The sequence below is a fragment of the Hyperoodon ampullatus genome (assembly GCF_949752795.1).
Source record: "Hyperoodon ampullatus genome assembly, chromosome: 10".
Lineage (NCBI taxonomy): Eukaryota > Metazoa > Chordata > Mammalia > Artiodactyla > Ziphiidae > Hyperoodon > Hyperoodon ampullatus.
Genome location: NC_136923.1, coordinates 102,434,220 through 102,722,577, shown reverse-complemented (window position 1 = coordinate 102,722,577; position 288,358 = coordinate 102,434,220). Strand labels below are relative to the sequence as shown.

The 288,358-nt window shown below is 45.6% G+C and overlaps 1 protein-coding gene across 1 annotated transcript; it reads left to right on the top strand.

Annotated features, from left to right (window-relative positions):
- Window positions 1–132,078: 132,078 nt before the first annotated feature.
- On the top strand, window positions 132,079–267,739 carry CDYL (chromodomain Y like). Its single transcript, XM_079712851.1, has 7 exons — window positions 132,079–132,420; window positions 216,175–216,841; window positions 255,505–255,761; window positions 257,035–257,207; window positions 262,619–262,829; window positions 266,411–266,554; window positions 267,390–267,739. Exons 1-7 carry the CDS (start codon window positions 132,397–132,399, stop codon window positions 267,546–267,548), a joined length of 1,635 nt encoding a protein of 544 aa, XP_079568977.1. The 5' UTR covers window positions 132,079–132,396; the 3' UTR covers window positions 267,549–267,739.
- The last annotated feature ends 20,619 nt before the right edge of the window (window positions 267,740–288,358 follow it).

Genomic DNA, 288,358 nt, shown 5'->3' with positions numbered 1-288,358 from the left:
ATGCCTTACAGATCAGTTCACTATGGCGACTCAGTTTTGCAAATAAGGAACCTGAGGCTTAGCTAAAAATGTGTTTGCCAAAATGCAGATGACACAGCCCTAGTGTGCATAATTGGAAGACAGATTTATCATTAAACTCTGAATTCTTTCAGTTGGGAGTCATGGGAATTTCTTTCTGAATAAACCCATCCTACATAAAAAGCTGGGTTCTACCTTCCTAACAAGTTAACTGAATTTTTGCTCATGGAGGTGCCATTTTAAACTCTGCATAGGGACCACTAGGGGAGGTATCTGAGACCACCCATGCTCCAGCTACGGGACCCCCTCACCAGAGTCCCAACAGGAGGCTTGCAGCAGCCTCCTGGCAGGTAAGCCCTTGGCTTGAGTACAGGGAGAGCGTTTGAGAGCCCAGCACCTGTGTGAGCTCATCTAGGAAGTCGTGGGGCTCTGGGTGCTCCGGGATGTGACTAGGCGGGCACAGTGTTAAAGGTCAGAGCCTGGGACCAGGACCTTTGTCCTGAGCAGTGACTGGTCCAGGAGGAAGGGAGGGAAGCAGGAGACGGAGGGGACAGTCGGCCCTGAGACGCTTCCATGCCAGGACCCCTCGTGTTAAACCTCTGCTCGTGCATTTGCCCAACTCCAGTTTTTATGCCACCAAGTCATGCTGCGTTCAAGCTGTCCAGGCTGGGGAAAGGTTATCAAACACCCAGAAATTTTGCAAGCTGGTTGTTAAACTATTGGTGGTTTGAAACTGGTCACAGTGGGAGTATTCTGACACCACGGCAATCAGCAGATGTTACAAATCAGAGTCGTTGTGCATTTTCCCCGGAGAGCTGACCTCCTGCACGCCTCTATCCCTTGGCTTATGGAAGTCTTTGCTTCCCTCCAGCAGGCTCTGCCACGTTGGAACTGGGCTTGTGGGCGCTGCCCAGGCCCTGTCTTTCTAACTCTAGCTCGCTGGGTCTGTAATTTTGCCGTGGGAATCAGGGTTCTTCAGCCTGGGCTCCGGCCACGTGGAGTACCAAGAGAAATGAAGCCTTTATTGCCGGAAAAGGGGCCCTGAGAAATCTGGGGTGCAGCACCTTCAAAACGCTGCGCCTCCAGGGCAGCAGCACCAGAAGCTTTTCAGCTTAATCACTCTGTGACCAATCTCAAGCGGTTCACAAAAGCACCTCGTAACCAGAGAAGAAAATGCAGACAGCACCGTCCTCCTCCTCTGTGTTCCTGCCGTGCGACCGTGGCCCTTCTGTCAGCTGCCCCCACTTGGAGCCCTTCCAGCCCTGGTGGGAGTGTCCTGATTTCGCTCCAGATGGTGGGAAGCCTGGCCAGCGGTGCGAGGCTCCAGCTTCCGCCGAGCGGGAAGAATGAATGACTCTAATGTGCGTCTCTTTAGCCACTTGACTCACTGCCCCTTCCTTCATTCCTGACATTCGGCCAAGACGCCCTCCTGCTTTTCTAATCATCCCTCTGCAAGAGCCTTGGAAATCAGCTGTCTCCCACTCACCAGAGCACATACATCAAATATGCCAGATGAATGGAAAAGAGTACCAATTAAGTTCCCTTTTCAGGTAAAATGTGCAGGAACCAGGAGCCAGTTAGACCTGTTGAAACTTCCTGCGGGCTGTTCACTCGTGAGTCATATTTACATGACCCTGAATTGCCTGGTTTGGCTTTAATTGCCCAGTTTGGCCTGCTGCCTCTATGGCTGGCTCCATCTGGTCATGGAGGCCATGAAAATAATGCTCTGCTGCCACTGCAGATCGGATCAAGGGGCAGCAAAATGGAGAGGAAAGCAACGGGCCAAATTAACCAACAAAATGACCAATTTGATGCTGTATGGGAAATGCAACTTATGCAAATCTGGGGAGACCGATTCATTTGAAACATGAAATTGTTGATACTTGACTACTTTAACCTGTTTAAAAATGGAAGTTTTGCACAGTTCAACCTCATAGTTACATCCCCTTGATTTTCAAGTCATCGCTAATTGGACAGCTCAGGATTGCTCGGGCTGGACGTGGGAGAAGCCCTGCCAGTCAGGAGGAGAAACAGTCTGTCTCTTGCTCTGGTTCTGACACGTTCTTCTTCTCAAGTACAGTTTAGAGGGAAAAGCTCTGGTTTAAGAGTCGCGAGGCCTATATTTCAGCCCCAGCTGACCTCCTATACGGCCACGGACAAGCGTTTCTCCTCTAAGCCTCGTTCCTGCCAGCTGCAGCAACCCATAGACATTCTCGTGACACCCGAATGAGACGACGGGTGGGAACACGGTGTTTTAAAGTGAAAATTACTACCCAGATCATTTATAAAGGCTGTGCACATTAACCCTATTGATATGTGAGTGTGTGTATACTCCCTCCAGAGAGAATAAATATTGAATGCAGTCGTTTAACTGATTACCTCTTTGTCCCAGTGTCATTCCTGATAGCAAACAATGCCAAAGCAGTAACAAATTGCCACTGTATTTTCCATTACTCATCAGAGTGTAAAGGTTTGATAAATAGTGAGAAAACACATGGGCTCTTGGGGGTGGGAAATCCGTGTTATTGCCAGTAGCAAATCACATTTCTTTGAAAAAGATGGTGTCACGGTGCTTAGTGATTATCTGCTTGACTGCCGAGACCTATGGAAACTCCAAGAGTCTAAAGGCCCCGCCTGGGAGATGAACGGCCTGGTGGCCCCCTCCCGTTCCCCTGGTTCCGGCATTTGTGCGACACGGCTGGACAGCTGCTTAGGACCGGAACAGCTTTCTCGGAATTCCCTGACCAACCTGCGGGCCTGTGTTGGGGCGGGAGGCAGAGACGGAGGTCAAGGGTGTTCCTTCCACCTCCTCCGCTCCTGCCCTTGTCTCTGCTTCTCTGCAGCTGCCTCCTGTCCTCCCGTTCCGGCGACAGCCCAGGCAGATGTCCCCCTCTGGCGCGGCTGCCAGCCCCACTCCGCTGGCAGCTGCTGCAGCAGCCCCAGGGGAGCAGTGTGACCACGGGCACCCACCGCGAGCAGGCGCATCTGCAGAGCGCCCCTGCCCCCGGCCCCAGGCCTGCAGGCTCAGCTCCCTGCTGCACACGAGGTCTCCGGCTGGCACCACTTAATACGACCCCTCTGCCTTCACCAGGGAGGCGTCAGCCCATGTGACTTTCACCTCCGAGATGTCCCACTCTGCTATGAGCAGCATGCTGTTTTCCAGATACATACGTGCCTTTAAAATTTCCAGGCTTAGAGAATATTTTTTACATTCTATCGATGACCTTTCCAAAGTTTGAATGGGCTATCCCTCTGATGTTAAGTGGAAATATTATTTTAAAGATGAAATAAAAGAATACCAAATCTTTGAGGACATTATGTTCAGTGAAATGAACCAGTCACAGAAAGACAACCACAGTACGATGTGGCCTCTGTGAGGCTCCTGGAGTCACCAGCTTCACGGGGACAGAAAGTAGAAGGGTGTCTGCCAGGAGCTGGGCGGGGGGGAATGGGGAGTTTCCGTTTTGCAAGAAGAGTTCTGGAAACTGGTTGCACAACGATGTGAATATACTTAACACTACTGAGCTGCACACTTAGAAATGGTTAATACAGTCGTCTTCATGTGAGTAATTTTTTTTAAAATTTTTTAGAGAATACGAAATCTAGAAGTAATGAAGTTCGCAGAGTTACATATATCAGAGTGGCTGGAAGTAAGGAGATGTAAAAAAAAATCCTTCCACTAGAAATGTCCGTGATCATCCAAGATAAGTTGTCCCATTTTTACCAACTGGAAACTTTCTCTAGGAAACCTGCTATTTCTAATTGCATTTCTAATAACTATTACAAACACACAAAGTCAAAATGCAGGTAGATGCTATGGTCTGAATGTTTGTGTTGCCCCAAAATTCGTGTTGAAACCCTAACCCTCAAAGGTGATGGTGTCGGCAGGTGAGGCCTTTGGGAGGTGATGAGGTCGTGAGAACGAAGGCCTCACGGTGGGATTAGTGTCCGTATAAAAGAGGCCACACAGGGCCCACAGCCCCTCCTCCGTGTGAGGGCACAGAGAGAGGTCTGTGACCAAGAAGAGCGTCCTCACTGACCCTGCTGCCACCCTGGTCTCAGACCTGCAGCTTCCAGAACTGTGAGAAGTACGTTATCTGTTGTTCCTAAGCCCCCACTCGGTGGTATTTTGTTACAGCAGCCCAAGCAGACTAAGCTGACATCGGATAGTGTCATCTAACACCCTGATGGGGAAGAGATCAGCCCCTTCTCCACAGTTGCTTCTCCTCCCCGCCCGACGCTTAGATTCAGGGACGGGCTCCAAGCCAGACGTCTGACGCACAACAGTTGTCCGACTTGCAGCAGGATGTGCCTCCTCGCTCACAGCACAGAGAGGGGCACGTTCTTCATCCAGCTCTGCCTCCCTCAGGGCCAAAATGCTAGTTCCCCCCGATGCAGGGTCGAGTCCTTTCATCTCGGTTTTGACCAAAACGGAAACCAGGATCACGAGAATTCCTCGGGGCCAGTGTTGAAAGGAATTTCCCCTGCTCCTGCCACAGTCTCGAGGGGGGCATCCTTCCCTGGGTGAGTAATCACAGTTCCACGTGACAGAACAAACAGTATCTCCTCTTTAAAAAAGAAGAACATGGAAGGAAAATCAGCTGAAGGAAGCTGAGGTGAAAGCCAGCCTGGATTCAGCGTCCCGACGAGATGTTGCTTCTTGACGTGCAGAGCTCGCTCAGAAGCTACTCCAAAGCAGAGTTCCCTCAGAAGTCAGGAGGACTTCTTTGGGTCCACGCTCCAGGAAATAAACTAAGCAAAACAAAAAAAAAGGCTCAGGGCTTCCCTGGTGGCGCAGTGGTTGAGAATCCGCCTGCTGATGCAGGGGACGTGTGTTCGTGCCCCGGTCTGGGAAGATCCCACATGCCGCGGAGCGGCTGGGCCCGTGAGCCATGGCCGCTGAGCCTGCGCGTCCGGAGCCTGTGCTCCGCAGCGGGAGAGGCCACAGCAGTGAGAGGCCCGCGTACCGCAAAAACAAAAAAAAAAAAAAAAAAGGCTCAGACTAAATCCAGATGAGTGCCAGACCTGCCCTCGCTGCTGCCGTAACCTCTTCACCGAGCTCACCCCCTGCCCAGCGCCCACCTGCAGCTCCCGGGTGACCTTTGTTCCCAGACAGCTCTCTGCCCACCAGCAAGAGCATATGAGGCCGCCCACTGGGTCAGGAGGCCGCCTCTGTGTCCACGAGCTCTGGTTGGGGGTGGTCTCTTCCCTGCTTCTGCTCCCCTCCACCCCTGCAGTGCTCCTGGACCTCCACGTTCCTCACTCACCAGCCAAGTCTGGTCCACGACCAGCTCTGTGCCCTGACCATGCCTGTCTCTAGAACCTGACAATCAGATTTCAGTGTTTCTCCAGACTCAGTCCACTTTCTCTGAAGCCCTGGCCTTGCTGTGATGGACTTGGTCCCAATTCTATGGACTAACTTTGAAAAGATGACCACTGCTCATGGCTTCACATCACAGGGAGGTAGGAAAAATGGGGAGAGAGGAGAGAGAAAAGAGATGAGAGAAAGAGGCTCTGTGGTAATGTCTTCCCCCCAATTCACAGTTCACTTAGAAGCTACTAGGTACAAATACAGAAGCAGCAGCCAAGAGGGTTAGTTCCAAAGAGTGAGCACCGGCCACCAACCGCCCCCACTCATCCGGCCCCCAAGGTAAGGATCGCCCTGTGTCCTCACCCTCACCCTGCCAGCGGCCCCATGATCCCTCGTTTACTGTAGGACTCTGCAGTCCTCTGGGACAAGAGCCGCCCGCTGGTGAGTCCCAGCACCTCCACAGAAGGTGGCACCGAGGAGCCATGCAACCAACACTTGTCCATGTGGCTGCCGCGGGCAGACCACGGGCCCAGGACCCATCAGGGCAGAGCCGCTTCTGTCAGAGCAAGGCCTCAGGGTCCCGTCGTCCTAGACCACGAGGTCCAGGCCACCGGCAGATTTCGTGGCTGCCGTGTTCCAGTAAATGGGCCGACTGCTCGCTTCCCCCCTCCTCCTCCTCTGCAGTCTCACCCACCCTCACTCCCAGGGGAGCATTCAGTCATGCGTGTGTACACTGGGCTAAATAAAGTGGACCATTTATAAAGTGGGAGTATTCTCCAAGCACAGAAGCAGATTCCTGGGCGTGTTATTGTGATGAGTGTAATTCATGAAATGCTCCTTGGGCCAAACCGTCCAATGAAAGGAGCTGCTAGACTGAGCTTTTCAGACTCAAAGCGGATGCTCTTTACTCAGTCTCGATGAAGAACCACGTTGCTCGATGCCCTCCACAGAAGGAAACTTCCGGAGTACGGCTGGGGATGGTAAGATGCATGGGGCCAAGGTATCGTTTCAATTTCCCCTGTTCTTTCAATTGTTAACACTTGCTTTCAGAAGTTTTCTCTTTATCCAGGCGGGCGTTTTGAAGGCAGCGTGTCCTTCATCCACTTTAAAGATCTCTTCCACAGGACTGCGTGTTTTCGAAGCCCCGCTCTCGGGATGCAATGGAGGGCAGGGGGCTTGGTGGCTGAGATGCTGCCACAGGGTAAAACGTTTCTCCTTCCTTTCGGAAGGAGCTGCTGGGGAGGAGGGCTCAGCAAAGGAGCTTTGACCTCCTGGTGACAACATCTTGGAGTCATCACTCTAGAGAACACAGGAAGAGCACAAAACCTTTCACAGACTGCACCCCATGCAGTGAGTACTTGGGGTAACCTGTTTGTGAACTTTAAAAACACGTTCAATGACTCTGAGCCCATCCCCTGATGCAGTGCCAGAATTAGTCAGCATTGCAGTAAACATGGACACACCATCTGAGTTCAAATCCTCCCGGCACACGTTCTGCAGACTCATCACTTAATTTAGGCAACCAGCTGGAAAACACTGTTGCGACACAAACATCCATTCCAAACCTCCAGCACGGTGCTGGTCACGGGGAGATCCAACTGAGTCCGAAAAAGATGCGTGTGCTCAAAGCTCTGGGGTTGCCGGGGCCTTTGTCTTCCCAGAATGGAGCCGGTTGCCCAGCGGACAGCACTGCAGCAAGCGCTCTGCCTGCAGCTGCACCACAGAGCGGTCCCCCTGCTTGAAATCTTGGCATGACCTGGAGTTTCCCTCTCTTTCTTCCCCCATCCCCCAAATCATGGCCAAACGGCTTTCTCATTTGTCCTGTGGCTGCTCGTAGAATTCTGATGCTCGAATCCAAGCAGAGTAGGGCAGACATCACCCCATCACCCCAGCCTTTCCACTGTCCTCCCAAGTCTGGCCCCCCTGTGGGCCCTCCTCCCACCTAACAACCCTGCACCTGCACGTCTTCTTGACTCTGTGCGCTTCTGCCCAAGCATCCCCAGAAACCCTCTATCCTCATAAGGCCGATCCTATCCTCAGCACAGTACTGAAGAACCGAGAGCCAGAGAGTCCCACGTTCAAATTCTGGCTCTGCCCCGGTGTGCCTTTGGGCAACCTGATGCACCCCTCTGATCCCTCTGGTCCCCTTCGGATCCCCAGAGATATGATAACGGCACTGACGGGCTCCTAACCCAGTGCCTGTCTGTCATGGCTATGCTGGTCACCTGCTGTCTGCTCTCAAGTTCATCCATGAGCTTTCTCTTCTTTTCTCTTCTTGGGCTCTCTTGCCAAGTGGCTTCCCAGGAGTCTGGGACAGAAAAATGCTCTGGGGATGGGGAGGGGCCAGGGTTCTTCACCCTCTCACCTCAGGCAGCGTCTCTGAGTGGCTCCACCTCCCACCAGGAGCCCCTCCCTGCACCATCCCAGCTCCCACTCGGCAGGCCTGAACTGGTTCCCATTTCCAGCCGGTGCCCCAGCTTCTGTGCTCAAGTTAATACACCTGACGCTACAGCTGGCTTCTTGCGTCATTCACCTCTAATTTGCCTCACCACCCCCTGCATCTTCTCAGCTCTTCCCAGGTACTAAATTCCTTGTATTAAGTTCTCTCTGTTGAAAACATTTTGGATGACTTTTCTGGCTGCACCATGACTGAGGGAGGGGCCCCTCCCTTCTCTTCCATCTGTGACTCCAGTTCACTGGACGCCCCCAACCCCTGAGTGTGATCCCCACCATATTCTCTCTCTGCTATTCCAGACCCTCCACCCCTCAAACATATCCAGTTCCCCTCTGCCCGTGATAGAGACCACCCCCTGCACAGCTGCCTGATGCCTCACCCAGCCCCTCCCAGCCTTCCCTGGCTAAGGAAGCCTTAAACACCTTCCCACCAGGAGAAGTAGCCCACTCGGCTGAACAAATGAGTCCACCAGCTCTGGTGATGGAGGGAAACAACAGCTGCCATCGTGCTAAACCTTCAAAAGTAAACAACCACATGCACTACCTGTTGGCAGGGCCTCGCTGGGATGTGTGTTATGGCAGCTAAGAATTCTGGCTGGCAAGGGGTCAGGATAGAGAACCAAACACCGAGACCCGAGTTGACATTCTTTCCTTTGGACAAGGAAACATCATCTGTCCTGTAGAATCTGGATTTTACACAGTAAATTTCCTCCACCCCAAGCCTTTAGTCCGTCTGACAATATAACCTTCACTGAAAAAAGGGCAAGCTGACAGCGGTGACCTCAGCAAAGCTGGGGGTCTCCAGGTTTTGCACAAGAAGGACGTGTTCCTCCCTAATCGGTTCAGCCACCAGTTCAGTCTCCATGCCTATACTGCCCTTGTCAAGGAGCCTGGTACCAACCTGACAGCTGTTTGAATTCAGTTGTATTCAGTATGGCCGCCATAATATTTGCAAGGATTCAGAATGGCTCCATAACTGGTCTGGCCACATTATTTCCCCCATGCTCCTCTCCTTTAGAAATATCTCTTTTCATCAAAGGAAGAAACACTTTTTTAACCTCAACTCGAACAGTGACAAAACCCTGTTAAGGGGCAGCCCGTGACACAAGCCTACAGAAAGCTTCTCCTCCATCTTTAACATAACGAGTTTCCAACTCTCTGTCCCAACTGTCTCCACAGCAGCCCCTCACTGGTCAAATACCGACAGGTGGTAGGCAGATGGAAACCTGCCCTGGCCTCTGGGAACTGGGAATCCGGGGGACAGCTTTCCTGACTCCTGGCTGGACTGAGATGGAGGGAAGCCCAAAATATCTTGGCACCGACCGCAAGAGAGCATTGTAAGGGGAGCTCAGTGGAGCGCACTCAGAAAGTCACTACATTCAAGTGCTTGTTTTTAAGAGAATCTACCGCAGGTCGCAAGGGATGTCCAGCAATGCTTAGCTCTGAGCCCAGTCGTGAGGGTGGGTTCTGGGCTGTGCTTGTTCGTTCCACGGCTTCAGGGAGTGGCACTGCGGAGACACCAAGCCTCACTGACGTTTTGGTAATTAAATTCCCATTCCATGAGATTTCCCCTGTATCTTAGAGTTTTCTGAAAATGGAGTCCCTGACTGATTAACTCAGGGATAAAGACAGTCTTCAGGGAAGATGTTGTGTGTCCAGAAAGCATTAAATCATGCCAAAATCTGTATTAGTTTGCTAGGGCCACCATCACAAAGTACCACAGACTGGATGGCTTAAACAAGAGAAATTTCATTGTCTCACAGTTCTGGAGGCTAGAAGTCCAAGATCAAGGTGTTGGCAGGGTTGGTTTCTCCTGGAGGGCTGCAAGGGAGAATCTGTTCCATGCCTCTCTCCGAGCTTCTGATGGTTTGCTGGCAATCTTTGGCATTCCTTGGTCTGTAGATGCATCCCTGCAATCTCTCTTCATCTTCACATGGTGTTCTGTGGGTGTGTGTCCTTGTTCAAATTCCTCCCTTTTATAAGGACGCCAGTTATACTGGATTAGGGCCCACCCTACTCAAGTATGAACTCATCCTAACTAATTACATCTGCAATGACTCTATTTCCAAATAAGATAACATTCTGAGATCCTGGGGGTTAGGACTTCAATATGTGAATTTGGAGGAGACACAATCAACAGTCCACCCTCTGGACAGTTAATGCCTGTCTTTCTCACATGCAAAGTATATTCACTTCATCCCAGCATCTCCAAAAGTCTTAATTCATTCCAGCATTAACTCTAAGTCCAAAGTCTCATCTAAATACCATCTAAATCAGATATGGGCGAGACTTGGGGTACGATTCAACCTGGGGCAAAACTCCTCTTCCATGAACCTATGAAACCAGGCAAGGTTTCTATTTGCAGAATACAACAGGGAGGCCGGCATGGGATAGACATTCCCATTCCGAAAGGGAAAAAATGGAAACAATGAAAGGATCATGGGTCCCAAGAAAGTCTGAAACCCAGCAGGGTGAATTCCATTAAATTTTCAGGCTTGAGAAAAATCCCCTTTGGCTCGATGCTCTGTGCTCGATCCCAGTATTGGGCAAGGCCATTTCCCTTAATGACACACTCTGTTAAACCTATCAGGAAAATCACGGATTTTCCAAGCATTTATAGATCTTTCATTGGCCAAGCTGCAGGATCTCAATGTATAACCAATGCTTTCAACGCTCTTGCAGAGAATTCTTTCTTTCATCTCCAGAACCAGAGTGGGAGGCACTGTCCCTCTGAAGAAGATCACTATTTATTTTCTTTTTAAACTAGCTTTACTCTTTGTTTTGGCCACGTGCGGGATCTTAGTTCCCCGACCAGTGGTCGAACCCGGGTCCCCTGCAGTGGAAGCATGGAGTCCTAAGCACTGGACCACCAGGGAATCCCCGCAGATTACTCTTTTAAACCGTGTGAAGTAGATCTGTGCTCTGCTTTTCTTAAATCTACATTCAAAGATTTCAGGGCCTCTCTGGGACAAAATGGACGCATTTCCTCTGCCACAACAAATAAAAAGGAGGCATCCTGCTCTATAACTGATGAGCTAGCCCAGTAAGCATGATTCAGAAGCAGCTGAATGTACTGACCATATACTGCCGCATAGAAGAGGTTAATACGCATCACTTGAGACAGGATAGTCTAGCACGGGGGTTTCTCAAAGCATGTTCCACAAAACACCCGCAGCAGAATCGCCTGAATTGCATATGGAAAATGCACATTCCGGGGCCCTCCTCCAGGTCAACTGGGGCAGAATCTCTAGAGTTAGTGCCCATTTAAAACTAGTTCCCAGTGACTGGTGATCCCTATGGGCAATTAGGTTTGAGAACCACTGGTCTTTTTTAAGTCCAGCCTTTCGTATCAAACCAGCTGAGGCCTCTGAAACAGCTCTGCCTGTAATTAACTACATGCCCTTGAGAAAATTACGTAACATCTGTGAGCTCCAAGTTTTTTCAGCTGAAAAACAAAGATAATAATATACTTCCCAGAATCCTCGAGACAGTTAAATGACATAATGCATGTGAATGACGGAAAAGATGGTAAGACGATCTGGGATTCTTCAGACGTGGCTTTAGAGACTCGGTCTCACGGAGCTGCTCTCGGTAGAGGAGAAAAGGCACGTGGAGCATTTCAGGGCCGAAGGAGGGGGTCCTGCAGAACCCATGTCAGAGGGCCATTCTGAGAAGCGGGTGAGACAGGGCGTGCAAAGCTCCTGGTGCAGCACCTGGCTCACACTGAGAAGCCAGTAAATGTGAGCCGCTAGTGCTCCTGCCGCCGGCGCTGTGAGGCCGGGAAACCAGCAAGGGTCCAGCTGGGGTGAAGCCAGCACAGCGAGTGTGGTGGGAGGTGGCCACAGGTCAGGCGTGACAAGTGGGATGGGGCCAGACCTGGAGAAGGCTAGGAAATCCTCGTGAGAATGTTAGGAATCCACTGAAGTTTTCTGAGCACAGGAATGATGAGATTAATCTAGCAGGAAAGATTATAGGAGGGAAAACTCAGAGGCAGAAAAGCTAGGTTAGGAGACCAATGTATAAGCCAGAAAATTTCTGAGCTAAGCAGAGTCAGTGCAGGCACAGCTGGCCCACAAGACACCTGGTGGCGCAGTTCTTTTTCTAGTTCTAGTATGAACTAGAAAAAGATGCCCCCTCCAGGTGACACCCCCTCCAGGTGACGTAGGCCACAGCTGGCACAGGGCCTAGATTGCAAAGATGAGCATCTGCCCATGTGCCCCACCAGCCAGGGCCCCAGTGCAGTGATCCACAAACATGACCATACACAGCTGTTTCGAGGTCAGTAAGAACAGAAAGAAGAAGGATAAAACATTTGTTTTCATGATAATACATAAGCCATTCACTCTCATATTACCCAGAGCTATCAAAACTGTCTTAAATTCTCATCTTTGGTTCTGGCACACTGACATCCAAACACTGGTATTTTAAAGGACTAGACATTGTCCTCTAGGCAAATATGTGTGAACAAACTCCTTCCCAAGGAGCCTGACACACTGCAGGGACGAGCCAGTCAACAAACACCGTATTTCCCCCAAGGACATATAATATATGTGAAGTCCCTGCCATGGGTTTGATGTACCAGGTGCTAGAAATTCATGGGGGGTGGGAGGGGATAGCCCCTGCCTTCGAGGCTTGCAGGGAAGACAGACAGTAAACAAAAACATCAGCAACTACAAAAGTGCAGGAGCCAGGCAGACACCCTGGGAGGAGAGTCATTGTGTAGCTGTGACAGGGACTGTATGGCCGCCAAAGCCAAAGATATTCACTCCCTGGCCCCTTACAGGAAAAGTCTGCCCACCCCTGATTTAGAGGGTCCGTTTTCTTGGAGAAAGTTGGTAACTAATCTGCCATCTCCCTTCTACGTGCTTTCTAGGTAAACAAGAAGCTTTACCAGAAGGATACAGTAATTTGGAAAGCTGACTTTTTAAAAATGAATTTGTGAAAGCAAAATGTAGTGTACGCATACAATGGAATATTATTCAGCCTTAAGAAGGAAGGAAATCTTAGCAAATGCTACAACACGGATGAACTTTGAGGACATTAAGCTGAGTGAAATAAGCCGGTCACAAAAAGATAAATGCTGTCTGATTCCACTTATGTGAGGTACCTAAAATGGTCAAATTCATAGAGACAGAAAGTAAAATGGTGGTTTCTGGGAGCTGGGGGAGGGGAACACTGGGAGTTGTTTAATGGGAATAGTTTCAGTTGTGCAAGCTGAAAAAGCTCTGGAGACTTGTCGCACAACAATGTGAATGGACTTACTACTGAACGGTGCACTCAAAAATGGCTAAGATGGGGCTTCCCTGGTGGCGCAGTGGTTGAGAGTCCGCCTGCCGATGCAGGGGACACAGGTTCGTGCCCAGGTCCGGGAAGATCCCACATGCCACGGAGTGGCTGGGCCTGTGAGCCATGGCCGCTGAGCCTGTGCTCCGCAACGGGAGAGGCCACGACAGTGAGAGGCCCGCGTACCACAAAAAAAAAAAAAAAAAAGGCTAAGATGGTAATTTTTTTAAAAATTATTTTAGCAAGACCAAAATCGGGTATGGTGATGTAGCAAAAAAGCACTGGACTCTAGATTCAGGGAAGTTTATCCCCGTCTTGGCTTGCCACTTATTTGCTGGAAGTGAGGGTGGTCTGCTGAGGTCTGGGACAAGACCAGGGTTGGGACTGGGACAGCTGACCACATTAGATCATCTGTGCTGCCTGCCTTTCTCACATCTCCTGGCCAGTCTCTTTCAGAATCAGGAAAGACAGTGGTACAACTTTGCAATTAAGGACATTTGATCAGTGAGGCTCCCTGTTAGAACCTCCCTAAATCAACTGTTGACCCTGTTTTAGGATAGATTCTTCCCTGTTGCTGTCTCCACAACAGTTATAGCAAAGTTGTGGTCAGCTGCCTGTTAGGTAAATGCTATGTTATGTGTTATTTTTTAACCACAACTTAAATATTTTTGTTTTAATTTCAATGAATTTCTGGAACCTGGAGGTAGGATACTAAAACATGTAGGTTTGTTTAGCGTTTTATATGAAGTAACAAGCTGAGTTTGACAATTTCTAATCTTTCTGGATAATTTATCATGAAAATTGGATTGAGAAATAGTAATTAGATGTCTCTGTGTTCTTGCCAGAGATGTGCACAGTTATTACGGAGTTGCATTAGCAATAATAATCTTCATTAGCAAACAACCCCTTGGTGTGACAACTTGCCCAGCTGTCATGGGTGAGGCTGGCCGGGCACCACCAAAGCTCTCACGGACGCCGGTCAAGCTCCACGCCACTGCTTGCGCTCCCTCCTCCCTTCTGCTCCTGGACCCTTGACCCGCTCCTTCCCACGTCTGCTTCAGCTGAGTCCTCTCAGCCTCCTTTGATTGTTCACGCTCGCCAACCCAAGCGCTCAGAGCTCAGCGTGTGGACTCCTGAGGCTCCACCCTGACCACCCCTCCCCCCAGCCTCTCCTCTCCCCCCACAGACAGCCTCCTCCACACTCCCGGCTTTCCTTATTCCTACATGTTGAGAATTCTCAAACTCGTACGTCTTTTCCAGACTCGCCCTCTGAGCCCAAATGCCTACCTGCCATCTCCGCTTGGATACTGTACGAGGTAAGGCACACAGAGACCCCAAAATGCAATGTCCTAACAGAGGCGTAGCTCCCGCTCAAATCACAGCCAGGTGACAGGCAGGCCCGGCCTGACAGACGTTCTGCCACCCTCCACACGAGCGTCCCAGCTCTGGGTCCAAGGTGGTCGCTCCCACCCCACCACCACACTCGCACCCCCGCCAGCAGGCAGGGGAACAGGGTGAGGGGAGAACAGGTGGGCTCCCCTGAAGGGCGTGACCTCAGAAGTTGTGCGCGTCACTTCCATGGGCGGAAGTGAGATGTATGGACACACCCAGGTGCAAGCAACACTGGGAAACAGTTTCTCTAACTGGGCAGCCCTATGCCCAGTGAAATTCAGGAGGACTTCCTCTTCAAAGAATAAGGGGGAAATGGCTGTGTATTAGCCATCTCTGCTCCAGATTTCTCACAAGCACCTCAAGTTTGACGTATCCAAACCCAGAGTCGTGATCGCCTGCCCGCCCAGTCTGGCCCTCTGTCAGTGTGTCATCGCAGTGGATGGCACCACCGTCCACCCTGCTGTGCTCCCCAGGAACCTCAGCACCTGCACGTACCCCTTTCCCTCTCCCCTAGACCCCGCTCATCACGAAGCCCTGTTAATTCTTAACAACGAGGCCTTCCTTTCTCCATCTCTCCTGCCATCCTAACACGAGGGACCACGGTCTCTCACCTGGACCTCTGCACAGCCTCCTGAATGGTCTCTTCACGTTCACCCTGGTGGCCTCCCCTCCTCTGTTGATGCTGCAGCCGGGGTGATCTTCCCCCGCACCAGTGGTATTCCAGTCTCCCCATTAAAACCATCCACTGATATCCGTGTTCTTAACACAACTTGGAAAAACCCTGCATGTGGGCCTCCCCCTGTGATGCAGCCTCATCCATCTCCCGGCCTCGCCTCTCTCTGCACCGTCACATCCAGCTTCTTTCCACTCCCCGTGGCCTGTTTCCTCCAGCACCAACCCTCCAGCTGGAATCCATCTCCACCTCTGTCCAGCTTCCCTCAACATGCGGTACAGTGATCACTCTGGAGGGAAGACTTCTGTCACGCTCCCACTGGACCAATTTCCTCTGCGGGGCTCTCACAAAGCCACGTGGCCATTCACTGTGGCATTTACTCTGTGCTAGGTTTGTGCTTTGGGTGTGGTTCTTTGATGCCTGTCATCCCCATGGGACTTTTAGCCACATGAGGCCAGGCACTGTGTCTTTCTTTCCCCCCTCCCTCTCTCTCTCTTTTTTTTATCTTACCATTACATCCCTACACACATAGCACAGTACCTTGTAAATAGTAAATTCTCAAAAATACTGGATGAATGAATGCAAGAATTCAGAACAACTGGAAGAAAGTGGATCCGAATTACTTAATCTGCATTGTAGTACTTCATGAAGTTCAGTAGGGTTGCTAACAAGTACAAGCACATGATTTGATGGCACAGGGCTGTATGGAGCTTCTTCTATGGGCTCAGCATTACTACAACAGTAAAGACCAGGAGGGGAACAGAAAGGATGTAAGACTTAGTCTCTGTTCCCTTCCAGGATTCAATGGCAATTCACAGAGAAGCACCACGTGCTAAAGCAGAAAGACAAAAACGAAACTCATAAAATGGTAATTTCCAAAAGACAGCACATGACTCAAAGGCCAGAGAAACGCTAAGGCAGAGTCTAGTGGAGTTCAGATGCAAGAAAGGTCAGCACAGCCCAGAAGGTCTGGGGTGTCTGTGAACAGGCCGCACCTGCACTAGACCGTGAAGGGCAGGGAGAAGGGGTCAGGACAGAGGAGGCAGGAGGCCCTCAGCAGGAGCAGGCCGGGCCCTCACCGGCTGGGATGGCTGCCCTGTCTGCGAGGAGGGCACAGTGGGAGTTGGGTCGGGGACCAGGCTATGAAGTTCCGTGGAGCACATGTGCTCTGAATCCAGAGGATGGTGGGAAACTGCTAACAGTTTGGGAGGGAAGTGGCTGAAGAGAAAGCTTTAGAACGACTGGTCTGGAATGGTGCGCAAAACGAACTGGAGGTTGTCACCTGGGGTTTCTTTGCTGAGAGACCCTGGCGTGGAGGCATTGTGCCAGGCTGGCCTCCTTCACAGGGCCGTGTATCCAGAGGCAGGGAAACCACACTAGGACCCACACTCTGGCTGAGGAGGGAGGGGGTCCATCTTCCCCACAGGCTTGGGGGCGGCGTGAGGGGTCATTTATGCTGCAATTCTCCACCTTCCAAGGGCTGACCTGTGTAGCTGAGCCTGGGCACCAGGACCTGAGTTTCCGGGCAAACAGTCAATGGACAGGGAGAGACTTACCCTCCTTCTCACGAGAGAGGATTATGGTTCATAATCCTGGGCTAATTCAGTACACAAAACATCCCAAACTCAAGCACTTACTTCTTGTAGTCTTGGGATGCAGCTGCATCCCATTGGGATTTTTATAGATGGACCATTCTTGAGAAAGAAACTGCCAGGTTCTGTAATGAGTGTGACTACTTTTTGAGAAGAAACTGCCCCTATTAATGAAGTTTCAGGAGCCCACCAATCTCCAATTCAAACATGAAAAAGGATTAACTGGGGTTTGGAGTTACAGAAGCACAAGAAATATTCAGTATATATAATTAAGACTTTATTCTACTACTAATGAATAGCACATGGGAGTGACACCAATCTAGCATTGGTGCCCTGTGGCAATGTCTTCTTAGTAAAGAAACCAATAAACTACACTTAAGCAACTACACTACTGAACACAGCATTTGATTTTTATAACCTTGCGTGTATATTTTCATTTTTAGGTGAAGGCATACCTGAATCATCAGAAATTTATGTAAAGTCAAAAAGTGAAAATTTCTTTTCTGATAACTCTTTTAATCAGTTTATAAATTTCCAAGGGACTTTACTTTGAAAGGGTGCTAGGCCTCAGGGGTTATTTCAGAGAGGTTCATTCAATGACTACACTGCGTTTCTTAAATTATAAGATAGGTGAGAAAGTGACAAAAATAATTTACTAATAACAAGACAGGCAATACACAAAAACTCTGCTAAGGCACTGATAGGAAAATTAAATTTTTAAAGAGAAAAACAACGCCATAGAATATTTGGCAAAGGATATGAACAAGTGATTTGTAGAAGATAAAATTTAAGTATCAAAAAAAGAAAAGGATGTTCAACACCTATAGTAGCAAGAGAAACACAAATTTAAATGAGATAACATTTTTTACTGGCAAAAAGAGTGATAATATTCAGTTCTGGTAATGATGCAGGATAAGGTATTCTCATACTTTGCTGGCAAGTGTCTTTCCGTTACAGAAAGTACTTGATGACATCTATGAAAGTTTAAAACGTCCATGCCCCCTTGAACCAACAGTGCAGACTTGGAAAATCTACCCTTCCAGAAATCAAAGCCCCAGAATATAAGAACAGACACAAAAAGATGTTTACAGCAGCCACGTGTGTCAGGAAGAAAAAAGGAGACATTCTAAATGTCCATCAAAAAGAACTCATCCATACATTTTTTAAAAACTTATACATGCATTTTTTAAAAAAATGAGCTGGTCTCTGTGTTGACCCAGAGCAATGTCCATGACACATCATTAAGCAAAACAAGCAGAATAACCTGTACAGCATGCTCTTATCTCACTCTCTCACACACACACACACACACACACACACAAATTTATTGAGTTACAATTGGCATACAATAAAATATACCTATTAAGTGTACTATTCACTGAGTTTAACAAATGTAAACCTCCGTTCACAACCCCCTCAATCACGGAACTCCAAACTCCCCCCTCCTTTGTGCCCCTCTGCCCTGCATCCCCTCCACCAGCCCCATGCAATCACTGACTGTTTTCTAACCCTACAGATTAATCTTGCCTGTTTTAGGATCTAAAGCAAATTGAATCATACAGGGTGCACTCTTTTGTGTGTGGCTTCTTTTGCTCAGCATATTTTGAGGGTCATCCACATTGTTGCCTGTACCAGCAATTCCCTCCCTTCTATTTCATTTATTTATTTGTTTGTTTGTTTGGCTGTGCCGGGTCTTAGTTGCGGCATGCGGGATCTTCATCGTAGTGTGCAGGATCTCTTAGTTGCAGCATACAGGCTCTTAGTTGCACCATGTGGGACCTAGTTCCCTGACCAGGGATCAAACCTGTGCCCCCTGCAGTGGAAGCGTGGAGTCTTAACCACTGGACCACCAGGTAAGTCCCCCTTCCTTCTATTTCTGATTGTGATTCTATCGTAGGAACGGACCACAGTCACCTGTTATAGATGTTTGGGTCGTTTCCAGTTTTTGCCTATTATGTGAAGCTCTTATGAACATCTGTATACAAGCCTTTGTACAAACACTTCTTTTCATTTTTTAAAAAATAAATTTATTTATTTATTTTTGGCTGTGTTGGGTCTTCGTTTCTGTTTCTGTGCAAGGGCCTTCTCTAGTCGCGGCGAGCGGGAGCCACTCTTCATCGCAGCGCGCAGGCCTCTCACTGTCACGGCCTCTCCTGTTGCGGAGCACAGGCTCCAGACGCGCAGGCTCGGTAGTTGTGGCTCACGGGCCCAGTTGCTCAGCAGCATGTGGGATCCTCCCAGACCAGGGCTCAAACCCGTGTCCTCTGCATTGGCAGGCAGATTCTCAACCACTGCACCACCAGGGAAGCCCTCATTTTTCTTGAGTAACTATTTACAAGAGATATTCCCTGTCACATGTGTCTGTTTAACGTTATATGGAAATGCCAAACAATTTCTCACCAGCACCAAGGTTCCCAGTTGCTCCACAACCTTGCCAACACTTGGTATTGTCAGCCTTTTTGTTTTAAGCATTTAATTAGATGTATAATGGTATCTCGTTGTGGTTTAGTTTGCATTTCCATGAAAACTAATGATAAGCATCTACTCATGTGCTCATTTGTACATCTTTTGTAAACTGTCTTTTTAAGTCTTCTGCCTATTTTTCAATTAGGTTGTCTTCTTACTGTTAAATTGTAAGAGTTATTTAAATACCTAAACAAAAGTTCTTAGATATATATATGGAGAGAGAATTTTTTTCTTAAAGTTGGATGTTTGAGTTTTCATTTTCTTAATGGTGTTTTGGAAGAGCAGAATTTTTTAACTTTGACGATAAAGCCCAACTTTTCAATTATTTCTTTCATGACTAGTGCTTTGTGTGTTCTATTCAAGCAAGCTGCTGCTACCCCAAGTTGCAAAGATTTTTCTCCTGTGTTTTCTTTTAGAAGTTATAAGTTTTCCATTCACCTACTGTACAAGATAAGGATAGAGGTTCATTTTCCCCACATGATACTCAGTTGTTCCAGTCCCATTTCTTGAAAGAACTATCTTCTCTCCATTGGATTATTTGTACTGTATGACCTTTTTTTTTTTTAACTATACAGGAAAATATGGAAAGATCCATATCAAATTGTTAACTTCCGTTGCCTTTAAGGAAGTGGGATTGAGGGGAAATGAAGGGACATTAATATATTTTCATTATACATTTCTTTTGTGACTGCTTAACTTTTATATTTCAGAAGAAAGGAAAGGTAATAAAAATAACACAGAATTGGAAGGGGTTTCTGCTAAAGAAAGTAAGACCATTCCAGTACTGCAGAGATGAGGTGAGGGGCCTGGTGGAGAGAATGGCACTGGATTAAGGAGGTAAAAGAGACAAGAGCTGCTTTGAAGGCAGGAACCGTGGGCTTGGTAACTTAATAAATGGAGAGGAGATGGGGAAGGAGGAAAGCAAAAATGACTCCAAGTTTTGAGTCTGGAAAAATGATGGTGCCGAGGGAAAAAATTAGGAAACTGGGGTGAGATCTGACTTTACAGAATGAAATAATGCATTTAGCTGAATTTGAGGGGCCCACAGGATACCTGAGTAGGACTGTCCAATAAGATATCTTTAACTTATTAAAGATAAATCAAATCACTGAATCTAGAATAACCAAGTATCTCCAAGCAAAAGTCCTTGGACTATGTGCTATTTCTACAAACACTCTCTGAGCACCTGTCGTGGGCAGGTTACTTGCTCCTGGGACAGGCACGCCATACTGGGCATAGTGGTCTTACAGATGGACGCGGTGTGACCTATCCTTAAGAACACACTGAGCTGGGGAGAGAGACTGGAACATGGCTCAGTCTGCTTGAGCTGCAGCAACAAAATACCACAGCTTAAAAAACAGACCCACTTCTTACAGTTCTGGAGGCTGGGAAGTCCAAAAGTAGGTGCTGGACAATTCTGTTCTGGTGAGGGCCCACTTCTCAGGTTGCAGGGTGTCCCCTACCCACTGTGTCCTCCCATGGCAGAGGGAGGGTGAGAGCCAGCTCTGGTGTCTCTTCCTCCTCTTATGAAGGCACTAATGCCATCGTGGGGCCTCCACCCTCATGACTTTTTTCTAACCCTCATTACCCCCTAAAGGCCTCACCTCCTAATACCATCACATTGGGGCTTATGGCTTCAACACAGGAATCTGAGGGGGACACAAACATTCAGTCCATAACTGTACAGTCAGCTGTAATCACTAGTTAACAAATGGATACGGTTGGTTCAGAGAACTCAGACAAACTGTACTCAGAGTACTCAAATATTTAAGCATGCTTGGAAATCGTTCCCTCAATTATTTCAGACTCTTCCCAAGTCTTATGTACGCTATTAATTTATTGCACAAACCCTTTCTTGGCAAACAGATCCAGTGGGGTCCAGCAAGAATAAGTGGAGTCTAAATTAAAGTGAGTTTCCTCCACTGATTTTTATTTCCATTTTTTCAGATAAGGCAACAGAGAGTCATCAGGTATGCAAGAGTGTGTCCATGAATAACGGATTACTGAAGAACTAACTATCCCTGATTTTCTTGGAAAAAGAATATGGAAATGTCCCCACTGGTGGAGAAATAAGTTTAGGATCATCAGAAGAAAATAATCAATGAGAAAACCATTAACATTGATTGTTTAGCATGTGCCAGACGCTGTGCTAATAGAGGCTTCGTATATTATCTCATTTAATCATCACAAAACCCGAGGTTTTATCACAAGGCCCACTTTACATATGAGGGCACCAAGGCTCAGAGAGGTTAAGTAACTTGCCCAAGGTCACCCAGCTAATAAATGGAAGAGTAAAGATTGGAGCTCAGGTCTGTCCTACTTGAAAGCTCATTCTCTTAATCAAACAAATAAGAATAAGAATGTAAATATGGCTGTCCCTTATTGAGCACTTACTGGATGCCAGGAGCTGTGCTAAGAATCTCTTAATAAATGAGTCATTATCTTCTTCAAAGTTCTCTGACATTGACTCACCTGAGCGTCTCCATTAAATCTGAGGAAGACAGCATAAGGGAGTGAATACAGGAACAAGGAAAATATGTGGAAATAAATCACTGACTTGATTTGGTTATAGGACTCAGAGTAATTCTGTCTTAGTTGTTATTTTAACAATGCATCTTTCCATTAAGCACCATTTTGCTACAGGAAAGAGCAGGAGTTTCATCCCACAAACCATTAGGTGAATGATCATGGGCAAAAAGCCCCCGACCTGAGCCTCAGCTTCCTCATCTGTAAAATGGTACAATAAAAACACCGCCACTACCTCCCTTTCAGATGTATTGTAAAAATCAAGTGAGACAATGTCTGCAAAAGCACTTTATACATTTTTTTTAAAACTACATGTTTAGGCCTAAGGCCAAAAATGGGTTAATCATACTGTGATATTTACGTGAGTTTGATCACTCAGACGCTATAAACACCATGTAAAAGAGTAGGCGTTAATAATTAAAGCAGCCTGGTGCTGGCACATGAATACACAGATGGAGGGATAGAGAGACTAGAAATAGACCACCCACATATGGGAATTTGGTGGATGATAAAGTGGAATTTCAAACCACCAGGGGAACAAGATACTTCAATGAGTATGTCAGAACAACTGGGCAGCCAAATGGAAAAATCATTGAGTTTGATGCCGACTTTATCACTTGTTCTAACATAATTTCCAGATGTTTCAATATATACACTACCAAATGTAAAATAGATAGCTAGTGGGAAGCAGCCGCATAGCACAGGGAGATCAGCTCCATGCTTTGTGACCACCTAGAGGGGTGGGATAGGGAGGGAGTGTGGGAGGGAGGGAGACACAAGAGGGAGGGGATATGAGGATATATGTATACATACAGCTGATTCACTTTGTTATACAGCAGCAACTAACACAACAATGTAAAGCAATTATACTCCAATAAAGATGTTAAAAAAAATCAAACTGTAAATTCCTAGGAGATAACACAGGAGAATTTATTTGTTTTTAGAAATGAAAATCTTTCCAAACAAGATGCAAAGGTACAAAAAGCATAAAACAAAAGATTTCTAAACTTGTATAAAAATTAAAAACTCCTTCAAGGGAAAAAAATACCACAGAGTCAAAGAGCAAATGACAAGCTGGGAGAGAATATGGCAACATATATGACAGACAAGGGGCTAAATCCCTTAGTAATTAATTAATCGACAAATGTTTAATGAGTAACTATTATGTGCCAGGCACCATTCTAAGCTTTTGGGGATTCAAACCAATTAAAACTCCCTGCCTCTTGGAGCTCATATTCTGTTGGGAAGGCCAGAAAGGGATCTTGGATATTAGTAAAAAACTAAAAATGAAAAAAAAATTAAAAAGGAGCAAAGACCATAAAGAGTTTGCATAGCTGATAATACAAATGGTGTTTAAACATATGAAGAGTGTTCACTCTTCCTCATAACAAATGAAATGCAAGTTAAATTTCAATAGGGTACCATTTTCATCCATCAAATTTTCCAAAATCAGAAGTGTGATAATATACCATATTGACAAAGGTATAGAGAAACAGGCATTCTCTTGCAGTTTAGGTTGGAGTGTGACTGGTTCAAGTTCTCTGAAAAGCAATTCGTCATCTGACTTCCAAAATTAGAAGTGTGATAATATACCACATTGACAAAGGTATAGAGAAACAGGCATTCTCTTGCAGTTTAGGTGGGAGTGTGACTGGTTCAAGTTCTCTGAAAAGCAATTTGTCATCATCTATCACAATTATAAATGCATGCATGCACTCTTTAGCCTAGCGATTCTGCTTCTAAAAATTTAGGCAACAGATACATTTGTATCTGTGTGTGCAGTGGCTTGTACATGAGAATGTTCACTGTAGCACTGCTTCTAACAGTGAGACTCACAACCAGTCTAGATACCCATCAGTAGGGCTATGGTTAAACAAATATGGAACATATCTAAAACAGTACAAACTGTTAAAAAGAATATAGTTGCGGGAATTCCCTGGTGGTCCAGTGGTTAAAACTTTTCACTGCCGTGGGCCCAGGTTCAATCCCTGGTCAGGGAACTAAGATCCTGCAAGCCGCACGGCACAGCCAAAAAAAAAGAAAAAAGAATATAGTTGCTGAAAATAATGTATGAAAGATTCTTCATAATACATTGTGAATAAAAGTAAGATTCTGAACAGTTATATGCAATGCTGAGCGGATACTAATGTAAAAAAAACTGTATATTACATATGATAATTATCAATTTTATTAATATAAGAGATTTTAATGTACAATTTATAAATAATAGAATACACAATATTCTTTATTGTAAATTCCATCCTATAACATCCATGTGACTTGCTATTTCTGTCCGTTTTATAATTCTATTACTAACAATCATGTCACAAAATCAGACCCTGATTAAAGCTTGATTACTATTCAGTCATCAAAGAAATCACTCATATCATTGACAATGAGTGTGTTCATACATAAAGACTGATTGATATTCTTTTTATTCATGAGTGAAATGAACAGAAAACATGTATGTATGTTGGAACTTCACCGCTTATCGGTGACATGGGCTGCTTGGCTGAATCAGGTCACGGTTTTTGAATATCGAAGAGTATTTCCTCACCTTTCGGTACTCTTCAAAACATAAGAGTCAGACACAATGCTTCTACATTGAATCTGTGTTGTTATCGTTTTCCCCACCACTGTCCGAAGTCTAGAACAGGAGTCAGCAAAGGGCAGCCCTTGAGTCAAATCTGGCCGGCCATCTGGTCTGTAAATGCAATTTGGACATCCATTCATCTACGTATCATCTAAGGCTGCTTCTGTGCTTCAATGGCAGAGCTGAGTAGCTGCAACAGAAGGCCATGTAGCTGCAAACCCTCAGATATTTACTATCTGGCCCTTCACAGAGAAAGTGTGCAGACCCCTGGTCTAGATAATCAGCAGAACAATAAAACTCGCTCTCATCTGTAGTGTTTGCTGATTTCCAGGGTGTAAATATTCCCACCATGACCAATTCCAAGCCACACACTCTCACTGAACGCAGAGTTGGGAAGGGGTGTAAATAAACAGCACACGACGTGTAGTATTTCCACTCTACAGATACGACAGGTGTAAATGACCTCGGGAACATAAAATAGATAACAGAAACATGTAGTAAAATAATTAGGAAGCTGTGAGTTTGGGGTATTTGTTTTAATAGGACTTATTTAATAATAAGGTCATATATTTTAATTTTTAATAATGGCTGTGCTTGACAACCAGTGCACCAAACTCCTGAAAATTGAACAGTGGTCTCCTATGAGCTGATAGGGCCGGCTACAGCACACCACTGGATGTGGTACACAGTCAAACGTGTGAAAACTGGCAAGCAAGGGCACGGCCTCACAAGCATACATGCTTCTGTGTGCACAGAATATCTCAGAAGATGCATGAGAAACTGAGGACAGTCGTTGGTAGACAACTGGTCTAGGAGTTGGGGTGAGATGGAGATTTATTTTTTACTGTAGATTCTTTTTGAATTATTTTATGCCTGTGTAACCCTTAAAAACCCAATTTATTACCGTTTTTAGGCGGGCTATTAAATCACTCATTCCTGCGTCTCCCGCCCTGGAAAGTCTGCGCACTGCTGGTGGAGTGCTCTGGCACAGCCCCACCCCTGGCTGGGTCCAGGAGGGCATGCCCCCTGAAGTTCAAGTGCATGGGGCGAGGAGGCCTGGAGGCTGCACGACAGCCTGTGAATCAGCTCTCTTCCCAGATGAAAACCCTGGCTGGAAAGCAACCTCAAGGCCTCTGGCCCCACTGCATTGCCCTGACTTCTCTTCTCTGTTTGTTCATCTTTCCTGCAAAAAATAAGTAAGCTTTTCCCCTTCACCAATTTCCCTGGCACTCTGCAGGGCAGGCCACAGCGCCCTGCCTGCCAGCTACTTCCCATGTGCCAAGTCTTCTGACTATATTTACCTCGGTGCTCCAGTGCCCCAGGCCACATCTGTGCTCGCAGACCAGCTAGGGGAGTGGCTGCCAGCCCAAGTCCACACTCCCAGCTGGTGACCCCCAGCATGTGTGCCATGAAGACCAGCCTGGCTATGCCAGGAGTCACTTCCACAGGAACCACTGAGAAGACTTTAGCCAGGAGAAAATGCTACCTCATCCAACAAGGCTTCCGAGGGGCACGGGGGCCCCCGTGTCTGTGCCATGTTTTATCCACTCCAACTGGCTTTGTCAGATTTCTGACTATCTACCTTGGGCTGTCCCCTGGTGCTTGTCTCTGGGTTTTTTTTGTTCTCCAGGTTTATGAACCTCTTTCTGCCTCACCTGGTCTCACCTGGACACCAGCCTCGTGGTGGAACCCTTCCCACACGTCCTGTCTGGACCAACCATTTCCGTCCAGGTGCCCAGCTCGGCTCTTACCAGCCCCCTGCCCTGTCCTCCACCTTCTCAGTCCTGGCTCCTCTCTGTCCCTTGAATCCATAACCAGATACGCTCACGCTCTTACCGGAGACTCCAACCTACTGACTCAGGGCCGAGGACGCACCCAGGTGTTTGTTTTCTAGGTAAGACTCCCTCAGTGGTGACATGAAGGGCCGATGTGTCTGTGCTCTTCCTTCAAGTTCCTGGTGACTCCTTTTTCCAGCCCCGATGTCCAGGCTAGGTGAGGCTATGGGGTGTCTTAGGGCAGGTTCCCCTGAAGCAGGTCTTGAGACATAAATGAGTATGAAAGGGGTTTACTGGGCTGTGTTTCCAGAAGATGTTGGTAGGAGACCAGGAAAGGAAGAAAGCCAAGCAAGGATGCAATAGTCAGTGCTGCAGTTTCCCGCTGCTGCGTGACAAACCATCCCAACCTAGTGGTGGACATCAACTGCCCTTTTCATTATGCCCACAGGTTCTGCGGGTCAGGAATCTGAACACAGCAAATGGGACAGCTTGCTTCTGTCCCGTCGTGTCTAGGGCCTTAGCTGGGAACACTCGAAGGCTGGATGGCTCAATAAATAGGGACTGGAACCATCTAGAAGCTTCCTGACTTGCAAGTATGACTGAGCTGGGATGAGTCAAACCAGTGGGTCTACATGTGGCCTTCCCTGTGGCTTTGGGCTTCTCACAGCATGGCTGCTGGGTTTCAAGAGCAAGCCTTGCAAGAGGCAAAGTGTTGGAGAAGAAGACTTGCAAGAGAACAGGGCCAAAGCTGCAAGGCTTTTTCTGACCTGGTGCAGAAGTCAGCAGCAAAGTTCTACTGATTCAGCTGCACTCTACTGGTTACAAGCAATCACTGAGCCCAGCCCAGATGCAAGAGGAGGGGAATTATCTCCAAGCATCAATGGGCCTAAGGCAAGGTCACATTGCAGAAGAGCATGTGGGTGGGAGGTACCACTGTGGTCATCTTTGAAACTGCCGCCTGCCACATGCACAAAGGCCCACAGAGGGCACCTCTGGCTTGATCCCACGTGAGGAGCTCCAAGGACCTGGGCTGTTTATACCCACACACCCATTTGTCATTGGCCTCAGGCTGCCCTTGGGACAGCACAAATTTCCAGTCACTTCTGTCTCTCTGTGAGTGCAGACAGAGCAGAATCTGGCAGGCTGGGGGCAGCCCTGTGACAATGCATGTGACAGAGACACAGGTGCTGGCCCTCGGGACTGAAAACAATGTGGGAACAGATGTGCATAAAACTGGAAAGGGATCCCAGGTGGTATGGGCTGTCTCAGTCCCTTCGGGCTGCTAAAACAAAGTACCATAGACTGGGTGGCTTATAAATAACAGAGATTTCTCAAAGTTTTGGAGGTTGGAAGTCCGAGATCAGGGTGCCCTCTTCCAGGGTGCAGGCGGCCATCTTCTGGTCGTGTCCTGACACGGCAGAAAGCAAAAAGGGGAAGCACCCTCTCTGGCGATGCTTATAAGGACACTAATCCCATTCCCAGGGCTCTGCCTCATGACCTCATCTAATTGTAATCAGCCCCCAAAGGCTCCACCTTCAAATACCATCATGCTGGAGGCGAGGGTTTCAACACTGCCATCAATGGGAGCACGGGCTGGGATCTCTGTACGTACCCCTCACTTAACAAGCGGTGTGGAGTGTTGGTTGTGCCCTGGCGTTTTAGAGTTAAACAGCTCCTGGCCCCACTATGACTACTGTGTAACCTCTTTCGTAAAATAGGGATAATAAGAGTACTTACTCCACAGGGTGGTGGTAAAGATAAAATGAAGTTATGCATGAGAACCATTAATACGGTGCTTCTGGCACATGGTAAGTGCTGTAAGTGTTAACAGTTGGTGTTGTTATTTTGGTAAAGGCACAAGAAAAGGAGTTATCTACCCAGCTGAGCACAGAGGGAAGGACAGACTATGGGAACTATATGGAAGATCTGACACAAGCTGGGGTGTGACAGCAAGGACAGGACTTTGCTCTTCAGGGCTATTTATGGTGTGTGTTCTGCAGGCTTAGTGTGGGATGCTGGGCATGGCTGCAGGGAAGCCACTCAGCCTGTCAGGTGGCTGGTATTACACACCTACAGTCTGCAGACTCAGTGCGGTCTGGCCACCCTCCTGGGTTTCTCTGGTCAGCCGTGCTCCTTGAGCACCAGTACCTGCTCTCTGTGTCTGCATTCATTTCTTAGCTGCCATGAAGCCTAACACTTGGCTTTCTTTCTATTTCTCTGGCCACAATTATTTGGGTTTTTTGTTTGTTTTAATAAAATAGCTCCCATACACCAAAGACATGTATGTTTGTATATAACACAGATCTATACAGTTTTTAAAAAATAACAAGAGGCATACACAGGTGCTTGATACCCAAATTAAAAATAAATAAACAAAAACATTACCAGTATCTTTGAAGTGTGCATGTTCCCCTGCCTAATTGCATTTTCTTACCTCCACCCAAGAGGTTACCATTATCCTGAAATTTACGTTGATCATTCTCTTGCTTTTTCTCTATAGTGTAATGTATTAGTTATCTATTGCTGTGTAACAAATTATCCCAAAACTTAGCAGCTTAAAAAATACGCATTTATTACTTCACAGGTTTCGTGGTCACAAATTTGGGAGCAGCTTTGTCGGGTGGTCGTGGATCCAGATCTCTCATGAGGTTGCCACCAAGACTTCAGCCTGGGCCACAGTCATCTGAAGGCCTCACTGGGGTTGGGGATACATTTCCAAGATGGCACACTCATGTGGCTGTTGGTAAGAGGCATCAGGTCCTTGCCACGTGAGCTACTTGAGTGTCATGACACCTGGCTTCCCCCCAGAGCAAGTGATCCAGGCAAGGGCATGAAGGAAGCCACGCTGCCTTTCATGACCTAGTATCAAAAGTCACACACTATCACTTATGCTTTTCTATTCATTAGAAGTGAGCCACTGGGTTCAGCCCACATTCAAGGAGAGGGGAATTAAGCTCCATCTTTTAAAGGAGTGTCAGAATGTAAGAATGTGTTATGTGTGTGTCTGTCTGTGGTCCTAAACTACTCTTTTTTTTCAATCTTTACCTAAATGGAATCACACTGTTAGTGTTCTGTGACTTGCAATTTCATCCAACCTTATATTTTTGAGATTCATTAATATTGACACATTGTATTAGTCTGCTAGGGCTGCCATAAGAAAGTACCGTAGACAGGGCAGCTTAAAACAACTGAATTTGTTTTCTCAGAGTCCTGGAGGCTGGATGTCCAAGACCAAGGTGTTGGCAGGGGTGGTGTCTTCTGAGGCCTCTCTCCTTGGCTTGTAGATGGCTTTCTTCTCCCTGTGTCTTCGCATGGTCTTCCTTCTTTATGGATTGGTGTCCTTACTTCCTCTTCTTAAAAGGACATGGGTCACACTGGATTAAGGCCTACCCTAATGATCTCATTTTATTCATTTCCTTCTTTAAAGACTTTACACCCAAATACAGTCACATCCTGAGATAGTGGGGGTTAGGACTTCAACATATGAATTTTATGGGGGAACAACTCAACCCATAACATACACAGACCTGCCGTTTATTCATTTTCACTGCTCCATAGTATTCTATTGTGTGACTAGATAAAAAAATTTTTCCTATTCTACTATTGATAGATATTTTGTTTATTTCCAGTTTTTGTTATTATAAACCATACTGTCACATGCCTCCTGGCACCCTTGAATATGTAACATACATACATCATCATATTTACTAGGTTAATGCCAATGTTTTTGTCCAACGGTTGCACTAATTTACGTTCCCATCACCAGGATATCAGAGTTCTCATTGCTCCACATTCTTGCCAACGTTTGGTATTGTCAGACTCTCTAACTTTTCTAATCTCATGGGTGAGAAATGATCTCTTTTGTGGCTCTATTTAGCATTTCCCAGATGACCAACAAGGTTGAGGATCCTTTCATTTGTTTGTGAAACACGTTTTCCTTTCTTTTGTCCATTTATCCATTGGGTTAATTTTTTCCATATTGATTTGTCAGAGTTCTTTACATATTGGGACTGCACATATTTTCTACCAGCTACGGCTTATCTTTGTACTTTCTCTGGCCAAACTGCATGAGTCTCGGCTCCTCTTCTTCTGCCCATCTCTCGTTTGTGTTTCTCTCAGGTCCTGTCCTCTCCCTGCTATACATACTGCCCTTGGTTAATCCGTCCAATGAATGAACTTCTCACCTACAAATGTTACTGAATCCTAAGCTGCATCTTCAAAATAGCTCTGCTGGGCATCTTAAAGTTCACTGAACACTCCATGCTTTTTCTAACTTGTGAGCTTTGGCACATGCTGGCCACTCTTAGTGGAATAACATCTCCCACCCCATCCTCCTCCACTCTCCCATACACTTTTTTTTTTTTTTAATGTCGGTTCATTGGTTTGTTTTTTTTATTTATTTATTTTTGGCTGTGTTGGGTCTTCGTTTCTGTGCGAGGGCTTTCTCCAGTTGCGGCGAGCGGGGGCCACTCTTCATCGCAGTGCGCAGGCCTCTCACTATCGTGGCCTCTCTTGTTGCGGAGCACAGGCTCCAGACACGCAGGCTCAGTAGTTGTGGCTCACGGGCCCAGTTGCTCCGCGGCATGTGGGATCCTCCCAGACCAGGCTCGAACCTGTGTCCCCTGCATCGGCAGGCAGACTCTCAACCACTGCACCACCAGGGAAGCCCTCCCATACACTTTTTAAAAATTGTATTGAAGTATGGTTGATTTACAATGTTATGTTAATTTCCACTGCACAGCAAAGTGACTCAGTTATAGATATATATATTTTTTCGTATTCTTTTCCATTATGACTCATCACAGGATACTGAATATAGTTCCCTGTGCTATACAGTAGGACCTTAATGTTTATCCCCCATAGACTTTTTTTATCACTAAGTCCTACTAACCTTCAAGTCTCGGGTCTCAGCTTAAGGGACTTCTCACCATGCCCCCATAGCGCCATACAACTGTCCTGCCACAGCACTTAGCACACTGTATTATAATTATCTTTTTACTGAACTGTCTCCTAGACCAGGCTATGAATCCCTATGACACTGTACCTAATACTTATGTTTCGGTACATAACTGACATGCAATAAATACTGTTGACTAGTTAATAATTTTCATTAATTCATTCATTCATTTTCATGCTCACCAACACAACTGACATATAAGTGTGCAAGTCATTTCTATTACTAAAACATGAACATAAATTTTACACATTAATCATCAAAATAAAGTTAAAACAACCTCTGATCCCTGGTTCCCCCCAAATAAAAGTATTCAAGCACAACAATAGTTAAGGTTCATCAACAGCTTCTGTTCAGTCAAGACCACAACCCTATGACAAGAAAATCCAGACAGAAGTTTTCAGGGTCCCCCTCAAGATTTCTAATGGGCCTCTGTCCCTCCCCAACGTTGGCCAAACGAGTTGCATTTCCTCCAGAGAGAAAAGGAAACTAGGGAGAATTGTCTAAGCTGCTCACACCTGGGAAGGTGGGAACGCCTGACACGCCCAAGGAGGGATGATGGTGCTTCTTGGCAATGACTCAATGGCGTGCTTTCCCTGAAGTCATCTGTTTGGCATTGATACCTGTGTAGTCAAAGGCAGACTGTCAGCTCTGTACCGAACTGTACCAAACAGCTGTACAGGCAGAAAGGGGTTGGCAATAGGGCATCTGATGAATGAGCTGAAGTCTTCCTTTGACTTTATTTTCTGGTCAAAATGTTGTAAGCTGAACAGATTTGCTACTTTTTCTTTCCTCTGAGATAAATCTTTCCAAGCAACCTCCTCTTAACTGGGTGTCAGTAAGTCATTTCTAATTTCCTCCAGTGCAAGGTTTCTCAACTTCAGCACTATTAACATCTTAGTCCAAATAACTCTTTGTTGTGGAGAGAGTGTCCTGTGCATTGCAGGACGTCTAGCAGTGTCCCTGGCCTCCACCCACTAGATGCTAGTAGCACCCCCTCAAATCGTGACAACCAAATATACCTCCAGACATTTTCTCTGGGATCTAGAATCTGGAGAGACCTTTAGATTTCCCGCTCTGGCTAACGTTGCCTTGTCTTTAGCTCCCTTCTCACATAAGGGCTAATCAATAAAGAAATTATTTTAATAAAGAGGAGGCATAAGCCTGTTGTGTTGAACGTTTGGAAATGATTCTCTTCTCAATTCAAGGTTGAATTCAGCCTTGGTTCACACTTATCATTTTACAACCCTACTCAAAAGTAGGGAGCGATTCCCATTAACAGCAAGTTCACATTCCTAAGCCACCTATTCAAGGAGCCCCACAACCTGGGTTTAGAAACTTGCAGAGAATTACGCTAAGTGGAGAAAGAGGTTGGACATTCTAGGAGAGAGGAATGGTATTGGCAAAGGTGGCGGTGAAAAGGGAAAGACATTTCCACGGGTGCACAGACCACTGTGGCTGGAGGGGAGAGGTTCTGTCCAGGAATATCCAAAGATTTGCTTTCCCATAGACCAGCTCACACCACTTTGGGGAAGCCTTCCCGGATCTCACCAACCCACGTGATTATTCCAGCCTCTGAATTCCTGCCAACCTGTGTTTCCACCTCCAGTGTCACAGTTAATTTACACTGCTTTGTACTGCTCATCATTTTCTTCTCTGTACTGTATTCATAATGTATTGTCCCAATTCAACAGTGAATTCCTAAAGGACAGTGACAGTATCTAGGGCAAAAGTGTACACAGAGCAGGTGCTTGAAAAGTGTGATTTCCTGGAAAACAGGGAGGGGTTGCCTGAATTAAATAGCTGGGTTATGATCACCCCTGGAATGAAAAGCTAGTTAAACTTAGTTGGAAATCACTTATGCAGAATAATAGCTGAGGAAACAATATAGAAGTTTATCAGTATTACTCAAAACTTAATTTAAAAACCATTCCATCAATCCAATCAATTTAATAGTCTGGTGGTATTGGAGTATTTTTCACACTAAATGAAAAAAACATGCTCTTTTTTTCTATGTAGAAAATAAGACCAGAAAAATGCCTGCAAGCAGTCACATGTGTATTACTCTCTGAATCTAGACCCAGCTCTGGATTGAAGCCAATGTCATTTCATCCAAGCCCCAATCAGTCACCATCCCACATATAACAACACGTGTCTGGACTCGTTATTTTGCAATCTTGCAATGACCTTTGAAATCGCCTCTTGTTATTGGATGAAGACCGCTTCAAAGCAAGGGAAGCTGATTGGAAAAGCCGTTATCAGGGACCCAGGCCAAGTTCATCTTCACCGAAGTCCTGTATCATACTGTTGACAAACATGAAATAATTGCTGCATGTTGACTACTGTAAACCAGGAGTGCACCTAAAGCTACATCCGTGGGATGGGGTGGGAGGTCCATGAGATGAGAGAGGCCCCACCCTAGGCTGACAACCTCTGTGACTGTACTTATCCCAGCACCTTCCTCTGAACTCATTATGGCTTCTCCAATCTCATTACCTCTGGGTTGAACCCCTGCACCTAGAACAGTCTCTCTTCACAGTTACGGCACCTCAAGACATTTGAAAGTGAGCCACTCTCCCTTTAGAACATATTAATGCTTTTTAAAAACAAATGATTGTAATTGTTTAGTTTTTCAAACTATTACCCTAAAATGGCAAAGGTAGGCAAACTCATGATAGAAAGAATGAAGAGAATTTGAAAGAAAACCTGTTGAAAACTTCAGACAGACAATTACGCTCATCCTCCCACTAATTTGTTTTTTTGCCGAAAACAGATATGAGGCTTTTTACAATAAATGATACGTGAACTATAAAATTATTAAAAGAAGGTAAATTAAAGAACAAGAGATGAGGCGTGAAAGGGGAGTAAAAATTCTATCAGAAAACCTAAGTAAAAGGAGGTATCTTCGACCATTCTGGTTGCTAAAACAGAATACCACAGACTGGGCGGCTTATAAATAACAGAAATTTATTTCTCACAGTTCTGGAGGCTGGAAGTCCAAGCTCAAGACACCTGCAGATTCAGTGTCTGCTGAGAGCCCACTTCCTTCTCACTGTGTCCTCACCTAGTGGACGGAGGGAGGGAGCTTTCTGGGGTCTCTTATAAGGACACTAATCCCATTCACGGGGGCTCTACCCTCATGACCTAATCACCTCCCAAAGGCCCCCCTCCTAACACCATTGCATTGGGCGCCAGGCTTCAACGGGTGAACTGTGGAGGCACAAGCACTGAGCCGACAGCAGGGAGCTGTAACTGACCACAAACCTTAGCTCCACGATGCCAAACCATCAGGGCACGCGGGGAAGGGTGAAGAGCCCCACTAGGGGTTCCTAACCCCGGCTGTGCTGCGGATCCATGGGGGGCGGGGGAGGGAGCATTTTAAAAACACCGTTATCTGACCCTACCCAAACTTACAGGATCAGAGTCTCCAGGTGTGAAGCCCAGGTGCCCGTCTCACAGAAGGAAACATCAAGAGAGACAACGTTTTTCTTCGCTCTGAGGCAATTCGTGACAGATGATTTCTATAAAGGCTGCTGGACAATGAAATGCACCGGATTCAATAACAGTGTTTACCACGTGGCTGTTCCTCGTGCTGACCTTCCATAAAGGCTGAGGACATAAGCCTGCATCCCAGCGGGTGAACGAACCGTCCGCTCCGGAGGCAGCCTTGGGCTCATCTCACTGACCCGGCCCCGGCGCTAGAGCAGAGTGATGGGGGCACACAGGTGCCGGGGGCCTCCCCTCCAGGGTGGCCGTGCACGTAGCAGGCGCCCCATAAATGCTGGCAGTTGCTGTTACCGTTATTCTCCAAGATCACTGTTCTTACTGGACTTCGGCAGGGGGCTGAAAATTGCCCATCACTAACAAGCAGCCGCAACAAAAAGCAGCCCTGCTTTCACTGCACCTCCCTTGTACCACTGTTGCCAGCAAAGCCCATTAACAGTTCCCCGGAAATGAAAATAGACTCCGGGTAATAAAAGGAAGTCTAACCTTCTTCCTTCTCCTTTGTGCTCAGCGTAGCTTCACTGGCTCACAGGGGTCACGAGCAGAGGCCTTGCACCTGGCCCTTCAGACCCGGGTTCCTCGAGCGGAAGGGCGGCGCCCACACCTCAGCTCCGGGGCGTGCGCAGAAGCCCCCAGGCCACGGCGCTGCCCCCTGGCAGCAGGGGCCGCGCGCAGCGACGCCACGCCTGCCCTGCGGGAGCCCCGCCCCTGCCCCTGAGGAGACCCCGCAAGGCAGCCCTGCCGAGCGCCTGCCTGGCCGGAGAGCGTGTGCCGGCACCTCCGTGTCCTCTGGGCGGGAGGACCTTTCCATTCGTGAGAGAAGGGGCATCGCCCTTGGGGTACTGGCTCAGAAACCATGACCCCCGACTCGGGCAATCAGATCAAGGCGCTCAGGGGTGGCCCCCTTGCCTCCGTAGCAGCCGCTACGGCTCTGAAAGGTTGCCATGCGGCCAGCCGACCACGGTGTGGACCCCAGCTCCGTGGGAACTGAATGGCTAGCCCCCAAAGGTCGATTCAAGTCCAGGCTATGCTTTAAGACAACCTAGTGGCTACTAAAAACACCTGTCACACGCTAAATCCTGCCACCCTGCTACCCACAGAAACCCTGGAGCACAGGGGACCCTAGAGCATGGCTGTATAGAAACCACAGACAAGATCTAGTCCAGTCACCCCGAGGCAGGAAGCGAGCCTTTCCCAAGCGCCGAAGGGGAACGGCTCACAGGCGGGAGCAGTTTTACGAGGGAGGGAAAGAGGCTAGTGGGATGCGCAGTGACCTCCCAGACCCAAGTCACAGATGCAAGAAGCCTCCCCCCAGGGACTTCTGCCCCAAAGGCAGAGCTGGTAGCCCTCACCTGAGCCTTAGAACTTGGGACAGGGAAGATCTCGAATTTTACACAGACTCTCGGTGGGCATATGCCATCCGACACACACACACACACAGGGCTACCTGGACGGAGAGGGATGCTTACTGCACAGAACGAACACGTGAAACATGGCTTAAGCATACTGAAGCTCTCAGAAGCAGTACAGCGTCCCCAAAAGTGGCAGTGATTCATTGCAGGGGTCCCCAAGAGGGGTGCAGAGGTAATAAAGGGAAACCACGAGGTGGACGCGACTGCCAGAGGGCAGCCCTAGGACCAGGAACTTGGCAACTACCCGTCATACCTCGAAGGCCAGATCCATCCAATTATCCCCTAGTCTACACGGAGGAAGAATTAGACCGAACCTAAAAATGAGAGCTAGAAGGCCACGGGTGGCTCGTGAATGAGCACGGACACTAGTTTCCCCAAACTGCAGCTTGTCGGCCACCAGAGAGGCGCATCAAGGCGCTCACCACGGGAGGGAAGCCCTGGATAACGGGTTAGCTGAGGTCACGGTAACTCCCGGCGGCGTGGAGTCGGATGGCTGAGAACTGCCCCCTCTGCACAACGAGCCCCACCATCACCAGAGCTCCCCGAGGCCCGCGGATAAAGCCCGTCCAGGCCAGAGGGACATATCCTGAAGAAGAGCGGCAGGGCGACTTCACTGCCGTGCCAAGACCACCGGGCAATTCCAGGCATCTCTTGGTGCTGGTGGACACGTTTTCGGGGTGGCCGGAAGCACTCACTGCCGGAACCCAAACGGCAGCCACAGCGGCTAAGGCGCTGCTGAAAGAAAGAATCCCCAGGATGGGCTCCCAGGATCCCTACAAGGTAACAAGGGTCCAGCGTCTGTGTCTCAGGTGACAGAGGGGATAACAAGTGCCCTGGACATTAAGAGGGACCTTGCTCTTAGCCTGGAGACCCCCTGTCGTCGGGGAAAGCTGAGAGAACCCATCAGACCTCGGAACGAGCCTGAGCCGAGCGCTGTCAGGACACTCAAGAAAAGTGGACCGAGCTGCTTCCCATCGCCCGGAGCCTCGTGCGGTGGCCCCAGGGAACGAGTCAAGGTTAAGCGCGTGTGAATTCACGGCTGGTAGACCCACGCCTCCAAGCCCCCGAGAAGGGCCACCTCAGCCCCCTGGAAATGGAACAACTCAAGCGCGGCCGCCAGCTGACGGGGACTAAGACCGCCCTCCCGGGTAAGGCGACCAGGTGCTGCCCACAGCCAGCACCCGGCCCCCACCCCTTCCCGCCAGGAGCGGGGGGCACCTACCCCTGGAAAACCACTGGCCGCAAGCCCAGCGCCCGCCCCGTGACCCTTACGGTCCTGCCCAGCAGCCACACTGGACGGAAGGGGCCCCGAGCTCCGACCGCCACAGACAGCCCCCGGGGCCGCGGCCCCTGACCGCTCGGGGACGGCCCCTCCCCGACCGGACGCTTCTGTGCCCGAAAATTGACCCCGGTGCAAGCAGGAGCCTCACGCCAGGGCCCGGGACCCAGGTGCCCGCACTTTCAGGACCCCTGTTCTCTTGCTAATACGTGGGCCACGGCCCGTAAACTGTCTGGTGTCCTTCGTCCCCGGGTGGTTAGAGGAAAGAGGGCCCCTCAGGGATGTGAACAGTCGGCCAGGGTCGAGGCCTGGGGACAGCCACGCACACCCAGTGGCGGCTGAGGACAAGCTCTGCTCCTGCCCTGGGTCACAGCGCCTGCGCTCTGCCGGAGGCGCCGCCGGAGAGGGCCTCACCGCCAAGGCGCAGGACAGGCGGCAGAGGAGGGGCCTGTGCCAGCAACGCTCGTCAACAATTCGCGGGAAATGAAGACAGAATCTGGTAATAAAATTAAGTCTAACCTTGCTTCCCTCTCTGTTCAGTGTAGCTTCACTGGCTCGCAGCGGGCCGCGTGCACAGGCCGCGCGTCCGGCGCCTCAGACCAGGGTTCCTGGTGGAAAACGGCGGCTTGGACACCCCGGCGCCCGGCAGCGGTGAGAAGGGCCGCCTGAGACAACGGGATTCAAGATGGCGGCGGGTGGGGGGCAGGGTCGTCTGCAGAGATGCTGCGCCTGCGCCTGCACCTGCGCCCACCCCTGAGAGCCCCGCCCCTGAGAGCCCCGCCCCTGAGAGCCCCGCCCCTGAGAGCCCCGCCCCTCCCCTCCCCAGATCCCTATAAAGCAGCCCCTTCCAGCACCGGGCAGGAGAGCGTGTGTGCAGAGCCAGCTGGCCCCTCTTGATTCTCTGATCAGAGGATAACATTTTCCTTTGTTCTGAACCAAACTCCCTCTCGTTCTATTGGCTCAAGTGACCACGAGCAGGAGGACCTTGTTGGGGACCCACTCAGGAGGGTCACTGACAGTACCACCCACAGGACAGAGCCAGGTCTTTGTTTCACTCAATTTCACAACCACCCTGTGGGAGGTACTATTATTATACCCATTTTATAGATGGAAAGACAGAGGAACGAATGGGTTAAATGTCATTGCTGGTGTATGACAGAACTGAACGTCCATCTCCAGGCTGTCTGGCTCCAGACACTGTGTTCTTAAGACAGGGTTCCATGCCTCTGCCTGAGGGTAAGGACTCGGGCTGCTGGTTGAGAGGAGAACCACATGCTCCAGAGAGGTGGCCAATTGACAGCTTGGTTATAAGCATTAAAACCTGAGCCACAGGACTTCCCTGGTGGCGCAGTGGTTGAGAGTCCGCCTGCCGATGCAGGGGACACGGGTTCGTGCCCCGGTCTGGGAAGATCCCACATGCCGCGGAGTGGCTGGGCCCATGAGCCATGGCCGCTGTGCCTGCGTGTCCAGAGCCTCTGCTCCGCAACGGGAGATGCCACAACAGTGAGAGGCCCGTGTACCACAAAAAAAAAAAAAATAAAAATAAAACCTGAGCCACATCACAAGAGTCCCTTTACATACGGCCACACCTCTCAGAAAGCAACTTTGAATGGGGTCAAATGCCAAACACACACACACACACAGTCTTACTCTGATCTTGGCCTGGAAGACTTGAGAACAGGATTTGTCACCATCCACATCTACAAGGCAGAACCCATCAGAAACCCTCAGCTAATTCCCTGGAATCTGAGTCATGGGATAATCTCATCAACTTTCCCCTTTGGTCAGAACATGGCCCTTTTTGACATGACATCCTTTTCTGAACTCTTCTCAACTCTTTCCAAAGGGCAGTCATCCCAGAAGTCATTTCTTCTGAAGTGTCGCACTCAAGCCAGCACAAAGGTGGAGAATGAAATGCTGCGTGTATGTCGTAAACCTGAATACAGACAGTAAGTGCTCATAAACTCCCCATGGAGGCAACAGGCTCCCCAGAGGGTGGGGGCGGGGTGTCCGCGCTCTGCCACCAGAGCACAGCCTGCTACCTGTTCAGTTCCCCAACAACCAAAAGCCAAACACTCGCGCAGGGGGCAGCGGTGCTGGTGTTAGCGCAACACCTTGTGAGGCATAGGTGCCTGCATTGCTTTTATTTACATTTGCAAGGACCCACCAGTCACAGAGGGAGCATCTAGACAGAACTAACATTCCCTAGACATCGTCCTAGGTAGAGAGCTTGTCAACTTGGAGAATGATGACATTTTTAAGACTGTAATAAGGTGAGATCTGAAAGCATTTGAAACTCTGGGGCCCTCCTGGCAGCTGCTGGACACCAAACTCGGAGAGCCCTCGGAAGAAGCAGGCGGCCTGGGGACGCAGGAAGCCAAGCCGCTCCTGCAGCTGTTGGGGCCAAAGCCGGCCTCTCCCCACCCCCTCCCAGCTCCGGGAAGAAGCAGGAGCTCTAGAAAGAACGGAAAAAGGGAAAACGTGGAGAGAAGGAATTGAGGAAGGGTGCCTTGGACAGACCCGGAAGGGCCAGCGAGGGACAAAAAGGTTAAAACTGAGTGCAGCATCGGTTTTAGAAATAACTCTAGGAATAATTAAAAAGCAAAGCTCGAATGCCATCTTGGGGTGTGAGATAACAGCCCAAGTCCCTTTTGAATCTCTCTTTATAAATACGTTCAATTAAAACAGTTTTGACAGCAGTGATGTCCTCCGCAGGTTGTATTCACGGCTGGCAAGACTGGCAGCGAAATCTTTCCTTTAAAGTGAGCACATTTTCTCTCATCCTAAAATGTTTTGACCACCAGGCCTGGAGAGAACTAAGGAACACCCCAGCTACATGGAAACCAGGTGCAAATTCTAGGACACAAGTGGTTCATTGGTGCTTACAGAAATTCCAGATCTAGAGACCTCTCAGCTGATGTCAATGCGAGGAAGATTTCAGAGCATTTAGGAAGAAATGACTGTGAGTGAGGAGGCAGCATGGAGCAAAGTCATGTCAAACTTTTTGATAAAAAGGCTTATTTTTCATATAATTATTTTTCAATCATATTCTTTTTTCAGATTATAAAAGTAGTATCGTCTCATTTTTTTAAAAGCACTAAAAATATAAATAAGTAGATGAATGGCCTCCACCATTATCCCAACCCTCAGAGATGACCACCGTTAACTGTCAGATTTATCCACGTTTTTCTCTGCATATACACTATTTTACAAAATAGGATTTATACAGATGTAGCCTGCCTGCCAGAAGATTCATGTTACTGGAAAGATGATCTCCAAAAGTAAATTAATTTTTAAAGTAATTTCAGTTAACTTTGACGTTCACCTATGCATGCTTCATTTTTGAAACTGAGCAGTCCACTAGGAAAACTTAATATCGTCATTTCGATAGTCAGACAATATTACTGTTCCCATATACAAAAAAAATAGAAAGCGTGAATCATTAAATAATCTCACAGGGATTAGTATAGTTAACGAAAGTGATCATACCATTAAGCAAAATCCAGGTACTGTTAAAAGCATTTTACATGTGTTAACTCTTAAGAACAACCCTATGAGGAAGGAAGGAATATCCTGTTTCAGGTAAAGAAAATGAGGCTCAGATAAATTAACGTTCCCGAAGTCATGCAGCAGGTAATTGTGGTACCGTTTATTCAAACCTATAAGTCAATATGTGTTCCATCCTACTGCCTACCATTCAAGTAATTGGGTTATGGTTATGAATATATGCAGGTAAATAAATCAACATGCTTAAAATTGTTTTGTGATGTGACTATGTATATTATGGACTTATTAGTAGAAGTAATGAGTTTGGAGTCCACCCTCTGGCACTTAGCACCAGTGTGACCTTGAGCAAATCTTTCATCCTAAACTCAGCTACAAAGTGAAGATCCTATCCAAAGTCATACTGGCCTTGTAGGGCTATCAGGAATCGAAGAGGAAACAACATCATAGATCCTAGGAATATTAAAAAAAAAGTAATAAGGAAAGAGTATGACAAGGATATGTCAAAAAATTGACAGATCGGTCACATTCTTTTTTTAAAAATTTATTTATTGTATTTATTTATTTTTGGCTGCGTTGGGTCTTCATTGCTGCGTGCGGGCTTTCTCTAGCTGCGGTGAGCGGGGGCTACTCTTTGTTGCGGTGCGTGGGCTTCTCATTGCGGTGGCTTCTCTTGTTGCAGAGCACAGGCTCTAGGTGCGTGGGCTTCAGTAGTTGTGGCTCGTGGGCTCTAGAGCACAGGCTCAGCAGTTGTGGCGCACAGGCTTAGTTGCTCCGCGGCATGTGGGATCTTCCTGGACCAGGGATTGAACATGTGTCCCCTGCATTGGCAGGCGGATTCTTAACCACTGCACCACCAGGGAAGCCCCCACATTCTTAAAAGATACAGTTTACTAAAACTGGCATGAGAATAAATTAAAAAGTAAGAATAAACCCATACCTATTAAAGAAATGAAATTGTAATTTAAAACCTTCACAAAACTACATAGCCAGATCTAAATGGCTTCTCCACAAATTCCATCAAATATTTAAGAAAGAAATAATACAAATCCTATACAAATACTTTCAGAAAATAGAGGAGGAGGAAAATTTCCATCTCATTTTATGACATCAGCCTCATAAAGTAAACTAAAAGGTACCAGATAAAGTAAACTAAAATAAAACTATGGCTAATATTCTTCATGAACTTAAAGGCAAAAATTCTTAATAAAATACTGGCAAACCAAACAATACAAACCAAACAATATTTTTTAAGTGTAAGACATCATGTTCAAGTGGGACTTATACAGGACTCCAAAGTTAGTTTTACATTTGAAAATCAATCAGTGTAATTCATCACATTAACAAAATAAAAGATAAACCATATGATCATCTCAATAGATAACGGAAAAAGCATTTGACCAAATTTAACACTCATTCAAGATAAAAACTCTTAGCAAGCAGGAAATTCTCCACTCTGATAAAGGGTATCTACAAAAACTTAGAGTTAACATCATACTTAATAGTGAAAGACTGTTTTCCCACTAAGATCAGGAACACAGAAAGGACATTCACTCCTTTTCAACATTGAACTGGAAGCCATAGCCAATGCAACAAGGCAAGAAAAAGAAATACAAGTCATACAGATTAGAAAAGAAGAAAAATGTAATTTGCAGACATGACTGTCTACATAGAAAATCCTAAGGAAATATGAAAAAACCACTAGAATGATTAGTTGCAAAGTTGCAAAACACAGAGTCAGTACTTAAAGATCAGGGAATTCCTTGGCAGTCCAGTGGTTAGGACTTGGTGCTTTCACTGCCATGGGCCCAGGTTCAGTCCCTGGTCAGGGAACTAAGATCCTGCAAGCCACATGACATGGCAAAAAGAAAAAAAAAAAAAAAGAAAGAAAAAAATCAGTAGTATTACTAACAATGATCTATCTGAAACAGATATAAATAATTCCATTTGCAATAACATCAAATACAATAAAATACTTAAGAATAAACTTAACCAAGGAAGTGGAAGATCTATATGCCAAAAACTATAAGACTTTGAAGAAAGAAATTGAAGAAGACATAAATAAATGGAAATATATCCCATGTTCATGAATTGAAAGAGTTATTCCAATAATATTATTAAAATATCCATGCTACCCAAGGCCATCTATAGATTCAATATAGTCCCTATCAAAATTCAAAAGACATTTTTTCACAGAAATAGAAAAAATATCCTAAAATTTGTATGGAACCACTAAAGATCTCAAATGGCCAAAGTGATCTTGAGAAAGAACAAAGCTAGAGGCATCTTACTTCCTGATTTCAAACTGTATCACAAAGCTATAGTAATCAAAACAGTATAGCACTGGCATAACAACAGACACAAAGATAAGTGGAACATAATAGAAGCCCAGAAATAAACCAGAAATAAATACATATATATGGCATAATATTTGACAAGGGAACCAAGAATACTCAATGGGGAAAGGAGACTCTGTTCAATAAATGGTAATAAATGCTGTGAAAACTGAATATCAATGCAAAGAATGAAATTAGACCTGTATCTAATGCTATTCACAAAAATTAACTCAAAATGGATTAAGAACTTAAACATAAACTCTAAAGCCATAAAACTCTTAGAAGAAAACATAGGGGAAAATCTCCTTGACTTTGCTCTTGGCAATGATTTTCTGAGGACACCAAAAGCAAAAGCAGCAAAAAACAAATATCAACAAGTTGGACTACATCAAACCAAAAAGCTCTACACAGTAAAAGAAACAATCAACAAAATGAAAAGGTAGCATAAAGAATGGGGAAATATTTTCAAAGCATATGTCTGATAAGGGGTTAATATCCAAAATATGTAAGGAACTTAAACAACTCAACAGTTAAAAACAAACAAACAATCCTATTTGAAAATGGGCAGAGGACTTGAATTGACATTTTTTCCAAAGGAGACATACAAATAGTCATCAGGTACATGAAAAGGTGCTCAACATCACTAATCATCAGGGAAATACAAATCAAAATCACAATGAGGGCTTCCCTGGTGGCGCAGTGGTTGAGAGTCTGCCTGCCGATGCGGGGACGCGGGTCCGTGCCCCGGTCCGGGAAGATCCTACATGCCGCGGAGCAGCTGGGCCCCTGAGCCATGGCCACTGAGCCTGCGTGTCCGGAGCCTGTGCTCTGCAACGGGAGAGGCCACAACAGTGAGGGCCTGCATACCACAAAAAAAAAAAAAAATCACAATGATATATTACCTCACACCTTTTATGGTGGTTATTCCAAAAAGACAAGAGATAACAAATGCTAACATTTGGATGTGGAGAAAAGGGGGCTCTGGTGCACTGTTAATGACAATGTAAATTGGTACAGGCAAGATGGAAAACAGTACTTTCTTTAAAAAGTAAATTAGGTTTCTTTAAAAATTAAAAATGGAACTACCATATGATCCAGCAATTCCACTTCTGGGTATATACCTGAAGAAGATGAAATCATTACCTCAAAGAGCTATCCACACTTCCATGTTCATTGCAGCATTATTTACAACAGCCAAGACATGGAAACACTCTAAGTGTCCACTGGCAGATGAATGGATAAAGAAGATGTGATAGATAGATAGATAGATATAACATACACATGCACATGTGCACACACACACAGACAAAATGGAATATTATTTAGACATAAAAAAGAAGGAAATCTTGCCATTTGTAGCAACATGGATGGATGGACCTGGAGGGCATTATGTAAGTGAAAATAAGTCAAACACAGAAAGACCAATACTGTATGATGTCACTTATATGAGGAATTTAAAAACATCAAACTCATAGAAACAGAAAGTAGAATGGTGGTTGTTGTGGGCTGGCGGTGGGGGTGGAATGGGGAGACATTGTTCAAAGGTTACAAACTTTCAGGTATAAGATGAATTGCTTCCAGGGACCTAACACACCGCAGAGTGACTGTAGTTAACAATACTGTATCCTGTACTTGAATGTTGCTATGAGAATAGAGCTTTAATGGTCTCATTACAACAACAACAAAATGGTAATTATGTGAGGTAAAGGATGTGTTAACTAACTTTATTGTGGTAAACATTTCATAGTATATACATGTATCAAATCATCACATTGTACACCTTAAACTTACACAATGTTATATGTCAATTATATCTCACTAAAGCTAGGGAAAAAGTGATATTTCTATATACCAGCAATAAACAAATTGAAATGAATTTTTAAAAAAACTTCCATTTGCAATACAAACAACATGAAATACCTCTATGAATAAAGACGTGTATGCTGAAAAATAAAAACACGGCAGAGAGAAATAAAAAGAAAACAAATAAATAAATGGAGAAATATACCTATTCTTGAATAAGAAGACTCAATAGAGATAAAATGTCAATTGTCCCCAAACTGATCCATAGACTTAACACAGGCATTTTTTTGTAGAAATTGGCAAACTGATTCTAAAATTCTAAAAAATATATGGGAACTCAAAGAACCTACAATAATCAAAATGATTTGGAAAAGAAGAAAAATGTTGAGGATTTAACACTACTTGACTTTAAATCTTACTAAGCAATTACAGTAATCAAGATAGTGAACTATTTATTAGCATAAGGATAGACACATACATCAATGGAACAGATTAAGGAGTCTAGAAATGAACTCATATAAAAATGATCAATTGAGTTTCAACAAAAACAACAAGGTAATTCAATGGCAAAAGGACAGTCTTTTCAAACAAATGGTGCTAGAACAACCAGATATCCATATGGTCTTTACCTCAAACCATAGACAAATGCTAAGTCACAGACCTAAATGTAAAAGATGACAGTATAAAACTTCCAGGAGAAAATATATGCAAGCTTGGAGTAGCAAAGGTCTCATACACAGGACACAACAAACACTAACCACAAAAGAAAAAATTAATAAGTGGAACTTTATCAAAATTAAAACCACTTTTTAAAGGCATTGTTAAGAAAATAAAGTAAGTCACAGACTGGGAGAAAATGTTTGCAATATGTACATATGAGAAAAAAATTGCATCCAGAATATATTAAAAATTCTCATAATTAAATAACATAAATATATAAAACCTAATTTTTGTAAGGAGGGAAAGATTTGAACAAACACTTTAGAAAAAGAAGTTATACAAGTGTTTATAAGCATATTAAGAGATGCTCAACAAATTATTCATCACAGAAGCATACGTTAAAAAGACTGAAAAGACTGACAAGACTAAGTGTTGACAAGCATATGGAAAAACTGGAACTCATATATTTCTGATAGGCATGTAAAATGGTACAACCATGGAAAACAATTTGGTAGTTTCTTATAAAGTTAAGCATATACTTGCTATGACCTGTCAATTCTACTCCTATATATTTACCCAAAGGAAATGAAAACACATGTCCACATAAATTCAAATTCACCAATGTTCATAGCAGCCTTATTCATAATTGCCCCAAAGTGGAAACAATCCAACTTTTCCTTCCTTAGGTGAACAGACAAACAAATTGTGGTACACTCATACAGTAGGGCTCTACAAAGCAATAAAAAAGAATGAATTTCTGATGGATGAATGACACAAACATTATGCTGAACAAAAAAGACCGGATCCAAAAGACTATGTACTGTATGATTCCACTTGTATGAAATTCTAGAAAAAGTAAAACTGTGGGGATAGGAAGTAGATCAGTGGTTGTCAGGGTCCAGGATGTGGGGAAAGAGAATTGACTATAAAAGGGTACAAGAAACTTTCTCAGGTGAGAAATGCACAGTAGGATAATTATGCTGACTATTACATAGCTATTCTCAAAGCCAGGCTTTGTCAACCCTGGCTCCACTGACGTTCTTGGCAGTGTAGTTTTTGTTGTGCAGGGCTGGTCTGTGCATTCCTGGATGTTTAGCAGCATCCCTGCCCTCTATCTCACTAGATGTCAGTAGCACCCCCCATCCCCCAAGTTGTGTCAACCAAAAATGTCTTCAGACATTGCCAAATATCTCCTGGGGGGTAAAATTGCCTCTGGTTGAGAACCACTGGTCAAAATTCATTAAACAGTAGACTTAAAATTAGCTAATTCTGTTGTACATAAATTATACCCCCAGAAAGCTGATATTTTTAATGTAGAAGGCAGTTTGGGACTACACCCGGGAGATATGATTTTACTTTTATGTAATTTACATATCCTTCAGTATAATCATTTGAGCTCTATATTTACTGAAATAATTTTTCTGCAGATTTTTGAAATATTATTCTATTTTTATCTAATTTTAAACATTGCTACTGAAAAATCAGGTGCAATCTTAATTCCTGATCCTTTGTTACCTTTTCTATCTCTCTGAAAGTTTTTACCCACTTTTTTTCGATCATTATGCTAGGTTCTTATGGACCTATTCAAATTGGAAAATTATGTCCTTCAGTTCTAGAAAATTTTCGAGCAGGATGTATTTTTAAAATTCCTCCAGTCTACTTTATCTATTTTCTTTTCCTAAAACTCCAGAAAGATGTTGAACTTCCCAAACCTAACCTTTGATTTTCTCATCTTTTCTCTCAGTGGTTCATCTTTTTGTCTTGTCATTACTTTCTAAGAGATTCTCTTTATCCTGAAAATCTTACTGGAAATTTTGTTTCAGCTTTCTTTTTTTTTTTTTTTTTTTTATTTCAAAGAGCTCTTCCTTGTTCTCAGATTGTTCCTCTTTTCTATGGATGTTATTGTAATTCAACTATTTTTTTCTTCTGATCTTTGCAGATGTGTCTCCTCTAGAGACAATGCTAATTTCAGTCTCTTATATTAAAGGCTGTCCTCAAATGTGTGGTGATCCTTAGCTGTGGGTCCATATCTAACGGGAAATATGAAAGTCTTAAAACTGAGTGTTCGTTCTCTATGCAAGGGTGGAACTTGTTGACTGGTAGACTTCAGGAAGTGATCAAGTAGTAGAAAGTGGACTTTTCTTTCCAGAAAATGTCAGTGTCTGAAGATGTTTTCTCTGTGGACTCAGAGTTCCTTCAAGGATGAATTCTTACCCAAGGGTAAAAGAAACATCTCTGGCTTCCAATGTTCTAGGAAGAGGGCAAGGGAAGCAGGCTGGTAGGGGGCCTCATCATCACTTTTTCAAACATTCATTTAATGTTCCTATTTTCAGCCCAAATCTCATCACTATCTTCCACTGTGTCCTGTGTCCCTGAGTCTGAAACCCCTCAAATCCAGATTTTGAAGAAAATGGTTCTTCCTCTGAAGCAGAATAATGGGAATAAGATTGTCACTTCGGTGAGCAGGGTGGACATAGGTATTCAGAGGGGAGCTGTCGAACTCCATTTACAGATGAATCATTCTGTTCCCCCGTCCCCTTTATCTCTGTCTCCTACTGAGCAGAAATTCAGGTGAAGCTGGGATAAATTAGATCAAAAATTGTTGTGATTTGGAAAAAGCTCCATAAGATAAGTCATGAGTTGTGTGAAATGTGATCTTCCAGGATAAAGGAAAAGCTAAAGATGAGGGGGGGAGAAAAAGAACCAAGTGGAGCCAGTTAAGCGAAGCCCAAAGCTGTAGCACCCAAAGCTGTAGAGCAGAGATCCTTAAGAAGGCTAGGGACTTCCCTGGTGCTGTTGCAGTTAAGAATCCACTTGCCATTGCAGGGTACACGGGTTTGAGCCCTGGTCAGGGAAGATCCCACATGCCGCGGAGCAACTAAGCCCGCAAGCCACAGATACTGAGGCCGTGTGCCACAACTACTGAAGCCTGCTCGCCTAGAGGCCATGTTCTGCAACAAGAGAAGCCACCACAATGAGAAGTCCACACACCGCAACGAAGAGTAGCCCCCACTTGCCACAACTAGAGAAAGCACATGCACAGCAACGAAGACTCAATGCAGCCAAAAATAAAAGAAAAATTAAAAAAAGAGAAGAAGGCTAACTCAGCTGGAATAAAGTGCGTGGGACAGAAAAAAGGGAGCATTCAACATAGAGAAAGTGGCCTATGGGTTTGGTATCAAGACTCTGTCAATTGCAAATATAGAATCTTTCCATGAAAGTAACCCTGGAACTGCAGAAGATATGTGGAGACCCTGGGATGAGCAGAGGTGCTTTTATGGACTTGTGTGTCTGTAGGAGAAGGTGGCTTTTCCGTGGAGAAAGAACAGCTGTAAAATGATAAAAACGGAAAAGGGATGGTAGGGGTTCTTTTCCTCCCCCCAAGCAATGGTCTGTTTGTCCTCAGGAGTAAAATCAGACCTTGCAGAAGTACAATATGGGTGAGGAGCTAAACAAATATATAACTTGAGGCTAAAAATCCTTAGGCAGGGCTTCCCTGGTGGCGCAGTGGTTGAGAGTCCACCTGCCGATGCAGGGGACATGGGTTCGTGCCCCGGTCCGGGAAGATCCCACATGCCGCATAGCAGCTGGGCCCGTGAGCCACGGCCGCTGAGCCTGAGCGTCCGGAGCCTGTGCTCCACAATGGGAGAGGCCACAACAGTGAGAGGCCCGCGTACAGAAAGAAAAAAAAAAAATCCTTAGGCAGTTGCTTCCTCATCCCTCCTCCTCCAATCCCCCAGAGCTGGGGATTACAATTTAAAGAGCATCTTCTAATGCTGCTTCTCCCTGCAGGCAACAGTAAAGCCCTGACTTCAAGAGGAGTAAGGAGCTCTGCCCCCAGGGCACATTTCCCCCTTCCTCCCTAAACTCCAGAAACTGGCACCAGTTGGCTCTGGTGCATCACTGGAGGAAAGCTGATACCCTTCGAGAAAACGATCTCAGAGGCCAAATCAACAAGACAATTGAAGAACACAGCCTCTTCAAAAAAAAAAAAAACAAAAACCACTATTCAGGATTAAAGATTCCACCAGAATATTAGGATACAGAGGCAAGAATTTAAAACTAGCCTAATTCACATATCTCTTTAAAAAGAATTTTAAAAATACTAGCAACATGAAACAGAAAAGAAAGCATACAAAAGCATCAAAATATAAATAATAGGTACAAAAACGCAATATTTGAAATAAAGAACCCTCTAGATGACATAAAGGGCAAAATGGAAATAGCCCAGGAACAAAGTAACAATTTGAAAGACAAGGTTGACCAATTCTCCCAGAAGGAAGAAGAAAAGTCAAAGAAACAGAAAATATAAGAGAAAATTGAGGTGATATAGAGGTTAGAAGTAAGTGGTAACATATAAATAATAAAAGTCCCAGAAATAAAAAAATAATAAAAATGGAGAGTAAGAATAATTTTGAAAAATAATAGACTAAGTTCCTCCAAATTGAAAAAGATTAGAAACCTCAAATTTAAGGAACCCCTAAGCTGATAAAAAAAATTTTTTTAAGACAGATGGTAAAACCCACACCTATCCATGTTATTATGAAAAGTAAGAATGCCAAAAAGATGTTTTTTAAATGTTTCCAGGAAAAAAAAAAAGCAGATTCAGATTGAAACCACATTTCCAAACAACAACAATAGATGCAATAACTCAATAGAATTATATTTTTTAAGTATTGAAGGAAAAGAACTTTAAACCTGAAATTTTGTAACCAACTGAACTGCCATCCAAATATACAGGCATGACTTTTTTTACTTCTCAGGCATACAAGCCCTCAGATGTTTCACCACAAAGACTCATAAAAATGGTTTTATATAAAATATTTGAATAAGAAGAAAGACAAATGCAAGAGATGATGCAAGAGATATATATCTAAAGGAGAAGGGATTAAGTAACCTGAAAGAATTTGTATTGTCTTAAATAAATAGCTAAGACAAAAGAAAAAGATAAAAATATCAATAATAGTGTAAATTAAGAGTGTAGATAATAACTACATGATAGGGGCTGACAGAGGTGGGAAGAAACTAAGAATGAAAGTTCTTGTCTTATTGGGGGGATATTGATATAATTTTTTCAAAAGCAAGAAAAGATTTAACAAATATGGAAAACTTGAGACAAAGAAGACAGAACTAAGTCCAAATACATCAATAAGTAAAATAAATATATTTGGATGAAACTCACCACTCAAATTATTAACACACTGAATATTTTAAATACAGGTATGTGTTATCTGTAAGAGACACTCATTAAAAATAAGGATATGCAAAGTTTGTAAATTAAAAAAAAAGATTGACAGGACTTCCCTGGTGGTGCAGTGGTTGAGAGTCTGCCTGCCAATGCAGGGGATACGGGTTCATGCCCCGGTCCGGGAAGATCCCACATGCTGCAGAGTGGTTGGGCCCATGAGCCATGCTGCTGAGCCTGCGCGTCCGGAGCCTGTGCTCCGCAATGGGAGAGGCCACAACAGTGAGAGGCCCACATACTGCAAAAAAAAAAAAAAAGATTGACAATGGCAGGGTAGGCAAATATGAACCAAAAGAAAGCCATGTAGCATATCAGTATCATTAAACTAGACTCTAAGACAACAAGTACTATGAGGGATTGAGAGGGTTACCATAAAATAATTAAAGTTTTAATTCACCAAGAAGAGAGCAACTTTAAATATAAATGCACATAAAATAGCCCCATATATATTAGGTAAAATTTTATAGAACAAGGGTGAATTTAGCAAGGCTTTTTCAGTTATTGATAGATCAAAAGGAAAAAAAATCAGCAAGGATATAGAAAATATGCACCACTCAGTTACAAGTTGTGACCCACTTAAATAACATCTAACATAGAGTTCTTCCAAATAATACAGAATATACATTTTTCTCAAGCACACCTGGAATATATGCAAAAATCTGATCATGTACTGGGCCATTTAGAAAGTCTCAATAAATTTCAATCTTAAGTATTGGGTTGGCCAAAAAGTTTGCTGGGGTTTTTTCCATAAAGTGTTATGGAAAAAACCCCAGCAAACTTTTTGGCCAGCCCAATGTAAAGCAGACTGGGAATTCTGACCATCAATGAAATTAAATCAGAAGTTTAAAATATAAATTTAAAATGCCCAAGTATTTAGCAGTATTGCTAAATAACTCATGGATTAAAGGGGAAATATCAAAATTTTAAAAATTTAATACCTAAGACTAACTGACAATAAAAAACCGTATATTAAAATCTCTGGGATGCAGCCAATGTGTACTTTGAGGAAATTTTATAGCTAAATACTTACATTAGAATGGAAGAAAATCTCAAAATTAGTGAGTTGAGTGTTCTTAAGAGATTCAGGGGACAAAAAAAACTCAAAGAAATTAGAAGAAATTAGAAAATAAAAATAGAAACAGAAATCAACAAAATAGAAAACAAAAACACAATAAAGAAGAACTAAAAAGCTAAGAGTTGGTTCCTTGCTAAAACCAACAATATAAATTTCTCAAGATTTATCAAAATAAGAAGATAAAAGTCAAAATAAGCAATATTATTAATTAAAGGGAAGTACACATAAAGTGTATATAAAAAATAATACAAGTATGATCAAAAATGATATGCCAACAATTTTGAAAACTTCAACAAATTCCTACAAAAATATAACTTACTAAAACTGACTTAAGCAAAAACATTTTGAACAGTGATATAATTATCAAAGAAACTAGCACACTAGCTAAAATTATTCCCCCCAGACAAAAAAGTACCTGGCCCAGATAGATTTACAGGTGGGGTCAAATTTTCAAGGAACAGATCATCTCAATTTGATACAAATTCCTCCAGACAATCAAAAGAAAAAAAAGAGAGAGATTATTCCCAAGCTCGTTTTACAAGGGGAGATGTTGGAGGAGAATGAGCAATGAACAAAAGGAAGAAAAATCTCTGCTCTCGTGGAACTTACATTCCAGGGTGGGTGTGGGAGGGGCACACAATAAATGAGTGAAATATGCAGTATGTTAGATGGTGGTAACTGCTGAAGAGAAAGATAAAACAAGGAAGACAAACAGGAAATGGCTTGTGTTGTTTAGAATAGGATGGGCAGGTAGGCCTCCCGTGTGAGGAAGACCTGAAGGAGGCAAGAGAAAGATCCATGGGTGACCGGGAAAGCACAGGGCAGTCAGAAGGAGCAGACGTGCAAAGGCCCTGCGGCTGGAGCATGACGGCTGTGTTCAAGGAACGAAGGGACAACAGGGTGGCCAGGATTGGGCAGCCAAGGAGGAGGAGAGTAGAAAATGAGGGGCCAACCTAGGCTTTGACTCTGAGCACTGTGGGAGAGAGAGAGAAATTCTGGTACACCTCTCTTAGGAAAGCAGGCTTCACCACCCTCACCCCAAAGTCAGCCATGAGGCCCCAGGTGGCAGTTTGAGGCGACACAGAAACAGCATTTTGCAGATGGGCATGATACAGAAACAAGAAGCCAATTTGCAGCATGTCAGCAGAGACTGTGCACGTAGCCAGAAGGAAAGGGAATGGAGTCTGACAGTATCTGTGTTTTAATATTGCTTACAAAGATGGACTTACAGCACCTCAGTGAGGCTGGCCATGCAGGAATGATTAGGCTAACTTACAGATAGGAAAAAATGAGGCTCAGAGAGGTTAAGTGACTGGCCCAAGGTCACACAGCTGGTAAGTGACAGAGCTGGGACAAAGCCCAGACCTTTTGTCCAGGGCTGCACCCACCCTGCTGTGCTCCCTGGCTCAGAGTCTGTGGGACGCACCCCTCAGATTGTACCTTATTTCTTCCTGTCATTATTCTCCCTCGCTCTTTTTTCCTCTTTGCAGTTTGCTCTTATCAGCCCCTTGTTTCATGGTTGCTTTTACAAGTAGCCTGAGTTAACCTCCATAGCTATGATTTCATTGACAATAAAACAGCTTTATTCCATGAGTCTCTTTCAACTCTGTGAACATATATTTGTTGAAAATAACATCTTCAGCAAATGGAAAAAAGCAAACTCCACTTCCCCCGACCCAACCCTTCTAACACAAAATAAACCACAGCCACGGGTTACCAGGGTATTTGAGAGTCAGCCTGTGGAACCGGCCGTATCTCTCGTGGCGGAGCCCAGCCCGGGTGTCCTTCAGGTTTCCCTCCCCAGAGACCTGGGGCCGTGTCCTGGGAAGGAGGGAGCCCCCGCCAAGCTGAGCTGGATGCTGGGCAGACTTTATAAATAGCCCTTGCTAGGAACAGCCTCTCGGATTCAGCTCCTGCCCACTTCCTCCTGGTGGCCGTGTTTTATCTTTTAACCCACAATGGCCACCTTGTACTGACCCCCCCCCAACCAGAGAAAAATACCCTGTGTGGGATTCGTAGCCCTGCAGCCCGCCTCCCACCCACTCTGGCCACCCCATCTCGACTCAGGTGAGAGCCGCTTCAGAGGCAGGATCTGATCTCCTCTCCACCCACACCTGACTGCTGCTCTTAGAAGAGAAGGGACCATGATTTCTACAAGTAGAGATAACCCCCACGTTATCATAGTCACGTTTGTAGAGCGCCATACAGCTCACACGTGGAGCCGCCAATGGCCCTGGGACAAGCCAGGCACCATACTGGGCTCACCAGGGCCCTTGAAGGTCAGTCTTCCTCCCAAGCTCTGGCCAGGTCTCCGCCTGATGAGCAGCCCACCGCCAGCCCCCTCAAGCAGCCCAATTCATCTGCAGACAGCTCTCCCCGTCAGAAGGTTCTCCCTACGAAGCTGAATCCCACATCCTCAGACCTCAGCTGGGCCCCACCAGGGGCTTCTGGCTGAGCTTCAAGCTCCCTACCCCTGCCACCGTGCTCTCCAGGTATCAGAGGGGGACCACTGGGCACCCTGGTCCATCAACTACTCCTCCTGTGTCTGGGTTCTGAGCTTCGCACCTCATGCTCTCTCCTCTCTTATCACCTGTCTGTACAGAGCAAGATCCTCTTCTGATTAGTTGCATCACGAGCTCCCAGCCCATGGGTGTCTGTGCGGGCCAGAACCTGAGCACCTGCTTGTCCAGTTTACCTGCATGGTCCTTCATCAGCTCCATCAGCTAGGGGCTACTCATCCTCCCATCCGACAGCCGAGGTGGTGGAAGCTCCAAAGTGAACCAGGAAGCCTGACTGCAGAGCCAGTGCCTGGCACCTAGAAAGTGCCAAGGATGTGAAAAGCCTCTGGTGGGGCAAGAAAGAGCCAGAAGTTGCAGCAGCAGCGGATACAAAAGATGAACCCTGAACTCCGAGTTCATAACTGGTTGAGGCCATCAAAGAGAGGAATGCAAGGAGTGCCACTGGAGATGGATTAAAGGATGCTTTGGATTCCAAGTGGGTCACACAGGTTCCAGGAAGAAGAAACAGAATGAGCAAAGGCATGTGGGGTGTGTCTTGGGAACATCTGCGAGATTGGGCTGGACGGAGGGTCCTCTAGCAAATCCCCACGGAAGTCTCGCTGGGCTGGGCTCCCCTGCAGGCCAAGGTCACAGGTTCTGGAGCTCTCAGGAGACCTGGAGAAGGAAGACCAGTGAGCAGGCAAGAGCTGCCTCCACACTGACTAACCCCCACACTAACTAACTTTCTCCCCACTCCTCTGGCCGCTCGGAGAGGTGTCTCCCGTGCCACAGACACACAGCCCACACAGGACATGCTACCCCTTGAAACCAAGCTGGGAGCAGCCCAGCCCTCCGCCCCGGACGGCTCTGCTTTGGCACCAGCCATACTTTTTATTTGCTCCTTTTTGCTTCAGTTCAGGTTAGTGCCAATAACATCTCAGCCCTGAATGGAACGGATACATGCAAACATTTTTACTGTTAAAATAATGCCTTCCTTGTATTAACATTCATAATTGAGGGTCACATGCAAGCAACAAGCAGACTGGAAACACCATCCCTGGTTGACTTGCTGACAAAGTAATTCACAAGCCATCCTCAGGCCCTCAGCCACGGAGCTGGAAACAAGCTTCCAGTTGCTAAATGAACCATAGCAGACACCAGATAAAGCCATTCATCTTAAAATCACCTCAGAACCCAGGGTGCCTTCAAAAGCATGCAAGTTCAAGTGGCCACGTGCTGGTGCAAAACGGTGACCCTCAAACATCACGTTTCCACTTCACTGGATTTTTGTACTTTTTCAGTGAGGTGTCTAGGCACTTCATTTGGCTGGGAGTCTTGGAAGGCTGGTGAGTATGTTGGGTCCCCTGGGGCCCCAGAAAATGTCTCCAGCTGGTGCTGCTGTGATTTGAAAAGTCCCTTCAGGTTCCTCTCTCTTGCTTCGTATGTGACTAAGTGATCACAGCAACTGGATTCCATCCCAGGCCAGCAGTATTCACTGAGTATCTATTACGCCTCCAGGACATTCTGAAGAATCCACCATCTAATCTGTCACCCACTCGATCCTGGCACGTACACTAAGACTTCTCAGATCGCATGTCCTGATTTGGGATCGTACAACCCACTGTTTCCGTAGGTTTAGGGTGAGCAAAGGTAACTCTGAGTTCACCCTGCCCTGCAGCCCACAGAGGAATTTATATAACTGTTACAGCTTTAATACAAGCAGGAGATGAAGAGTGTTGGAGTCTGAGTCAAACAAATTACAGGAGGAGGGAATAATTGCAACTCAGAAGTCCTCCCTGGAGGAGGTGGCCTATCCCCATACTTCAGAGCATGAGTAGGATTCCAGGAAGTAGGTAGGGGCTGGGAAAGGAGTGTTCCTGCTTGAGGGGGAAATGGGGGTGCACCTAGTACACGTAGGAACGGTGGGTGATGCTCCCCTGTACCTTGGAGTGGAGTCACACTCCAGGAAGATGGGACAGGAAGTGGGCTGGGTGCAATGTGGCGAGGCCTTGAATGCCACGCCCACCCGTCTGGCAAGCTTCTCCTTTCCCCCGTGACTGAGCTCGACTGCCTTCCCCGGCCTCTCGCAGAACCATGGCCTGCCACGTGACTCAGTTCTGCCCACAGAACATGCTAGGAGTGACGTAACGTGCACACGTCCAGGCCTGGCCTGAATCCCACCTCCTCAGGCCGCGGCTGGGCCTCCGTCCGGGGGCTTCTGCTGCCGCTGTAGTTCAGACCGAAGCCCCCACAGCAACTTGGAGCCACACCGTGGAGACGGCTGGCCCACTGCCACCTCCTCCTGGTTGACTGCGACGCGGAGCGTGACACCCCTCCCAGCCCCTGCTTCCTTCCCACAGGGCTGAGCAAGCGGCCACCGAGTCCGGGCCCTCCGCGTGAGCTGTCGAGTCAGCATCTCTCCAGCTACGGCACCCGGGGGGAGGGGCAGTTGCGTGCTGTCCCTCGGCCCCCGCGAGCTGGGCTCCAGGAAGGCAAGCAGGTAGCAGCGCGGGTGCAGGTGTGGACGTGGAAGCAAACCACTGCAGACGCCTGGCTGGAAACCACTTGAAAGGCTGGTGAGCGATGAGGTGCAAGCAAAGGCAGTGACCGAGTGAGGAAGGAAGCCCGTCCACTCCCGTCTTCCTGTTCAACTGTTCTGCCCCGTCTACTGGAACGGATTTCTCGCAGGTCCCGCCATAGCGCAGTCCTCTTTCTGCATTAGACGCTGTTAGCCGTCACCTGTCCACCCCTGCTAACTGCCCCCTTCCTCCCGCCCTCTGTCCCTCTGCTTCCCCAGCCCTTCCCATCTCTGAACCCTCTTCCTCTCCCTCCCCATCGGCTCTTCTCTTTCCACCAGGCCCTCAACACAAGTCACCCCGACGCTTCTGGCTTCTCTATTCTAGAAGCACGGAATCCCTGGGACTCTCCTTCACCATCGGGTCACGGCCTTCCTGCTCACGAGCCCCGGCATGACCTCACCAGGCCTAACTTCTCTCCTGAGCTCCAGACCAAAGCGTTCAAAGTGCCATCTGAGCGGCCTGCACAGCTGTCCTTGCAGGCACCTCGATGCCACCTGCCCGACACAGAATCCCTTCTCTCATCACTCCTCTCTCCACTCGCCGCCCTCCAGGCAAAGCTGCTCCTCCAGCCCCAGTTGTCTGGGACCAGAGGGCCGGCGGCCAGCATGTCGTGAAGAGCTTGAACATCTCACTGAACTCAAGGTGTGACCTCCCCCCCAGAGTCTAAGAACTGCACCCCGAGTCCCAGCACCTTGTGAAAACTGATCTAACACTTATTCCAGCTCTACAGCATGTTGCCCCATTATCACGGTTCCTGCAAAAGCACACCTCCCGCTCCCGTGGCAAGGTGTCTGCTCCACTACCAGCTTCAGCAGGACCAGAGACAAGCTCGTTTCAAGGCAGGTGGCCCTTTCTTACTGTCTCCTCTCTTATCTTGGGTCTCAATTCCCCAAAGGGTTAATCGAGTTTCTTTTCACCTCTCCAATTCAAAGATTCCTTTTCAGAAAGTAAAAGCCGAAGATCATTTGAACCATTTTGCCTGCTCTCAGTCACCACGTGGTATCTGGCCATTTCCTCCAGATTGCAGGCCCGGTCCTTCCTCATCTTCCTGCTGAGGACATAGCGGTCAAACCCCTTTAATTCTCTTTCCACTTTCACAACTTTTAATTCACTCCACGCTCTACCTGAATTAGGTGGACTCTTTGGGTCACAGATGATAGAAATCCAAGCTTAGGAGAGATTTATTGGGTCCTGGGGCCACAGCACAAGGAGGGTAGGCCGGGGTGGAGACGGCCAGGTCCAGGCCTCAAGCAGGGACCCCAGAGTCGCCGGGCCCACCCTCTCTGCCCGGCCTCCGGTTCTGTCTGTGCACAGACGTCTTAGCCAAACCAGCTTCTGCCATGGGTGGATTCCTGACAACAGCAGCTCAGACTTACGTCCTTGACAGCTCTTTATCCAGAGAGTAAGAGCCTTTCTCTGGGCTCCAGCAGGGTCACCCTGGTTAGCTCAGCGTGGCTCAACCTCACTGAACTCTTGGAGCAGTCACTGAGATCAAAGTGGTGCAATGATTTACCCATCCAGCGTCACGTGCCCATTTCCGGGCTCAAGAAAAGAGAGTCTGCCACCAGAAGAAAGGAAGGCAGGGTGTGAGCAGGTAAAATGAACAGAAGCTGCTGTACTGGCCTCCCTGTATACGCACCTCCCTCAATGCATGCGCCTTTCCTGACCTGTCCTCTCGGGTCCGGTGTGGGGGACAGTGCCAGGGTTCCAGGCGGTCTGACGTGAATGGAGAACAGGAAATGAGCCTTCTCCACGTGCTGGGAAGAGAGGAATATTACAGAGTTCCGGTCCAGGAACTCTGCGGGGACAGTGACCTCCAGGGATCACTTCTGGCTGCAATAGTCTGTGTTTCTGTGACCCCAGCTCCAGGTAATGCTGCCCTTTGGCAGCATCTCTCCTCCGTTTCTGCTCCCTCGCTACTCCTGCCCCTTATCACCAATCTCTGCCACCACCGTCAAGCCCAGAGTGCTCCCAAATTCCCAGTTATGGCGCCTTACCTGAGAGTATTCATTGCCTACATTTACTCCCCCAAAAGGCTAAAACCTTATGTGGTTCATCTCAGCTACGTGCTTGGGAGGAGGGCTACCTGCTGAGTAATCTCCCCACCCCAAGCATGAATGACAGGGATCGTTAACTCTACTGAATTTATACTGGGCAGGAGGTTATTATGGGCTGCTTTCCATGCCACCAAAAGCCCATATGTCGAAGTCCTAACCCCCAGCACCTCAGAATGGGACCATATTTAGAGACAAGGTTTTTAGAGAGATAATTAAGTTAAAATGAGATCACTAGGGTGGGTGCTCATCTGACGGGTGTCCTTATAAGAAGAGGAGATGAGGGCACAGACACACACAGAGGGACAACCACGTGAGGACACAGGGAGAAGTCGGCCGCCTACAAGCCCAGGAGAGAGGCCTCGGGGAAACCAGCCCTGTGACACCTTGATCTTGGACATCCAGCCTCCAGACTGTGAGGGAATAAATGTCTGTTGTTTAAGCTGCCTGCTCTGTGGTACTTTGTCCCGGCTGCCTGAGCAGACACACACGAAGGTGAAGGTAGCCAACTTCAAACTGAGGGGCCAATGCCACTGCATAGTCCAGAGGTGACCATGGCCGCAGGCTTTATTAAAAAAAAGTCTAGCCTGGAATGGGAGGAGGAGGCGGTGAGGGCTGCCGGGCGAGGCAGGTGACCTACTCACCAGAGATCCAGCTCTGCGCCCATCTCTGCATTAGCTGAACTCACCGAATGTAGGCTTGGTTCCTGCCTAAACTGACTTGCAAGTGGTTCGATTCAGAATATAATCCAGGGCGAGTAAGTGGCGGGGCCTGTGTTTTGGTCGAATGCGAAGGACGGGTGCCATCTGCTTTTTTTTTTTTTTTTTTTTTTTTGCGGTACACGGGCCTCTCACTGCTGTGGCCTCTCCCGTTGCGGAGCACAGGCTCCGGACGCGCAGGCTCAGCAGCCATGGCTCACGGGCCCAGCCGCTCCGTGGCATGTGGGATCTTCCCGGACTGGGGCACGAACCCGTGTCCCTGCATCGGCAGGCGGACTCTCAACCACTGCGCCACCAGGGAAGCCCCCCATCTGCTTTTTGAAGCTCCCGGCTCCCTGCATCCAGCCCTGGCAGGAGGGCAATCAGAGGCCCTCCCCACTGTGCGCGCGCGCACACACACACACACACACACACACACACAAGCCCTCTCACCACGTGCAGGGAACCAATAGGTCCTGGAGCTGGGGGGAGGGGCTGGGGAAAGACGAGGGTGACCCAGCAGGGCAGCGAGGGCCGCAGTGAGGGTTGAGGGGCTGCTCCAAGGTCCGGCCCCAGACGCCCACTGGGGAGCCCCAGGGACTGTGGGTGCCGGGTGCCTCCAGACCCTCCCGAGTCTATTTATTTCCAGCGCAACTGGGATGTTAACTTCAATTTCTTGACAATGGCGACGTCTCTACCGTAACCCGCCCACCAGCTACCCACCTCAGCCTAATGTGTGCCATGTTATGGGCTAATCAGGGGGGCTTCCAGGAGGCACACTTCCTTTGCTGGTGAGTTAATTCATACACATACTGTCTGTACCAAATGGAAGGCTCATTCCAAGCAAAGCCACTGTATAACATTAAATTATTTTTGCCTGTGAAAATCATAAACGCCCAGATCTAGGAGGCATCTGAGTGACTGGGGTGGCGGCACTTCAGAGGGACGGGAGGGAGAGGCTGTGGATTGTCGGGAAAGAGTGAACCTTGCAGCCCAGCTCCTGCTCCTCCACCTACTGGACTGTGACCCTGGGCAAGGCTTCCAGCTACCTGGCCTCAGTTTCTTCATCCCTGAAATGGGGATAATTATGCCTGCCATGCAGGTTGTTATCAGGATTAAAGAGAATGTTTAAGAAGTGTCTTCTGCCACGGTTAGCACAGTGACGGCACTCAAAAAGCAAGGCATTGGGCTTCCCTGGTGGCACAGTGGTTGAGAGTCCGCCTGCCGATGCAGGGGACACGGGTTCGTGCCCCAATCCAGGAAGATCCCACATGCTGCGGAGCGGCTGGGCCCGTGAGCCATGGCCGCTTAGCCTGCGCGTCCGGAGCCTGTGCTCTGCAACAGGAGAGGCCACAGCAGTGAGAGGCCTGCGTACCGCAAAAAAAAAAAAAAAAAAAAAAAAAGTGGTTTTCTCTTTTCCATAGTAATTCTTCACACCCCAGTCTCTTCCTGCAAAGTGACTTTGTAACTTCAGCTTGTGCCAAAGGATCTAAAACTCTCTCAGCCCACCCTTCCTGCTTTGCTCACATGGTCCAGCCGAGCTGCTGTATTACAGGTGCCGGGGTGTGGAGCATCTCATAAATCCTGGGAGCGCTGCACCTAAGCTTTGCGATGACTAACACAAAGTAAGGGGGTGAGAAAGGAGGACCCAGGGTATCCAAGCTTGGTTTCCTTGGCTGTGAATGCAAACCTCAGTGTCTAGATTGCATTTTAAGTCTCAGATCAGCAAAAAAGGACTTTTTCCCTGTGTGGTAAATAATTAACCCAATTCTTCCAGGCACATTTTTTAAACTGCAGAAACCATTCGCGTTCACTCAGGTGACACAAAACCATCAATCTTGCAATTGAAGATCTTGCATCGAATCTTGACACAAAACCATCGAATCTTGCAATTCATGTGTCTTTTCACTCGGCCCCTGTAAACTAGATGTTGGTACAATGTATCGCTCATGGCAGAAAATCCCAGATCTGCCCAGGCCAGAGGGAGGCCAGCCCCCCTTTAACCTCCACAGCATGGAAATGTCCAGAAGAAACCTCGGGGAGGGGCGCTTGGGGTCAGAAGGTCCAGACCAGACGCAGACTCAGCCTCCGACCACCAGCCCAGTCATAACGATTTCAAGAGGAAAACACAGGGCAGTTTTCCTGTCTTGTCTTATTTTGAGTTTTGAAAAATGGAAAACTTTCAAGAAAGAAAGGAGAGAGAAAGCAGAGCTGAGGACGAGAATCACAAAAAAGGAAGAAGGAACGGACAGAGGAGAGAAGAGAGAGCCGTCCTCAACTCAGCTGTGATTTGCTTTTCTACAGCATCTTTGTCCACTTCCCAGGGGCTTTCCTGCACCCGTCACTGCAGCCTCACGAGGTCAGAAGGGCAAGGAGACAGTCCCCTGGGTCACCGATGACCCAGCAAGGTGAAGCGACCTCTCACTCAGCTGGGCTTGTGCCTGTGGGTTGTGCCCCTGGTTCTTGGTTGACATGCCCTCTATCCAAGCCCCTAATGACCCACTGCAGCCCTAAGTCCTTTAGGACAAGTAAAACAAGTAGTTTATAAATTTGACTTAACTCATGGATAATGATGGTTTTTTAAAAACCATTTTATTGAGGAAATTTTAAGCTTATACAGAACTGAGGAGACTAGTAGGAAGAATCCCCCCGTATACAGTTTCAACAACTTTCTCCCTTACTATTTTTATCTACCCCCCTCCACAAACTGACACCCTTTCTTCTGGAGCTTAAAACACATCTCAGCCATTGTATCATTTCACCTGTAAATACTTCAGTGTGCATCTCTAACAGATAGGACTTTTATTTTATTATTTTTATATTTTTTTACAACTTTATTGGAGTATAATTGCTTTCCAATGGTGTGTTAGTTTCTGCTGTATAACAAAGTGAATCAGCTATATGCATATACATATATTCCCATATCCCCTCCCTCTTGCGTCTCCCTCCCACCCTCCCTATCCCACCCCTCTAGGTGAACACAAAGCACCGAGCTGATCTCCCTGTGCTATGCGACTGCTTCCCACTAGCTATCTACCTTACGTTTGGTAGTGTATATATGTCCATGCCTCTCTCTCGCTTTGTCACAGCTTACCCTTCCCCCTCCCAATATCCTCAAGTCCATTCTCAAGTAGGTCTGTGTCTTTATTCCTGTTTTACCCCTAGGTTCTTCATGACATTTTTTTTTCTTAAATTGCATATATATGTGTTAGCATACGGTATTTGTCTTTCTCTTTTTGACTTACTTCACTCTGTATGACAGACTCTAGGTCTATCCACCTCATTACAACTAGCTCAATTTCATTTCTTTTTATGGCTGAGTAATATTCTATTGTATATATGTGCCACATCTTCTTTATCCATTCATCCGATGATGGACACTTAGGTTGTTTCCATCTCCGGGCTATTGTAAATAGAGCTGCAATGAACATTTTGGTACATGACTCTTTTTGAATTATGGTTTTCTCAGGGTATATGCCCAGTAATGGGAGGTAATGTGGGACCCAAGAGAGTGTTTGAACCAAGGGTTGCAATTAACCCAACTCCATGAAACGGAGGTCCATTTTTTCAAAACGATAACGATTTATTTAAAAAGGAATAATGTGTATGCTTGTGAAACATACAAGCGATACTACAGGAAAGAATAAAGAAGGAGTAAAAATTCAAGTAAGATCACACCCTTAGAAACAACTATCATGACCATTTTGCTCAACGTCCTCCAGATTCTCTGTAATCCTGCACTTTCCTGCGTAGAAGAGACCTGTCCCAGGACAGCAGAATGACTCCTGGATGGAGCTGTCTCTGGCTTACTGATATGATTACCACACAGGGCTTGCCTTCGTTTCTTTTGTATTCCCCGTGTTTAGCACAAACCCCAGCACCACAGAGGACCCAGGTACGTTTCTGGAACTGATGAATAAGAGCATATCGGGCTGCAAAATAGCAACAGGAAGAATAATGCAGTTCCCTGGCACCACTGACAGATGAAGAAATAGATGCATGAAGAAAAACGAATTCACCTCTTCTGAAGGGGCGCATGGGGTACTGAAAGGTTCATGGTCTTTGCTCTGAAACTGATCCAAATATAAGTGGCATTTCAAAGCAATGTGGAAATTATATTTTAAACAAATATTGCTGAGATAATTGGTAAATAAGAAAAAAACCTAAAGTTAAAGTCTTACTTCATGCCTTATGAAACCACATAAGAATTAAAAGACCATGTAGATAAGCACAGCCTTGGGGTAAGAACAGAGTAACAAAGACATAAATATAAAAGAAAGAATCAATTGCCTAACAGCACAATATGAAAAGAGATCTTTAAAAATTGAAAGACAATAGGAAAATTGTTTTGAAGTATTAAAGAGTAGCCTTAATATATTCTTATGAATCAGTAAAATAAAAACACTAATTAGAAATAGGCAGAGGAGGGGCTTCCCTGGTGGCGCAGTGGTTGAGAGTCCGCCTGCCGATGCAGGGGACACGGGTTCGTGCCCCGGTCTGGGAGGATCCCACATGCCGCGGAGCGGCTTGGCCCATGAGCCATGGCCGTTGAGCCTGCGTGTCCGGAGCCTGTGCTCCGCAACGGGAGAGGCCACAACAGTGAGAGGCCCACATACCGCAAAAAAAAAAAAAAAAAAAAAGAAATAGGCAGAGGAAATGAGAAATGTAATTTATAAAAAAAGAAATACAAACTGACCATAAATACCAGATTTTATAGGACTATATGTAGTATAGGACTTAATGTCACTAGGATTTAAGAAAGGCAAATTAAAAGAAGACGCTTTTTCCCTACCAGATTGGCAAAAATTTAAAAAGAATACTAACCCCTGTTGATGGCAATATTTTAAAATACAGGTTCTGGTTGATTGTATATGGGAATAACTTTTCTGTGGGTCAACCTGGCAATATATGTCAAAAGTCTTTAAAGTGTGCATGCTAGTTTATTCATCATTTTCAAAACTAAGAATTTATCACAAAGTATTTAGAGCTACGTGCAAAGGTATTATCTGTGGTAATCTCTGGTGATGAGATCTCGGGGGTTTTCTCCTTTGTAGTTTTCATTGTTTTCTAAGTGTTCTGAGTTGAACTTACATCTCTTAATTATAGAGAAAAAATAAATGATGACTTTCATTTAAAGATAACAAATTAAATGTTGATATTTCCTTCTATTTCTTCCCTAAACCAAACTAAAGTAACAGTAAAGCGATTTTTAAGGCATAGACCCACAAGAACAGAGAGGATGGAAAAAGAAATTTTTTGGAAGCTATAAAATGAAAGAGGAGAAGAAACTGATTTAAGCAAACCTGAGCCAACAGTGGGGAAAGTCAAGATTCACACCACAGACCTTCAAAAGGCTCAGGAGCAGCACCAGGTTTCTTTAAAGTGGAGAAAAAGATGAAGCAGAAAACAGAAGGTTTGGTTGCAAGTCTGTTTGAGAAATATTTAGATCTTCAGCTCTCCTTCCCAACTCCACAACGGGAAGAGCATGGAGGTTTCTTCGCACTGGAGAGGTATAATTGAACACCTTTGGGAACAGCAAGCAGAGGGAAGGCAGGACTAATACAGGGGAAGGGGGACTGAGCAGAAGTGTGCACATCGAATATCTAAGTCCTCAGCCTTCCTTCCTCTTTTTACTCTCAGAAGACTGGCAGCCAGGCTTACCTCTTCTGGCAAAAGATTCAAGGATTTTTCTCTCAAGAATCCAGCCAGCCCAAAAGATAATAATAATCAGAGGGTTTCCTAATGAAACAGTCAAGCCAAGTCACTTTCCAACGAAGTCTACTCTCAGTAAAGCCTTCCACCCACCATCAACACCACCACCACCACCACCATCACCAAACCAATACTAATACCAACACCATCACCACTGTCACCACCAACACCAACACCAATACTAATACCAACATAGCACCATCACCACCAACACCAACACTAGCACCAACACTGTCACGACCAACACCATCACTACCACCAACACCATCACCACCAACACCAAACCAATACTAATACCTACACCATCACCATCATCACCACCAACACCACCAACACCAATACTAGCACCAACACCATCACCACCATCACCACCAACACCACCAACAACAGCAACAACAACACACAGAGAAAGCCTCCAACAGATTTTGGGACACCACTCTTTTACTATGAGCAGAATGGCAAGGATCCCCAGATATCGGAAGAAAGTGTTTACTCCATTTCACTGATTCTAAGATACAAATATTTGACATCTCTGAATATCTCTGAAATCCAGATACAGCTTACAAACTGGTGGTATTGTGAAGTCACTGTCAGCCATGAGGCAGTCACGATACAGCTGTGCCAGATAACTTCATGGACACCTTCTTGTAAAGTCAAGAAAGCACTAGCATCAAAGGGTCTTAGAGTCAATAAAATATATTAATTTGAAAGCCAGGCACCAAAACAAACTGGAAAAGTCAGGTAGAAAAGAGAAAACATCCCCCGAAACCATCATTAATATCCTTAGAGAGGTAATGGAAGACATTGTGTTTGGTTTGGGTTTTTTTAATCTATGAAAGAAGAACATTCACATAATTCTTGGAAATTACTTAAAATAGAAGATGAGTTTGAGAAAATTTCCCAGAGAGAACAAAAAAGCACAAAAAATAGAAAATAAACGAGAAAAAAAATAGAGAATTGGTCCAGGCATTCCAAAAAGAGAAAACAGAGAAGTCACCAGCAAAATAATTTAAGCAAAATCTCCCAGAACCAAAATACATGTTTTTAGAGTAAATGGGGCCCACAAAAGCCAGAGAGGAAGCAAAACAGATCCACAACAAAGCACATCATTGTGACATTTCAGAATGCTAGAAACAGAGAAAAGATCTACAAACTTCAAAAGAGAAGAAAACAAACCAAACATAGGTTTATGGGACAAGCCAGAAGATAATGGAATGAAGCCTCTCAATTTCTGAAGTAAAATGTTTTGAAACCTAGAATTTTACACTCAGTTAACTATCAGTTAAATGAGAGGATAGAAAAAGACCTGTTCAGACCTGCAAGGAGAGAGTTGAAGGAATTACCCGGCATAATGGGTGCAGGCAGACCACAGGATGACAGATAAGCCACTGGTATATACAGGGCAACTAGCCCAGTTTGGAGCAGATCAGAAGATCCAGAAGAGATTTCTTCAAGAAGAGGAAACTAAGCATATTGGAAGAGTAGGCACTGAATTAGCAACAGGTATACAGAAAACAATGCAACTAAAACAAGAAGGCAATGATTAACTCTAGAGAAAATGAAAAGATACAACAGAGAGAAAAAGTAAGAATTGTGTACTGCATGACTCAGCATGCATTGTCGTAATAAACTCGAATAATGAGCTAACCAAAATCATAATTTACTTATATTGGGAGAATGGAGATGAACTGTGTGCTGAGTGAAGGTGGGTAAAAGAGAACAAAGTCCTGTATTCCATGTCTGAAGCAAATACTTAATGTCCAAAAATTTTTTTTAATAAAAAAATATGTTACTTACAAATTTGAGTGAATGTTGAAAGAATCAAGTGGATATTGCAAGTGAATGCTTCTGGAGAGTGGGACACGGAATTGTTATGTTCGACAATCAGCCATGTAGAATTATTTCTATATTTGTACTTTATGCATTTATAGCTTTAACAAAAATAAAAGCTAAACTGGGGGGGGGGAGGAAAAAAGGATGACTAAACATGACTACTAAGTATGTTTGTCACTAGCTTGTGTGACTGTGGCCAGTCCTAGGTTTCCTCATCTGTAAACAGGAATTAAAATAACCCACTGCAAGGGCTGTTATGGGATTAAATGAGGTGATATCTTTACAGTGGAGGCACATCTTAGTCACTTTGATAGCTCTGCACATCCCTTCACCAATTGGATCTGATCCCTACCTTCAAAAATTCGGAATTTGAGAAAAGCATCTGTATGTGTTAGGTAACTTTGGAAATAAACTCATGCTTTTCGTTTGGGGGTTTTAGAGGAAAATTTACAGATTTGTGGTTTAATTTCTTGGTTTCAGATAGTGAGGGCACCCAAAGAGCATTTCACAGCTTCAATAACTTCATCCATTTCCTGATCATTTCCCGGCACCTCCTCTACCCTGTGCTTCCCTGGCTTCAACACCAGCAGCCCGAAAGAAGCCCCAGTCCCCCCACACACACCCATTAACAAAACGGAATTCAAGCGCCCTTTCTAGTCACAGATGAGCAGGAATTACATGGAGGTAAAGGGAGATTTTAAAACCATTTGTTCCTCACTGAGGCTGTTTTCTGACCTAATTAGAAGAATAGGAAGGAGACGTACGGAGAAGGGGAGGGCTTCAGAAGAAATATGGACAGCTCTGCAAAGTGTTTTGGATTAGGGACAAATATTAAAGGAATTTTCATTCCAAGCTACCAATAGGAAGTGACAAATCCACCACTGAGTAACTTACTAGGCAGGTACTAGGTCCAGACGCTGCATATGCTCACTCCATCTAGTTTCCGCTTCAGGACTCTCCTAGACTGTGAAGTCACTAGTGACCTTCACTTGCCAGGTGCGATGTTCACTGCTGTGTCCTCACCTTCCGTAACCTTCCCACGGCAGTTAACACAATGGATCACTATCTCCTTCTCGCAGCACGTTCTGTCCTACAAGAAGGACGTTCTCGTGGTGGCCAGGCCTTACCATCCTGCTGCTGTCACCCCCGCCCTAACCTCACTCAGCTCAGACACTGCCAGAGGCTCCCCATGGCTCCAATGGCCACCCTCATCTATCTCTGGTCATTCTCCACTCAGCAGGTAGGGTGGATCATTAAAACCATAAATCAGAGCATGACCCCCCTCTTGAAATGCTCCAGTGGTTTCCTGCTGCAATTAAATCAAAGCCAAACCTCTCACACCAGGGCCTACCTAGAGATGTGACGTAATCTGACCCTTCCCTTCCCCACCTCCCACTGCTGTCACATTGCTGGTGTCAGATCTCTGTCCCATTCTAAAAGAAGCCTTCTGACCACTCGTTCTAAAGGGCCTCCACCTCATTACTTGCTCTCAAGTTACCCTGCTCTATTTCCTTCATGACACTTGCACAAATTGAAATTCCTATTTACCTATTTATTCACTTGATAATTTTGACCTCTTCCCTACGGTGCAAGCGTCACGGGGTAGGCGCCTAGCCAGTCTTGCTCAGTGTCTGGCTAAGAGAAAGAACTGAATAAATATTATTTTGATCAACTAAGTGATAATTAGTTAGAGGGAAAAAATGAACCACCCAAGAGAGATGGAATAAGATGAGCAAAAACAAAATACCCTAGAGAAAATACAGATAGTATGGGCCACAGAAGAGACATTCCAAACTCTAATCGGCATCTGAGAGAAAAGTAACAGAAGAAGAAGAGAGGAGGAGGAGAAGAAGGAAGAATAAGAATACAAGTTAGAAGGAGGAGGAGGATAAAGAGGAAGAAACAGCACAGTATTCTCACCCCAAAAATCAGATAAGAAAAAATTCTTAAATTTTAAAAATATAATTGACGAAATAAAATATTCAATGGAAGAGCTAGAAGAAAAACATTGATATCTCAGATGATAAATTAAAAACGCAAAGATTTACAAAAAAACATTCAGAAAGTTAAGAGACTTAAGAGGATAAATTCAGGAAGTCTAATATTCACTTAATAGATGCTCAAGACAAAGAGAACAGAAAACATACAAGACAGAAAATTATGAAAAATTTCCAGAGCAAAAGCAAGATGCCAGTTTGCAGACATCACCAAGTCATAGAAAGGATGAATTAAAACACACCACACTCATACATACACATGCACATACACACGCGCACACACACACACACACACACACACACACACACAGCCCTAGAGCCATCATCATGAAATTTTAGAATGCCAAATATAAAGTTTCTGGAAGGAAAGAATAAGCTGCCTACAAGGGAACCAGAATCATATATTGGCATCAAATTTCTTATCAGCAACATTCAACGCCATTAGACAATGAGGATTGCCTTTAAGTTTTGAAGAACTTTTATTTTAAACACAAAATGTTATACCTTCCTGAGTTTTCAATCACAAATAAGAATAAAATCTAGACACTAATGCATATGCAAGGACTCAGATACTTATCACATAGTGACCTTCTCTGAAAGTACTAATCAAGCATGTACCACAGCAAAACAGAGAGAAGTGCAAAGAAGTGACAGACACAACCTGCAAGAAAGTTAACCCAGGAGAGAATGAAAAGAAACCCCAGGATGATAGCTGTGCAGGAAGTCTGGAAAGCAATAGGTCCAAATTAGAACCTAGAAAAATTAGAAAAATTCAGCAAGCTCTAAAAAAAATGTATTCATAAAGGAAATTGATTCTCTGCAAAAATGGTATAATTAAAAAGCTGGATAATTTTATTTATAAGATGAATGCATAAAGTAGTAATAAAGGTAAGTAGTTACAATATGCTGAGCCTCTTCCCTTCTCCTGGAAATCACTCTTCCTGCTGGTTTTTGAGAGCTTCCTCCTTCAGGAACCCAGGTTAGTTAATACAGGTTCTCATCTGCTTCTCTAGTTTAGCAATCACATTTCGTGGTCTTCAATGAACACGTATTTACGTTATCTTAGTAACAAATTCTGGATAAATTATCAACACTTGGCTTTTAGTTTTTAGAATCAAACTATAGGCAAAGCACAAAGGACATATATGGTTACAGAACAGAATATCTGTTATAAAACAGAATATCTGTTATTGAAACATGACGGTATGGATGGCAGGGGTTAGGAGGCAGATGGAGGTGGAAGAATGAAGGGAAATGTAGAGGAACCAAGTTTCCCATATTATATAGTGAGAATGCTAGGAAAACGCTAAAATCGATAGGTCAAGATGCAGACATTCCAAAATGTTATTTGAATATTTCATATTATTAAATATTATTAATGCTATTATTAATATTATTAAATATTAATATAGTGGTATATAATATAATTCTAAGAGAAGAACTAAAAATAAAATGTGACTAGCAGAAAGTGGAGAAGAGTGAAAGAAAGATAAATTCATCGTTGTAGTGGGGAGATAATAGATACCGTCTAAAAACTTACAAATCAAGGAATAGCAGTCAATTCATACCCTTTAGAATTGTGGCAGGAACTTCCAGAAAGACTACAAAGAGAAAGTTTTAAAAGTTATCTCTAAGGAGGAGAAGGGGCTGAGGTGACTAGAGAAAAAGGAAAACTTTTTTTATTTTTAACTCTCATATCGTTTAAAATCTCTCTTGTCCCATTACTGTGAGAAGGCATTATTTTCATAAATTAAAACACACATGCAAAAATTAGTGTTCAATTTAAAATTAAGATCCTAAATCCCTGGGTATGAGTTAATACCGTCTTGGCTGCAGTTCACCATTGATTGGATGTGAGCCCTCTCCAGCCCTGACAGTCAGTGATTCAGTGACCTGGGCCCCCTCCAAGGCTCTCAAGGAAAAGCTACAAATCTGACTTCAGAAACTGCTAACACGATCTCTTCTGGAGGTATATCGTCAGTGCTTCTGACCCTAACCTCATAGTAGATGAAGCCTCCAAGAGCATTTCCGCTTCCTTCACCTGATTTACAATATCACAGAGAGAATAATCCACAGGACAATGTTTTCCCCAAAGCTGGCTTTGGCAGGGATTATCTTCCCTATAGGATTTATATTGCAGTTATACATAAAGTATCCCATTTAATGCTCACGGTAATGCAACAACCATTTGAGGCAGGGAGATCGTGTACTACTACTCCCATTTAACTCATGAGGAAACTGAGTCCCAGAGATCTAAGTTACCAGGCCGAGAGCTTGCAGCTACTAAATGATAAGAAGGGAGTTCAAACAGGTCTCAAACCCCAAATACTGGTCTCTCCACTAAGCTGGCTGGCTCTAGCATCTGTAAAAACCCAACAATCCAAACTTATGCTAACTCTTTAGAGAACAGAAAAAAGAGGAACACTTCCCAGACTCAGCAAGGACTGTATTGGAGAAGAAATTGAAGACCAATCTCATTCACAAACATGAATGCAAAAATCCTGAGCAAAATATTAGCAAACTGAAGCCAGCAATTAAAAAAAAAAGAAAACAAATCATGACCAAATTGGGTTTATTCCAGGAATTAAAGGTTAGGTCAACGTTAGTACATATATCAATATAATTGATAACATTAGTAGGAGAAAAACTATGTTGTGATCTGAATTGATGTAAGATAAGCATTTGATAAAAATGAAAAGAGCATTCATGAGAAAAAAGAAAAAAATTGTTTAATTCCTTTACAAACTAGAAAAAGAAAGGAATGTCCTTAATATGATAAAGAGTCTCTTCAAAATAATAACAGCAAATCTTGTTCTCAGTTGTGAAATATGAACACGTGCTCTTTAAAATCAGGAATAATAAAAGGTTACATGCTATCCCTACCTCTACTCAGCACTATATTGGAATCTTGACCTGTGTACTAAGGCAAGGATAATACAGATTCAAAATAATACAGAAACCAAACTGTCATTATTTGCAGATATTATGTTCTCCATAGAAAACTTCCAATTATCTATAAACTCTTAGAATTAATAAAAGATTTTAGTAAGTTTGCTAGACATAAAATCAATATATGAGTCAACTGCATTTCTACATACCAACAAAAACAAAGAAGTTAGGAAATGCAATGTGTAAAAATATTATCTGCAATAGCAACAAGAAAATAAGGTACCAAGGAATAAGTCTAACAAAAGATATACAAGACCTTCTTGGAGAAAGTTATAAAACTTTGGTGGGAGATATTAAATAAGACCAAAATAAACAGAATGACAAAAATTTTCTATGGATAGGAAGATTGAATACCTTAAAGATCTCATTTCTCTCCAAACTGTTGTGTAGATTCAATGAAATTCCAATAAAAATCCCAAGAAGATATTTTGTGGAACTTTGCAATCTAATTCTAAAAAGTATAGAGAACCGCCAAGGGCCAAGAGTAGGTGAAAAGGTGAACATGTTCCACCAGAATCAAGATGTATCATAAAGCTTCAGTGATTAGGATTGTGTGTTACTAATACAAGGATGAAAAACAGACCAACAGAGAAAAAGAGAGCTCGGAAATTGATCCACACTTAAATCAAAACATGATACATGGGGCTTCCCTGGTGGCGCAGTGGTTGAGAGTCCGCCTGCCGATGCAGGGGACACGGGTTCGTGCCCCGGTCCGGGAAGATCCCACATGCCGCGGAGCGGCTAGGCCTGTGAGCCATGGTCGCTGAGCCTGCGCGTCCGGAGCCTGTGCTCCTCAACGGGAGAGGCCACAACAGTGAGAGGCCCGCGTACCGCAAAAAAAAAAAAAAAAAAAAAAAAAATGATACATGATCGATCGGGCTTTGCAGACCAGAGGGGTTATCCATAAATGAAAATGGATTCATGTCTCACACCATACATAAAAACCAATTCCAGATGGATCAGGAAGTAAAACAGGAAAAGTAAAACTCTGAAACTTTTTAAAAAATACAGAAGAATATCTTAATGATCTGTGTATAAGGTAAGACTTTGAGTGAGAAAAGCATGAATCATAAACAAAAAAATTGACAAAACTGACTAATAATGATTTCTGTTCAGTAAAATCACCATTTGAAAAGTGAAAAGCCAGGGAATTCCCCGGCGGTCCAGTGGTTAGGACTCGGCGCTTTCAGTGATGCGGTCCCGGCTTCACACCCTGGTCCAGGAACTAAGATCTCTCGTGGCTAGACCAAAAAATAAAAGAAGAAGAAAAGAAAATTGAAAAGACAAGCTTCAATCTGGACAATATTTGTAAAATATAACCAACAAAGAATCATTATTCAGAATATGTAAAAGATCCTAATTAATAAGAAAGAAAAAGAGCAGGAAATATATAGAAGACATAAAGGCCTAGGCCTAGCTGTGAAAAGGATACTCGAATGGCTAATACCTACAAATATATGTAGGAAGACACGCTCATCCTTATTATTAATCATGGAACCACAAATTCAGATTACAATAAAATAGCTTTTCAAAAACAAAAACCCCACAAAACCCAACACTGCGAGAATGTAGAACCACAAATATTCCCCTACACTGCTGGCAGGAGCGTAGACTGGTTCCACCCCACTGGGAAGCACTTTGACATTAACTCTGAACTAGTTTGCTCAATGTTCTTCCTACCTTCCTTCTAGGGCGCTATCCTGTATTTCAAAGGGCAGAAGACTAAAGTCTACATTTCCAAGACACCCCCGTAGCCAGGGTCCTGGATATGATGAAGGCTTGGCCTGTCCAATGAGCTCAGTGAGACTTGAGCTCCATTAAATGGAGAGCAAGGCAGGGCTCAGGGCATTCGTTTTGTTGGCAAGGATTATCATGGTGGCTTCCCAGTTTTAAAAGTCAGTTTCAGGGCAGAGGCAGCTTGGTTCTGGAGCCAGAAGGTCTAATAGTGGCTTCCTGATTTAGCTTAAGTGGCTTCCTAATTGTATGTAGGGCATTGTGGCTTTGAAGCCAGAAATACATTGGCAGCTTTCCAGTTCAAAACATAACTTCCCGATGAAGGGAAAAGTGCTAGCTTTTTTGGTGGCCCAGTCCTTTGGTGTGGCTTTGGGAATCATTCCTAGAAGCTCAGCCTAGAGTCTGTTCCTTCAACCCTCCCAACAATTCTGCAAATGATCAATAACCTATAATAAATCCCTTTCAGTTTTGATGAGCTAGGCTACTGTGTGCTTTGTAACTGTACCTTGACTGATACACCTAGCAAAGTTGTACTCGCATATACCATCCACCCCTGCAATTACATTCCTAGATATACACCCTACAGAAACTCTTGGACATGTAGACTGCAAATATGTATGAAGGTATTCACTGCAGCATTGTTTGTAATAACAAAAATCTGGAAAAATCCAATGTCAGTCGAGAGTAGAATGATATATAAGTTGTTGTGTAGTCATGCAAGAGAATAGGACACAGATATGAAAATGAATGACCTGTAGCTTCACATACCAACCTGGATAAATTGCAGAATCCGCGTTGAATGAAAATAACTCACAAAAGAATATATACGGCATGGTTTCATTTATACAAGTTTAAAACTAAACAATATATTATTTGGAGATACATATGTATGTGATAAAACTGTAAAGGAAATACAGGAAGTAGTCAACACGACATTCAAGATAATCGAAAAGGCAGGTGTGCTGTTATTGGAAAGGGAAGCACAGGAGGTGTCAAGGTATCGGAAATGTGTTATCCTGAAGGTATCGGGGTGTGTGGTTCTAAAGCCGGGAGCAACGTGAGGTGCACAGCATCACCCATGAGGTGTTCTTGCCAAACATGTTTAATTTTAATCTAATTAAGCCTTTAGTTCTTTATAATTTCCAGATACAGGAAACACAGAAGAAAGAGGAAGAAGATGAGCCATACTGTAAGGAAACCATCAGACAAATCCAGACCGTGGACACTCAAGAGAAGTGGTCTGATCCCTTCAACAAGTCAGTATATTTGGGAGAAGAGGGGAAAGGAACAACTGTTCTAGAAAAAGAGGGATGTTCTTGACTGGATCCTGTTTTGAACAAACCAGGTATACAAGATGTTTGAGGGACAATTGAGGAAACAAATACAGGCTGCAGAATTATTAGCTTAGTTGGGTGTGATACTGGTATTGTGGTTATGTAAAAGATTGTCATTTTTAGAAAGGTGTGCTGCAGTATTTCGAGGTGAAGATTTTGGGTGTATGTAATTTAATTTTTAAATGGTTTAGAAATATATTAAATATATGTGCATATATAGAATGATTACATATAAAGCAAATGTGGCAAAATATTAAAAATTGTTCAATCTAAGTATATATTATATGTGCTTCTTATACTCTTCTTTCTATTTTTCTGTATTATTTGAAATTTTTCACAATAAAAAGACAAAGTAAAAAATGAAGGATAAGAATGCAAAAAAATGATAAAAGTGCTAAATAATAGTCAACAATTGTTCAATTTAACAATATTTGACACATATATATACACAATATTTTCAATGTGAAGATAAAATTTGTCCTAGAAAGAAGATTCTGAGTATAGATATACGTACTATGGAAAGAAGGAAGGAAGGAAGGGAGGAAGGAAGGAAGGGAGGGAGGGAGGGAGGGAGGAAGGAGGGAAGGGAGGGAGGGAGGGAGGAAGGGGGGAGGGAGGGAGGAGGGAGGGAGGGAAGGAGGGAGGGAGGGAGGAGGGGGGAGGGAGGGAGGGAGGAAGGAGGGAGGGAGGGAGGAGGGGGGAGGGAGGAAGGAGGGAGGGAGGAGGGGGGAGGGAGGAAGGAGGGAGGGAGGGAGGAAGGGAGGAAGGAGGGAGGGAGGGAGGAGGGAGGAGGGAGGAGGGAGGGAGGGAGGGAGGGAGGGAAGGAGGGAGGGAGGGAGGAGGGGGGAGGGAGGGAGGGAGGAAGGAGGGAGGGAGGGAGGAGGGGGGAGGGAGGAAGGAGGGAGGGAGGGAGGGAGGGAGGGAGGGAGGAAGGAGGGAGGGAGGGAGGAGGGGGGAGGGAGGAAGGAGGGAGGGAGGAGGGGGGAGGGAGGAAGGAGGGAGGGAGGGAGGAAGGGAGGAAGGAGGGAGGGAGGGAGGAGGGAGGAGGGAGGGAGGGAGGGAGGGAAGGAGGGAGGGAGGGAGGAGGGGGGAGGGAGGGAGGGAGGAAGGAGGGAGGGAGGGAGGAGGGGGGAGGGAGGAAGGAGGGAGGGAGGGAGGAGGGAGGGAGGAAGGAGGGAGGGAGGAGGGGGGAGGGAGGGAGGGAGGAAGGAGGGAGGGAGGGAGGAGGGGGGAGGGAGGAAGGAGGGAGGGAGGAGGGGGGAGGGAGGGAGGAGGGAGGGAGGGAGGAAGGGAGGAAGGAGGGAGGGAGGGAGGAGGGAGGAGGGAGGAGGGAGGGAGGAGGGAGGAAGGGAGGGAGGGAGGAGGGAGGGAGGGAAGGAGGGAGGAAGGAGGGAGGGAGGAGGGGGGAGGGAGGAAGGAGGGAGGGAGGGAGGAAGGGAGGAAGGAGGGAGGGAGGAGGGAGGGAGGAGGGGGGAGGGAGGAAGGAGGGAGGGAGGGAGGAAGGGAGGAAGGAGGGAGGGAGGGAGGAGGGAGGAGGGAGGAGGGAGGAAGGGAGGGAGGGAGGAGGGAGGAGGGAGGGAGGGAGGAAGGAGGGAGGGAGGAGGGGGGAGGGAGGAAGGAGGGAGGGAGGGAGGAAGGGAGGAAGGAGGGAGGGAGAGAGGGAGGGAGGGAGGGAGGGAGGAGGGAGGGAGGGAAGGAGGGAGGAAGGAGGGAGGGAGGGAGGGAGAGAGGGAGGGAGGGAAGGAGGGAGGGAGGGAGGGAGGAGGGAGGGAGGGAAGGAGGGAGGAAGGAGGCAGGGAGGGAGGGAGGAGGGAGGGAGGGAGGGAAAGAAAGAAAGGATGGAGGGAGGGAGATCAAGTTATCAATAGTTAGAAAATGACATGAACTCCTAAACGGACTTATTTTCACATTCCTATAGCAGAAACAACTCACTCTGAATCCAGTGTTCAAGCCTTTCTAGGTCGTTTGGGACAACCAACCAGATTCTGAGCTCCCTGGAGATCCTCCTTCTCTTGCCAGCAAGCAAACATCGAAAGAAATGGTACTTGGAAGGTACCTATGAAAGGTTCAGAGGTAAGTTCCTCACAGGGATTTAGCAATGAAGGGTTCTGAACCTCAATTACATGTAAAGGTTGAAAGGTTGAAAAATCTCTTCTTCAAGGTAAATTTTTCCCCAAAAAAAGGAGTTAAATCTCTCCTTTGAAGGACTTCAACTCTCAGAATCACCCGTAACAATCAGTGTTTCTGGGTTTCATCAATCTTTGTTGGGTAATTGGATTCCTTCAAAAATAATATTTTCTTTATTAAACAAGAGTGAGAATGCAGCCAGGGGGCTTTTAGACGGAGATTATCTCGATGGAGTCCTTGGAGGAAAAAATTTGGAAAACACTGCTCTGCATATAATATTTTCTAGATCACATCAGACCAAAGGTGTGCGTGCACCACACTGATGATCCCTGTAAACCTGCTTGTCTGGGCTGTGTTTGCCGTGATGCCCTCAGCTTCTCGAAGGATGCTATAAGAAACGGTACAATTAAATCCGCACTTGCACCCCCTGAAGAAGTGTGGTGAGGATGAGCACATTACATCACGGAGGGGGCCTTTTATGAGGCAGAGTCCCTGCCTGATGGGGAAACAGGCAGAGGAGAGGCAGACTGGAGGCCCAGTGCAGGGAAACGCACGCTGGGCTCAGTGACCCACTGATTCCTTGAGGAGAACACCTATTTCGACCTAAGAGCATTCCTGGAAGGCGATGGATTTCAAACAACAGTCTGAAGAGGCTCATCTCAGGGGACACAGCAGGTAAGGATGGAAAGGAGGCCATGGCAGGGGAGAGGAAATCAAACCGCATCCCTGCTTCAACCAAAAACTCCGCTTCTACTTGCTTGACTTATGGAGCGGCCATGTTTTTGAACAAAAGTTTCCACTGGAACAAAAGTTCTGTAACTTGAAAAGAGTTTTAGAACTACAATCATAGGGGAGCAGAGAGTGAAAAGTAGTTGGGAGAGAGACCACAGAAGGCCTTGATTCTAAACCGAGCAGCGCAGGTTTTCATGTCCAGTCAACGCAGAATCACTGCAGGTTTCTGCGGAAGGCATAGAATGGTGAACGCGGTGTTTCAGAGAGACTAAGTCTTGGTTACAGTGCTTGGGGTGGGGACCAGAACTGGGAGAGAAAACTGAAGCACCAAATGCCTCAGGTATTATATATAATAAGGGCCTGAATTAGAATAAAAAGAAAGAAAAAGACGCAAGAGACATTTCAAAAGGAGAAAATTCCGGACTTGGTGACTAATTCGATTTGGGGATAGAAGCAAAGTAGAAGTCCAAAATTAGGTCCAGATTTTAGATTGAATACTGGAAAATGATTGTGTCATGAGCAGACAGAGCTGCTATAATAGAATAACACAGACTGGGAGGTTTAAACAATATACGCTTATTTCTCACAGTTCTGGAGGCTGGGAAGTCCAAGATCAAGGCACTGGCAGATTTGGTGTCTGGGATGGGTTCACCTCCTGGTTCTTAGTCCGTGTCCTCACCTGGCAGGAGGAGGGAAGGAGCTCTCGGGGGTCCCTTTTATAGGGGCAATAATCCCATCCATGAGGGCTCCACCTCATGACCTAATCACCTCCCAAAGGCCCCCCCTCCTAATACCATTGCACTGGGCATCACGCTTCAACATATGAACTTGGGGGGACACAAATATTCGTCTCTAGGAAGCCAGAGAGAGAGATGTGGAGAACAGCGAGGAATTCCACTTTAGGCCTGTGGAGTTAATGGCAGGACACAAGAGGCACCGCTTATAGACAGTGAATCAATCCACTGACTCCCATCATCATTCCTACTTCATCACCAAGGACTCTCGAGTCGGCTGCTCCAATCTCCGGTTCATGTCTGTCTTTAGTACATCACATGGACCAAGCTACGGTCATGTCTCACCTGAGCTGCTCCCCCAAATACTCTGGTCTTTCAGTAACTCGTCCTTGCACAGAAGCCACACGATCTTTTCAGAATGAGAATCTAATTGATTTCGTCTCCTTTGGCATCTGTGTTAGGAAGGAGATCTAGACTGGGAAGTGGTTGTGGGGCTCAGGCTGGAAGATCCAAAGGGAAAATAAAGCCCAAGAAGAACCCTTCCCCAGCTACCCACCTAGTGCAGCACCTGTGCTGGGCGCTCTGTATCCCGTGGTCAGCTGGAAACCCCTACGCTTTCCTGAACCGCCGCGCCTGGCATGCCCACTGGGTCAGCCAGAAGGAGGTCACAGAAAGCCTTCCAAGAGTCATTGCTTACGAGATGCGTCAGGGCACTGAGGGCGCATTGATCTCTGTACGGAATACAGGGCCTCCTCAAAGTAGGCCCGAACCAATGTATTCCTGGGGGTGAATAAACAAAGATCAACTAAAACCAGTCTCACCACTGTCCCCTCCACCTCAGGTCGTCCACCTGCTCCCTGCACTCTGCTTTCCCTCCTTCTCCCAGGCTGCCAGGCCCGGTCCTGATGTACAGCTCTGACCGTGCCGTCTCCCTGATCCAAAGCCCACGTGGCCCCCACTGCCTACACAGATGACCTGAAACACTAGCTGGGCCTCACAACCACCAGGGTGCTTCTCAAACGTGGCGAGACTGTGGCCCCACCCTGGAGGATTCTGATGAGTAAAATGGAAAGGGAACTAATAAGCCTTACATCCCTCTTACGTGCCAAACTTTATATTGAATACTTTATTTGATCTTCCCACATTCCCCTGGAGGTACAGTTCTATCACCTTTTTTAAAAATAAATTTATTTATTTTATTTATTTTTGGCTGCGTTGGGTCTTTGTTGCTGCGCGCGGGCTTTCTCTAGTTACGGTGAGCGGGGGCTACTCTTCGTTGCGGTGCGTGGCTTCTCATTGCGGTGGCTTCTCTTGTTGCGGAGCACAGGCTCTAGGCGTGCGGGCTTCAGCAGTTGTGGCACGCGGGCTCAGTAGTTGTGGCTCGCGGGCTCTAGAGTGCAGGCTCAGCAGCTGTGGCACATGGGCTTAGTGGCTCCATGGCATGTAGGAACTTCCTGGATCAGGGCTCGAACCCGTGTCCCCTGCATTGGCAGGCGGATTCTTAACCACTGTGCCACCAGGGAAGCCCAGTCCTATCACATCTGACGATGAGGAAATGAGGCCCTGAGACTTGAGTAATTTGTCCAAGATTGCATAGTTAGTAAATGATGCCAAACCTATTGATTTTTTATTGCTTCACATGATCTCTGGTCATCCAAATTCCTTACCTGAACATTCAAGACCTTAAAAAAATCTGACTTCTTAAATGGGTGCATTGTATTGTATAAAATGACGCCTTAATTTAAAAGTTAATATTACCCTCACAGCACTTCCTTTGTTTTCTGATGACTTCAACGCACCCATCATCCACCTTCCCCACTAAGCCTTCCACACACGTGTGCATCTTAGGGGTCAGGCTGCTCCTCGCCATGTGTTCTCTGCCATTCCTGACACCTGACCTTTCACTGGGACTCCCCCTGGGGGGCCCCTTCCCCCATCCCCACCTGCTGAAAACCTGCGCAGGCTTCAAGCTGCCTCTAAATGGTCCCTCCACGGAGCACTTCCTTCATTGCTTCTGCGGGCGGGAGCCTCTTCCCCTCCTCCTGTCTGTACCTCTACCCCGTAAAAAAAACCACCCTTCATCCAGTGTCTGTATTCTGCCCGTATTGTAGTTATTTTGTCATCTACACACACAGGCTCCCTGGAGGCAGGACCAGGGTCTTGTCATCTGAATTTCCATCGCTTCTGATTCCGTATGAGGCATATGGCAAGTGCTCAACCAATATTTTGAGGAAATGAATAGAATCTCTCTTTAACGCCCTATGTTTCATTAGCCAGGTAGCTGGCAGTTTTTCCTTTAAAAATGTCTCTTTAGGGCTTCCCTGGTGGCGCAGTGGTTGGGAGTCCGCCTGCCGATGCAGGGGACACGGGTTCGTGCCCCGGTCCGGGAAGATCCCACATGCCGCGGAGCGGCTGGGCCCGCGTGAGCCATGGCCGCTGAGCCTGTGCGTCCGGAGCCTGTGCTCCGCAACGGGAGAGGCCGCAACAGTGAGAGGCCCGCGTACCGCAAAAAAAAAAAAAAAGAATAAAAATGTCGCTTTATCTTAATTTCTTCTCCACTGTGATCCTGCTATTTTATTTCAGGCCTTCATCACCTCCCACCCAAATAGCTGTAGGAGGAAAGAGAGACGTGTGTGGGTAGCGGGGGGAGGAAGGAAGGAAGAGAAGGAAGGCGGGAGGGAAGGAGGGAGAAAAAGGAAAGGAAGGGACTGTGCTCCGAGCCCTTCCCGGACCAGTTAAATCAGAATTTCTAGGGAAAAGGCCAAGGAGCCATAATTTTTCAGTGTACCGCCAGGGTTGAGAACCACTGTCAGGTTGGTCCTCCTTAATTTAATCAATTTTACCTCTAAACCTTAATACCGCAAACAGATCTTTCTAAAACAAAACTTTCAGTGCACACTTCACTCTTAAAACTCTTCAGCCAAAAACGCTAGATGACTTACACAGCAGCTACTCAAAAAGATAAATCAGTGGAGGAAGGAGAGAAGGAAGGAACCCTAGGGCTGCACGATAGGCCCCACCTGGGCGGTCCGTCAGCCGCTTCCTCCCCCAGGCAGGGCCCCGCCCCGGTCCCGGTCTTTATTCTTGGCTCCTCTCACCTGGAAGCGCTCTCCCTCCTCTCCCCTCCGTACATTCTAACCATCCTTCAAGGCCCTTCCCATGTTTTACCACTTCCTTGCAGCTTTCCAGACCTCTGCACTCACCCTTTCTAAAGCCCTGTGGTTGAAATAGGCCCTGGGATTCAGCACAAAACCCCACACAGTGCGCTCATCAGCACGGTGAGTCCAGGGAGCACTCTCCCCAACAAGACCACACATTCCCTGGGAGCAAAGACCCCCCCTCCCTGGACCCCAGGTCCTAGCCCGTACGGAGAAGAGATGGTGGGCTAAGGCCTGCTCCAGAAAGGGCCCTTGACCCCAACCCTCTCCTCGTGAAGATGAGGAAACATTAAAGTGACTCTGGGGAGGCCGCATACCTGGTAAACGGCCGAGCTGAGATTAGAAACGATTCGACTCTACTGAGCCCCGAAGCGCTTGTTGTCTCGTCGCTGAATCACGGTGGGCCATTCCCCTGTTCTCTCCTCAGATTTCTCCCGAAGTCACCTCTCTGACTTTGCCCTGGGAGCTGTGTCTTTCTCGATGGCAGCTTACTCTCTTGGTGTCTTTGGTGACGGAGCCCAGAGGATGGCACAGAACCGCAGGGCTCAGGGTGGTTCAGACATAGGGCTTGTCTTCTGAAAATCTGCCTTGGGTGATCATTCTTTGTGTGGATGTGAGTTTGCCTTCTAGGTTGGACAGAGGAAGTGTGCATCTAAATTGGCCAATGAGAGGCTTCAAATGAAGCTGCCGGAGGGCAGGTGATCACCGCATATGAAAATAATAATAACAATAACAAGCGTTGAGTGGGAACAGGCCCTGCCGCCACCAGCCTGGGGGGGATTCAGGCCAGGAGCGTGTGGCAGTGAGAGAATCCAAATTCTGCAATCATAACTCTGTTACCCCAAGTCACTGGGAGACACTGAAGTAACTTCCATCCCTGCAGGGTGGAGACATGCCCCAAATCGCCCTGAATTTCCTCCTGGGCAAGGCCGAGGGCAGGGTCTTGAGAGAAGGTAAAAGTGGAGACAGTGACCTGGAGACGGAAGGAGACAGAAAGGGTGGCTGCTGTCCCCACTCCCAGTGGCTGGTGGCTTTGACTGGAGGCCCAGGCAGCTGCGGGCAGGGAGGGCCACCCTCTCGGGCACTTGCGACCAGGACAGCTGTCAGCTGTGGGTTCTCTCCTGCCCTGCGTCCCATCACACTGGGAACCTCCAAGCCAGGGCGGAAAGAGACCCCTCCGTCTAGTTATATCCTCACTCATGCCTGGGACAACGCTGCCAGCCCCTGAGAGGCGGAGGGTTACAGCAGTGGAGCCAGAGAATGTGAGAGCTTAGAACGGCTCCCAGTTACGAGACATTGAATGAAAGGGCGAAGAGATGCCTTCACAGCTGGTGTGCTATGGACATCCAAGCCACGAGGACGAGGGGTGGGGCCTTTTCAGTCTTAGCTCTACCACTTACTAAGTACGTGAGCTTCGGCAGCTCGCCTAGGTGGATGTGTTTCATCGTTTCCACATCTGTCAAGTGAGGGGGTCGAGCGGAGTGACCTGTGAAAAAGGGCCTGACCATTGTCTAGTGTCAAACCCTTAGTTTACAGTCAGGAAGCGAGGGTCACGTTCACACAGCCACTTAGAGGCAGAACAGGGCTGGAACCCACCTCCCCAGATCTGGTGCTTCTCTGCCCACCAGGCACCTCCATTCCCAGCCGTGCTTTTAACAGGAGACGTGAGAGCAGGATCCTTGAACTACAAGGTCCAAGCAGAGCTGGCCCCCAGGACGGTTGTCTGCCTGGTCACTTCCCGATGCCAGGAAAAGACCCCTCTGCTCTATAACAGATCTGACCAGGAGTCCAGTTCTACCGTGTGGGTGATTAAAGGCAACTTGACTATCTGTATTATTTTAGCCCCTTGCAAGCGAGTAGGTATTTGCATATTACTTAATTAAAATTAATTGACTGCAGATTCTTACAAATTCGACTGTTAGATTCATTTCTTTTGGCTGAAGTACTGTTGATTGGTAAGACACGGATATCCCGGTGGTGGAGAATGCACACAGAGCTCCTAGCGGAGCTCAGTCACAGCTCCGTTCACTGACAGCACAGCACGTGCCGGGGGCTTGGACATATCCTCTCACTTCTCACTTACGACCATCGTGAGCCTGTGTGGCTGTCGGCGGCATCTCACAGATGCAGACCCTGAAGGCTGGAGAGTCAGGCCCTCCGTCGGGTCACATGGGGAAGGTGTGGAGCCAGGACTCCAGCTCCAGCCAGCCCGTCCCCGGGGCCCCAACCCCACACCACACCGCCTCTCTGCGGGTATGTGTACTGGCCTCAAGATGTCTCCAAGGCCTTTTCTTTTGTGGCTGCGTTGGGTCTTTGTTGCTATGCACGGGTTTTCTCTGGTTGCGGTGATCGGGGGCTGCTCTTCGTTGCGGTGCACGGGCTTCTCATTGCGGTGGTTTCTCTTGTTGCGGAGCATGGGCTCTAGGCGCGCGGGCTTCAGCAGTTGTGGCACGTGGGCTCAGTAGTTGTGGCACATGGGCTCAGTAGTTGTGGCACGTGGGCTCAGTAGTTGTGGCTCGCGGGCTCTAGAGCACAGGCTCAGTAGTTGTGGTGCACGGGCTGTTGCTCCGCGGCATGTGGGATCTTCCTGAACCAGGGCTTGAACCCGTGTCCCCTGCATTGGCGGGCGTATTCTTAACCACTGCGCCACCAGGGAAGTCCTCTAAGGCAGTGGTCCCCAACTTTTTTGACACCAGGGACCAGTTTCATAGAAGCTAATTTTACCACGGACAAAGGTAGGGGGAGGGGGAGGATGTTTCAGGCTGTAATGCGAGCGATGGGGGCGGCGACGGGGAGCTGCGGATGAAGTTTCGCTCGCTCACCTGCCGCTCACATGCTGTGAGGCCCGGTTCCTAACAGGCTGCGCCGCAGTGCTGGTCCGCAGACCAAGGGTTGGGGACCCCGGCTCTAAGGCCTCTTCTGAAATTAGGTTTCGACAGAGGAAGGGGGATAAGAGTAAGAACAGCAGAGTGCCTGGTTCAAATCCCAGCTTCAGCCCTTACAGCCTTCTTCAGGGAAGTTACCTTCTGTGAACTGCAAGCCCTCACCTGTCTCACAACGTTGTTATGGAGATTAAATCAGTGCACACATGTACAATGCTCCGTGCAAAACCTGGTGTATAATGAGCTCCCAGTAAACACAAGATATTAACAAGATGATTCAAGAGGTCAAAGGCCAACCTGGGCCCTTAACAGCATAGCTGCAGGTCAGCCCTGGAGAGCAAGGTCAGGCTCCCCCGGCCACTGACGTGCTCCTTTTCAGCTGCCCTGAGCGTTCCCTGCCTTAAAGCAGAAAAGCAATTTCCAAGAAATGCACATTTGGTCTCAAATTAAACTATGACATAAAAGGTGGGCTGCCGGTGAGGCCGCATGGACAAGGTGGGAGGATGTCCGCCCTCTAGGGTCACGTCCCACGCTCCCCAACAACCCTGAGCCCCCGGCAGGAGGACGAGTGCGCTGACTTCTGCACAGCCCCACACACGTTCTGATGGGTTCACGGAGGCCCCAGTTGTCCCTGTCCCCCGAGATGGCAGCAGTGACCTTGATGTACCCTCTGAGCTAGGGTTCTGCTTAGCAGTATAGGACATGAGTTATAGCAGTTTTCAAGGTAAATGTCTTATAAGCCAAGGGAAATGACCTCAGTTTTTTTGATTCATCCAAAACAAGTTCCAAAAGGGGTAGCCTTTCCGGCACCACCTGTGACTATGTGTTTCTACAAACCCCTGGCCTCCACTCCCGGCCTTGAAAACACAGCACGCTCTCCGTGCTTCCATGCCTCTGCTACCGCTCCCCCAGCCTCAGAATGGACCCCGCCCCAGGCTCCATCTGAACATCTCGTTACTGCTTCTTCATTTTCGGAACTTTTGTATAAGATGTTACGGGTGTGTCTCTCTAATAGAGCGTAGGCCACCTGAGGACAAGGACTGCCTCCTTGTCATCTTTATGTCCCCCGGCCTGTTAGAAAAGACAAAGAAAGAGAGGAATGGAGATGGTCCTTAAGGTGTGATGCAGACACGTTTTCATGACCACAAATGACAGCCTTCCACCCTCCTGATGAAGACTGGGCCCTTGGCTTACTTACTGCTTAAGGTATTGTAATACTTCATTGCACGCGGCGGGAAAGCAGGATTTTGACATCTGCCGTGGCGAAGAGCAGCTTGACAACGTTAAACATTGTCTTTTCTTCTTTGTCATTTTACACGCGATGCCCCTGATGATGCAGTGTTTAATGATGCTGTTGCTTCCTCTGCCTGAGCACAGAGGGCTGGCTGGCTGTCAAGCTCCATCCGGACCTCGGGAAAGAGGTAAATCCCTTGAGCCTCCGTTCTCCCATTGGCTTTAGTAACTACATTCCTTTGGTTGGGATTGTAGTCGCAGGTGGTGATCAGAGAACGCAGAGACCCTGGAAGAATTTTATGGTGTTCCAGACATGCCACAAACAGCCTGGAGGAAAAGCAGGAATAAGACCTGGCAATACAGGGAAGGCTGCCGGAAACTATTTCTGAGGAGAAGCAATGGTAAGACCTTCGGGAACTGAACTGGCTGTGATGCGGGAGGGCAGAATGCTTAGAGGGACGCCTGTTATTTAAAAGCAATGATTTCACTGGTCTGACTTCAGATGTTCAGCATGGGCGTTCTGGAAACCGCAGTCGTCACCCCGCAGCTGTCTGACGACACTGTCTCACTTGCTGGCTCTCCTCTCCCGTTCTCTTTAAATCTTCCTCCATCTGGCTTCTCTAAATTATTTTTTTGTTGTTGTAGCCAGAGCTTCCATTATATTGCAATGGCTACTTTCGTGTCGCTTATTGCCATCTTTATTTACTTTTAATGACCTAAGAAATAGTTGGCTGGGTTCCATTTTCCACTTCCTCCAAGTCAAATGATGGCACATCCTACACCCTGTGTGTACAAATAGCAAAGAAGGCAGCCCTAATGCTTTCTGCCTTATCTTCACCAAGGCATGCCTGGATTCGTGACGTGGCAAAATAGAATGGGAAAGTGGTTTTCTAACTTGCTGAGAAATAACAAGCAAGTCCAGATGTCGTGAGAGCTCGCGACCTACAGAAGTCAGCTGTCCCTTGTTTCATTTATTTCCTGTATATGTTTTTGGGTGCCTCCCATAAGAAAAACATGGGGTGAGGTGCCTCAGGGTGGATAGCCGTGAGTAAGACAGAGACTGCCTCAAGGAGCTCTCATGCTGCAAGGGGAAAAAGACAGGTGCTCCAATCAATACAAGATACAGGTAGCAGGAGGTGGATGCCCCAAGAAAGGCGGAAAGGGTTACAGAAGATGGAATGAGAGAGAGATTCCATCCCATCAGGAAAGACTTCGTGGAGGTCCCAGTCAGTTTGGGGAATGATGACCTTGCAATCAGTGGGGCATTCAAGTGCAAGCCCTAGCCGGCAGTAGGGACATGAGCCAGAAATTAGGAAGAGCAGGGTGTGTCTGGGAAGTACAGAATCCAAAGCCACGTCTGAAAGAGTTTGTTCTCAGTTCCCTGACTCCTGTTTGGAGCTCCTGGGATGCTTTTGCTGCCGCAGCTTCCAGACCCCCAGGTGCAGCTGGGGCTGTTAACTTCCCAGCAAAGAGACTTCCTCCTGCAGCTGAGATCAAGGACTTCTGCTTAGGCAAAGGTGCATCTCAGTTTTTAAAATGAAAGGGTTTTTTTTTGTTTGTTCTTGTTTATTTTGGATTCATAAGGTAATACCTGTACAGTTTCTTCTTAATATTAAAAGTATAAAATTTCTTTTAAAAAGCCACTAATATTCCTACTGCCCAGAGATAATACAGTTTAGAGTACCAAACTCCTCTATTTAATTAATGTAATTAATTCCAATTAATATCTACATATTGATTTTTTGTTACCTGCATATTTTTAAAAAACCACCATTGGGCAATGGTAGACATGACTTTTGGTATTATTTTCTCTTTAACTAAATAATATACCATGGCCTTATTTGACATACACATCTATAGCATCATTCTGGATTTCTGAAGCAGATGTCACCCCTTGTTCATAGATATTCAGGTTATTTCCACTTTTATACTGCTTTTAGATAGTGTTGTGATAAACATCCTTTTATGTACACCCTTATGCATGTATCTGGGTATTTGTCCTTAATATAAACTTTTAGAAGTGGAATTACAGTGACCAAGAGAACACAGATCTGTTTAATCTATATCAAACAAATGTTTTTAATAGGGTGAAACCCACCTTTAATGAAGAGTATTAAAACAAAACTAAGAGAATTAAAGCTGGGTTTCACTGTATTAATCTATACGGTCCTTAGACAGAATTTAACATCCAGTGGTTTAAACGTTGGCCTCATCTTGCCTCCCTTTTAAATACTTCTCACCGATCATGTGGCTCCCCCCTACCATCCACACACCCGTCTTGACCCCCATTCTTGCAGGGCTTGAGCTGACCATTGGCTAATCTCTTTAATCAATAAGAGACTCGCTTTTCCTGGCTTTTAGTGACCCATTTTCATGAACATTAGAGTAACATCTGGAGCCACAGGAAGGACGCTGTAACAAAGAAAACAAAGGTAGGGAACTGTTCCAGGGTGATCCCCGACTGCTAGACCTCAAAGCAGCCCATTTCTACCCAGGATGAGGCATTTTGAGTTAAGATTAGTTCATCTGGCCATGTGCAGTGTGAAATATTCTTGATCTTTTATCAGCATAATCTCTTCATTAAAAAGGTCCCCAGGACTTCCCTGGTGGCGCAGTGGTTGAGAGTCCGCCTGCCAATGCAGGGGACGTGGGTTTGTGCCCCAGTCTGGGAGGATCCCACATGCCGCGGAGCGGCTGGGCCCGTGAGCCATGGCCGCTGAGCCTGCGAGTCCGGAGCCTGTGCTCCGCAACGGGAGAGGCCACAACAGTGAGAGGCCCGCGTACCGCAAAAAAAAAAAAAAAAGTCCCCAGAATTTTCATTGAAGATCTATTGCTGCTTTCCCCAATATACCTTCTTATGCCATTACGGAGAAAGAAAACAGTCTCTGCCACCAAAGAAAACTTAGATTTGGATCAAATTCTGCTCACTGTGTTCAACCAAGTCACAGGTCCTTTGGCCTCTGTATTCCTTTCTATAGCCCATTTCAGTGGTAGTGGCAACTCAGGATTATGACCCCAAAATTACTAAGTCCATTGAACTCAGATGCTATTACATTGTCAGCCACAAACATCACATACTACCCTAGAAAAGTACATCTGTGGGCAAGCTGCAGAAGTCAGGGAGAGTTTACTTTGGGACCCTGAGATCTTATTTCATGCCCTCACAGTTCACGGAAGAAAAAAAGATTTGCTACTCTTACACATTGAGTCAAATTCTTACAAATTTCACAAGGGTACAAAAGAAAAGGGGAATCGAGTCCTGGAAATTTAGTCTAAAAAATATATGAATATATGTAATGTAATTTTTTTTACACCCTAGCCAAAATGAGTGGCTATTGATTTTTTCTTTCCATTAGTTTGATGCTTGAATTAGTACCTTCCCAATGTGAAATTTGATTTTCTATTATCCTCTTACACGTAGTAGGTATTCAATAAATGTTTATTACAGGGAACTAAATTTAATACACTTAGGTCAATATCTCTCATGCATTCCTTGCGGTAGTTTATAGTTGGAAAACAATATTAACAACAACCATTTCAGTGTAGAGATAATACCAAAGGGAGCTATCCTGAGATACCTGAGGTGAGTTACTAAATTCTAATATTACCACAACCAATATCACCAATTTACAATATCTCATCCAGCTCTTAGAAGGGAACAATGTTTTGGGAGCAAGAGTAGATCAAGAAACTTGATATTCAGTGGCAGGGGTAAAAAGATACATATTTGAAATTCTGGCTTTTCTGCAGTGAATAGTCAAAAGCTCTCCTATCAGAAAATAATATCTTGAATTGAGAAGCATTCAAATCATGGTAAATTTTTAACCCAATTAAATTTTCTCCTCCCAGATAGCCTATTTACTAGAGCAGTGTGACGCTGTTAATATTGTCATTTAATAAACATATCTCTAATGGAAAAAGATAAAATAACCAAACTACATTCCAACATGTAAATAAAGATTCCTTCTCAAAATGTTAGCTTTGTTTGTAGTTGCTGCTTTTTTTTCCCAACTGATCTATCTCTTAGGAATTAGAATATACCAGTAAATAGAATTAGTAACACAAAGAAATAAAATATGCTCTTCATAACATGTAAATATCTTCCTATGTTCTCAGGATAACAGTGCACTGGAAGGACATGAAAACAAGAAACTATCCATTCAAATGCCTGAAAGTACCTTTTAGATCAGGAACCACATTCAAGCAGCCCCATTTTTCACTGCGATGCACTTTGCCAATCCATTCACTCCAAAATTCCTAATAAGCACTTACACATCACTTCTTGATGTCTTACTAGTTCCTTGGGTAACTTCCCCTGGAGAGTAAACAGACTTGATCAGACAAAACACAATAATGCACGATCTGTTCACATTACACAATGTACCTTTAAGAAAAGCATTTCAGACACAGATTTTTCTCACAAGTGGGAAATAGTCTGTTACTGTTTAGTAAGGCAACTTTAGCTTAAATATGATCATAGAAATCTTTTGAAAGATATGTTCTTCAAAAACCATTTAAAAATGTTAAAAGAGTACATGCTACTGTGACCGCCTCATCTGGTTTGCCCAGAACTGTCCTGATTTGAAAACAAAAAGTCCCAAGTCCCCTCAGGCCCAAACAAACAAGGACAATTGGTCACCCTACTATAAGCCATCTTTGAAAGAAAATATCAGAAAAGTCAGACTGCTCTATTTAATTAAATTAAAAAGCTTTTATTAGCAGAAACTAACACACCATTGTAAAGCAGTTATACTCCAATAAAGATGTTAAAAAATAAAATAAAAATTAAAAAATAAAAAGCCTTTATTGAATGCCCTGCTATGTATAAAGCAGGGAGCTGAACAGGCATCAGTCAGGGTCCAGGCGGAAGAAAGATGGCACAGCCAAACTGAGTAATTTGAGGAGAGTTTCATAAAAAGGCTATCCACAGAGGTGTGGGCGGCGTTAGGGGAACCTACCAGATGCGGTCTAGTATCGTGGGCTAGCAATGGCGGGAGACACTAGCCCCTGGAGAGGTAGGGGCGGGAATGGTCGTCAGAACCTGGAGAAGACTCCCGGATTCCACACAAGCCAGCGGTCAGGGAGCCCACACCTCCCTCCTCCCACCCTGGGTGGGATTTACCCTGCAGTATCGGTGCCTCCCATTGGCTGAATCCAACTGGAAGGCAAAGGAAGGGGGCCTGTGGATAGAAGTCGTCCTCCGTCAGCACCCTGGCCATAGAGCAGGGCAGGGAGTAGGTCTGGAGGGGCCCAAAGGGACTTAACTTTAAAAACAGGAGAACTTTTGAAGAGTCACTTTAGGCACATAGAGAACATTTCCCCGAGACACGTTGCCGGTCCCCAAAACTAAGTGTTCAGCTCCAACTGGTCCGTGCGGAAGAGAATCAAGTTATTAGTTCTTTATGCTTCTTGACCTGGTTACCTTTAGTTAACTTAAAATGAAGGAACTCTGAGGGTTAAAGTATATGAAAGTATTACCTGCACTAGTTTCATGATTGAGCCCTAGTGTGCATCTATTCGTTCCCTTTATAATTCCAACACAACCACGGGAGGGTATCTTTCCCGTGGCACTAAGGCGTTCCATTGCCAGATTTACCCTGCAGGATTCTGCTCATGTTGAAGGGGAGTGTCTTCATGCTTTTCCAAAGTGTGTCCGTTCTTGTCTAAGCCAGAAACAAACGCATGAATTACCAAGTAACGCAAGCATTTATATCCTGTTTACAACTTCTGATTTGCTAAGTGGCAACTCAAGTTTACAGAAGAAACATTACAGGAAATCAACCCCCATGTGATCCCCAAAATAGTTCCCTAGTGTTGTCTCCTGCCACTGTTAGTCCAATTCTTATAGGTTAATATCCCAATCAACGTATCATAAAATTAGGTTTCATTCTGATAGCGTTCAAACTGCTGAAATTCCTCACACAATTGCAGCATCATGGCAGCTAATGTCTACTGAAAAGACCACAAGTTTTCGCGTGAAGGGTGCTTATTATCTAGAAAGTGATTTTGAATGAGTTACTCTGAGCCTCCATTCCTTCCTTTGTAAAATGAGGGTAATAACGGATAACTCATTGAGTGTTTTAAGTCATATAATTTCAAAAACCACCTGACACTAAGTAAGCCCTAAAGTAATGTTGTTTTCTACCCACGTATGCTCTACCTCACCCTAGTGTATATATCCGTTTAGATACATAGTCGTCGTAACTTAAGAAACGTATGTCACAGAATCTCCAAATGTATCTGCTCATGTCCGCTCTTTGTCACTGAGTAGCCGTCCACAAACACAGGAGGCGAGGCAAACATGACATCCGCTGAACAGAGGGTTTCCAGAGAAGTGTGAGTTTTCTTTGTTTCAACCCACTTGTCATCCACATCAGTAAAGAATGAGGTTTATCGCAGACACGTGCACTCGGGCGAGGGAGAAGGTCGACGCTTCCATGTTTACAGAGGAAACCTAAGGGCTCCTCTCAGACCCGGCCGGAAGCACTTCCTGCCCGCATGTGGGGGGGACATGCCTTCCTATGGGCAGCCTTGTCCCGCTCACCTCTTGCGGGGAGCGTGAATTAGGACAGAACAGTGGCGACAAGACAGCGACCAAGTCACCCCTCTTGGCACGACCTAACCGAGTCCGATTTACTTTTCCAAAGCCCAGCGTTTCTTTCCTCCTTCCCTCTCTCCAATCCTCCCTAGCGCCACGCCACCAAAAGAAACTAACATTTTCAAGTACCTCCTTTATTTATTTGTTTGTTTATTTATTTATTTATTTTTATTTTTTACAACTTTATTGGAGTATAATTGCTTTACAACGGTGTGTTAGTTTCTGCTTTATAACAAAGTGAATCAGTTATACATATACATCTGTCCCCATATCCCTACCCTCTTGCGTCTCCCTCCCTCCCACCCTCCCTATCCCACCCCTCCAGGCGGTCACAAAGCACCAAGCTGATCTCCCTGTGCTATGCGGCTGCTTCCCACTAGCTATCTACCTTACATTTGGTAGTGTATATATGTGTTTAACATAAGCCCTGAGTAGTCATGGATTCTCTTTCTTGAATTTTCACTGACAAACGGCTTCCAGCTGCCCTCTCGGGTGGGACGCCACCACAATAAAATGCAGTGTTTGCTGAGGATTCCAGCTGCCACCTGGGGGCTCAGGGCTCTCAATGAACGCTATTTAGCAAGGCTGGTGGTGAAATGGTGACAAATGGTATGCTGGCTTTTTTTTCTCGTGTCTGTGGTTTAGGGCTAGTTGGTTTCAATCTTGCTGGCTCTTTTTTCTGTGTTACCAATCTTTTCCACATTTAAAGTCGGTTCCTGCCTCTCCAGCCGGGTTATGGCAGCAAGCTTTGTGCTGTCGACAGAAGCCATTGGTTGGTTAGAAGGTTCATTGTTTAGACTCCTGGCAAGTACTGATTTTATAGTTATTCCATGCTTTGGAATTTATGTTTATTGTCTGAAGTTCTTTTTTTCTTCAACTAGCAAAATAATTTTTCTTAAGTTGTTATCACTCCACTGACATGAAATTACCTAGGCAGTTGCTTCATTTATCTCTGGTCACACCCGGTCAAACTAGGCTTGCTGGCGCATGATTCACCACAGACTGGTCTGCATCTGAGCCCTGTTTACTTTCCAGACATCCCTGCGGGCTTCACGGGGTGACGGGGCTTAGCCTCAGGCTCCGTGCCTAGCAGTCACCTCCCTACTTGGAGTCACTTCTTTTTTTTTCCCCACACACTTAAGCAATTCTCCACTGATTCTATAACTTAATATGCCAAATACAACAAAATTCTCCAAATTGTTCCAAGATGTCATTTAACGTTTTTTGTTATTATTCTTTTTTTTTTTAATTGAAGCATAGTTGATTTACAATGTTGTGTTCGTTTCAGGTGTACAGCACAGTGATTCAGTGACACACATTTCTTGGCCTTCCACCTTGGCCGCAGCTCTGGAGGTGCCCCTGCTCACTTCCCCTCTGTGCACAGACTTCCACCCCCATCCCTCTTGGCTCTAGAACACTTCCAATCATTTCCTGGGCTGATCATTGGCTGAACTACAAAATGGAAAAGTAAGGGGAGCTGGCAGAGAGGCCATTTAACTAAACTGTCCAAAGGTCCTGAGAAAGGACGGTCTCCACTCCACTCCTGAGGAGAAGTCTCAGACTCCTGCTTATTGAAGGGGAAGGACGCCAGTGTCACTAGAGACTTGTCAAGGAATTCTAGCAAGACCCTGGACAGAGGCTTCTGGTGCTGGGGTAGCTTTCTGCTGCCAGCTGCAGAGAGATCTGAGAGCGTTTCTCCTTCAAAGAGGCGTCATGGCCCTTTCCGTGCGCTTTGTATCTTGTCAGCTCCAGTTCAAAAAGGCAGGTGCCATTTGAAGTGGAAAAACGATTTTTCTTCAATCCAGAATACTTTGGGGGTATAATCAACAGGCAAGTTAAACTATTTGCACAGTTCCATGCTATTCCATTAATTTAGTACAAACGCACATACTTGGGCTGTGACCCGGTCTCAGTTCTCTTTCCCAAGCCCGGTCCCAGCAGGTGCCCTCCCAGAGCTCTCCTTTCCTCCGAGGCCCCAGTCTCCCTCTTCGTATCAAGTCAATTCAAATCAAACTTTATTTGATGTCTACAGGGTGTCTACTCAGTCCAGCCTGATAGTCAGCCATGCACGCCTGTCAGTTACAACACAGAAGGATCAGGACAATTGTAGAAGTGGGATAAAGCGCCCTCTTCTCCAAACACATCCGCCCCACCTCTGCAGCATTTTCGCCCCCAGAATCTCTCCAAACCAGACTTTCCCTCCTGCTGGCACACAGCCTAGACCAAAGGTCACAAAGAGATCCTGCTGTCTCTTCTACTCAGGCCTCCTTCAAGTCTTGTTTGAATCTACTTTCTCTGAAACCTCACTTTGCACACACACGCATACACACATGGGTGTGTACACACACACACATACACACAAACACACACCAGGATCAATAAGCCATGCTGAAGATACAGAACCCACATCCATATTTCCAGACCATTTCTCCTCTCAGACCTCTTGTCTCTCTAAAGCCCAGACAACGGCAATCATATTACAGTATATAAATATATCAGATCAACATGTAGTATACCTTAAACGTACACAATGTTGTATGGCAAATAGATTTCGGCTAAAAAATAAAATAAAAATAAAGCTCAGATGGACTGGGGTTACTCCCAGGTTGTTGTGTTTCAGCGGAGAAAGTAGTTGTCACACCGAGACCTGGATCTGACGAGTGCTGTCATGTCTACATGCAGAAGGCTCAGTTCATACGTAATTAGGAATCCAGCGTCAAAAAATGAGTGACCCCATCACCTTTTGAGTATTAGGATCACAGGGTAGAGACACTGGTGCTGGGAACCTGAAACATCCAAAAATCCCAAAGCTTCTCTATTCCAAAAGCATCAGGTGATGTTCTTCCAACAAATATATTTTTCTGATGATGTTTGAGTCATTTTAGAGTAAGTATCTACAACCCCAGGGAGTCTGGAAAATGGTCAAGGTGAGCTCTGAGTAGCACAGTGAAACCAGCCTGAGATGATTAAAAGCGTCTGCTGAAGGTAAACTACAGAATTGATCATGGAGACCTAATTCTGTGTTTTTCTGAGACTGTGTGACCAGATAATGTAACTTGCATGTTCCCAAGTGAGGTAAGGGAATCCTTGGGGAGACAACGCTTCATGGCTTCAGTACTGGCACCAAATGTCTTCTTGCTCAGCAAGTCAATGTTGAAGTCTTGTCCATGAGCTGAGCTGGGAGCGACTACGCAGGGGCCCAAAGTGATGATTCAGGGAAACGGATAGATCAGGTTTCCTAGAGGCGGTCAAATCAGCCGTCATGCATTTACAGCTTGTCTATCCTGAGATGGAGGAAAAAATGGCACAGGATCTCTGACCTCAAGGATCTTAAAGTCTAGCTGGGTGTGTCAATCCAATACCTTTGTTGAAGCCGGACGTCTGGGAGAGGGCAAAGGAGAATGATCGTGGAGCCAGAGGACTCTGAGAAGGAAGGCTCCACGGACGCAGCACTGTTTGAGTTCAGTGTTGAAGAATAAGAAAAATTCACCACAGATAGAGCGCAAGGAAGCTTATCTAGTCACAGGGCACTGTGAGAGCAAAGCATCGTGGAGCTCATGCTCTACGGGATGGAAGGAAAGTATCTGTGATTGGGCCCCTGTGTGCGTGAGATGTCATTGTCCCTGAGTCCAGGCTGAATGAAATCTGACGCCAGGTTGTGCAGGCCTTTTAATGCCACGCCAAGAAGCCTGGTTGTTACCTTGGACACAGTGAAGCCACTGCCTGTGTTTCAGGAGGAGATGAAGTGATTCACTCTGTGCTTTAGGAGAAAACCTGGTGACCCTGTTAGGGACGGATGGGGATGGAGAGGAGCTGGGAGTGAGGAGCCACTGAGGGAACCGGACCCAGCAAACCCCCATGGACGTCAGCGCACACCTCCTTTCCACATCAGGAGGTCTGGAGGTCCGCCCCTCCCTTCCCCCTCCCCCTCCCCTCCCCTCCCCTCCCCCTCCCCCCTCCCCTCCCCTCCCCCTCCCCTCCCCTCCCCCCTCCCCTCCCCTCCCCTCCCCTCCCCCTCCCCCTCCCCTCCCCTCCCCCTCCCCCCTCCCCCTCCCCTCCCCTCCCCTCCCCTCCCCTCCCCCCTCCCCCTCCCCTCCCCTCCCCTCCCCTCCCCCCTCCCCCCTCCCCCTCCCCTCCCCTCCCCTCCCCTCCCCCCCTCCCCCTCCCCTCCCCTCCCCTCCCCTCCCCCTCCCCCCTCCCCCCCTCCCCTCCCCTCCCCCTCCCCTCCCCTCCCCTCCCCTCCCCCTCCCCTCCCCTCCCCTCCCCCTCCCCCCTCCCCTCCCCCTCCCCTCCCCTCCCCTCCCCCTCCCCTCCCCTCCCCTCCCCCTCCCCTCCCCTCCCCCTTCCCCTCCCCTCCCCCTCCCCCCTCCCCCACCAACAGAGCCCTCACGGTTTTCTCTGAAAGCGCCGCAGAGCTGGACTCCCGACCCACTGACACCCCTTTCTACCGCTGAAGTTAAACCCCCTCACTCCCCACCACTCATCCTGGCCGCCTTCCTCCATGCACGGTCTGTGTCGCTGCCCCTCCCTTTTTACCTTCTATTTGGCAAACATACTGGAAGGATAGTTCCAGAAAATGTGCCATGGTTGTTTGGAATGGTTCGATTACCAGGGACAGGGGCGTTTTCTTCTTCATTGTGTGTTTCCAAAGTGTGGGCATTGACCACATATTACTTCGGTCATTTCATCAGGATGTTTAACATGGCTCGTGCTCTTTGGGCTATGGTGTGAGCACAGCATTGCTGGTATCCCCTGTGTTTGGAATGTCACACTTCTGGTAATAGTCTACATTGCGCTTGTCTTCTCCAAAGCCACTTAACACCTTTGCCTTCTATAAATCTTGTAATTAAAGCCCCCAGGTCTTTTTACATGAAGTGATGCTAAATCATGGCTCTCCCATCTTATCTTCATCTTTATGAGTAGTCAGGATATAAATTATGCAGTAGTAAAGGGGGCTAGTACACCAGACTAGATAAACCTCCAGCATGCCTTTGAAAGGGAGCCACTATGATCTAATTCAAGTGGTAAGAATTCCACGGACTGTGCCAGGCCTCAGTCTAAGGCGTATGCTTTGAGAGCAGAATGGGCATTTTGAGATTTCTTGTTGGTTGGTTGGTTTATTGAAGTATAGTTGATTTATAATACTGTTAGTTTCAGATTTTTCAGATTCTTTTCCATTATAGGTTATTATAAGATATTGAATATAGTTTCCTGTTCTCTACAGTAAATCCTGTTGTTTATCTATTTTATCTACAGTAGTGTGTATCTGTTAATCCCATACTCCTAATTTATCCCTACCCCCCTCTCTTCCCCCTTTGGTAACCATAAGTTTATTTCCTATTATATGTTAGTCTGTTTCTGTTTTGTATATAGATTCATTTCTATTATTTTTTAGATTCCACATGTAAGTGATATCACATGATAACTGTCTATGTCTGACTTACTTCACTTAGTATGATAATCTCTAGGTCCATCCATGTTGCTGCAAATGGTAAGATTTTATTCTTTTTATGGCTCAGTAGTGTTCCATTGTACATATATGGACCACATCTTCTTAAGCCAATCATCTGTTGATGGACACTTAGGTTGTTTCCATGTCTTGGCTACTGTAAATAGTGCTGCTATGATCATTGGGTGCATTTGTCTTTTCAAATTAGAGTTTTCCAGATAAGTGCCCAGGAGTGGGATTGCTGGATCACACGGTAGCTCTACTTTTAGGTTTTTAAAGATTTTCCCTAGTAGCAGCACCAATTTGCATTCCCACCAACAGTGTAGCACTGGTCCCAGAAGGAGCATTTTGACTATGGCTCCCTCTACCTCCCATCCTGCCATCTCAGATCCACAAAATATTTCTTGGAATATTACCTCCTCCAAAAATTAATATGTAAGAAATTCAAAGTAGTGATAAGCTGTGAAGGGGAGAGAGGGAGATGGTAATGGTTATTTCTCTGGGGTAACAAATACAAGGGGACCATCTTATTTTATATCCTCTAGTATGTATAAAGTACTACATGATAAAAATTTTAATCATATAATAATTTTAAAAGTAATATGTAAGGTGGGTTTAAAATGGGAAGAAAATTCTCAGTATCCTTTGAGTTTTGAGTAAAAAAGAAAAAGGTAATGGAGAAAAATGAGGAGAGAGAAGGCATGAAATAAGCAGAAGGAAAGGAAGGGAAAAAAGATTTAAGACAGAGAAGGAAAGTGAAAGAAGAATGGAAGTGAGAAAAAAGATACAGGCTGGGAAGACAGGTAGGAAGAGTGAGGTTGGAGGGTCGGATGGAGGGCTGGCCAGCTGGGGAGCATGGAAGGAGGTAGGAGCCGGGGCCAGTGAAGATGGGGAGGACCCACGATGCTGCAGGGTCAGGGGACACGGGGCAATGGAGAGCTGCCTCACACCCTCGAAATGGCACAGCAGATCTTCTTATCCCTTGGCCATTGGCCTCAGCCATCTAAGAGTGTCACCCTACCACCCTTGTCCAGATGGGGCCCGTAGCCAGGAGGTCCTGCCAGGTGTTCCTTCGCAGCTCTGAAACCGCATAACCCAGATTGGGACTTGAACCTACTGTCTTTTAATTGAAATCACACACTTGGTCTCAGGACTTAATGAAGCTCAGGTTCTTTACATCTCGTCACAGAAAGAATTCAGTGAGAGACAAAGTGATAGGTAAGAAGTGGATTTATTTAGGGAGATGCACATTCCATAGACAGAATGCAGTCCGTCTCAAAAGGCGAGAGTGGCCCTGGGAGAAACACTCTTCACAGACAGAGTGTGGGCCATCTTAGAAGGCGGAAGGCCCTGAAATATGGGGTGGTTAGTTTTTATGGGCTGGGTAATTTCATAGGCTAATGAGTGGGAGGATTATTCCAACTATTTGGGGGAAAGGGTGGGGATTCCCAGGACTTGGGCCACTGCCCACTTCTTGGCCCATTTCCAGCCTTGGAAATGTCATGGCACCAGTGGGTGTATCATTTAGCTAAAGTATTATAATCAGCATGTAATGAGGCCCAAGGTCCACTGGAAGTTGAATCTTCCACCATCTTGGACCCAGTCGGTTCTAAGCAGTTTTTGTCATGTCCACAATGGCTGTGTCGTTCTCTTAAAGGTTGTGCCCCGCCCCCTTCCCTCCTGTTTCAGCTCTGGTACAGATTCTCCATAAACAGTGTGTGTCCCCATGTGACTCAGCTGTCCTTCCTTCCCTCCCCCAGGGCCTCAGCAACAGCCTGCCTAACTACAACCCACAAGGGCCGTACAAGTCTCCGAAGGAAAAGCAACACCCTCCCGGTGAAATCTGCGAGGTAGGTGTGCAGTGACCGTCCAGGCCTTTCTTGGTCACTCGGGGATCCCTGACTTCGGGGAGTAGGCATGCTGCCCTCTCCCCCCACACACACAGCATGGCAAAATTCTGCTTGTGTTAAAGAGTGACATTTAAAAAAAATGAAACCATAAAAATATATGTGACTCAGAGAAGTAAAGTAAAAAATATGAGTTGTGTTAAAAAAAAGAACAAAAGGATTAACAAGTATAGACCAGTACAGTGGGTGGTCTACACTGGGTGGAGTATACCACAAAATGGCTTTTTTTTTTCAACCTCTGCCTTCAAATCTTCCTTCCCGGTCTCTTCCTGACCTCTTGGGCTGAGCACACAGTTCTCTAGTCGCCTGGTTGTAAGAGCAGCCTCATTCTGGTCATTACAATTCTACTTCAGGTTTTAAAAAGTCAGGCCACGCTAAGCCAAAGATTAATTTCACATCCATTCAAAGACATTTCCCCTCCATCCATCTCCAGCAGGACTTGCGGCCCGAGGGTCCTCTGGGAAGGAGAGCAATGCTACTTTTGCCTGGGGTTCTATTCCCCACCCCATCCCCCTCTGCTGCTTCTTACCCCTCTGGGCCTGGGTGGGAAGGAGGGCGAAAGAGCAAAGCAGAAGTACTTTGACTTAAGTCCTGCAGCATCGTGCTTTGGGCGCCTGTGCCTAGAGAGGTCACACGCACTGGTTCTTCCGGAGACCTTGGAGGGTGTCACTGTTGCCCTATTGTCTGATCCAGGAGATGCACTGGGGGTAACCTCGTCTCATAGCCCCCCCTCACCTACATTCGTTACAGCCTGAGGGTCGGGGGTAAGGGTAAGGGGTTCCTCGCCAACCAGCCACTTTGGGTGGGGCACCAGAAAGATGGCCAGACTACTTGTGACAATCTTGGAGCCCCTCATTTGGCCGTGAGGGGCCACAGGGGGGGCTCCCCAAACCCCACACCCACTCCCGAGATCTCTCTTATGCGTGGATCTCTTTGGCAGTTTGGCGAAGCTTAGGCAATCCCTTCTCAGGGTAATGTTTGTAAATTGATAAAATAAAATATGTGGTATGGAAACATTATATTGAAGTACAGCTCTCAAAAGCATTTTTTAAAATGTGCCCTCTAATATGTGTGCTATTTTATTGACACTTGATACAAGTTCTAGCAGTAATTTCTAAGTAGTGATGAGTCTAAATGACATTTTGAGATATTTCTAACTGGATGTGATATGGGAACACCTGTGGTTTCTATCGGTGACAAAGTTACAGTTGTTGCAAATACTATGCTGATTTGCTGCCTACCTTCATAATGGAAGGAGATGCTAAATTTCAGCTGGAAGATCGTGAAAATAAAGAAGGACTGTTTTTCCCATGCCTGTTCATGGACCCCCTGAATTCCATCCACAAATCCCTGAAGACTCCAGATCAAGAACCCCTGCCCTAGATGGAGGGTTCCCTGCTCCAGGGAACTCTCGTCCACAGCCTTCCTGTCTCTGCTTATATGTCAGCCAGGGGAGAGGGCTGCACGGCCAGTTTAGTGGCCTCTTTTTTTTTTTTTGGCTGCGCCGGAAGGCTCATGGGATCCTAGTTCCCCAACCAGGGATCGAACCCAGGCCCTTGGCCGTGGAAGCGTGGAGACCTAACCACTGGGTCTCCAGGGAATTCCCTGGTAGCCTCTGAAGCTTCTAGCTCCCTTCAGACTGGAGAAAACTAAAACCAAGAGTCTTCAGCTCTGGGACACGCACTGAACGACCTGCTGCTGTGAATTCATTTTCTCTTCTACATTCATGAAAATATACTGGAATCAATACCCAAGAAACTGTTGACAGTGATTGGCTCTGGGGAGTGGAGATGGAGGCTGGGAAGAGAGGAGGGGAATTACTATTTGTGTGAAATTCTTTTGTATGATCTGATAAATAATCATAATAATAAAACATATTTTGTTTATATAATCAAAACAAATTTTAAAGAAAATTTTGAAAGTTTTTCTGAAGGAAACTATATGTGATTTTAACTGATCTAAGGTTAGTGAGGGCTTTCTAAGCATAAAAGTAACATAAGAAATGATGAGGAAGATGGACAGATTTGAATATGCAAAAATATATATCAGAACAGAATGATATCACAGCCAAAGCTAAAAGAGAAAAATAACAGACATGAAGAAGAAATATTTGCAACCAATATTACAGAAAAGGAGCTAATAATCCTCTATTATGAAGCAACCTTACGAATCAATAAGAAAAACAGTAACACACTTCAAACAGCTCTTTTGGCCTGTTCAGTACCCCCTCTTTATTCTTTTTGTCCTTGAGTCCACCATACCCACCTCCAGAGAACAGCTGGGCAGCAAGAGAGAGAGAGAATCCTAAATATACAGATGAAATCCCAGGAGTCAGTGATGGCTGAGGCTACTTCAACTTCATTTTTATTCCCAGTTCAGTCCAAGGTTCAGTTACTGACCACTGTTGCTTCAGGGCAGATAAGGCTTGGAGGATCCTGGACCAAAGAGGACCAGAAATTCTATACTGGAAGAAAAGTGAGTTAACCTCAGAATCTCCATTCTAGGATATCCTTAGAGATAAGTGATACCCTCACAATAAGGATGCAGGAAATTTTTTTTGAAAAATAAAATATTATGCTCACTTGCACCTGGCCTTCTGGAATAGTGTCATGCCACGTGGGAAACAGCATGGATTTTGGAGACCAAACAAACTTGAATTCAAGTTCTGGCTCTGCTGCCTTTTACTATCTATGAAACATGGGCGAGTCACTTATCTAAATCTTGGTTTTCCCATCTCTGAAATGGGAATGATGCTGAGCTCATAAGGATGTTGTGAAGTTGAGAGACAATATACGAGATCCTTACGTCACACCATACACCCAAAAAGACTCCAGAAGTTTCAAACAAATAAATGTTTAAATAAAACACTAAAACTTGGGACTTCCCTGGTGGCGCAGTGGTTAAGAATCTGCCTGCCAATGCAGGGGACATGGGTTCGAGCCCTGGTCCGGGAAGATCCCGCATGCCATGGAGCAACTAAGCCCGGGTGCCATGACTACTGAGCCCGTGCTCTAGAGCCCACGAGCCACAGCTACTGAGCCCGTGAGCCACAACTACTGAAGCCCGTGCGCCTAGAGCCTGTGCTCCACAAGAGAAGCCACCGCAATGAGAAGCCCATGCACTGCAAAGAAGAGTAGCCCCCGCTCTCTGCAACTAGAGAAAGCCCACGCACAGCAACAAAGACCCAAGGCAGCCAAAAATTAATTAATTAATTAATTAATTAATTTTAAATCTCTTAAAAAAAACACTAAAACTTTTAGAAATATAGGATAATATCTTTATGACCTTGGAATAGAAAAGGATTTCTTAAGTAAGGCCCAAAAAGGACAAACGATAAAAGAAAATATACTTAAATTAGACTACATCAAAGTGACAGACAACTTTAAAAAGGGAAGACAAACAAAAACCTGGAAGAAGATATTTGTAACATATAAAATAAACAAAGCATTCGTATGGAACATGCTAAAATTCTTTCAAACATCTTAATGAAAACCCATTCGAAAAATGAGCAAAGAGTCTGAACAATAATTCACAGAAGAAACCACTATAGCCAACAAATATAGGAAAAGATGTGCAACTTCACCAAAAATATAGAAATGCACCTAAATCCAGAGTGAGACGTTTCACTCCCATAAGACTAGAAAAACTTAAAAATTTTAACAATACCAAGTGCTGGAGAGGATTTGGGAGAATCAGAGATTCTTCTCATGCACTGTTCCTTGGAATGTAAATTGATTCAGTCCCTTTGGAGAAAATTTGGCATCATCCAGAAAACTTAAAAATAGGCACAATTTCTGATCCAACAATTCTACTTCTGAAGAAAACCTTGCATGTGGGTGCAAAGACACATATAAAGATGATTACTGTGGCATTACTTCATAACAGAAATTAACTGCAACCAGCCCAAATGTCCATCTGTACAAGGATGGGTAAATAAAATCGCAGCACATTTATAGAATGAATACCACTCACAAGTCAAAATAAATTAACCAGATTTATATGTTGCAACATGGTGGAATCACAAAAATACATAATTCTGAGTAAAAGATGTGTTGCAGATGGTTCATACAATATGATACCATTTATGTAAACGTTCTTAAGTATCCAAAGCAACACTGAATATTGTTTACAGATGCATATCTTTGCAGTAAAAGTATAAAATCAAGGCCTGGATATATACCAAAGTTCAGATGGGAAGGAAATATAGGAGAATTGTTATTATACTTTGATATACATTTTATGGAAAACAGTCATTTTTTATTGAAATATAGTTGATTTACAATGTGTTAGTTTCAGGGGTATAGCACAGTGATTCAGATGTATAGATATAGGTATAGATTGCTTTTCGGATGCTTTTCCCTTATAGGTTATTAAAAAATATTGAGTAGAGTCCCCTGTGCTATACAGTAGGCCCTTGCTGGTTATCTGTTTTACATACAGTCGTGTGCACAGGTTAATCCCAAACTTCTAACTTATCCCTCCCCCCACTTCCGTATAATATACTTTTAAAGAACTTTTCCAAAAAGTAGTGACCGTGAAGTACTGAGGAGAGTGCATAGCCTTTATTAGGTCTTGTTAAATTATAGCTATTATTGAAGCTTTCTATCAAGTATAGGTGACTAAAATCTATTTCGGTCCTGTGTTCTGATTACACGAGCTGATAGCTTCTCCCCGCCCAGCACATCAGCTCACAGCAGGCTCTGTATATTGTAAAACAACATGAAATTAGTGTTGAGCATCATGTTAGACCAATGGTTCTCAACCGGGGGCACTTTTGACCTCCAAGGGACACCTGGCAACGTCTGGAGACATTTTTGGTTGTCCCCGCTGGGCGGGGGGCACTGTTAGTAAATGTAGAGGGTCGGGAGGGGACGCTTCTGAACATCCTACAATGCACAGGGCAGCCCCACCGTGGAGGACTGTCTGGTAGAAACCATCAATAGTGTGAGCTTGAGAAACCCTATGTAAAGCCCATAGAAAGTAAAATAACATCATTGAACTGAATTTAATATACTAAATTTGACTACTTTTCTAACGAGTCCTTCTTCTGAATTACCAGACATGAGAAACCACCCCTTCTTGCTAACACTGGACACTGGGGCCGGATCAGAGAGTGTGAGTGACAGAGCTGCTCCCACCCAAACCATAACCCCTGGTTCTTCCCTTGGGCTCCCAGGCAGGATGCCATCTGCCAGACGGGGTGTCCACTCTGTAATCACTTTAAATTGGCAAAACACTATGGAATCTTTTCCAATCCTGAAAATGTATCAGGCTTACATCCTAATTCAGTCTAACTCTGACCGTTTCCAGAGCTAAAGGAAGCAACAGAGGTAATTCTTTTCAAGCTCCCAGGCAATAAATAGTTCAGTTCATCAGTGGACCAGACCTCAAATCCACACCACTAATCAACTGCTGCACGTTCTTAATGTTCGATTGGCCAAATCACACAGAGTATATCAATTGTGATGAGATTCAGCTTCCTACCACAAAACCCTAAAATATAGAGGTTTCAATAAGATAGAACTTTATTTATTTCTCAGTTCAAAGACATCTAGAGGTAGGCAATCCAATTTTAAAGTCAGGATTCTTATATTAAAGGAAAAGAGAAGAGTGGGAGTTGGAAGGCAGCTATCAGTTTCTGCTCTAGTCTGCCCCTTTGGCTCCCCAAATATCCAGGCACACCCCTTTTCGCCTACCTAGACCCATGCCTTTCCCTCTGCAGAGGAGATGACCTCAAAGTCTCATCCAATTATCGCATCTCACTCAAAGTTCAGCATCTCTAGATGATGTGAAGTCATCTCCATCACATTCAGATGTGGTTCCTCACGGTCTGGTAATTAAAAAAAAAAGTTATCTGCATTTACATGCAATAGAATTGCTGAAGTAGGAGCAGAATAACCATGATAAACTCCTGTCATCAAAAGGAGGAAAGGGAAATACTGCAAGTATGGGCTACAGCACTGATCAAATCCTGCGGGAGGACAGGAGGGGCAAAGACCCCCTTTCCTGGCAGGGAGTACATTCCTTGATTGGCCCCCTGGCCGCTTCTGCCTTGGGGGAACTCTTCCCAGACCTTTGGCCTTGCCCTCTAGGAGGTTCTTTCTTGTCCATTTGCCTGCACGTCTGTCTCTGAGCCGTGGGTGTTGGAGGATGTGATCTTCTTTGGAGTTGCTTGGTTTCCACAGCCAACTTCTTACTTGTGCAGGTGCGGAGGCCCAGGGATTCTTTGGAGAGCTGAATAATCATAAGATTTTGCTGGCCAAGCTGGAGGTCTCTATCCAAATATAGTAAGCCACCAACCCATTTGCTTCCAGTTAGTTCCAAGCATGAGTTACCTCAGCCTAAAACTGTGTCTAGAAACACTCTTTAAGCCTGAAGTCGCATCTTTTATTTAGAGCTCTTTAGGCTCTGCCCATCCCTTCCCTCTCAAATTGACATTGGCTCTCCTTGAGACCATCTGAAACTAAGAAAGAAAAAGCTGGGTGGGATGGCAGGCAACACCTTTCATCTGATCTTTATGGCTGGGCTTGTTTCCATTGTCTGGCAGCGAATACCAGGGAAGATGGTTGAGAAGGGCTTGGGGCCACCTTCTTCTCTCCTGCCAAGGCAGGATGGGCTTGCAGCCACTTCCTACTACTGCTTCAGTCTGGGTAAAGTACTGTCAGCCCTCCATACCCACAGTTTCTGGATCATGGATTCAACCAACCTCTGGTGGAAATTTTCTTTTTTTTTTTTTTAATTCCAGAAAGTAAAGCAAAACCTTGAATTTGGCACACTCTGGCAACTATTTACATAGTATTTACATTGTATTAGTTGTTATAAGTAATCTAGAGTTGATTTAAAATGCATGGAGGATGTGCATAGGTTATATGCAAATACTATGCCATCTTGTACAATATAAGGAACTTGAGCATCTGAGATTTTGGTGTCCACGGGGCATCCTGGAACCAACCCCTGCGAGGATATTGAGGGACAATGTGGTTGGATTTTTCACTCCTGCAAGACTCCCAATTATGACTCAGTCGATTTAGATCACAGGCAGAGACATCCCATAGCAAAGGCGTTTTTCCACCCATCTGTGCTGGCACGAGGGATAGTTCCAGCCCAAGTTCATATCTTGGCTAAAAGTCACAAGAAGCAACCAATACAAATCAAAATTTTACATGTGCTCCCTTTTCCTTTGGCTACTCCCTCAGTTTGCACGTTTTCTTTGGCCGCTTCAGCAGGTGACAGTTGGAACAAATGTTTTGCTACAGCATCACAGGGGTCACTAACTTCCCAACTAACGATCTCTATTTCGTGACTGTTCAAATCCTGGCTTTCTCCACTAAGCCAATGCCGCTCTTGGATTTTATTACTTGTATCACCCCACTCCCAGGTGTCACATTTTTATACTGATTAGGATGAGGTTTAGCTGCATCAACTATGAAAATGCAAAATAATAGTGGTATAAACATAGAACAAGGGGCTTCCCTGGTGGCACAGTGGTTGAGAGTCCGCCTGCTGATGCAGGGGACGCTGGTTCATGCCCTGGTCTGGGAAGATTCCACATGCCGCGGAGCGGCTGGGCCCGTGAGCCATGGCCGCTGGGCCTGCGTGTCCGGAGCCTGTGCTCCACAACGGGAGAGGCCACAACAGTGAGAGGCCTGCGTACCGCAAAAAAAACAAAAAAAAAACAAAAAAAACCCAAAACATGGAACAAGGTGTGATACCCAAAGACGTGACTAGTCAGATGATAGAATGATAAGAAACACATGAGTGTTTATTAATTATAACAGTTCTTAGTAATCATGTAAACCTGAGAGTTTATGACTTAGATAAAACACCCATAAGTGAGTATGATAAAAGTGCCTTTTCTTACATAGTTTGTAAGCCTTTCTCAAGTTGGAACAGGATTTGAGATGATGTTTCTCACAAGAAGAGCTCCAAAGATTTCATGATTATGTCAATCAAATCCTTACTCAGAACTTTAGAACTACATTCTTTACATTCCTTAGTATATACCATTTTACTGATAGGGAAACCAAGACCTAAAGAGGTCAAATTATACCCAAGGTCATAGCAAATGGCAGAGCTGAGACTTGAACTGAGGTCTCTCAGAGACCAAAGCTGATCTCTTAAGTGCTGTGGTATATTGTTCATAGTGACAGATTTCTGGTTTTGGTCTTTTCCTCAAAGGAATGACTCAGTCATGTTAAGTATTCAGTACTAGACAATCATTCATCACCTGCATGATCAGCCTGGTCTCATCAGGAGGAAGGTCACTCCAGCTCTAGATTATTAATCAATATTTTTAAACCACGTGTTACAGTGCTAATGAGCAGGAAAGGGGCAGCGGAGAGGAAGAAGCCATTAGCATTTAGGAAAATGAGTAAAGAGACCGAGTATCATCCTACACTCCGGAACCCCTTCCTTCCTTCAGCAAACACGGCGTCTGCTCTGTGTCAGTTACTGTGTCAGTTACCGGAAACGTCACAGGACTCAAAGCCAGCTCTGCGCTCGGAGATCAAGATGGTGGTTCTCGTGGGGTGAGGTCAGGTGCTGTGTGAGCACATACCAGGCACGTCACACCCCGTCTTGTGGGGAAATGGTGGGAAGAAAAGGCTTCCTTTAGGGAGATGATGCCCAGCAGAGACCAAGAAGGATAAATAGAAGTTAGCCAAGCGCAGGCAGGCGGGCAGGAAGGCCATGCAGACGAGGATGCAACTTGTGCAAAAGCCCACGAGCAGAGCAAGTGTGCGTTCAGGACGCTGTGGGCATCTCTGGGGGCCGTGGTAGGGGTGTGACAGGAGCCGGCCCGAAGGCTGCGTTCAAACCCCGAAGGTCCTGGTGTGGCACGCTGACCAGTTGGGAGTTTATCCCGAGGATAACAGGAGAGGAACACCTCAGATTTGTGCTTGGAGAGCTTGCTCCAGGACGGAAGATGGTTGGAAAGATGACTTTCAGTAGAGAACCCAGCGAATGGCCTCTCTCACTAATGCAGTCTTGAGATGGTTTGGCCAGAGCTAAGGCACAAAAGCAGGACTGGACAGCAGTGGATGCACGGGCATGTTGGTGCCTGCCTAAGGATGGCAGATGAGGGAGGAGGAGGGGCCAAGCCCAACACCCTGGTCTGTGGTTTGGAAAGGTCAGTGGGGGCGCGAGCAGGCAGGAAAGAAGCAGGTGCAAGGCCAGGTCCTAGGCGTTCACTGGAGACTCGGCCTGGGAAGGAAGGTGTGCGGTGGTTGCCTTCCAGAGCACCTGGAGCCAGGGAAAGCGTGAGCGTGTTGGGGCCGGAAGGTGGACCTTCTCCCCTGCACGGGGTCCCAGCCGTCCTCACCTTGCGCTGCGCCACACAGGCCACACCTTCCCACCAGGGGGGCCCCTACCCAGGCTACTCCTCGGGGTCTTACTCCCTTCTTGGATGTTGCCCTGATCCCTGTCCAAAATTGGATCCTTGGTCTCGGGATCTCCCTCCTAGGTACTCAGATGAATGATTTAATGCTAAAACTTCATAGACATTAATGGATTATTACCTAAAACACTCCTGAATTTTGACTGAAGAGAGTCAATAGGATTTAAATCCATACAGATCTCAGACTTTCCTCTTTTGTTCCTTCTTTCTTTCTTTTTCTTTTTTTTTTTTTTGGCGGTATGCGGGCCTCTCACTGTTGTGGCCTCTCCCGTTGCGGAGCACAGGCTCCGGACGCGCAGGCTCAGTGGCCATGGCTCACGGGCCTAGCCGCTCCGCGGCATGTGGGATCTTCCCAGACCGGGACACGAGCCCGCGTCCCCTGCATCGGCAGGCGGACTCTCAACCACTGCACCACCAGGGAAGCCCTCCTTCTTTCCTTCTCTTTCTTGCTCTTCTTCCTCCCTCCCTCCCTTCCTCGCTTTCTTCCTTCCTTTAAGGCAGTTTTAACTGAGGCGAACTGCCCCTTAATGCCGCACCTCTGCCACTATAACTCCCATTTCCTCAACCATGGATTTTCCCCAAAATTAAGCATTGGATTTTTTGCTTTGAAAGCATAGGTCTAAACTGGTTTTCCGTATCCTGATTCTCTTTTGTCTAAAGAACCTGTACCAGCACTCGGTGCATTTATTTGCAAAATGGAAACCTCAAATTGTGGTGATTTTAGTGCCTGACACAGACAAGAGAATTGGAACGTGTGTCTCTTTCCCACCAATGCAAGGCCCCTAAGTCAGGAGCACCGGCAGCAGCTGGCAGAGAAGAAGCCACTGTGATTGGGAAGTCAGACGTAACAGCCCAGAGGAGCTTTCCCCCGGGAATCATTAGAGGCTCTTACCTCATGTTCCCACAGCAGCATGGCATTTGTCACACTGCATCCTAATCCTTTTTTTTTTAAGTTCCAAGAAGAGAAATATATTTTACCCTTCTTTTGATTCCCTGTTCCTGTGCGTTGCCACAATGCTGTGTACAGCAGATGTTTAATCAGTATCTGTTAAGCAAATCTGCAGAGATATATGCCATTCACAGGGCGGGTCAGGTAACTTCTTGACACACCAGGTCATCTGGGCAGCTTTTCCAAGAGATGTAAGGTTCCTGCCGCTCCATCTTCCCCTGAGAAAAAACATAAAAAATGTGTATTAATAACACAGGTTGTGTAGCAAATGTCTACTTGGCTTCCCATGGTGCCCGAGAAAGAGAACTCTGAGTAAACAGAAAGCAAGAATTGAGATGGGAGAAAAACTGAGGTCTGATGGCATTGGGAGACATGAGGGAAGAAAGCCAAGAGGATGGACAGATACGGGACAGGGGACCCAGGAAAGGAAAAAGGATGTGGTTGGACAGAGAGATGGATGTCAAAGAAATGAAAAACAAATTTTCATGAAACAAAAATGGAAATCTTGGTAAACTGTAAAACTGATGACAGAGTTGAGAAAGATAAAAAAGGAAAATGTGCAAAAGCTAAGTAATTAACCATCCCTGAAGGCTCTACAATCTTATTCCCTCTGCTATTCAAAGCTTTCCTAAAATCCTCTTCCCAGAAATCTTTAATGGGAGAGGAGAAAACGTCTTAACTCCTGTAACAGAATTGTAAGACTAGAAGGAATCCTAGCAATCATCAAGCGCCTTCATTTTACAGAAGAGGAAATTGAGGCACAGGAGGTGGAGTGACTTCCTTGTAGGCATACTGTTCTATCATTCTGGAGCCTGAGCCAAAATCATGGTCTCTGTATTTCCAGATCTGTGCTCATTCACAGTAAATACTCATTTCCTGTTCCCATTTCTCCAAACAGAATTGAAAAAAAAAGTTTATTTTAAAAAATAAGTCAATAAACATTTCTGTGTGAAGGAACAAGAAGTCTAGGAGCAGGAGCTGTGCTTTGATTGCTGTTGTACTTCTAGGACCTAGTCCGAAGCCTGGCACAGAGTGGTTCTCAATACAGTTTTTTTTGGATGGATGGACAGACAGATGGATAGATGGGTGGGTGGATGGAAGGGTGGATGGACAGGTGGGCAGGTGGGTGAGTGGGTGAATGGAGGGATGGGTGGTTGGTGGATGAGTGGGTGTGTGGCTGAGTGGATGGATGGATAAATTTGTTCTACCAGGGCTGCCACTGCTACCCAGATATTATTGAACAGACTTGTGTTTTCTGATTTTACGCATGCTCAGACGCCCACTTGCAATTGCATATGGACAGTACCTTCAGGTTGTTTTAAAGAACACTCCATACATATTGATCAACTGAATGAATGAGATTATTGATACTCTAAAATAAATTATAATTTCATTGGATACCTAAGACATGGACACAGTAGAAATACTTAGCAACCCAGGACAACAACGTGTTAAATGCCAGATGACTATACAAGCAGTATGGGCTCTATGTAGAGTGATTCTGTGATTTTTGAAACTGGGACTCTTTTGAGAGTGAAAGGGGGCCTTATTAATAGATAAACTAAGAGAGCAGGAACCAGCTAGACCTTATGGTCAAGGTAGGTATAAGGGAGTTCATTTGAGAGAACAAATTCTCTATGGGGGGAGACTCTGGCCCTTTGCATATGCCACTCCCCACAATTTGGAACAGTTGTGTTCTCATTTCTAATTAGGTAGTGACTACTTACTCTTCTTAAATTAATAAGTATGATTAATAATATTAAATGGGTACGAAAAGTGTGTGTAAACGTAAAGGCTAGAGAAATAATTTTTTTAAAGATTCTGTACATGTTTTAAGTTTGTAGACATGAGTTTGCTATCTTACACACAAATCAGACATGTCCTTCTAGAGTTTTTAATTACAGATATTTGGTTTTGAGCAAAATATCCCTTTTAATGATCTAATGAGGGTAATCCAGAAATTCTTTTAAAAGCTAGAAATGGGGCTTCCCTGGTGGCGCAGTGGTTGAGAATCCGCCTGCCGATTCAGGGGATACGGGTTCGTGCCCCGGTCCGGGAAGATCCCACATGCCGCGGAGCAGCTAGGCCCGTGAGCCATGGCCGCTGAGCCTGCGCGTCCGGAGCCTGTGCTCCGCAATGGGAGAGGCCACAGCAGTGAGAGGCCCGCGTACCGCAAAAAAAAAAAAAAAAAAAAAAAGGTAGAAATGTTGCTAAGAACGGTCGGTTTATACTTCCTATATAAAGTGTAGTCCACAGACCAGCAGTGTCAGCATCACTTGGGAATGTGCTAGAAACACAGGCTCTCAGGCCCCATTCCAGACCTACAGAGTCAGAATCTGCCTGTTCATGAGGTCCTCGGGTGCTTTGCAGGCACATTCAAGTTTGGGAAGCACTGTTCCATGCCACGCTACTTCTTCCAAAAGAGCAACATTTATTTAAACACTTAAATATACTTCTATTTTGCTCCTCCTCCCCTTTTTAAAATGTATTCAAAGTATTTCTTCCTTTGGCTTTTAGGCCATTTCAACATCTAGAACTTTAATGATGATAATGAGGATGACTGTTGTTTACCAAGAGATCAGCGAAAATGGGGATGAAATACCCCGATATTCCCACAAAATGCACTCCCCATTCAGGGGCGAGGAGAGAAAATAAACGCAAATTCACACGATAAGCGGCTCCTTTCTGGTACAGACCAGCTTTTAACTCTATCCAACCAGTTTTGGTTTTAAAACTTCTCCCAGTGGGCAGGAAAAACAACAAAATGACAGAAGAAGAAACCATACTTGGAAATGCAAACTAATCCAGGAAATCTCCACTTTCATTCATTGTAGATGCTGAACAAGTCTTTATCTCTTACAAGTTGCAGGACTGTAAACATGCTATGGGGGTGCCCCGCCCAGATTTCCTGCGACTGTTTTGCTGGCTCGGCGGGTATGAATTTGCTAACGCCGGGCAAGGCCACAGAGGCCCTCCGGCCCGCCTGGCATCTCTATTTCTGTGGCCATTAAACAGCTCCTCCAGGCCCCAGCATGTGCTGCGGCACGCGTGACCCGACGAATCCCCTGCAGAATGAAAGCACAATGACGTGTGGGGCAATTAGACGGGACACCGGGCTTCCTGGCAGCCTCTCCCCCGTGTTAATATCCTCAGGGGAGGGGAGGGGAGGGGGAGGGGGTCCTGAGAAATCCGCTAACGCCCCATGACTGTCCCCGAGGCTGAGAACCAAGAGGATAGACATCAACCGACCATCCTTCCCGAGGTGAATGTCATGAAAGGCAATGCGGGGCTCCTAAGTGCCTCCAAACACAGGTCTGTACAGCTCTTTAAAGCTGTAAGGCATTCAGAGTCTCTTTTGCCTGCTGGCATGACAACTTTAAACATTTACATGTCCGAACAACAGGCTTTCATCCTAACTTCGGGGAGGAAGAATCAGAACCGGGAAGATTGAAGTGCACAGTGTGGGCCGAGCTCAGGATAATACTCAGCACCTGCGTGGTGCTCTCCTAACAAATGCCCTGACCCTGCCTCCTAGGGGTTCCTAGTCCAAGAAGAAGCGCAGGTGAAGGCTACAACAATCGAGGCTGTGATCCTGGAAGACCAGAGAGATGACATGTTTCATAGTGAAAATTGTGGAATCTTAGCCCTCAAAGAGACCCTTAGATGTCCCCTCTTCCTTTTTTGGCCACTGTCTATAAAGTGAGGATTAATCCCGTCCTGTCTCGTCATATTGCAGTAAGGACCAAATCAGACAAGATGAGAGACTGTATTTGAAAACCCTTACAGGTCTGGCTTACATGAGTGTAAACCAAAAGAAGGTACATTTTTAAAGATCATTATTATTTTAAACTGAGAAAACAGGTTCAAAGGAGTCAGATGGTGACTTGTCCACAGTCACTAGGCCATGTGCTGCCCGTCTGCGAGCCCAGCTGGACTAGGTCACCTTCAGGAGAGAACCTGCTCCTTCCCTGTGGTCTTCAGTGGTCCAGGCATGCATGCCTCCCCTCTCACATAGAAGACCTGCTCTCCGGGCTCTCACTAGAGAATGCAGCCTTGAACTGTCTGCTGGCCAGTCCTCTAGCAAACACTGATTTTTTGAGAAATAACGTTTGTGAGAATTCCCTGAAGGGTATGCAAATTATCCATTCTGCTGGGTACCCTAAACTTTAACTTTGGATCAAATCTGGGCATCAGAGCACTGTGTGTTTAGATCACAGGTATTTGCCTCCTTGCAGAATGGACTTGACTAAGCTGTACGTAGAGAGAGGGGTGCTATCAGACCCAACCCTAGGAAATGTGTCATTACCTTTCACTTAGGGATTTTATTGATAGCCCAATCTGCTATGTCACCAGATTCCTCTTTTTTTTTTTTTTTTTTTCCGTTATGCGGGCCTCTCACTGTTGTGGCCTCTCCCGTTGCGGAGCACAGGCTCCAGACGTGCAGGCTCAGCGGCCATGGCTCACGGGCCCAGCCGCTCTGTGGCATGTGGGATCCTCCCGGACCGGGGCACGAACCCATGTCCCCTGCATCGGCAGGCGAACTCTCAACCACCGTGCCACCAGGGAAGCCCCAGATTCCTCTTTATGAGGACCCACAAGAGAATTTCCCCTGGGGGTACAGGGGAACTGTGGCTTTTACTAAACAACCGTTTAATCTTCTGAACAACAGCACTAGCATCCTAACTCGAGGGTTTCCTCTTTCCTCTTTGCTCTGGCCACTGGGAGACTTGAGCCACATTTGCTCAGCAAATGGAATATCGTATTCTGTAATAATCTTATCCTTGCTGTCTCTTCTTACCCCTTTTTCCCTCTGACAGTTTCTTCTACCTCTTTGTATTGCCTGTGTTTTGTAAACCAACTCGTTTTTATAAATCAATTGTATTAACTTCATAAATCTCAGCTAAATTGAATGGCGTCCCTGGCATCATTTACCAGTGAGGCCGCTACTCAGTCTTTACGCCAAGTACTTGTAGCAGCTGGGCCTTGAGGATGATGCTCAGCTGTGATTTTTCTGAGACATATGGGCACCATGAATGTAAACCAGTCATATTTCTAAGTCCACAAGGTTGACAGGTCTTCACTTCAGAAGGTGTATTTAGTGCCATAAGACCTCTTAAACTTATAGACAGACATTGAAGGGTAGATAAGGCACTTGATCTTTGACATTTAGCTCTTGGACTCATCAACAGGCAAAATAGTAAAATCCCAATCAGTCTGACTGTATCATTTGGAATTTAGACAAAGAACGGTTGAAGTTGACTCTTTGTTCTCTGGGTATATTAAACAAAGGAAGAGTGTAATTTGTAAGAAGGAGTAGTTGAATATTAAAGAGTTATTTCCCAACAATTTTTATCCTTAGGTGTATATTACAATGTCATTAGATTATCTTCATAAACAGCACTGCTCTGGCTAGTACTTTAATAAGCTGATTACAAACCCTTCCTATTTCTTAAATTAATATTTGATTACTCTAATTAGAAAGTCTATCCTTGAAGGTGATAAATATGTACTCTTGAAAAACATATTATTCAAATCATTTGTAACATGTATGATCTTTTTATTCTATTTGCCATAATTTTTACTTGCCCCTCCTTTCTTCCATCTTCTGTTAGATTATTTGATCTTTAGTCTCTTTTTATTCATCACTGAGTTAGAAATAATATATTCTATTTCCACTATATTAGTGGTTATGCCTAAAATTTAACACACACGTTTTTTATTTTTTAATTTTTATTTTATATTGGAGTACAGCTGATTTACAATGTTGTGTTAGTTTCAGGTGTACAGGAAAGTGACTCAGTTATACATAGACATATGTCCATTCTTCTTCAGATTCTTTCCCGTATATAACATGTATGATCTTGACAGTCATGCCAATTCTTGAAATCGCTCAAAAATTTAAGTAATATTTACTTGCCTTTTCAGCGACATTTGGAAATGTTCACAACTACCTTGTTGAAGTCACCCCTCTCTTGAATTCTGTAGTATTGCATCCTCTTTCTTCTCTCACTCCCTCTCTGATTAAGCCTTTGTCTTAACAAAGGTTTTCTCTTCCTCCTCACAGCCTCTGACTCTGGGCATTTCCTAAGTTCAGCACTCAGGCCACTTCTTCTCCCTTCTCCCTTGCTAGGTTAACTAATCCTTCTTCAAGCATCAACTATCACTTTTAACAGATGACTCTCCAGTCTGAATATTCATTTAGTTCCAACCTCTCCACTCAGATGACCTACTGGATACTTCCACTGGCACATCAAATTCATCATGTCAGCCATTAATAATTACTGTCAACTTTATTCATTAGCACTATAATAAGGCTTAGCAACAACAAAAAAGTCATTTTAGGGCTTTCCTGGTGGCACAGTGGTTGAGAGTCCGCCTGCCGATGCAGGGGATGCGGGTTCGTGCCCCGGTCCGGGAAGATCCCACATGCTGCGGAGCAGCTGGGCACGTGAGCCGTGGCTGCTGAACCTGCGCGTCTGGAGCCTGTGCTCCACAACGCGAGAGGCCACAGCAGTGAGAGGCCCGCGTACTGCAAAAAAAAAAAAAAGTCATTTTATTGATTATATACACTGCATGCTACAACAGGTGCTTTGAAAACAGGTCTCATTTTTAACCCTCTGAACTATCGTATAGGTGGGTTTTATCACCTTCATTTTACATATTAGGAAACTAGGAATGAGGGGGCACTGAAACTTGCCCTGATTTCAGCTGGGCTTTTTTCAACATTACAAAACTAAAAAGTGAACGCAGGCCTGTCAGGTTAAGCTGCCTCCCAAAACTTATACCTAGAGTTAAATTTTCTTTATTTTCTCCCAAACAAACTTTTGCTCTGTCCCTAGTTTTGCCTATGGTACCATAATTCTCCTACTAAATATGGAAGCTTAAAACTTTGGGTACCTGCTTGGTCCTCCCCCCTCATTACCCTTCATACTGAATCCATCACCAGGTCCTGTAATGCTGCTTCTTCCTAATTTTCCTTTCTTCCTTCCTCTAGTTCACACACTCATTAGAGTCTCCAGAAAACCGCTGTCTTCTCTCTCCCTGCCTCTAACTTTTGTGCACGCCCTCCTTCCCGGAATCACCACTGATGAACCTTCCAGAGGGCACCACTTGTCTGTCCTTTAGCTGACCACACTGTCTTCAGGTCGTTAGCCTAACAGTCTAAGCTTCCACAATTCGACCCCAACCTATTTATCCAAGTTTATCAGCCCAGGCAGCCCAGCAGTCTTCGTGCTCCCTGGAAAAGGCATTTTATTTTCCTTCTAAGCGTTTGTTCATAGTCTTTCCTTGCTTGAAATAATATTTTCTCCCACCTCTTGTCCTTGAGATGCCCAACTCAAGCTTCTGATTTGGTTCTGTGGTTTTTACCTTCCTCTAAAGCTCAACTACTGTGTTTATTATTCGCATTACTCATTCAGCTCAATTGTATGTTGCCTTTGTTGTAAGGAAAATTCCTGTGTGTGTGTGTGTGTGTGTGTGTGTGTGTGTGTTTGTATCTTGCCTCCTTGGCCTGATTTTAAATTCCTGGAGGGCAAGGATTGATTTCAAACATCTTTTATGTCCCTCAGAGGCTTGGAATGAGTTATCATGTAAATCATCTACAAACAATATAATATTAAAGGAAGCAAATTACTCTGATAAAGGAAATGAAAAGATCATGGATTTTGAAATTAAGAATACCTGATTTCCAGTCCAATCAACTGTGTGAATTCACTTTCAAATTCTTTGATAAAATGGAGTTACTTTTGTCTGCCTCATAGCTTATCATGCTTTTCAGTGACATATAGAGCATGCAGGCCAATAAGTGGCATCAGTGTGTACTGAAAAATGAAACTACGAAGCTTATTTGATAACTGAAGAGTCACCATCTTTGTGAGCTCTATGTGAGCATAAATGACTGGTTTGGACCGCCACTGTATCCATAATTGATTGACATGAATAAATGTATAGACTATAAGTTCAGACTATTTAAGTTTGTTGCCTATTTCTATATTTAGAATCATACAGTTTTAGAGTTGAAATGATCCTCATCTAAAGCATTGATTCCCAAGCACAACTCTGCAAGAAAATGAGGAAAACTTTTTTTTTTTTTTTTTCTGGCTGCGTTGGGTCTTAATTGCAGCGCACGAGCTCTCTAGCTGTGTCGCGCACAGGCTGCAGAGAGCTCGGGCTCAGTCGTTGCAGAGCGTGGGCTTAGTTGCCCCGTGGCACGTGGGATCTTAATTCCCCAACCAGGAGTCGAACCCAGGCCCCCTGCATTGGGACTGCAGAGTCTTACCCACTGGACCACCAGGGAAGTCCCAAGCTATAGTTCTTTAAAAGATTTTTAAAATAGGTTTCCTACATTTAAAATTTTTCATATTTTCCATTTATTTTCAAATAAAGTTTATTTTCATTAAAAATAACATTTTTTACCAAAATCTCTAGAAAATACAGACATAAAACCCTGTAATTCCAGAGAGAATCATATTGATATTTTAGTATAATTCCTGCTAGATATTTTTCTATGTCCATCTTTGCATAGTTGAAATTATATTTCATAGACTTTATATTTCCTGGTTCTTCATTTTACTCATTTTAATTTTTAAGAAGTAAGTGATACATTCACATAATTTAAAGCTGAGTGAAGAGACTTCTCTGACCTCTGTCCCTCTGTCACCCTGTTCTCCTCCCTAACAAAAATTAATATTTCTAGTTTTAAAAAATTTTTGATATTTGCATCCTTGCAGATATATTTTATGCATTGTGTTCAGGTCCTTTTGCTTAATATTAAGACATATGCATTTCCCAATCTTTTAAAAAAATCTTATTTTTTAAGCGGCACATAATATTTTATTATGTAAAGGTACCACAATTTATTTAGTCATGCTTACATATTAGACATTAAAATTGTTCTCAGCTTTTTATTTTTAGTAACTTTGTATATCCTAGTGCTTAAACTAAAAGAATGCATTGTTCTTTTTCTTTTAGAAATTCTAAGACTTTGACAATAACTTTCCTTGAATAGATTAGTTTTATTTTACCTCTATTCCCAAAAGCAAATCTGTTGCTGCTTCTGCTGAAGTTAGTCAGTCAACCTGGGGTTGAAACAATCTTTTATCTACAGGAACTGACCTCAGCTGGATACCTTATATCCTCTATACTCAAGAAAGAACACCCCCTGCTAAGTGCTCCATGAAACCTTATTGTAAGAAAGCACTGGTAGAACAAACTTTCCACATAAGATGAATAAGGTCTGAGGATCTAATGTAAAACATGGTGACTATAGTTGCTAACTCTGTATTGTGTAATTGAAATTTGCTAAATGAGTAGAAACTAAATGGTCTCACAAAGAAGAAGGAGAAGAAGGAGAGAGGAGGAAGAAGAGGAAGTAGAAGAAGAAGAAAAAGGGGGAGGAGGAGGAGGAGGGGAAGAAGAGGAAGGGGAGGGGGAGGGGAGAGGAGGAGGGGAAGGAGAAGGAGAAAGGGAGGGGAGGAGGAAGAAGAGGAGAAGCAGAAAAATATGTGAAGTGATGGATGTGTTCACTAGTTGAAGAGAAATCCTTTCATAATGTGTATGTATCAATATATCGAATCATGTGATATACACTTTAAATATCTTACAACTTTGTCAGTTATAACTCAATAAAGCTGAAATTTTAAAAAACAGAGAGAATGTGCTGGTAGAGTTGATGGTATTTTAACCTTACCATCATCTCTGAACCCTATATAGCGGGAGCTCATGGGTTCACAGTGTTGTTGGCTAGTTTCTTTTGGAGCTCTCTCTCTCTCTAAAGCAGAGAGTACAGATGCATCAAACATACACAAGGACAAAGACAAAAACCAGCATGGCAATTTAAAAAGAAAAGATGATGATCCAAGTAGTAAACCTACCCAAGAATAAATGTTTATGCTGTGCAGTGTTGATGGGTTTAGTGCTAAATGCGGATGGCGTTGGTTCTTTACAGATTGGTCAGAAAAAAGCTTCCTTCATTTAGGGAAATATTCACGGAGCTGGCAATGAATACGGAAAGAATAAGAAGACTCAGGAAAGTAGGGGACAGCCCACCCATTTCCAGCATAGAGGAAAGCATATGTGAAACTGATCTATTCAGTGTGAAAAATCCAAACCTGAGCTATGGGGAAATTAGCATAAAGGGACCAAGAAGAAACCTGACAGGAAGGGAAGCATTTGAGACAATTGATACACTAATTATACATCCTAATGCTTCGGATAAATTAGGTCTCCTAAAGAGCTCAACTATATAACAATAGTTAGACCAGTTTATATTTTGTATAATCTTAATACTGAATACACATGAATTACAGACATTAGGCTTATACATGCCTAACACATATGATTCATGAACCTCATATACTGATTAATGGCCAAGTGTTTGTACTCTTTCCTTTTCAAACTAAACTGGAACCTCACCAGAACAAATTAATCTTAATGATTTAAACTTCCAGTTATAAGAGGAATAAGTTCTGGGGCTTTAATATACAGCATGGCAACTATAGTTAACAATACTGTAATATATACCTTAAAATTGCTAAGAGTAGATCTTAAATGTTCTAAACACAAAAAAATTATATTTATGAGAGGTGATGGAGGTGTCAACTAACCTTATAGTGGTAATCACTTTGCAAAATATATGTATCAAATCACCACGTTGTACACCTTAAATCTATACAATATTATATGTCAATTATATCTTTTTAAAAAATATTTGTTTATTTTATTGATTTATTTGGCTGCGCCAGGTCTTAGTTGTGGCACGCAGGATCTTCATCGCCACGTCCGGGATCTTTAGTTGCAGCATGCAGGATCTTTTAGTTGCCACATGTGGGATCTTTAGCTGCAGCATGTGGGATCTAGTTCCCTGACCAGGGATCGGACCTGGGCCCCCTGCATTAGGAGCATGGAGTCTTAACCACTGGACCACCAGAGAAGTCCCTGTCAATTATATCTTAATAATGCTGTGGGGAAAGCTTGCTGATTTAATTAAAAAAAAAAAAAAAGAAAATTGCCAACCTGGAATTCTATACTAAGTGACATAGCCTTCCATAAGAAGGTAAAATAGACATTTTCACACAAACAAAAATGAGAGAATTCATCAGCAGCAGTCTTCAATAAATAAAATATTAATTGTTCTTCAAGCAGAAGGAAAATGATTCCAGACAGAAGATTAGAAATACAGTAAAAAATGAAGGGCAATAAAAAAGGTTAAATATGTTGGGTGAATCTAAATAAATGTTGGCTATATAAATCAATAATTATAATGACTTTTGGCATGTAAAATAGAGAATTAAGATACAAAACAACAATAAGGATTAACATGGAATAAATAGTATTGGGACAGGCTCAGTAGGTCATGGAATAAATGTGTAAAGTTTTCTTAGGTTATTGTGTTGTCTGGGAAAAAAATAAAATTATTAATATTACACTTATTTAAGAGAAAGACGTATGTTATAATTTCTAGGGTTACCACTATATAATTTGTAAAAGAACATATGACTTGCAAGGTAAGAAAGAGAAAAAAGATAGAATAATTATTTTTAAAGTTCTCAATCTGAAACAAATCAATGAAAAAAAAACATAGAATAGGCAGGATAAATAGAGAAACTAAATAATATGGTAGAATCAAAACTACACATATTATTAATTACCTTAAATGTAAATGGACTAAATACCCCAATTAAAAGACAAAGATTGTCATACTGAATTTAAAGACAAAATTGCTACTTATAAGACACATATTTAAAACATAAGGATCCAGAAAGTTTAAAAATACAAAGATGGAGAAAGATTTATCTATCATACAAACATAAATTTTTTAAAAGTTGGTTATAGGTATCTTAATATCAGCCAAAGTAGACATAAAGTCAAAAGCATGATTAGTATCTTTATAATGACAAAATGCTTCATTTAGCTGGTAGATATAACAGTTTAAACTTGTATGTACCTAATAAATAGCTTCGAAACATGTAAAGCAAAAACTAACTGGACTAAAAACGCATAAACAAATTCACAATCATATTGGGAAATTTTAACACACCTATCTTGAGAGATGATTTGAATAACATAAATACTAAACTTGAATATATATATATTTATATATAAACTTTATTATAACATATTAATATATCCAAATTTATTGTTTATAATTAAGATAAAATATAATTTATATATTAGTATATGGTTCATATAATAAATCATATAATATAAATTATATATATAAATAACACTGCATAAACACAATCTGCAAAATACACAATCTTTTGAAGTGCCATGTAGAATATTAATAAAATTTGAGCATATTTGGGACATAACTTTCAACAAATTTCAAAGGATTGAAATTCTACAGATTATGTTCTTTGACTACAATGCCATTAAACCAGAAATCAAATAAAAACAACAAAAAGAGTAGAACAATTCTATATTTTGAGATTAAAAACATACTTCTAATAATTCATACATCAAAGAAGAAACCACAATGGAAATGGAAATTTATTTTGAACTAGATGATAATGAAAATGTAAAACACCAAGACTTTTGGGATGCAGAGGAATTTATAGGTTTAAATACATACATTTGGAAAGACTAAAAGTTGATGAACAAAGGCATTTAAAGAAATTAGAAAAATTACAAAAAATAAAACCCAAAGTGAAAAGGAGATAATAATGTAAGAGCATAATGAAATAGAGTAGACATTTCCAAAACAGAGAATCAACAAAGTCCAAAGTTGGTATTTTCAAAAGACTAATAAATTAATATAGCCCTGGCAAGGCTGATAAAAGGAGAGAAGTCACACATAATTTGAAAAGTGAAAAATGGGGCACTACTACAGACCCTACCAATATTAAAATTTTCTGAACAACTTTATTCCATCAAATTTGAAAATTTCAATAAAACGGATAAATTGACATAGGAAGAAATAGAAAACCTGAATATTCCTTCATTAATAAATTTGAATCTATAGCTTAAAGCCTTTCAACAAGAATGCTCCAGGACCAGATGACTTTACAAGAAAATGCATACAGATAATAAAGGAAGAAATAATGGCATTTATACACAAACTAAAAATTGGAAAGGAGGAAGTGTATGCCAGCTCCTCTTATGAGATATGTATAACCTGGATATCAAAACCTGACAAGAACATATGAAAAGACAATTTCAGACCAATCTTTCTCATGAACATAGATTCAAAATCCTAAACACATTATTAGCATAACAAATTTAGCAATTTATAAAGAGCACAATGCAACCAAACCAAAATTTTGGTTTATTCCAGAAAGAGAAAATTGATTTAAAATTAAAATAATGAATGTAAGCCAACATATTTACAAAATGAAGGAATGAAATCATATGGTCATTTCCATAGATGACAAAATTCAATATCCATTCACAATTTAATTTAAAAAGTTTAGAAAATTAGTATTAGAAAGGAATTTCCCTAATCTGATTAAAGATTAAAGATGCCTATAAAATTTCTTTAGCAAATAGCATTCTTAATAGTGAAAGTTTCCTTTTGTAATTAAAATCAAGAAAAGATGTCCACTATCACCACTTCTATTCAGTGTTGCATTGGAGGTCCTAAAGGCATTGTCCATCACCTCATGGGCATGCTGAGTATGCTAGACATCAGCAAAGTATTCACCAAAAATTTATTTGGAAATAATTTGATATCTAAAAAATAAGCATTGAAGTTAAGGCAATAGTGTAATAATTCCCTAACTACTTTGCCCCAACCATCTGTTCTTCACAGAGTCAACCTTTTTGAAAATACAGATCAGATCATTGCTCAAGAAACCCAGGACATTTTCATGATCCACCAGACTTGCCTGTCTCCTAATTCCATTTTATGTCCCTCTTCCTGTTCTCTGCATTCCAGCCCCACTAGCTCCTTTCAGGTTCTCAGAGACGTGCTCCTTCCACATCTAGGGCTTTGCACACATTCTTCCCTCAGCCTGGGACCATCTCCATCATCCTCTTACCTAGTTCATCCTTTAGATTTTAGCTCACTAGCTTAGTCACGACCTAATCAAAAACCAAAGAAGTCCCAGTAACAACAAGCACAGCTAGTACCCAGAACTTGCTTTTAATATGATTTTTAAATAAGAGGAGCCAGGGCTACTTGGAGAACAGGCTGGTTCTAGAACTGGGGCAGAACATATACAAGATGAGCCTGGAGCATCTAATAATGTCAGAAAGTAAAGAAGTGCTCACACACAAACATACACACCCGCCCCCCCTGCCCCCCACAATGATCAGGTCCAGGAGCCCAAAAGAGCTCCCAGTGGCCAAAGCTGGAACAATCAGAGTAACACAATAAGTAAAGAAGTATGGATTATAATCCGAAATACAAGATATATATCTGTGAGTTCATATTAATAGAAATGATTGAATAATTAATAAGTGTGGGAGAAGAGGTAAATCTGTGCAGAATTCCAAATAATTTTTGTGGATACTCTGTCCTCAAAGGGCAGGAGTACAGGTCCTCACTCCTTAAGTGTGTTTTGCCCAGTGTAACTTCCCAAACAGTCTAGAATAGAAAGGGCGGTCTGGGGGTAGTAACTTCAGTGGAGAAACCTGCCAAGTGCTACTTTAGCCAGGCCTTCAAGGTCAACATCAGCAGTGATAAGCCATGTTGATAGTCTGTACCTTTGATGTGATGAGAAAGGCACTTTACTTCTGTGGTCTTCCTCTCCAAACTAATGGTGAGAAAAACAACAGACAAATCCCACTTGAGGGACATTCTACAAAATATCCCACCAATACTCTTCAAAGCTGCCAAGATCATCAAAAAGAAGGAAAATCTGAGAAATTGTCACAGCTGAGAGGAGCCTAAGGGAATATAATCACTAAATGTAACGCAGTGTTCTGAATGAGATCCTGGAACAGAAAATGGACATTAGGTAAAAACTAAGGAGATCGAAATGAAGACTAGTTAATAAGAATGTATCCGTGTTGGCTCATTAATTGTGACAAGTGTACCATACTAATGTGAGGCATTAATACTAGGGGAAATGCTGAGGGATATATGGGCATCTCTATACTATCTTGGCGGTTTTTCTGTAAATCTAAATTCATTATAAAAAGCAACAACTAAACAAGCCCTAAATACTAACAGAATATGGTATACTCCCCACCTTCCATAAATTATTCCAGTGTCTTCAAGTATTGGCTAGCGTATGGAAATATTCTTAAGCTGGGGAGTGGGTACACAGGCTTTTGTTTTATTATTCTTGATATCATTTAGAATGTCTAATATTTCATTTTTTAAATGTTAAACTATAAAGCAACTGCAGGGAAGTCAAAATGTTGCTTTCTCCCATGATGGCTATTTGGATGTTTTTTTTGGATATCGAATTATTTGAAAATAATTTTTCAATGATCCTGCTCTGCTGGTGTCCAAGCATGTCTAGAGTGTCCATGGGGTGAGGGACACTGTCTTTGGGGAAGCAGCAGACCAGACTCTTGGCCAGGTCACATGTGCTCACAGCTGCCTGCAATTTTCCTTGATTTGATTTATAACTGTGACTTTTTACCTGATAATTTAATGCTTATCTCTTGCAATAGATTATTAGCTGCCTGAGACCAGGGATGACTGTATATACATTAATTAGCAAGGAGCCTGGCACACAATAAGTGGTCAGTAAATATTTATTGAATGAATGAATGAATGAAGGACTATAACAATAGTTCAGAGCTCAGACCCTAGAGTCACCTGGACCTGAGTGTAAATTTTAGCGTCCCCTCTTACTAGGAATGGGACAATCATTGTGCCTATTCCAAAAGGTGATTTAATGGATAGATGTGATTACTGAGGGTTCTTTGTAAATGTTAGCTATAATTTTTATTAGGTGCTGTTGAATTAAAGAGGCTAATATTTGTAAAGTGTTTATAACAGTTCCTGGCACAGGGCAAGTGCTTTTCATTTGTTTATTCATTTTTTTAATGTTGCTGTTTACAAAATTAAACTGCATTCCCTTTGCACAGTCAGTTACAGATATTCTTTGGAAAAGCTTTTACATTCTTCAGAAAGAAAAGGTCTAAAATATATACTATAAATCCTCTTTAGTTCAAAATATATTAATCTAGAATATGTGATAATTCAGAAAGGAGCCTGGTCTGAACACATTTGTAGCATTTATGGAGAAATAATTTGTACTGCAAAAAAGGGATCATTAAGCCATTTAAGAAAATGGTTTTAGAGCACTTTGGCAATACCATTCACATATAATTAGCAATGCAACTTTGCAGGGGTTTGTTACCCATCTCCCAAACAGTGGTTTTCAAATTTTTTGGTCTTGATCAAAATGTAAGAAATGTCTTTTACATTACGACCTAGTGTATAATAATATACACGTGTATTTATGTATGTGTGTGTGTATATATATGCATGTGTGTGTATATATATACATATATATATCTATATATTTAAAAATATGTGTGTATTTAATGGAAGCAGTAGTTCCACCCTAGTGGAGTGATGGATGCACTCTGATTTTTTTTCCAAGTTCATTCCATTCTATCCATTCCACCCTGTCTCACTTAAAAAATGCTAATCAAGAGCTACTAAAATAATGTAAAGATCCACTACTGGTTTGAAATCTGTAGCTCAATTAAAAAAATAAACCACCACCACAAAGAAACAAATAAAACTGTTCTAAACCAGTGCTTCTCAAACTTCAGTGTGCATCAGAATCACCTGGTGAACTTGTTAAACAGATTGTTGGGTGCTAGTAGGTGGGTGGTGGTAGAGAATTTGTACTTCTAATAAGTTTCAAGGTGAAGCTGTTGCTACTGGTCTGGGGACGACAGTTTGAGAACCTCTGCACTGAGCAATACTAGTGATTGAAAACAATCAAGCCCCAGTACCGGCTTCCATATGTTGGTGTGGTTCAAGCTTTATTTTCAGGTTCACTTACTCTTTGCTTTAGGTTTCAACCTCCACCTGCTGTGGTCCTGGGCATATTCTGGGTTCCATTGCTTCCTGTGCGCCTGGTGCTACCAGCCAGAATGTCTGCTCTCATCTTCTGCCCACTTGCTCTCTGATTGATAATCTCTTTCTCTCTAGAAAAGTCCAGAAGGTAATGAGGTTACTGGGATGGTCTCACCTGAGTGACAAACATAATGACCCATCACAATAATTCAAGGGACATTTACATTTGATGTTTTTTTCAGGAATCCAGAATGAATTAGTTACTGCCCTGGTATAAAGTCAACCGACTGTCATGGCAGTGTCTCAAGGCTATTTACTCTTTATGAATTTTGGTTAATTTTTTCCTTCCGGAAGGTGGAACAATGTATAAAGTTACAAATGAAAAATTTCATTAGTCTTGATTGTTTCCGTCAAAGGAAGGTACAACGGAGACATATTACAAGGATTCTTTGGGTAGAATCACCGTTAGCTAAAGAGAAAAAGGAATTGCAGTTAAACACTAAATCTAGTTGAGAAAGAAAATAACCCTTAATTGTAAATTGATGAGGTTTTGCCAGTGGTGGAACCTCAGCCTAAGAAGAAATTGGTGAAATCGAATGTGAAGAAGTCTCAGAACTGCTATCACTAGGGCAAAGAGATTAAATCGTCATAGTGTTTGGCCAGGAAACAGCAGTGTGGCAGCTGGATTAGGTACTTGCTTCCACAAAAAAGAGAGAATAATACCTGGGACCAAGACGGATGCAGGCAGGGAGAAGTTGCCGGTTGAAATGGGGAAATTGATGATTTGGCCAGGGAAGGAAGCAGCAGCTGAAATGAGGAATCAGAGGTTGTTGGTTGTCTTGAAAAGAAGGGGGCATTGGTATCCAATTCAAGCTTTCAGGGAAGGAAGAACTGTTTGGCTCCAAATTTGGAGAAGGGCCTAGCACCCGAATTCATCTTATGACTGGCTTTCTGTGCTTCTCTCTTTTGCTTTGTCACGCCTGAAGTTTTCTTACTTTCTTTTGAGTAAGTGATTGAGATAGCAATTTCCCCAAGATTTATGAAGTGACCGCTCTATAACCAGAATGGTATTTAACTTTTCTTTGGCCTCAGCGTGCACAAAGAAACAAACGGGTCACTTCTTGATAAAAACTGCAGTTAAATTTTAGGTTTTGTTGGAGGTAGCCAAGATAGATTACGCTTTGGGGCGCAAAACTGCTGAAGGGGATTGTTATCAGCCCTTTTCCCCAGTCACCCACCCTTAAAATGCCTTTGACTCTGCTAGGAGGAGTTGCTAGATTTTCCGTTTCTTTTGTCTTTCCAGCCCCATCCCCCACCTCCTTTCAGGAGCCTTGGGATTCAAATGTAGATGAAATGCAGATTCTTGGGAAAATTGAAGAAGTGATTGGTTGGGCTGTTGAGTGGGGAAAGGAAAGGACCTTTAATTTAAAATATTAGTCATTGTTCTGCCGAGGTGTGGAATGGCTCTAACTCCTGATCTGAAGAGTCTTATCTTGAGTGGTACCGGTTGTCGAATACCAATCGTTCAAATAAATTTGGAAAAGGAGTAAACTGGTGCATGTTGGTCTCCACCACTAACTCAGATCAGGTAAGTGAAGCTTAGAACGAGTATATGTGTATTTTAATCGCATGTGTCCACCATCTTGCTTCTCAACCATTTCTATAATTTTTAAGATCTGTATATTTTACTAGTACAAACTGTTGTGCTGAAAGATGTCTTCCTTGATGTGTTTAGGGGATGTGATTGCACTTTTATTCTCAAAGTACTTTCACAGCACCCACACACGTGGTCATGGTAACTACTGCAAAACTTCACTATTTCATAAAAAGTGGTGTAAATTCAAAGCTATTAAATAATCTTGGACATAATTTGCTTCTGTTATGAGCACTGATAAAACGTTGTTTATATTTAAAAAGTGAGGGAAGGGAGTGGAATTTGCTTAAAAGTAAGACAAATCGAACTAACGAGGTGAAATATATACATAAGCAAAACAGCATTAAATAAACCAGTGGGTGTTTTAGGTGGAGGGGGAATGAGAGGAACACAGTGGACAGCTGACCTCAAGTTCTCAGTCACTAGTTGAGTACTTTAGTACAGGTCTCCTCTGCCTTGTTCTTAATTAAGATGGAAACCGACTGATCACTGGAGGAGAAAGGTAGACCTGTGCTTGGGAGAATGGCTGGTTCCTGCTTCGTTACGCAGCTGAGTTCTACCCCGCGCTTCCTCCTGATGTTGACAGCTAATCACAGCAGCATGGATAACCCAGGTGATCAGGATTAAAGGTCCGTGTACATTGACTTTTTGGAGTTACCTTTTTTTATGCTGTAATCCCCCCTCCCTTTTTTTCCACAATGAGGGAAGTCTCCTTAGGTTAGGATGGTATATATAGCCAACGTACTAGCTCAGTATCTGAGTAGAGCTGTGGTTGTCTTTACATCCTCCTGTCTTCCTCCCCTCCCCTTGGTAACAGTGGGGACTTTATATTTACATCGGTCTAGGATTGTATATAGGTTTCTAGGTGAAATGTGTCTGTTCGTTTTATATTGAGGATCCCTTTTTTCTTACTCATGTTGTATTGTGCTTGTGTGACTTTGAACCACCTCTTGCAAGCCTGTGAGCACTTGCAGTACTGAGCAGTCATTGCTTTGAGACTTGTAGGGTATACAAAGTTCTAGTTCTTGCCTTCAAGGAGCTTACAACTTAGGCTGATGAATTTGTGTGCCAGAGAGACGAGAAGCAGATGCAGCAAATAATGTCTTAAGAAGCGCTAATGTTTGGAGGAGGGCAGAGAGAACTGGCTGGGCCATCAGAGAGGGTGCCTGGACGGGTTGAGGAGGTGAGGACTTTAATTTGTGATTCTCTTGTCGAAGCATCTGGTAATGGGAATCGGAGGTGTATCATGTGTCATGGGCTTTGCTGTGGACACTGGAATTCCAACTCACTGAATAAAAACTTATTTTGTAGGTAGAGAATGGTGTGGGGGGCTGGAGAGTCGAATTGGAAGACGAGATCTGGGGAAGGTCATCGTGTAGAAATGGGAGGGAAGAGTGTAGAGAACCGAGTATACCGAGGAAAGCTCCGCAGTGGAGCGCGCCTCAGTGGCTGGGGAGGGAGTGACTAATTTTGCCCTGGAAGTCAGAAGGCTTTTGCTTTGGAGGTGACGTCGGAGCAGGAGTTTAGAGTAGAAAGGGGGCATTCCAGGCAGAGGGAATCGCAGGCAGAAGCGCCGGCGTGGAGACAATGGTGATTCGACTTGAAGTGACTTAAGGGCAAGCGTTGCGCGTGTTCGTGGGCCTGGAGAGGGCAGGAAGCTCAGCGGGGTGGGTGAAAAGCCATGTGGTTACTAAACTGTGCGTATGGGGCACCATCGAATTGGGGTTTCGATGGTGGGAGGAGCCTGGTTTCTAGAGGCTGGGTTACGAATTGGAGCCTGAGGGAGCACCTGGAACGGGGTGGCAGCGGAGATGCCCTGGGAGACATGAGGGTTTGGCGGGGGCTTCCAGGCCTAGGGGTGGGGGACAACGTGAGGCAGGGTCTCTGCAGTGCCCCGCAGAGAAGGTCCGCTCTGTGCGCAGGAAGGTTCGGAGTTGCCGGCTGTTTGGGGCGGTCGGGCCAGGCAGCCCCTTCCTCATTCCGCACGGATGGGTAAACGTCCAGTGTCCTGGCAGGTATGCCCCGAGAGCTAGCCATGCGGGCCGGCCCCACTTTGGCCCTCTGCCCTGCCAAGCGCAGGAAGGGCCTGACCATCGCTGTGGCCCCGGGAGGGCCGGTCGCCTGCTTGTCCACGCCGTTCCCCCCCAAGGAGAACCACCACTGACAGCTTCGTTGCATTGGAACCCAGACCTCCCTGGAGCCTGGATTCCGGCCCCTCCTCCCAGCTGCTCTTCGGAGGAGGCGGACGCTCCGAGAGGAACAGGGAGGCCCAGCGCGGGGAAAGCTGCGGGCCGAGCGGAGGCGGCCGCGCCCTCGCGCCGCCCTCGACTGCGCCGGGCTCCCGCCCCGGCCCCCACCCCCGGCCTGCCGCTGAGCACGCGTGCCGAGCGCGCCGGGCCCCACGCGGGCGCGCGCTCCGGCTCCGGGTCTTGGCGGCGGCCGCGGGGGAGGTGGGCACGTGGTGCGGAGGGGGCTCCACCTGGCCACGCCGCCGGCCCTCCGCTGGCCGGCCCGGCCCGGACAAGCGACGCGGCGGGCGCGCGGGGGCGGGGGCTCCGCGCGCTCCGCAGGGAGGCTGCGCATCGCTGCCGTCGGGGCGGCGGGGTGCGGACGTGGGCCGGCGCGCCCCCGCAGCCCCCTGCCCAACGTCGGGCCCGCCGGTGCCTGCCCCTGCGCGCCTCGCCGTCCTCCGCCCTCCCGCCCCGGGCCCGGCCCCCACGTCGAGGCGGGCGCGCGGGCGGCGGCGCGGCGCGGCCGGACCTCCGGAGGGCACTGGGGCGAGCCTGGCCCCGCCCATAGCCCCGCCCCCGCCTCCCTCGGCCCCGCCCCCACACCAGGCTCCTCCCCTTCCTGCCGGCTGGCTCCCTGCGGCCGCCCGCCGCGCCCGGAGCGCGGCCCACCCGCTCCCCTCGGCTGCCCCGCCCTCCGGCCGCCCCGCCCCCCCGCGCGGGCGGCCCGAAAACCCGGAGCGCGGGAGTGCGGCTCGGCCGGGCTGGGCGGCCGCACTGGGCATGCTCAGTAGCCGGGGCAGGTTTTTCGGTCGCAAGTAGGAAGCTTTTTGCACTACACCGGAGAGGGGGAGCCGCGGAGCCAGCGCGCTGCCGTGCACCGCCGCCGCGCCCGCTTCAGCCCGGCCCGGCCCCGCGGCGGCGCGATGAGCCCGAGCCCGAGCCGGCCCGCCGGGGAGTGAGCGCGGCGCGGAGGGCGCGTTGCGCAGCTGCTCCTGCGCACAACCCGGCCGGCGGCCCGCACCGGCAGGAGTGAGCGCCGGTCCGCGCCCGACCGGCGCCGGAGCCGAGCGGAGCAGGAAGCGCAGGCCACGCAGGGACCCAAGTGAAACAAAGTGTCGGCCGCCGGCTGCGCGGCGCCTCGCCGGCCCTGCCCCGCGCCCCCCGCTCCACCGCCCACCATGGCCTCCGAGGAGCTGTACGAGGTACCTCCCCTCCCCCCGGCCCGCCGCCCCGCCCGGCCCCCGCCCGACGGCCGGCCCGCCGCCCCCTCCCCCCCCGGCCGCAGTTTGCTGGACGGAAGCGCGTGCGCCCGGGCCCGGCGGTGGCGTCCGAGTTGCGGGGCCGGGGGTCCCGGCCGCGGGGCAGGAGCGCTGACGCGAGCGACTTGCTCGGACGGAGCCAAAGTGCCCGCGGCGAGGCGGTGGGTGCGGAGCCCGCGGCGCCGCCGGGCGGGGTCCGTGGGCGGCGCGGGGGCGCTTTCCTGGCCGTTCGGCGGAGCGCTCTGGGGAGGGTTTGCCTCCGGTTTTGGGGGGGCGAGAGGAGGGGTGCAACTGTCTGTCTCCCGACTCTGCTGCTGGCCTGAGCGATGCACAACATCGCACCGAGAAGGCTAAGCGTTGACCACATGCTTTAATTAGGTTAGCATTGTGGCCGGAGCCAGGAAATTTAAATTTAACGCTGATACACCGTCATTCATTTGCGCCGCAGCGGTGCGAGTGAGAAGGGGCACCCTCGGAACTCTGAGTTGTGGGCGATCGGTCCGCCAGCTTCGACTTCAAGTGGTGCGGTTATCAGTTTGGGTCTTGAGGCACATTTTGTGCGCCTCGATGGAACTTCTTGACGTGTTGCGAAGTCGACTTCCTGGGAGTACAGAAGCTTGGAAGGCTCTCTGTTCTTTTGGACAAATGGTCCTTCTGTTGCGTATACGTATTTGTAAATAGGTCTTCGTAAGAGACTAAAACTTCTGCATACTCTTGATTTACCTCTTGGATGCGTTTAGGGACCTGGGTGTTTAGGGACTTAAGGAAGCGTCTGTAAAGAGTAGAGCCCCTTGGCCCCTGTGAACCCTTAATAAGGACCAGGTGAGCCTTCTGCGGGGTCTTCTCTTGTGGGTATGTTATCGCCGTTGGCACAGAATGGAGCTCTGTTGCCAACAGTGATAGCCTTCTAGCAACTTTTTGTTGCTTTTTTATAAAGCAAGTTTTTGTTGCTTTAAAAGCAAGTGTTCGCCAAAGTTCTCAGGAGGAGGCCGCCTTCTGGAGAATCAGTGGTAAGGTTGTTGGCCTCCCCTTACATTGTACGTGGTCAGTGTACCTTAGCTGGCACTGAAAATGTTCCATTCTGTTCAACCATTTCACACATTAGCTGTGCCCTACTGTATTCAAGATACTATCTTGGGTCATTTGGGTACTAAAGGGAAGAAAAACCTCCCTGTTCTCAAGAAGCTTCTCTTCTAAGAAGGAAAGTGTTGTGTTTGGCAAAGGCCCAGAAGTAGAGGCTAAGGCACGCAGTTGGGAAAGTACATAGTGTGAGAGCATGAGGGATTTTGGTTTCTACATTAGATTATTTTTTGAGAGTTGAGGCTTGAGTATTCACTCGTCATTCATTTTTGTGATTATAAATACATAAGTCAGCTTGTTCCATTAGTGTGTGGGTGAGGGTAGCACCTTATACATAGGTTGTATCTCATGTGTAAAAAATTATTCTGAAAACAACACTTACCACCAGTGCATTATGAACTAAATTTAGTTCTTTCTTTGCTTACTGTATATCTTCAGGTTTTCCCTTCTCCCGGCAGCATCCATTTATAAGTCACATTTTGTACAAAGTTAGTGTTCATTCAATGTGTTATTGAATGCCTACCCTATGGAGGTTCCGTTGGGAGCTAGGGAGGGATGAGGGGCGGGAACGGTGCATGCCCTCAAAGAGCATCTGTTGGAAGAACTAAGTACATTGCAGAAAAATGACACACCTGCACAATTGAACTCTTGATTCTGAGTTTTAGTTTTGGGAAAAAGTTATTAGAGTTGAGGTGACAGTAAACAGTGTGGTCAGTATATTTCAAGGTGAATTTTCTCACTTCTCCTTTACTTGTAGGCAACACTGTGACTATATGAGAATTGAAAGTTGGTATTTGAGAGCTCTGCCTGGCGATTGAGAGCCTGGAGTCAGAAAACCTAGTTATTGAAATCCACCCCTGTCTCCTTGAGCAAATTAACGTTGAAAGTGTCCTCATCTGTAAAATTGGGATCAAAGCTTACCTCATAGAGCTGTGAAGTTTAAATGAAAAAAACATGTAAAGCATACCTGCGGTTCCCAGAGAGAACACTCAGAAAGTGGTGGTTATTATTGTGTTCTACCTGATCTAACATGCCTCCTGGAGGCCTGGTTTTGCTTCTAAAGGTAGAGAATTGTACTGTTGTAATCAAGGCAGTATTATTTGTGAGGCAGAAATGATAGTAGTTGTTAAGTAAGCACTGCGTCTGACTGGCAGCTTGTCTGGGGGCGGCGGGGTGGGTCAGGAGCACTAAGGTATGTTAGTAGCCAGGTCCTGGGGCATGAGTTGCCTGGTTTTGTCCAGTTATGCCTAAATCGAAGGAGAAGTTTCACGTTTGGCCTCCAACTCCACAATTCCAGAGGGATATACTGGCAGAGGAGGAAGTTCAAAGTCTTGGTTTTTGAAGTAACTTGGCATGGTAAGAGCACGGGTCTGCCTTAGCCCCGTGAACTTGGGCGAGTTAACCTGACTGTGAAGCCTTTGTTTTCTCACCTAAAAAGAAGTGAGATCTCCAACACTTAGCATGGTTCCTGGTATGTGGTGATAGGTCCTTAGTAAATGTTTAAGTGCTTATTGTAACTGTGCCTTGTGAATAAAAAAATAAGGGAACAGAGCCTAGAGAAGATGGGATGGAGCATCAGCCTCCCCAAATTGGAAGAACTACTACTGTTCGTTGAAGGACAGAATTGATTTACCCCCTGCATCTCCAGCAGCTGGGCTCAGGGAAGACAGGTTTTTTAAATTTACCCATGCTATGAACTTTCTAGTCTTCACGAAAAGACAAGCATCCTTTACATCAGGGGTCCACGAACTTTACGTAAAGGACCAGGTAGTTGTTAATACTTGAGACCTTGCAGGCCAGGCAGTCTGTTACCACTGCTGAGCTTTGCTTTTGTTGCCCAGAAGCAGCCATCGGCCATGCCCTAGAGGAGCGAGCGCCATGCTCCAGTAGAACTGTTTATGGGCGGTGAAATTCAAATTCCGTGTCACTTTTACATGTGATGAAATAGTCTTCCTCTTTAAAAAAAAAATCACTTAAAAATGTGAAAAACTGGGCTTCCCTGGTGGCGCAGTGGTTGAGAGTCCGCCTGCCGATGCAGGGGACACAGATTCGTGCCCCGGTCCGGGAAGATCCCACATGCCGCGGAGCGGCTGGGCCCGTGAGCCATGGCCGCTGAGCCTGCGCGTCCGGAGCCTGTGCTCCGCAGCGGGAGAGGCCACAACAGTGAGAGGCCCGCGTACTGCAAAAAAAATGTTTAAAAAAGTGAAAAACAGTCTTAGCCCATGGATTCTACAAAAACAGGCAGTAGTCTTGATTTGTCCTCCAGGACTTAGTTTGCTAGCCTCTGCTTTAGATGATCGACTGTTCTGGAGCTGAGTTTTCTACTGGGGTTGGGTGTATGGAGGGTGGGACGTGGCATAGTTAAAGGCCTTCTAGCTCCAATCCTAGCTCTAGACTTAGAGCCAGACGTTGTGGATTCCACTCTTCCCTTCTATGTTGGGAAGGGAAGAGCTGTATGTCTTAAGTAATTGTCTCTTCTGAACTCCCTCATCTGTAAAATGGGAATGATAATCACTGCTTCAAAGAATTGTGAAGCCTGAATGACATTAGCATGTGAAAGCAGTTTAGAGTTGATAAAACGCTATAGCCAGGTGTTAAGTGGTTACGTTTACCCTATGAAACATCTTTATTTTCCATTCTTAAAGGAAAAGAAAAAACCACACCGCGCCCAAACCCTGAAACCAAACCTTTTTTCCTTTGATTATATTGATTATATCACCAAAGGAGAGAAAAGATCAAAAGGATCTTAATTTATCTAGTGGCCAAATAACCACCAGAAGAGTGAGTTCATGTGCTTTGAGAAAGGAATCTAATACAATGAAAGCGGCGTTCTTGTTTAGCTTAATCATTCCTTTTTCTCATCAGGTGTGGGCTTTTTCCCCCCTGAGAACTACTGTAGTAGCTTAACTTAAAATTCAGGAAGATCCCAGTGATCTTGTCTTGGCCTTCTGAGAAAACATTTATCCAACACATGCATGTTTCAGGCAATCAAAAATGGAAGTAAGCTTTTAAGAATGAAATTATACCTGGCTTATAAAACGTGTCTTCAAGTTGACTGGTTTGGAAGGATAATCAGGATTTGGGGGAAAGTTAAGTCTTTCGGATCCTTCTCCTTACTTTGGGATGAGATTGCACCTCTCCCGCGCACCGCAGGAATTTTAGTTGTAAGTCAGATCCGCACGTGTGGTCCAGATGCCAGTCACAAACATGAGGAGACCCCGTGAGTGTTGGTCAAGACGGACCAGCGTCTGCCGTGTGTGGTTGGCTGGCTTTTGAGATTGAGATCCCCCAAAATAAGAAAGCAGAAAGCGTTATTTGACTGCTGGGATTGATTGTGTGGTAATAGAGTCACGTGTGTGTGTGTGTGTGTCGAACATTAACACACTCTCTTAAATGTGAATTGCGGAGAATACTCTTGCCTGAGCAGGAGTGTGGAGACATCACCTGTGCTTTTCCTTTGAGTTTGCTTCCAGGTCCTGTGTACTCGAATAAGTTTTTCTCTTCTTGCTGTGATACCTAAGAATCATTTAATCTTTTCCTCGTGCTCTGTAATGATTTTAACCATTGAACGTATTTTCATGGTGTACTGGAAATACTTCATTCAGTTCTGAGTATTTGAGCTGCACTTAGACCGGTCGAGTTTCTGTGAATAAGGAGTCATCATTTGTATATTGTGTGTATCTGTAGGCACATAGCATCATTGCGGGTTCTGTTAAGATAGAATACATGCAGATTCTGGGGCCCAGACCATGAGCTTGTAGTTTTCAGTGTTTGGATGGAGACAGGGATCTCCGCTTCAGAAAGCTTCTTTCTGGAATGTGGGTGGAGTTAGGAGCCTCTGGATTGCACTGGTCTGTTTGCGACAACACTGAGGGGTCGGGATGTGCCTTTGAAGAAGTCAGGCTCCAGGTGGACCAGACAAGTCCTTTGCGGGCCCGTTGACCGTTGCCGGTGTTTATCTGAGTCATTCCAGGAAGGGAGCATTAAAAACACTCGGTAGTTAGGTATAGGGCTGTTTCTGGAATGTCTGTTTGCTGTCTTCACCGTATGGCGTACTTGTCCACCAGATTGTAAGATTGGTGTGTACAGTTTTTAAAACTAGGACCTTTTTTCTGGTCATTAATTTCTACAGTTCACATTTTTCGATAGTTGCATAATTGTTGAATTATTCAATACATTTTAATGAAAGAGTGAATTAAATGAATGACTTACTTCCAGTTTCCCCTCCCCCAAACATGACGCCCAGCGCTTAGTCCCTCACCCACATGTGTGGTTTTAATGCGAGGATGGGGGAACTTCCAACTGTACTGTTTCCCACACCAACTTAATTCTCTCCAGCTTTTTAAGCTGGTCAAGGCCTGGGAGGCCCGTGTTCTCTAGGGAGTCTGGGAAAAGTCTTCTGCTTTGGTGTGAAAATTTGTTCAAGTATTAAGAGTGTTTTTTGGGGGAAGAGGATCAGCAGCTTTCCTCTGTTTCTCGGGGAATCTATGACCCCCAAAGTATTAAACTTGTTCTTGAGACCTTTGAGCCAAGACTTGGGTTTCACTACCCTTCATTGATGACTTTGACATTGTTTTTGCCAAACTCAGTTCTGCTTCAGCCAGAGCCTATGGTGAAACTGTGTTCAAACCTCGCTGATCGGGTTTGGAAGATGCATGCTAATTGTAGGCTTTAAGTGGCTCTTCTTGAAATTTTACATACATAAAGCCTAAAGTTAATATTTTAGCTCCACTTCTGACAGTGCAAGGACTTGAGATGCTTTAAATCTGATCCACCCCTGAATTTACATACTATTATTTTCCAGTGTTAATCATCATCCGTGCAAAAACCCTCGCAAAGTAGAGCATTATTGTTGCATACAGACAGTATTTCTTTAGCTTTGCCTATGTCTTTACCAGTTTCTTTGATCATCAGTCTTCTATCTCAGAACTTCCTTCTGGGATTCTTTTTTTTTTTTCCCCCTTAAGTATATCCTTTAGAGATTTCTTTAGGGAGGGGTTGTTGGTGGAAAAGTCTCTAGTTTTTTGATTACCTGGAAATGCCTTTCGTTTGCCCTCATTTTTGAAAAATAGACTTGATTCCAAATAAAACTAGTTACTTGGTTATTTTTGTTCAGCATTTTGAAGCTATCATTCCGTTGTCCTCTGGCTTCCCCGTTATTCTTGAGGAGGCTGTCAGTGTGGAGGTCTGTCTTCTGTCTCTGGTGGCTTTGGGATCCTCTCTTTGACTTTGGTGTCCTCTAGTCCTGTTACAGTGTATCTCTGTGTGACTTTCTTTTTATTAACAATCTTGGTATACGTTGTGCTTCTCTTGTGGATTTGTGCCTTGCCAGTTGTAAAAGATTGTTGGCCATCTTACCATCAGATCCCGCTGTGCTTGTAAACTCTCCCTCGGGAATTCCAAGGAGGCACTTGTTAGATCTCCTCATTCTTACCATCAGATCCCGCTGTGCTTCTAAACTCTCCCTCGGGAATTCCAAGGAGGCACTTGTTAGATCTCCTCATCCTCACCCTCTTGTTGCCATTTCCTTGTTTTTGTTTTGTTTGCATTCTGGGTATTTCCTTGGACCTCACTTCTGATTCACTAATGAGCTGTGTCTAATCCACTCTTCAGCTCATCCATTGAGTTTTTAATTTCAACACTTACATTTTTTTACTTCTAAATATTCTGGGTACCCCTGCCCCCAAGCTGTTAGTCTGTGGCTTGCTTTCTTCATCTTTGATGTTTGTCTGTTTTTATGATTGTCTCAGTCATTATGGTTGGATTGGAGGAGTTACTGGGGCATTTGGATATTTTCCTTGCTTCCTGCAAGCCCAATGAAGTGCTAAGAATTACATTTTATTGAAGATCTGTTATTTTGCAGTGACAGTGCCCTTTGGAACCTTGTTTGCTTTTTTTCCCAGAATCTGAAGAAACGTATTGAATTGGAATTTGTGGTATCTTGACTAGGGATCAAGGGCTTGAGCCGATGCTTGAGATTTACCTAAAGATACTGAGAATGCAAATAAAGTGTAAACTAGATTTCAAGGGAACTGTTTATGAAAATGGATATAATAGTTACAACAAATGCTTCTGAAGCAAAATGTTCAACATCTTCGTTCTGCCCGCCCTGATATATAGGCATATATACATATATATATATGTATATATATATATATATATTTTTTTTTTTTTTTTTTTTGCGGTACACGGGCCTCTCCCTGTTGTGGCCTCTCCCATTGCGGAGCACAGGCTCCAGACGCGCAGGCTCAGCGGCCACGGCTCACAGGCCCAGCCGCTCCGCGGCATGTGGGATCTTCCTGGACCGGGGCACGAGCCCATGTCCCCTGCATCGGCAGGCGGACTCTCAACCACTGGGCCACCAGGGAAGCCCTATAGGCATATCTTGTCTAACTTTCCTTTGCCTGAGGTTGGCCTGTTCAGTTGGTCTGGACCAGTGAAGCCATAGTTGTTGGCCTAACTTGGTCCACACCTACACACCCCATCCCTCCTCTGTACCTTTGTGTTGCCATTTTTTCAGTACATGGTGGTTTCCCCAGCTTGCCAGCCTCAGTGTCGGTCCTCATTCAGGACCTCATCAGAGTTCACTGTTAGCAGGAATCCTTCCCTTCAAACTCCATGTGACTAATTTCCCCTTTGTTTTGTATTACAATAATTTGTACTTGCTTATTTATTACTTTTTCTAGGTATTAAATAATATGACGTATATTTTCTCCTGGAAAGGTTGGCTGCCTATTGTTTGGTTGATTGTAGTGCCTTATCTGAGGACGGGAATGTGGTGAGCAGTCAATGATTGCTGACTTTTAGCTGAAATACAAATATTATAGTGACTGGAGTTGCATTATTTGAAATTATACCATATATGTGAGAGTTGTGCATTTAGGTATCTTGTTTGAAAAGCCATATGGTGTTTTGGAGGAAAGTTATTTCTAAACTTGACACAAATAATTTGGAGGAAAATTGTGTTCCTGAAAAGAGTATTTGAACTGTTGGCCGCAGCATTTTTTATGTTTACCCACTGGTGAAAAGTGGGGTGGGGGGATGTCTAACAATAGTGTTCTCCAGTTGGAAAAGTCAGCTCAGTATACTTAGGAAATGTCTTTACTCTTCGTCTCTCTCCATTTATAACAGTCTCTGCCATGTGACATCCTCAAGAGGTTGGTAGTTTCCAGTGTTTGTTGGATGAAGCCTCCCAGTGTTGGTTGCAGGTCGTGAATGTCTCTGGTTAAAATGTTAACATTTTTCATCAGTAGGTTACTGTTTAGGATTTCAGTGCATCCCAGAGTTGCAGGCAGAAGCATGTCTTATCTTAGCATGTAACTGATCTGGAAGCTTCAGCTGTTCAGAATATGTGAGAACCAAGACAGAAAAAGTCCTCTTGGCTGTAAAAAGTTGTCACACCCCATACGCACTGAACACTCTGGGTCTCTCTTGGAGACCGTTTGCCTATATTTTCGGCATGATGTGCTTCGAGTATGCGGCTTCCTTAGCTTGTTAGAAGCAGATGTCTGGTGAGGGAAAGGGAGCAGCCGCAGGGAGGTGAGCTGACATTAGTAAGTTTACTCGTGAGATGGCACCTCCAGGTCATGGATAATAGGGGCTCCTGAGTCCCCTCAAGCTTGTGAAGGCCATGTTTACAAAGTGGAAAACGGTATGTTGAGAAGAGCTATCAAAAATAATTTGTAAAAAGTTTTGGGATGTAAGTGGCAAAGCTCAGTTTAATTTTATGGTTTTCCAGAGTTTCCAGAGGAGAGAGAGCAAGTGTGCTCATAGGGGGATGGAGGGGGGAGTGGGGGGATCCTCCTGGTACCCTGAAACCTCTGGAGCTAACCGCGTCCTGCAGAGGATGATCTTTGGTTTGACACCAAGTGTTTTAAGAGTGACTACCAGCTAACACTTCTCCCTGAATCTTTGGGTCAGGTTGATGCTTCAGGAAGTTGGTGTCTTCGTACAATTCTTCATCCCCTGCTGGGTATGTCCCCGTCCCCCCGCCAGGTTAAGAGCAGGGACTTGCCCTGTCATCTTCCATGATGATGCTAAGGAAGGATTAGGTGATTTGCTGAAATGTAAATGAGAATATTTGAATTGTGTTATTGAGGAAAAATTTTAGAAAAACCTTGTTTCAGTCATTGTTTTTACCATTGAAGTTTAAAGAGATTTATTTTCTAGCTGAAGGCGTCTCATTGCTGGGAGTTGAAGAGAAGGCGCAGGAGCTGTTTCTATCTCAGGTCTGCCGCCTGCTTCTCTGCTCAGCAGAGCGATGATGCTGGTCCTTGGTCGGTCATGGGAGCACGTGGAGGGGCCTGTCTGCTTCACGCTCCTCCCAACCCACGGGCTGGGCCAGAGCCCCCTAGAAAACGTCCTGTCTTCTGGGCATCTCCATCCTTCATTCCTCTCTCCCTCCCGGATTTCCTGTCCCCACGTCCAGCTTGGTCCCTCCAACCTGATTTCCGTCCTCCACCAGGTGCCCTTTGAGCCGAGGCTTCTTCCTTCATCCCATTTGGTCTCTGGACCCGGCTTCTCTGCTGGCTTGTTGCTCTGCTCAAAGCTCTGGGAAGGAGCGTCCGGCTGCCCCGTTGGCCCACCTCGCCTTTCATCTGTACGCTTCAGAGGGTACGCCCCGGGCTGCCAGACACCTCTGACACCTGCGGTGGCGCTCAGCCGGCTCTCCAGCTCTCGGCCAGCGTAATGGGCCCCTGGCTTTGTCCTCTGACTTCCCTCCCTCGTGCAGGTGTGCTTTTGAACTCAGAGCACCAGGTACAGGGCTATTTTGTGATCATTTTTAAGGAAGGAGAGGCGTGTGTGTAGTGGTAGGGGTGCTACCTAGAACAGGACGTGTATCGCCTCTTCCAGAAAAAGTCTCCAGAATTATTTTACGCGCCACCATTCGACACGACTAGCTTCAGCTCATAAATGAGCTTTCTGAGAACATTTTGATTAAATTGACAGGCACAGATCGAAAGGTGTATTCCCAGGGGAAACAGTACCTCCTAAGTAGGACCAGGTTGGCTCCGATTACAAATGATGAGGCTGTGATGATTTTGTAGAAGGAGCGAAAGATGGTGGAAATGAGATCTTGTTACTGTGCGCACGCGTGTGTGGGTGTGCGCACGCGTGTGTAGGTGTTGCGTGCGCGTTCACCTTGGCGGGAGGTTCCACTGACCCAGGAACCGGGTCAAGATGAACAACAGAGAGACTGTGGTGGTGAGTGGGCAGCTTCACAGCAGTGCCCCCCAGCTTTGTCCAGAGGATGACCTGGGAGAGAAAAAGGCCGGAACCACCCGTGGCCGGGTGGGGTGCGGGAAGGGCTGGTCCCACATCCAAGTGTCGCGGGGCCCAACCCCACCTAAAGGAAAGCTAAGCCCTCGAGCCCTTTGCTTGGCTGATTTCTGCTGCAGTAGAGGGTCGTGTCTTGGAGTTTAGTTAACTTTTTAAGAAGCTTTCTCTAGAGTGGAGCTCCCCTCGGGGAAGCGTGCCCCCTGAGTGCTGGAGGAGGGACCCTGGAGAGAGTCAGGATGCTCGCGTGGCCCCGCAGGCAGCTGAGGGCTCTTGCTGCCCCCTGACTCGCATCTCATTCCCCAGCCTGGGGACTGGGGTGGGAACAAAACCGAGGTGGGAATTCCCATCCCTCCTGTGTTCGCGCCACCTTCCACCTCTCTGCAGTGTGACCATGTTTCTCTGGGATCCTGCCAGCCTACGGGGCACTGCTCCCACGCCCACCTGTGAGGACCAGTCTTGGGCAGGAGGGATCTGGCTGTGTCCTCCGCCCTCCTGGAGGAGCTGCCCCGTGCTGGGCACCATCGCCGGGCCACGTGAGGTCAGCTAGAACCCTGGGTGCTCTCTGAAGCCGCATGGAGGCCCAGCGGAAGTGAAGGCTGCCTTCCCTTTTGCTGCAGGAGTAGCGAGGCATCACCCCTTGTCCGAAGCTCCTTTGGTTTTCAGTTAGGCTTCTCGCCTTAGTAGCATCCCCGGTCGGGGAAGATGCCGGGGCCACGCCTCCCCACGGGCTTTCTTGCTGGCCCAGCTCTGTGACCTGGCCGGCCTCAGGCACCTCTGAATCCCCGGGGGCAGGAACTCCAGAGATTCAAACTAAAGCACCTGCTGCCTAAGGAGAAAGGGTCTTGAGAGCTGCGTGCAGGGGCTTGTGGGCCTCTGAGGAGACGTGTGTATCACAGGCTTCCCGGCCCCGAAGATGGTTGTGGGGTTAATGATCAAACAGTTTTGTTTGTTTTCTCTGTCTTGCATTTTCGTTCCTCTCTAGCTCTGGGTTGGGGAAGTGAGATGCTGTTGCTGTCTTTTCCACCTCGCACTTCTCTGCCACTCGTCTCATCCCACCCCCGCCGCCTGTTTGATGCCCTCTGTCACATGATATGGAATTGACCTGTTCTCAGAAGTCTCATGGAAATGCCAAGCGAACAATAGGATCCTTCTGTCTGTCCAGAGCACATCAACTTTCGATCCATAAACGAAGCTGCTCTTGTACTCGTCCTCCCTCCCCGTTCCCTGTGGCTCGTTTGTCTTTGGTGGAAAACGGGTTTCTCACCCCTGCTGAGCTTCATCATCAGTGTAGGACGGACACGTCATCCCGTCGGGTGTCGGCTTGTACATTATGTGTAAGACGTTAGTGATGATACAGAAGAGCAGCAAACATGTAGGAAGATGTACTCTCCCCCTGTTTTTGATTTATGTTAGTATATATGTTAGCCGGAGTTAGTAGGAGCGATTTAGTAAACGTTCTCAAGTGATTTATGAGTCTGTTAAACATGGCGTTACTGAGGCAAGTTTATGACCATACCTTTTAAACATGAAGATTGCTTAAACCTTAAAAAAACCTTTTTAAGTTTTGAGGAGCAATGAATAATGATGTGACAATAGTGGATTTGAGTATATGTAGGTGACCTTTCACGTGCTTTATAAAGGGTTCTCAGAGTCCAGGAGGCATCACCCCGGTGGGTTAGGGTTAAAGCTAAGGTGTTCAAGATGCTCTTCTGTAAGACACACACTAACACCTTAACCAGAGTAAAAGAAAAAGCAACCCCCTGATTGTTCTTGCTAGAGTTATAAGGGTTTCTTAAACTCTTTGTAGTGTAAGTTAACAGATGATGGTAGTTCAGTCACAAAAGCAAGCAGGATCCTCATCTGCCTTTTCTTCCATGGTCTCCATCCTTGGGATCACTAAGCAGACATAGAGAAGATGTGACTAAAACAATGACATTTACTCATGTAGCTTGTGGGAGCTCACAGTAATTACCTGTAATTTTGAGGTAGCCTGTAGGTTTCCTGTGCACAGCAGCCTAGAAATCTTTTGTATGAACCTAAAAATGAGTGACTAATTATAGGGTAGAAAATGAATCAGCTTCGTATGAGATCAAGCAAATTTGCAAGGAGCCATGAACTTAATGCGTCAACACAGATAACAATTTTTGACTGTCACCAAAGACTTTAGGTTAAACAGGTGGCTATAATGAAGCACAAAACATTGATGAAAAGAGAAGAAAGATCAGAGATTCCATTTGTCAAAATTTTGTCCAAGAGAGATTTTGAAAGTTTCTACAAAGATGATGAATATAAATGATGATTTGACATTTACTATGATTTTTTTTTCTTTAAGAAATAGAACAGGGCTTCCCTGGTGGCGCAGTGGTTGAGAGTCCGCCTGCCGATGCAGGGGACACGAGTTCGTGCCCTGGTCCGGGAAGATCCCACATGCCACGGAGCGGCTGGGCCCGTGAGCCATGGCCGCTGAGCCTGCGCGTCCGGAGCCTGTGCTCCGCAACGGGAGAGGCCACAACAGTGAGAGGCCCACGTACCGCAAAAAAAAAAAAAAAAAAAAAAAAAAAAAAAAAAAAAAAAAAAAAAAAAAAAAAAAAAAAGAAATAGAACAAACTAAAACACGTTTGGGGGCTTCCCTGGTGGCACAGTGGTTAAGCATCCACCTGCCAGTGCAGGGGACATGGGTTCGAGCCCTGGTCCTGGAAGATCCCACATGCCGTGGAGCAACTAAGCCCGTGCACCACAACTACTGAGCCTGCGCTCTAGAGCCCGTGAGCCACAACTACTGAGTCCGTGTGCCACAACTACTGAAGCCCGCACGCCTAGAGCCCGTGTTCCGCAACAAGAGAAGCCACTGCAATGAGAAGCCCGCACACCGCAATGAAGAGTAGCCCCACGCTCGCCACAACTAGAGAAAGCCCACGCGCAGCAATGAAAACCCAACGCAGCCAAAAATAAATAAATAAACAAAACCCAAAAATAAAACAAAAAAACGTGTTTGGAGAATATATTAAAGGGAAAGACGTGTCCAGTACAAACATTAAAAGTCTGAGGTGCAGTAGCCAGCGTTACCATCCCAAAGAACCAAGGAAGCGCCAGTGTCAAAGAAACCAGCCTGTTGTTTTGTCACCAGTAGCATCGTTCATCATATAACCGATTTCTCAGGGCCGGGTAGATTTAGCAAGTAGAAAGTAGGAAGTTTGAGAATCAGTGAGATGCAGCGGGAGCAACCCCGAGGCCTGTTGATGGGCTCTTTATCAGGACACTTCATTTTGTTTGTGGGAAACCATATTTGATGTACACCATATCATCAGCTTAACTCACTAGACCATATGGTTTTGAATTACCCTGGTTCATTACCAAATTCATTTTTGTGAACTTTTAGCACCATGGGGGATATTCAAAAGACTGTGCGTGCAATCCTAAAAGAGGAGAAAGTTCTGAGAATGTTTTGTGTTTTCAGCAGCCTCTTTGAAGTAAAGAGTTTAGCCTTTTAAGGTCACTACTTGAACCAGCTGACATCCACTTGGCAGGCAGGTGCTTTGAATTTCATGGTCTCATCACCTTACTCGTGGTTTGTATGTAAAGGCCCTATATGCATGTTTATTGAGGAAAGAAGATGGAAGTCAAAAAAGAAAAAAAAAGGTCAAAAGAGAAAAAGAAGCCACCCACTGCTCTAGCACCCAGATTAACTACCACAAGCCAAGGCCCATCATTCGGGACAGCTTTGTGCATAGATACAGGTAGAAGAGTGGATTATACAGGTCACAGTTATGTCATAAAAATAGAATTATATCCATGCTGTTTAACAGAAGACACATAGAAGTTAACACTGAAGGAATTGTGGAGTGTTCTATAAAAACCTTTTATTTATTGGTCCATTTTTCTTCTGCTTTTTTCTTGATTTGTTGGAGTTCTTTGTAATTGATGCTCATCTTTTTTATTCATCTTGCAAATGTTTTCTCATCTGTGTTGTGTCCTCACTCTTCATTAAAGATTTTAAAATCTGTAACACAATTATATATTTCACCCACCAAATTAATGAAAATTTACCTTTTAATGCAGTCTTATTTTCCTCATTTTGTTTCTCGTTTAGGAAGTCCTTCCTACACCAAGATCATTATCTTCTATCTTTTCATCCAAAAGTTTTGCTTCTAACGGTAGCAAAAGCCTGCCGTTTGTTTTTCTGGTATGAAGTTGGGATCTGATTTGTTTTTTAACTGGATAATCTGCTGTCACCACTTATTGAACTAGTCGCTCTCTCCCCTTCCCGTTTGCCCCTCTGCCACATGTGAAGTTTTCATAGAAGTTAACACTGAAGGAATTGTGGAGTGTTCTATAAAAACCTTTTATTTATTGGTCCATTTTTCTTCTGCTTTTTTCTTGATTTGTTGGAGTTCTTTGTAATTGATGCTCATCTTTTTTATTCATCTTGCAAATGTTTTCTCATCTGTGTTGTGTCCTCACTCTTCATTAAAGATTTTAAAATCTGTAACACAATTATATATTTCACCCACCAAATTAATGAAAATTTACCTTTTAATGCAGTCTTATTTTCCTCATTTTGTTTCTCGTTTAGGAAGTCCTTCCTACACCAAGATCATTATCTTCTATCTTTTCATCCAAAAGTTTTGCTTCTAACGGTAGCAAAAGCCTGCCGTTTGTTTTTCTGGTATGAAGTTGGGATCTGATTTGTTTTTTAACTGGATAATCTGCTGTCACCACTTATTGAACTAGTCGCTCTCTCCCCTTCCCGTTTGCCCCTCTGCCACATGTGAAGTTTTCATTTACGTGTGTGGGTCAGTTTCTTCTGCTCACCTGGTGTTTGTCTTTTCTTGGTCACACAGGACACTGTTGCCATCAGTATGGCTTTTTAATAATTGCCCTGCCAGGTATCTCGATCTTGTTCTCTTTTTCTGAAAGATGGCTCAGCTGTTCTTGGTGGTGCGTTCTTCCGCTTCCACGTTGGGCTTGGGTTGATGCTGTGTTGCATTCATGGGTTAGTCTGGGGCACAGGAGATGCAGCAGTGGAGCTGACCGATGAAAGTCCTGCCCAAGGAGCTTAGATTCTAGCGGTGGCAGCAGGCTCAGTGGGATACAGCTAGTGGCTTGGGGTGTGGGTTAGTTTTATGTAAATTGTCAGAGAAAGCCTCATTGATAAGGTGACATCTGGGACTCGAAAGCAAAGGAATGCCCCCAGAGGTTGGCGTGTTCTTAGCGAGTTTGGGCAGCAGCAAGGAGGCTGGTGCCTCTGGAAACAGAGAGGGATGGTACCTGAGGTCAGGGCGGTAGTGGGACCTAGGCAGGCCCTTTGTAGATGTGCTGAATACTCCGAGTTTTATTTTTACTGAGGTGGAAAGCCATCGGAGGAGTGACATAATCAATTTAAAATTTTTAAAGGGTTGTGCTGGATGCTACATGGAGAACAAACCGTGGCAGGCCTAGGAAGGAAGCTGGGAGATTGGTCAGGAGGCTGGCAGGATAACTCGGGCAGAAGATGTTGGTGTTTGAAACCCGGGTGGCGGGGTGATGGAGTCGTGAGGAGTGACTGCACTTGGGGTCTGTTTTGAAGGTGGGGCTGGGCAGGATTTACGCGTGGGTTGGATATTGGATGTGACGGAAGGAGAAGAATGGAATCGGCCGATTGTTCAGACAGGTGCGACCGCTTAGGGCTCGGCTTGGGTTTTTATCGCGGGGGAGGGCTGGGGGGGTGGATAAGTAGGAGTTGGGCTTTAGACGCGTTAAGTTCGAGATGCCTTTTGGACATCAGGTGGCGGTGTGGGCAGGCAGGGTCTACAAGTTTAGAGTTTAGGGCATATACTCCGGCGGGAGATGTCTGTATGTGCTTGGTTTTTAAAGCCGGGGAAGGATGGAGTCATCCAAGGACTAAGTGTAGGTAGAGAAGAGATGTGAAGGTTCGATCGTGGGGACGTTCTCATATAGAACTTGAGACGAGATGAAGATGCAGTAAAAGAAGAGGCGTGGCCAGGAAAATAGGAGCAAGGGACAGTGGTGCGCTGGAAGCAGGAGACGAACATTTCAAGGAGGAAGTGACTCACTGTGTTCTGTGCTGTCGTGGGGACCTAGAATTGACCACTAGGTATGGCAGCAGCTGTTTGGGGGCGTCCAGGGGCTCCACCGGGCGTGGGCTCGTGACAGCATGGGAAAAGAGGAATTGGAGGTGATGACTGTAGGCAGTTCTCAGGACCGGTTTTTAGAAAAGGGAACCAGGAGGGCGAGGTAGCCTCCAGAGTTTGTTTGCTTTAAGACAGGGGAAATTATAGTATGTTGTGTGATGCTGCGAGAAAGCTAATAGGAAGGGGAAATTAATGAATCAGGAGAGAGAGGGAGGGAGGGCAGGAGCTCAATGGGATCCTCTCCCCCTCTCCCCACCGTTTGGTTCTTCGGTATGTTTTGCTACTCACTTTTTTAAAGTGTTTCACGGTCTTTCTTAGATTTATTCCTAGAAACTATAGTTTCTTGTTCCTCTTGTTAGAGAGAGCTCTTTAAAGTTATATTTTCTAACTAGTTAATACTTGTGCACAGGAAGGCTTTTATGCTTCACGTTTGTATCTAGCAACCTTGTCAAACTATCTAGGTTGAAAATTCATAGACTCTTTTGGGTTTATATGTAGATAACTATATCTTGTGCAAATAAGGGAGATTATATTTTTCTTCCTCTTCAAATTCGTACCTGTTACTTTATCACTTTGGCTGGGACCATTTGGTATGATGTTGAATATCAGTTACTAACAACAAGGATTTTTGTAAGAATTTTATTTTATTAATTTTTGGCTGCGTCAGGTCTTCATTGCTGTGCGCGGGCTTTCTCTAGTTGTGGCGAGCGGGGCTTCTCTTCGTTGCGGTGCACGGGCTTCTCATTGCGGTGGCTTCTCTTGTTGTGGAGCATGGACTCTAGGCGTGCGGGCTTCAGTAGTTGTGGCACACGGGGTCAGTAGTTGTGGCACACGGGGTCAGTAGTTGTGGCTCGCGGGCTCTAGAGTGCAGGCTCACTAGTTGTGGCGCACGGGCTTAGCTGCTCCGCGTCATGTGGGATCTTCCCAGACCAGGGCTCGAACCCATGTCTCCTGCATTGGCAGGCGGGTTCTTAACCACTGCACCACCAGGGAAGCCCCCAAGCATTCTTATTTTATTTTTAATTCTGAAAGTTCTATAAAATTTTATTATTAAGTAAAAGCTGTAGATAGTTGCTAAGGTACTTCTGTTTAAAAAGTTTTTATTTTTGGCTGTGCCACGCCTTAGTTGCGGCATGCAGGATCTAGTTCCCTGACCAGGGATTGAACCTGGGCCCCTGCATTGGGAGCGCAGAGTCTTACCCGCTGGACCACCAGGGAAGTCCTGCTAAGATACTGTTTTAAAGTTAAAATTCTGTTATTTCTGGTTAAAGTTCTCTTATTTCTAGCATGTGAGGAGTTCTTAATCCTGAATGGTTAACGAATTGTATGGGATGTGCTTTCTGCATTCATTAGAGATTGTCATTTTACCCCCCTTTTAATATTTTAATGTGTAGTATATTAATATATCATCTGATGTTAAGCCATCCTTGCATTTCTGGGATAAGCCCTACTTAGTCACAGCGTGTTATTACGTACATTGTTAAATTCTTTTCATAATCAGGCTTACAATAGTCACTTGAAAAGGTAACCAACTTAATATTTTTTCCTATTATGGAACAGTTGCAGAATCCCTGGATTTTCTGTGTTTTGATTTTCTGTTTCTGAAGGTTTTGTTTCACCTGCCTATAAAATCTTCTGGACTTCTGTTTCCTTTTAAGATAGGAGAGGAGCTCTTTGATTATTCATTAGAGAATTACCTTGTGTTTCTTTATCGATGTTTTCTATTTCTTAAGTCAATTATGGCCTAAAGTTTCTTATATTAGAGTATTTTAGGATATTTAAAAACCTGTACTGGATCTATGATTATATACCTTTAACATGCCTTTTGGTTTTTTGTGCCTTTTTCCTTACAGATATTTTATCTCATTTGATTCTTTGTAAGAATCAGTTTTTAATTTTACTGACTCTTTATATCTTTGCTTTCTACTTTATTTCTTGCTCTTTATTTCCTTCTGCCCTCTTGACGTTATCTGGTTCTTTTCCTAGCTTACTGAGTTGAATAGCTCATCTTGTTCTTTAATGAAGGCTGTAAAATTACCTTGTAAGTACAGCGTTAGCCACATCGTATACGTTTGCTTTATTTTTTAAATCTTCAGTATCTTTAGATTTTTCTTTGTTTATTAAAATAAATTCACTTATTTTTTTGTTTAGGATATTTATTCATATGTTTTAAAATCCAAAAAGTATTTAAGAAATTTACAGCCACAAGGATTTTGTCTTTTTGTTTTTGAGTAGTTTAACGTACTTAAATTTAAATATTTTTAAGATGAAAATCTTTTTCTTTACTATGTATCTTCTAATTGAGTTACACCATGGCCAGAGAATGGTCTTTATGAAACCTTAATTCTGGAGGTTTCCTCTTGTGATCTTGTAAAAGGGTTTATTTTGGGATTTAGAGTTCATCTTTGTTGTTTATCCTTTTATTTATTTTTCAATTGTCTGTTGGTCTGAGAGATTTTTCTGTATGGATTGGGTATTTATTCTTTTGCTGGTTGGATGATATAGGTTCTTTGTCTGAGCTCGGGGTTGCCATTAATTTCTTTAGATTCTTCTTAACTATTAATCTGAATGATCAAATCATTCAGTGATTTCTTCTGAAATGTGACAGGGACGTATGTGTTGTTTACCTTTTGAGTATATCTACTCCCTGTGTCTTATGCTTATTGAGAATATTTCTATTCTTTTTAATGTACCAGAAATGGGATATGTATTTAATAGTTAGTTAAGTTTTATATGTCTTCCTTGAGGACATAACAAGGACATAGCTCACTATTAATTCTTCACTGAAATCTCCAACCTCACCTCCACTAGGTCAAGATTATTTTCTAGTATTTGTTTTATCTTTCAGAAATAAACCAACAGTTTTTTTTTAAATCACAGGTTATTTAAATTTTCTAACTTTACATTTCACTTATCCCTTTCATTCTATGTGGGCTGACTTTTGCTCCTGAATTGCACCTTACTTTCTTTGCTTTTCTATTTTCTTTTTTGAGATATAATTTAGATACCATAGAATTCCTTTTTTTTTTTTTTTTTTTTGTGGTACGCGGGCTTCTTAGTGTTGTGGCCTCTCCCATTGTGGAGCACAGGCTCCGGACGCGCAGGCTCCGCGGCCATGGCTCACGGGCCCAGCCGCTCCGTGGCATGTGGGATCTTCCTGGACTGGGGCACGAACCCATGTCCCCTGCATCGGCAGGCGGACTCTCAACCACTGTGCCACCAGGGAAGCCCTAGAATTCCTCTGTTTATTTTTATTTTTTATTTTTTATTTTTTAATTTTTTTTGCGGTGCGCGGGCCTCTCACTGTTGTGGCCTCTCCCGTTGCGGAGCACAGGCTCCGGATGTGCAGGCTCAGCGTCCGTGGCTCAGCTGCTCCGCGGCATGTGGGATCCTCCCGGACCGGGGCACGAACCCGTGTCGCCTGCATCGGCAGGCAGACTCTCAACCACTGCGCCACCAGGGAAGCCCTAGAATTCCTCTTTTTAAAGGATACAGTTCCGTGGTTTTTAGTATGTTTACAAAATTGTACTTTTACTGTTACCTAATTTCAGAACATTTCTGCACCTCAGAAAGAAACTCCTTACCCATTGACTGTCAGTCGCCACCCCTGTAACCCTGCACCCCTGGCAAGCACTAAATCTACTTTCTCTATGAATCTGTCTATACTGCACATTTCATATAAATGGAATTATACAATATGTGGTCTTTGTGTCTGACTTCTTTTCTAATATGCTAATAATTTAGCATAATGTTTTCATGGATCATCCATGTTGTAGTGTGTCAGTGCATTATTTCTTTTTGTGGCTGAATAATATTCCATTTTGTGACTAGACCACATTTTGACTATTCACTGATTGATGGATATTTGAGTTGTTTCTATCTTGGTGTGTGTTATGAGTAATCCTGCAATGAACATTTATATAGAAGTGTTTATGTGCGCATATACTTTCAATTCTCTTGAGTATATATTTAGGAGTAGATTTTATTACAACTTTAAATGATTATTTTAGTAAGGATTTGAGATAGTAAATTCTTGATATTTATATGTCTAAAGGTAATCTTACTATTATATTGTCACTGTTAATGGCTTTTTAGCTGGGTGTAAATTTTATTGGTTGACAATTAAGATTTATTAGCTTTGCAGCTGATGAAAAAAATCTGCCCCTCTTTATAAGTCATCTGAGTTTCTGGTAGTTTAAGATTTCTTACCCTTGACAGTTCTGCAGTTTTACTACAGTGGGTCTAAGTGTGGATATGATATACTTTTTTTTTTTTCCTCTCTCTTTTTTTTTCTCTTTCTTTTTTTTTTTTTGCTGTACGCGGGCCTCTCACTGCTGTGGCCTCTCCCGCTGTGGAGCCCAGGCTCCGGACGCGCAGGCTCAGCGGCCATGGCTCACGGGCCCAGCCGCTCCGTGGCATGCGGGATCCTCTTGGACCAGGGCACGAACCCGCATCCCCTGCATCGGCAGGCGGACTCTCAACCACTGCGCCACCAGGGGAGCCCATGATATACTTTTGATCTGAGGATGTTTGGTCCTTTTAATCTATGTTAATACCTTGAGGAATTGTTGTCTCTGTGTTCATAAGGTAAATGGGTCTATAATTTTCTCTCCTGTTTCCTGTCAAGAGTTATGCTGTTCTCATAAAAGGAGTTAGGAAGCATTCCCTTCTCTTACTTTTTGAAATTGGTTTTGATTCCTTCATGAATGTTTACTAGAATTTATCAGTGAAGCCATCTGGTACTGAAATTTTCTTCTGTTGAGTTAGGTTATGAATTCACTACTTTAATGGATATGAAGTTATTCAGAATTGGTATTTCTTCTTGAGTTTTGGTGTTGTGTCTTTAAAGGAATTTACTTTAAAGTGTTGGATTCATTGGCAGATAATTGTTTCTCTATTATTCATCTCATTTTGGTTTAATTTGCTTTTATTTTTAGCTTTATAAGGCGGAAGTTTAGGTCATTGGTTTAAGAGTTTTCTTGCTTTCTAATAAGAACATTTAATGCTACAAATTTCCTTCAAGCCCTTCTTTAGTATGTTCTGCAAAATTTGATATGCTTTCATTTTAATCTAGTTCAAAATATTTTCTAATTTCCCTTGTGATTTCTTTGACCCATGGGTTGTTTAGAATTAGGTTGTTTAATTTTCAGACATTTTAGGTTTCACTAGATGTTTTAATTTTGATCTTTAAATTCCATTGTAGTCAAAACATTTTCTGTAGATTTATTTTTTTTGTAATCTATTTAGACTTGTTTTGTGGCACAGTATTTGATCCATCTTGGTGAATGTTCTCTGTGCACTTAAAAAGGTTATATAATTCTTCAGTTATCAGTGGAATGTTTCGTAAATATCAGCTAAATTAGGGTTAATGCTGTTATTTGGGTCTCCTATATTTGTACTATTTTTTAAAATCTGGTTTTACCGATTATTGAGGGGTATGTTAGGATCTCTGACTATGAAAATGCATTTGTCTCTCTTCTGTTTTTGTTTCACACATTTTGATGCTGTTATTACATGTGTGTGTATTTATTATATTGGTATAAGTATACCAATATAGTGTTCTGTTGATCTTTTAAAATCATTGTGAAATGTCCCTTTTTGTCTGTAATAATACTTTTTGAAGTCTATTTTGTTTTATATTAATATATCCATTCCAGCCTTGGTATGTATTTATTCAGCCTTTTAGTTTGTTTCTGTTTTTATAAAGTGCTGCTTTTGAAACTAGAATGCAGTTGGTTCTTGCTTAAAAAAAAAAATTACCAATCTTGCCTTTTGATTAGAACGTTTAGTCCATTTACAGTTAAAGTAATTATTGGTATGGTTGTACTTTAGTTCTACCATTTTGCACTTTTTTAGGAAGAGATTTTTGTTTGTCTTTATTCTTCCTTTTTTTCGTTTTCATGTTAGTCGAAGTTTAAAATTCTCACTTTAATTTTGCTGTTGGTTTTCTAGCTATATTTCTTTGCTTTTTGGGGGGCGGGGGAGGGCAGTTGCTCTCTAGGGATTACAAGATGCATTTTAGCTTTATTCCAATCTACTTAGCATTGGTATTGAATCACCTCAGGTAAAACCCAGAATTTCTTCAATAGTATATTTCAGTTTCCCGCCTCTTGCCTTTAGTAGTATTGTCATACGTATTTCATCTAAATAGTTTGTTCTGTAGTATATTTTCATTTCTCTCTCTTATCTTCAGTATTACATTGGTTACATTGATATACCTTGTAAACTCATCAGTAGTGTTGTAATTTTTGCTTTAAGCTGTCATCTTTTATAATGGCTAAGAAATTATATATTACATATATAGTCATCCCTTAGTATCCACATGGGATTGGTTGCAGGACCCCCTGTGGATACCAAAATCTGCACATGCTCAAGTTTCTCATATAAAATGGTGTAGTACTTGCATATAACTTGTGCACATCCTCTTTAAATCATCTCTTAGATGACATATCTAATACAGTGCAAATGTTATGTAAATGGTGGCCAGTGTGTGGCAAATTCAAGTTTTGCCTTTTGGAACTTTCTGGAAATTTTTTTCCCTGAATATTTTCAATCCACTATTGGTTGAATCCATGAATGTGGAACCCGTGAATACAGAGGACCTACTGTACCCACATGATGACTGTTTCTGGCTTTATTTCTTCCTTTAAACTTAAGTTGCTATGTAGTGTGATTTCCATTCAGACTCAAGAACTCTCTTTAGCATTTTCTGTAGTCAGATCCACTGGTGATAAATGGTTTTCCATTTGAAAATGTCCTCATTTCACCCTCAATTTTAAAGAATAGTTTTGCTGGATACTAGAATTGTTGGTTGACAGGGTTTTTGTTTTGTTTTGTTTTCCTTCTTCAGCAATTTGAATATTTGGTCCCAGTGTCTTCAGACTTCCATAGTTTCTTAACGAGAAGTCAGTTTATGTTCTTATCATTATTGTTTTTGTTTTCCTGTGTATAATACATCATTTTTCTTTGGCTGATTTCAAGATTTTATCTTTGGCTTTTAGCAGTATGACTAAGATGTGTCTTAGTCGTTTTATTTGTTTTTATTCTGCTTAAGGTATGTTGAGCATTGGGGGATTTTTTCAGATGTTGTGTCTTCAGAAAATTTTTTCCTTCCTCTTCTGGGATTCCAGTTAGTGTGCTGCTTCCTGTTGTCACATCTTTGAAAATTCTATTCATCTTTCGACCATCTCTTTTTCTTTCTTTTTTTCAGATTCTTCTATATTCAAGTTCATTACAGCTGTTAGAAGAAAGCATCAATTTGTTGTTTAGCTAATCTACTGAGTTCATTTTACTGATTGTTCATTTGTTTCTCTGTTGACATTGCTGTATTTGTTTACTCACTGGTACCATATTTTCTTTCAATCCTTTGAGCATATTTTCCAAATTCGTGGAACTGTTTGTTGGCTGCTTTGAAGTCTCTTAAATCCAACATCCGGGCTCATCTGGAGTCAGCTTCTGTTGACTGGCTTCTTACTTGCATATGGGTCAGACTTTACTGTGGTTTTGCTTGTCTAGTTGAAAACTGGACATGTTGTAATGACCCTGGACTCTTGTGTTCTTCTGAGGATTATTGGGGTTTTATTGTAGCAGACAGTTAAATGCTTAGAGTCAAACTATAAATTTCATTTTTGCTGTGATAGGTGTCTGCTTATATATATCTGCTCTGTTCTTCTGTCTTTCCACGGATGTTTCTTTACTCTGGCGCCCTGTGCCTGTAAGATTTGGAAGTTGGCCAGGCGTCTCAGTAGAAATGGACTTTCTCTCTCCCTGTTCTTGTCTTTTTTGAGGATTTCTCTGGGTTCTAGCTGATCTGCCAGCTTTGGGCTTTGTACTCTGACGTTTAGAGCCTTCTGCATCCCTGGCTGAGCACAGCTGGGAAAGGGCATCACATTCATAGATTTGGCTCCATGTTCCTCTTTCAAAAGATTTCTCACTGACTGCTTTTTCCCCAGGCCGCTGGTGGTTTCCTTGGAGCATATGTGGTTCAGCTGTCAGCCAGGGGTGTCAGCATTTTATGCCTGAATTTGAGTGTCGCTTCTTCTACAGTTCTGGTGCTGTCTGAAAACTCTAAATTTCTAGTTGCTTCCCCAACTCTGAACTCTGATACCCGGCACCTTTAGCTGGTAAGGCTCTGGTTTTTCCAGCCACCAGTTTTGCAGCCATAGCTTTGGGGGTTGAGCAGCGCCCTCAAGCCAGGAAGCAGTTCTTACACCTTAGGGTTGTAGTTTTTGAGATTTAACCCTTTCCCTGGCTTTTATAAGTGCTGTGTTTAGGTAGTTTTTTTTTTTCAATTCATTTTTCATAGATGTTATCTGTGTGTGTTCTCGTGACCCCTTCAGTCTTCCTGCCATTACAGAGAATTGACTCTTGGTTTGTTTTGAAGTATTAGGGAACAGCTTATCTGTTTCAAGAGCATGTCTTCCTGTGTGCTTTCATTGCTCGTAGGATCATCGTATTCATCATTTTTTTTTTTTTTTGCTTGCAATATGTTTGTATGAGATTCAACCACCATCCTTTTTCTGTTGTTCATTTTTATTTGAAATTAGTCTCTGTTCATTAGGAAGGGGGACGGGTCAGGAGAGGTTTTCTCAAGGCACAGCTCCAGAGCTCCCTCTTCTGTCGTATTTGATACATGGCCTTGTCTTTCGTGGCTCTGTCCTGCCATCCTTACCCTTCAGCTTTCACCTGGCTGAAAGCTCCTCTGTCCATTGCCCCCTGTCCATTGCCCCGGCTGTCCTCTCCTGCTCAATTTTTAGTCTATTTCCAGCATCTTTCATTAGTGGAAGGGAGCTTTGCCTGGTTGGTCTCAAGAACTCTTTTTTTTTTCCTAGGGCTTCAAATTCTTGGCTTTTTATTTATTTATCTATTTATTTTTGCTGTGTTGGGTCTTCGTTTCTGTGCGAGGGCTTTCTCTAGTTGTGGCAAGCGGGGGCCACTCTTCATCGCGGTGCGCGGGCCTCTCACTATCGCGGCCTCTCTTGTTGCGGAGCACAGGCTCCAGACGCGCAGGCTCAGTAGTTGTGGCTCACGGGCCCAGTTGCGCCGCGGCCTGTGGGATCTTCCCAGACCAGGGCTCGAACCCGTGTCCCCTGCATTAGCAGGCAGATTCTCGACCACTGCGCCACCAGGGAAGCCCGGTCCCAAGAACTCTTAAGGCCTAGACAGCTCCAGACCCCTGAGACCCGACTCTGGACTCCGTGCTCACTTGTGGATCGAGTGTGCAGGGGTTCCTGCTGCTTCTGGCTGCTGCTCTCGTGGGCCTGCTCTGTTCTCTAGTGGGACCTGCCAATGGTGTTGGCGTTCTCCTGCTTCTATTCGTCACATGCCCTGTGGCTTCCCTCCTGCACGGATCCTGGTACATCTGAGTCTTGTGGCTTTTGGTGATTTTTCCTGTGGTTTGGGGTTCCTTGGCTCTTACTGAAGATTCTGATATTTTTAGGGCACTGGGGAAGTTGACAGCCTCCTGCTGTCCCTGTGCTCCCTTAGTTCCTCCGGTCTTGAGAGAAGGCAGGGCCTTTATTCTGCTTCTAAGGCTGGAATGTGGGTGAGGATTCTCTCCCATTCTCTCACCAGCTCCCGCCTACAACCAAGGTCGGGTTTCCTTACCCTGCTCCCTGGTCACTCCTCTGCTTGAGAGTGAAGCCTGGCATCTCGTCTGTACGTGTGGGTCTCTGTCCTCACGTCCCACCTCACGGGCTTTGTCTCCTGACCTTGAGATCACCAGGCATCAGTAGGGTGCCTGGCTTCAGATTTTGCTTATCTTGCTTCATTGTTGGAGTTTCATCTTTATATTCTTAAAGATTTTCCTACTTGCCCGCTCGTGAGTGATGCATTTTAAAAAGTATTTTTAAAATATCTAAACTCAGCTTTGTGTTTCTATGTTTATTGTACTAGAAGGACTTGTTAGGGTATTTTGTCCACCATACTGGTGAAAATGAAAATTTCATTTCTTTTTCTTGAAACTTGTCTCTTTTTCCATGACTTGTCTTTCTTGTTGCTTAGCATGCTTTCTTTGCTCTCTTAACCTTTTTGATTTTTGAAATACCTTTTGTTCTCTGTGCAAATTAACCCTTAAGAAGAGTAGTAATTAGACTTAATGATTGGATTATATTTTTTAGTTCATCACTTAAATAAAAACACAAAATCAGAAAATTCTGTAGAACTATTGGCCCATTTATATAAATATTTGTAGCATTTCTGTACCTTTATCTTGTGTGTTCCAGGTTACTGTCCATTCTTGTACTTTTTCTACTTTTTTCCCCTTGTTTCCCCTTCATTCTGCAGTTAGTTTTTGCACATCTGACACAGTTTTGCGCATTGAGTTTAGTTACATTTGTTTTGAATCCGATAAAAGAGGGAGGAATTGTTCCTAGGAGCTCCACGGTTAACAATGCTAGAATAAGGGTTAAATTAAATTTTCACACTGGACCAAAAATTAGGCTAGACTAAACGGTGCTTTTGAATGGGAATAATGCGTATAAACCAGTGTCTATCTCAAGACTCTAAAATCTGTTAATATGCTAATCAGCGAGTGAATTAGCTTTTTTTCCTCTAACCTGACGAGTAAAGTTTGCTTTACTTTTAGAAATTCCCCACCCCGAGCTTAGCTCGTGTTCATCTCGCTCTCTTGGCAGTGACGGTGTCTGGTTGGTTCAAGGCGACAGGAGCGTGGTGGGTGTGACCAGCCAGGAAGGCGAGGCGGGACGTGCCTGCGTCAGGCTGGGTCACTGTGCGGTGAAGAGCCACCCGCCGGGTGTTGGGGGCCAGGGGCGTTTCCCATCAAGAGGTGTCAGGAAGTGCGAGCTGGTGGGCTCAGCGAAGACTCCTGCACACAAAGCAGCAGCTGCACACAGCAGCCCTCAGGTTGCACCGGAGGGACAAGAGGTGGGGCCGACCTGCCGGGCACGCTGACCCGGCCACACTCCAGGAGGAGGGAGGAGAAGGAAGGAACGCTTCTGGCGGCGACCCTTCAGCACCCTCTGCTGGCAAAGCCTGACCTCAGGTCGGCTGGGGTGGGGCGGTGGTCCAGCTCTAGGGTCACAAAAGGGGACCAAGTCGTTTGTAACTGAGAGACAGTTCGTGTTGCTCCCGGGGTGACCTTTGTAAAATTTAAAACTGTTCCAGCGTTCTCTTACTAAAATAGCTCAGTGGCTCTCAACATTAAAACACCAAAACTTTTAACTTTTTTATTTGGGAAGAATAAAGGAAATAATACAGGAAAGTTGCAGAAATGGGAAAGAGTTCTTGTCTGCCCTCCACCCGACCTTGTCACCGCAGCACCGTTGTCAACGTCGGGGAATTACCGTGGGGACAAAGTGCAGACCCTCCTCAGGCTGTACGTGTCCCCACTCGTGTCCTTTTCTGTTCAGGGTGCAGCGCTGCATTTAGTGGTCACGTCGCCGGCGTCTCCTCTGATCTGTGACAGATCCTCTGTCTTTTCCTTGTATCGCCCAGACACTTCTGAAGAGCATCTGTAAGTTGTTTTCTAGAATGGCCCTAAATTGGAGTTTCCTGTGTTTTTTTCATGATGAAATTCAGGTTAGTACCCCTTTGGGCAAGAATTCCATGGAAGTGACGCAGTGGCCTTCTGTGTTAATCTGCCAGGACCGCCGTCACAGAGTGCTGCAGACCTTTATTCCCTCACAGCCTGGAGGCTGGACGTTCAAGGTCAAGATGGCGGCGGGGCTGGTTCTCCCGAGGCCTCTCTCCTTGGCTGGTAGATGCCGCCTCCACCCTGTGTCCTCACAGGGTCATCCCTCTGTGCACGCACATCCCGGTGTCTGTGTGTCCAGATTTCCCCCTCCTGTGATGACTCCAGTCACACTGGATCAGGGCCACTCCAACACCCTCATTTTAACTTAATCACCTCTTTAAAGGCCCTGTTTCCAAATACAGTCACTTTCTGAGGCGTTGGGCTTAGGACTTCAACATATGGGTTTTGGAAGACACGGTTCAGCCCGTAACACCTTCTCAGGGCATCACACCAGGAGGAGGGGGGTGGCATGTTATCTCACTGTTGCTGACGTAATCTCCCTCACTTGGTTGAAGCGGTGTCTGCCGGGTTTCCCTGCTTTGTAATTAATATGTATCTCGGGGGAGATGACTTTTAGACAATCCAAATACATTTTTTCTCCTTCAGCTTTCTCCCAGTCACTCTTAACATTCCATTGGTGAGTCTTGTCTGCAGGAGTTTACCTGATAGTGGCTTCTTTTTTTCCATTTCTTTATTGGAGTTTTTCTGTAAGGAAGAGCTGTTGCTTCTTCCTTGTATATTCACTCATTCAGTGATTTATATGTTTATGGAATCACAGTTTAAAAAAATTCAGTGGGTTATAATCTCATACCCTTATTTTGTTAATCAGGTGGCTCTAGCTTTGGCCACTGGAAACTCCCGTGTCCTTTTGTGAAGTTCCCTACCCCCTCTTGGGAGCATGTCTTTATTTTCAGCCACCACAGCATGCTCAGGGCTCACCTTGAATTTTCCTAGCCCCAGCCGTGGAATCAGCCACCTCTCCAAAGAGCCCCTCTTAGTGTCATTGGCTAATGGCAGTTAGAAACCCAGATCTGGCCACTGGGCGTGCTCATTGCCACCGGCGTGTCATTGCGTCTGGCCCCTCCTCGTGGACAGAGCTGTGGAAATACACGTGTGTTCGTGTACTTGCCCGCGCATACCTACACATCTTTATGTCGTTCTGTGTGTGTCTGTGCTGACAAAGCAAGGGTTCATGTGATAACCTCCATTTCCAACCCAACAGCAGCTATTCCTTCTAACTGTCCTCCTCTCCTTATTTGCAACTTCTTTCTCCAACGGTGAGAAATCTGGTCCTCATTGACTGTTATACGTCTACTCAACTCTCGTGTGCACATACGTGTGGTTTCAGAATTGCTAACGGGAACCCTCTGAGAACAGCTTTACTAACCAGGTCAGGCGCCAGTGGACTCTGGCCTATGGGCCACATCTGACCCACTTCCTGTTTTTGTGAATAAAGTTTTATTGGAACACACCAGCCCATTTGTTTCTGTGTTGCCTGTGGTCCTTGCTCAGTTCAGTGGCAGAGTTCAGTAGTTGCAGCAGAGACCATATGGCCAGCAGAGCTGAAGATATTGACTGTCTGGCCCTTTGTAGAAGTAGTTTGCCGACTCGTAAACTCCGTAGTTTTTGTGTACGGTTCTTTTTGTCTTTAGCCGTATGGAGTCCCAGTAAAACAGTGTGTTCCAAAGTTACCTTTTCCTTCCGCCTCCGCCTGGGTGGTTGATCATTTGTAGTACAGGTAGGTTCACTTGTTACAGCTTGTGTTCCATTTGGGTTACCCCACATCCCATCAGTAGTTCATTGTCTCTTTGGGGGGCATGTAAAACATTAGGCTCTAGCAGTGAGGGCTGTACAAAGAGGCGCCCACACAGCGCCCCTTGCGCCTCATCCCCGCTGCCCTGTTCCCACGTCATGCTCTGCACTCCTCTCCCCCCACCCTCTGTGGGTGGCTAGTCTCTTTAGTTTCTGGTTTGTTCTTCAGGTTTTTTTTTTTTTTTACAAATCAGATACCTGTGTATTTTCCTGTATCCTTTTCTTTCTTACAAGAAGACTAGCATGTTATCCACACTCTGCCTTGCGGTTTTCACTTACCAGTCAGTCTAGGGAATCACCGCAAGTCAGTTCATACAGATCATCCTCATTTTAAAAATAGCTGCACAAAAACAACACCGTGGATGTACCGTAGTTTATAAAACCACTGTCCTGTGTGTGGCGTTTAGAATGCTTCCAGCATTTCGCACCCAAAGTCAGTGCTGCAGCAAGTAACCGCACGCGTGTGTGGTTTTACGCTGTTGGGGGTCTGCCTTCAGCGGGGGCCCCTGGAGGTGGAGTGTTGCTGGTTCAGGAGCGCAGGCGTAGTTTCGTCAGCTCTGGCCGGACTCTCAGGAAGGTTGTCCCAGTTTGTGCACCCCAGGGTCAGGGTATGAGAATGGCCGATTCCCCACAGTCTCGCCAACTGCGTGTACCTGTTGTCATCCTTTCCCCTAATTTGATAGATGTTATCTCTGTTTTTAACTTGAATTTCTCTAATAGTGAGTTTCAGTATGTTTTCGTATGTTTGATCTGTTTCGTGTCTTTTCGTGACATCTTAATGTGTACATTGATATTTTTATATCTTTTTGTGTGAATTGCCTGTTCAGTTTATTTTTCCCACTTTTCTATCGGATTTTGGTTCTATGTCCTTCACTTTTTAAGAGTTTTTTGTGTGGTAGGGGTGTCATCCCTCGGTGATATTTTGTCACATGCCCCCCTCACTGTCTTGACTTTGTGGGGTTTGTTTCTGCCTTCATGACTCCCTCTTGCCTCCTGGGATGATGCTCTCATTCTCTCTCACACACAGACACACACACACACGCACATAGACACACACAGTTGCTCACCCTCTGCTGTACCCTGTTTGCGGTGAACACTTTCTAACAACTCAGCAACACTCAGCTCAAGGGTCAGTTCCCAGATGATTTCTCCGCTAGAATGAGTAAGTTTAAAGAAAGAAAGTATCGTCTGCCTTTTCAGAGGTGCTGCTTTTTAAGTTCGATCCTCATAGCACCCTTTAATGACTGTGACTGCGACCAGGACCAGTTGAGTAAGTCAGAGTTTCTTTCAGATTTCATCATTGCCGTGTCTGTACAGAGTGATTCACCGCTAGACTTGAGACTTTTCCCCCAGTTAATTTATTACGAGTTCACGAATGCATTTCCACCGAAGTCTCTTTTGGCCCTAGTATGGAATAAAATTGACAAGTCCCAGTATTAACTTTTGAGTGGCCACTTGCGTACATCTGGTTACTGTAGAGAGCTCCTTCAGTGAGCAGTGAGACGGCTGCTCAGTGCACAGTGGGGCGGCACACAGTGGGGCGGCGGCTGCCTCACACCGTCTCCCGAGAGGCTGGCTGTAGAGGCCGGTTTACCTGGAGTTCGTGGAGCTTCAGGTTCGGGTCCCCTCACTTGCCAGGGCCAGGCCTGGAGACATTTTCCTAGTTGTCATTATAGAAGGGGCCTTGCTGCATGCTCGTTAACTCTTCTGTAGTTACGAAGGATTTCCTCTGGAAGGATTAAGTAGCAGGAGTATTCGGTAGAGATGAAGCACGGTAGGCCATGCGAAAACACCTGAATTATGTTGCATAGATGCTACTTCAGATAAAAATAGCAGTTTATTTTTAATAAGCTGACTAGACTTAAAAAAATTTCAGGGCTTCCCTGGTGGCGCAGTGGTTGAGAGTCCGCCTGCCGATGCAGGGGACACAGGTTCGTGCCCCAGTCCGGGAAGATCCCACATGCCGCGGAGCGGCTAGGCCCGTGAGCCATGGCCGCTGAGCCTGTGCGTCCGGAGCCTGTGCTCCGCAACAGGAGAGGCCACAACAGTGAGAGGCCCGCGTACCGCAAAAAAAAAAAAAAAAAAAAAAAAAAAATTCCAAAAGAAACAGAACACCTGATTTATTTATCTTTTTAACATCTTTATTGGAGTGTAATTGCTTTCCAATGGTGTGTTAGTTTCTGCTGTATAACAAAGTGAATCAACTATACGTATACATATATCCCCATATCCCCTCCCTCTTGCATCTCCCTCCCACCCTCCCGATCCCACCCCTCTAGGTGGACACAAAGCACCGAGCTGATCTCCCTGTGCTATGCGGCTGCTTCCCACTAGCTATCTATTTTACATTTGGTGGTGTATATATGTCCATGCCACTCTCTCGCTTTGTCACAGCTTACCCTTCCCCCTCCCTGTGTCCTCAAGTCCATTCTCTACATCTGCGTCTTTATTCCTATCCTGCCCCTAGGTTCTCCATGACCTTTTTTTTTTTTTAGATTCCACATATTATGTGTTAGCACACGGTATTTGTCTTTCTCTTTCTGACTTACTTCACTCTGTATGACAGACTCTAGGTCCGTCCACCTCACTACAGAACACCTGATTTAAAATAGCGTTTGTAGGAGTACCTCCGCAGTAGGGATGGGCTGTCACCACCCGCTTAACAGTTAATTTCCCTCCGCCGCTGCTCATCTGGCCAGTTACCGAGCATCGTCCGAGGAGCAGCGCGGCCAGCGTTGACCTGCCCTGTGGACTTACCACCGGGAGATCCCTAGAGTCCAGTAACTGTACACGCTGAAGTGGTCTGTGTGGGTTTTTTAAAACCAGCTTTTAATTACACAGCACTTAACCGCGTTGTTCTTAGACAATAAATGACAACATTGTAAGTAAGGCCGAAGACCCCTTTTACCCCTGCTCACGATCTCCTTCCTGTTTTCTCATCCCCGCCCCCTTCCCAGCTCAGTAACCCCTGGCGTCAGTGTCCTCGGGAACCTTCAGAGCATGTGTGCCCTCGCTCCGCTTGGTGGTCCACAGACCCACAGCGTCAGCATCTCGTGGAGCCTGTTAGAGATGCAGACACCTCGACCCTGGAGCCAGAACCTGCCTTTTAACAGAACCCTTAGGTTTCTGTACCGTGCGATTTTGTATACGTAACGATGATGAGTGTAGAAAACGCTGCCGGTGTGTGCTTAAAATGTACACCAGTGTTGTAGTGCTGTAAGTGTTCTCCATCAACAAGATGCCCTAGAAGCTCCGAACGGTCTCTCTGCCGTGGTGCCCGGTAGGCCCGTCTCCGTAACCTTCCTTCTGTACCACCCTTCAGGTCACCCGTCATTTCCTCCTTGAGGAGCCCTGAGCTTGTTTGCAGCTCTTCGTTCTCCTGAGACACCCAGCTTCGCAGCGAACTCTCCAGGGTGCTGTGTCTTATGTACGCGTGCCAGGAAAATAACTGGATGGAACGGTGTGCGCATTTTTAATTTAAGATTGCCCTCCAGAGTGGTTGTATCAATTTGATGTTGTTTCGGTGGCCAATTTGCATATCCTTCATTTTTTGTAACATTGTTTTAATTACTGCAGCTTTATATGTTTTCACCTCAAGTCCCATCTTTCTTGGGATTCAAAATTATAATGGCTTTTGAAGAAATTTCACACTTGTCTTCTATAGGAAATTTAAAGTCAGCCTGTCAAGTTTTGTGAAAAATTCTATTGGCGTTTTCATGGCAGGAGATTATATTGAATTTCTAGATTAATTAATTTGGATTAGAAGTTGGAGCCTTCTGCTGTTCATTCCTGAACATGGTATTTCTCTTTATTTTAGCCATAAGTCCTTCAGTAAAGCTTTATAGTTGTTTGTGTACGTGTATGTGCATTTATGTACGTGTGGGTTGTGTGTAGTAGTTTTGTTTATTTTCTGTTAGGCTTATTCTTAGGTAATTTTTCTAGCTAATATGAATGGGATTTCTTAAAAGATTGTTTTTTCATTGATTGCCAGCCTGTAGGAAAATCACCGGGGTTCTTTGGTATGTTAATCTTGTACCTGGTTCTTTTGCTAGACACTAATCGTTTTGATTATCAGTTAGATCACCCGGATTTTCTGAGTAATTACGGTTTTATACTCCCCCCCTAGTATTTATACATGGATTTCATTTTCTCATCTAAGGTGGGCTGAGGGCCTCCTGGGCAGTGCTGAGTAGTGGCAGCGGGACAGGTAACACTGCTGTCGTCCTCTTTACTGACCGGGAGTGCTTCTAACGCGTCGCTGTTAAAGTATGATGGTTTATGGAAATATCTTGCAGTAGATATTCTCCTATGCAGTTTTTTTGGCTAAGAGGTCTTTTTTACCCGCTGAAATCATAAATGAGCTTTAATTTGCTGGCGTGCTTTTGTAGCATCTGTTCATATTGTCCTGCTTCTCCTGTATCTGATGGCAGGGGCGGAGGTTCTCACACCGAGTTCTCCTGCCACTCTTGGGACACCCCTCTCCCCTTGGTCACCTTTATTCTTCTGCCCCTGATGGATTCAGTTTGCCCCCTTATTCGTTTAGGAAGTGCAAATCTCTGCTGTAAGTGAGATTAACCCACCTTTTTGACCCCCCTTTGGGCTGTTCTGGTTTGGTTTGGGTATCAGTTGTTGTTAGAGTATAATTATTTGTTTCTTGATTTTTTTTTTGGTAGAGTTTTTCTTAAAGTTTCCCTCTCAGAATTGTTGGTGCTGTGATGTATTTTTTATTTCTAATAGCAATGATCATTAACTTCTGGCAGGTCTGTGCAGCACTCACATTATTTTCATTTCCACTTTTAGTTAAAATTATTCTTAGCAAACTTTTGGGAACAAAGCATATTTCCCGAAAATGTCGGAGTAATAAGTTTTCTTAAACTTTGTGTAAACAACTGTTTTTATATTTAGTAAATTATTTTAGAGTCGAAATCCTGAGGGAAGAAACAAGCTTTAAGTAAATGACTTGGATCTCTCAGAAAAGGAAACTGGACAGACGTTTGACTGTCCTGTTGAGTTATGTGCACAGCTAACCAGAGAAGTCACAGGAACTTGTAACTTGAGGAGCTTCTACCTCAGGTAGCTGCGAGGGTTTGCAGTTGTACGAGTAGAGTTAACAGACAGACTTGGGGTTGAGAAGAGGTCCCACAGATCAGTCCTGTGGGCTCCTGTCGGCGTGTGGAGTTGGCGTGAACGCGTTTGGAGAAGGGATCCAGCCAGGCTTGGTGGCCGCTCTCTCAGCCCCGTGCGTCACCAACGTTCCCAGTTTTCCCGCTTGTGACTCGGCACACTGCGTCCTTAATCTCAAGGTCAGGTTTGTAACCTGTCAGTAGGGACTCGAGTTTTAGTAGTGTCCACTGAGATGCCAGTAATAACAAATAACTGCATCTGGAAAAGAGGGGCTCTTTGTTTCCTCAGCCTCCCACGTGACCTTTCGGAACATACGTGCACATGTATGTGCATCTGTATGTATTGGAGAGATAGGACTTTTAAATGTTCACCAGAAGTTCATATAAATCTGGCTATGTTGCTTTTTCTTCTTGAATTTAAGTATGTTTTATGTATGGTTACATGGTCACTTGGTATATAATCCACCTGCCCTATCTCTTTTATAGAGAGCCTTATGGTTTTTATTCCTTAGTATGGATATACTGTAACTTATTTAGCCATTTCTTTGTTGACATTTAGATTATTTACAGTTTTTCAAATAGACTACTGGGTCAGAAAGTATACACATTTAAAACTCCTGTGTGTCAGTAGACTGCCTTCCAGATAATCTGCTTGTTTGCATTCGGATGGAATGTCTGTTTGCCTGTATTTGTATCGACACTGGTTATCATCAGCCTTTCAGTTTTGCTAATCTAACGGACAAAAATTGGTATACACTTGTCTTAATAGTGAGATTTAATGTATTTTTCTTTCTTTGGTCATTTTAATTCTTTTTCTTATCAAGGCATGCTCATGCTAATGTTTTATCAGTCAGTAGGCACTCTTCGTGCTGTAAGTAGCAGTCCTGTGTTAACAGTGCTTTTCCCTTGTCTGCTACCAGTTGTAACTTTTAAAAATATATATCTTTTGCTCTGCAGAATGTTTTTATTTTGATAGTCAACTCTCTCTCTCTTTTTTTTTAATGACTGCTGACTTCTGTGTCTTGGTTAAGGAGTCCTTTTCTGTGTTGACATTATAAACACACTCCTCTATTTTTTCTAGAAATTTTATAGTTTTATTTAATTTATCCTATTGGGGAATATTATTGTTTACAGATTGGGGACGTAGAGATGGAACTTGAAATTTTTTTCCTATGAAATAGCCGGGAATGTTATTGTTTATGGATTGGGGACGTAGAGATTGAGCTTGAAATTTTTTTCCTATGAAATAGCCGGGAATGTTATTGTTTATGGATTGGGGACGTAGAGATTGAACTTGAAATTTTTTTCCTATGAAATAGCCGGTTGTCCCAACACTATTGAATTTCCCACTTGAAAATGCTACCAAGTAGCATATAGTAAATTTCCATAAATTTCTGAACTTTCTGTTCAGCTCCACTGAATACTTGATCTATTCTGCAGCAGCATCACAGGGTTTTAATGATGATAGACGTGTAGTATGTCGTGAAAATCTGGTGGGCAAGTCTCCCTCAGCTTGGTTCTTTTTGGTCTAAATTCTCTTGGGTATTTTTGTGTATGTTGGTTCCTTTTAAGAGTTTTATTTTGGATTTTGTATGTAGTAAAGGGGCTGTGTTTTACATTTCACAAAGGTAAAAATATGAAGATCCCTGAGAAATTAATACTTACCCAAGATTTATTATTTCGTGTGCTACTTACTGTTTTAAGTGCTTTGCAAATATTGTTACAGGAGAAGCAGTTATACCTTCATTTCTCAGTGAGCAAAACGTTAGCCTGCCCGCATGACTGTGGTGAGAAAGCAGTAACCAGCAGAGACAGCGTGGATCTGAGATGGACCGCTCACGGTTCCCACCACTCGACACGCGCACACCCAGGTCGCATTCATTCCTGCCGTGCACACACCCAGGTCGCATTCATCCATGTTTAGTATGGCTGGCATTACAGATGTGTGTCCTGCTTTTTACAAATCATGAGCGTAGTGATACCTGAAAAAGAGGATGTCACATATGGTGTAACCAGGAGTACATGAGAACCACCCAATTTCAACTAGAGCCTTTTTTTAAAAATTGAAGTATAGGTGATTTACAATATCGTATTAGTTTCAAGTGTACGGCACAGTGATTCGGTTTTACATGTATATATATGTATATGTATACATCTCTATTCCTTTTTTTTGATGCTTTTCCATTATAGGTTATTACAAGATAAGAACCTTTCTACTATGCAAGCATAGAACTGTGTGCTCTTTCCCTAAAGATATCTAATTACAGTTACACAGTTATAATAATATGACCCACTCTCTGATCACCCTCCGCCTATTAAGAGGGTTTTAAAAAACTTTTATATACGGTGAAATTACTGGATCAGAAGCCGTGAACAATTTAGCTTTTATTGGAGTCAACTGTTCACTCCCACCAAGGTCATCCCAGTGTTTCCTTCCCTGCATGGGGTATTACACACCAAATAAAATTAAAAACATAGCTCACAGATGGAAAAGTGTTATCTTTTAATTTGAGTTTCGTAGCTAAGTGGCTTTGAAATGTTTGATAGCCCTTTTGTAGTTAGATTTCAAAAAATCACTTTCTGTTAACTTTTTTTAAACTCTTTATATTAAAGTGGCAAATGTATTTTTCACCCTTTGTGGCAAATGTATTTTCTCAGTTTATTTTCTTTGTACCTCTGTGCTTTTTATTTATCTGAGTTTTACTTTTTAAAATGTAATCAGGTCCGTTGGTCTTTTCTCTTTACAATTTGAACAGTGCATTCCCAAGTACAGAGTTAGCATTTTTATCATTTTAAACCTTTAAATGTATAATTTATGTGTTGGGAATCATTTTGCCCTGTGTTTCTTCACAGTCTGAATCTCACAATCAGGTAGGCGGCATTTTCAGGATTATTTATGACTCATCGTGCCCATTTATCGAAGTTTAAATTTCTGTGTGTACTAGGGTCTCTTCTGGACCGCAGTGCTAAACCAAGCCAAGGCAGATTTATCTGTGTAGTCCCGTTTCTTGGGACAAAGCATTCCTCTAAAGGAACTTTGAAAGAGTATCTTTTTAATATTAAAAATGTTTATTTAAGTATCGGTAACTTGAAGGCTACTCCTGAAGTTCCATTTTCTCAGCCTTCATCTCCTTGAGTAGTGTAGTAGCTAAAAATAAACATTTAAAATAGAAAACACCAAGGAAAGGAAGGGGTGATATAAATGATATCGATAAACCTTTCTAAGAAAGATCATTTGTTCCTAGGAATGGAGGGATTTCTGAAGCCTTTGAAGGAGGTGTGAGACCATACTCCTGTGCACCGTATGATGTGTGCACAGTGTGCATCTGAGCTGGGCGGCCGTATCTGTCCTTGCGGGGCTCTGGTGGGGGAATCTCTCTTTCTCCAGCATAAACTGAAGGTTGGAGGCGTGTTTGTGAGACCCGGAGGGTTTACTGACCCTGAGCACTAATTTATTTGTCTTCCATGAGTAAGCGGATCTTTCTTTCACTGGCTCCCTGTTTCTCCTACTTTATCTGGGGGCTTTTATCACCACACTCACTTTCCTTCTTCCTCCTGAAGGACTTGAAGTCCTTAGTAAAAGCACTAAACTGGGAAGGTATCAGAGCCAACTCTTACCACAGGCTGTTAGCATTGCAATCACAGGTTTGAAAACCACGTTACCTTGACTGTCACCCTCTCAACAGGTGGCTGGAACAGAGGCTCAGGGACTATGTTTGTTTTTCTTTTTATTTTTCCCCAGGGACTGATCTCCTCCTGCCTTTAAGTCCCACATTGTGGTGACGGTTACCAGGCGTGCTGTGTGGTTGCCCCATTCTCTGTGTCGGTCCCTACGAATTAAGAACGCTTCCCCCAAACCCCCAGGAAAAGGAGTGCTGGGAGTTTGAGTAATGTCCTTAAATCTAAATCTATGTATACCTTGGTAGTCAAGTACTACCTGGATGATTTTTTAAGGTTTTCTGGGTTTTTTTGTGTATAGCTCTACAGTATTTTGTTAAAATAGAGGTGTTATTTGTGTGCATTGGATTTAGTGTTTTACAGTATATCTCAATCATATTTTGAGATTTGGTAGTGCTTTGTTTATAGTCGATTCATAGAAATACATAGAAGTACTTGTAACTTTTAATCATCTAGAGCCTCCTTTGCAAAGATGACTAGACAATCTCAGTGTGCAAGCTGGAAGGTGACCTGATCTTCTCCCAGTTCACTGTTGGACACATGGCTGACTCTGAAGCAGGGAGGTCGAGGGGGGTTTGCCCAGAGTCACGCTGGCCAGGCGGGGACCCGAGCCCAGCTCCTGGGACGTCCACTTACCAAGGTGTCCAGCAGCTCGTTGTGGCTTCTGCCCCATTTCTCTCTGATTTATCAATAACCTGCAGGTGGTGGGAACTTGCTGTTTGCTGGGCCTGGTTCGTCACTTCACAGGAATCTTCATGACAACACCATGAGGGTTGAGGTGGGTGAAACGTACAGATAACAACCTACATGTCAGAATTTACTTCTGATGCCATTTCTTCCTTGATCTCTGCTGCTTATTTCTCTTTTTGCCTTATAATCTGGTGTCAGGTATTTAAGGCAGTGGTTTTTCTGGAGGGAGGTGGATCAGATTGGCTCTCCGGGGGACATTTGGTAACGTACGGAGACACTGTTGACTGTCGTGCCTGGGTTGGGGCCTGTGCTCCCGGCATCTCGTGGGTGGAAGCCAGAGATGCTGCTTAACATCCTGCAGGGACCAGGACAGTCATCACCACGTGTCAAATTCTCCAGCCCAAGAAGCCAGCAGTGCTACAGTTGAGAAACCCAGGTTATGGGAAAGGACCAGCTGCTGGTGGAGGAAGGTCTGGTGGTGATTGGGCAGGACGGGGGCATTAAGGAAGGCTGAGCAGCAAAGAGACGGGGCAGGAAGGGGCTGCCTAGATGGAGAGTGGGGGGTGTGGACTGATCACAATCCACTCCCCCCTTGCGCCCCCTGGTGGTTGGTCCTTGCAGTCGTACAGATGCTCAGAAAGCTCTTGGGGCCACACGGTCTGTGTAAAGACCCTAGTAGGTTTTCCCTAGAAGTGCGGAAACACTCCCAGCAAGTGTCGGTAGATCAGAAGTTACCGAGCCGTAGCACTTTCCCTGCTGTTTCAGGGCCCTGAGTACAGCTCCATGACTTGAGAGTGATGACTAGGGCTTCCCTGGTGGCGCAGTGGTTGGGAGTCCGCCTGCCGATGCTAGGGGACACGGGTTCGTGCCCCGGTCCGGGAAGATCCCACATGCCGCGGAGCGGCTGGGCCCGTGAGCCGTGGCCGCTGAGCCTGCGCGTCCGGAGCCTGTGCTCCGCAACGGGAGAGGCCACAACAGTGAGAGGCCCGCGTACCGCAAAAAAAAAAGTGATGACTAAATCTGCCCAGTTTACTCTTTGGAGGGTCGAACAGAAGATGTTAAGGACAGAGTCTCACCAGTGGACGACCCCAGAGCCGAGGTGTCCCCTTCTCAGAGCCCTGTGACGTGGTTGTGATTCAGTCACTAAGTCAGTGTTCTACACCCAGCCTGCGCCCCGGGTCACACGTTCCTCTGGCGGGCGTGCTCTGCTGAGCCCTCTCTGGTAGCATCAGCCTTCCCGGGTCCTGAGGTTCAGCCGGTGAGGGAAAGGCGGGAGTCTGACCTTCGTGGCCATCCCCTCTCGAGCACGTGCATCCTGTTCTCCCCCATCAGGCTGTGTTTAAGGAGAGGCTGCGTAGGCAGGGAAGCTTTGAGGAGCTACACGCAGGCAGACAAGATCAATTAAACCGCCAGTTCCTGGGGTGGCGGGGTGGCATTGGTAGGGACTGGGACCCAGGTCCACGGGATGGCTGTGTACCTTACCTGCATGGATGGAAACCGTCCTCCAGACACCTGTGAGCATAAAAGTTTGGTGAACAGTAGGAGACAGAGGCAGGCTTGGAATATACTGAGGGACTGGAGTAACGGAACAGCTTGAAATCTGTAGAAGTAAATAAATAATCCGCAAGGCCTTGCCTCACTGCTGGCATGTGAAGCCCACAGTGAGAATTGTCTTTTTTGTTTGTTTTGTTTTAATGTTTATTTTATTTAGTTGTGCCGGGTCTTATTTGCAGCAGGTGGGCTCCTTAGTTGTGGCCTGAGAACTCTTAGTTGCGGCATGCATGTGGGATCTAGTTCCCTGACCAGGGATCAAACCGGGGCCCCCTGCATTGGGAGCGCAGAGCCTTAACCGCTGCGCCACCAGGGAAGTCCCTGAGAACTGTTTTCTACACACCTTCTTCATCTCTCAGCACAGAATAGTATCAATAGCAGTAGAAGCAGTTTTTAAATTTTCTTATCTCACTTCTAAAACAATTTAAAAATTATTTTATTGAAGTGTAGTTGGTCTACAATGTTGTGTTAGTTTCAGGTGTACAGCAGAGGGATTCAGTTATACATATCCTCCTTCATGTTGTCTTCCCTTATAGGTTCTTACAAGATAATGACTATAGTTCCCTATGCGAAATGGTAGGTCCTTGCTGGTTACCTATCTTACATACAGTCGTGTGCACCTGCTCATCCCAAACTCCTAATTTATCCCTCCCCCATTTCCCCTTTGGTAACCATAAATTTGCTTTCTATGTCTGAGAGTCTGTTTCTGTTTTGTAAATAAGTTCATTTGTTCTTATCTCACTTTTGATTGTTCCGATCTCATTAATGATGTCGTGTAGATTCTCATTTCTTTATCACTGTTCACCTCCGTCTCACCTTTTCATCCAGTGGCTTCTGGTGCCTTCATGGGCCGAGTGAAGGTTCGGAAGTGCAGCGTGCACATCAGAGGGGAGGTGATGATCAGTGTCACAGAGGAATTCTTTATGTGAAAGCATTCCTTGGGGTTCCGTGTGTTCTTAAAAGTTTATAAAACTTAATAAAGCACACTCTTGGGATTATATAGATTAAAATACGCGCCTCCCTTTTCTATTAGGTAATCACTGCCATACCATAAATTCCCAAACTTAAGTTCTTCATTTTTGCAGTATCAAGAACAGTATCACCCGTACTGTTAATTTTTTCTTTAAATTAGCTTACCTTCGCTTTTAAAAGTAAACTATTACTGCCATAAATGGAAGGCTCATTTAGCTGAAACAGTATAGCAACAATACTAGTTTGGGGAAAAAATGCAATAACTGTAGCAAATTGATTTACAAAAATGTATACCTGGATGTTTGTCAGTGGGAATATAGTTGTTTCTAATCCGTCAGTAATAAAGGGATAAGGATGTTTTATGCTCCTTAGTGAGCTAGAATGAGTTTGTGCCAGTAACACTATGGATTGATTGATTGGTTGGTTGGTTGGTTGGTTGATTCATAGTTTTATAATTTTGTGTGAACAGAGTCAGTTCACATGCACAGAGTTGAAAGTGGAAAAGATACATTTCACCATTTCACTTAATAAGGTTGAATGTCAGGAATTGCTAGTTTAGGTGAAGAAAGTGACTTCGGTTTCAAGGAGCCGCCAGAAGCCTTACTCCACAAACTGTTCAGAACGTGTCCGGTTATTTGGGTGGTATTCAGACAGCACGGGGCGTCCCTTAGCTGCTCGTTGCTGCTGTCCAGTATGGAAAACAAAACCTGTTTCATGTCGTTCAAGTTCTCTTAGTAATGTGCAAAAATATTTTCACCTTTCAAATGATAGCCAGATCATGCAGATAACAAAAAGACTCCCATATACTTTCACCAATCTGTAGCCCCAAAGCTCTACTTTTGTGCACTCAAGGGAGTTCGCTTCGTCTTACCTGTGGAAAGCTGCAGTGTAAGGATGAACCTGGATGGCTTAAATGAGCCAGTGTCCTTGCAGAACACGATAATCCACGACGCTGTGCCTCACCATGCCTGTGCCCCGACGTGGACGTCTGTGTTCACACGTAAGAAGCTCTTCCTGCAATGAAGATGATAGTGTAGGCTTTGGAGTTTTCAGGGTTATAGACAGCTGGAGTCCTTCCCCGTCTCTGTAGAAAGTAGAGACAGGAGGGTTCAGCATCGGTCCTTAATAAATGTTAACGTTTTGAGTTTACTCTTGTGTATAAACAGGGAGTAGATTTCCTAAGTTCTCACTAGTATTCGTATTTGTATGATGACGTTTACCTTTAAGATTCTTAATCACTTAATCTCATCCGTGATAAGTTTAACAGAAAGAACAAGTATTCAGAGAACAGTCCCAATGCCATTTCCCAATTATGTATACTTGTACATAATATGTATATGTACATAGCACATATAATAATGTACTGCCAACTTCTAGGAGTAACTTTTGGTCTATCACTGCTAAGAAGGCACTGATAGTGTGGAGATTCCAAGTTCAGGAATCTTGATTGGGCATTGTATCCAATCTATCTATACTTTTTTTTCTTTACACTGATAAAATATGTAGAACATAAAATTTGCTATTATAGCCATTTTAAGTGTGCAACTCAGTGGCATTAATTCAGTGTTGTACAACCATCACCGCTGTCTATTACCAAAACTTTTCATCACCCCAAACAGAAACTCTGTAAAGGTTAAGTAATAACACCTCATTCTTGTCTTCCCCCAGCCCCTGGAAACCACTATTCTACTTTTTGTCTCAGTGAATTTGCCTATTCTGGGTATTTATGTAAGTGGAATCATGTAATCTTTGTCCGTTTGTGTCTGACTTCCCTCTCTTAGCATACAGTTTCCAAGGTTTATCCACGCTGTAGCATGTGTAAGAACTGCGTGCCTTTTCAGGGCTGAATAATAGTCCAGTGTATGTTTTATTCATCCATTCATCTGTTAGTGGGCCATGTGGGTTGTTTCCACATTTCGGCTACTGTAAATAATGCCACAGTGAACATTGACATATAAGGGTCTGTTTGAGTCCCTCTTTTCAATTATTTTGGGTATACAGCCATCCCCCACTTTTCAAAAGTTTGCTTTACGCCTGTTTGCTTTTACAAAAGACCTACACTAGTATCTGTTTTCACTAGCTGAAAGAAATTGGAAGAGGATTTTTTGCTTTTCTGAAAAAAAGTGAAAAGCAAAGTGTTCCGCATGTGTGTCTTGCAGCGAGCTGCCATAGAGGCAGTGGGCAGCCCAGCAGCAAGAGTGGCCCCGCAAACTCCTTCCCCCAGAACTGCACTCAGCATCAGACCACCAAAGCTTTGAACTGTGTCTATGAGCATCTGTGCTTCATCTCGATTTATTTTGTGCATCTGTTAGCAAGATGTATCCTAAGACAATTGCTTTTTCACCTTACACCGTTTCAGCTTATGAAAGGTTTCATAGGAGTGCTCTATTTTTGGATAGCGGGGCGAACCTGTATATCTAGGAGTGGATGGTATGGATTGTGTGGCAGGTCATTGTTGGGTCATATGGTAATTCTGTGTTTAACCACCAAACTATTTTACATAGAAGCTACTCCATTTTACATTCTAGTCAGCAACATTCACCAGCACTTGTTTTCCTTTTTTTTTTTTTTTTTTTAAGCATAGTCATCCTAGTAGGTGTGAAGTGGTATCTTGTGGTTTTGATTTGCATTTGCTTAATGACTAATGATGTTAAGCATCTTTTCATGTGTTTATTAGCCATTTGTATATTTTTGGAGAAATGTCTAGTCCTTTGCCCATTTTTTTTCCATTGGGTTGTTGTTGAGTTGTAAGAGTTCTTTATGCATTCTGAATATTAAACCCTTATCACATACATGATTTGCAGATATTCTCTCCTGTTCTGTAGGCTGTCTTTTCATTCTCTTGACAGTGTCCTTTGAAAGACAGAGTTGTAAAACTGAAGTCCAGTTTATCTTTTTTTCTTCTGGTGCCTGTGCTTTTGGTGTCATGGCTAAGAATCCGTTACTGAGTCCAATGTCAGAAAGATTTATTCCTAGGTTTTCTTTTAAGAGTTTTATGGTTTTCATTCTTATATTGATTGTTGATCCATTTTGAGTTGAGTTTTGTATATGGTGTGAGATGAGTTTCCAATTTCATTCTTTTTCTTGTGGATATCCAGCTGTCCCAGAAGCATTTGTTGAAGAGACTGTTGTTTCCCCATTGAATGGACTTTGGCATCTTTGTCAAAAATCAGTTGGTCATAGACATATAGGTTTATTTCTGGAGTCTCAGTTGGATTCTATTGGTCTGTATGTTTACCCTTACACCATTACCACAGTGTTTTGATTATCACAGCATCGTATTAAGTTTTGAAATTGGGAAGCATGCGCCTTCTAACTTTGTTCTGTTTCAAGATTGTTTTGACTCTCTTGGGACCCTCGCAATTCCACATGAATTTGAGAATCAGCTTTTCCATTTCTGCAAAAAATGCTTTTAGAATTTTGATAGAGATTACATTGAATCTGTAGATTAATGCAGTTTGGCTAGTATTCATTGCTGGGTGTATAGAAACACACTGATACTTGTGTGTTTATCCTTTGTCCTGAAACTTTGTTGAATTTGTTTGCATTAGTAGCTTTCTTGTGAATTCTTTATATATATTTTCTACATACAAGATCATGTCATCTGTGAATAGTGATGGCTTTACTAATTCCTTTTTAATTTGGATGCTTTTTATTTATTTTTCTTGTCCAGCTGTTGCTTTTGCTTCAGTATTTGTAAGAGATACAGATGGGTAGTTTTGTTGTGACATCTTTATCTGGCTTTGATATCTAATGCCTCACACAATGAATTAGGAAGTATTCCTCTTATGTTTGGGGGAAAAATTGGAGAAGGTTTGGAGCTAATTCTACTTTTCTTTTATATATATATAAATTGATTGATTGATTGATTTTTTGGCTGCGTTGGGTCTCCGTTGCTACATGCGGGCTTTCTCTGGTTGCGGTGAGCAGGGGCTACTCTTCGTTGTGGTGCACGGGCTTCTCATTGCGGTGGCTTCTCTCGTTGCAGAGCACAGGCTCTAGGTGTGCGGGCTTCAGTAGTTGAAGCATGCGGGCTCAGTAGTTGTGGCTCGAGGGCTCTAGAGTGCAGGCTCAGTAGTTGTGGCACACGGGCTCAGTAGTTTTGGCTCACAGGCTCTAGAGCGCAAGCTCAGTGGTTGTGACACATGGGCTTAGTTGCTCTGTGGCATGTGGGATCTTCCTGGACTAGGGCTCGAACCCGTGTCCCCTGCATTGAGAGGTGGATTCTTAACCACTGCACCACCAGGCAAGTCCTGCAAATCCTACTTTTAATGTTTGATAGAATTCAACAATGGAAAGCGTCTGGAAAATTGGTGGTTTATTGCTGGTTGACTTTCCAATTTAACCACACCGTTAAAATGAGAGCTCTGTTCACTGCACGTGTGTCTTGCACACGACAGTGAATTGTGGCAGAAGCAAGATATACAAAGTAGAGGTTTATCAAACTGAAACTGGCTTATGTTAATGTGATGGTGAACCATAATACTTAGTTAAAAATGAGAAAAGGACACATGTGAGACCAGATTGGACATTGAGACAGCAGGTGTGAGTCAAGACTGTCTTAGGCAAACCCCAGGACATGTGCTTATCCCCTTAAATCCATAAAATCAAGCTTTTCTGTAACTTTCCTTTCCATTTCCCAGTTTGGTCAGCAGAGTAGCTTCCTAACAGGTTTTAGCCACAGCTCACATCCACGTAGGTTACTCTCCTCATTTCCACTCCCCACTCTACTTGTACACAACCCTGCCTGGCGAGCTGATAAGACCCTAGTCTGTCACATCCATCCTGTGCTTGAAACCCAGCCTTGACTACCCACGAATCACTAGTGGTCCTTCAGTGACCGTGTGCACCAGCGTCCTCTGTGTGTGAGGGCAGTTGCAGATTTCTGGTTCCTGTCCCAGAGATGGAGAGTCAGTAAGTCTTGGGAAGGCACTAGCACATGGAAATACCCATCTCATTAGTTCATTAGGTACCATTCCCTCTCCAGTTTCACAGTCTGATGCCACCCAGCTTTTGCAGGTCCTGTTGAGTGGACCAGAATGTCTTTTTTCCACATTCTTCCATCAGCCAAGAGGCTCTTACAGACTGAGCGTCTTGTGATAGTGGGGTCTAGGTCTCAAATCACTTTTGTGTTCTTAACCTGACACCTGAAACTCATGGCGACTGTTTAGTGATGATTATAGGTAGAAGATTCAAGGTAAGGATCTTTCCATTTTCCTCTTGTCATGAACTGAAAAAGTTAAGAGTGAAAGTGGGATTTGTGTAGTCACTATATGAAGTTCATTGTATACATCAAGTTCTGCCTTTAAAACTTCTTTTCCCCAAGATTAATCAGTGTGGTGATTTTTAATTTCAGACTTAAAAATTGTGCTTCAGAGCAGACAAAAAAATACCCCCTTAAACATTCACAGCCACTGCTTTATTTTAAAATACAATAGCCGTGGCTAGAACTTCCAAAACTATGTTGAATAGCTCAACTATGTTGAATAAGAGTGGCAGGAAACACAAAAGACCCCAAATAGACAAAGCAATCTTGAGAAAGAAAAACAGAGCTGGAGGAAACAGGCTCCCCGACTTCAAACCATACTACAAAGCTACAGTAATCAAGACAGTATGGTACTGGCACAAAAACAGAAATATAAATCAATGGAACAGGATAGAAAGCCCAGAGATAAACCCACACACATATGGTCACCTTATTTTTGATAAAGGAGGCAAGAATATACAATGGAGAAAAGATAGCCTCTTCAATGAGTGATGTTGGGAAAACTGGACAGCTACATGTAAAAGAATGAAATTAGATCACTCCCTAACACCATACACAAAAATAAACTCAAAATGGATTAAAGACCTAAATGTAAGACTGGACACTATAAAACTCTTAGAGGAAAACATAGGCAGAACAGTCTATGATATAAGTCACAGCAAGATCCTTTTTGACCCACCTCCTAGAGAAATGGAAATAAAAATAAATGGGTCCTAATGAAACTTAAAAGCTTTTGCACAGCAAAGGAAACTATAAACAAGATGAAAAGACAACCCTCAGAATGGGAGAAAATACTTGCAAACAAAGCAACTGACAAAGGATTAATCTCCAAAATTTACAAGCAGCTCATGCAGCTCAATATCAAAAAAACAAAAACCCAATCCAGAAATGGGCAGAAGACCTAAATAGACATTTCTCCAAAGAAGATATACAGATTGCCAATAAATACATGAAAGGATGCTCAACATCACTAATCATTAGAGAAATGCAAATCAAAACTACAGAGAGGTATCACCTCACACCAGTCAGAATGGCCATCATCAAAAAATCTACAAACAATAAATTCAGGAGGGGGTGTGGAGAAAAGGGAACCCTCTTGCACTGTTCGTGGGAATGTAAATTGATATAGCCACTATGGAGAACAGTATGGAGGTTCCTTAAAAAACTAAAAATATAACCTACCATATGACCCAGCAATCCCACTGCTGGGCATATATCCTGAGAAAACCATAGTTCATAAGGACACATGTACCCTAGTGTTCATTGCAGCACTATTTACAATAGCCAGGATGTGGAAACAACCTAAATTTCCAATGATAGATGAATAGATAAAGAAGATGTGGTACATATATACAGTGGAATATTACTCGGCTATATAAAGGAACGAAATTGGGTCATTTGTAGAGATGTGGATAGACCTAGAGTCTGTCATACAGAGTGAAGTAAGGTAGGAAGAGAAAAACAAATACCATATGTTAACGTATATATGTGGAATCTAGAAAAATGGTAGATATGAACCTATTTGTAGGGCAGGAACAGAGATGTAGATGTAGAGAAGGGATATGTGGACTTGGGGGGAAGGGGAGGGTGGGATGAATTGGGAGATTAGGTTTGACGTAAATACACGACCATGTGTAAAACAGGTAGCTAGTGGGAACCTGCTGTATAGCACAGGGAGTGCAGCTCGGTGCTCTGTGACGACCCAGATGGGTGGGATTGGGGAGGTGGGAGGGAGGTCCAAGAGGGAGGGGATATAGGTATACATGTAGCTGATTCATTTCATCGTACAGCAGAAACTAACACAACGTGGTAAAGCAATTTTACTCCAATAAAATAAAATAGTAACTGTACCTTTCTATAACCTGGAAGAAACAGGAGCCTCCAGCTCTCTGGGGATGGAATCGGGAAGTATCAGCAGGAGTTCTCAGGTTTTCTCTGCAGGTCGGGATTGCTGTACGGATGTTTAGAAAGATCTGCTGAAGCTTTTCTGAGAGTTCTTGCCAGTGGTCATGCCTCACACGTTGACTTAAGACCTGGGAGAGGTCTGGTTAATGACCAGTGTTAAAAATTCCTGTTACTTGTTTATTCTTTTGTTTCTAAATAATGAAGTTTAATAGAATTTAACTGTAATCACCTATTATTCTTTAAAATTTGGCAGGCTTTTTCCAGAAGAAAGTAACCTCTATAAGGCAGGATTTGGGGGGTGGGGGGCAGGGAGCCCACGTATAATATTCCCAAGGTCTAGAACAGTGCCTGACAAATAATAGGCACTCAGTGTTTGTTTAATGAATGAATGAACTTTAGGGTAAAGCTCAAGTACAGCAGATTGATTCTTTGATGCTTTACATTTTTTCTGTAACAGATTTTTACAGAAATTGGAGAGCTTGTGAAAACTTTAACATAGTCAGAATTACCTTTGATATCCTTTACCAAACAATCAATTTAAATCGGCTGCTGGTACCCAGAGCCTCCTGTTAGGATTATGCCTCCTGTTAGGATTTGGAAATGTTCTGTTTTTGACAGATACATAAATGAGCAAGCATGTAAGAACAAATCACAGCTTTCTTGTTTAAAATGATGACAGTGAAGGTCTTACAGGCAGGAAGGAATCTACATCATGAGCAGCTGACCTGCATTTTTCTTTCAATTCAGTGAAAAAGCAGATGTTTTGATCAGGAAAAGAATTCTTGGAGAAGTAATAGAACAGGACAGTTTTAGTTGTGTGGCTATTTATAGCTTCCTGATGGGATGTGTGTCTTAGTCTTTATTTGATTTTTTAGGATGTGCTCAGTGTTGAGGGTCTTAAGCCTTAACTGCATGGATGACAGTTTGAGATGGTCTCTTTAAGGCTTCCCTGTGAAGCCCCTTAGGTCACCGGTGCAGGTCGGTCTGCCTTTTTTTTAATTTATCTTGCTGAAGTATAGTTGATTTACAGTGTATTAATATCTGCTGTACAGGATAGTGATCCATTTATGCATATATATTCTTTTTCAGATTCCTTTCCATTATGGTTTATTACAGGATATTGAATATAGTTCTCTGCGCTATACAGTAGGACCTTGTTTATCTGTTCTATGTATAATAGTTTACATCTGCTCATCCCAAACTCTCAATCCATTTCTCCCCACCCCTCCCCCTTGGCAACCGTAAGTCTGTTCTCTAAGTCTGTGAGTTTGTTTCTGTTTCATAGGTAAGTTCATTTGTGTCATATTTTAGATTCCACATGTAAGTGATATCATACAGTATTTGTCTTTCTCTGTCTGACTTCACTTCATATGACTATCTCTGGGTCCATGCATGTTGCTAAAAATGGCATTATTTCATTCTTTTTTTATGGCCGAATAATATTCCATTGTTTGTATAAACCGCATCTTTATCCATTCATCTGCTGATGGACATTTAGGTTGTTTCCATGTCTTCCTATTGTAAATAGTGCTGATATGAACATTGGGGTGCTTTCAAATTCAAAGTTTCTCTGGATATATGCCCAGAACTGGGATGGTCTGTTCTTTTTGAAGGTGATAGAGGCAAAGGGCAGAAGATTATTGCATATATAGGATATTTGAAGCTTATTGTTTACTTTGTTAATAATATTTGACTGATTTTCCTAAACATTTCTTGTGTAATAGCGAAGATTTTAAAAGTCAGTACTTTATCAGGCTCCAGTTGTCATTAATTTGCGTCAGTACTTTTTATTAATAAATTTTAGAGTTAATCATGTTTACCTTAGAAAATCGGTCTTATTTAAGAGTGTCCTGATTATCTGGGGACATCTATATAAAACTTTTTGCTTTAGTCCATAATCTCTCCTTTAAATTCCCCTAGTCAAGTGTTAGTGTTTCTTAGAATCAACAGCTGTAGGCAAGGGGGCTTTGTCATGGTATTGAAGCTTGTTAAAACTGTGTAGTGACTGGCCAGTTACTAAAACAGGTTAATACTAAGTTTTGGCAAAACGAGTCTTTATGGAAGCATACATTAGTGATTATCTGCCAAGTGCTTTTTGAGGTTAACAGAATTATAAACAGAAGTTACAGAAAGTAAGGTGAGTACTAAACAGCATAATATTTATGTAGTATGTTTTTTTCAAAGATTCTTAATCTTACGTGCTCTCTGCTTGGTATGTGACTTATTAGTTTATTTGCGGCAATCATTTAAATAAGTGTTATTTTTTCTTCTTAAGGGATCTTATTTTCTTTCTCCCTTTAGTGCTTCTGAATGTAAACTTCACTGTTCAAAGGACTTTGTCCATTTAGTTTTATTTTTTATTTTTCATATAAAATTTCCCCTGAGTGGTAAAATTAGTCATGTCAGAACAGAGTCCCTCCCCCCAAGTTTAAGTGGTTAGATAATTCCTATTTATTTTGTACTTGCTGTGTGCCAGGCCCTGAACGGTTCAGCGGATGCAGCAGGAAACAAAACACATGAGCTCCTTGCCCTGCTGAAGCTCACGTGTAGACTCAACAAGATCAAGAAGGAAAAAAAAACATGGCATGACAGGCGGGAGCCGGTGCTGCGGGCTCAGGAGAAAACAAGAGCAGGGAAAGGACCCAGGACTGGGAGGTGGGGCACAGGGCCCGTCCCAGCTCGGCCACTGCACGGAGTATGTCAGCTGGGTGACTTCAGGTCAGTGGTTTAATTCTGGAACCTGTGTTCTCATGAATAAGTTGGTGAACATAACACATGTTCAGCCTACTTCACAGGGTTGTGTGGGTAAAAGGAATATTACTAGTAAAAAGGCCTTATAAATAGTGCATACAATGATAAGTATTCGCTTTTTTTAGTTTTAGCTTCTTGAATCTTCACAATCATGCTGCAGCTAAATGCCATCATTTTGAGCTGTGCCTTGATGAACTCAGGAGATACTTACTGAATGTGTCATGCTGGGCACGAGGGAGGTATCTGGGTTTTAAACAGACAAAACCATCTCTGCCCTCCTAGCTGCGGTGTAATTGAAGATGTAGTGCTTGGTACCTCTTACAATTGCTGTATGTTTTATTAAAAAATTGAGTGTGGTGGCCTTTGGTCAGTTAACCAGAAAAGTTTGTATTTTAGTAAGAAAGTTTGTATTTTAGTAAAGGTTGTGATAGGAAACTTAGTGCGGTTTGGTTTTCTCATTAATGGTCTCAGGACCACTTGAAATAGTCATTTCTTTTGCCCTGTATCAGTTCTTAAAGTATCTGTGGAATTCCTTTCCTTATAAAAATTCTATAGCTCTAAATTTATAATGGTGTTCAGTGAGACCACTGCATACAATAAATTTTGTGACGACTGTACAGATCAGGAAGTAGGAGTATGTCATTTGATAACTGAGAACAGTTAGATTGTGAAAACCACACACTGGGGTTTAGCTAAGCTGGCGGAATGCTGACTGGTGAATGAGGTGCACAGTCCTCCGTTTGCGAGCGTGGAGTGAGAGGAGGGATACCAATATTTGGATATTTAACAAAAATTTTCGGGAGTCAAAGTATGATTTGAAAAAAAGAGTTCTTAATTGCACTAATGAGTAGAAAATCCTGCAGATTTAGAAAACAGAAGCTTCTGATTATTGGGGGAAAGTAATACGTCTCAAGCGTCGTCACCGTGACTGGTTAAACTGAGTCCTGGGGTCTGTGGCTGATTAAGTCTGACTGGGACCTGTGGTTTCATCTTTGGGCCACAGGCGCTGTCCCCTCACTGACAAGCTAATGCTGACCTTCCGTTTGAGGAGGTCACCCGTGGGGACAGTGACGGCACCCACTTGGGTGGGCACAGCTCTTCCAGGGTGACTCGAAGCAGAGGACATCATCCTTGTTGGAACGTGATGTGGGCCCTCGCGCTGCGAGCTCTGCTGCTAATTCCATAACCTCGGGCAAGTCACTCAGTTCCGGGTGCCTTTACTTTTCTCATCTGTGAAATGGGTATCACAGAGTGTGGGGCTCAAGTGAGGTGACTGATGTGAAGACCTAACCCATTGCTTGGCACACAGACACCTGCAGGGCCTGGTTATCATTAGCTGTCGTCTCTGACGTGGATGAAGTAGCTGAAGGTTTCTTTAGAAGACGCACAAGCACTTTATTGTACTGGAGAGTCCCTGCTCTGGGAAGGTTTGGTTCTCCCTGGGGTGGGGTGGGATGGGCTGGGGGGAGGGCCCTCGCACTGTCTTCACTGTGGCAGCCAAGACCCATGCACTTCCTCCTGCTTAGTGGGTGCAAGAAGCTAGAGTCTGGGGGTCATCTTTGGTTAAGGGTCTTTGAGGTGGTAGGAGCCCAGAGATGGTGTGCACACCCGCCCCTAGGACCCAGCAGGGGGCAGCGGCCCCTGTAACTCTTCGCTGCCTTCACAGATGTGCACCCGCCTGCCTCTCTGTGAGAGACCCTCTGGGTGTCGCTGGTACCGACAGGCCTGCGGATGTGGTTCTGCCCGTAGTCAGGCCGCCTCAGCCTGGTTTCAACACAAGCCTGTGGCCGTCATTCTTCATATTTAACCACGAGAGACCAGCAGTCAAATGGCCGGGGGGCGGGGGGGGAATGATCCGACTCCAGGGCAGAGGGTCTGAAAGCGCCAGTGACTGAGATGAGCTTGGACTTCTGAGCTCTGGCGACGGTGACACTGACACTGATGGTCACCAGGTGCTGTCTGAGGCCCTTCCCTGGAAATCCCCTACTCTGCACATCCTAATGCGATGTTTCGAAGTGACCGGCCCAACGTCTTGTTGAATGTCTCACATCCTGGATTAATCTGATCGTTCCTTGCACTTCCTGGGCGTGGGAGGTTTGGGTTGAAGGCTGGCTGCTCTGTGGTCGTGCGTCCTGTCACCGGCCCCCGGTGGCAGGTGGTCCCACTGGTGGTGCTGAGCTGCACGGCGTGGCTTGTGGTGTCTCCGCTGTGAAGGGATGATGCATTCCCCTCTCTTAGGAGGGAACCTGGCGGGCGACACGGCACACGCGGAAATCCTGTTTCCATGTTTCAACGTGAGAATTCAACGTCCACTGATGGTCCTTGCTGAATCTTCAGTGGGCGTGCTGCACTATGATGGTTTTTTGGTCATTTCTTCCATATTTAGTAAGTTGAATTATTTTGTAAAGAGGAGCTTGCTCCCGTCAACTGGGATGAACTACAGTTCCTCCCAGAAAGGCAGGGCTTGATTCTTTGCAGCAATTTTCAGAGTTGAGGTTTGGTGTACAAGTTTCTTTCCAGGATGACGAGGGAGGGTTCTATATGTTTTTGTGTGTGTCATTGTGGGCTTCTGATTTCTTCCTGAGTGACTCCAGGGCAGTCGCTCTTCTTGTTTGGATTGTTCAGTTTTCAGCCAGTGGGGACGTTTCGTGTGGGTCCCTTTGCTCTTTTGACAGCTGCCCGCACCCCCTCCTTTGAGTTCTTTGCATTTTGGCTCAGTGACCTGACAGCAGTACTACGTATCGACGAGCGTCCCTGAGCCCTTACTGTCAGGTGCTGCTTCATACTTCAAAAGTGTCACCACATCCAAACTTCACCCAACCCCGAGGATGGGTGCTTTCATTTTCACCTGTGGAATGAGCACCAAAGCTCACAGAGGTCGAGAGAGGGTAGCGTGCCTTCTCCAGAGCCCCTGGTACAGGACGGGGCCTGCGTCGGGATCCAGGCTTCCAGCTCTGGAGTGCGTTTTACTCATCAGGTCGGTCGGTGTACCCATCCCACCCATAGTACCAGGGATGGCTCTGCAGGATCCCTTGAGCCAGGTTTCTCATCAGCCTGACTACCTCCTTGCTCCAGGCCCTTCTACACTGTTGCATTGACCCTGCCTCCTGCCTTTTTCTTTCCCGTATCCGTGTTCCTGCCTGAGGGATCTTTCCTAAATAAGAGAGGGAGAGAGGAGAGGAGGTAAACATCACTGTTGCTTACAGGATGAAGTCCAGCCCCTTTTGCATGTCACGCTGGCCCTTCAAGGTTTGTCTCCCGAGCCAACCCTAGGCCTCCCCCGACCCCAGCTCTGTGGGTGCAGAACTGAACAGCTAGCAGTGCTCAGAACCCCCATGTGACACTCACTCCTGTGCCTTTGCGTGCCTTGTTTCTGTTCCCTGGAATCCCCCTCCCACTTTTGTTTTTATTTTTTTAAAAACTCTGCACAGATGGGCATCTCCTGAGACTGTTTTCCTGGTTCCCGGTGCAAGGTGTCCCTGACCCCTGAAGTGTCCCCCAGGCTGCAGCCCATCTCTGTGGCCCACTTCTTCCAACCAACAAATAAGGTGTTATTCACCCCCAGCACCAGTGCTCAGCACATAAGGCCCTCGACACACACGTAAGCACGTTAATTTCTGGTTCTCCTCACTGGGATTGCCGCTTGGGCTCCAATTTAATTCAGGTGATAGCCATCCTGCAGGGCATAGCTCAGGGCTCATCTTCAAGACAGTTTTCTTTGTCATCCCAGTTTTCCTAAAAAGTCAGCATCCCCGGTTCCCTCATCCTATTTATGTGATTTTATATAGTTTTGCTGCTTGTATATTTACTCCACCAGATCTCATAGTTTTAACTTGAAGGTTCTTCCTGGTACAGAGAGCTGTGCACCCCGCAGGCCCCTAATGAATCGTTTCAGCTGGTGAAGTGGGGGGAGGGGGCCCTTAGCTGGGAGTTGCCCGCATGTGCTGTCATCTTAGAAGTGTGTACGGAGGCGGAATAAGTCCACCACGTCTTCTGATGTGGTCAGTGTTGTCTAACGGTGAGAGGCTAAGCACCGGGGCTGAAATGCTGGATAGTCTCGTGGCCGGTTGTGAGTAGAAAGAGGTTCCAAGACCAGCAGGTGGGGGCTTGTCCCCTGTAGCATTTGTGCACTTAAGTTCCGCGCTGTCGGTGACGGCACCAGGCGGACTGTCAGCCCCCCTTCCCTTCCCCCCGGCCCCGGTCTGCATGTCCTCCGGGGTCGGTAGCAGGGAGCTGTGTAAGCCTGAAGCTCCCCTACACTGACTTACCTTTGGCCCATACTCTTGGTCACTTGTCTTAAGAGCTGGCGAAGATTAAGGGAAGGGTAAGTTCCGTGAGGCCCTTGATAATGGACAGGAACTTGACCAGACCTGGTGGCAACCATAAAATACGTAGAGAGGGTAAATAGGAGCTTATTGACCAAATACTGGAATTCTAGACCTAGTCTGTGTCCAGGCAAGGTTGGTTTAAGATTAAATGAAAGAAAATAATTATTTCATGGATATTAAGCTTAGGATTTTGGGTTAACTACATAGATTGAAGAATGGTTTAGATAAATTAATTGATTCGTAATGAATTCTCAAGAAAGTACCACTGAAAGCCCAATATCGAACCCTTTGATGTAAAGTAAAAGAGAATTGACTTTTTTTCTCTATCAGTGCCCTCTTATGTCAGCAGTTTTTAACCTATTTAAGCCATGGATCCCTTCTGGAATCTACCAAAAAGCCATGGACTCTCCACCGAGAAAATTATACATGTGTGCCCCCAGAATTTCTCCACAAAGCTTTTTTCCCTTGGGGCAGGGGAAGGGCCGAGGAAGTCGCAGAGCCTCTGAGAGCTCTCTGTGGGCCCCTTTTCTCAAAGGTTTTCTTGACCACAACCCAGAGTTAGTAGAAATATATTTTACGTTACAACCCACTTCCACATATTTAAGTATTTAAAACATAAAGTTTCAAAGAACATTAACCCTGCTATAGGCAACACCCTCTGTTCTGTTTTACTTTATAGAAGGTCATCTAGCGGAATTGACTTTATGACACACTAATGAGTCTCCACCTGCAATTTAAAAAATGTAACTCCCAGCGTGCGGAGTTGCCAGGATTTAGAACGCTTGCTCTATCGTGGTCAGGTTCAATATCGGAGTGTCTCCTGTTCAGACGTAGTTTTAATGCTTATTGTCCATTTGTTTCTAAGGACAGGTTGGGCCTGGCTCAATGCTTACCTTGGGCAGTTAGAAGAAAAAGTTACAGTTTAATTTCTGGCAGATTAAAAGTACTGAAATCTGAACCACATATTCATATAAATCAAAGGAATCTCATATATTTGGTGAGCATGCATCCTTTGTGTTCACAAACCCAGATATATAAGGAGCACTGGGCTATAGGCAACAAACAAGATTATAAAATAAAACACAGTTGACCTTAGAACCAACACAGGTTTGAACTGTGCAGGTCCACTTACAGGCAGATTTTTTTCAAGAAATACGTATTATAGCACTACGTGGTCCATGGCTGTGGGAGCATTGTGAGGATCCCACACGCATGCTGCAACTGAGAGTTCTCATGCCACAACTAAGGAGCTGGCGAGCCACAACTAAGGAGCCCACGTGCTGTAACTAAGGAGCCAGCAAGCTGCAGCTAAGACCCAGTGCAACCAAATAAAATAAAGTAAATAAAAAGAAAAAGAAAACCATGCTCACATAGGAAATTCAAGCAGTGAGTAAGTTACATCAAGGACGGGAAACTCAAAACCTGAGTCAGACCCAAACCACTGTTTGTTTCATCGATCCTTCTTCCCTATTATCTCCTTTTGTATGTAATAATGGCTAATATAAGTCTAGGCACCAACATGCTTCATACCCACGCACATCAGTTCCCTCTCTCAGCAACCCTTGGGGGCAGGTGCCACTGTTGCCAGCTACCCTGCTGAGCCTGAGGACCGAGCAGGCCTCCAAGACCACCTGGAGCCCGAGGGGTGCACACGCCGCCGTCTGTGGACCACCCCCCTTGTTGGAGGGTGTAAACATGCATGTTTTTCTGTGACCTGCTTTTTTTTTTTTAATTCAAGGATATGCTGTAATTCTGTCAGCATTTATATATAGACTTAAGTCAGCATGGAGGTGGAGAGTTTAGACTCTGGCTGCCTGGGTTTGAATTAGGACTGCTCACTTCCTCTGTGAAAAGGGGTAATAGATACGATTGATCTTGCAGCATTTTGGAAGAATTAAATGAGTTAATACGTGTGAAGAACTTAAATAGCGGTTGCTAAAGAAGCACTCCGTACGTGCTAATTACCAGCTGTGTATTAATAGTGTGTTACATGTCAGTTACCTGCTGTCCTTAGAGCCTTCTGGGCATATTCCCTAGTCACCATTTGTTACACGACTTTCGGAGCAGTCCTCCAGTTAGAGTCCGTTTGTACACACTTTACTGATAACGTTGTTCCCTTAAGGGTTGTTTGTGGTAAGGTTTTTGCTTGGTTTGATGGCTGCATAGTGTCTTGTTATACTTTTAATGGTGTCCGTTTCATGATGTTTTCAGTGAGTCTCACAATAGAAAGTGTGTTCAGTGGAGCAAACTTTGTTTTTTAATTGAAGTATAGTTGATTTACAATGTTAGTTTCAGGTGTACAGCAAAGTGAGTCAGTTATACATACACATATTTTTTCAGATTCCTTTCCATTAAAGGTTACTACAAGACATTGAATATAGTTCCCTGTGCTGTACAGTAGGTTCTTGTTGATTATCTTTTTTATGTACAACAGTGTGTATCTGTTAATCCCAAAGTCCTAAATTACCCCGCCCCCACCCCTCCCCTTTGGTACCCGTAAATTTGTTTTCTGTGTCTGTGAGTCTGTTGCTGGAACAAACCTATTCCTTTTTATAATATCAGAGTGATTCTCTTGCGGATGTGAGCTCAGTCCTGTGAGCTCAGTGCTTCTACTTCAGTCTTTTCCCGATTCTGGTCCCCTTGGGTTCCTGGCTGTCGTGTATTGCAGGTCGGCGGTGCTCTGGGTGCCTTGCTCGCTGTAGGATACACTTGGTTTACCCTTCTCAACCCCTCAGTTGCGTTGCAGATGAGGACACGGGTGGGGTCGCATACCTGCCACCGTCCCTGGCAGAGCCGGTGCTGGTCGCCAGAGCTCTTCTGCCCCTTTACCACACTCATGCTTCCCGGAAGGGGAGCTTGATTTAATGGTGGCTGCCTGTTCCGGGATTATTACAAAAAGGACATCTTTACTGTGGATTTCACTATCAGATAATAAGATTATTTTGATTAGCACTGGTTCTGCGAACTTGCATTTTAGGGCCTCTCTGCCTTGTTTAGGAGAGAGTTTTGTTAGCTGCCCCCCAATTACAAAGAGCTTTTAAAACGGAAGTTTGCTGAATAAGAGTAACTGCCAGCACCACTCCTTCCGTGTCTGGCTTCCCTGTTCCTCGCAACACCGTACACTGACTGTGGGTAGCAGACAAGTTCTGGATGGCCAACTCAGGGCCAGGCTGACATGAGAACTTCTGTGGACACAGATATAATGTATAAGAAGCTTCATAAACAAGTGCACGCTTCCTGTTTCTTCTTTTGGACTACAACTTTCGGGTGTGATGGCTTACGATTTCCATCGCCACTCTTGACCTCCCTCTTCCGCCCCCCGCACCCCGTCCCCCCAGTGCTGTGTTGGGGCCTATGTTAGTGGCTCATGATACTGTAGCATGCAGGTGTTAGCATATGGGTCCTGAGTTTCCAGCTAGGAGCTTGTTACCAAGAATCAGAATAGTAGAGAGAGGGGGATTGATTCATTAACAGCAGTTTTTTGTTTCTCTAATGCAGAGGATCTAAAAATATAAAACAATTTAAAACATACAAGTACTAGTGGAAAATGCAGCGCTATTAGCAAAATGTTCTGGGAGCACGTGCGTATTCTTTCTAGTTCTGTTTACAGCTTGTCCAGTGATACTTTGATGGACATCCTCAAGGTGTGCACTGGGCCTGAGAGGCACAGAGGTGCACATGGGGCTGGCCTAGTTGTCTCAGGGCCAGGCTGGTGCTGGGGAGGAGGTGGCCCCAGAACTCCTTATTGAGGGTTGGTGTGTGGCCCAGCCCTAGGTGGTTTTTGTGGTCCCCCGTGTAACTGAGCTGGGGCTTGGCTATGTTTGAGCTCTTCTTCCCTACTCCAGATTCCTTTGAGGACCAGGAGGGCCAGTGCATCAGGCCTATTTCTTCTCGAGTCATGGGAGGAGACTTGTAGGGTAGGAAATGGAAACCTACATCTTAAGACATAGCCCATGCTTTGTGTAATGTGATGTCTAAGGATATGTTTTCATTAGTAGAGCTACTGCTCTGTTATGTTGAAGGTGTTTTAAATTTTATAGGGGTGCTTCTTGAAAACTTGGTGTCCTCGAAAACTGTTAAGTTGGGTTTGATCTGCTGAGCACAGAGTGGCTCCCTGGTGCTGATTCATCCCCAAGCAGTTCTACTTCTGTACTTACAAACCTTTAAGCACCTGGGTTGCAAGGCCCTGTGAATCTGGTTATCTTGACCATCTCCTTAAAATCCAGCAGCCAACACAAAGTGTATATTCCCTGTTAAATCACAACAGCATTCTTAGAAATTCATAGCCCTGGTAATAAACAAGAAAGTAACCAGGAGCAAGAAATGATCAGAGTGCTGGATAGCCAGCCCTCAGTGAGGCACAGAGGTGCACATGGGGCTGGCCTGGTGTAGTTGTCTCAGGGCCAGGCTGGTGCTGGGGAGGAGGTGGCCCCAGAACTCCTTATTGAGGGTTGGTGTGTCGCCAGCCCTCAGTGAGTTACCAAGCAGGTCTGTGTGTGCCTGGTCTTTTGTTGTTTTAGCATCTCATGTTTATTTTAATTTTTTTTTTGGCTGTGTTGGGTCTTTGTTGCTATGTGCAGGCTTTCTCTAGTTGTGGTGAGCAGGGGCTTCTCACTGCGGTGGCTTCTCTTGTTGTGGAGCACGGGGTCTAGGCACACGGGCTTCAGTAGTTGTGGCTCGCAGGCTCTAGAGTGCAGGCTCAGTAGTTGTGGCGCACGGGCTTCGTTGCTCCGCGGTATGTGGGGTCTTCCCGGACCAGGGCTGGAACCCATGTCCCCTGCCTTGGCAGGCGGACTCTTAACCACTGCGCCACCAGGGAAGCCCAACATCTCATGTTAAACAAACAAAGCAGTACAGGCTGAAAAGTAGAAAGTCCCCCTTCTCTGTAATTACATCTGATCCACTGGTACAGTCCGTATGTACTAGCTTTGAAAGAAATGTTAAGTGTTGGCGTTTGGGGGCTTTTGAGGAGGAGTTGACTCTGGTTTTGATTTAAGCCTGTACAGCAGGCCTTCAGCCCGTCCGTGAACAAGACACCAGCTCCTCCTGGTGACAGCTCACCCTAATTATTTTACTCTATAGCCACATAAACATAAAACCCACAGTAAGGGCTTCCCTGGTGGCACAGTGGTTGAGAGTCCGCCTGCCGATGCAGGGGACACGGGTTCGTGCCCGGATCTGGGAAGATGCGGCTGGGCCCGTGAGCCATGGCCCCTGAGCCTGCGCGTCCAGAGCCTGTGCTCTGCAACGGGAGAGGCCACAGCAGTGGGAGGCCTGCGTACTGCAAAAAAAAAAAAAAACAACAGTAAATAATAAGTGTTATATCCATTAAAACAGTATGTCCTGCAACAAAGTCAGCTTAGAGCTGTAAACATGGTCTAATGAGCAAGGATCCCAAAGTGTCTCCTACCCCCCGGGCATTCTGTTAATACATTCGAGTGTCTGCCATCCGGCAGCACGCTCAGTATGCAGAGTTTTCCCTTCAGGACAGTTCTTTAATGTGCTCATCCTTAGTTTATAATTCCTAGACCATTTCGTCATTTATAGCTTCAAAGAGAAATTCTGCGGCAGTAATTTTTGAGATTATCTGTGGCAGCTCTCTGGTTTGACTTGGTGCTAAAGACCTGGCAGCTCCTCCCAGCTCATCAGCAGCTGATGGTTTGAGCACGAGATCTTTTCAGATGGACTGCTTTATTAAGAACATCGTCCCCTACTTCTTGGCAAAAATAGGAAAAGCAGAGCCAAGCGCTTCCTTGTTGTTTTTGAATTAGGAAACGTCAGCTTCACACTCACCAAGATAAGCGTCCCAGAGGACGTAGCAGCACCGGGCCTGGCTCGCTGTTCCTTTTAGTGGCACCTTCCACAGGTGAGCCCGGCTTTCGTGAGGCCCCTTCCTGATGCAAGTGGTATTTCCCACGGGTGTGAGGTTAAGTAGAGCCACTCCCAGAAAGCCGTTTTGTGTCACAAGCCCGTGAATTAGTCAGGAGAATAGTATGCTTTTGCAAGTTGTTATGGGTATGTGAAACAAATGTTTAATGCAGAAGCTGATCTCAGACTGACTTGGTTTTTAATGTCTGTGTTGGGACATTGCCTCATGTGGGCCCCAAAGGCCTTGTCTCCCGCCGGAGAAGGTCCAACTTGAGTCAGAAGACAGAACAGAGGGACTGGAGAAAGGAGTATTGGAAAAGCCTAATGGCTAGAAAGTATCATTATTGATTTTTAAAAAGTCCCCAGATCGAAGCTCACTAAAACCTGAGCGAAACTGAGTCCAGACCTAGAAATAAACTGTGGAACAGTGAAGGCCAAGGAGAAGGTCTTAAAAGCACAGTGGGAGAAAGGCAGGTGACCTAAGACAGCCCCGTGGTGACGCCGACGGCTGGCTCTGGCAGTGTCACTGAAGGCAGGAGACGGAGCTGAGGAAATAGCTGCCAACCTCGGATCTCTCCTAATGCAAAATAACGTTCAAGAGACGAAGCGAAATGGACGCTTTCAGACAGACAGGAGCTGAGATGCTTACCACTGGGAGACTCTCGCTAAGGACCATCAAAAGGAGCTCTTCAGGGCTTCCCTGGTGGCGCAGTGGTTGAGAGTCCGCCTGCCAATGCAGGGGACGCAGGTTCGTGCCCCAGTCCGGGAAGATCCCACATGCCGCGGAGCGGCTGGGCCCGTGAGCCATGGCCCCTGAGCCTCTGCGTCCGGAGCCTGTGCTCTGCAACGGGAGAGGCCACAACAGTGAGAGGCCCGCATACCGCAAAAAAAAAAAAAAAAAAAAAAAAAAAAAAGGAGCTCTTCAAAAAGAAGAAATTGAACCCAGAAAGACATGAAGTAAAAAAGATTGGTCAGCAAAGAAACTGGAAATAGGTAAACACATATCTGTTGTATAAAGCAGTAATAGTCATGTTGAGAAATTTGGTCATAATAAATTACATACACCTAAAATTCGTCGCAACAACAAGAAGATAGGTGATCAGGAGTAATGTTTTCTTCTTTCCTTTTATTTTTGGGGAGGGAGGAAATCACTTTAGTTTTTAGTAAAACAGGTAAGCATGTTAAAGCTGTAAGGGTAACCACTAAAATAGACAAATTATCAGAAAGAAGGGGAAAAGAACAAGCAAGAAAAAGCAAGGGCAAATAGAATGACATGGTCAAAATAAATGTAAGTACAAATATATTTGCAATCACAATAAATTTTAAAAGGATCATGTGTCAGTTAAAAGTCAGATTGTCAAATTGAATACATAAATAATTTTAAGGCAAAATATGGTCATTATATAGTGATAAAAAGAACAAGCAAGAAAAAGCAAGGGCAAATAGAATGACATGGTCAAAATAAATGTAAGTACAAATATATTTGCAATCACAATAAATTTTAAAAGGATTATGTGTCAGTTAAAAGTCAGATTGTCAAATTGAATACATAAATAATTTTAAGGCAAAATATGGTCATTATATAGTGATAAAAAGAACAATTCTCCGTGAAGTTAAAGTAATCTTAAACTTGTTTGCTTTTGGTAACATAGCTTCAAAATATGTAAGACAAAGCTGATGTGATTTCAGGTTTAGAGGCAGTGAGAACCGTTAAATGATTCCTCCGTAAGTAACTAGTAGATTGAACAAAGATAAATTAGAAGGTAAGATTTGCATAGCTAGAGTTTTATCTGAGCCCATGAATTTTAAAAACCCTGCCTTTAATAAGAAGATATGGGGCTTCCCTGGTGGCGCAGTGGTTGAGAGTCCGCCTGCCGATGCAGGGGACACGGGTTCGTGCCCTGGTCTGGGAAGATCCCACATGCCGTGGAGCGGCTGGGCCTGTGAGCCATGGCCGCTGAGCCTGCGCGTCTGGAGCCTGTGCTCCGCAGCGGGAGAGGCCACGGCGGTGAGAGGCCCATGTACCACAAAAAAAAAAAAAAGAAGAAGATATGTTCATCTGAAATATAAGAGGCATAGTTCAGCACTACCCACACTCTAAGCCGCAAAGCAGCAAATAACTTGGTATTGTTGGGATGTCATTACTGTGATCATAACTTATTAAATTGGAAGCTGAATTTCTGACTTTGTGCTTTTTGAAAATTTGAAAAATTTCTAAAAAACTTATAGTTTAATGAAGAAATCATAATGGAATTAAGAGAACACCTAGAAATGAATGGTTATCAAAAATTTTGGAACGAGTGAAGTACCCAACGTAGAAGTTAAAAGCAGCAGAATAAAGTCAAAGAAAAACAAAGGATGATAAAGACAAGAGTAGAAAGTAACCCCCCAGCAAGGATACAAGTCCCAAGGTTAATCCTTTGAAAAGACACAAAATGTGGCAGAGTTTATGAAGAATGAGAAAAGATGATTAAGACAAATAGCAGCTGGAATGAAAAGGATGGCTTATCTACAGGTACAAAAAGTGTTTTAAAAATAAGAGAACTACAGACAATTGTGTGCCAACAATTATAGACAGTATGATATTGCTGTTGGGAGCAAATAGAACATAAAAGTGTGAGTCATATGTAGAAACTTGTTAATTGACAGTTAAGGTTACAAATTAGTACAGAAAGGATTGGCTCTTTAGGTCATGGTGTTAGGATATTTGGTTATCCATGTGAGAAAGAAACAAAATTAAATTCCCTACCACACACTGTACAGAAGTCATTTCCATGTGTAGGAAAAGACTATATGATTCTGGGGAAGGGAATGATTTTTTAAAGCAAGACATTAGGACCAAAAACCATAAAGAAAAAAATTGAATTTAGCCAAAGTAACAAGGATATTTGCAGCATTATTGTTTCTAATAGAGAAAAATTGGGAGCAACTCATGTCCATCAGCATGAGAATGGATAAGTGGATGAGTATATCATTTATGCTGTGGAATATTATATAGCCTTTAAAATGAGTGAGCTAGATCTACATGTATGACGATGGATTTCTTTCAAAAACATTGATGAAAATTTATAGAGTTTGAAACCATGCAAGATGATACTCTGTGTTACTTAGATATACACACATGTTAAGTAGAACACTTTTTCAAAGACGTGAGAATGATAAACATCAGATTTGGAATAGTGGTTACCTCTGAAGACTGTGGGTACTCAGTGGGTTTCAACTGTATCTTACTGCTTTTTTATTTAGAAATACCCAAATTAGTTATGGCAATATGTTAGGGTTGATTAGCTAGGTGGTCAAGCAGAATACAGATAATTCTCTCTTTTTTCCCCTACTTTTTTGTGTAATTGAAATGTTTCTTTTGGGGAGGCCAGAGAAAGCATTGCTTTCACATGAAGCAAGGATAATCTCTCTGGTAGAAAATACTCCTTATGAAATACAGACTTTAAAACATTACTGAAAAGCAAGCGCTGGGTGTATAAGTCTGTTTGCAACTGGAAAGTTATACGCCAGTACGTCGTTGGTACGAGGGCTAAGGGGTGGATAATGGGAAAGCAGGGTTCCACAGCCAGGAATTGTTCCTGGACACAAGCGAAAGTGAAAATACTCGGACTTTCTTTTGGTCCCTTTGAGAATATATCCTCTGTGCTATTAGAGCAAGAGCCAGTCTTACGGTGCTGTTGGCTTTGGTCCTGAAGTTGGCAAACTAAGTAAGCAAAGTCAGATGAATTCACCTCAAAGAGAAAATTTAAGGCTGGTGAATGGACAAGTTGTGAGCATGTGTCAACATGCTGGTTTTATAAAATCGAATGATGTTATTCCCCCGTTTTACCGCCAGACTTGGACTTGCATGCTTTATGCTTACCTTCTGAGTGACCCTAACTGTTAGTACTGACCTGGCCCAGAGTGTTACCTGTGGATCTGATCCGTGAGAAGACATCTGGAGACAAAGGGTCTGAAGAAACATTTCAGGACGCAGAACGCCGTGGCTTTCTCTTCCAGAATCAGTAGCCCTGCACTTAGCAACTAGTCACACATTTCAAGCAGCACCATAACCCCCACGCCACATCGTATGTGCATATAAAGTATTAGAGAGGCTTTCATATCACCTTAATCCCCAACCTTAAACTCTCCTCTCCCAGCGCCTACCCTGTGGGGACACACCCTGAGTACCAGTTGTCTCCCCAACCAGGCATGTCAGGACCCACCACTTCAGAGATCTACCCAGTTCCTGCACATAGAAGCCCACGGGCCCTATTTATTTAGAGCTTTAATTTCTTCCAGTAACATCTTGAAGTTTTCAGTGTAAAACTCTTGAACTTCTTTCATTAAGTTGATTCCCAAGTATGTTATTCTTTTTGATACGTTGAATGGAATTGCTTTCTTATTTCTTATTTTCACTTTTGGATTATCCATTGCTCTTATATAGAAATACAAGATTTTTATATGTTGGTCTTATATCTTTCAAGCTAGCTAAACCCACCTATTCTCACAGTTATTTTGTAGAGTCCTTAGTTTTTCCCTGCATACTGAACCATATCATTTGCAAATAAAGACAGTTTTTCTTTCTTTCTGATCTCTATGTGTTTGCCTTTTGGGGCTATGTAGAACCTATAGTGTGATGGTCAGTAGGGGTGCTGAGAACTAACGTCTTGCTTATAGTTTCTAGGATATTTAGGGGAATGTCTTCAGCCTTTCACATGAAGTGTGATAGTAGCTGTAGGGTTTTGTAGATTACCTTATCCCGTTGAGAAAGTTTCTATTTCTAGTTTAAGAGTTTTGGTCATAAGTTTATATTTTGTCAAATGCTTTATTTGTGACCATCAAGTTGATCATGTGGGGCTTCCCTGGTGGCGCAGTGGTTGAGAGTCCGCCTGCCGATGCAGGGAACACGGGTTCGTGCCCCGGTCCGGGAAGATCCCACATGCCGCGGAATGGCTGGGCCCGTGAGCCATGGCCGTTGAGCCTGCGCATCCGGAGCCTGTGCTCTGCAATGGGAGAGGCCACAACAGTGAGAGGCCCAAGTACCGGAGGAAAAAAAAAAAAAAAAAAGATGATCATGTGGCTTTTAGTCTATATTAATAAGGTATTACATTAATTGATTTTCAGATGTGAAACTGACCTTGCATTTTTGGGAGAGATCCTACTTGGACATGGGGTATAATCCTATTTACATGTTGGTGAATTTGGCTTGGGATTTTTGTGTCTGTGCTTATGGGAAATATTGTTCTGTAGGGTTTTTTTAAATTTACTTTTGTTTTTATGATGTCCTTGTTTGGCTTTGCTGTCAGAGTAATACTGGCCTCACAGAATGATTTGAGAAGTGGTCTTTCCTATTCTCTGGCAGTGTTTGTATAGTATTGTTTTTTTCTTCATTAAGTATTTTGTACATTTCGTAAGTGAAGCCATCTGAGCCTGTACTTTTCTTTGTGGGAGGACTTTAAATGACTGAGTATATTTGTTTACTTGTAAATCTGTATAGATTTTCCATTTCTTCTGGGGTCCATTGTGATAACTGATATTTTCCTAGGCATGTCTCCATTTCATCAAAGTTGCCTAATTTGTTAGCATAGGGTTGTTCATGTTACATACTGTTTCCTTGTAGTCCTTTAAATTTCTGCCACGTGGATAGTGATGTCCCTCTTTGATTTCTGTTATTGATAATTTGTGTGCTCTTCTTTTTGTGGTCAGGCTAGCTAACGGTTTATCAGGTTTGTTGATCTTTTCAAAGAACCAAGTTTTTGGTTTTATTATTTTTCTGGGTGGTTTTGTTGTTTTGCTGTTGCATTGATTTCTGCTCAGATCTTCATTACTTACTGCCTTCTGCTTGCTTTGGGCTTAATTTGCTCTTATGTTCTTGTTTCCCAAGGTGGAAAGCTTAGATTATTGATTTTTTTTAAACTTCTTTACTTCTTTTCTGAATACGTGTTTAATGCTATAAAATTTCCTCTAAGCACTGCTTCAGCTGCATCCCATACATTTTGATACGTTTTCATTTTCATTTACTTCCAAATGCTTTCTAATTTCTCCTGTACTTTTTTCTTTGACCAGTGGGAAATATTTAACTTTTTTTTTTTGGTCAAGCCACACGGCATGCCGAACTTCCCTGATGAGGGATCGAGCTCGTGCCCCCTGCCGTGGAAGCGTGGCGTCTTAACCACTGGACCACCAGGGAATCCCAGTGGGAAATATTTAGAAGTGTGTTGTTTAATGGCAAGTTTTGGAAATTTTCCAAAATTGTTGGTTTCTAATTTAATTCCTTGTGGTCATTGAACACGTTTTCTTTTTGATTGTTTGACTATGATGTGTCTAGGTCAGGATCTCTTTGTATGTCTTGAATCCTTTCAAATTAACTGAAACTTGTTTTATGGCCTAGCATATGGTCTGTGGTGGTAAATGTTGTGTGCACACTTGAAAAGAATGTGTATTCTGCTGTTACAGGATGGAGTGTTCCGTAATGGTCAGGGAGGGTGAGTTGGATGATAGCAATCAAGTTTTCTGTATCATTGCTGATTTTCGTTTTATTCTATCAGTTATTGACAGTATTATTTTGAAATCTTCAACTGTAAATGTAGGCTTGTCTGTTTCACCTTTCATTTCTGTCAGGTTTTGCTTTGTATATTGGGACTCCTTTAGGTATACGCATACATTTATAGTCATTGTATCTTCCTGAAATATTGACCTTTTTATCATTATGAAGTGTTCCTCTCTGCCTCTAATAATATTTCTTGGCTGAAAGTCTGTTTTGTCTAATATGAATATAGTCACTCTCAAGTGGTTACTCTGGGTGTCGTATATCTTTTTCTGTCCTTTTACTCTTATCCTATTTGTATCTTTGAATCTAAACTTGAGTCTCTTGTAGAGCATATAGCTGCTTTGTTCAATCTGTTCTGCCATCCTCTGCTCTTTGTTGGGAGTATTTAGTTCTTTGATTTCTCGTGTAATTATTGGAATAGTTTTGCTTTGTCAGTTTGCTAGTTGTTTTCTGTTTATCTCGTTGTTTTTGTTCTTGTTTCTTCTTTCCTACTTTCTTTTATGTTAAACATTTTTTGCCTTTATCATATTAATTTCTGTGATTTTTTAAAATGATATCTTTGAATTATTTTCTTAGTGATTGCTCTAAGGATTATGATAGGCATTTTAATTTATCACAATGTACTTCAGGTTAATACTACCTTAATTCAAGTCAGTGTATCACCTTTATTCCAGTATGTCTCTCTTTTCTCCCCCTTCCTTTGTGATATAGTTATACACATTATATCTAAATTGTCAAGCATGTACAGTGCTATAATTTTTGCTGTGTATAATCTTGTTTCATTTAAGAAATTGAGAAGGAAAAAGAAATAATATTCAACCAGTCTTTATGTATACCCACATATTTACCGCCCCCACTGCTCTTCCTTTCTTCCCCTGCTTTTGCATTACTGCCTGGAATCATTTTCTTTTAACTTGTAGAACTTCCTTTGGTTTTTTTTTGTCAGGCAGGTTTGCTGGCCATGTGTTTTCTCAGTATCATTTATTTGGGAATTTTTTTTTTTTTTTTGCATTACGTGGGCCTCTCACTGCTGCGGCCTCTCCCATTGCGGAGCACAGGCTCCGGACGCGCAGGCCCAGCCGCCACGGCTCATGGGCCTAGCCACTCCGCGGCATGTGGGATCTTCCCGGACTGGGGCATGAACCCGTGTCCCCTGCATCGGCAGGCGGACTCTCAACCACTGCGCCACCAGGGAAGCCCGGGAATGTTTTTATTTTGCCTTCATTTTTAAAGGATAGTTTAGCTGGATATAGAATTCTTGGTTGGTTTTCTTTCAGTGCTTTGAACATGTCATTCTCCTGCTTTCTACTTTTCATTGTTTCTGATGAAAAGGCAACCATTAATTGTATTGTTGTTTCCCTATATATGTTAACTTGTTATTTTTCTAGTAGTTCAAGATTTTCTCTGTCTTTAGCTTCCAAAGGTTTAACAACTGTATCTCTAACTAAGGATCTCCTTGGATTTATATTAATTGGGCTTTGTCGAGCTTCTTGAATCTGTCAATAATTGCTTTTCATCATATTTGGAATGTTTTCAGCCATATTTCTTAAAGTATCTTTTTTTCTGCCTTCTCTCTCTTTATGTCCTCTTTATTATATATGTCCTCTTAATATTTTTTCTCTCTGTTCTTCACTTTGGGTAAAGTCTATCAGTCTCTCAAAAATTTCACTGATTCTTCTCCCTTCTCAAATCTGCTGTTGAGTCCATCTAATGAATTTTTTATTTCACTTACTGTGTTTTTCAACTCTAGAATTTTTGTTCTGTTTTGATAGGGTCTATTTCTTTGTTATTTCCTATTTGAATAATTTTCATCATGTTTTCCTTGAATTCTTTAAACATGGAGTCTTTTTTTTTTAATCCAGTTTTTTTGAATGTATTTGTAAGGGTTGACCTGAAGTCTTTTTCTGCTAAATCCAAATTATGAGTAAACTGAGAGACAGCTTTCATTGTTTTATTTCCTGAGTATGACTCATACTTTCCTGGTGTTTTATGTGTATTTCAGAATTTTAATTTTTTCCCTGAGTTTTTTGTTGTTGCTTTTGTTTTGCAAGTGTGTGCATGTTTTAAGTCACTTGCCTGGATGTAATCCAAGGAATCTTGTGGCCCTATGTGTGTGGCCACGGATTTCTCTGCTCAGCTCCCTCCATCCCAGCTCTTACCTTGATTTTTGGCCTGACTTTCTAGAGGTCACTCCTGTGTCTGTGTAGATTGTGAGTCAAGTTTTGGTCAGAGGTCATGGTCAGACACCTTAAGCCCATAAGGCTTCCACCCTCTGCATTGGGTTTGTGTTTCTGTTTCTGTTGCATTCAAAGCTCAGACAGCTTTCAGGGCTGCACTGGTTTTGCTCTGTGCTAGCCCCCTTGAGTGTTCATTGTATGTGGGGTGTGTGGAGTGGTCATCTCTCCCCTCAATGGCTGTCTCATTTCCAGGCTCTCCCTATAAATTTCTGCCTGTTCCTGCATTGTCAGTCACCACTGCTGGGACCTCAGCCTCTGGCTGGGAGAGCTGCAGCCCTTTCCCGGCATGGGTTTTCTGCCTTCTGCTTCAGATCAAGCCAGTCCCCTTGACAGCTAAGCTGCAGGCTTTCCAGGCCAGCCCCACAATGGTAGGGCCACCAGTGTGTCAGAGCCGTGGTGGGGGACAGCCTCAGATAGCAAGGTCACCAGCTTCCTCTCTTCTTACTCAGAGTTCAGCGGGTTTTCATGAGTAAATGCTTCTCAATCTACTGGTTGCCTCTTGTTGGATTTCTGGGGCCCTGAAGTCGTTGTTCTTCAACTTTGCCAAGTTTTGTAGTTGTTTCTTCAGTGGAAAGGATTTGTCAACCTCTTCTTTCCTTTCTTCCGGGTCTGATTTGATCTAGTAAGATCATTAGACGTAATGACGGAGCCCCCTCTAGAGCACCTGGCTTCTGGGGGCTACTTCCGAGTCCTCCTCCAGTGTCATTCCTGCTCTTTGCAACCTCTGCTGGATTCTCCTGTTCGTTCCCTCTTCTAAATGTTTGTGTCTCTCAGGGCCCAGTCCCCAAACTCCTTTTTCTCTTTATCCATACTTAACTCCCTTCATGATCTCATGGATTTAATCACTTCTAATGCCTACAAATTCCAAATTTCTATCTTTAGCCCAAATTCCAGATGTGTGAGTCACATGGTCTCTTCCACGTCTCCTCTTAATGTGTTTAAAATTGAACTCTTGTATCTTCTCACATCCCAGTAAATGTCAACTCCATCTTTCCAGTTAATCAGGCCAAATATCTTGGTTAGCTTTCATTCTTCATTTTCCTCTCCTAGCCTGCATCCAGTCCATCAGGAAATCTTACCAGCACCCCATTAAAATAGACCCCAAATCCAGCCACTTCTCAGCATGTCTTCCACCTCACCACCCTAGTGCAAGTCACACCTCCTCTTGCTGAGGCTGTCACAGTTGCCTACCCGTTCTTAATTCCACAGAGTAGCTGGAGTTGTTAATTCTGAAACGCATTCTTCTGCCCAGAGCCGTTCCCCGGCATCCGTCTTAGTGAGAGCAAACCCCGAATAAAGCTTGGCTACAGGCACTCAGTTTAACTCTCCCCCTGCCCCCAGCCTCCTTGACCTCGTCTTTTCCGTTTTCCCCTGTCACCTCCTCTAAGCAGCCCCCCCGCCCCCGCCTGCCTCCTGTTCCTCTCGAACTCCAGGCACAGCCCTGCCCTCTGGGTTTGGATCAGCCATTCTCTCTGGCTGGACGTTCTTCTAGGTGTGCTTGCTCAGCTCCTCCTGACCCAGCTCTCTGCCGTTACCCTGTCCTCTTCCTGGGGTTTTTCTCTTCTTAGCAATTACATATATTTAATGTATTTCACATTTATTAATTTGTCTGACTCCTTTCACTTGAGTACAACTTCCAAAATAGAAGAAAGCAATACTGTTTTTGTTTCTTCCTGTAACCTCAGAAAAAGCAGAAACCTGACGCGTCACAGGGACTTGGTACGTATTGGTGGAATTGGTGAGTGTGCTGACTGGTTAGCAGAACTGGGTTTTAGAATCCATCTGCTTCAGATGGATTCTCAGGGTGCATCTTAGAGACCCTGAGGGTCTCGATCAGAGCTTCCTACCTGGCAGATCTCAGAGCTGGTTCGTCAGACTTACAGTCTGCACCTACTGACCCCACTTAGCACTTCCATGGCCGTCTCCAGGTCGCCGGGGATCTGTGTAGAAATTGCATTTGGCAGTGCCTCTCCGCCCTAAGCGTTCTCCCTGAGATGGCATCTGGAGGAAATAGAGAGGGGCGCTTTCTCACAAAGACTACTCCGCACCCCTGGTCGGGCTCCCACTGTCTCCAAGGTTCATGTTACCGGGGAAGAAATGGGTTCCCATTCCGCCTCTGTGCTGCCCCCTAGTGTCCCTCCGTGGAATTGGGACAGATGACGTTGGAGGATCACTTGCGTGGCCTCAAGCCCGCATCTCCGTGCAGGAGCTGAGATTTGATTTTCTGGCCAAAGCAGTTATATTCTGGCTCCTAAGTGATTTGTTTGCCATCGGTCTGAGCCTGTGTGTGCAAGTGTATTTGCGTGGGCTGTAGAGCAGCCGCATTTCACCCCGGAGTGGGTGTTATTCCCCTGGTGGATGTACTCATTCCTGTTCGCGGAGCACTTTGGGGGTTTTCCACACAAAGGTACTCTCTCCGTGAGTCAGCTTGTCTGTCATTCATGAGAAAGATTCTCATCAAACGGCATCAGTGAAGTCTGTCACAAACGTTACTTTACTGAGTCCTTTGTGTGCGCCTGGTATGGTACATTCTTATTTAACTTAATTTTGGCATGTCTTGGCATTTAGGTTTGGCTTACTTTGTGGAACATTGAGGTTTAAAAGTGAATACTTTGGCAAAGTTTTCATAATTGTAGACATATGGAACCTTGCCTGTAGGACCGTAGTTTCTAACTTTGCTATTTTGTTATGAAAATAGAGCTAAAAAGAAAATTGTCAAAGTCAGAAATCCTAGTTTATCTGTTCTCACTTCCTGAACAATTCCATCTTTGTCTCCATCCATTTAATAAAGCCAGACAGTAAAGCATTCTGACTCAGAACAGGAATTTATTATTTCTTCAAGCTCTCTATTTGGCATTTTTGGTTTGTGTTGTCAATGAAAAATAACAAATGCTTTTTTTCTATTTTGAGGTATCTGAAGAATAATATAGTTGTTATGAAATATGTTTTTATAGTTTTTCAGTTGTAGCAGCTGTGCGGGAGAAGTTCTGATTCACCCTTGTTTATACAATACACATACATAGATTTGACTCAGTTTGTGATTTGTCTGTCAAGTATGCAAGAAGCAAGTGGTTTCATTGGTACCAGATACCATCCTACTCTTATTCAGAACAAAATACCAGAAATGTGACTTACTGGTAAAATTTCTAAGCGCCTTACCCTTTAAACAACTTGAATCCATTCTTACTTGTTGAAGTCATGTAAGAAAAAGTAGATGGAGAGGGTGAGTATTGTGACTTTTAGCAAACAGGATCCATTTAATGTGCATGCATATAGATTTTCTGATCACATACTGAGAAGGGAGACCGTAACAGTATATACAGTCTCCCTACCTTTCCTGCATATACACCGTGAGGTATATCACTGCTCAAGTATCTGGTGGTCTCATGGAAGGAGCAAACAGGAATAACGGTGGTTCCGTTCTGTGCATTTTTCATGGGGCAGGTGGAAATCCACATTTGCTGATAACCTAAATCATAACATTTCTCTTTCGTTTTTGGTTAGAAAGTTCACTTAGCGTTTAACACTTTGGAAAACATGGCCATTGAAAATTTTTACCCTTTCATTCTACGAGCCTGCTTCAGGAATAAATTGATGAACATATAATAGGGCAGAATTCAGTCAGTCAGTGCTGAAGGAATTCAGAACTGAAACTCTGTGCCTATGGTTACGCATGGGGGGGGGTGGGTGGGAAGCGAGGCTCCGAGCCTGGTTCCGAGCAGTGGAGCGGGTGCCTTCTCCAGGCTCCTGGATTTCTCCTCACCTGCTCTCCATTTGCACGTGCCACCGTCTTTGAGCATCCACTCGGTTATTTCCTTGAGTTTATTCCTCAGCTGAATTCTCGAATACAGAGTAAGCGTGTTTTAAACCTTGAGATGTTCTTTGTTGAATCGCCCTCCATGACTAACACAGCTCCCACCTGCAGCCGTCAGGCTGTTTCCTCACCCTCGTGAGCCTTCCAGACGGAACGTGGTGTCTCCCTTTGGTGAGTTAAACCGTATTCATGGGGTGGTGGTGGCCTGTACTTTCTATCATGAATTGCTTACTCAGTTCTCGCCCTGCTCTGTTGTAGCTCTGAAAGAGGTGTTAATGCGGTAAGACGAGTAGCCTCTTGGTCCATGCTTTCCACAGCTTGTCGGTTTTACTTTGCGCTGGTCCTGTTTTTACATGTATCACACGTTCTCCGTGTTTCCATTCCAGCGCACCTCGCTCGGCTTCGGCACTCGGCTCCCCAGCACTGTGGCCAGGGGAACCGGTGGGCCGTGTGCTGCAGGGAGCTCGGCCCGCGGGGAGGACGCAGGTCTCTGAGGACCCAGCTCTGGTTTAGATGTCATCTGCCAGGAGCATCTCTTCATCCCCTGGTTCATTCCAGCCTCAGAGCTGCTTAGGAGTTTTTCTGTTGAGTTTGCTGAGTGAGGTGTGACTTCCATACAGAAAGTGCATAGATGTTAAGTGTGCGGTAGTTTTGACAGATGTGTACTCTGCTGTAACTACCATCTTGACAGAGATGGAGCATTTTCACCACTTCAGTCTCCTTGTGCCCCCCAACCCCATCCACAGACTCCCCGCTCTGATTTCTCACCACAGATTGGTTTTGCCTCTGGTGGACCCTCCGACAAGTGGAGTCACGTAGTGTACGGTCTGTGTCTCGTTTCACTGACTCAGCGCAATGATGATGCACATTCACTTGTGTTGCAGGGGTCAGTGCTGGTGCTGTCTTATTGTGGGCAGCAGTTCAGGGTGTGAATATACTTTGTCTTGTTCATCTGCTTTCCTGTTGATGGACACCTGGGCCGACTCAGTCTCTGACCGTTAGGATAAAGCTGCCGTGAACATTCTCGTACAGGTCTTTCTGTGGACGTATGTTCCCGGTTCTCTTGGGTTTCCTCCTAGGTATTTACCTAGGAGTAGAATTGCTGAGGCGGGTGTATGTTTAAGGAACTGTCACACAGTTTTCCATACTCGCCAGTGTTGACCTGAAGCAAATAGACGGCCAGGTTTTCTCCAGCAGAGATGGGTTTACTCGGGATGAGCAGAGAATTGCAATTCAGCATCTCAGCCGAAGCAACCACGTGCAGGTCCCCCCACGGCAAGGGAAGGAGACGCTTTTATAGAGGGGACAGGGGAGGGGGCGGGCTTCGTAAACAGAGCCTGACTTTTCATTGGCTGAGTCCTGGCAGGAAAGAACAGGAGTCTTTCTTCTTCCTGTTGGGCTTGGCTGTTGTCGCAGGGGTGAGCGCTCCCCCTGCTGGTCTTCTATTGGGGTTTCTGTTCAGTAGTGTTTTACACCAGCATGTATGAGAGTTCCATTAGTCCTGCATCCTCGTCAGCATTTACTCTTGTCTGAATTTCAGCCATTATAATAAGTCTTAAATTTAGGTAATATAAGCCCTCCAACTTCGTGCTTCTCTTTCAGTGTTGTTTTGGCTATTCTAGATTCTTAACTTTGACATACAAAACCTTAGAGTTAATTTGTCAATTTATATAAAAGAGCTTTGGGATTTTTGATTGGGATTCTGTTGCATCTATGTATCAATTTAGGAAAAATTGACAACTAAATAAAACTGACCACCGATTTATAAACATGGTGTTTCTTTCAGTTTATAGGTATTCTTTAATTTCTCTCAGCCATGTTTTGTCATTTTCAGCATAGGTGTTTTAGACATTTTGCTTAAATTTATCACTAATATTTTGCTTTTTGATTATACTATAAATGGAGATTAAAAATTTTTCATTTTAATTATTTAATACTACTATTAATCCTGTGACTTTACTGAACTTGCTTATTTTTCCTAGTAGTTATTGTAGCTTCCTTTATTTCTGAGTTTTTAAAATCAAGAATAAATACTGACTTTTCCTCAACATTTTTTAATTATGGAAAATTTTAAACGTCTAAGTCGAAAGGATTTTACAGTGAGCATTCATAGGCCCCCTGCAGATTCTTCTGTTTGTCATCCTGCCATCCATCTATCCATCCATCCATCCATCCATCTCACTTGTTGACACAGTTTATAGTAAGTGCCCACATCAGGACACTTCTCCCTAGTAAACTTCATTTAGCATGCAGTTCATTAACTTGAATTCCATATTTGTTTATACATCATTTGTTAATGATGTAACATTTTGTAGCGATGCACTGCACAGGTCTTAAGTACTATACAGGTTGCCAACCTTAACAAAGCATGTACCTTTGCAACCCAAAGGCTTATTGAGCTAGAAATTTCACTGATGCCCCTCCCAGTTAATTCCCTACCAACCTTTGTTTTTGGGGTTTTTTTCAATAATAGTTCGGGTGGTTTTTTTTTTTTTTTTTTTTTTTTTTGCTTGTTCAAGAATTTTCATTTAAATAGAATCATACAATGAGTAGTCTTTTGAGTAGGGCTTTTTCATTCAGTGTGATGTTTTGAGACTCACCCATGTGTTTGTATGTATCACCAGTTGACTTCTTGTTGAGATTACTATATGTACGTACTACGGTTTGTCCAGTCGCTCAGAAACTTGGACTGTTTCTAGTTTGGGTACATTATGAACAGAGTTGCTATAAATAGTTTTGTACAAGTCTTTTTGTAGATGTATGTTTTCATTCCTTTTTGGGTAAGTAATGAGGATTGGAATTGCTGCATCATAGGGTAGTTATTTGTTTAGTTTTATGAAATGCTGTCAGACCTTTTACCAAAATGGCTGTACCATTTGAAAATGCTACCAACACTGTATGAATATGCCAGTTGTACATCCCTGGTGTGTTTTCATTTTAGCCATTCTAATGGGTATGTAGTAGTATCTCATTGAGTATTTAATTTGCATTTCCTCATGAGCAGTGATGTTCATCACTTTTTAATGTGTGTACTGGCCATTTGTCTATCTTCTTTTGGGAATGTATGCTTAAATCCTTTGCCCGCTTTTAAATTACATTTTGGTCCTTTCATTATTGAATTCTAGAAGTTCTTTATTAGTCTTAGGGACCAGTCCTTGAAGGTATTTTTTATGGATATTATCTCCCAATCTCTGGCGTGTTTATACATTTTCTCGACATTGTTTTTTGATGAAGTCTCATTTATCAATTTTCTTTCTTTCATGGTTATTGCTTTTTGTGACCTAAAGAACCATTGCCTGCCCCTAAGTCACAAAGATGATGTCCCGTGTTTTGCTATGGAAGCTTCATAGAAAAGCTTTTATAATTGGGCCTAAAATACATCTTGAATTAATTTCTGTGTGTAAAGGTTGGGATAAGGGTTGTGGTTCACTTCTTTTACGTAAGGATAGCCAGTATTCCAGCAGTCCTTATTGAAAAGACAAGTGGATTGCTCTGGAAGCCTGTGTCACCAACAATCACTCCCTCCCTCAGTCCTGTGGCCAGTTCACGTGAGGGTCCACTTCTGGGCTCGCTCTCTCCCCTACCCCATTGACGCCTTGTACGTCCTGTGTAAGTACCACACTGTTGGGAATCTCTTGGTTCTTGGGAGAGGGTCTTGAAGTACGGCTCTATGAGTCTTCCAGTCAGTTCTTTTTCAGGATTGCTCTTCAGGTTTGTTGCCTTTCCATGTAAACGATCAGATCTCGGCAGTTTCCACATAAAATCATGCTGCGATTATTATTGGGATTGTCTTGTATCTATAGATACATCTGGGAAATTTTAATTTTTAACAATATTTACTCTGAATTCATGAACATCATTTTTTCCTTTAAGTTGTATCATATATAATTGACACACAGCACCATGTAAGTTTAGGGTGTGCAGTATAATGACTTGACTTACATATGTTGCCAGATGATCACCAGAATGAGTTTAGTTAACATCCATCATCTCATATGATTAAAAGAGAAAAAGAGAGAGAAGTGTTTTTTTCCTTGTAATGAGAACTTTTAGGGTCTACTTTCTTAGCAACTTCAGATATACCATAGGGCAGTGTTAACTACAGTTTCCATGCTGTACATCGCCGGAACTCATTTATGTTATAACTGGAAGTCTGTGCCTTTTGATCACCTTCATCCAGTTGCTCCTTCCCTCTCCCCCCGCTCCCCCGCCTTGAACATCTTTCAGGGCTGTCCAAGGATGTTTGTTTAGAAGACAGCCATAGTCTCTCCTGCCAGAGGTCGGGGCAGGCATGCTCACGGCCCATCATAAAAGACTGGCTTCCTGTCCTGTAACATCACCCGTTGTGTGCATGGGTCTCACCTGGCCGTCTGTGTCATCCTGTGGGGGCTGGAGCAAGGACATGCTGATCCTCTGGCTGCTGCAGCTGCTGAGGAACAGAGTCCTCTGTCTGCGATCAGGGGTCTTGCCTTTGCCACATCTATGAAACAGGGCAGACTCGCGTGATAGCTTGCAGATGGGGTGAAATCACAGACACGTCTCCGTTCTTGAGTTTCACTTACGATGATGGGAAACTGACAAGGATGTGGTTTTCTCAGAGGAGAGGATGCAAGCCTCATGGGTTGCTTGGTGAGATATGAGGAAAATCCGTGAAGATCAGTGGCTCGCTGTGTTGACCAGCTCATGGGCCTGGCAATAAACGGTGCCCCGGTTTGTGGCCTGACGATGGGGAGAAGTGGAGATGGTCACAGACTGACTGCTCACCACGCGGTCCTGTGCGGACACAGCGGCCAGACACGCCCCCTTGGTGGCCGACTCTTCTCTGGGCAGGAGGATGTGCTCACCAGTTTGGTGGCACATGGCCCAGTGTTTCTCAGAGTGAAAAGAGGAAGGTCACAACCACTGTGGGCAGAAGGCAGGCAGGTTGTTAGGACCTTGAGTGGTTCCCTTGGGAGATGAGTGGGGACTTGGCACAGCAGGATAGGTGGCTCTAGCACTGACTGTTAGGCCGACCTTGGGTCCAGTGGGAGGTGGCAGTAAAAGGCCCGGTGTTTTCTGCGGTGGAGGCGGTCTGGGGTGTTCCCCAGCGCACCAGGTGTTGCTCTCCCTGGTGGCACAGCAGGAGGCTGCCCAGGGTGTGAAGGGGTTGGGTGTTATGTGGGCGGCGCCCCTTCTGGGGGGCCTTCCTGTCCATGATCTCCTCCCCGCCCACTCCTGACTCCACCATCTGGCACCTGAAGCCTCTAAGACTGTGCTTTCTGGGACTTCCCTGGCCGTCCAGCGGTTAGGACCCCGAGCCCTCACTGCCGGGGGCACGGGTTCGAGCCCTGTCAGGGGAACTAAGATCCTGCATGCCTCATGGCGCGGCAAAAAAGAGAGAGAGACTGTACTTTCTGCCGAGTTCTGGGGATGTACGAGCCATTGGGGTCCCTTGTTTCAAGGGTCCAATCCCCTCGGTTCGGTGGGCTTTTGGTTTCCTTCCAATGTCGTCAGATAGTCATGTGTATATTCCTCTCTTTCTTCCAGTGGAACAATGTATCTGCCTGTGTTTTTAATAGTTAACAACTGTTCTTAGTAGTTAAGGCAACTTTTCCTGTTCTTAGTAGTTAACACACCTTTCACCTGACTGGTGAAACACCTGTCCTCCTCATGTGTTGCTTCAAAGGTCCACCAGAATTCTTTGACATAAGCAGGGTTTTATGTATTCTTGTTTCCATGGTGATGCTCTGGTGTTCCAGGTTACCCAGGCATTGGTTTACGACTCAAACCTGAGCAAAGCCTTCAGCCTTGCTTCTGGTTGCAAAGTTATCCTGGAAGCCGCCTGTTCTGGGCGGGATCACAGCAAGTATAAGCCACCAGCAGGGCCGCTGGCACAGTTATTGATGATGGTGCAACGTTGGTCTTCTTCTTGTAAGCGGATATGTTTGCATGCCTTATTTCTCAGGCTGTTCGGTATTTTAACTGCAGCAGTAGCAGAGTTACGTTCTTCCTCCTCTTGCTGAGCTCTTTAACCGCGGAGGTTTCTCCGCTTTTTGTTCACAGGTCAGTGAACCTTCGTCTGTGCTCGTCTTTCTGTCTTGTGCGACCCCCAGGCCATCCCAGCACCTTCCTGGGCCCCGAGACTGTGGCGTACTCTGAGGTCGGTGGAGTGCGTTGGGGGTTCGGAATGACCCTTTTTGATTAATTTTACTGCTCTGGAAACCATCAGAGGACTTTGCTATGTTCAGGAAAGCCTGGTTTTACTTCTTTCACGTTTGGGGTGTTTTAGATTGAGTTTTAGAAGGAAATCCTATCAAAAAGAACTTTTGTCTGTAATTCTGTGCTTTTATGAAGAATTTGTTTTAAAAATTCTTTACATCGAGATTCTGTAACTAGAAGTGGATACCCACGTATACTTTAAAAAAGACCGTTTGTCGATGCTAGTTTTCAGAACCAGTTACGGGGCGGCTCTCAAGCAGAAGGGACTGAAGACCCAGAGAAAGATCTCTTCACGTGTTGTCTCGTGATCAGGTCTTCCTCCCTCATCACAGAAGAGCTCTGGAAATCCCTTGAGGCTTCTATCCCAGTAAAATCATGTTGAATCCAGGTGATGTGCCTTTTTGTGGGAGATTAATTTAGCCACTCAGACTAGGGATGAACAGGACTTTAACGCTTTCAAAGGAGGGAGGACGTCTGTCCTTGAAGGAGGGGGGTCCCAGCTTGGTGTGGAGTTGGTGTTAGGGGCCTGAACCTCCCACGCTGTGTGTCCCGTGCCCGGTGTGGCTCTCGTAGACCCGCCACTTCGTGTTTGTGTCCCCGTGTCGGCCACACGTGTTGTCAGCTTGCAGCCACGTCCCCGCGAGAGTTAGAGCAGCACGTGCGCCCCGAGTGCCCACTGCTCTTTCCCCGTCTGCTGTGGGGTTGTGAGCTGGGACCTGCAGGCCAGCCAGAAGAATGGTTTCCACAGGTTCTAAGTAGTTGAAGGAAATCAGAAGTTCCCTATTGTAGGACACGTGAAAATGACAAAACTCTCAGTTCAGTGCACGTAAGTCTTGTTTCCGTGGCACCTCTGGCTGCTCTCGTGCCCAGTGGTGCAGTGGCATAGCCGGGCCCCAGGTGGCCCCTTCCAAGCCCCCGTCTCCTGTGCGTGCCTCGTCCCCGCTCCTCTCAGTGTCCGAGCGGAGTCTGGCCGCCGAGGGCACACGCGGTGCAGCCCTTGGGGGGCCGGCCTGCAGGGAGCACCAGCCGTTCACGGGGGTCGGGGGAGGAGATCCGTCCTCCCTGACCAGAGCCCTGTGCAGCTTGAAGGAAGCGGGCAAAAGGAAGATGGGCCGTCCTGGTCCAGCCTCCCTCATGCTGCTGGGGTGGAAGTTGATTTAGAAAGAAACCAAGTATTAAACAACGTTGTTAGCTGTTAAGAGAGAATTTCTTTACCGCTTGTATCTAAAACTTTTAAGTTATTTCTGCCATGAAATTGATTGGTGTGGAATTTTCCAGAAACATTTGTTTTAAACGGAAATACTTACACCCTTAAACGCAACTCTTCACAAGCAGAGGAATGGGAGAAAATCACTTTGAAAGCTCCCCGCGCTGCAGCCTGGACCATGAGGGCCCATCGTGTAGGCCTGACGCCGCTGTGACGCGGGGTCTGCCTGGCGTGAAACCCGCCTTCTGCTGAAACCAGGCCTTTCCTTCCCCTAATCCTTGTCGCACAGAGGCAGTAATGCGCATTTAACTTTAGGCTCTTCTGTAGTTCAGGGCTTTCATTCTCTACACCCCAGGTAGGTATACTGGCGAGTTTGGGGGGTATTTCGACAGTAGGGCAGATGCTGGGGTGTAGGGTGTTCCCCACTCCCCTCCAGCGTCTGCAGCTGTACTCAGCTTCTGCTGTTTTGGCATGTTGGAGAACTAGGTGCACCGTTGTGTCAGCTGGCCTAACCTGTAGCTTTGCCAGAAGTTTGCTGAAGACCCCGATAGTGGCCTAGACCCTGTCTCCTTAGTTAAAGAGCTGCTTGCCGTGTGGCCCAGGCCTCTGCCTACGAGGTACGAGGTACCTGCTGCCCCTGGGGAAGCAGGCTGGTGGTTTCTGTGTTGACTGGAGAGGTAGCCACAGATTGTATTTCCCCAATAACTTGGGGGGCATTATGCGAAACAGATTCGTTCCCACGAGTCATAGACGCTCTCCCACCTACACTTAGGATGTCAATTAAGGCAGTGGAATTTGTCACGGTAATGACAGTACGCTTCATGCCAAGGTTGTGTAAATTCATAAATTTGATACGGGATGTGTTGATCATCAGATTCAAAGACTGACAGCATCTTCCTTTAAAGATGTTGGTTCACACTAGTTAAAACCAGGTTTTAAAGGTAAATAACCTGACCATTCTGCACCATTTATTACCAGTAAAGCGTTAAGTCCTCTGTGGACCTTCTTCATTTTAACCGAGTGCTTCTAAGCGACGCTGTCAGTACCGACCCTGTTTCCTCAGTGCGTGGGCCGGTGCCACCCTCAGGGCTCGGCCTGGACCACAGCCGTGCTGTTTCTTGGGCTCCTGCTCTTGGTAACAGGATGGCCAGGCAGGAGGCTGGAGATACCCAGCACTGGTCCAGTTGTGACCGTGAAAACCAGCTCAGGTGGTCGGCGTTCAATATAGAAAATAGAGAGCCTCTCTTGAATCACAAAAAAATAAGCTACCTAACACATCCATTTATTCTGAGCATAACATTTTAGCATTTTGTTTGACTTAATTTCAAGGAAATCGCTAAAACCCCGAATGCTCTGTTACTGTTCTGTTTTTTGTTTTTGTTTTTTTTGTTGTGGTACGCGGGCCTCTCACTGTCGTGGCCTCTCCCGTTGGCGGAGCACAGGCTCCGGATGCGCAGGCTCAGAGGCCATGGCTCACGGGTCCAGCCGCTCCGCGGCACGTGGGATCTTCCCAGACCGGGGCACAAACCCGTGTCCCCTGCATCGGCAGGTGGACTCTCAACCACTGCGCCACCAGGGAAGCCCTACTGTTCTGTTTTCAGATGGTTTGGCTCGGGAAGAGGCGATCACGCGCATCACCTGTTGCAGTTTTTATTATTTTCGATGGTCCATTGTTATTACGCTTGCACCTTATTTTTCGGATAGTGCGTTTATACTTTTCTCTTTTCCTCTGTAAACAGGTTGAAAGAATCGTTGACAAAAGGAAGAACAAAAAAGGGAAGACGGAATACTTGGTCCGGTGGAAGGGCTACGACAGTGAGGACGACACCTGGGAACCGGAGCAGCACCTGGTGAACTGCGAGGAGTACATCCACGACTTCAACAGGCGCCACACCGAGAAGCAGAGGGAGGGCCCCTGCACCAGGGCCAGCCGGGCCTCCCCGAACAGCGCCAGGAAGCAGATCTCCAGGTCCACCAACAGCAGCTTTTCCAAGGCCTCTCCAAAATCGCTGGTGGTCGGCAAGGAACACGAGCCCAAGGCCAGCCCGCTGTTTGCCGCCAGCCAGAAGTTCAGGAGGAACCCAGCCCCGTCCCTCTCGAACCGGAAGAACATGGACCTGACCAAGTCAGGCATAAAGATCCTCGTGCCCAAGAGCCCCATCAAGAGCAGGACCGCGGTGGACGGCTTTCAGAGCGAGAGCCCCGAGAAACTGGACCCCGTCGAGCAGGGGCAGGAGGACACGGTGGCGCCGGAGGTGGCGGCCGAAAAGCCGGTCGGAGCTCTGCTGGGCCCCGGTGCCGAGCGGGCGCGGATGGGGAGCCGGCCCCGCATACACCCGCTGGTGCCGCAGGTGTCCGGCCCCGTGACCGCGGCCATGGCCACGGGGCTAGCCGTGAACGGGAAAGGTGAGTGACGGTCTTGGAGGGGCATGGGGTCCCTGCCCCGGAGGGCAGTCTGGTGTGGGCCCGGGGGCTCCTGCGGGCTCCGCTTCTGACACATGTCTGTCTGCGGGAACCCCGGAGAGGTTTCGCCAGCCCCTGCTTTCTTTCCTTGAAGCCTTTGACGTTGGCGTCTGAAGTAAGCACTGGCTGTCTCTGTTTCATTGGCCGTCCACAGGCTGGACCACCACGTTGGCTTGATTTAAACAGTGTCCCACTCTGAGTAGGTGATGGCTGGGGTTTTTGTTTGTTTGTTTGGTTGGTTGGTTTTTTACAGCTCGTTTCTACCTTTATGCATCTCTTAGGCACTGTGTCTCATGTTAGGAATCCATCTGAATTTTCTGAGTGTGACCGGTATTGATTAGAAGTCATGGTTCTCATTGTGCTAACCCATCTAAGTAACCGGAAGTGCCTCTCGAGGATATTGATGACCTGAGAGCCTTCGGGACCTCGATTGGTCTCTCCAAAATAGTCAACTGTTCGGATTCCTTTTTCAGAGCAGGAGTCCGTTCAGTGTGGGTGCTCTTTTCTGTTCTGCTTTTACCCTGTTCCTGACCCGGACGCTGCAGCTTGGGTGGTCATCCTGTGGCCTCCCCGACCCCAGGACAGCACACCTGGGGATCAGCATGGACAGCTGCCTTCCCTGCCCTTTTCCTGTGCCTGGCGAGCCGCCACTTCTTCTAGAGTTCTGTTACGTCTTCTCTGACGTACGCCTCACCTCACGGTAGGTGTACCTGCCTGCCGTCTTACCGGCCCCCCTGGTCCCCGCCTCTTGGCGGCTCCCATCCATTTGCTGTGATTCTTGGACGGGGGCGCGATCCCCGGTCGCCAGCTGCTGCACCTGGTGGGCAGGCGGCCCCGAGTCTGCACGCGGCCCACCCCGCCTGTCCGGCTCTCTCTCCACCTCGGGGCGCCGGCTCTTCTCTGCCCTGTTGCTTCTTCGCCTCGTGGACACAGCTCTTCCTTCTGGTCCAAGAGCCACCCGCTCCCATGTCCCTTTGTCACTCGTGCCCCCTCGCCGTCCGTGTTGCAGGAGTGGGACGGTCTCTGTACCTGTGCGCATCTCCCTCAGCCCACGCTTAGTAGAATAATACGAAACGAGGAAAAGTGATGTTGGTTGGTTTGGGGCGCTCTTTTCCTCCAGAGACGTGTTCCCCTGAGACACCACTCTGCCGTCTTGCTGTGGTGCGTCCCGCAGGCTTGGGGGGATATGACTGAGGTCAGGGTCCCCTTTGCACAGTAAAGGGGCCTCTCGCCAGTGTTTCCCAGACACGGGCTTTGGCCCGACGCTGCTGCTCCGCCCTGCCTTTGGCCTTCGCCTGCAGCTCGTCCGCAGAGCTGACTTCTCGTGTGGCTGACCTGCCCACGGACACAGCCCTCTGACCTCGGCGCGAGGAAGAGGCACAGAGGCTCGGAGGCAGACGAGGCCCGACAGCCCGCTAATAGGAGACTCCACTCTACAGACGGGGGTCGGGTCCGGAGAGGCTGGATGCTCAGGCCGGGCGGGAATCAGCACGTCTCTTAGTTTCCACCCTGTGTTCTCCTCGCCACTGCCGGCCACCTTCACCAGGGAAAGAAACGTCTCCTGCTTCACCGCTCACTCGGGCCAGGTGCCGCCTGGGCTCTGGTGCTGCAGACGAGGCCTGGGCCCGAGCCGCCAAACTACAGCCCGCGGGCCCAGCCCTGTGTGGCCTGGGAGCTAAGAATGGTTGTTGCGTTTTCTGATGTTTGAAAAAATCAAGAGGAATAATATTTCACGATCCGTGAAAACAGAAGAAATTCAGATTTCTGTTCCACAAAGGGTTATTGGAACCCAGGCACGTTTGTTCACCTACAGTGTGGCTGCTTTCCAGCTGCAGGGACAGACTTGAATCATTGTGACGAGACTGTGTAGCCTGCAGGCTGAAGGTGGGCCGTTTGTCTTTTAACAGAAGAAGTTTGCTCACCCTGCTCTGGGAAGGCTTGGTCCTGGGGGTGGGGCACAGAGGCCTCAGATCCTGGGGTTCCCCTTTGTCCACAGAGCTTGTGTGTACATACGTTTTCTGGCCGGAGGGGACCCATAATTTTCAAAACTATTTTGACTCTTAAGTTCCCACATTCTGCTCTCAGCACAGTTCTGCAGGGGTGGCTGCCCTCAGCAGAAGCCCTCAATTTTGTATATAAGGAGGGTTGTGGCTTCTATTTAAATAAAAAGTGAGTGACTTCCTTTTTTTATCACTCGTAGCCATTTCAGAAATTTTTCAGTGTCTATAAGGGTGTCTGTGGTTAAAACCACAGGGGGCGTGTAAGCGTAAAATCTTAAATTATTTTATCTTGTTCTGCAGAGGTAGTTGATTGGGGTGAGAGTAACACCCTTCTCTCCTGCCCACCCGGGTCCCATCCAGGTCGAGAATCTCCTCCCCACTTAGATGGGAGCCAGTCTGGCAGCCCCTCGGGAATGTCTCTAAGGCCGTGGTGACCCAGGCCTGCAGCGGGGTCCCGGACGCCTGTCAGGGCCACTGGGCGCCTTTGCTTCCTGTCACCCTCCTGCGTGGAAGCTGCTTCCGTTCTTCCTGCCACTGGACTGTGGGCTTCGGGAGGGACGTTGTCTTGCAGGGCTGAGCCTCCCCGCGGCCAGAGCAGCGCCTGTGCGTGGCGGGAGTGATTTGGGTAGGACAGTGCTTGCTGGAGAAGAGGCTTTTCGCCCTGTCGCTGGGTCACACTAAACGAGAGCGGGTGCTGTTGAAAAGACAAGGTCCGTGGTCCAGAGCATGGAACCTTCCGGAAAACCACATCCTCGCCTCCAGCGTGTCTCTCTCCTGACGAGGAGGAGGACCGAGGCCCTCTTGGGTGGTTGGTCCACGTTCGTACATTCTTTTTTTTTTTTTTTGCGGTACGTGGGCCTCCCACTGCCGAGGTCTCTCCCGTTGCGGAGCACAGGCTTCGGACGCGCAGGCTCAGCAGCCATGGCTCATGGGCCCAGCTGCTCCACGGCATGTGGGATCCTCCTGGACCGGGGCACGAACCCGTGTCCCCTGCATCGGCAGGTGGACTCTCAACCACTGCGCCACCGGGGAAGCCCCCTCACGTTCGTACATTCTTAACACAGATGTTTGTTTCTACCTTCCACGGTAATTTTAGTGCCACACCAGAACCCTGATTTGTTTTTCTAAAACTAATTGAAGCAGATACTTGCAGAGTCATTGGGAAATGAACCATCTCCTATTCAAGACATTAATCGAGTAGGGGGGATGTTTTTGCCACCAAGCACAGCAGATACTTAAATGTCTGTTACCCAAAAGAGTAAATGTTTCTGGAGAATTTTAACACACACATACAGTGACTTTTACAGACTAACCACATGTGTGTTTTGTTTTTGACTGTTTTAAGTATGAAACAGAGGTTTAAAAGATGAGTATAGGGCTTCCCTGGTGGTGCAGTGGTTGAGAGTCCACCTGCCGATGCAGGGGACACGGGTTCGTGCCCCGGTCCGGGAAGATCCCACATGCCGCGGAGTGGCTGGGCCCGTGAGCCATGGCCGCTGAGCCTGCGCGTCCGGAGCCTGTGCTCCGCAACGGGAGAGGCCACAACAGGGAGAGGCCCGTGTACCGCAAAAAAAAAAAAAAAAATGAGTATATTGCTTCAGAAATAGAAAAAATCTTAAATTTAGGCAATGCAGCTGTGTTTTCGCTCTTTTTTATTAATAAGTTACTGTTTTCATGCTCTTTTAATTGCCTGAAGAACTAATCCTACAAAAGAAGCAATTGCTTTTAAAAACTGTATTATTGTTACTTTGTTCTTTCGTGAATTCAGATATATAGTTTGATCACCATTCCACAAGAATGACATTTGAGAAAATACTAGTAGCAAAAACTTTTTTTGAAATGAGGTCTAAACCTTATCAGTGTTATCATGTAGGGGTTGGCTGCTGGATTTTAAGTCAAAGCTAAGAGATTTAGGAGGAAAATGATGGAGGAAATACCTTAACACACCACATGTCTTCCACCCCGTGAGCATTTCAGTTGGAGGAAGTTCCTGGGAGAAATTTTCAGGAAAAGCTGGCTTCGGAGGAGGAGGAGGAGGAGGAGCTGCAGCATAAGTTCCTCCCAGTAAGAATATGAAGCAGATGCTGCCCGGGCTCCCGGTTCAGAGCTCCTCTGCAGGAGGGGCCCTGGGGCCACTTGCTGTGTAGGCGCCGACATTGCATCTTACCTCCAGGGAAGGTTAGGAGGCCAGGAGACCAGTGCCCAGAGGCAGTTGCCGGTCAGCGGGGCCCCAGCAGGAAGTGTCCGCTGGACAAGAGGACGTTTGAAGCCACACTGTAGCAGACCGTCAATTGAATGTGTGTACGAGGGCTCACCACGAAGGATTTCCCTTTGAAACCAACAAGTGTCTGTCGTGGTCTCCCACACGGAAAGGCTGCAGGGGGGAGATGACCCGCCGGCGGCTCGCGGGCGCTCAGCTTTGCCCGCCCTGAGCACACGGTAGGTGGCCCCACAGAACGGTGCAGTCGCCCCGTTTCCTTCCTGAGCTGAGCTCGGCGGCCCCCAAATCTGGATGTGCTTCAGATTCCAGTGGAGTTGTAGGCACAAGGCCCCACGGAGAAGAGGTTTCTGCCCTGCGGCAGCAGCCTGTGGGGTGAAGTCGGTCACCCCCAGGAGTCTCTGAAAACATACAGACCGTCATCGTTTTACTTGAAAACTTATAAATGGGCGGTTCTTCGCCAGTCCCCGATGTGGAGCCCAGGCCTTTAAAGGGGTGCCTTCACTTGCCACTTGTTTGAAGAGCGAGCCTCTTTCTTTACACGTGGACCCACTGGTTTTGTGTGACGCACACCCTTAAACCCTCTTCTCCTGTTTCCAGTTCGGATTTCATTAAAGTGGACACGATCTCAGGTACTTAGCGGTCTGCCTGGGTGCACATCCCTAGAATTTTTCATTCCTCCCACTTTTTCGCTTACACCTGAGTTGACCATTCCTCTTACCATGCGCTGTATATACTTTCCAGAACATCACTGTTTTCTTCGAAGCATCAGCTCACCGTTCGTAATCATATCTCCCGTCTTGTGTAAAATGAACTAAGTGTGATCGTGACAGATTCAACGGGCCTAAGACGTTTTAGGGAGTCACCCAGCTGGCTCTGGACCAGCCCGAGTCCCAGCAGGAGGAACCCGACCTGACTGCCGAGCTCCGACCTCTGCTTCTGGGAGACTCGCCTCCTCGCTCCTCCGCGAGGCTTTAGGGACGCTCAAGAGTGCTTGGGACTCGGGGCAGCATTGGCCCAGTGAGCCCACTTCAGAGCCCTGTGACTGTTTGGTTTTCTCTCTTCATTCCCACTGTCTTTGTGTCTCTTCCTATTCCAGTGGTTCTCGGAGTGCGGTGCCCAGAGCAGCATCAGCACCTGGGGACCTGCTAGGAACGCACACCCCCAGGCCCCATCCCACCTCTCGAGCCGGACTCTCTCTCAGATGGGCCCAGCACACCCTCCAGGTGGTTCTCAGGCCATCCTGTGCTGTGTTCTCTTGTAAGTTTGTGGTTTTATAGAGCAAGATGGGAACGAACTATCTACCACTAAACCCTTGTGTTTGTAGTATATTTTACATTCTTAGAGTTAGACAGATCTAGTTCCTATTCACTCTTGAGATCTTGGTTTGAAATTGTCTTTAGGCATTTGTAAATTATTTTTAAATAAATACTTTAATAATTAAACATTTTTAATGGCAGGAAAACAAAATAATTAAAACATCTCAAAGAACAAAAAGAAAAGTAAAAGCTCCCCCCCAAACCCCACCTCCTCCTCCTCCCCCCAGAGAGAACTGCTGCTAACAGTTTTTTCCTTCCAGAAATTGTACAAACATGTACATCTTTTCAGTACATCAGTGGGCTCATACTTGTCGTGTGGTTCTACCACCTAGGTTTCTGTTTTACTTTTATGATACGTCTTGGCTGTATTTTCAGATCCACATGAACAGCCCTCCTGCCTTCTTTCAGAGATGTCGTGGTTATTTATCGCATGGCCTCAGTGATTTCATGTCAGTGCTTCTCAGCAGGGGGCACTGTGGCGCCTGGGCCTGGGTGCTCCCCTGGTTTCGCATCCCTGGTCCTGCCCTTAAGGCGCTAGAGTGGCCTCAGGCATAGTGTGTCGTGTTCCCGTCTGCCAGCACACCTGCATTCCCGCAGGGGCCTGTGTCTGGGCGCATCCTTTAGGTGAGAACCACAGCTTTAGGCATTGTGAGTTTTTCCCCTGTAAATGAATAAATTTCATTGATGCTACAACAGCAGAAATGGTAACGTACCTCCCGTCTTAAACAAAAGTAATCCAGAAATACTGTGAATTTTGACACAAGTAATTTACAAGTACATTGAGCGAAACAGGAAGGTTGACCATGGCCACCTCCCCTCAGAATACCATTTCCTTCCCCAGAGGGAACATTAATAGTTTGACGTGTGTCATTGCAGACGTTTTTCTGGGTGTCTGTTCTCTTCGACATGGAATCATCCTCCATAAATGTTCTGGGATTTATCTTTTTCATTTGACATCCTGTCTTGGAGAACTTTGTATTTTTTTTTTTTTTTTTTTTTTTTTTTTGCGGTACGCGGGCCTCTCACTGTTGTGGCCTCTCCCGTTGCGGAGCACAGGCTCCGGATGCACAGGCTCAGTGGCCATGGCTCACGGGCCCAGCCGCTCCGCGGCATATGGGATCCTCCCGGACCGGGGCACGAACCCGTATCCCCTGCATCGGCAGGCGGACTCTCAACCACTGCGCCACCAGGGAGGCCCGAGAACTTTGTATTTTAAGACTCACATCTCTACCTCATTTCTTTTGAAGTCATAAACTTGATTTTTTTTTTTTTTTATACTATTTCAAACTTACGGAGAAGTTGGGGGACAGTACAAGAAAAACCCGTCTACCGTTTTATCCACTTTCACCGATCGTCTGCGTTTTGCCTCCTTTGCTCTCTCCTCCCCCGGCCCCGTGCCTGTGTGTATTTATACCCACACATACACACGTGCGTAGACACTACTGTTATCCTGAATCATTTGAGGTGGCACGCTTGCTGCTGTGAACGAGAGTAAATGCAGGGGCTACGACTAACCTAAGATTCAGATGTTAGCAAATTGCTCTCTAAACAAGCTTGAAGACTGGGTGCCCATTGACCTGTTCTTAATCAACCTTTAAACATCTGCCCAGTGAGAAGGTAGAAAATGGTATCATTGTTTTAATTTTAAAACATGAAAACTCTGTTTTTACAGGTTATAATTGCTGGTTTGCACTTATTTTTCTGTTAGTCCCCTTTACATAGTCCTTGCCTGTTTTGCAGTGGGCGGGGAGGGGGGGTTGTTGGCAGTGTGTGGAGGGAGGGGGATGGGTGGTTCAGCTTTTCCGAAGTGTGAAGACTTCATGAACGTGCATGTCACCCTTGCCCGGGGGCCACACTCATCTTGTGTCTGAGCCACCGTGTGTGCCCGTCCTCCTGGCTCCCACACCAGGGGGTAGAGTGAACGGGCCTGTCTGGTCTATGCCTTTTAAGGGATATTTACAGCAGTTTAAAGAGAACAGCCCGAATTAATTTGCATTAATTTTACGGTCCTTGCCCAGGTTTGAATGTACCAAAGTGTGTTATTTCATTAACTTGGAGTTTTATAATTTTAGAAGAATTTGGATTCCTTAGGTCATATGCAAAGAAAGAACCTTTCTGGCTACAGTTCCTGTTCCTTTTGAACTTTGTAACTGAGCCGTACACGGCCAGAAGGAGAACAATCACATGTTCAGGTGAAATTCCTTTTTTTTTAACGTTTGCTCTTGTTGCTGCCGACTAGTGGGGCTGAACACCTATTCCAAACCCCACGCATCTTCTGTATCCTGTATTCTTATTGCTGTCACCCGCAGCGGGGGACTGGGCTTCTGGGACATGCCGCCAGTGACACCCTTGACGGACAGCTGTGCACAGCCGCGTGTGGACACCCACCCAGTCTCACCGCCGAGCCTGCCCTCTGTCGCCTTCGTTCTGTCGTAAGTTCTCCAACCTGCTGCTGCGGCTGCTTCCAGAGCATCTCGTGTTACAGACGAGGCTGGTTCTGAAAGAGAAAGTGATTTGGTAGAGTTGGTGGGACAGGAGGGTCCATGATAGAACCTACTCCTGACTCCTGTTTGGTTCTTCTGTGTCACACGGGCGACAAGGGACTTTTTATAAGCATGATTCACAATACTGACCGTACTATAATAGTCGAGATTTCTTCCTGTCTCCAGTGAGTGAAATGACTCAAATTGGTTTAAACAAGCCAACAAAAAAATGGCTCCATTGGGTCAGAGTAGGATCCAGGCACAGCTGGATCCAGCCACCCCCAGAACCCCATCTCCCCGCCACAGGCTCTCTCTGCTTCGTCCAGAGGGTGAGGGCTGGCGTGCCGACCCTCTCAGCAAACCAGGCAGAGAAGAGTCTCCTCCTTCCCAGAAGTTCCAGTGGGTGAGAACAGCTCACCCAGAGTCTGGCTCCCCAGGGAACACCCCAGCCGACGAGCAGTAGAAACAGGAGCTGGGCTGAGCCCCAGAGAGTCTCGACACATTTAAGATTACTGAGTACGTTTAAAATATAACTCCGCTCTCCTCGGCTACAGAAAATCGTGCGTGTTAAATACTGACCGTTTAATAATAACAGCTCCGGTGACTGTCCCGTGCCGGCCTCTGGGTGGCCCTCTCTCGCGGACGTGGCCCTCCTCTCCCCGCCGGCCGCGGCTGCTTGCCGTGAAAGTGGACCCGAGCTGCCCTGTCACTCCCTAGCTTTGTGCGTAAGTTGGGTGCTGTTCTGCCTGTTGTGGCCCTCGCAGTCCTGTCTTGGGGGCTGTCACTGTGTGTATCTCCTCCTAATTTGATGTCACGTTTTAAAAGTTGGTCACATTTTTAATTACACATGAGGAAAGGTGATTTTTCACAAGTCAGTTTATCAGGCACCGCTTGAAGGAAGACCCTTATTAGGAGTCGAGTTCCCCAGGACGCCCTCGCTGTGGGCGGAGGGGTCTTCAGTGGCCCGGGAACCTGGACTGGGTGGAGGAGAGCCAATTCCCTAGAGGAATCTCTGAGAGGAAAGTCTGGTGGGGAAGATCCAGAACAGGTGGACAAATTCGATAAAACTGTAGACGGTGGGGCTTCCCTGGTGGCGCAGTGGTTGAGAGTCTGCCTGCCAATGCAGGGGACACGGGTTCATGCCCCGGTCCGGGAGGATCCCACATGCCGCGGAGTGGCTGGGCCCGTGAGCCATGGCCGCTGAGCCTGCGCGTCCGGAGCCTGTGCTCCGCAACGGGAGAGGCCACAGCAGTGAGAGGCCCAAGTACCACAAAAAACAAAACAAAACTGTAGATGGTGGGATGTGAAAGCATTTCAGTCTCCTCTGGAATCTTCTGTATCGTCCAGTCTGGTTGTTTACTTAGAGGGGGTGCTTGATGAACGTCTGTGTGTGAGTGGACGAGCTGCCAGAGGAACTTTTGTGTCTTCTACTTTGATCCTTAGTGTTTGTCTTCTAAAAAGAGTGTGAGTGAGAAAGAAACAGCGGATCTGTCAGGGCGGATGGGAGAGATTGCCAAGGAAGTGAGAGCCAGGGCAGGTTCGGAGCTTGCGTGCAAATATGGAGTGAGAGGTGATTCTTGGAGCTGGAAAAACTGAAGAAGACATCTGTAGGTTAATGGTGTAGAACATCTTTTTTAAAACACCAGTGAATAATTTCACTTTGTATGACAGCATGCAGGAGGCAACTTGATAGGTAATGACTCGGGCCTCTCCCGAGATGCACCCACTTCCAGAACCCCGGGTTGCCAGAGTGCGCTTCAGACCAGTGGAGCCTGTCCCGGGCCTCGGGCCCAGGTCCTTTTGAGGTGGAAATGACCTCGGCGTTCAATTCTGTGCATTTCCGCTGTGGAGCTGGCTTCTCCCTTCTCATCTGCCCCCAGCTTAGCAGCGTTCACTGCTGTGTCCTCAACAGATTCCCCAACGTCCTCAGCCTCCTGGGAGGGGATGTCCGCCCGCCTTCCTGCCCCCGGGCCTCCTGCCCTCGGCTCTGGGGTGGAGGTGCTGACCCCCAGGCTCTGGGGCCCGCGGTGCCAGGCAGCTTCCTCCGGGTCTCTGTCTTCTCCCCTGTCACTGACTGATGCTCTGACCTCCCAGTCCTGCTCCAGCATCCCTCAGAGACGGGCTTCACACCTTCATTCCCACCCTAGGACACAGCCTGACATCTCACTTCTGACCGCGGGAGAGCACCGGCCCGGCGTTCTGCGGCCAGTCCCCTGCTTCATCCCATCCACCCGTCCCTGGTCCTCACGACGCAGTGGCTGGTACTTGTCCCAACGTTGGACTGATAGAGAACGTCAGGACTCACAACCCCTTTCCTCGGGGTTTGACCTCTTAAAAACGATCTTGTTGCCGCCCTGATCCTCACTTCCCTTCTGGGCCGCACAGTGGAGAGTGTAGTCCACGTTCTTGGTCCTCTCCTTCCTCCTCTGCCCTCAGTCTGGCTCTCGGCACCTGGACCTCTGGCCACCCCATCCACGGAGTCGGGGCTCCAGCCTTTTAATGTTTTATGTGGAGCGGAGGACATGTTTCGTATGGCTTATCACGTCTTTTAGTTTTGTTTTCATTTTCAGGTGTGGTAACAAACACATAAACACTGAGTTTACCATCTGAAACATCGTTAAGCGTGTAGCTCAGAAATGTTAAGTGCATTCACCTTGTCACCCAGCGGGGCTCTAGAACTTCTTCCTCTTACAGAGTGAAACCCTGTCCCCATTAAACACTAATGCCCTCCCCACAGCCTTTGGCAACACCGTCCTGTTGTCTGTTTCTATGACACTGACTACCTTAGGGACCTCACGTAGCGCAGTCACACAGCGCTTGTCCTTCTGTGTCTTCCTCAGTTCACTGAGCATCATGTCCTCGAGGCTCATCCATGTTATAGCCTTTGTCAGAATTTCCTTCTTTTTTAAGACTACGTACTATTCCACGGCGTGTATGTATTTCTTCCTTCATTCATCTGTCGACGGATGCTTGGGTGCTTCCACCCCTTGGCTACTGTGAATGATGCTACGATGAACACGTGTATACAGACATCTCTTCAAGATCCTGCTTTGAATTCTTTTGGATAAACACCCAGAGGTGGGAATGCCGCATCATGTGGTAATTCTGTTCTTAATTTTTTTGTTTTTTTCTGCTGTACATGGGCCTCTTACTGCTGTGGCCTCTCCCGTTGCGGAGCACAGGCTCTGGACGCGCAGGCTCAGCGGCCATGGCTCACGGGCCCAGCCACTCCGCGGCATGTGGGATCCTCCCGGACCAGGGCACGAACCCGTGTCCCCTGCATTGGCAGGCGGACTCTCAACCACTGCACCACCAGGGAAGCCCTGTTTTTAATTTTTTGAGGACCACGTAGCAGCCACAGCGTTTTACATCCCACCAGCAGTGCACAGGGGTTTCCATTTCTCCACATCTTTGCCAGCGCTTGTTGCATCTTTGTTTTTAAAATACTCGTTCTGGAACGCTGCTGTTCCTTGTTCACCTTTTACCTCTCGTTTTCTTTTCGTTGCCTTTGTGCTATTCTTCTACCCCCCTTAAGTGGCACGGTCCCCGGGACTGTTCGCTGTGGCACCCGTTCGCAGAGGGATGTTTGTTTGGTGTGCCGGGCCGTCAAGGGGACCCTCTCTGAGCAGCTGCTGGTGCTGGGAGCATCGCTTGGGTTCCGATGCCTGGGCACTCCCTGCTGCCTACACACTCAGGGGCCTTCCTCCAGCTCAGCCAAGGTAGCAGGCCGAGCTCCCGTCCCCTGAAATGGAGGTGACACCCTCCTCTTCATAGCTGTACCCGGTGGACAGGGGACTTCTGGGGAGTAAGAACCAAGACTCCCGTCCCACTTTTTCTACCACCTGCCTGGCCTCATGGTAGGAGCTGAATGTGTGGAGTGGATAAAAGCATTTTCTTCTTTCCTGGTTCATCTTAACGTGGCTTTTCATTACTAGCATTTTCTTGAATATTAATAGAGTATTGTTTTGTCTGGGCAAAAATCTAATTAAAGAGTTCATTCAACTTCAACAAGCAGGCACAGTGAGGACAGAGCGCCCCCTCTAGCTGTAAAGCGCCTGCCGTCATCTGGGTGCTACAGGGAGGAGAAGGCTGCTGTGCACTGTCTCCTGGGGCCTGGCTCCGGGGGCGCCTGGCTCACCCGCCCCTCCCCCGCTCCGTGGCTGGGGGCCCTGAAGCCGGAGCCGGCTGTGCTGGGTTCATCTCACTCGGGGTCAGACACGGTTTCTGGTTGAGGGTGTTCCGTGCTGACGGTCAGCTGTCTCCGCACGGGGGCGGGGGGATCCTGGAGGCTCCGCGCCTCCTCATCACATGCTTGGTGAGCATCTCCTGTGTGCAGGCTCCGTGCTGGATGCTGGGAGTTCAGAGCTCAATACAACACAGCCCCTGGCTTCCAGGAGCGCGTAGCCCGGAGGGACAGTTGTTGGTGAAGGAGCCCTCGTTTCTGACTACGGGGCTCCGTTGAATGGCGCGGCGGTTGACAGAGGAAGTAGCTCCGTCCCTGGTCCAGGATGGATGGAGCCAGAGCACGGCCACCGCCAGGCCGCAGTGTTGAAAGTTGAGCCCTGGGGTCTAGGCGGTGTTCCTCAAGGCAGGAGCAGCAAACCAGACCATCGATAAGGAGATGGTAATAAACTTAGCCTCGCGCAGGCCTGCGCTTGCTGGAATGATGACATCTGATGGGATAAACAGTCTCTGTTTAAAACGCAGTTACCGGGCTTCCCTGGTGGCGCCGTGGTTGAGAGTCCGCCTGCCAGTGCAGGGGACACGGGTTCGTGCCCCGGTCCGGGAAGATCCCACATGCCGCGGAGCGGCTGGGCCCGTGAGCCATGGCCGCTGAGCCTGCGCGTCTGGAGCCTGTGCTCCGCAATGGGAGAGGCCACAGCAGTGAGAGGCCCGCGTACCGCAAAAAAAAAAAAAAAAAAAAAAAAAAGCAGTTACCCTCGTATAGCAAATCCCCGTCTCCCTTAGTGATGAGGGGCTAAGGTAACCGCCTCTCAGTCTAGAACCATAAATAGGACCCGCCGAGACGTCGGAAAGACGTTTTTGTCCCAGGTCGTGTTCTGAACTGTGTACGTGCCCCTCGAGGCTCCTGTTCACCGGGCACAACTCCCCCAGCCTCCAGCCCCCACCTTTGGGAAGGTGCACGTCATAATCTGGTTTCTTTATGGTAACGTCTCGTCTGCCTTCCCTACTTCATTCATTAAGAGTTTGTGCTTAAAAATATTTTTTAATGGGGACATAGTAAGTTCTCAAAATACCTTAAAACAACCCCCTTTCTGGCCAGTTATCTCAGTCACAGTCATCTCTCATTTCTGTCTGCAGTTCAAGTTCTTTTTTACGTGTGGGTGACACGAGGAGGACCAGGGGAGGGCAGTTCTTTCTTACGTCAGGAGAAAAGAGGTGGATGCCTTAGGGCCACGTCAGCCCCTGAGAAACGCAGCTCTCCCACCTCCGTGCTGAGAGGTCACCATCACAAAGTCCACACGCGAGAAGCGAGACGTTGGGTCACCAGCAGACCTCACAGTCCCTGTGTCGTCCACTGCACCAGGAGGTCAGGCCCCACCCCGTCCTCAGCTGCAGTTTTAAGGCTTTACCGCTGTCCCAGCCCAGCCCACCGCCAGCCTCACCTGAATTCCAGAAGTCAAACTGGGTCAAGCAGATAGTGCACCCATGAGGACGGTTGTGGAAATGCTGGTGCATCCTGGTCTCGCTGACTCTGGGCTCACGTGATTAGGAGATTGACTACCCTGAGTCTGCATGGTGGGCTCTGCCCTCTGCAACCCCAAGACCAGACGAGGAACGTGAAGCCCACTGAGGCGTCCTTGCTGATGGACGGCACCATCCTGATTGGTCTCTGGCAGCTCCCTTCCCGTGTGTCAGGGTCGGTCCCAGGTCTTAGTCCTTGGGATCTGATGCCAGTGTGGGTGCTGGCCTCCCCCGTCCCCCAAGACAAGCCCGGATTGTCTCCTAAACTAGTCGCCGATTTTGAAAAACAGGATTTGTCACCAAGGAGGACAGTATCCCAGCGTGTGCTTCATCCAGGGCGCATGCAGTCGGGAGCCACCTGGGGGCGGGAGAACCGCTGTGTCATCTCGAGGTGATAAAGGGAGTTGTGAGGTTTGTTTCTGAGAATTGAATCAGTGAAGGCTTTGGCTCCGTCTGGGTTGGGGGCAAAGACCATGGAGCCTGAACCACGTCTCGTGTCGGGAAGCCCCTCACTTGCCCAGGGCTGGCAGCTCAAGTGCTGGGCCCCTTACGATGGAGACCTTTCCTCTTCAGCCCACAGGACCATTTCTAGTGTCATTCTCGTGGCAATTTCTGCAACTCTACAGGGGTTGGAGCCTTAAAAAAAAGTCACTGGTTCTAATTAAGTCTTAAAGTCAAAGTAACAAGACGTGGTATGTGAGGAGGCCTGCCCACAATTTTAATTAAGTTTCATGTTGGTAACGGGGGGTGAAGGGTTCGCCTTTCATCCAGTGGGTCCACCCGTCCCACGGACGTGTGATGTGATTTTTATGAAACGTAACGCGTTATCACCTGAAGCTCTTGCGCTGCTGGACTGCGATGATTTTCCATCTTGCTGATACAGTTGTAAATCACGCACCCCTGTGAGCATCCTGACTGTAGCGTTTCTTCTCCGGTCGACACTTTCAGCAAAGCTGGCCAGCTGTTTCCTGTACTTGGCATTAGCTCTGAAGGTTACACGAAATCTTGGTTTGGAGGGAATCCTGTGATAACGTGAACACAATCAGCAGGATTACGGAAGTGCCTGCTGTTTAATTATCGTGTCGTCAGCGCTCTGCTCACATCGCTTCTGGTCTCACCGGCTGCGGCATGGGTGTAAAGGTTGTGGGAAGAGGGCAGACCGCAGCCCCCAGCCGTGGGCCGGGTGACGTCTCACGCAGGGTGTGACTGCAGCTGCGGCGTTTCCGTGGCCTGGCGCTCACACTACCTTGTGGACTCCAGAGGGAGAGTGGAAACATTCCGTCCTCCTGTCAGAAGGTTGACTTCCGTGCTTCGCTTTTGCAGCCCAGCCTCACCTGATGGGCCACAGTCGCCCCAGCTTGCCAGCAGCCACGAGCGGGAGTGGTGTGCACAGTCTCAGTCTGAGTTTTGCTTTGTTGGCTTCCCGTGGGGAAGGAGGAGTTACCCCAGTAAATTCCCCACCTGCGGAGTAAAATCCAGTTTTCACGGGGGGCTCCTGCCATGCGTTTCACGAGCAGGGGGACACTGGGTGTCCTGGGGTCTGCCCCTGTGTGGTCCTGGGCCGGCTGGGGAGATGCTGGCAGGGTCTTCAGAGCCACAGCCATGACCACGTATCCGGCCCACGTTAGAACCCGGGGCTCTAGCGGGTCAGGTGGGTGCCACCTGAGAGACGGGATGTCGCCCAGATGTCCTGCTGCAAAAAGATGGGCCGCTGGAAAATGCAGAAAAAGCCACGGCAGATGTGGTGTCTGTGTCACTGATTCGGGGGAGAACGGAGAGAAAAGCTGACTGTGGGAGTTTGGCCCTAGTACAGTTTCGAAGTACGGAGTCTTAACGTTCAAAGCTGGATTCTGAAATTACTGTTATTTTTTATACAGTATTTATGTCACTGAGCAAGTTGTGCTTTTCAGGTGTTTGCTTTGTATTTTGAGTCTGTTGTGCTGAGGTCAGTTTTCCTTCTTAACCCTTGAGTAGCTCTTGTCCTCATCTGTGAAATGATATGTCAGGTTAAACCTTTTCTCTTGACCTCTTGCTTTTCAGCCTGTGGTTCTGGTCTATGTAAGGTGAGCACGCAGTTCTGAGTCTGGCTCGCCCTTGAGTTCCGTGTCCCAGGCCTCCCTCCCGGGGGTCCACAGTGAAGAGACGCACACGCCTGCCCGCGTACAGGGGCTCTGGGCTGCCCTCTTCAGTGTGCACCGGCGGCCCCCTCTAAAGGGCAGGCACGTGCCCGGCCACGCGCGGTGAATACCTGGGTCTCTCGCAAAGGTGGGTGTGGTCCCGCCTCTGGCATTGCCCTGGAAGCGGGTAAAGAATCGCAGCCAGAGGGGCTCCTTGGCAACAGCCTGATCCAGCCGGATGGGAAAGGGGCCTGTGAGCTGCACGGCAGGCCATCGGCCCTGCGGGTGGTCACCGGGGTGAAAGCACAGGATTCACAACTTGGCTTTCACCTCGTAGACTCAAATAGTGCAGCCTTGGACCCTAGTTTGAGAAGCACTCATCTAGTGCCTGGCCAAAGCTAGACGTTTGCCTTAGAAGTGTGCTCTAGGAGATGCTGGTTTGCTCAGCCTGCAGCTCTGCGGCCCAAGCTGGCTGCTCGGTGACTGCGGGCCGGCCCCGGGGCTCCCGACAGCTGTTCTGTGGCCCAGCCTCACACGGCTTCGGGGCTTCTCTCCCCGAGGTAGTCTGCTAACGGCAGGCCCGAGTGACGGGTCAGCTGGCCTTCAGCCCTGGCTCTCCAAGGATCTGGGCTGTGTTGGGTCTTTGTTGCTGCGAGTGGGCTTTCTCTAGTTGTGGCGAGCAGGGGCTAATCTTCGTTGCGGTGTGCGGGCTTCTTGTTGCAGAGTGCGGGCTCTAGGTGTGCGAGCTTCAGTAGTTGTGGTGCACGAGCTTCTGTAGTTGTGGCATGCAGGCTCTAGGCGCGTGGGCTGCAGTAGTTGTGACACACGGGCTCAGTAGTTGTGGCACGGGCTCAGTAGTTGTGGCACATGGGCTTAGTTGCTCCGCGGCATGTGGGATCTTCCTGGACCAGGGGTCGAACCCATGTCCCCTGCATTGGCAGGCGGATTCTTAACTACTGTGCCACCAGGGAAGTCCCTGGGCTATGTTTTCTTAAGCACAAAACCTTGTGCTACTTTTAAGTACTCTAATGACAGTGCCTGGCCTGTGGGGTTACCACTGTCTTTCCTCATTTTCTCCCCTCAATCCTTGAAAAAATGAAACTTTAATTCCCATCAGGGTCTCCAGGTAGCCCACACGTACTCCTCTGCCATGTTGACTCACTATAAATCCTCCAACCAGCAGCTTTTTACATCCACGTAGAACTGAGCTGCGCATCGTTCATTAAGACCGTGACATGTACTAACTGGAGGTCACCTTCAGGGCACGTGGTCCCGTCCTGTGTGTGTCTAGATGCTCTGTTCTTTGCTGGGTTCTGCTTCCCTGATTAACGTACAAAAGGTTCTGTGCTTAGACTAGACGTGGGTTTGCGTGTCCACACCATGCACAGAGGTACAGGGTTCGCGTGTGCCGGAGCATCGCCCTCTCAGACACAGGCCGCTCCTCGTGATTCCCAGCCGGGAGCTGGTGCGTTCTGCCACCTGAAAACATTTGGTCTGTGGTTTCATGAGGCAGAGAAGCCCTTTCGAGGAAGCTGCCGAGAACGAGGGGAAGCGAGTATATGAGTGGGAGAGAAGATCATCTGTCACGTCATCGCCTGTGTCCTTGTACTGGGCTTCTTAAAGTGGTCAGTTTCGTCACGGGCATTGCGGACACCGGGTTCATCATCGGCCCCCCCATCCTGGCAGGGGCTCCAGGCTCCCCACCCCAGTGAGTGTTGCCTCCAGGGGTCGTCTGGGCCTGCCCCTCCCTCGCCCTGACCGTCCAGCACGCCGCCAGGCCCCTCGTTCCACTCTGAAGTGTGCCCCTGTCCGTCTGCTCCCCGGCCTCTGGCCGTGCCACCACCTAGACCAAGCACCCCACGTCGTCTTCATTGTCTTTTCTCAGTGCATTTTCACTTGGCCACCGGGGTTTTTTTTGTAGATGTTGTAATCCACATAGTACCGTCCTTCTGACGTTTGAGATGAGATTCAGACTTCTTAACTGTGACCTGCAGGGCCGGCTCTTCATTACTCTGTTTCAGATGCAGGGGGTTCTTCCAGTTGCTAGAATTTGCCAAGTTCTCTCCTTTCCCAGGGTTTTGCACGTGTACTTCTCTGTTTTATCTGGTTGATTCCTTACCCGCCTGGTCTCAGCCTACCCGGCACTTCCTCCCCTCTCCTTCCCCCACCATCGTAAGTACAGTCTGTTCTCTGACTTTCTAGCACACGCCCGTGGCCTAGTTGCACACTCAGTGTGTTTATTAATGTAAGTTGCAGGGGGTCAGGCACCGCATATGTTTATTCACCCCTGTGTCTTCAGCACCTGGACAGTGCCGGGCTGTGGCCACCTGCACTCAGGTTTGTTAAATGGTGCTTCTGACTTTCCATCTTCCTCCCAGATGAAGCACCTTTAGGGCAGACTCCATGGTTCTGTCTCTGTGCTCCTGGTCAGAGGAGGTGCTCAGTGATGAACAGATGCTTGGCATTTAATGACCATTTACCTTTTTTTTGTTTTGTTTTGTTTTTGCGGTACACGGGCCTCTCACTGTTGTGGCCTCTCCCGTTGCGGAGCACAGGCTCCGGACGCACAGGCTCAGCGGCCATGGCTCACAGGCCCAGCCGCTCCACGGCATGTGGGATCCTCCCGGATCGGGGCACGAACCCGCATCCCCTGCATCGGCAGGCAGACTCTCAACCACTGCGCCACCAGGGAAGCCCCCACTTACCTTTATCCTTTCTTCCTTCAATTTGATTGATAAGCACACTGTGTGCTGAATGTCAGGAGGTCCAGCCGGTGACACACACACACGTGTGGCTAGTCTCCGTCCCACAAGGGCTGGTGTTTGCCAGGACGAGGACAACCAAGTTACAGAAGAAGCAGGAACACGCAGTGGTGTGCAGTGCCTCGAGTGGCTTAGCGCAGGGGCCCAGAGAGTCTAGGAGAGAGCACACCTGGCTTTGTGAAGAGTAAGAAGGCGTCTCCGTGGGCCTGAAGGCTTAGCAGGAGATGGTCTGGGTGGAAAGGGCAGAGCAGAGGTCCAGGAGGCAACAGTGGACCGTTGCTAATGGTTTGTACACCTCTCAGACCTTACGTGACAAAGAACTGGAGGCAGATTCCAGTCTGGAACTACAGAGTTGGTGGGTTGGTTGGTTTTTCCCAATTGAAGACATCAAGACACGTGGAAACTGAAGCTTGATGAAGCCAAGGGTGTGGTGATGCAGAGGGTGCCCACCGTGACGTCAGTGATGCCGCTGGACCACAGGGTTGGCTTCAGGCTCTTGGCACATCCTAGGAACCAGTGAGTCAGATCCACGGTGACTGCACATGCGTGTACACGCACGCACACGTTGCCCAGTAAAAGGGCAGGTAGCCACAGTGATAAGACATAAAAGGGAATTTTCCCCTGGATTGTCATCACAATCCTTAATTTTGGTTAAGTCAACAAGATCTCTCCATACCACCTTCTTCACAATAAATGTGAGGGTCATGGGGCTGTTTGTTTGTGCCTGGAGGCATAAGATACACGAGAGCTTAAGGCAGCAGAGTTCTGTGTCATAGAGGATGGTGCCCCTAAAAGCCCACCTTAGACATAAATACAGTCTTAGGGAAGAATCCACTTAGTGTTAGGTGATGTCTGAGCAGCTTCCCAGTTGCAGTGATTTACTATGTAGGGTTGTTAGTTTTTTTGTTTGTTTGCTTTTGCGGTATGTGGGCCTCTCACTGTTGTGGCCTCTCCCGTTGTGGAGCACAGGCTCCGGATGCGCAGGCTCAGCGGCCATGGCTCACGGGCCCAGCCGCTCCACGGCACGTGGGATCTTCCCGGACCAGGGCACAAACCTGTGTCCCCTGCATCGGCAGGCAGACTCTCAACCACTGCGCCACCAGGGAAGCCCAGGGTTGTTAGTTTTAAACTGGTAGGTGCTACAGGACATCTCTTGTCAAGTTATCATTTTCAAAAAGTAAAATCATAAATACAGAATGAATACATGTCAAATATTTAACTCAGTCAAGAAATCAAAGGATGGTAAAGTTGGTTCAAAGCAAATTCAAGAGATTGAGTATGTGGAGGCACTGGAGGAATCCGGAATAAAGGTAAATCACAGGGCTGGTTAATGTCCTTCCGGCCGTGAGACTGTTGCCTTTTGTCCTGAACAGGCATCATTTGTACGTAGAGCCACAACGCTGTTCCTTTCTGTCGCTATCAGTTTTCTAAAGCTGACATCTGCCCTGACTGAGTGATAAGATACTTAATCATTGCTGGATAGTAGGTCGTGAGTGCCAGCACCCTCGGGTACGCCCCGCAGAGCTCCAGTGTGGCTTTTGGGATGGTACGTGGACATCCTTTAGCCTGTTTCCAAGTTAGAGATTTTTTTTTTCCCCTGACCATTAGAAAAAAGTGTTGGCTTTGGTTTGGGTGAATTTTATCCAACCCATCCTTTCTGGGGTAGATGATAGCGGGGCCACTTCTCGTTTGCTCAGACAGCTCCACACTTTCATCACCCACATGTGGCCTTGAGGGTCTTCTCTCATCTGCAGCACCGCTTTGGTGGGGGGGCGAGTAGCATCCTGCTGACCCAGAAAGGGACCGGGGGTGCTGGCGAGGAGCTGAAGTTGGATCGTGTGCAGCTTTGACGGGCAGGGCGGGGAGGCTGGATCCTCCCCTTTCCAGTGGGGGCTGGAGCGGAAGCCTGTGGACTGTCTCACATCTTGACCTTGATCGCTGACTGCCCTGAGGACAGTGACTGCGGGGGAGGTGGGCCAGCAGGGTCCAGGCTGTTGACAGTGGTGGCTGGACATGGGGACAGGCATCATGGGCCATCCGAGAGGAAAGACATTTCTCCCTGTCCTCGAGAGTGACTTGGGAGGGCCCTGCTCACATCTTTGGAGGCCCGTCATCCCCAGAGCTTCAGATGCCTCTGAGGGAACAAGTCCCTTCACTGTGGCTGCAGTCCCTGACACGTCTCCTCGTTTGTTAATTAGGGTTGTTTATTTGAGAGCTGTTCTTAAATGCCATCTCGTAAAGCTTTCTGTCGAGCAAAGCGCCAGATAAGCCGTCTCACAGATGACATGTGCAAAAGAACAGTGTTCATTATGCAAGTAATATAAACTGGCAGCCGTATTCTATGCCATCAAAAGACCCTGCAGGGTCAGTTGTGGTCTTGGGTGGAAGGGTGGTGGAGAAGTGAATTCTCTTCTTTCAGCGGTGGTGTGCCCCCGGGATCTGCCTTCCCAAGGAGAGAGCCTCGCCCCCCAGGGTTTTCTGTACATAGACCGTAGGTCCCTGAGCTTTTTAGCGCAGGTGTGCGCCGGGCCAGCCTGCACCCTCTGAGGAGCCCCCCAGCGAGATGCAAAGGCCCGCCGCGACAGAAGGAGCACCTGTCCCGCGGAAGCAGTGCTGGCCCTGCAGCTGGGGGCGGGAGCGGCCCGCGTCAGCGTCTGCGCTGCTGGGAGGACCTGAGGACACTTCAGGTTGGCCTGAACCTGGGCGAAGGGCCAGCGTCCAGCCCAGCCTTTTTCATGATTTCACATTTTGAAAAGCCAAGCGACAGTTGCACCCAGGTTCCATTTCACTGATGTGACGAAAGAAAGTCACTCTTGTTGGGAAGAAGCAGGTCCTAAGTCCCAACCAGAGCAGTTTCCCATGGTGGCAAAGGAGCCTGAGCTGGGCTTCCCTGGTGGCGCAGTGGTTGGGAGTTTGCCTGCCGATGCAGGGGACACGAGTTCGTGCCCCGGTCCGGGAGGATCCCATGTGCCGTGGAGCGGCTGGGCCCGTGAGCTGTGGCCGCTGAGCCTGCACGTCCGGAGCCTGTGCTCCTCAATGGGAGAGGCCACAGCAGTGAGAGGCCCGCGTACTGCAAAAAAAAAAAAAAAAAGGAGCCTGAGCTGAGCCCGGCAGGATGGCAGGTTTTTTTTTTTTTTTTTTTTTTTTTTTTTTAGTTTCTGCTTTATAACAAAGTGAATCAGTCACACATATACATCTGTTCCCACATCCCTTCCCTCATGCATCTCCAGGATGGCAGGTTTTGTGTTTGTTGCTGTGGGTGGTTTTTAAGAGGAGTGCGTGTGTCTCTCGGCTGATTGTCATGTTTGTATGTAAATCCGTGGTTTCAGGGATTCTCATGCAGCTCTTCAGTGTCTCTGTGTCAGACAGGAAGGTGGGCTAGAAATGCTGTGAACGTCAGGAGCGTGCGGAGTGGCGGGCGGGTGGGCTGGGGCCAGTTGTGCGCATGCAGACCTGTATCATCACGTCTGTGTCCTTTGCCTTGTTCTGTAGAAGAGCGTATCTGTTAGTAATATTGGTGATAGTTACTGACATCTGTATGGCTTGAATCGCTTTTGTTTTGTTGTTTAAGTCTTAGCTTCCCTGTGAGGCAAGTGTTATAAATGTTACTGTCCCTTAGGTGTCTGAGGTCACAGAGCTGGTAAATGACAGAACTAGGCTTGAGGCCAGGTCCTCTGCCACCAGGGCCAAAGCGCTCTGAGCAAGAAGGCAGGGGTCCGCCTGCCTCGGGGGGTCGGGATTCACCAAGGGCCTCCCCGACCCGAGGTTAACTTGGATGAAACAGAAAGCCCACGTTTCAGAGCAGACCCTGGTCCTGGGAGCAAAGAAATGCAAGCAGTGGGAGCATGTCACACATGGGTGGCCCACTGAGACAGTCAATACGGTGTTTGTACACATGGTGGCACCACCGCAGTCCTGCTGGCGTTGGCCTTCGCGAAGCCATGAAGGAGTAAGGAGAAGGGAAGTGGGGCAGGAGGGAGGCTCATCTTTATTTTCCTGTTTCCAGGCTCTTAGCATTATGCCTGATTCCTGTTACCACGGAGGATGACAAGTTAACTGTGCGGCTCTGTTTTATGAATGAAGAGTTGGTTTAACTGCAGGTATTTCCCTTTAGTATAGGACTTGGTGGGGTTTTGGAAACGGTAAAGTAGAAATGATATAATCCCTTCCAAAAACGTGGCATGGCATGAAATTGGGGGAGAATAAATGTGTGGGGGAGGGAGCTGTGAGACTTGGGGGGCTTTGGAATCAAGTAATAAATGCTGGGTAGCTGCCTGCCATGCTCCTCAGCTTAAAGTTGGCTAGTTTTAAAAATATTGTTTAGATGTGTGCTTTTAACATAAAAATATCTTACATAAAACTTTAAATCATCTTTTCAAATCTAACAATGACGTAGACGCATTTGTATCTCAAGGTGGTTGGTATTTATTTTTATTCACAGTTGATCCTTGAACAACATGGAGGTTAGGGGCGCCGACCCTCTGCACAGTTGAAAATCCACGTGTAGCTTATAGTCGGCCCTCTGTGTCCACGGTTCCTCCATATTCGCGATTCTTCTGTATCTGCGAATAGTAAATTCTACAGTATTACACTGAAGATATTGTCATACTGTAGAATTTACTATTGAAAAAAGTCTGCATCTAAGTGGACCAGAGCAGTTCAAACCCATGTTGTTCAAGGGTCAGCTGTATTTTTTTTTTTTTTTTTTTTTTTTGCGGTACGCAGGCTTCCCACTGCTGTGGCCTCCCCCGTTGCGGAGCACAGGCTCCGGACGCGCAGGCCCAGCGGCCACGGCCCACGGGCCCAGCCACTCCGCGGCACACGGGATCCTCCTGGACTAGGGCACGAACCCGCATCCCCTGCATCGGCAGACAGACTCTCCACCATTGCGCCACCAGGGAAGCCCTCAGCTGTATTTTTTTAAGCCAATTTATTTAAACTAAAACAAAGCAAAAACAGTTCATCTATCTCTTCCACCTTCTCCCCTTGGTCTCTGGTAATCACCAATCAGTTCTCTATACCTGTGAGCTGGGTTACATATGTATGTATTTATTTTTAGATTCCACATATAAGAGAGATCGTACGGTATTTGTCTTTCTCTTATTTCGTGAGCATAATGCCCTCAGGGTCCATCCATGTTGTTGAAAACAGCAAGATTTCCCTCCTTTTATGGCTGAGTAGTATTCCCTTTTATATATGTACCACATCTTCTTTATCCATTCATCCATAGACTCTTAGATTGTTTCCCTACCTTGGCTATTGTAAATCATGCTGCTGTGAACACAAGGGTGCATATATCTTTTTGAGTTAGTGTTTTTATTTTCTTCAGATAAATACCTAGAAGTGGAATTGCTGGGTCATATGGTAGTTGTATTTTTACGTTTTTGAGGAACCTCCGTGTGGTTTTCCATAGTGGCCATGCCTGTCTATCAAAGTTGTTGATTTTAGAACTCTACCATCAAAGGATCCAGTCATAGTGGGCTTTAGAGCCACCTATATAAAGTATGTTGACATGTACCTAATTTCTTAGAAGTCCTTATTAGTAATCAGTGTGGGAGAGCCTCTTCTAAGCATCAAACCGACTCATAGTTTCAGTTTTCAGGAAGTGGTTTTGTATCTTCAAAGGTCACATGCCTGTTAATATCAAGAGGTAAGCAATCACTGATTTGATTTGTCTCACTTCCATGTGTACAAAAAGGAAGCCTGGCTCTTCCACAGTGTGTTTTGGAAGGTATGATGTGTCATAAGATTGCTGGAATGGACATCTAGGTGGTGAGGGCTCTGAAGATACATACAGTGTGGGTAGAAAGTTGAAATACAAGAAGAAGCTTTCCAGAAGATGTATACAAGTCTTGAGTATGAAGTTAGTTTTCATCATTTGAGAGCATAGAAGTTATTCCATTCCCAGGAGACATCAGAATCTTGTTGGGGAGAAAGAGCAAAACTGTATTTGATTTCGAAAATTGTCTGTGTAATGCTGCCCGTGAGCCAGGTTTTTTGTTTGTTTGTTTGTTTTGTGTGTTTTTCTTTTTGTCTAAGTTTGTGGAAAGTAAGCAGACCCAGTAAGTATTGGCACTGATAATGATCAAAGTCAAAATTATATGGTTTTCAAGATACTTTTTTTTCTCCTAAGTTTACCATTGCTTTCATTAGTTTTTAATCATGATATTAATTTTGAAGTTTCAAATACAATCAAGAAAGAGAGAACTCAGAGGGGAGCCTGGATTGTTTTTTTTAAAAAAAGAATGAGGAATAGCGGTGGATTACGTCAGAAGGAATGACTTCCTTGGTGCGGGGCTGTGGAGGAGACAGGGGATTGTTTTTAACAAGAACTTTATACCTGCCCTCAGATAGACATGTGTGCAGAGTGTAGCCAGCATCGTGTCAAGATACACGGCACTGAATTACCTGCGGAGCTGGAGATGCTTCATCCCTCAACCTTGCCGGCACCTGACTTTGTTTGCTCTGCTTTGATTAAGAAAAGAGATCAGTTACAGGCATCTATTTTGGAGCAGATGTGGTTTCTTTCAAGCAGTGAAGAGTTTTTAAACACAAGCCATGATTCTGTGTCTTAAGTAGTTTGCTTTGGTGATTCTGTGACATTGCCATACTTTTTGCTTTTAACAGAGAACACAAAGTCTGGTTGCACAACTGACAAAACAGACTTAGACTTTAAAAAATAATTCTCGGCTCTGAAATATGCCTGATGCTGAACAATGATCCCCTTCAAGTCTTCGAGGGGATTCTCTCTTCAGTTCCTTACTAGGCGAATACAGGGACAGAGGAGGGCACTCCAGCTTCGGGGTCAGCACGTTTTTTCCTGGAAAGAGCCAGATGGTATTTTAGGCTTTGGGGCCAGACAGTCTCTGCTACAATACTCAGCTCTACCGTTGAGTATGAAAGTTGCCACCGACAGCAGGGATCAGGCAGTGTAGCTGGGTTCTGATCCGGATTGGCCCTTGGGCACTGTTTGCAGGTCCCTGGTCTTGCCCGTGGGCTGGTCGCCAAGTCCTTTCCTCCTGTGTCCTCACCACCCCTTCACCTGGAGGGGTGCAGTCTGGTGTCGTAGAACCAGGGCCCTCACCTCTGACCCCCTCCCTCACTTTGCCTGCAGTCTCTCATCTATAACAACAGGACAGGTAGTGATATTCCAATGGCTTATTCTTAGTGATTTGAAAAATTCTCTCTACGTACAAGCCCTGCGTGCTCTGTACGCAGCCCCTGAGACAGTCCCTCTGTCAGGGGTGTTGGAAAGGCCTTTTCCCAATCTGTGATTGATTTTTTTTTCTCTGATGGTGTTTTGATGATCAGAAGTTGTTAATGTACTCCAATTTATCTGTCTTTTCTTGCTTTTGCTTTTTGTGCTGTTTAACAAATCTTTTCCTGATCTCCAACCCCATTCTCTTATGTTATCTTCTAGAAGCTTTCATGTTTACATCTCTAATTTGCCTTGGAGGATGTGTAACTGTCAAGTTCTATACCACTTTCATGCCTGCTGCATAACCACCTTTGGTGTAAGCCCAGGGACTGTCTCTATACAGGTCAGTCTCCAGGTTTCTATTCTGTTATCCTACCAGTCACACATTGTCTTAATTGCAGTATCTTGAAGTCCTGGTATCTGGTAGAGAAAGTCCTCCCACTTGTTCTTGTTCAGGAGTTGCCTCGTTTACTCTTGACCCTTTGCACGTCCATGTCCACATACAGTGTAGAGTCAGCTTTCAGTTTTCACTCCCCAGGAGAACACAACTCCACTGGGATCTGGATTGAGATTGCATTTACTCTGACCATTTAGGGAAATTGGCATCTTTACAGTTAGTACATGTGTTTTACGATTTTCTGAGTAGAGACCTTGCATGTCTTTCATTAGTTGATCCTTTGGGGGTTTAAATTATAAACGGTATCATTTAAATTTTTGTTTTCACATTCTGTTTGTTGTTCTCTTTGTCCTAATTTTCTGAAGAAAAATTTCAAGATTTCACCATTAAGAATGTTTGCTGTAGAGTTTAAAAATACTGTGTACCGGACATACCAGTTATCCATTATCACCATAATGCTGTGAAAAACGATCTCAAAACCTCAGTGGCGGGCTTCCCTGGTGGCGCAGTGGTTGAGAGTCCGCCTGCCGATGCAGGGACACAGGTTCGTGCCCCGGTCCGGGAAGATCCCACATGCCGCGAAGGGGCTGGGCCCGTGAGCCATGGCCGCCGGGCCTGCGCATCCGGAGCCTGTGCTCCGCAACGGGAGAGGCCACAGCAGTGAGAGGCCTGCGTACCGGAAAAAAAAAGCAAAAAAACTCAGTGGCATATAGCATTTATTATTTACGCATCTGGGGTTGTTGGATGGACAGCTGTGATCTTGAGTGGGCTTCCTTCCAGGTCTAGGTTTGGCTGCCTGTCTAAGATCCACAAGTCTGTGAAGTACTGAACACTTCCACGGGACCTATTCTCTTAGACCCTACCTCTTTTATAGAGGGACATATTAGTATTAAATTTGACCCTTATTTATTTATTTTTTTAACATCTTTATTGGAGTATAATTGCTTTACAATGTTAGTGTTAGTTTCTGCTGTATAACAAAGTGAATCAGCTATATGTATATGTATATCCACATATCCCCTCCCTCTTGCGTCTCCCTTCCACCCTCCTTATCCCACCCCTCTAGGCGGTCACAAAGCACCGAGCTGATCTGCCTGTGCTATGCAGCTGCCTCCCACTAGCTATCTGTTTTACGTTTGGTAGTGTATATATGTCCAAGCCACTCTCTCTCTTCGTCCCAGCTTACCCTTCCCCCTCCCCATATCCTCAAGTCCATTCTCTAGTAGATCTGTGTCTTTATTCCCATCTTACCCCTAGGTTCTGCATGACATTTTTTTTCTTAGATTCCATATATATGTGTTAGCATACGGTATTTGTTTTTCTCTTTCTGACTTACTTCACTCTGTATGACAGACTCTAGGTCCATCCACCTCACTACAAATAACTCAATTTTGTTTCTTTTTATGGCTGAGTAATATTCCATTGTATATATGTGCCACATCTTCTTTATCCATTCATCCGATGATGGACACTTAGGTTGTTTCCATCTCCTGGCTATTGTAAATAGAGCTGCAATGAACATTTTGGTACATGGCTCTTTTTGAGTTATGGTTTTCTCAGAGTGTATGCCCAGTAGTGGGATTGCTGGGTCATATGGTAGTTCTATTTGTAGTTTTTTAAGGAACCTCCATACTGTTTTCCATAGTGGCTGTACCAATTCACATTCCCACCAGCAGTGCAACAGTATTCCCTTTTCTACACACCCTCTCCAGCATTTATTGTTTCTAGATTTTTTGATGATGGCCATTCTGACTGGTGTGAGATGATATCTCACTGTAGTTTTGATTTGCATTTCTCTAATGATTAATGATGTTGAGCATTCTTTCATGTGTTTGTTGGCAATCTGTATATCTTCTTTGGAGAAATGTCTATTTAGGTCTTCTGCCCATTTTTGGATTGGGTTGTTTGTTTTTTTGTTGTTGAGCTGCACGAGCTACTTCCAAATTTTAGAGATTAATCCTTTGTCAGTTGCTTCATTTGCAAATATTTTCTCCCATTCTGAGGGTTGTCTTTTGGTCTTGTTTATGGTTTCCTTGGCTGTGCAAAAGCTTTGAAATTTCGTTAGGTCCCATTTGTTTATCTTTGTTTTTATTTCCATTTCTCTAGGCGGTGGGTCAAAAAGGATCTTGCTGTGATTTATGTCATAGAGTGTTCTGCCTACGTTTTCCTCTAAGAGTTTGATAGTTTCTGGCCTTACATTTAGGTCTTTAATCCATTTTGAGCTTGTTTTTGTGTATGGTGTTAGGGAGTGTTCTAATCTCATACTTTTACATGAACCTGTCCAGTTTTCCAGCACCACTTATTGAAGAGGCTGTCCTTTCTCCACTGTACATTCCTGCCTCCTTTATCAAAGATAAGGTGACCATACGTGCATGGGTTTATCTCTGGGCTTTCTTTCCTGTTGCATTGATCTATATTTCTGTTTTTGTGCCAGTACCATACTGTCTTGATTACTGTAGCTTTGTAGTATAGTCTGAAGTCAGGGAGCCTGATTCCTCCAGCTCTGTTTTTCATTCTCAAGATTGCTTTGGCTGTTCGGGGTCTTTTGTGTTTCCATACAAATTGTGAAATTTTTTGTTCTAGTTCTGTGAAAAATGCCAGTGGTAGTTTGATAGGGATTGCATTGAATCTGTAGATTGCTTTGGGTAGTAGAGTCATTTTCACAATGTTGATTCTTCCAATCCAAGAACATGGTATATCTCTCCATTTGTATCATCTTTAATTTCTTTCATCAGTGTCTTATAATTTTCTGCATACAGGTCTTTTGTCTTCGTAGGTAGGTTTATTCCTAGATATTTTATTCTTTTTGTTGCAATGGTAAATGGGAGTGTTTCCTTGATTTCACTTTCAGATATTTCATCATTAGTGTATAGGAATGCCAGAGATTTCTATGCATTAATCTTGTATCCTGCTACTTTACCAAATTCATTGATTAGCTCTAGTAGTTTTCTGGTAGCATCTTTAGGATTCTCTATGTATAGTATCATGTCATCTGCAAACAGTGACAGCTTTACTTCTTCTTTTCCGATTTGGATTCCTTTTATTTCCTTTTCTTCTCTGATTGCTGTGGCTAAAACTTCCAAAACTATGTTGAGTAAGAGTGGTGAGAGTGGGCAACCTTGTCTTGTTCCTGATCTTAGTGGAAATGGTTTCAGTTTTTCACCATTGAGGACGATGTTGGCTGTGGGTTTGTCATATATGGCCTTTATTATGTTGAGGAAAGTTCCCTCTGTGCCTACTTGCTGCAGGGTTTTTGTCATAAATGGGTGTTGAATTTTGTCGAAAGCTTTCTCTGCATCTATTGAGATGATCATATGGTTTTTCTCCTTCAATTTGTTAATATGGTATATCACGATTGATTTGCATATATTGAAGAATCCTTGCATTCCTGGAATAAACCCCACTTGATCATGATGTATGATCCTTTTAATGTGCTGTTGGATTCTGTTTGCTAGTATTTTGTTGAGGATTTTTGCATCTATGTTCATCAGTGATATTGGCCTGTAGTTTTCTTTCTTTGTGACATCCTTGTCTGGTTTTGGTGTCAGGGTGATGGTGGCCTCGTAGAATGAGTTTGGGAGTGTTCCTCCCTCTGTTATATTTTGGAAGAGTTTGAGAAGGATAGGTGTTAGCTCTTCTCTAAATGTTTGATAGAATTCGCCTGTGAAGCCATCTGGTCCTGAGCTTTTGTTTGTTGGAAGATTTTTAATCACAGTTTCAATTTCAGTGCTTGTGTTTGGTCTGTTCATATTTTCTATTTCTTCCTGATTCACTCTTGGCAGGTTGTGCATTTCTAAGAATTTGTCCATTTCTTCCAGGTTGTCCATTTTATTGGCATAGAGTTGCTTGTAGTAATCTCTCATGATCGTTTGTATTTCTGCAGTGTCAGTTGTTACTTCTCCTTTTTCATTTCTAATTCTATTGATTTGAGTCTTCTCCCTTTTTTTCTTGATGAGTCTGGCTAATGGTTTATCAATTTTGTTTACCTTCTCAAAGAACCAGCTTTTAGTTTTATTGATCTTTGCTATCGTTTCCTTCATTTCTTTTTCATTTATTTCTGATATGATCTTTATGATTTCTTTGCTTCTGCTAACTTTGGGGTGTTTTTGTTCTTCTTTCTCTAATTGCTTTAGGTGCAAGGTTAGGTTGTTTATTCGAGATGTTTCCTGTTTCTTAAGGTAGGATTGTATTGCTATAAACTTCCCTCTTAGGACTGCTTTTGCTGCATCCCATAGGCTTTGGGTCGTCGTGTCTCCATTGTCATTTGTTTCTAGGTATTTTTTTATTTCCTCTTTGATTTCTTCAGTGATCACTTCGTTATCAAGTAGTGTATTGTTTAGCCTCCATGTGTTTGTATTTTTTACAGATCTTTTCCTGTAATTGATATCTAGTCTCATAGCATTGTGGTCAGAAAAGACACTTGATACAATTTCAATTTTCTTAAGTTTACCAAGGCTTGATTTGTGACCCAAGATATGATCTATCCTGGAGAATGTTCCATGAGCACTTGAGAAAAATGTGTATTCTGTTGTTTTTGGATGTATAAGTATCAGTTAAGTCCATCTTGTTTAATGTATCATTTAAAGCTTGTGTTTCCTTATTTATTTTCATTTTGGATGATCTGTCCATTGGTGAAAGTGGGGTGTTAAAGTCCCCTACTATGAATGTGTTACTGTCGATTTCCCCTTTTATGGCTGTTAGTATTTGCCTTATGTATTGAGGTGCTCCTATGTTGGGTGCATAAATATTTACAGTTGTTATATCTTCTTCTTGGATCGATCCCTTGATCATTATGTAGTGTCCTTCTTTGTCTCTTCTAATAGTCTTTATTTTAAAGTCTATTTTGTCTGCTGTGAGAATTGCTACTCCAGCTTTCTTTTGGTTTCCATTTGCATGGAATATCTTTTTCCATCCCCTTACTTTCAGTCTGTATGTGTCTCTAGGTCTGAAGTGGGTCTCTTGTAGACAGCATATATATGGGTCTTGTTTTTGTATCCATTCAGCCAGTCTGTGTCTTTTGGTGGGAGCATTTAGTCCATTTACATTTAAGATAATTATCGATATGTATGTTCCTATTCCCATTTTCTTAATTGTTTTGGGTTCATTATTGTAGGTCTTTTCCTTCTCTTGTGTTTCTTGCCTAGAGAAGTTCCTTTAGCATTTGTTGTAAAGCTGGTTTGGTGGTGCTGAACTCTTTCAGCTTTTGCTTGTCTGTAAAGGTTTTTTTTTTTTTTTTTTTTTTTTTGCGGTATGCGGGCCTCTCACTGTTGTGGCCTCTCCCGTTGCGGAGCACAGGCTCCGGACGCGCAGGCTCAGTGGCCATGGCCCACGGGCCCAGCCGCTCTGCGGCATATGGGATCCTCCCGGTTGAATGAGATCCTTGCTGGGTAGAGTATTCTTGGTTGTAGGTTTTTCTCCTTCATCACTTTAAATATGTCCTGCCAGTCCCTTCTGGCTTGCAGAGTTTCTGCTGAAAGATCAGCTGTTAACCTTATGGGGATTCCCTTGGGTGTTATTTGTTGTTTTTCCCTTGCTGCTTTTAATATGTTTTCTTTGTATTTAATTTTTGACAGTTTGATTAATATGTGTCTTGGCGTGTTTCTCCTTGGATTTATCCTGTATGGGACTCTCTGTGCTTCCTGGACTTAACTATTTCCTTTCCCATATTAGGGAAGTTTACAACTATAATCTCTTCAGATATTTTCTCAGTCCTTTTCTTTTTCTCTTCTTCTTCTGGAACCCCTATAATTTGAATGTTGGTGCATTTAATGTTGTCCCAGAGGTCTCTGAGACTGTCCTCAGTTCTTTTCATTCTTTTTTCTTTATTCTGCTCTGCAGTAGTTGTTTCCACTATTTTATCTTCCAGGTCACTTACCCGTTCTTCTGCCTCAGTTATTCTGCTATTGATCCCATCTAGAGTATTTTTAATTTCATTTATTGAGTGGTTCATTGTTGCTTGTTTCCTCTTTAGTTCTTCTAGGCCCTTGTTAAATGTTTCTTGCATTTATTCTACTTCCAAGATTTTGGATCATCTTTACTATCATTATTCTGAATTCTTTTTCAGGTAGACTGCCTATTTCCTCTTCATTTGTTAGGTCTGGTGGGTTTTTATCTTGCTCCTTCATCTGCTGTGTGTTTCTGTGTCTTCTCATTTTGCTTATCTTACTGTGTTTGGGTTCTCCTTTTTGCAGGCTGCAGGTTCGTAGTTCCCGTTGTTTTTGGTGTCTGTCCCCAGTGGCTAAGGTTGGTTCAGTGGGTTGTGTAGGCTTCCTGGTGGAGGGGACTAGTGCCTGTGTTCTGGTGGATGAGGCTGGATCTTGTCTTTCTGGTGGGCAGGTCCACGTCTGGTGGTGTGTTTTGGGGTGTCTGTGGACTTATTATGATTTTAGGCAGCCTCTCTGCTAATGGGTGGGGTTGTGTTCCTGTCTTGCTAGTTGTTTGGCATAGGGTGTCCAGCACTGTAGCTTGCTGGTCATTGAGATAAGCTGGGTGTTGGTGTTGAGATGGAGATCTCTGGGAGATTTTCGCCGTTTGATATTACGTGGAGCTCGGAGGTCCCTTTTGGACCCGTGTCCTGAAGTTGGCTCTCCCACCTCAGAGGCACAGCACTGACTCCTGGCTGCAGCACCAAGAGCCTTTTGTCCATACGGCTCAGAATAAAAGGGAGAAAAAGTAGAAAGAAAGAGAGAAAGAAAAGAAGGGAGGGAGGGAAGGAAGGAAAGAAAGAAAGAAGATAAAATAAAATAAAGTAAGATGAAATAAAGTTATTAAAATAAAAAATAATTATTAAGAAAAGAAAATTTTCATTAAAAAGAAAAGGATGGATAGAACCCTAGGACAAATGGTGGAAGCAAAGCTATACAGACAAAATCTCACACAGAGCGTACACATACACACTCACAAAAAGAGGAAAAGGGGAAAAAATAATATATCTTGCTCCCAAAGTCCACCTCCTCAATTTGGGATGATTCGTTGTCTATTCAGGTATTCCACAGATGCAGGGTACATCACGTTGATTGCGGAGCTTTAATCCGCTGCTTCTGAGGCTGCTGGGAGAGATTTCCATTCTCTTCTTTGTTCGCACAGCTCCCGGGGCTCAGCTTAGGATTTGGCCCCGCCTCTGCGTGTAGGTCACCGGAGGGCGTCTGTTCTTTGCTCAGATAGGACGGGGTTAAAGGAGCCGCTGATTCGGGGACTCTGGCTCACTCAGGCCTGGGGGAGGGAGGGGTACGGATGCGGGGCGAGCCTGCAGCGGCAGAGGCCAGCGTGACGTTGCACCAGCCTGATGAGCGCCGTGCGTTCTCCCGGGGAAGTTGTCCCTGGATCCCGGGACCCCGGCAGTGACGGGCTGCACAGGCTCCCGGAAGGGGGGGTGTGGATAGTGACCTGTGCTCGCACACAGGCTTCTTGGTGGCGGCAGCAGCGGCCTTAGCATCCCATGCCCGTCTCTGGGGTCCGCGCTGATAGCCACGGCTCGTGCCCGTCTGTGGCCCGTGCCCGTCTCTGGACCGCGCCCGTCTCTGGAGCCTCCTTTAAGCAGCGCTCTTAATCCCCTCTCCTCGCGCACCAGGAAACCAAGAGGGAAGGAAAAGTCTCTTGCCTCTTCGGCAGCTCCAGACCTTTTCCCGGACTCCCTCCCGCCCAGCCGTGGCGCACTAACCCCTTCAGGCTGTGTTCACGCCGCCAACCCCAGTCCTCTCCCTGCGATCCGACCGAAGCCCGAGCCTCAGCTCCCGGCCCCGGCCGCCCCGGCGGGCGAGCAGACAAGCCTCTCGGGCTAGTGAGTGCCGGTCGGTGCCGATCCTCTGTGCGGGAATCTCCCCGCTTTGCCCTCCGCACCCCTGTGGCTGCGGTCTCCTCCGCGGCTTCGAAGCTTCCCCCTCTGCCACCCGCAGTCTCCGCCCGCGAAGGGGCTCCTAGTGTGTGGAAACCGTTTCTCCTTCACGGCTCCCTCCCACTGGTGCAGGTCCCGTCCCTATCCTTTTGTCTCTGTTTATTCTTTTTCCTTTTGCCCTACCCAGGTACGTGGGGAGTTTCTTGCCTTTTGGGAGGTCTGAGGTCTTCTGCCAGCGTTCAGTAGGTGTTCTGTAGGAGTTGTTCCACGTGTAGCTGTATTTCTGGTGTATCCGTGGGGAGGAAGGTGATCTCCGCGTCTTACTCTTCCGCCATCTTCCCCTCGTCCCCGGGAGCGCAGAGTCTTAACCACTGCGCCACCAGGGAAGTCCCTTGAAGCCGTGAATTTTAACAGGTTAGCAGTACATGTTTGAGGGTATCTTTTTTTTTTTTTTTTTGGCTGCGTTGGGTCTTCATTGCTGCTTGCAGGCTTTTCTCTAGTTGCGGCGAGCAGGGGCTACTCTTCGTTGCAGTGCGCGGGCTTCTCATTGCGGTGGCTTCCCTTGTTGTGGAGCACGGACTCTAGGCATGTGGGCTTCAGTAGTTGTGGCTTGCAGGCTCAGTAGTTGTGGCTCGGGGGCTGTAGAGCACAGGCTCAGTAGTTGTTGCGCACAGGCTTAGTTGCTCCACAGCATGTGGGATCTTCCCGGACCAGGGCTTGAACCCGTGTCCCCCTGCATTGGCAGGCGGATTCTTAACCACTGCACCACCAGGGAGGCCCCTGAGGGTATCTGTTTTGCTCTTAGAATGTTTTAAAAGAAAACCGTTTTTCGGGAGAGACGCTGAGTGAGTTTTTCTTAGCTGGATTTCATGCCGGTTCCTTGTAGCTTTTGCCTCCTGTGTTTCCCTCAGAGCCTGGGTCACACTGCGTGTCGCATGATGGTTTCCATCGTGGAGGACACCTTTTCCTGAATCTGTGTTTGCCTCTTAGTTGAGTCCTTAGCAGTGGCTTCTGCTCTGAAGTGTGGCACTGCTGCCCCCGATTGTCACGAGGATGGGTGGGCTTCAGGCCTCCCCCTCTGCAGGGGGCTGGGCTGAAGGGGCGTTGTGCCTCCTCCCCTCATCTGCTTGGTCAGTGGCGACCGCGTGTTCCAAGCACCGGGGGTGCAGCAGTGAATGAGACAGATGGGGACCCTGCTCTCAGGATCTTGGTGACGTCCAGCCATGGAGCGTAAGTAAAAGTCGGGTGAGACAGGATGAGCTGGGTGTGGAGCGCTGCGAGGGAAACAGGCTGGGCCGCGTGGGTGCTGCCGGGAGGGCCGCATGCGTGGGGACCGAGGCTTCCCGAGGAGCTGCCGCTCAGATGAGCGGAAACAAGCAGCCGTCTGGAGCCCTAGGGCCAGAACGTTGTAGGCAGAGGGAAGGGGGAGCACAGACCTGGGCGGGGGACGCACGTCACGAGGGGCGTGGCCCAGTGCTGGCGCCTGCGAGTCTGAGGGCAGTCCTGCTGTGAGCACTTCTCCACCTGAACAGGGTCCTACAGGTCCCGTGCAATCAGCAGAGCCCGTGATGGCACCAAGAGCCAGCAGAGCTCTAACAGGGACACGAAGGCCAAAGTCAGCAGTGCTGGCTGGCATGAGCCAACAGAAATCCACGGCTAAATTTGCAGAACCACGGAGAGCTCCGGGGGACTTGCTGCCTCAAATATGTTGAGCTTTTTCCAAAGCTCACGTATCAAGCCTACATGGACCCATAGTCTAGAAACCCTGCTTTTGTGGAAGGAAGCCACCAGGGAAACTCTTGGAGAGTTGAGGAATGTGTGGCTTTATTTACCCTGCGAAGCAGGAGCAGGTCGGGGTGGAAGGGCTGATCCAAAGCCAGCGGCTTTGCCCTGGTGGACGGTGGGCAGCCAGCACGCAGAGGGCTTCCCCATGTCACCAGGGTCATTCTTGCTGCTTTGACACAGCACCTGTTAACTCACTCAGGGTTGGTAACATCAAGATCCAAACACACCAGCAAGTGCGTCCCCGAGAACCTGCTCCTCCGGAAAGAGCCGGAGCCCCAGCCGGGCCGCCTGTTCTCCTTCATCGCCTTTACCCGGGGCGGGTGGCCTCCCTGCCTGCCTCTCCACGGGCTTATTCCTGATGGGACCTCTTTTTAGGCAGGGGAATCATCATTGTCCGTCACGTAAATACCGGTCCCACTTACCCACAGTTGTTCTTCTGGGGTCCTTAAAACTGCATTTTAACGAATTCTTGGTTTGAACATTTATGTTTTTTGCATGACAGTTCTTGTCTGTCGTACATTGAATCCTGCGTTCTGGCTTCTGCCCTCCAGTGAGACAACTTCCCGGGTTTAATAGTGGCCTCTCATGCCCCACCCCCCCGCCCCATGACCTCTCCATTCCCCTCCTTCTCTCTGTGGCACACGCCACTGTTAACACGGCCTCGTCGCGTGGCACCGCTCCCTCCCCTTGGGCAGCCCGGGGCGCCTTCCCGCTCCTGTGCAGCCCCCTGGCCCTGCGCGTGACCCTCCCCGCACCCAGGCAGGCTCGCGGCTCCCTCTCTCCTTCACTGCTTCTACTTCTCCGCTCAGCTGTCGTTTCTGGACACCCACTCCGCTTACCACAGGCCCCGCTTCTGGGCTCTGGAGCCTCTTCACTCTTCACTTCAGCAGTGACTGGAGAAAACCACATCTCCCTGTGACACTCCCCTGCCGATGCCCCGTCTCCTGGGCACCAGGCTCAGTGGTTTAGCCTCATCCGTGGCCCCTTCCTCCCTGCACCCGAGAAGTTGTCCGTTCACGTAGACTCCAGCTCAGGGCAGATGGGTGGAGGGACGATGGGCAGAGGGAGAAGTGGGGACAGCAAGGACAGCCCAGGCGGGGCTGTGACGGGCGTGAGAAGAGAGGGCAGTGCTGGGAAGAGCAGCTCAGAGCGCACAGGGTGGAAGAGGTTGGAGAACGTCTGTAAACACAGGCGGGAGGGTGGGGGGACCTGGTAGAGGAGAGGCTGAAGGTTAAAAGGAACAGAAAGGATCCTTGCTGGCTTCCTCAGAAAGATTCAGCAGTGCTGTCTCGCTGGTAACAGCTTAGCAAATGCTCCTTCCATTACAGATCCTTTAGAAACTTGTCCTACAGATTGGCCAGCACATTGGAAGGGACAACACAAGCCAAGGTTATGCGTTGCAGCATCATTTGTAGTATCAAAAAATTGCTGGTAAAATGCATTACAGACATCCACAGCGCTGTGTCTAATGTGCCACCATTGTGTTTGTTAAAGGCGGGTGAGAGAGAAGCATTTAAATTCATATTCGCTGATATACACATAGGGCACTCTGTAAGACCCCTGGAAACCAGACACAGTGGCTGTGGAGGGCAGGGGGTCGTGGGCTGATGGGAGAGGCCTTTTACCATGTACCTTTTTATAGTCTCAGAGTCTTGTACCATTTATGTATTAGAACCTCTCCCAGATTTTCCCCAAAATGAATTTATTTTGAATTCGAAAAACCTCCAAAGTAGTTCTACTAACTGAATGAAAGTCAACCTGTTTAACCAGGGAGATGATCTGACTTCTCTAAACCTCCCTTCACAAGTCTTCTCCAGCGGCTCCAGCTTATCTTCTCTCACTTTGCAGGAAGTATTTCTGACTCGTAATTCCTCCTGCCTTTCTCCTCAGAGAAATTCTCTCCTTGCTCCTTTTATTAGGAAAGCCTGATCCAGTTCCTTGCATTTCTTTCCCTTTCTTCCTCCACCCAAAGGCTCTATACACTCATTACCAGGTTAGATAATATTTAGACAGTTCACACCAATAGGAGCATAATTATTTTCCTTAACACTTGAACCCTTAGCCTGACATTTCCTGGTAACTCTAAGAAAGTATCAAACTCTTGACTTTATCGTAATAAGAAACACTGAGTTCGGAAGGCCGTGTCTTTAAGGCTGAGTGAAGCACAGCAGCCAGGCTGACACAGGGCAGCCGACAGAGGAGGGAGAGTTAGCGGGACGTTTTTGGTGGCAGGAGAGAGCGCCGTCTCCAGCCGTTGAAAAGGCTGTTTGAAAACGTAGTAGAACTGGGACCAGGGGACAGAGTGGCCCGACGGGGTGGTGGACCCGCAGAAACGGGGGGGCTGCTTCGTGAGTCTGTATGAGTGGCTCTTCATCCAGAAGAAATTTCGGCTAAAATGGCAGATAGCTCGGCTCTAATAATAAGATATTTCTTTGAATCAGTTTCGATTTTTCTTTCAACTTCTCAAGCCCGGAATATGTCCTCTTCATGAGACCCATTCTAGTTCAGTTCCGTTCCTCAAAAGTCTCAAATTTTGCAGCTTCTCTTCAGTACATTCCTTCCCATTCCCATCTCTGTTTTATCAGGCGGGACCAGTGCGAGGGCGATTTCCTCGTCAGACTTGGAAGGCAAACAGACGCCTTTCAAAGTAGCCTCTCCAAAGGTTCTACTTTTTAAGCTTCTTAAATTAACAGTCGATCCTGGGTCTGTCGCAAGCATTTTTCCCTAATTCAAAGGCGAGCTGACGGCAAGACCTCACCGACTGCTGTGCTTTCGGACCCCTGGCAGGTTCCTCCCCATTCATGGATGCGCTGACGGCCAACGGGACGACCAACCTGCAGACGTCAGTCACGGGCGTGACGGCCGGGAAGAGGAAATTCATCGACGACAGACGAGACCAGCCCTTCGACAAGCGGCTGCGTTTCAGCGTGAGGCAGACGGAAAGCGCCTACAGGTACAGGGACATCGTCGTCCGGAAGCAGGATGGCTTCACCCACATCCTGCTGTCCACAAAGTCGTCCGAGAACAACTCTCTCAACCCAGAGGTGAGCGCCGCGCCGTCCCTGGGGCCGCTCGGGGCCTCCTGTCTCTCTGGGCCTGCGGGGCCCGGTCCCTGCTCTCCTGTGCCCTTTCTCATCCCCCATCCCCACCCCGGGCTGTTTCACCCGACGGTGGAAGTCAGCGCAGCGCGGCAGGTCTGCTCCCCGTTATACGCGGGGACAGTGTGGTCCGCCGAGGGCCTGGCTTCGTGCTCGGGGCTCTGGCTGTGAACAGGGAGGTGGCGGTGGTGCCCCTGTGCTTCCACCTCCCGGCCAGGAGCTCTTCATCCATCAGGGGGGACGGAGGGCCTCCCTGAAGTCACGTGTAAAGCGTGTGCACACGCCATCCTGTAGCTTTCGTCAGGTCCCAGAGCTCTCTGTTCAGACAAGATTAAAGAGCCCCAGGTCCAGCCTTCCGAGTATCTCACCATCCTTCCCTGTTGGTCCCAGCACTCCACGTAGTGGAACTTACAGCTGCAGTGATGCTAATGCATTTGTTACCGATCGTACCCGGTAAAGGTAGCTTCCCAGGATCGAGGGAGACTGGTGCTCGCAAAGGCTCGTAAACTTGGTTCTGTGAAGTATCTAAAATCGGAAGTGTTTGAACCTGCACTATATCATGCCTAAAATTGTAAGTTCTGGTAGTTGTTTCCTGCTTGTGAACAGCTAGGTCAAGCCTTTTCTGGACGAGAAAACCAAACCACAGAAAGCTAGTGTGTCTGGCCAGGATCACGGGACAGGCTAGCTCAGGGCTGGTCCCCGGTATGTCGTTAGACCGTTGGTTATTTGTAAGTCCTTCGTAGAGGCCATTTTAAGTGGTTTGTGCCCTTCTAAAATGCCTCCATGCTGACGTGCTTGTACTTATTACCCTTACGCGCTAAACTTGGGGTTTCTGTCCCAAGTATGGAGGCTGGTGTCAAATGAAACCAAACTAGTAGTTTGCTTGAACTGGTTGCATGTGCCACCTGCTGTCCAAACTGTAGAAATGCCAAGGGGATATAATATGTAACTCACCCACCGAGAGCCGCAAGGACTGGACCGTTGAGTAACTCAGATTCACACATCCCTCTAGTTACACTCCGTCCGTAATTTGTTATGTGATGATACTCTGGCCCCATTGTTCCCAATCCCTGGTTTCAGAAAATAAGAAACTTGCAAGTTACTTGGTAGGTACAGGCAACATATCGGGCTGTAAATGCACTTTGCGTGGATCGAGATGGTCCAGTGATAAGATGCTCTTCGCGTTCCCTTCGCGCCCGTGACTCCCGGTGCCTTTCAGGTGATGAAGGAAGTGCAGGGCGCCCTGAGCACGGCCGCTGCTGACGACAGCAAGCTGGTGCTGCTCAGCGCCGTGGGCAGCGTCTTCTGCTGCGGCCTTGACTTCATCTACTTCATCCGGCGCCTGACGGACGACCGGAAGAGAGAGAGCACGAAGATGGCCGAGGCCATCAGGTAAGCACACCTGGTCCGCTGTGAACGCCGGCGTGACCCAGGCCCCATGGGGCGGGTCTGGACGGGCCTGCGAGCGGGGCGTGCGTCTCCTCCCCTGAGACTCGCTGGTAGCAGAGTTGATCAGATCTGTCTCTGCTGTGGGCCACTTGCCTTGAGCAGATGACGCATGTCAAGGTTGGCTGGAGCCCCGCACACGCTCGATGGGGGGCACTCCAGGGGCAGAGCGCAGGGTAGCACGTGGCGGGGGTTTCGGCCGTCTGCGCTCCATGTGCTCTGCCGCCAGCCCTGGAATACAGACACTGTCTCTTTCACGTGGTAACTTACCATTTGCTTGACTCTAAAATAAATCGGCTGGACTTTATGACACACTAGTTCCATAACATCCCATGAGAAGGTTTGTTTCAGTACAACACACAAGTTCATCCTGAGTTCCAGCTACACACAAAACTAGATGATACAGATGCACGGAGTTTCCTTTCTTTTACCCACCGCAAGGCATCCACTGTTTATTTGTATGTCTTCCCCAACCTTTTTCAAACATTTTCAGATGTACATTCCATACACACACACACACAATACAGATGTATTTTTAGTTCTATCAAATAAGTGGAATTATATTGTGTGTTGTTTTGCAACTTTTCCCATTTAGCAGTATAACTTCCGACATTTCTATTTCCTCTGTTTTCGGATTTTCTACTCGTATAACACAACGTTGCAGGAAGCTTTCTTTAGAACCACATGATTCTGCAGTAAGCATCTGCAAGTACATATTTTGTATATATTTCATGCTAATCACTATAAGCATAATTAGAAGTGTCTGATTTTTCAGAGATTAGTTTTATTTGAAGTGAATGAAACCCAGTCACCAGCCAGAAAGACTATTGTACTGCCCTGCCTACCTCCTTAGAAGTGTCATATCCCTAAGGGACCCCAAAGAACCCTTTGTGTGTCTTTGTCATTTAAAGAGATGCAGGCTTGCAAAGTGGCAATAACGTTGGTTGAATCTTCTCCAAAATTCTTAGTTATTTGGAGAGTTGAAGTTGAGCTGCTTTTGATAATTATTGGGCCCCATGTGGCTGCGACTCTAAGCACTGACACTGAGGGCACTGGGCTTTCTGGTCCCTAAACCATTCGAGGGCTGCACAGCAGGATGGTGGAAGCCTTTTTCCTGTCTTGGCCTGGAGTAGGCGGGGCATCTCTCTCCAAAAGATCTCCCCAGATGGTTCTGATGGGCGCAGCCCCAAACAGCCCATCAGAGGAGCCCTGGAACCCCACACCTTGGGATTATAGGGCATTGCCTTGGCCTTTTAGAATATTTTTAATAATTCTCAAAATTAATGTTTTCTCATACTGTATACATGTGTGCATGTACACAAGGCATCATCTGTTCGTTAATCTTTTCGAACATTACTACTATTTTTTAGGCTATCATAGGGTAGTTGTTTTTCCAAAAATAGTTTGAAATTTTATAATCTGATTTTATTAAGCATTGCTTCTGGCTTCCTAAGTAATTTCAAACTTGCAGTGTACTAGATGGGACCATCTTGTTATTCAGTTTCAAAGTAAACTGCTTGATCAATACACGTAATTCCTTGACAAGTCGTCAGTAACTTTAGGATAACTTGTAGATAGTCCTAATTATTGACCCATCCCACCCTTTCAGGATGAATTACAGGAACTTAATGTTCATTTTTAAAATACAGATGCTTATGCCTCAGGTGGTGACTTTTGTGTATTTTACATAAGATCACACTGACTTTCCACCTGACTGTGTGATTTGGGGGCTCTGCTGAGTGAGAAGACAGGATTTGTTGCCTCCATTCTGGCTCAGTCCCCCCTGTAGACGGTTCCCTGAGTTCCACTAATAAACTTGCTGGCCCGCTCCTCCAGGGTGGGGTTGCCCTTGAGCGGGGCAAAGGCTTGTATTGTTGGGATTAGACAAAGTAGAGGAAGGATAGATCAAGAGCGATCTCACGTGTTGAACTTCCAGGTAACTTTCAATGCTTATTTTCTTCAGCCACCCACTCCATTTCAGAAACTCCAGACTCTCCTCACTCCCCACAAAAGGCTGAATTGGTATCCTAGGGGAAAGCCAAATCTTGCTTTAGGAAATCAGTTCTTCTTTAAATGATACATTTTTGCCAATGTGAATTTTTCTGAATGTACTCAGGCAGGATCCAAAAATAGTTACACCAGATTGACTTAACCTTTACTCATTTGCATTGAAATTCATTTTTATGTGTGTAAGGTTGGCTTACACACATAAAGCTATTACTGCGTGTATCTTTTGTTTCTGTGGTGTCTCATCTCAAATTCCTTAAAACTTTGGGCAAAGAACATCAATCACAGCAAGTTTCTGAAAGAAAGGTGGGAAATAGGAAGGTCGGGTCTAAACTATTAGATTCTTAAGTATCTGTAGGGGCTAATTCCGTTGCTGGGATTCTTGGCAGTAACCAGTTTGCAGATTAATTGTAACAAAAATACTCAGCACGTTAGTGATAAAAACAGTTATCAGGGATCATTTTATAACCTTAGGCTTTTGCAGTCTTTGGGGACCAACAGCTGCTGCCTCGGGTCTGAAGGACCAGGAGCCTCCTCTCCCCAAATGGGGGTGAGAGGAGCAGAGATTTGGGGAGGGAACAAAGCCAGAGAGGAAATGTCCCCTGGAACCTGACCTCTTCCCCATTCAGTCCTGCTCCAGACACTCTTGTGAAGGGGGAGCTCAGTTGAGAAACGGCAGTGAACTGGCCCTTAAGAGGCCCGTTCTTGGTTTCCCCAAAACAATTCCTAGGCTGTTGTTCTTAGGTGCTTTTCTAACTTGGTGAGGTCTGTGGGGTAGTAGATGTTCTTCAAAAGAATGGAGAGAATTCCGGTTTTGTTTAATAGTCTTTTTGTGGCAAATATAATCTCTTTCCTTCCCTGCTGTTCCCAGCACAGCCTTTCACTCAATTCATAGGTAATCCAGAGGAAACTGAAGTTTAAATTCAGTATGTTGCATTGAGCACATTTGAATGTTCATGCATTTTAAGTTCTAAAATACACTTGCTTTACACCCAGCAAAGCAGTGGACAGACGGTCCCCGGCTGCCAGGCCCCCGAGAGCAAAGGCAGCTCCCGTCTCCTGCCTCTGGCTGCTGTGTGGCTAAGCCTTCTTGGCTCAGGGAAGTTTCCACAAAACAGAAAAGCAGTTCTGTGAACTTCTGTTTGGGGTTTTTGGGGGGGTTTGGTTTTGTTTTATTTTCACACGAGAGGGGTTTCTCTGTGCTTGCTCTGGCGTCTCAGAGCTCATCAGACAGCACAGTGGGTCCTCCAAGAAGGGGCAATGGTCTTCACTCCAGAGTGAGGCAGTTAATTCATACTCCTCCCAGAACGAGCCCCGGGCTTAGATTATCAATCCAAGCAAAAATAAAAATAAAATCATCTTGGGGGGAAAAATTCAGTTCCAATTTCTCCAGCCTGATTTTGCAATATGTATTTTAGCAGATTTTTTTCTTTTATACTGACATAGAGCAGGAGGATTCATTCCTTGTACCCTTTCTCTATAGAATCCCTTTATTACATTGTTTTGATCACCTCTTTCATGTTAAGCTACCATCCTATCCATGGTTTCCAGATGTCAGCACTGAAAGAGCTTCCACTTCGTCCCTGTTCACGGGAGCAGATGAATGTGGGGCTACTCGGGGAAAACGTCTGCTTTTTTTTTTTTTTTTTTTTTTTTTTTTTTTTTTTTTTGCGGTACGCGGGCCTCTCACTGTTGTGGCCTCTCCCGTTGCGGAGCACAGGCTCTGGATGCGCAGGCTCAGCGGCCATGGCTCACGGGCCCAGCCGCTCCGCGGCATATGGGATCCTCCCAGACCGGGGCACGAACCCGTATCCCCTGCATCAGCAGGCGGACTCTCAACCACTGCGCCACCAGGGAGGCCCCAAAACGTCTGCTTTAAACCAGGGAGACAGCAGTTACCTTCGCAAGGGTCATTGGTAACTGAGCATAGAAAATGCATTTCTGTCACGACTCGTTGACCCAGAATCCTCAAAAAGTGGCAGAACTGAAGTAGCTTCATGCACGTGGTCTAGGATTATTTCAGGGACCTGTTGTAAAGGTTGTCTGGCTCTTTGCGTCCTTAAAACCCAGTGTGATCTTCCGAACAGCGCCCCAGGCGCTCGGTTAAAAGTCTCTGCAGCTCATTCGAGTGGCCTAATTCTCAATCCCCCCAACCTTGGGGGGGATTGAGAACCTGGGGAAGGCTGAGGCCTGTGCTGACTGCAGGGGCTTTTGCGAGGAGTCCCCAGAGTGAGGCTTGCAGGCTGCCAAACTCTGGGGTCCTCTCCACCTTACACACACTCCCTCCCTCCACACCTCCCCCACCGCCGCCCGCCATCCAAGGAAGACACGACCCTTCACGTCAGGATTTGGGGAGGAGGGGAGACTAGATGCTAAGTTGTGATTTTCAGAGACGATCTGAACAGATTTGCCTTATTTTTAAATTGCTGAACTGTAGGGAGCAGCACCCAGACTGGTGTTTTTGGCCCTAAAGCTGGGGGTCGTCAGGTTTAGACTTTGGAGTTCTGGACTTCTGATCTAGAACGTAGCTGGCGTTAAAGGCGTTATCTTGTATTCATTTTGGGTGGGTTTGTCCTTTTCTTCACCAGATCATAGTTAGCTTCCACTGCGGGGGAGGGAGATGCACCATCTGGCCCTGAACCGAAGAGCAGCCCACCTTCCCAGCCTGACCCTCCAGCAGGTCCCAACGGTGTTGGCTGGGCCGTGTGAGAACCACACCCTCTGTGTCCTGGGAGGCCTGCTTGGCCATCTCCCCAGCTCGCAGCAGGAGAAGCTGTGCAGCCCTGTGTCCGGGCCGTGCGATGCTCTCGTCAGGTCCCACGTCTCACACGAGCCTGTGAGCTTCTCATTCCTACGTCCCCCAATTCATTCCATCTAGTTCTGTATAAACTCAGGAAATATCTGTGTTTCCAGTTAAACGGTGAGCCGTCTGAAATCACAGACCAAGTCCAGACCTGGGGGCTGGAACCCTGGGGTTCCAGGCTACCACAGTGACCCCCAGGCCAGGCCTCCTCCGGGAGAGCTGCTGGACTGGTCCTCGGAAGCCTATCGTGGTACCTGGGCTCCTCCTGCCATCAGGGGGAGCACCTTCTGCTGTGTTGTTCCCACAGAATTCACACAGGTCCTGTGGCAACAGCCACCCTGGCCTGGCGTCCAGGGCACGCACCATTAAGCCTTTGCAGCACAGGGTACATAAACCCAGGGCCCCCAGCAGCAGGGAGAAGGCCATCAGCGAATTCCCAGTCACGGTGATGCCCCAGAGGTCACATCTTGGTGTACTGAGTGCCATAGATTCTTCTGTTGCTCAAATATGCAGGGTTTTGAGTAACTCCATTTATTTCCCATTTTAGAAACTTCGTGAATACTTTCATTCAGTTTAAGAAGCCTATTATTGTAGCCGTAAATGGCCCAGCCATTGGACTAGGAGCGTCCATCCTGCCTCTCTGTGATGTGGTTTGGGCCAATGAGAAGGCTTGGTTCCAAACACCCTACACTACCTTCGGACAGAGTCCAGATGGCTGTTCCACCGTGATGTTTCCCAAGATTATGGGAGGAGCATCCGTGAGTAGCTCTTTTTAAAGAATCATCTTAGAAAACTGCCTGAAGAAGTCTAGTTTGGTTAGTGTTTTTCTAAATATATATAAGGTGTCATTCTGGGGGGACTTTGCATCAAATGCACTTGTAATTCAGCTCTTGTTCTTAAATCACGAAATCACACTCTTAATTCAGGAGCTCGTGGAAGGTTTTCATGGTTTGGTTCATAGACTGTTTATGGAAGAGGCCCTCCTCCCGTGAGGAATCTCTGTCTCTGTGTAATTAACACCGATACCCACGAGTAGTAAGCACCCGGTTTGTGACCCAGATGAACCAGAGTTTGCAATCAACAGGTTCTTGGCCTAATACCCTGAAAGCTGCACTTTTAAGGGAAAGCACGAAGGAGCAAAGCTGCTTAGGATGAGGGCCTTTCCCAGGGTAGTGCGGGGGTGCTTAGCTGTTGAATCCACCAGTAACGAGAGTTTGGTATGCAGCTTGTGGTTTGTAGAAAGTTCACGTTGTGTTCCTCACTCCTTGAGCTGTAATTGGGCACGGGCTGGGGTCCCGGCCTGGGGCTGCAGGCGCAGACGCTGAGGGCGAGGCCGGGCCCTGCAGAGCTTCACCCCCACGGGGAGCTCTGGGGCACCTGTGGGACATGCACCCTGCTGTGGGCTGGAGTGGCTGGCTGCCGTGTCTGTCACCTCTGAGCTCGGGCTGTGGTGTCGCCCTGCAGCAGAGGGTCCCCAGGGCTCCTGGCGTCTGTGCCGACGGTCTCCAGCAGCTGGGCAGCCAGATCTGGGCAGCACAGCCATGTCCCTTGGGCACCACCTCCTCCTCCTGCCCGTGTGCGGGGCCGCACGCCTGGGTGCAGGACTCCCCCGCTTCCTGGGGGAGACACAGAGGAGGATGAGACAGGGGTGCTGCCTCAGGTGGGGGCCACCAGCTGACGAGGAAAAGGATGTTGCATCTGCTCGTCAGTGATGGTGGAAAAAGAGTAACTGCAGTTGAGAGAAGTAGGCGTCCTGGGCACCCGGGTAACAGTGGAGCAGCCCTGGCAGCAGGCACTGCCCGCAAACACCACACAGCACCCTCCAGGGCGCCCGGTCAGACAACTCGCCGAAAGGCGGAGAAACAATTGCAGGCTGGAGGGGGCCTGACAGCTCAGGGCAGGGGTCCTGGGTCAGAGAAAGGACGTTGTGGGGGAAACCTGGCACAATTGGCAGAGGGTTCGTGGCTCAGTCGTAAGGGCCTCGTGTTGATGGTAATTTTCTGGTTTTGGTCATCGCAAGGTGTTCTGTGAGGCACAGCTGGGGGATGGGGCCCAGAGGCACTCCGTGCTGCTTTTATCATCTCCCCGTAAGTCTAATCATCTCCCTGTAAGTCTAAACTCACTCCCAAACAGAACGTGTAAAAGAGGAGGAGTTACGTGGGACAAGCCGCAGCCCCCGTGGCCACATCTGGTCTCAGGGCCCCTCCCCCTCGTCTCCCTTCCTGCTGTAGCCCCCCACCCCAGCTGCCCTCAGTGGCCATCCTGGTGGGGACGCTGGGCCCTGTGCCCACTGCCCTGGTCCATGGATGGGTGCAGTCAGGTGGGAGGACCGTGTGGCTCTGGGGGGCCCCCTGCCCGGGCAGACATCGTGGCTTGAAGGCTGGCAGGACCCTTGCTGGCAGCTGTGGCCCCTCTAGGACCAGCCACGCCCAGAGCTGCAAGGAGGGGAGATGGCACCCCTTGGGATCAGCAGCAGGGAGGGAGGGTTGCCGTGGCCGTGCTGGCCTCCACCGCTTGTTTCCCAGCCCGCAGGGACGCGGAGGCCAGCGCCCGTCCTCTCAGAGTGCATGTCCACCCACCGACCACCAGGCCAGTAGCCCCAGGAGGGGTGGGACGGGGCTGGGACGGGGACCCCGAGGCCGGCATGAGGAGGGTCTCTGGTCTGGGGCCACCCGAGGCCCTGCAGGTGGGGCACAGTCCCAGGCCAGAGTGAGGACCGGCAGCTGGGCTCCTCAGGACCTGCCAGCTCGGCCCTGGTGTCCGGCTGGAAGTACAGCAGGACAGTGGCTGCACCGGCCACTAGGTTCACGTGGTGGATCCCCCCCCGCAAACCAGGCCTGCCCGGGGGAGCCGCGTAGGGCCAGGCACTGCTCTCTGGTGTCTGTGCTTCCCCTGTGGGTCAGGGCAGACCTGCCCCGCGTTGCCCTCTCTATCCCGCCCCCTGGAGTAGGAAGGCCAGTAGGGACTGGCTCGTTCTCGCGAAGGAAAGGAAGCCAGGCAGCAAGGACAGCTCCCGACTGGCCGTCACCGCCCCCAGGCCTGAAGAGTCCAGAAGAGGGAAGGAGAAACGGGGTGGGGGGACCTCCACGTGGTAGAAAACAGGGTTCAAGGAAGTGACGGCGAGGAGCTGAAGGCTGCCCGCCCCGTCCCTCCCACTCCAGACGGCCCAGGGCCCGCAGTGTCTGCGTCCACCATCCGAGCTCAGACCCTGGGGTTCAAGTCAGTCTTGAGAACGTGCTCCACGCTCAGTGACCGGCTTGTGGTCTTGTCTGCACGATGCAGTGGAGTGCATAGAAACACGAGCTAGGAAACGGGACCTGGCTCCCCGCCCTACGTTGAAAGGCCAGGAGATCCGCAGGCATCTGCTTTCCAGCCTCACCGGTGGTTTCCAGGAGGTGCATGGGTCTGTCAGCTGAGACGTCTCAGTAACAGCAGGGCCTTTCATAAGGGTTTTACCTCTTTTGGAAAAAAGTATGTTTTACCAGAGCCTAGAAGCTCGTGGTCAAGTCTTCATGACCATCAGTCTTCAGGCTAAACTACGGAGAGGAAATTGTCACATCAGAACAGGGTGAGGTTTCTTTGTCAGATGGATTCTCTCCTTTCTCCTCATTGCAGCATCCGAGCCTGTCGTTCGAATGAGATAAAACTCATACATGTTGTGTTGAGACCTGAAAGTGACCTAAGTCCAGGACCAAGTTTTTTTAAAACGTGTATGAAATTGATTTTAACATCTGCAGATGTGAACTTCTTCCATCAAGTCCTATGAAGTAACTGTGGTCAGACCCTCTTAAGCAGACTAAGTGGTCATCCAGGTCCTGCAGAGTTCATTTTTACCATGTGGATGTTAGGTGTGGCTGCCCAGTTATGCTGCAGCAGAAACATCCCCGCCCTTAGAACCTTGCTCGGTGTGTTCAGGACAGTCAGCCGTTGGCCTCTGACATAGGAAACGTGGTACAGCAGTTCTGTGCCTGGTGCAGGTCCCTAAAACCACACATTGCCATTAGCCTTGCTTACGCCTCAGGTGCCTGGGAAACCGGTTTGTGTGTCGAATGAGTCCACACGTGGGAATGGCTGGCACTGGGCGGCGGCAGGCGGGAGGGACAGGCCAGTCACTGCAGATCCATAGCAGAGGGACCTCCTTTAACTTAGATCCTTGGTTCTGTCCAGGAGATCCTGTTCCTCCTTTTACATCTTCTTGAACGCTCGCCGGCCGCTGGTTACTTCCCCCACTGACGGCACCTCCCGTGTCTTACTCGCTCACAGTCTGACCTTTCAGGGGCTGAGTTTTCGGTCCGCGACCTCCCGCGTCTCACGCGCCCTCCGCTCTTCTTCCTTCCAGGCGAATGAAATGCTGCTCAGCGGACGGAAGCTGACGGCGCAGGAGGCGTGCGGCAAAGGCCTGGTCTCCCAGGTGTTCTGGCCCGGGACCTTCACCCAGGAAGTCATGGTCCGCATCAAGGAGCTCGCCTCCTGTAACCCAGTCGTACGTCCAGTTCCTTCTCTTCCGCGTGTCAGTGCTCTCACCGCGACTTTTCCCTGCAGGGCACGCACAGGGGGCGCCCACAGCTGCCTCCATGTGCGACAGCGGAGGCCGGGCTCGGGCCTCTGCTGACCTTACCCTCCCTCTGCAGACACGGGGGAGCCAAGGAGTGCAGTTCAAGCTGAGAGTCAGTCACTTAAAAGCGTCCCGTGAAAGTCTGCAAAAAGCAACGTTTCTAAAGTTCTTTACTGCTTCCAAAGCCCTTTCGTACAACCGCACTTATTTCTCCCTCAGTGGACTTTGGTTTTTGTTTAATAAGTGTGCTGGGTAACAGTCTTCTAACAAAATTGCATTTAGCAAATTACAGGGTGAAGTGTTATTTCATATTAACTGACACAACTCCCATCTAAGCTGTCCCAGGCATCTGACAACTCATTACCGAAATTAAATTCTGGTTAGAAAACTCCCGGGGCAGGCATTCTCAATGAGTATCCCAGGCATGGACAGGGTCCACGCTGGGGGCAGGGGCCCCGCAGCTGTAGCTCAGGCCCAAGGCTGGTCACGCTGCTGGGGCAGGACTGGGGAGTGGAGAGGAGCACAGCTCTGTTGTGAATTAGCTTAACAGCCCTTTGCAGTGGAGAATTTGTCCAGTATCCACAGCGAACGAGATACACATTATACCTATATCGGGGCCTGACACATATCGTGAGATGTTTGGTCACCTTCTTACCAGGTGGCTCCTCAGGTTTGCTAACTGCCTCCTTAAGCTGGGGGGCAGCACAGAGCCAGCGCTTGCATCCACAGTCCCCACTAATGCACAGCTCATTGTCTGGCGCAGGTGCTGGAGGAATCCAAGGCCCTGGTGCGCTGCAACATGAAGCTGGAGCTGGAGCAGGCCAATGAGCGGGAGTGCGAGGTGCTGAAGAAGATCTGGGGCTCGGCCCAGGGCATGGACTCCATGCTCAAGTACCTGCAGAGGAAGATAGATGAGTTCTGACGGCCGGGCTGCCCCAGACGACCCTGGAGTCGCATCACACAGGCCGGCTGGGGCTCCTGGGGGTCCGTACCCACCCTCACAGCCTGAAACAGGTTCATGTGGAGCTCAGGCTTGGAAGCAGGACTTGAAACAGCCAAGCTATTTATTACCAAGGAGTTTTAAGTACTGTAACTTTAAAATAAATAACTACAAAGCTCCTCTGTCCAAACGTCATTATTTTATACTTAATACACACACAAGTATAAAAGTATAATTGTGAGCTCTGGGCTGCTCTTTGAGGCTCTACTTTTTGTTACCTTTGGCTAGTACTGTATACAAAAGAAGTGTGTTTTCCTGGTTTGGGTGTCAGAAAAGTCTGGAATAATGTTTGTTTTCCTTGTTTTTTCCTTCTAGAAAACAGAATCTAAAGAGTAATGTTAGCCCACCGCCCCCGCCCCACCCCCCACCCCCAAATAGAAATATGGAAAGATCTGAGGCATGCTCTTGTCTCCAGGAAGGTACAAAACCTCAGAGATGGAAAACTCTCAATCGAAAGGAAGACTTATTCTTTTAGGATAAGTATTATCTGATTAAACACCCACTGATGAATATACCCCCAGACGAAAACACGCCTAGGCTTCACGCTGAGAAATCAGCTGTTTCTGCCTCTTTCTTAAATGTGTCCGATTCTTACCCAGTTAACAGGAAGAAACCTCTCTATAGGGGAAAGCTTGTTTTGCAGTGTTAGCGAATCACTGAATAGCAAATATGATCTCTGAGTTATAGGGGGTTTATAGTTAGTTTTTCTGACCCATTTGAAAAAATAACTGTATAAGTGCTTCTTGTTACTGGGTGAGAACTACTTTATATACAGTTTTGGTTTTCTATTTGCAGATATGATTGATGTATTACACCAAAAATAAGGTATTTTTATGTTTATAAAGTGTAATTTTTAGGTTCACTTAGAATATATTTTATTTAATAAGTTAAAATTCTTTTGGCACACTATTAAATGCAGAAACTCCTTTTTAAGAGAAAGAACTACCTTATATCGACGTTTAATGTTCTTGGTCTCTGCTTTCATGTCTACACAATATACCAAGTACAGGATGCTGTCCGAGAGTGCCCTGTGTAAATAGACGTCCACATTCCCGACAGGAGTGGGGACTGATTCCTGATTCCAGACGCCTATCATTCGGTAGGCTTCTGAGCTTGCAATCATATTGAATGTATGAAGAACGAAATAAAATCAAAACCTTATTTTTGTACAGTTTTGAAGTTTATACTTAGAACCGACCACCTCCCGGCCTCGTGGAGAGCTGTACAGCGTGTAAATCTGCCTTTACCATGGATTGGCTGGTGCATATTTTTGCATCTGTGGGACCTACTTTTTTCGTTCAGTAGTTTGAACTATATATAAACTGTACAATCTGTAAAGTTTTTATAGAATAAATATTCAGCTGTGAAAACTGGTTAAATAAAACTAATATTTCTTAACACATTCAAAATGTTTCTCTGATAATTCTTCACTTCTGAAGTTCCTCATGAGACGTTTACTTTTTGTGTGAAACATACACACAGGCATATCACATTTGACAGTTTAAGGGAAACCCACGCTCACAATGTAACCAGAAGCAGGTGGAGGGCAGCTGGCTAGGGCCACCCCACTGCCCCTCTTGGCCAGAGAGCAGAAGAGGGGGAGAGCCTCCAGGCCCAGCAGGAGCCCAGAGGGCCAGGGCCAGGGCCTCCAACCTGCTCGTCCTCCACTTGGAGTGTACTTGCTTACACTAATACCAACAAATGGTATATATATGTAAGAGAAGGAAACTGTGTGTTAGAGAATTGGCATCTACCAAGCAGTGACACACATCACGAGAAAGGGACAATGGGAGGCACAGGGCTCTTGTCTGCTGGGTCCGTCACTACCCTCATCTGCTTCCCCCAAAGCCTAGTCTGATCAGCCCCTCTGGTGGCCTCTGTGTCACTGACCTTTCTGTCCCTTCCGTAACCGGCTTTCCCCAGCCCTGCCCTAGAGTGCTCTAGTGGCTCCCAGAACATGCCAGGCGGGCCCTGCCCTCCACGGTAAGGGAGAGACTCCAGGCACATTAAACAATCCTCCAAGTGCCTTTAGGCCCTGGAGCAAAGCCCAGAACTTGAGTGACATCGTGAATCTGCGACATTGCATGCACCTGTTAAATTTATTTTTTTAAAAAAGCTAATCTTATTTATTTTTGGCTGCACTGGGTCTTCATTGCAGTGCATAGGCCTCTCACTGCAGTGGCTTCTCTTGTTGCAGAGCATGGGCTCTAGGCACACGGGCTCAGTAGTTGTGGAACATGGGCTGCGTTGCTCCGCAGCCTGTGGGATCTTCCCAGACGAGGGCTCAAACCCGTGTCCCCTGCATTGGCAGGTGGATTCTTAACCATTGCGCCACCAGGGAAGCCCACTTGTTCAGCTTTACACGTGAGGAAACAGGCTCAGAGGGGCCAAGGGCCCGCTCAGCATCACAGAGCCTGTGAGTGTCTGGGCCCAGGAGCAGCTAATGCTCCCCAGACGCCACCGCTCCGCCCCCAGCACCCTGACTCACCAACACCAAACTGAGATAGAAACTGGCCATGGGGAGTGCAAAGCAGTGGCTGCCGGACTTTGTTGCATATTAGAATCATCTGGAAAGCCTGGAAAACTCTGGATGCCCACAAAACCATTTAAATCAGCACCTCAGGGCTGAGACTCAAGCATCTAGGGTATTTGGCCCAGGACAAGTAGCTTGGCTCTTCTATGCCTGGAGTGGGGATGGGCAGGAGGCTGGCCTGGAGAATCCAGTCCATTCTGCACCCTGGGAGCCCACAATCCTGTGCGTGGAAGTGGTGGGTGGGTGGGTGGGTGGCGGGGGATTGATTGAGGCTGCTGGGCAGCTCGGGATTTAGGGCTTTTTCAAGCAGAGGCTGGACCTACCCCAGAATTTTGATGGTCCACAAACTCTTCTGCATCTGGACGAGCTGGACCCGTCCACCAAGCAATCTCCGTGCTAACACGTAGAAATAAACATCCTCAAGGAGGTCAGCCAGGACAGTGGATGAGAGACCCTGAGCTCACCTCTCACAGTCAGGCCTAAAATCAAAACTACTTGCAGAACCACCATCAGTGAAAAAGCCCAGAACCTACCAGAAAATATCTTCTACAACTGAAGATACAAAGAACGAGCGACACGGGTAGGAAGGGCCAAGTCGCGACGTCGTCGAGTCCCACACCCCAGGCGGGCCACCCACAAACGTGAGAACCACAACTGCAGAGATTCTCCCAAAGGATACAGGGTCTGAGCCCCACGTCAGGCTCCTCAGTCTGCGAGTCTGTGCCAGGAACACAAGCCCCCAGAACCTTTGGCTTATGAGGGCAGCAGGGCTTTCAAGAGTCCCAGAGGGCGGGGGGAAATAGACTTTACTCTTTTAACAGACCACACGAAACGTCACGAGGACCCTGGTGGTGGCAAGTGACACTTTGGATCTCCCTCCAGCTTACTGGCCTCAGGACCCAGCCCCTCCCCCCACACACCAGCCTGCAGGCACCAGGAATGAGGTGCGTCAGGACACGCGACTAACTGGGTGCACACACAGGCTGCCTTAAGACCCCCTTGAGCCCACAGCCATCCCTGGACATGGCCCTGCCCCTCCAGAGGGCCCAGAACCCAGCCCCACACGCCAGCACACAGGCACTATGCCGCAGACACCCAGGGCCCTGCGGCCAGAGACCCCAAGGCCCATCTCTACCCATCAGTGGCCAGGTACCAGCCCCAGAATCCCCAGCCCCGCTCACCAGCAAGCCTCAGGACCACCCACCAGCAGGCAGACCTAGACACAGGACATCCACAGCCCCTCAACCTGCAGACTCAGCACAGTCACCAGCAGGCCAGCAGCTGTCCTGGGACCAGCTGGGCCCTGGTTCGGCCCACTAGCAAATGAAAATAATAACAATGATCCAAAAATCTATGGGACACAGCTCTAAGAGGGAAGTTCATAGCAATACAATCTTATATCAGGAAACAAGAAATCTCAAACAACCTAACCTTACACCTAAAGGAACTAGAAAAAGAACAAAGAAAACCCAAAGTTAGCAGAAGAAAGAAATCATAAAGATCAGAGCAAAAATAAATGAAGTAGAGAAAAAAAAAAGCAATAGAAAAGATCAGTGAAACTAAGAGCTAGTTCTTTCAAAACAAAATTCATAAGCCTTTAGGCAGACTCATTAAGAAAAAAAGGGCCCAAATCAAGAAGATCAGATATGAAAAAAGAGAAGTTACAACCGATACCATAAACACAAAAGGATAACAGACTACTATGAACTATAGTATGTACTATACTGTATAGTTATATCCCAATAAAATGGACAACCTTGAGGAAATTGACAAATTCCTAGAAATGTACAACCTCCCAAGACTGAACCAGAAAGAAATAGAAACTATGAACAGACCAATTACCAGTAATGAAATTGAATCAGTAACTTTTAAAAACCCTCCCAAACAAAAGTCCAGGACCAAATGGCTTCACAGGTGAATTCTTCCAAACATTTAAAAAAACACTTAACACCTATCCTCCTCACACTATTCCAAAACAATTGCAGAAGAAGGAACACTTTTGAACTCATTCTGTGAGTCCAGCATCACCTTGATACCAAAACTAGACAAAGATACCACAAAAAAGAAAGTTACATGCCAATATCACTGATTAACATACATGCAAAAATCCTAAACAAAATATTAGCAAACCAAATGCAACTACATTAAAAGGATCATACTGGGCTTCCCTGGTGGTGCAGTGGTTGAGAGTCCGCCTGCCGATGCAGGGGACATGGGTTCGTGCCCCGGTCCGTGAAGATCCCACATGCCACGGAGCGGCTGGGCCCGTGAGCCATGGCCGATTAGCCTGTGCTCTGTGGCAGGAGGGGCCACAGCAGTGAGAGGCCCGCGTACCGCCAAAAATAAATAAATAAATAAAAAGGATCACACCATGATCAAGTGGGATTTAATCCAGGGATGCAAGAATTTTTCAGTGTCCACAAATTAATCAATGTTATGCACCACATTAAACAATAAAGACCATATGATCATCTCAATAGAGGAAGAAAAAGCACTTGATAAAATTCAACATTCATTTATGATAAAAACTCTCCAGAAAGTGGGTATAGAGGGAACATTCCTCAACATAATAAAGGCCATATATGATAAGCCCACAGCTAACATTATATTCAGTGGTAAAAAGTTGAAAGCATTTTCTCTAAGATCAGGAACAAGACAAGGATGCCCACTCTTGCCACTTTTATTCAACAGAGTATTGGAAGTCCTAGCCACAGCACTCACACAAGAACAAAAAAGTAAAAGGAATCCAAATTGGAACGGAAGAAGTAAAACTGTCATTCTTTGCAGATTACATGATACTATACATAGAAAATCCTAAGGACACCACCAGAAAACTACTAGCACTCATCAATGAACTCAGTAAATTTGTAATTAATACAAAATTAATACACAGAAATCTGTTGAATTTCTATACACCCAATGAACTATCAGGAAGAGAAATTAAGGAAACAATTCCATGTACAACTGCATCAGGAAAGAATAAAATACCTAGTAATAAACCTACCTAAGGAACCTAAAGACCTGTACTCAGAAAACTATAAGATACTGATGAAAGAAAATGAAGATGACACAAACATATGGAAAGATACATCATATTCATGGATGTAAAGAATATTGTTATAATGACCATATTACCCAAGGCAATCTACATGTTCAACGCTATCCCTATCAAAATACCAATGATATTTTTCAGAGAATTAGAGCAAATAATTTTAAAATTTGTATAGAAACACAAAAGATCCTCAATAGCCAAAACAATCTTGAGAAAGAAGGACAGAATTGGAAGAATTGTAATAGACTTCAGACTATATACAGTGCTGCAGTAATCAAAACAGTATGGTACTGGCACAGAAACAGACACCTAGATCAATGGAACAGAATAGAGAGCCCAGAAATAAACCCATGCACTTACGGTCAATTAACCTATGACAAAGAAGACAATATACAGTGGAGAAAAGACAGTCTCTTCGATAACTGGTGCGGGAAAAACTGGACAGCTACACGTAAAAGAATGAAATTAGTACATTTCTTAACACCATATACAAAAATAAACTCAAAATGGATTGAAGACCTAAATATAAGATCAGAAGCCATAAAGCTCTTAGAAGAAAACACAGGCAGAACACTCTTTGACATAAATCATAGCAATATATTTTTTGGATCTGTCTCCTAAGGCAACAGAAATAAAAGTAAAAGTAAACAAATGGGACCTAATTAAACTTAAAAGCTTTTGCAGAGCAAAGGAAACCACTGACAAAATGAAAAGACAACCAAAAGGAATGGGAGAAATTATTTGAAAATGATATGATCGATAAGGGGTTAATGTATGAACTTTTTATGTATTTTGGACAACTCAACATCAAAAATATAAACAACCCCATTTAAAACATGGGCAGAAGACCTGAGTAGACATTTTTTCAAAGAAGACATACAGGTGGGCCAACAGGCACATAAGATGCTCAATATCGTTAATCAGAAAAATGCAAATCAAAACCATAATGAGATATCATCTCACACTTGTCAGAATGGCTATCATCAAAAAGACCATTAAGGGATGTCCCTGGCAGTCCAGTTGGTAAGACTCCACACTTCCACTGCAGAGGGCACCGGTTCAATCCTTGGTCGGGGAACTAAGATCTCATATGCCACATGGCACAACCAAAAATAAAAAAAGACTAATAGCAAATGTTGGTGAAGATGTGGAGAAAAGGGAACCCCGATACACTGCTGGTGGGAATGTAAATTGGTACAGCCACCACGGACAAAAGTATGGAGGTTCCTCAAATAACTAAAAATAGAACAACCATATGATCCAGCAATTCCAATCCTGGGTATATATCCAAAGAAAATGAAAACACTAACTGGATAAGACACATGCACTCCAATGTTCACAGCAGTACTGCTTATAATAGCCAAGATATGAAAGCAACCTAAGTGTCCATCAACAGATGAATGGATAAAGATGTGGTATCAGCATATAATGAACTACTACTCAGCCATAAAACAGAATGAAATTTTGCCATGTGCAGCAACTTGGAGGTCATTATGCTTAGTGAAATAAGACAGAAAGACAAATGCTATAGGATATCACTTATATGTGGAATCTAAAATATAAAACAAATTAGTTAACATAACAAAAGAAACAGACTCACACATATAGAGAACAAACTAGTGGTTACCAGTGGGGGGAGGGGCAAGATAGGGGCAGGGGATTAAGAGGCACAAACTACTATGAATAAAATAAACTACAAGGATATACTGTACAGTGCAGGGAATACAGCCAATATCTTATAATAACTATAAGTGAAGTTATTTAAACGTTTAAATTTATAAATAACTATGTTGTCTACATGAAACTTATATAATATTGTAAATCAACTATACCTCAATTTAAAAAATGAAAATAAAATATCACCCCTCAGGGCTTCCCTGGTGGCACAGTGGTTAAGAATCCGCCTGCCAATGCAGGGGACACGGGTTCGAGCCTTGGTCCGGCAAGATCCCACATGCCACAAAGCAACTAAGCCCATACGCCACAACTACTGAGCCTGTGCTCTAGAGTCCGTGAGCCACAACCACTGAGCCCACGTGCCTAGAGCCCGTGCTCTGCAACAAGAGAAGCCACCACAATGAGAAGCCCACGCACCACAACGAAGAGTAGCCCCCGCTAGCCGCAATTAGAGGAAGACCGTGCACAGAAACAAAGACCCAACGAAGCCAAAAAAAATTAATTTTAAAAAAATCACCCCTCTGGGCCTCCCTGGTGGCGCAGTGGTTGAGAGTCCGCCTGCCGATGCAGGGGATACGGGTTCGTGCCCCGGTCTGGGAGGATCCCATATGCCGCGGAGCGGCTGGGCCCGTGAGCCATGGCTGCTGGGCCTGTGCGTCCGGAGCCTGTGCTCCGCAACGGGAGAGGCCACAACAGTGAGAGGCCCGCGTACCACAAAAAAAAAAAAAAAAAAAAAAAAAAAAAAAAAAAAAAAAAAAAAAAAATCACCCCTCTATAAAAAAAATAAATAAACAGCTTCACTGCTTGGCAACAGGGGAAGGACTGACAACATTCCAGAAAACTCCTCCCTGTCCTCCAGGGAACATTATGATGGTGTCTCTGAAGATACAGACAAATATCTGCTGGGTAAAAATGGCAGTGGATGATTTGAACATTGGTTTAAAAGTTACTTTTTGCTGTGATTGAAAGACTAAACTTTTCTAAAAGTTGACTTTATGATCTTAGAGCCATATTATATCCTTAGGTGACTTGTTTTTTTAAACAAATGCCTGTACTAAACAAAGGCTAAGGTCTAATGAGTTTTAATATTAATTCCTATTTCCCCCTAAATTTTATGTCATATTCTAAAACTGAACTTAAAAAGGATTGAAGTCATACAAACTATGTCCTTCAACCACAATAGAATGAAATTAGATATCAATAACAAATTTAGGAAAGTAAAAAATAAGAGGACATTAAAAGGTTAAATTCCTAAACAAAGAATAAAACTTTTACAAGAGAAATTAGAAAATATTCAGAGATAAATGAAAGTGAAAAACATTCAATAAATTATAACAAAACACCTATGTTAAAAAGAAAGGTCAACAGATATTAAGTCAATAACATTACACCTTAAGAAACTAGAAAAAAGAAGAGCATACTAAAGCCACAGCAAGCAGAAGGAAGGAAATGAAACAAAGATTAGAGCAGAAATAAGTAAAATGGAGAATATAAAAATAGTAGAGAAAAATCAAGTAAACCACATGTTAGCTCTTTGAAAAAATTAGACTGATTAAGGAAAAAATACTCAAATTACTAATAGCAGGAGTGAGAGAGAGGACAGTAGTACCAAACTGTAAAAGAAACATAAGGCAGCACTATGAGCAACTGTATGCCAACAAACTAGATAAGTGAGTGAGATGGGCTAATTCCTAGAAAGAATCAAATGACTGAAACTGACTCAAGCAAGAGACAACTTTTAATACACCTATAACAAGTAAAAAGACTGAGTCAGTAATCAAAAACTTCAAACAAAGAAAAGGTCTGGACCAAACGGCTCCACTCATGAATTCTATCAAACACTTAAGGAGGAATCAGTACCACATTCACAGAAAGATAGACAAAATGAAAAGGCAGAGACCTATGTACCAGATGAAGGAACAAGATAAAACCCCAGAAAAACTAAATGAAGATAGGCAAACTTCCAGAAAAAGAACTCAGAATAATGATAGTGAAGATGACCCAGGACCTCGGAAAAAGAATGGAGGCAAAGATCAAGAAGATGCAAGAAATGTTTAACAAAGACCTAGAAGAATTAAAGAACAAACAAAGAGACATGAACAATACAATAACTGAAATAAAAAATACACTAGAAGGAATCAATAGCAGAATAACTGAGTCAGAAGAATGGATAAGTGACCTAGAAGACAGAATGGTGGAATTCACTGTCATGGAACAGAATAAAGAAAAAAGAATGAAAAGAAATGAAGACAGCCTAAGAGACCTCTGGGACAATATTAAATGCACCAACATTCGCATTAGAGGGGTCCCAGAAGGAGAAGACAGAGAGAAAGGACCGAGAAAATATTTGAAGAGATTATAGTTGAACACTTCCCTAACATGGGAAAGGAAATAGCCACCCAAGTCCAGGAAGTGCAGAGAGTCCCAGGCAGGATAAACCCAAGGAGACACATGCCAAAACACATAGTAATCAATTTGATAAAATTTAAAGATACAGAAAAGTTATTAAAAGCAGCAAGGGAAAAATGACAAATAACATACAAGGGAACTCCCATAAGGTTAACAGCTGATTTCTCAGCAGAAACTCTACAAGCCAGAAGGGAGTGGCATGATATACTTAAAGTGATGAAAGGGAAGAACGTACAACCAAGATTATTTTACCTGGCAAGGATTTTATTCAGATTTGATGGAGAAATCAAAAGCTTTACAGAAAAAGGAAAAGCTAAGAGAATTCAGCACTACCAAACCAGCTCTACAACAAATGCTAAAGGAACTTCTCTAAGTGGGAAACACAAGAGAAGAAAAGATCTAACAAACAAACCCAAAACAATTTTAAAAATGGTAATAGGAACATACATATTAATAATTACCTTAAATGTGAATGGGTTACATGCTCCAACCAAAAGACACAGGCTCACTGAATGGATACAAAAACAAGACCCATATATATGCTGTCTACAAGAGACCCACTTCAGACCTAGGGACACATACAGACTGAAAGTGAGGGGATGGAAAAAGATATTCCTTGCAAATGGAAATCAAAAGAAAGCTGGAGTATCAATACTCATATCAGATAAAAGAGACTTTCAAATAAAGAATGTTACAAGAGACAAGGAAGGACGCCACATAATGGTCAAGGGATCAATTCAAGAAGGAGATATAACAATTATAAATATATATGCACCCAACATAGGAGCACCTCAATACATAAGGCAACTGCTAACAGCTATAAAAGAGGAAATCAACAGTAACACAATAATAGTGGGGGACTTTAACACCTCACTTACACCAATGGAAAGATCATCCAGACAGAAAATTAATAAGGAAACACAAGCTTTAAATGACACAATAGACCAGTTAGATTTAATTGATATTTATAGGACATTCCATCCCAAAACAGCAGATTACATTTTCTTCTCAAGTGTGCAATGAGCATTCTCTAGGATAGATCATATCTTGGGTCACAAATCAAGCCTCAGTAAATTTAAGAAAACTGAAATCATATCAAGCATCTTTTCTGGCCAAAACACTATGAGATTAGAAATCAATTACAGGGGAAAAAAAACGTAAAAAACACAAACACATGGAGGCTAAACAATACGTTACTAAATTCAAGAGATCACTGAAGAAATCCAAGAGATCACTGAAGAAACAAAAGAGGAAATCAAAAAATATCTGGAGACAAATGACCATGAAAACACGACGATCCAAAACCTATGAGATGCAGCAAAAGCGGTTCTAAGAGGAAAGTTTATAACAATACAATCCTACCTCAAGAAACAAACATCTCAAACAATCTAACCTCACACCTAAAGGAACTAGAGAAAGAACAAACAAAACCCAAAGTTCAGTAGAAGGAAAGAAATCAAACAGATCAGAGTAGAAATAAATGAAATAGAAACAAAACAACAGCAAAGATAAGTAAAACTAAAAGTTGGTGCTTTGAGAAGATAAACAAAATTGATAAACCATTAGCCAGACTCATCAAGAAAAAGACGGAGGGGCACAAATCAATAAAATTAGAAATGAAAAAGGAAAAGTTACAACAGACACCACAGAAATACAAAGCATCCTAAGAGACTACTAAAAGCAACTCTATGCCAATAAAATGGACAACCTGGAGGAAATGGACAAATTCTTAGAAAGTTATAACCTTCCAAGACTGAACCAGGAAGAAAATATGAACAGACCAATCACAAGTAATGAAATTGAAACTGTGATTAAAAATCTTCCAACAAACAAAAGTCCAGGACCAGATGGCTTCACAGGTGAATTCTATCAAACATTTAGAGAAGAGCTAACACCCATCCTTCTCAAACTCTTCCAAAAAATTGCAGAGGAAGGAACACTCCCAAACTCAATCTATGAGGCCACGATCACCCTGATACCAAAACCAAAGATACTACAAAAAAAGAAAATTACAGACCAATATCAATGATGAATATAGATGCAAAAATCCTCAACAGAATACTAGCAAACAGAATCCAACAACACATTAAAAGGATCATACACCATGATCAAGTGGGATTTATCCCAGGGATGAAAGGTTCCTCAATATATAAAAATCAATGTGATATACCATATTGACAAATTGAAGGAGAAAAACCATATGATCATCTCAATAGATGCAGAAAAACCTTTTGACAAAATTCAACACCCATTTATGATAAAAACTCTCCAGAAAGTGGGCATAGAGGGAATCTACCTCAACATAATAAAGGCCATATACAACAAACCCACAGCAAACATCATTCTCAATGGTGAAAAACTGAAAGCATTTCCTCTAAGATCAAGAACAAGACAAGGATATCCACTCTCACCACTATAATTCAACAGTTTTGGAAGTCCTAGCCACACACAATCAAAGAAATAAAAGGATTACAAATTCGAAAAGAAGTAAAGCTGTCACTCTTTTCAGATGACATATTATAGAGAATCCTTAAAGATGCCACCAGAAAACTACTAGAGCTAATCAATGAATCTGGTAAAGTTGCAGGATACAAAATTAATGCACAGAAATCTCTTGCATTCCTATACACTAATGATGAAGAATCTGAAAGAGAAATTAAGGACACACTCCCATTTACCATTGCAACAAAAAGAATAAAATACCTAGGAATAAAGCTACCTAGGGAGACAAAAGACCTGTATGCAGAAAACTATAAGACACTGATGAAAGAAACTGAAGATGATACAAACAGATGGAGAGATATACCATGTTCTTGGATTGGAAGAATCAATATTGTGAAAATGACTATACTACCCAAAGCAATCTACAGATTCAATGCAATCCCTATCAAATTACCAATAGCATTTTTTATGGAACTAAAACAAATCACCTTAAAATTTGTATGGAGACACAAAAGACCCCGAATAGCCAAAGCAGTCTTGAGGGAAAAAAACGGAGCTGGAGGAATCAGACTCCCTGACTTCAGACAATACTACAAATCTACAGTAATCAAGACAATGTGGTACTGGCACAAAAACAGAAACATAGATCAATGGAACAAGATAGAAAGCCCAGAGATAAACCCACGCACTTATGGTCAACTAATCTATGACAAAGGAGGCAAAGATATACAATGGAGAAAAGACAGTCTCTTCAATAAGTGGTGCTGGGAAAACTGGACAGGTACATGTAAAAGAATGAAATTAGAACACTCCCTAACAGCATACACAAAAATAAACTCAAAATGGATTAGAGACCTAAATGTAAGACCACACACTGTAAAACTCTTAGAGGCAAACATAGGAGAACACTCTTTGACATAAACCACAGCAAGATCTTTTTTGATCCACCTCCTACAGTAATGGAAATAAAAACAAAAATAAACAAATGGGACCTAAAGAAACTTCAAAGCTTTTTCACAGCAAAGGAAACCATAAACAATATGAAAAGACAACCCTCAGAATGGGAGAAAATGTTTGCAAACGAATCAACGGACAAAGGATTAATCTCCAAAATATATAAACAGCTCATGCAGCTCAACATTAAAGAAACAAACAACCCAATCCAAAAATGGGCAGAAAACCTAAATAGACTTTTCTCCAAAGAAGACATACAGATGGCCAAGAAGCACATGAAAAGGTGCTCAACATCACTAATTATTAGAGAAATGCAAATCAAGACCACAATGAGATATCACCTCACACCAGTTAGAATGGGCATCATGAGAAAATCTACAAACAACAAATGCTGGAGAGGGTGTGGAGGAAAGGGAACCTTCTTGCACTGTTGGTGGGAATGTAAATTGATACAGCCACTATGGAGAACAATATAGAGGTTCCTTAAAAAACTAAAAATAGAATTACCATATGATCCAGCAATCCCACTACTGGGCATATACCCAGAGAAAACCGTAATTAAAAAAGACACATGCACCCCAATGTTCGTTGCAGCACTATTTATAATAGCCAGCCCAGGGAAGCAGCCTAAATGCCCATCAACAGACAAATGGATAAAGAAGTAGTGGTACATATATACAATGGAATATTACTCAGCCATAAAAACGAACAAAATTGAGTCATTTATTGAGACGTGGATGGACCTAGAGACTGTCATACAGAATGAAGTAAGTCAGAAAGAGAAAAACAAATATCGTACATTAACATATATATGTGGAATCTAGAAAAATGGTACAGATGAACCGGTTTGCAAGGCAGAAATAGAGACACAGATGTAGAGAACAAACGTATGGACACCAAGGGGGGGAAAGTGGGGCGGGCGGTGGTGGGGGTGGGATGAATTGGGAGATTGGGATTGACATGTATACTCTAATATGTATGAAATAGATGAATAAGAACCTGCTGTATAAAAAATAAATAAAATTTAAAAAAAGAAAAAGGAGGAATCAGTTCCTTCAAAAATGCTTCCAAGAAATAGAACACTTTTTAACTTATTCTATGAGGCCAGTATTACCCTAATACCAAAATCACACAAAGACATCACAGGCGAAAGAAACTATAGATCAACATTAATATAAGTGCAAAAATTCTCTACAAAATAATCTGGCACTATATAAAAATCATACACCATGACCAAGTGTGATTTATTTCATGAATGCAAGCTTAGCTCAACACACACACGCACACAAAAATCAATATACAATATTGATAAAATGAAGGATAGAACTACATGATCATCTCAAATGCAGAAAAAGCACTTGAAAAATCTGACAGTCATCATAATAAAAACACTCAACAAACAGGGATAAGGACATCCCTGGTGGCTCAGTGGTTAAGAATCCTCCTGCCAATGCAGGGGACATGGGTTCGAGCCCTGGTCTGGGAAGATCCCACATGCCACAGAGCAACTAAGCCTGTGTGCCACAACTGAGCCTGCTGCGCTCTAGAGCCCGCGAGCCACAACTACTGAGGCCACGTGCCACAACTACTGAAGCCCATGCACTTAGAGCCTGTGCTCCAAAACAAGGGAAGCCACCACAATGAGAAGCCCGTGTACCACAACGAAGAGTAGCCCCCTGCTCGCTGCAAATACAGAAAGCCCACGTGCAGCAACAAAGACCCAAAGCAGCCAAAAAATAAAATTTAAAAATAAAAAAGGGCTTCCCTGGTGGCGCAGTGGTTGAGAGTCCGCCTGCCAATGCAGGGGACGTGGGTTCGTGCCCCGGTCCGGGAAGATCCCACATGCCGCGGAGCGGCTGGGCCCGTGAGCCATGGCCGCTGAGCCTGCGCGTCCGGAGCCTGTGCTCCGCAACGGGAGAGGCCACAACAGTGAGAGGCCCGCGTACCACAAAAAAAATAATAATAATAAAATAAATAAATAAAAAAATAAAAATAAAAAAAAAACAGAGATAGAAGGGATATCCTTAACTTGATAAAGGGCATCTATGAACAACCCATAGCTAACATCATACTTAATAGTGTGAAAGCTTTCACCCGAAAATCAGGAACAAGAGAAAGATCTTTGCTCTTGCCACTTCCATCCAACATTTTATTGAAGGTTCCAGCCAGGACAATTACACAAGGAAAATGGAATATTACTCAGCCAGGAAAAACAATGAGATCTTGCCATTTGTGACAATATGGATAAACCTCAAGGGCATTTGCTAAGTGAGATGAGTCAGAGAAAGACGAACACCGTATGATCTCACTTACATGTGAAATTCAAAATAAAACAAACCCACCAGGCCCACAGATACAGAAAATAGATGGGTGGTTGCCAGAGATGGGGGTGGGAGGGGTGGGTGAAATGGACAAAGGGGATCAAGAGGTATGAACTTTCAGGTATAAAATAAATGAGTAATGGGGATGTGATGTACAGCAATGGCATCTTATAGTTAGTGCTGTGTTGTACATCTGCAAGTTGCCAAGAGTAGATAAGGTTGCAGGATACAAGATCAATATACAAAAATCAACTGTATTGCTAGTTATGTATACACTAGCACTAAACAATCTGAAAATTAAATTAAGAAAGCATTTCCATCTACAAAAGAATCAAAAATAATAAAATTAATAGGAATAAATTAACCAAAGAAGTGCAAGACCTGTGCACTGGAAACTACAAAACACTGCTGAAAGAATTAAAGGCGACCTAAATAAATAGAAAGACATTCATAGGGATTGGGAGACTTACCATTGTTAAACAGGCAAAACTAAATTTGTCTACAGATACAGTGAAATCCCTATCAAAATTCCAAGTGCCTTTTTTTGCAGAAATGGATGAGCTAGTCCTAAAATTCATGTGAAAATGCAAGGGATCCAGGATAGCCAATTCAATCTTGAAAGTGAAGACAAAGTTGGAGATCTCACACTTCCCAATTTCAAAACTTACTGCAGGGCTGCAGCAATCAAGACAGCGTGGGACTGGCATAAGGAAAGACATATGGATCAACGGAATAAAACAGAGTCCAGCAGTAAACCCTTACATTTATAATCAATTGATTTTCAACAAGGATGCCAAGGTCACTCAATGGGGATAGAATAGTCTTTCACAAATGATTCTGGGACAACTGGATATCTACATGCAAAAGTATCAAGTTGAACTCACCATAAACAAAACTCAAAATGGATTAAAAATGAAACTAAATCTTAGACCTACAAATATAAAACTTTCCAAAGAAATAAGTATAACTTCTCATGATCTTGGATTAGGCAATAATTTTTTTTAGGTATGACACTAAAAGCATAACCAAAGAAAAAAATAAGTTGGACTTCATCAAAAAAAATTTTTTAACTTTGTACTTCAAATAACACTACCAAGAAAGTGAAAAGACAACTCACAGACTAAAGGAAGTTTTTGAAAATTATAAATGTTATGAGGGTCTAGTGTCCAGAATATATAAAGAACTCTTACAACTCAACAGTAAAGAGACAACTTAAAAATAGGCAAAGGATCTGAATAGACATTTCTCCAAAGATACACAAATGGTCAGTAAGCACATGAAAAGATATTCAATATATCATTAATCATTAGGGAAATGCAAATCAAAATCTTAATGAGGGACTTCCCTGGTGGTCCAGCAGTTAAGGATTCCGTGCTCCCAATGCAGGGGCCCCAAGTTCGATCCCTGGTCAGGGAACTAGATCCTGCATGCCACAACTAAAGATCCTGTATGCTGCAATGAAGACCCCACAAGCCTCAACGAAGATCCTGCATGCTGCAACTAAAGACCCAGCACAGCCAAATAAATAAATAAACATTAAAAAACCATAATGACATACCACTTCAATATACTACAATGGCTATAATAGAAAACAATGGGAAATACCAAACATCGAAGAAAATGTGGAAAAACTGGAAACCTATACTGCTAACAGGAATATAAATTGGTGCAGCCACTGTGGAAAAATAGCTTGATAGTTCCACAAAAAAAGTTAAACACAGAGTTACTATATAATTCTGCAATTCCATTCCTAATTATATAACCAAGAGAATTGAAAACAAATACTCAAATACTTGTACACAAATGTCCATAGCACCATTATTCATTATAGTCAAAAAGTAGAAACAACTGACATGTCCATTAACGGATGAATGGATAAACAAAACACGGTACAGCCAAGCAATGGAAAGCTATTTAGCAATAAAAAGGAATGAAGTATTGATACATCCCACAATGTGGCTGAGCCTCAAAAACATCATGCTAAGCAGAAAAAGCAGACACAAAAGGCCACATGTTGCATGATTCCATTTAGATGAGATGTCCAGAATAGACAAGTCCATAGAAACAGAAAGGAGATTGGTAGCCGCCAGGGACTTAGCAGGCAGCGAGAGTAAGAGGGGTGACTGCCAGCAAGCGCAGGGTTTTAACTGGGGAGTGAAAACGTTCTGAAATTAGTGATTTTTGCACAACCTTATGAATATACTAAAAACCATTGAATATTACACTTTAAAATAGTTAATTTTATGGGATTTGGACTCTCCATTTTTTTATTTATTTATTTTTGCGGTATGCGGGCCTCTCACCATTGTGGCCTCTCCCGTTGCGGAGCACAGGCTCCGGACGCGCAGGGTCCGCGGCATGTGGGATCTTCCCAGACCGGGTCACGAACCCGTGTCCCCTGCATCGGCAGGTGGACTCTCAACCACTGCACCACCAGGGAAGCCCTCTTCATTTTTTAATATGTACACATCTTCTCAACATAGGGAAAAAGTGGGAAAATATTTAATTGATCCAAAATAAGGAATGAAAATGGACAAATAAACATAGTGGATGTGGCTTTTAGCTCAAAGTATTAATGTTAAGTGAAGGGGGACTAAATGCTTGGGTGAAGAAGTCTAGATATACGTACGAGCTCTTCACAAACATCTACAACTGAAGAGTTCAAGGTAAAGAGGTAGAAAATATATACTGTGTAAATACTAACCAAAAAAAAAAAACCCAAAACAACTGGTGTAGCCGCATTACCACCAAAATATCTGTAAAAAAGCATGTTAGAAAAAAAGCTTTACTGCGGAATGACAGCTCACTGAGTTCTGCTAAAAGACAAAACAATTCTAAATGTGTGTACCTACTCACCTATCCTCAATATATAAAGCAAAAACTGACGTTGCTACTCCAGAAAACAGACAAGTGCAAAACCATCAAGGGAGATGTTGGCCCATCTCCACAACTGATAGCATCTGACCTTCTTGCGTCTTCAACGGAGGTGGGATATCCAGTCATGTAACTGGTTTTGTGTTTGTTTTTTTCGAGTTTCCAAGTGTGAGTACGGAGACTTCTAAATTTCCTCCCACTGATCGCGCCTCTGGGGACTCGCACCCCCCTCTTCCGTGGGGACTGGACCCAGCGACTTTTTAAGACAAGTGGAAAACGGCAGAAGTGACGGGTTCTCGTTCCTGAGATCAGACTGTGAGATACCGTGACTTGCTCTTTCTGCGTCTCCCTGCTCACTCTGGGGAAGCCTGCTGCCGAGCTGTGGTGGCCCTGAAGAGCCACCCACGAACCAGGGAACTGAGGGTTGTTTACCACCGGAGCCAGTGAGGAGAGAGGCCCTCTCTGTGTATTCTCTGCATTTAAACCTCACTTTGGGGAATTCCCAGGCAGTCCAGTAGTTAGGACTCTGCTTCCACTGCAGGGGGCACAGGTTTGATCCCTGGTTGGGGAATTAAGATCCCAGAAGCCATGCTGCACGGCCAAAAAGAACCCCAAAAAACAAACAAGAAAGCAAAAAAAAAAAAAACAAAAACCACACATCACTTTATAAGGGACTGGATACACAGATGGTTTTATGCCTGTACAACGGACATCACTGCAACTCAATGTGTTATCAGTGACAGTGATATAGTGTATATTCATATAATGAGTGTTTACTGCTTATAGGAGGAAGCATTCAGCCATCTCTAATTATATTAGAACCATAACCTATTCCATTTTTCAGGTGAGAAAACAGACTTAGGGAGGTTACGTGATTTCCCTAAGGTCACCCCCTAGTAAGGGTTGGAGAAGGTATTTGACAGCAACCAAATCACACCCAGGAGTGTAGCCCTGCCCCTCATTGTCCCCTGGGCTCCGCACACCCCAGGGTCCAGGTGCATGTAGCTGGGGAAGGAGCCGGGAGCACCTGCACTCTCACGTCCTCTGCACACAAGCAGCTGAGAACTAGACTTGATTTCACCCGGAAACAGATGTGAACGTGACATTGACTGCCTCTTGAATTTTAGAAGCGTCTGTACATGTGTTACACGTATGCTGTTACAGGTGTCCTTGCTCTCAAGCGCTCACGAGCCAAAGTCAGTTTTTAGATCTTTTGTTACATAAACTTCTGCTACTCACCATCTTAAACTCAGGAACCAAGCTCATTTGGAATATGCACCCTCCCTCCTGACTCAAGCCTGGCATCTCACTCCCATTATCCAAACCAAGAACCAAGGAGATTTGGGGGGTGAGGGATAGTTACAAATGCACAAGGGAATTCTCCGGTGCTCCAGTGGTTAGGACTCCACGCTTTCACTACCAAGGGCTTTGGTTCAATCCTTGGGCAGGGAACTAAGATCCCACATGCCATGCAGTGCAGCCAAAAAAAACCAAAACAAATGCACAGAAAACACAAACCTTTGGTTTCGCTATCACATATTTCTAGTAGGTGCCACTAAGAAACGTACTTCTCAAATAAATTAGTGTTAAGTGGTTTCAATTTTACAGGAATGTTTATGTAACTTGTTCCCATAAAATATACCTGTTGGTGGAATGCCTCTTTCGTCCCCATCTTGAGAAACGTCACCCAGATTCCCAAAGGGCACCTGCCTGAATATTTGGAAGCCCATGCCCTCAGAGATATGAGTACAAGCCTTGTTCCTACTCACGGCTCCAGTGGGTCCTTCCTTAGTACGGCCTCCAGTTTGCTGGGCTAGACGTCCTCATGTTGGGGCAGGAGCCACTGGCGTACCACGTGACCTTTTCAGCTTTCACTGTGAAGCAGACAGTTCACACCTCAGGCCCTTGGTCACCTGGAGTCCACCGCTGGGTGTTTGGGATGGGGGGGATCTTTCTAGCGTGTTGCTTGGGGGCTCAGCATTCTCCCTCTTTTGCTCTGGGGGTGAAGCACAGATGGTTGAGGGCTGCACTGATGAGGCTCTGATCCTGACGTGGGGACCTGTCTGCCTGCCTCTGATCCTTCGCCAAAGACCTGGGCCGGCTGCCTGGCAGCAACCATTAATCAACAGAAAGATTGAGAGAACAGCTTAAATAGACTGGGACAATACCCCCATGGCCGCAGGTCAGCCCATCAAGGACCCTCCAAAGCACTCTCCTAGACCCACACAATTTGGGTAAAATGAAAAAAGTCGCTTGACTTACACTTTGCTGTAAATTTGTTAGGAGCAGGCTGTTAGTTGTGACAGTTACCACTTATTTCCTTTGTTACTAGAAAGCTTTATTACCCTGGAGTTTACAGCAGCCTGGAGTGAGAAACTATCATATAAACAGTTTGGAGAGGAGAAATGACCTGTAATTCTCATTCAATCAAAGTGTGCGGTTATCACAGCAGCACCAGCCCTCAGCTGCC

Bases quoted from the DNA above. Each gene is read 5' to 3' on its own strand.
- CDYL (XM_079712851.1), top strand. From the start codon at position 132,397: ATGGCCTCCGAGGAGCTGTACGAG. The intron at 257,208-262,618 runs GTAAGCACACCT...TTCCCATTTTAG, and splicing joins AAGATGGCCGAGGCCATCAG to AAACTTCGTGAATACTTTCA. The intron at 262,830-266,410 runs GTGAGTAGCTCT...TCTTCCTTCCAG, and splicing joins AGATTATGGGAGGAGCATCC to GCGAATGAAATGCTGCTCAG.